The 206,636-nt window shown below is 45.0% G+C and overlaps 1 protein-coding gene across 7 annotated transcripts; it reads right to left on the bottom strand.

The window, feature by feature from the left end:
• Positions 1-31,534: 31,534 nt before the first annotated feature.
• On the bottom strand, positions 31,535-187,423 carry LOC125969619 (zinc finger protein 638). 7 transcript variants are annotated; one of them, XM_049721886.2, is made up of 23 exons: positions 187,180-187,347; positions 156,856-158,477; positions 133,168-133,229; positions 133,045-133,074; positions 132,302-132,375; positions 120,668-120,864; positions 118,403-118,612; positions 113,889-113,926; positions 113,745-113,791; positions 106,166-106,212; positions 105,657-105,773; positions 98,456-98,587; positions 97,954-97,995; positions 95,570-95,707; positions 74,801-74,965; positions 74,340-74,705; positions 73,809-74,264; positions 73,550-73,726; positions 73,204-73,474; positions 72,859-73,125; positions 38,125-38,244; positions 37,134-37,255; positions 31,535-32,224 (listed from the first exon to the last, which is right to left on the bottom strand). In XM_049721886.2, the coding sequence occupies exons 2-23, from the start codon at positions 158,152-158,154 to the stop codon at positions 32,183-32,185; spliced, it is 4,419 nt and encodes a 1,472-aa protein (XP_049577843.1). In that variant the 5' UTR covers positions 158,155-158,477; positions 187,180-187,347; the 3' UTR covers positions 31,535-32,182. The 7 variants fall into 7 exon arrangements, with proteins under 7 accessions (XP_049577843.1, XP_049577844.1, XP_049577847.1 ...); XM_049721887.2 differs by having other exon boundaries at positions 72,859-73,101; XM_049721890.2 differs by lacking the exon at positions 156,856-158,477 and having other exon boundaries at positions 120,668-120,772; positions 187,180-187,326.
• Positions 187,424-206,636: the final 19,213 nt, after the last annotated feature.

Raw genomic sequence — 206,636 nt, 5'->3', positions numbered from 1 at the left:
CACCTCTCACTGTTCTTTCAAAAAGGAGTCTCAGTCTATGGGTAAATCTCTGAGAATAGAATTGCAAAGCTCATGTATTTGTCCACCGGTGGGTGTCAACATGTTTGGTTTGGTCATTTCCTCCAGCCTCGGCCCTATTTTGTCATGTGACCACACAATCAGCATCAACGATCAGCACCATGGTTTGCGCCATTCTTCCATGCACTCGTCTCACTGTGATTTCTTCCCCCTGCAAATAATAGGCACTCATTATTCATCACCACACCGGCTTACCATGCACGCCCTCCTGTCTGGTTCGTCTGCTTTGACACACGTATAAAGTTAAAGTCCCAATGATCGTCACACACACATCTGGGTGTGGTGAAATTTGTCCTCTGCATTTAACCCATCCCCATGTGATTTTGATCTATCCCCTGGGGAGAGGGGAGCAGTGAGCAGCAGCAGTGCTGCGCTCGGGAATCATTTGGTGATCTAACCCCCCAATTCCAACCCTTAATGCTGAGTGCCAAGCAGGGAGGCAATGGGTCCCATTTTTATAGTCTTTGGTATGACCCGGCCGGGGTTTGAACCCACAACCTTCCAGTCACAGGGCGGACACTCTGCCACTAGCCCACTGAGCTGTTCTATTCCCTGATTGCCTGATCCACTGCTTGCTTCCTGCCTTTTTTTGCTTTCTCTGTTAGATCTGACCCCTTGTCTGTCCCCTTGCCTTGCTCTTGTCTGCCTTGACGGCACACGCTCCCCAACTGGCTCGCCAGCCCGCTTTGTGCACCTGCCCTGCTGGAATTCCAATTTCCCCTTTTTCCCTTTACCCTCAATAAGGAGTTTGTGTTGTGCTTGGTTGCCGTGCCTCGTCCATGACATTTTTGTTTCCACTGCTGACTCACATCCCACCCCCAATTGTATTGTGTATTTTCTTTAGTTTGTGTGGGGTAATGTAGGATATCTGTCAATTTGTACAATTTTATACCTTACACATTGTTCCAGCAATTCAATATAATTTCCCACTGTTCGGTTGTAAAGTTGACACCCAAATCTCTTTCCCACCGGACTTTTATGGATACAGTACAGATATACCACTCCAAATAGCCTGTAGGGTGGAGTGCAAATGATTGTTCGTCTGTGTGCCCTATAATTGGCTGGCAACCAGTTCACGGTGTCCCCCGCCTACTGCCTGAAGTCAGCTGAGATAGGCTCCAGCACGCCCGTGACCCTTGTGAGGAAAAGCAGTTCAGAAAATGGATGGATGAGACATTCACATGGGTTTAACCAAATTTGCCCCGAAAGTATGAGTAAGAATCCTGGAGATGGCCGCTGGACCTCCTTTCACAATCTCTCAGAAAAGGCTCCACACCCGTCCGTGTCTTGATCTTACTGGCATCCATTAAACAAGGGGTGTCCAAACTTTTTGCAAGGAAGGGCAGATTTGATAAAGTGAAGGGGCCCAGGGGCCAATAGTGTTTTCGGACATTTTTTAACTACAAAAATTTCAAATACACACTGTTATAATACAATTTTCATTGTCACAATTATCTTTATTTTTCAAATGACAAAATAAGCCACTCAGGCAGATGTGAACAACTCTAAAAACACAAATTCTGCCTTTCATTCATATCTGAAGAGTCAGATAACATTGAACAAACTGTATGAGATACCTTAAATTTATGTGTTTAAAATTATTTTTTGCCTCATGAACATTTTAAACAGGAGTTATAAGTAATGCAAAGTTGTCTGATATTATTAAAACTTAAAACAAGTGAATTTTGCTCTTGTCATTCACAATATCTTTCAGAAAGTAGTAGTTTGTGTCACGTCTACAGGTTTATAACATCAACAGTATTAACATGGCCACTTCGTAGCTTGCTTTAATAATACCATATTTTTCGGACTATAAATCGCGTTTTTTTTCATAGATTGGGGGGGGGGGGGGGTGACTTATACTGAGGAGCCACTTATATGTGAATTTTTCACAAATTTTCAAAATTCAAAAAAAAAAAAAAAAAGTGAAACCGCGATAAATGAACCGCGATGTAGCAAGGGACTACTGTAATTTGAACTTCAAGTGACGTCAGCGGCGCGACGGTTGTTTACATAAAGGACAAAGATTCGATCACGGGATGCCGAGAAGATGATGAAGGGCCCCACGTACTACCGGCATCATTAGCGGCTTTGTAAGTGACACGGAGGACGAAGAGTTTGAAGGATTTAATGATTTGGAGTGACACAGAAGGTTTGAAAAAAATATTATGGCTTTTACGCACGCCCGGTCCTACTCTACGGAGCTCTCTTTCACCTCCGTGGATGGAAGTTGGGGGCCGGCGCTCGGCCGGGTGGCTGACCGGGGACGATGGATAGGGCTCGGACATGGCTTTTACGCACGCCCGGTCCTACTCTACGGAGTTCTCTTTCACCTCCATGGATGGAAGTCGGGGGCCGGCGCTCGGCCGGGTGGCTATCCGGGGACGGTGGATGGGGCTCGGAAATGGCTTCTACGCACGCCCGGTCCTATTCTATGGAGCTCTCTTCCACCTCCGTGGGTGAAGTGCCACCTCCGGGGATGGAAGTCCACGCCGCCACACGCCTAGAAGTCGACGCCGGTGCTTGGGGCCGTGTGGCGGTGAACTATTTATGTTATAGTTATTTGATATATTTTATTTCGTGTAGCAACTTGTATATGTTTTTATGTTTACAGTTTAGTAGTTGTTGGCTCGTTGAACTCTTGTTTTGTTAAATAAAGAGCCGTTTACCAAACCCACGTCTTTCCTGGTACTTTGTTAACGCTACAATATAGTTATATACTAGATCTGTGGAATAACGACGAGGCTGATGCCAGCGGCACACGCGCGGCGTTGTTGACAAAGGACAAGGACTTTGATCGATGGATTTTAATGATTTGGAGTGACACAGATGCTTTGATAATATTATTGCTTATATAATAGTTATTTGATATATAATTTATATATCGTTATATGGGCCTGTAGAATATTTTGAAGTGCAAATGCCGTTAGCAGCGCGCATTGTTGACTTAAAGGACGATCGATGGATTTAATCATTTGGAGTGACACAGATGGTTTTATAAACGTGTTATATATGTAATAGTTATTTGAATAACTCTGAATGTTACGTCAGGCCCGTTCTCAGCTCTTCGTTTGTGTTTATGTTATGTTAGCATGCCTATCGTTTAGTCTGTTGTTGCTCGTTCATGTCTGTTCTTGGTGTTGGATTTTGTCAAATACATTTTCCCCAAAATGCGACTTATACTTCGGAGCGACTTATACATGTTTTTTTTTTTCCCCTTTATTGTGCATTTTATGGCTGATGCGACTTGTACTCCAGAGCGACTTTTAGTCCAAAAAATACGGTACATTCGCCTGGGTAGATGATTTTTTAAATTTAGTTTAACAATGCAATGCCATAAATAATACATTATAAGACCGAAGCTGCGGGCCGTATGAAATCTGACCGGGGGCCAGATTTGAACCGCGGGCCGGACTATGGACATGCTGCATTAAACAGTTCAACTGAGAATATGCTCTTCTGGTAGTTACTATTGACGTAACAAGCGTTAAAGATAAAAGAACCGGATGAAAGATTTGCCCAGAAATTAACAATTGGTGCTGTGACCTTTGTGGTCTTATGCTCATTGCTCTTTTCTTTCTTTTTTTGGACACCATCCCTGCAGAAAATTCAACAATTTGACTGGGCCCAAAAATAAGGTGTGCAGCATGCCTTCTTTGTTGCGATGTTTCAGGAGGGATCGCACTTCACTGTTCATCCAGGCTTTTTGGTTTGACTGTGACGTCAACAAAGCTCCTGATGTAGGAGAGTACGGTGTCCGTGTACTCCTGGACGTTGTGGCTATAGAATAAATCCCATATTGTAGTGGCAAAACAGTCCTGTAGCAGAGATAGGGCTCCTTCAGGCCAGGTCTTAATTGTCTTTCTCTCAGGTTTTGAATTCCTCAGCAGAGGGGTGTAGTTGGGGGTGAGCGACAAGCAGAGGTGGTCAGATCCAGCCAGGTGGGGGAGGGGGGGAGCTTTGTATGCATACTTAATATTGGAATAAACATGATCCAAAGTGTTATTCCCTCTGGTGGCGAAATCCACAAGCTGGGCGAGTTTGGGGAGCACAGACTTCAGGCACGCCTGGTTGAAATCACCGGCAACAATAAGGACTGTGTTGGGATGGGTGAACAGCTGTTTGTTTATGGTGTAAAACAACAGGCTGAGCCGTGCTAACGTTAGCATCGGGTGGGATGTAAACAGCTATCACATATACTGAGAACTCCATGAGATAAAAAGGTCTGCACAAACTGCCAGAAGCTCTAAATCAGGAGAACAGTGTTTGTCAAAGATCCTGCTGTCACAACCCCACTGGTTGTGAACATAAACACAGAGAGCTGTTAGGGATGACAAATTATTTTGATCATATGATTATGTTGGGGTGTAGACAAGAATCATTAACTTTGTTAAAATCTTTCACCTTTCCTTGACTCGGGAAAGTTTCCACATTCAGTTGTTGAAACTTTCCAAGTGATGTGGAAACATTCTTGCTTAGTTATCTAAATTGCTCCACTAGTATCTGTTTCCACATCCTTGTAAAACAAAGCGCTAAGACACTCTGCACTGATTAACCAGTTGCAGAGGAGACCACCGACACCTGTTCACTCTCACCCCCACCCTGTTTTCTCTCAATAAATATTCCCTTGCAAGAGACGAAAGGCAGACTGCTTTCAAGCACCTTTGTATCCTACAAGGTGATGAAAGCTTTCTCTACTTGCAAGTGCTAAAGGGCAAACTGTGTGGTTCTTGCAAATAAGTTAGAGTGAGGAACACGGCTATACACCGAGTCTCTCCCAGATGACCGAGCTTCTCACCTTATCTCTAAGGGAGAGCCCAGACACCCTGCGGAGGAAACTCATTTCGGCCGCTTGTATCCTGGATCTTGTTCTTTCAGTCACGACCCATAGCTCGTGACCATAGGTGAGGGTAGGAGCATAGATCAACCAGTAAATCTTTGCCTTTGGGCTCAGCTCTCTCTGCGAAATTCTGTTCATAATTTTTACAGACAGAATTTCTAGGCGTGGCCAAGACGTTGAGGGTGTCCGGTTTGGGGAGCATCGCGTCTCTGCTTTTTGCAGACGACGTCGTGCTGTTGGCTTCTTCAAGCCATGATCTCCAGCTTTCACTGGAGCGGTTCGCAGCCGAGTGTGAAGCGGTCGGGATGAGGGTCAGCACCTCCAAATCCAAGTCCATGGTCCTCGGTCGGAAAAGGGTGGAATGCCCTCTCCGGATCGGGGATGAGATCCTGCCCCAAGTGGAGGAGTTCAAGTATCTTGGGGTCTTGTTCACGAGTGAGGGCAGATTGGAGCGCGAGATCGACAGGCGAATTGGTGCAGCGTCGGCAGTAATGCGGACTCTGTATCGGTCTGTCATGGTGAAGAGAGAGCTGAGCCAAAAGGGAAAGCTCTCAATTTATCGGTCGATCTATGCTCCTACCCTCCGCAGGTTGTCCGGACTCTCCCTTAGAGAAAAGGTGAGAAGCTCGGTCATCCGGGAGAGAGCTAGATGAGGTGGCTTGGGCATCTCATCAGGATGCCTCCTGGACGCCTCTCTGGGGAGGTGTTCTGGGCATGTCCCGCCGGTAGGAGACCGGCCCAGAGGCGCTGGAGAGACTATGTCTCTCAGCTGGCCTGGGAATGCCTTGGGATCCCCCGAGATGAGCTGGATGAAGTGGCTGGGGAGAGGGAAGTCTGGGAGTCCCTCTTAAAGCTGCTGCCCCCGCGACCCGACCCCAGATAAGCGGAAGAAGATGGATGGAAGGATGGATGGGTTGAAAGGAAAATAAAAAACGTTATGCCGAAATGTGTTATTTTGGGGGACACCAAGAGTCAGCAATCTAATGTGAAATTGCAGTAGATATATTGGACAATATTTAGGCATATATATGCATACACGTCATTTAAAAACTAAAAAAGAACGAATCACCTTAGGAAGTGATTCGTTCACTCTCGTTCACTGAAAGGATTCGTTCTTTTGAACGAATCGTTCACTCACAAACCAATACTACTGTAGCGCAGAAACTCGAATTGCGCGGGCAAGACAGGGGACGCATTGGCGATTTTATGTCAGCCAGTCGCGGCATCCATCAAGCAGACGAAGCCTCGTCTGTGTGTCAGCCAATCACGGCACCTGTCGAGCTGACTAAGCCTCGTTTGTCATCCATGACGTCACCGCTCCATAATGATACATGCCTCGATACGCGCTCCACTAAACACTTCCTGGATTACTTGATACACGCTCCGAAGCATCGGCACCGCACGACCCAACACGAGTGTTAATCCTTCTGAAGCTCATATAGAGTTTTACTAAGTCTAGGCACTCTGGCCAGTTTCTGCCTGTTGTTTCCGTGCATTTTTTTCCAACCTGCTTTTGATGGTTCTTTCCACTGAGGGTGATAAGCACAGTCGTTTTTTAACGTTATTCTAAGGTGTACAGCCATGTTCTGTACTACTTGGTTCACAAAGTGTGGACCATTGTCACTGTAAATGTTTTGGGGGATGCCATGAGATGGATTTGCAAATGGCTTTGGCTACTGTTAGGGCATCTGCCTGTTTGGATTGGACTATTTCTACCTATTTGGGAAATGCATCAATCATCACTAGGCAGCATTTGCGAGGTCCACTTTGTGTGACTTCGATAAAATCCATGTGCATGGTTTGAAAGAGGTAACAAGGTTTTGGTAATGAGCCTCTTTTAGGTCTCATGTTTCCGTGTGAATTATGCGTCACACAAACAGGACATGCTTTACAAAAAAAAAATAATAATAATAAGTGAGAAACCAAACCAAAAGTAGTGAATTATTGATATATGATGGAACTCATCCCTCCTGTTAACACATGACATGTCACAATTGCTGTTGACATAAAAAGTTATTTTGGTAAAACAAGTTTGTTATTAATGTGGTAGTTATTATCTTTATCCATTATTGTACTTTTTGTCGTCCACATTTGTTTTTCCATTAATGGAGCATTGTTCTGCATGTCTGTCAGTAGTTTTGTCTATGAGTTGTGTGTCCTTTGAATCTATTAGATAATTTTCATGGCCATGTTTCCCTGCTGCTGCTTCTTTTGCAATTTTGTCTGATAATCTGTTTCCGTTTGAGATTTCGTCTGTGCGGCACATTTACACACAGGTAGTTTAGGAGGTAAATGGATGGCCTTCCTGGTGGGGGGAGAGACTCATTTGTTAATGATTAGACATTTTTACTTCTTTACTTTAGTCACTATTCCATCATTTTTCGATTGTTTACAGCAAAAGTTTGAAAAATTTGAGAACATTTTTAACTTAATGGTATGACTCAAATTGTATTACATAATCCATATGTCGTAAAGTGTTGTATTATTTCTATCTTCCACTATCTGTACTACACCCTCCCTCGTGTTGAGGCTTGGCAAGGACAATGCCTCACAATCCTTGTCCAGTATCACTATAACAAACTTTTTGGAAGGATGTGTCCTTTACTACATTTGATTCTTTCATCATTTAATTTGACTTTCTTTCCAAAACACTTCTCTGTTTTCCCAGTTCACACATCTGCATGTGTCACTGGTTCTCCAGTTTTTTTTTCCATTTTCTTCCTCTAGTTCAGGGGTCCCCAACCGTCAGTCCGCGGACCGGTACCGGTCCGTGGGTCACTTGGTACCGGGCCGCCAAGCCGCACAGGAAAAAAACAAACATATTTTTTTTATCGACGATCAATTCATTCTGGTCAAGACGCTCGTTACGGTCACGTGACATGTTACCCAAGTCGGGCCCGCAAAGCTAGCAAAAATGAGTAAGAATTAATTTTGAAAAATGTAAAAAAATTGGCAATTCTCTCCCAATTACAATCCTCGCTGTGTCTCTTGACACAAGACGCTTGTCTCGGTCACGTGACATGTCACCTCAGTCAAGCCCGCGACGCAAGCAAATATGAGCAAGAAACAGAGATGTTTGGAAAGCTTCTTCGGAAAGGGGAAAAAAGCCCAATGAGGAGACTAAAGAAGAAGAGTCTACCACTTCTAAGAAAAGGAAAGCTGCATTTAAAAGAACATTTCTGGAGTCCTACTTAAAATATGGATTTATTGCCACAGGTGACTAACGCGCCAAGCGCACTCTGCATAATATGTGGCGACAGGCTAGCTAATGAGGCAATGAAGCCTTCAAACCTGCTTCAGGACATGGAGACCAAGCATCCTGCATTAAAAGACAAACCTTAACCACTTCGGGTGTCATTGTCTTCGATTACACCTAGATGGGACCGGCTCGTTTCTGAGAAACAAGCTCGGTGATCCCAATAATTCAACGTCATGGTGAGTTTTATTTTTATGTGGTTTATATTTGTTTTTATGCCAGTCGTATCATTTTATTTCATCTTATTTATATATTTATTATAAATGTATTATTTATTTATATAAAGGCCGGTCCGCAAAAATATTTCTGACGCGTAGTGGTGAAAAAAGGTTGGGGACCACTGCTCTAGTTAATTATCAATCCAAAAGCAACCCTTTTTCTCCCTTAGCATTGTCAATTAACATGGTGGATGGGGAATACAGATGGTGCAAAATGTGAGTATTGGATTGTTCCCAGGAATAAATTGGCATAGCTGAAATTCCAAATTTTAGCAGCAGGTGGTGCAAAATGTGAGTAGAGAATTATTGGGTAAATTGGCATTGCTGAAATTCCAAATTTTTCCAAGAGATGGTGCCAAACCTTTACATGAGACCAGAAGGGGCAGTCGAGCAAAACAAGCTGAACTAGCAAGAATATGGATAAATAGAATAGCACGGGGTCGGTTCTGAGTCACACATGGAAGCACAAATGTTTGGATTTTTTATTTTATTTCTTTGCTTGGCTACATATATTCAGTAATAGGTTAAAGCAATATTATCACATAATTGTACCAAGGTGCCCACTACCATTAGATTATGGTGGTGTGTTAAGAAATATTCAAAAAGGTTGATTCAAATGTTTTGAGATGTTTTAATCAGTAAGAAATATTCAAAAAGTTGATTCAAATGTTTTGAGATGTTTTAATCAGTATAGTCAAGGATTCATGATTTTATATTTTATTGACATGTAACATTGAAGTTTTATTTTTATGAAAAGTGTTTTGAATGATTTTAAAGGAAGGGTGGGGGGGCTCACTGGGGTGTTGGCTGTATTTTTGGTGGAAAATAGTTCATGGGAAAAATGAAAGAGCGGAAACAGCTGCCAGGGGGCAGCAGGCTTGCGTAATTTGGGGAAAACCTGGTGTCGAGTTACATGGTGGATAAGATGGTAAAAGGTGATGCGTGAGCGTGTATTGGATTTGGCCCAGACGAATTGGCTAAGATGAAATTCCAAATTTCAAAGCTTGACATGGAAGACCTGAAGAAGGGGGCCTGAGTAGGGGTTACTTAAAAGTTACTTCTTCAAAATAAACTATTGTTAATTGGTAAAGGGGAATTTGTTGGTTGAACCAGTAAACCTCCATTCCCGTTCCAAATTTCACCAGAAGATGGTGCCAAAGTCAGATTGACCTAACATAGTAAATTAATAGTTTAAAAAGTCATTGATTAGATGACGACTTGTTCTGAGGCACAGCAACGCACAATTTTGGATTATGTTATATTATTTTGTTTTGCTATAATATACTTTGAAACTGCTTGAATATTTTAATTTGCTAACTAGGGGAGCCCATGCTCATTGTTAGGTAATGAGAATGAGACATGTTAATCACAGTTAGAGTAAGCTGCAATATATTTTATTTTATTCTGCTTTGCAATATTGTATAGTTAGTAGCAACTTGAGGAGCATCGTAGCACTGATGTTTCATTTACACATGAATGTATTAAGAGTTGAGCAAGGACAAGGGGCTGACAGTGGTACCGTGGGTGGAAGACTGCAATCCCACGCTTGAGCTTGACCTAGAGGTCACCAGCTTGTCAAAATACGTTTTGAAGATGCTTGAGTGTTTTAATTTGCTAACTAAGAGAATGCACGATCATAGTTATGATTATGTGTTAAATTGACTATTGTGAAAGTATGTGTTATTATTGTCACAATGTTTGATCAGTATCAAACATGTATGTAATATTGATGTTCCATTTACACATGAATGTATGAATGTGAGCGAAGACAAGGAGGCGGAAAGGGTTAATGGTGATTGTCAGGGTTTTCCAGATTATCTTTATCGTATGATTATGTTGGAATGCAACCCGTAAGAAATATTCTATCTTGTCCCATCCTACACAACGTCGTAAAACACCCCTTGCTATGTTTTGATCAGAGGTCAAGGGCTTTCTCTATCCAGTCCACTCTTACCCCCACCCTGTTTCTCTTAATAAAAATGCTCTTGCAGGAGGCGAGAGTCAGATTTCATTCGATCATCGCTGTATGCACAGCGACGAATGGACTCTCCACCTGCAGGTGTCTAAAAGAACTTACTTGTCTCCCGTGTGGTTCTTGCAAAATAAGTTAGAGTGAGCACAACTCTAACATTTTGGTGCCGAAACCCGGGATCCCTCATACCCGCTATCTGGCTGACGGAGGAGGATGTGCTGCATTGTCGACAGGCCAGCGTCCATTAGGTGGACCTGGTAAAGAAAGACCTGTGAAGGAAATTATTCGCTGGGCCAGCATCTTAGGTCTGCCTTCGTCTGACAGAAGTGGATTGACGGGATTCGGCAGTGCAACAAACCAGGGGACAAGTAAGTTACAGCCCTAAAGTTGTGTTGTTGTGAAACGCGTAAAAAGTTAAAGGTGCACGAGAGATAGGGCTTTGGTTTGTCCGGGCTATGAGATACGGCTTTGGTTTTTCCAAGCCATGAAACAGCTTGGGTTCAAGTTCCAGTGGAAGGAACAGGCTAAGAAAAGCAGAGCTTCTTTTTTGTTCATCGAAGAACTGCATGGATTCTTCTTAGTCTGTTTTTCCAAGCTGAGGGATCTAGCTTGGGTTTGAGTCCCAGTGGAAGGAACGTGCTAAGAAACACGGACCTTCTTTTTTGTTAATCAAAGAAGAGCGTAGATTTTTCTTTGTACGTTTTTCTGGCCAAAGAACAGCTTGGGTTCAAGTCCCAGTGGAAGGAACGGGCTAAGAAAAAACTGTTTCTTTTTCCTAATTGAAGGAGGGCGTAGATTCTTTTTTTGGTCGGTTTTTCCAAGCTGTTTGGGAGGGTTTTACACCCATCCTGGATAGGCCTAAAAATAAAAAGCGCTGGAGTTTGTGTGGTTGAGAGTGTGACTGGTAGGATAAATTGACTACAAAGAGAACTTGTTGTAAGGTCAAATTAAATCTGCATTGAGGATCCTCAAAGAAAGAAAAAACAAATTTGAAAAAAAATTGTAAAACCTAAAACTACTAAAATTAAGATGGGAAATAAGATAAAGGCAGAAGTTCTGATGTATTTTATCTAGATGATGATGGTAATGATCTAGATTTAGATACGACAGTCTTCTTCCAAAATTCCCAAAGGAACAGAGGAAGAGTTAGAGACCAACAAGGCCGAAGGCCACCATACAATTCAAAACCCCCATCAGATTCTGACAACTGTTGGAACTGTGGGAAATGTGGACACTGGTAAAAAGAGTGTTTTGGAAAAAAAAAAAAAACAATCAAAGGGCGGAGGAAGAGGCAGAGGAAAAGTCACATTTTCAGCATGACAAGCTTCCTCCCCTTTGACCACTTATGCTCATACAGAGAAAGAAAGAATAGATGCCCATATGACAGCAAAACATGTCATTGTCAGATTATTAGAATTAGATTCACCAAGATGGCGGCGCGTGCACACGCAGCGGCCACTCTCTGTCCCGTCAGTACGGTGATTTGTTCGTCTAATGAGTGTTCGTCCGACAGTCTTGTGTGTTCGTCTCGTCCGTGCTACAAGTACAGCAGGCAGGTTCTGCTTGACATCGGCAGAAGTGGGTTTTGCGGCGTTCTGGACTTTGAAGCGTCGACATTAAAGGCGCTCGGACTGCTACGTCCTGAAACGTCGCCGACCTCACCCGCTATTCCTCCCCCGGTTGGGAGCCGTCGGAAACGGTGTGCGAGGAGGCAGAAGAGGGGCAAGCGCGGAGGCGTCCGGGCCAGGCTGGCGGCCAACACAGCGCGACCGGCGGTGCCCTCCATTCTTCTGGCGAATGTTCGATCGCTGGACAACAAAATGGATTACGTTCGCCTGCTGAGGTCTACGAACCGGACGGTGCGGAACTGCTGTGTCCTCGTGTTCACCGAGACCTGGTTGAGTGACAACATTCCGGACTCTGCAGTGCATCTGGAGCGGCTAGCGTGCTATCGGGCGGACCGTGCCATTGTACGAGGGGGAAAGTCGCGTGGAGGTGGAATATGCGTCTACATCCGAGAAGAATGGTGCCGGGACTCTGTGGTGGTATGTAAGCACTGCTCGCCGCTTGTGGAGTTTGTGATCATTAAGTGCCGTCCTTTTTATCTGCCGAGGGAATTTACCGCGATTCTGCTAGTCGCGGTATACATCCCGCCTTCCAACATCGAAGGAGACAGGATCGCGGCGCTTGGTGAACTGTACCAGGCTGTCAGTGAACAGCAAACAGCGCACCCTGACGGTTTCACCATCTTCGCTGGAGACTTCAATCATGCCAACCTGAAGTCTGTTTTCCCGAGGCTTCACCAGCATGTTCCCTTTCCGACACGTGGAGACAGCTTCCTGGACCTAGTCTACTCGGCGCAAAAGGGAGCTTTCAAAGCCACCCCCCTCCCCCATCTGGGGCTTTCTGACCATCTCACCGTTTTGCTTTTGCCCGCATACAGACAATTGGTAAAGGCATCCAGGCCGGTTCGGAGGCAGGTTCGAGTGTGGCCTGAGGGTGCCTCCGATGCACTTCGTGACTGCTTCGACACCACTGACTGGGACTTGTTTAAGCAGGCAGCCACCTACAACGATTGGACGGACATAGAGGAGTATACTGACTCTGTTACCTCTTACATCACAAAGTGCATCGATGATGTGACTTGCTCGAAATCCGTCGTCACTCGCGCGAACTGGTAGCCGTGGCTGACGGGGGCTGTCCTCAGACTGTTGAGGGCCAGGGACAAGGCTTTCAGAGCGGGGGATGAGGCTGGCTTGAGGACAGCGAGGGCCGACCTGTCCCGAGGCATCAAAGAAGCGAAGAAGGCGTTCTCGTGCAAGGTCTCCACCCACTTCAAGGACAGCAAGGACGCACGTAGCCTTTGGCGGGGCATTCAGACCATCACGGACTACAAGCCCGCGCCGAGGAGCTGTGAGGGCGACGTCCGTCTGCTGAACGATCTGAACCGCTTCTTTGCTCGCTTCGACGCCCAGAACAGCACTTGCCCACTGAAGTCCACTCCCCCCCCACACGAGCAGCCCCTGCGCCTCTCTGCCGACGGTGTGAGGAGGGCGCTTGCCGCTATTGACACCCGTAAGGCGGCGGGCCCTGACAACATCCCGGGTCGAGCGCTGAAGGACTGTGCTGGGGAGCTGTCGGGTGTCTTCACGGACATCTTTAACGTTTCCCTGCAGCAGGCCATCGTCCCCTCGTGTTTCAAGGCTGCCACCATCGTTCCTGTGCCAAAGAAACCTGCACCGTCCTGCTTCAATGACTACCGCCCTGTGGCACTGACGCCCATCATCATGAAGTGCTTTGAGCGGCTGGTCATGGAGCACATCAAGTCCGTTCTCCCCCCCACCATTGACCCTTTCCAGTTTGCGTACCGTGCCAAGCGGTCCTCTGAGGATGCCATCTGCTCTGCCCTCCACTCGGCCCTCACCCACCTGGAGAGAAAGGACTCATATGTGAGGTTGCTGTTTGTGGACTTCAGCTCTGCCTTCAACACCATTGTGCCGCAGCGACTCATCTGCAAACTCGACGAGCTGGGCCTCAGTACCTCCCTCTGCAACTGGATACTGGACTTCCTCTGTCAGAGGCCTCAGGTGGTGCGTGTTGGCGACAAAATCTCCGCCAGCATCACGCTGAGCACGGGAGCCCCCCAGGGCTGCGTGCTCAGTCCATTGCTCTTCACCCTGCTGACGCATGACTGCACTGCGACCTACAGCGACAACCGCATAGTGAAGTTTGCTGACGACACGACTCTGGTGGGTCTCATCACGAAGGGCGACGAGACTCGGTACAGGTCGGAAGTTGACCTTCTGACCACGTGGTGCAGGGACAACAACCTCCTGCTGAACGTCAATAAGACCAAGGAAATGATTGTTGACTTCCGGAAGGGTCACACAACACACCTGCCGCTGATCATCGACGGTGCTGTGGTGGAGAGGGTGAGCTGCACCAAGTTCCTGGGGGTGCACATCAGTGAGGACCTCTCCTGGTCCGAAAACACCTCGTCACTGGCAAAGAAAGCTCAGCGCCGCTTGTACTTCCTGCGGAAGCTCAGGCGTGCATGTGCTCCTCAGGCAGTCCTGTCTACATTTTACCGGGGCACCATTGAGAGCGTCCTCACCAGTTGCATCGCTGTCTGGGGTGGTAACTGCACTGAACAGAACTTGAAGGCCCTGCAGCGCATAGTGAATACGGCTGGTAAGGTTATTGGTGCTTCGCTACCCTCCCTAAAGGACATTTACACCTCCCATCTCGCCCGCAAGGCAACCTCGATTGCCAGAGATGTGAGTCACCCGGCTCACTCTTTGTTTGACCTTCTGCCCTCTGGGAAGAGGTACAGGAGCCTGCGCTCCCGCACCACCAGACTCGCCAACAGCTTCTTTCTCCAGGCTGTTAGGGCCCTGAACTCGCTACCCCCTTCTGCGTAGCGTGCGGCACTGTTGCGCTATTTTCGGGAATGTCTGCTGTACGCGCACTTGCTCCTTTTTTTTTCTGCTCCTCCTATTTATTTATCTATTCATTATTTATTCAGCACGCTTTTGTTATACTTGTTTACTTGTTTGTCTGTTGTGAGCCATGTCTTGTCACCGTGGGATAGGGGGGAACGAAATTTCGGTTTCTTTGTGTGTCTTTGGCATGTGGAGAAATTGACAATAAAGCTGACTTTAACTTTGACTTTTTTTTCTTTAGATTATTAGAGCTCCTGTCCATACAAGTATGACAATGCTGTTTGTATGCCCACTGACAAATGACCAGCGATCAAATTGTGTGCACACTAAAGTTAAAAATTGCAAATTAAGTGGTAAAGAAATACAACTTGCTTCTAGAAGATGAATAAAAAAAATGAATGCGCTGTCCTCGTGTGCGTGAGATGGACCAGCTCATGATCGACCGCAGGAAATGGCCAGCCTGTGACGAATCATTGGTGCTGGGAACTACCTTTCGCGCGCAAGAGCTGTGCATGTGTGTGTATGTGTTAAAATGATTAATATTGGCTAAACTTTTAGTGTAAAGAAATTTGCTAGACTGTGGTCTATCCAATTTGCACCGCAGAACAGAAATGATTTGGAAAGATAAAAATGAGAGGAAAAGAGACAAATGTGTTTGCGAGCAGAAACTGATCCACACTAGTGCATGTTAGTGTCGAGCCCTCATGAGAAATTCGAAGAAAAAAAAAATCCGACAGAACATGCTTTCAGGAATTGGAAGAAGCAAAATTGTGAATTTAAGATATTGCAATGCTACATTCAATAGGAATAATTGATTGGTTGTGTTATAAGATTATACAAAATTCTATATGCGAGCTAAATCTGAGAAACTGAGTTCTTCAAATTTAAAAACAAAGAAAAAATTCAGATTAATTTGCCAGTCGTTTTTTTTAGTTGAGTTTTTTTTGGATTGGTGGATTGTTCTATCAAGATTCAAGATTCAAGATTTGAGTGTGCCAAACAAGGAATTTGACTTCGGTAAATCACAGCCTCTGTTCAACATTTAGGTGACTAACAACAACACTCAGGACATGTGAAAAATGGAAGACATTCTCAAACATCCCCTGATCTTAAACTCCCAAGAGGGCAAGGAAAAACTCAAAACTCCAGCTAGGGGAAATGAGAAACCTTGAGAAGAGACCACAGATGGGAGGGTCCCTCTTCTAGGATGACTCAGGAACCTTGAGTTGAAAATGGTATATGAATGTTGTGTGGTGAGCTTGGATGAATTGGGACCAATAGGAAGACTCCTTCTTGGAGACTGTGTGAGATTCATATGAGCATTGATGAATGATTGCCTGAATAAAAGGAAAATACAGGTTGAATGGTTGAAGTCGTTGGCGACTACTATGGAAAATTAGTAGAGCGACTGATGGAAGAGTGATTTTGAGTAAGTTAAATGCTAAAAAGAAAAACGTAGCTTTTGGATTGATAATTAACTAGAGAAAAAAACTGGAGAACCAGTAACACATGCAGAAGATGTGTGAACTGGGAAATTGAGAAGCGTTTTGGAAAGAAAGTCAAATTAAATTATGATAGAATCATATGTAGTAAAGAACACGTTCTCCCAAAAAGTTTCTCAAGGTGTGAGGCATAGGTGTTGCCAAGCCTCAGAAGGAGGGAGTGAGTAGGACAGATAGTGGAAGATAGTAATAATACAACACTTTATGACATGGATTTTCTAATACATTTGGGGTTATACTGTGGTAAATTTTTATTCTGGCATCATGCAATGTATATCTCACTAGTAAGCCTAAGTGTGACCGGGTCATGTTTCGGGTCAGGTTCGTGCGAGATTGTTTGGACCTTTGTCCATGAATGTAGACTCATTGGCAAAAGACACATCTGGTTTCCATTAACAACTGACATGATATGCACCGTGTACAGTTGGGCAGGCTGACTGTGGGGTCATGGATCATCCAGCAGCCCCGTGTGCGTGCACCCGAGTGAGGAAAGCGGGGCTAACTCATAAATAATGAGGAGATATTGGGAGTAATCTGTTGGTCGTTTCTTTAAGACCCTTTAAATGGCTTCCTGGTGTAGATAGGTTAGCAACACGAGAGATTTAGAGGTTTAAAAGAAAGACAGTTAAAAGAAAACAACATTTTTGATTTGATTTTTGAATTGCAGGCTAACAGGAGCATGAGAAAGATAAGAGCTAAGAAGCGGGATCCAATTTGATTGGGGAGATTGAAAATTCACATCACCATATTCTAAGACATTTCTGAGCAAGCAGGACACAGGCATTTGAGAGGTCAAGACATAGATCAGGGCTAGATGTGGAACGCAGACCTCGATGAGTTAATTTTCAATAATGATACTGAAGACAACGTGCTGTTCCATTAAATTGGAACTATAGATGAAACATAGCTCGAAAATAGGATGCGTTGCAGGACTTACAATATAGAAACAAGATCGCTGTTATTAGGAGAATTTGAAGTTTAGTAAACAAACGTTACTAGTGAATTGATGGCAGCAGCTACATTTGGAGATAGTCTTACAAGTTTGATGTCCCAGTCTGTCACTTTCAGTCTCAGGATCCCTGAAACTCGATTCCGAGACTCCGCCTGCAGCCGTGAACAACTACAAAATGGTGCCTGGCTCCGAAGCACCTTTGACCTTTGGCGAAGGACAAGGAAAGACTGCTGTTGTGCTTGGAGGGGGGCAAGTACACTCTGGAGGAAAGACGACATCCTCGGGGACGAGAAAAGACAGTGAGAAGCAGAGGAACTCACAATGATGAAAATGGACTCATTTGAACAATGGACTCATTCAAGAGTGATGGATGGGTTGGCTCTGAAGCAACAACAAAAGAACACAAACTTGAGAGGGTGAAGTGCGTCAAAAGATATGGACTTGAAATGTCAGACGACTAAATCGCACTCCTTGCTGTGGCGTTACCAAACTTGGTGGTGCTTGGTTCAAAGTGGAAGGGAGCTTCATTGTGCACTGAGTTTGACAGAACTGAGGAGATTTGATAAAAAATTGAATAATGCGTAGAGCTACAGAGAAAAGATTCAAGATTCAAGAGATTCAAGAGTTTTTTATTCGCCATGTTTGAGCGTGCCAAACAAGGAATTTGACTTCGGTAAATCACAGCCTCTGTTCAACATTTAGGTGACTAACAACAACACTCAGGACATGTGAAGAACGAAAGATATTCTCAAACACCCCCTGATCTTAAACTCCCAAGAGGGCAAGGAAAAACTCAAAACTCCAGCTAGGGGAAATGAGAAACCTTGAGAAGAGACCACAGATGGGAGGGTCCCTCTTCTAGGATGACCAGGCTGCAATGGATGCAGAGAGGACACATAGTACAAACAGTGTAGACAAAAAAGGTGTGGGGAAGAAGGGTCTGTTGAGATGTTACTTGCACGTTTCCTGGTCCTGGACAGGTACAAGTCTTGGATAGATGGGAGGTTGATTCCAATTATCTTTTCTGCAGTCCTTATTGTCCGTTGCAGTCTGTGCTTGTCTTGTTTGGAGGCCGATCCAAACCAGACAGTGATGGAGGTGCAGAGGACAGACTGGATGATGGCAGTGTAGAAGGTCTTCAGCAGCTCCCGTGGCAGGTTGAACTTCTTGAGCTGTCTCAGGAAGTACAGCCTCTGCTGGGCCTTCTTCCGGACAGAGTCTATGTGGCCGGTCCATTTCAGGTCCCGAGAGATTGTGGTTCCCAGGAACTTGAAGGTGTCTGATGAGAGAATAGTATTACTGCGGATAGTGAGGGGTGAAAGTGGTGAAGGGCCTCGCCTGAAGTCCATTGTCATCTCCACGGTCTTGAGCGGGTTCAGGTCCAGGTGGTTTTGGCTGCACCAGTGGACCAGCCGCTCCACCTCCTGTCTGTACGCAGTCTCATCACCGTTCTGGATCAGTCCGATGAGAGTGGTGTCGTCTGCATACTTCAGGAGCTTCACGGAAGAGTCACTTGCGGAGAAATCGGTGTAGAGGGAGAAGAGCAGTGGGGAGAGGACGCATCCCTGAGGGGCTCCAGTGTTGGTGGTCAGGGTGTCAGATGTGATGCTCCCCAGCCTCACACGCTGTCTCCTGTTGGTCAGGAAGCTGGTGATCCACTGACAGGTGGAGGCAGGCACCGCAAGCTGGATGAGCTTCTGTTGGAGGATGTCAGGAGCGATGGTGTTGAACGTCGAGCTGAAGTCCACAAACAGGATCCTGGCGTACTTTCCTGGGGTGTCCAGGTGTTGCAGGATGTAGTGCAGTCCCATGTTGACCGCATCATCCACCGACCTGTTTGCCCGGTAGGCAAACTGGAGGGGGTCCAGCAGGGGGCCCGTGACATCCTTCAAGTGGTTCAGTACAAACCTCTCGAAAGATTTCATGATCACAGATGTCAGCGCAACAGGTCTATAGTCATTCATACCTGTGATGGCGGGCTTCTTGGCCACTGGAACGATGGTGGAGCTCTTGAAGCACGAGGGCACCTCACACAGCTCCAGGGAACGGTTGAAGATCCGTGCAAAGGTGGGCGCCAGCTGCTCAGCGCAGACTTTCAAGCAGGAAGGTGACACGCCGTCTGGGCCCGGTGCCTTCCTGATCTTTTGTCTCCGGAACATCTGGCGCACTTCCTCCTCGCGAATCTGGAGTGCGGGCGCGGCCTCTGCAAGAGAGAGAGTCGGTGACCACGGTGATGGAGGTGTGGACAGAGCAGTTGTGGGGGGAGGTGAGTATGTGGATTGTGTGGATTGTGCTGCAGGAGGTTCCGTTGTGTGGGAGGACCGATCAAACCTGCAGTAGAAACTGTTTAGCTGGTCAGCGAGCCTTAGGCTCTCCACAGGACGGGGGGTTCGTTTCTTGAAGCCCGTGATGCTCTGCAGGCCTTTCCACACTGTTGAGGGATCAGGATTGGCAGAGAGGTGTCTCTCCAGGCTCTCCCCGTAACACCTCCTGGCTTTCCTGACCTCTCGGTTCAGTGTGTTTCTGGTCTGCTTGAACAGGTCCCGGTCGCCGCTCCTGTAGGCCTCCTCCTTGACTTTGCGCAGCCTCCTAAGGTTCGGTGTAAACCAAGGTTTGTCGTTGTTGTACGTGCAGAAGGTCTTAGTCTGCACACACAGATCCTCACAAAAACTGATGTATGATGTGAGTTCATGCAAGTCTGAATTTGCAGGTTCAAAAACACTCCAATCGGTGCAGTCAAAGCAGGCTTGGAGGTCCTGCCTTGACTCCACTGTCCACTTCCTGACAGTCCTCACCACAGGCTTAGAAGTTTTTAGTTTCTGTCTGTAGGCAGGGATCAGATGAACTAGACAGTGGTCCGAGAGTCCGAAAGCTGCACGAGCCACAGAGTGGTATGCATCCTTAATTACGGTGTAGCAGTGGTCCAGTGTCTGTGCCCCTCTGGTGGGACACATTATGTGCTGTCTGTATCTGGGGAGTTCGTGTGCGAGGTTCGCCCTGTTAAGATCGCCCAGAACAATGATTTGTGAATTTGGTAGAAGTTTCTCCATGTCTGTCACCTGGTCAGCCAGCATCTGCGTGGCTTCACTCGCACGTGCGTGTGGTGGGATGTAAACAGCCGCCATGACGATCGAGGAGAACTCCCGTGGTGAATAGAACGGCCGGCAGTTTATGAAAAGTGTTTCTAGGAGAGGGCTGCAAAACTCTTTCAACACCATGACATCGGTACACCAACGTTCATTAATGTAGAAACAGAGACCACCTCCCTTTGATTTTCCGGAGAGCTCCGCGCTGCGATCTGCACGCGTTAGCCGAAACCCAGCTAACTCCATGGCGTGGTGGGGGGTTCGTTCGCTAAGCCACGTCTCAACAAAACACAGCGCGGCGGATCTGCTGAAGTCCGTGTTCCTTGAAGTGAGGAGCAGCAGTTCGTCCATCTTGTTCGCCAGGGAGCGGACATTCGCCAGATGAATTGACGGTAGGGCAGAACGGAACGCTCTCTGCCTCAGCTTTACGAGGGCTCCCGCTCGTTTTCCGCGTCGCCGCCGTCGCGCTAGCTTGTATAGCACCGCCGCTCCGGCTAAAATCTCCGACAAACAGTCTGAATCAGAGAGAACAGGAGAGAAAATACCAGAAGAAGACTGACCGATGTTTAACAGTGCTTCTCTAGTAAAAGTGATCCGGGATGGACAGCAGAAGACACAGAAAACACACAAAATAAGACAAAGAAACAGAGAGCGACTCACCGTGGCAGCCATCCGCGGCGCCATCAGATGACGCGTCATAATCGGAGAATGAACAGATTTGAATAGAACAAATAGGCTAAAATGGTAGGAAACAAGAGCAAGATCTGATATTTTGGCTCGTCAGGCTTAAGAAGTAGAGGTTGAGTTATAGAAAATTTTAGAACAGGACATTTGGACTAAAGTGAATTTAGTCAAGAGGAAGCTAGGTTGCTCAATGTACCTACTCAATACAATACTAAGTTTTTTTGTACCACAGTGGAGGTTGGATGGTCAGAAAGTTAGATACGTTCAATTTTCGACTTTCACACAATCATGCATAGAAGTCGCACAAGGCGACAGTCAACAAGACAATGAACGGGTCACTTACGACTGCACCGACATGGAAAAGTAGAAGCAAGAGAGCTGAGTAAGGGATTATATGTTAAAAAGTCCGCTATACAGTTACCAATAGGAGATTCTACCAAAAGAAGCTACATGAGAGATGGATTAGAATCCCTTTGTCTGTGTGTTCTGTGTTCGTGCGTAATCTCTGTAAAGTTGTGACAGTCTGTTGTCGTTCGTCTGAACTTTGTGTGCGCGTTTTGTGCATGCATGCATGCAGATGTGTGTGTGTGTGTGTGTGTATGTGCACACCCTGTGTGGGTGCGGGCATGTGAGGAGGAAGAAGGCATGGATAAGATAATCTCCTTTAAAACAGGAGGCAATCAATGGGAAAGCCCCTGTCATAAGTAGTCTTTGGTTAGAAGGAATCATTAGGAAGTGCTCAAACTCTTCCCGCACACTCCTATCTGCCCAGTTAAAAGGGGATTACAATTGACTACAAGAGTTGCAAAGAACAGATGAAGAACAGTCCTTGGCAGATTATATGATCAGGATGCTCAAACTGAAAGATGTGTCAAATGCAAATTTACTGCCGCCTGATCTTGCCTCCTCACAGGTCGACAACCCCATCAATCCAGGAGACTGGGTCTACATCAAGGTCATCAAAAGAAAGACCTGGGCCAGCCACGGTGGAAGGGACCATTCCAAGTCTTGCTGACTACCCCCACCGCAGTGAAGATCGCTGAACGGCCCAGCTGGATTCACCTCAGCCACTGCAAGTTGCAGAGAGTGCTGGACCTCTAATTCGGAGTGGTGGGGCGTCTCAATGTTGGTGAAGCGAACAACGATCCCCACTCCGCTAGGCGAGGGGATGTCCCGGTGTCTTTGCCATCCTAGTAGCAACGGGGCTCCATATGCCAGATGGATCCTCTGCTGCATTGTGGTTGGAGTGTGCTATGGTCTATGGACTCATCTAAACAGACCAAGTGACAATGTTGACCGTGGAAAACGATGGTCACATGATGAGAACTTTGAAGACTGGTCATGGGACCCCAGAAACCCACATGAAACCAACACTTGGTACCGGTATGTAAAGGTCACTGTGAGAGCTCACACACAGGAGGGATGTTATGTGTGTTCGAAACTCCCCCCTTCCTCCACGCAAGTTCACTTGGAGGCCAAAGCAATGAATGTCACTGAAGCGAAATGTATGGCATCCATGGGAGGAGTTGGATATCAACACCGAGCTGTCACAGTCAGTGAGGCTGACCCTTCCCGCCCAGGACTTGCAGAGGGTGCCTATGATCAGCTTTTCTGGGCAAATCTCAATGTGACTGTCAAAGGATGAACAATACCGCAAGTGGCCTACACAGAGAGACCAGCTGGAGTGAATTACACGTTACATCCAAGGTAACGGGACCCACAAATGCATTAACGACGACTGCTCTCCAGGAGGAAACTGGATGGGAGCTGTGGACATCACTGCTCAGTGTCAGGATAAGAGAGACATTTCAGGTGGTGAGGGCTCTACGACTAACATGGCTGCACCATAGAACGGAACATACTTCATACAGAATGGCTGGTGGCTTTGTGGTCACAAGGTTTATCCGATGCTGCCCGCCAACTGGACAGGAGTGTGTGCACCAGTGTGGGTGACAGACCACACCTACAGAATACAACATCATCAGCTGACGAAAGCACACAATTCTTCTGGACGTCGGCGCAGGGCGGTTGCAACCTTTGACCCTCATGACCCAGTCTGGGGTGCGAACGTTCCAGACGAACATAAAGTATGGTCCGTTGAAGACAAAGTTGTTTATGCGCTTCTTCCTTGGATCGGAGTTGGAAAACAATCACTCTTCATCGAGACACTGAACTATCGTTTTCAATCCTTTGTGAATCTCTCACTGCAAGTCAACGATGGACAAAATAGAGAGATTCAGGCTATTAGGCTGATGGTCTTGCAAAACAGGATGGTTCTGGACTTGTTGACGGCAGCACAAGGTGGTGTGTGCCACATCATTGGGACTTCCTGTTGCACATATACATACCGGGAGAAAATGACACGCACATCAACGACGCCATGAATTTACTGAAGAACTTACAGCAGGCCATGTCAAATGACAAAGTCCCACATGAATGGGATTTCTTTTCATGGCTATTCTCTGGCAACTGGTGGCAACTGCTGTTGAAATTTGTGTCTTCTGTGCTTGTTGTGCTGGTGTTGTGCTTGTTTACGACCTCTGTTATCCCATGTTTGAAGTCTGCTGTGACGAGGGTTGTGTCTTCTACCGTGGCACAAGTACATATACAACTTCTTAGACGTGACGGATGTGATAACGATAATGAAACGTGGATTGCGTAGATGCTGTTCTGCTGAGCATGTTTTACAGAAACTTGATGATTTGACCATCGAAAATGGTTCTCAAGTGATGTATTCAATGATGTACTGTTTCTGTGTTTTTATTTTTTATTGATAGCATTCTGGTTGCCTAAGGCACAGCGACCGTGTGAGACTTTTCCAGCACTAAATTGTGCCGCAGGTTTTTAAATCACACACTAAGTTTGAACTGGAGTATTGAGGAAAAACCTCAGCTTCACTGGAAATTATTGCTATCATTGTTCGTTGTTTTTATCATGTATCACCCTTCACGATACCCAACCCGTCCCATTACTTGTTTTTTATTGGGTGTTTTTTAATTATTATTTTTGCTATTCTTCTTTCTTCGTTATATTTTCTTGCTTGTCTTTGTTGATTGTGGTGGCATAATCATATGATAAAACAGGAGGGAGATGTCAGGGTTTTCCAGATTATCTTTATTGTATGATTATGTTGGAATGCAACCTGTAATAAATATCCTAGCTTGTCCCATCCTACACAACGTCGTAAATCACCCCTTGCTATGTTTTGATTAGAGGTCAAGGGCTTTCTCTATCCAGTCCACTCTTACCCCCACCCTGTTTCTCTTAATAAAAATGCTCTTGCAGGAGACGAGAGTCAGATTTCATACGATCGTCACTGTATGCACAGCGACGAATGGACTCTCCACCTGCAGGTGTCTAAAAGAACTTACTTGTCTCCCGTGTGGTTCTTGCAAAATAAGTTAGAGTGAGCACAACACTAACAGTGATACTAAGTGGTGGAACACTGAGGTCCCACATATGAGCGTGACCTCGGTCTCGGCATCCAGTTGAAGCCTAAACAAAGTGCTGTTTGACGGAACACAAGTCAGAGAAAAAACATTTGCAAATGTCACGTTGATGGAGAGTTGACAAGATTTGGGAGTGGGAAACAGGATGAAGCATTCCTGAGAAAATTGTTACTTCCGTGAGAACATAGTCACCTCATCTGGTTGAATCCTGTTGAGACCGGTTGAGATGCAGGTGCAGTCTATTCTGGAAGCATTTGAGTCATCTGAGGCCAACGTATGACGTCATGGAAAAAAACTGGTACGTGACCAAGCAGGCATAGTACCCACGGACTGGACTGGTATAAAAGGTTTGTTCGGACAAAGAGCATCGTTCTCTCTCGCCCGGTGGGCTCTCCCCAAGAACGCCGATTAGACAAACATAGATTTCATTCTTTATGAGATTAACCCAAGGTCCGTTAAAATGAATTTATGCTATCTTCAAATTGGACTTAGTCAAATTTTAAGCTCAAAGACAGGCTAGGAGATGCAGACCTTGGTGCAGGAGAGAGGAGTCATTTTTAGGGCATCATCATCTCCATTCTTTAGGCCATCCTGTTCTTTTAAAAAGAATTCGGATTTTGGAACAAGGAGAACTGATCACTCGACTTTTCCACCAAACAGCATTTTAGACCTCTAGCCTCTTACCATTTTTGACTATATTTTTGAGTTTTCAATCGAGAGAACTTCGAGACTGAATAATTTTTGCTCTATTGAGAATGGTGAGTGGAAATGATTGTTAGTTGTTCGAACAATTGAAACTTGTAATTCTCTTTCTTGCTTATTCATTAAATTTCTACTTTCTAATCATTTAATTTCGATTAATGATTATTTTGATCTTTTATGCTTTAAATCTCTTTAGTTTCTCTATCATAGTCATACTTTAAACTGTTCAGTTCTTTTTCTTTCACGAAGACAGCTTTAATCCTTGACATCAGAGTGTGTCAGAATCTGGTTCGAAACCGTTAAAAAAGTCAAAGTCAAAGTCTCCTTTATTGTCAATAGCTCCGCATGTCAAGACACACAAAGCGATCGAAATTACGTTTCTCACTATCCCAGGGTAACAAGACAGAGTTCACAACGCACATACAAGTAAACAACACAGGAAAAATAAAACAAGAAGATGAACAATAAGAGTGATAGCACGCTAGCCGCTCCCGATCCACAGCAGAGTCCGGAAAGATGACAGTCAACCAGGCCACTGTGAACACGAGCACACAGCAGGCACGCACTGTCCGGTTCGTGGATCTTATCAGGCGAACGCAACCCATCTTGTCGTCCCGCGAACGAACGTACGCCAGTAGAATGGAAGGCACGGCTGGGCGAGGTGGGGTGGCCGCAAGCCTGGCCCGATGTCTCCACTCTGGCCCCTCTCCCGCTGCCTCGCAGACCCGCTGCCGACGCATCCCAACAATGCTCCAGGACGGAGCAGTCCGAGCTCACGACGCAGTCCAACCGGGGGAGGAAGAGCAGGCCAGTCCGGCGTCGCTCCATGACGAAGCAGTCCGAGCGCCCTTAATCTCTCCGCACCAAAGTCCAGAACGCCATAAAACCCACTTCCGCCGATGTTGAGCAGAACATGCCCGCCGCACTAGTAGCACGACGTATCACACGAGACGAACATACACAAAACTGCCGGACAAACACTCAGTAAACACTCACAAAACACCGAACGGGACAGAGAGTGGCCGCTGCGTGTGCACGCGCCGCCATCTAACTTAAGCTCACCTAGTGTGAGTGTACGCTAGTGAAAATAAACGAGTTCCCGCGGTCTTAACGAAGACAGCTAAACTATTCTGAGCGGATAACAAAAGCAACAATCTTATTAGGAAAGGAGAACCGCTGAAATGGCCGCGATCGAGGAGATCCTGGGTCTCGACAAAGTAGTTACTCAACCCTCGGGTTTCTTTGATTTCAGCGGGACTGGCGTCCGGAAATGACGGAATTAATCTAACAATAGATTAGTTACCTGAACAGCGGTTAGACTCGGAACGAATCTTCTTTCCGTACCGGCTTAAATAAATTCTCGTCTCCTCTACAGACTGCGTTACTGCAGAGGGGCTAAAGTACAGAATTTTACCCTTTAAACGGAAAGCCGGTCACTTACATCAGATAAGTGCACGATTGACATTGAGCAATCCAAAGCAAGGACGCTGAACCAGCAGTGGTTCTCAGCTGAGAGGTAAAAGGGGATTGCACAACCCTCACAGATCAGCCGAGATTGTGCAATTCTATGCTATGCAAAGTATAGATGCCAGTAAGAGCGGTTGCAGAGAGGCCTATAAAAAAGCCACCGCAGACAACCACGGGGCTTCTCTCTCCCAAAGAATATTAATACGTAAAGAAGCCCGCAAGAGTTCCAAGACTCTTTCCAGCCTCAGAAATCTTAGTGTAAGACGCAAGATCGCTTGCTTGGATTAACTTGGATTTACTTGGACTTGACCACATTTCACAAGGAACTAGGTGAGGGGAACGGAGTTTTCCGTGTTTAAGCCAGGGGGAGGATAGCCGTGGGGGCGAATGCCGGTCCTCTCGAGGCCAACCTATTTCCCAAATTTGAATTCTAGAAATAAAAGCGAACTGATCACTCGACTTTATTTTCACCAAAAATTGCATACAACTTGTAGCCACCTTTTCCTACTTTACTGATTTATGTTTTATAATCACAAGGACTCCGTGACTGAATGATTTTATTTGTACGGGTATCAGTGAGTGAAATTGTTCCAGTTGTTGGAGGAATTAAGATTTGTAATTCTATTTCATACTTTTTCAATAAAGGTGGTTTGTATAATCATTTAATTCGTTGCGCGGTAATTTGTATGGCATATGCTATCGACTGTTTTTGATTTGACAATTCGATGCGGTCACAGGTAATTATTATGGTATAAAATTGGACCGTGATAAATAAGATTAATGAAGGCGTTTAAATTAGACTAGTTGGATTATTGTTGGATTCAAATCCATTCAATTGTTTGTTGGTTGCTGGCCCGTCCTGTACTTGACGGGTCGCGTTTAAATCTAACTTGGACAATTGACGCATTAAATTGCCTTCAAAATTATTTGAAGGATAATTTTATCCTGTTTAAATATTTAATTCGTTTAAATATTTACTTCAATCAAGTAATTCAATGAATGTGTTTAAATTAGATTAGTTGGATTATTGTTGGATTGAAATCCATTCAATTGTTCGTTGGTTGCGTTTAAATCTAACTCAGACAATTGACGAATTAAATTGCCTTCAAAACTACTTGAAGGGTAATTTTATTTCGCTTAAATATTTGATTCATTTTAAAATATCATTTGTTTAAATAATTGAGTTGTTTGAACCATTTCGAAAGTTAGGAGTTTATATATAGTTTTAGAACTAATGATTAATGTATCAAATTACTTCTCAAATACTATTATTGTCATACTTCCATTAATTCGACCCTTCATCGAATAAAGTGTCGGCTCGCTACTTCGGCAACAAAGTAGAGCTGACCCATATAAATAGTTACTTCGGCACAAATAGGGCAAGTGTGCGCTAGATCAACGAATCCCTGAGGTCTTAACAAAGACATCTAAAAATATTCTAAATATAAAAGCCTCAAATCACCGAAGGGAGCCATCAATATGGCGCGGTTATTCTGACGACGTGTCTCAAATTTAAGTTACTCAGCACGAGCGTCGTTTGACTTCAGAGGGATTGGCGTCATAAAGAGATTACATTGATTCTTTTAGAATTAATTTAACACAGGTGGTCAGAGACGGGAGTCCCTTCACCCTGGCTTATCTAACCCTTTAATGGGAAGCTGGTCACTTTAAAAAAAAAGTGCAGGTTTGACAGCATTTACCTTGCTCAAAATCACTTTTTCTTCAAAGTTGTTCTACTAATATTCCCAAGGTAATCTCCAACAACTTCAACCATTCAACCTGTATTTTCCTTTCATCCAGACAATCATTCATCCTTGCTCATTTGCATCTCACACAGCCTCCATAGAGGAGCTTTTCTGATCCACCAAACAGTTTTTGTCCGTCCTCCGTCCGTCAGCAGTCGGGTATGTTGGAATCTGGGTCACTGCACCAAAATGTTAGTGTTCCTCACTCTAACTTCTTTGCAAGAACCACACGTGAGACAATTTGGCCATTTCACGCTTGCAAGCGGAGCAAGCCATCAGCACCGTGTGGTACAGAGATACTTGAAAGCAGTCTGATTTAGGCCTCTTGCAAGGGAATATTTATGGAAAGACGGGTGAGAGTGAACAGGTTTCAGGGGTCACCTCTGCAACCTGGTTAATCAGTGCAGAGGGTCTTAGCTCTTTTTTTTACAAGGTTGTGGAAACAGAAATTAGTGGAGAATTTTAGATAACTAAGCAAGAATGTTTCCACATCATTTGGAAAGTTTCAACAACTGAATGTGGAAACTTTCCAGAGTCAAGGGAAGGTGAAAGGTTTTAACAAATTTGATGATTCTAGTCTACATTCCAACATATTCATATGATCACAATAATTTGTCAACCCTAACACTTTTGTTGAAGTGTTCAAAGTGTTCATAGTTGTTGAAATACATAGTCAGAATTCTACATTCATACATTCATTAAAATTTGAAGTAATAATTTTAGAAAGAGTGGAGCGGTGTGTAAGGAAGATGATATAATAGGGCAGTGGCCCCCAACATCTTTTCCACCATGGACCGGGTCGTAGTCAAACTGATATTTCGATGTCCAGCAACCCCCTGCAGTGGTGATAATTTCAATCTGGCTTTATATGGTGTGTTTTTTTATTTAAGATTTTCTTCACGGCCTGTTACAGAGAAGTCTGCAGGCTGGCACTGGGCCTTGGACCGGTGGTTGCAGACCACTGCCGAAACGCCAATGGGAAAAAAAATCTCGCCATTTTTCAGAACCCAAAGTATGCATCGGCGGCAAGAGATTGGTTGACAATAAACACCTCCCCCTCGGTGTGCGTCAGCTACTGGAGAGCGCAGAGAGCCGACCGAGGCAGTGGTGCAGCTTCTGCAAAAGCGCCACGCTCAAAGACGCGCACTGTCAGCGCAGGAAGCAGGACAAGGTGAAGCAAGCGGTGGATGAGGAGGACCATACGTTTGCATTCAAGGTCCAACTGGAGGACGCCCCGGTCGGAATCAAGGCGAAGGGTCTTCTGGTCGACTCAGGAGCGACAAAACACATCATCACTGACATCGGGAGATTTGTGCAGTTTGACCCAACTTTCAAGGCTCAGGGCCATATCCTCGAGTTGGCTGATGGAGACCGTGCCACCGGGATTGCTCAGAGGAAAGGCACTGCCAAGTTGCGCTTGAGAGACGGTAAAGGCCGCGTTGTGGATATGTTCCTGATGGAGGCGCTCTATGTGGCATCATTTTCCCAGGACATCTTTTCTGTTAAAGCGGCTACAGCACAAGGAGCGACAGTCATCTTCAAGGAGGGACAGAATCGTCTCATCCATAAAAATTGTACGAGTTTTGATATTCATATGAATGAGACACTGTTTTATTCGAGTACTGTTGAAAATGAGACTGATAAATGTAATGTGTGTTATGACATTCAAACATGGCATGACATTTTGGGACACTGTAATTATGATGACGTGTTAAAGCTGGTAAACGTGACAGAAGGAATGAAAATTAAAACTAAAAAGCCCAATATGACATTTGAAGTGTGTATTAAAGGTAAATTTGCTCAGAGCAGAAACAGAGATGCAGATGAAAAAGCTAAGAACTCCTCAATTCTCGGATTCAGGAGGAGTAGTGTGGTTTTCATTCTGACTGTAGAACAGTGGACCAGCTCTACACCCTCGGCAGGATCTTCAAGGGTGCATGGGAGTTTGCTCAATCAGTCAACATGTTTTGTGGACTTGGAGAAGGCTTTCGACCGTGTCCCTCAGGAAGTTCTGTGGAGGGTGCTTTGGGAGTACGGGGTGTTAAACCAACTAATAAGGGCGGTTCGGTCCCTGTATCATCGATGCCAGAGTTTGGTCCAGATTTCCGGCAGTAAGTCGGATTCGTTCCCAGTGAGGGTTGCGGAGTCCAACTGCTATTTGTCACCCATTCTGTTCATAACTTTTATGGACAGAATTTCTAGGCGCAGCCGAGGCATTGAGGGTGTCTGGTTTGGGGACCTCAGCATTGCATCTCTGATTTTTGAAGATGGGTTGGCTTCTTCAAGCCGTGATCTCCAGCTCTCACTGGAGCAGTTTGCAGCCGAGTGTGAAGCTGAGACCACGGTCCTTAGTCGGAAAAGGGTGGAATGCCCTCTCCAGATCAGGGATGAGATCCTGCCCCAAGTGAAGGAGTTCAAGTATCTTGGGGTCATATTCACGAGCGAGGGCAGGATGGAGCGTGAGATCGACAGGCAGATCGGTGCAGTGTCGGCCGTGAAGCGGACTCTGTACTGGTCCATCATGGTGAAGAGAGAGCTGAGCCAAAAGGCAAAGCTCTCAATTAACCGGTCGATTTATGCTCCTATCCTCACCTATGGTCACGAGCTATGGGTCGTGACCTAAAGAACAAGATCCCGGATACAAGCGGCCGAAATGAGTTTCCTCCGCAGGATGTCCAGACTCTCCCTTAGAGATAGGGTGAGAAGCTCAGTCATCTGGGAGGGACCCGGAGTAGAGCTGCTGCTCCTTCATGTTGAGAGTAGCCAGATGATGTGGCTCGGGCATCTCATCAGGATGCCTCCTGGACGCCTCCCTGGGAAGGTGTGCCAGGTATATGTCCCACTGGCAAGAGACCCTATGATAAGCCCAGGACGCTCTGGAGAGACTATGTCTCTCAGCTGGCCTGGGAACGTCTTGGGATCCCCCGGAATGAGCTGGACGAAGTGGCTGGGGAGAGGGAAATCTGGGCGTCCCTTCTAAAGCTGCTGCCCCCGCGTCCCGATCCTGGATAAGCGGAAGAGGATGGATGGATGGTTGGAAATCTTGAAAAAATAAGTGAGAATGATAATAGCAAAAAATACAACTGTTCAAAAAAATTAAACAAATGAACCGGAACTAGTGCAATAAACCCAAGACCAACAAACTGTTCACTAAAGTTTCTTTAATGCACAGTACAATTGGTTGCAAGGTACATTAGTACAATATATTGAAAAAGCTGAAAAAATTATGCATGTGTTATTTCTTGCCTCTTAATGTTACAGTTTCACCATGTTCCTTGATCAGGAATCAGTGTGCATTTCAGTCAAACCAAGACAGTACAAAGAAACAATAAATTGAACCAGTGTAGTTATATCTACTTCAAATTACAATCAACTAGACTTAACTCAACTTCACAGAAACATAAGTGAACACAAATCATGCAGGTATAGAGTTTGGAATTCCGTTAAGGCAATCATTTTACTTCATACCCAGACCATATGTTCTGCAAAGGAGTAAAATCCGAGCACACCATTACCAAAGCAACTGCTGGCAACAATATTTTCCTGAAAGCATTTATCTTAATTTCCCTCAGCCAATTTGTTTTGTAATAATACATTTTAATTCATTTGTCCATTCAAAATGGGTTAATCTTCTGAAAGTCACATGATGCGTTGACAACTGTGATCTGTTGAGTGAAACATTTACAGAAGCTGTGGACTGGGGGTTAAGTATTTTGCAGTGCCTGTTCTCCAAGACAACAAAGCAAAATGAACTCAAATTAAAAGCATGACAAGTCATTCAAGCAGCTCTCAATGCAATTGACCTTTTGTTCTTTTTGTCGCCAAGTATTTCTGCAAAAGAATGAACAAAACAATTGAATTAGATAGTCATCATGGCTTTATGTACACAGTGCTCATCATGAATACTGCTGCAGCCCCTGATTTTTTTTATCCAAATCAACTAGTCAGTGAACATGAGAACCCTTATCATTTTGATGCGGTTGACTTACCTGTGGTTTAATTCTTGAGACTTACAATGTTCCATGCAGTATAAAATAATGTAATATACGTATTTGCTAAACTTTCATGTGCACATAGACATTTTTGGCAACATAATCAAGCAACATTACCAAAAAATAATTTTCCTTTACTCTACACCGTGTGCACAATTATTAGGAAGTTGTATTTTTGAGGGTTAATTTTATGTTTGAACAACTACAGTGACCACAGTCAATCCAAAATGTTAATAAACTTCAATTTGATTAATTCATAAAGTAAAACTGAGGTTTGGGCTTTTTAAGAAGAAAATTTGTGCACAATTATTGGGACACTATTAGTGTACAGAAGTATTATGCGACTAAAAGAAAAACGACCATGTTCCCACATCACTTGTTTATTTTCATCTGTTTAAGTGAGAATAATAATCAAACAGCTCAAAATTTACGAACTGACATTTAAAAAAAAAAAGGAAAAAAATAAAATCAGTGACCAATATAACCAGCCTTCTTTTCAAAAACAGCCACAAGCCTTCCATTCATGGATTCTGTTAGTTTCTTGATCTGCTGACAATCAACTTTCCGTGCTGCAGCAACCACAGCCTCCCAGACACGGTTCAGAGAGGTGTACTGTCTTCCTCCACTGTAAATCTTCCATTTGAGAAGGGCCCGCAAGTTCTCATTAGGGTTTCGGTCAGGTGAGGAAGGGGGCCATGTCATCATTCTTTATTGGCCAGCCATGCAATGTAGTATTTCGATGCATGCGCTGGAGCATTGTCCTGCATGAAAATCATTATCTTCTTGAAAGATGCCGAATTTTTCCTGTACCACTGCTTGGAGAAATTGTCTTCTAAAAACTGGCAGTAAGTTTGGGAGTTGAGTTGGAGTCCATCTTCAACCCGATAAGGTCCAACTAGCTCATCCTTAATAATACCAGCCCATACCAGTACTCCACCTCCACCTTGCTGGCGTCTGAGTCGAAATGGAGTTCTGTGCCCGACACTGATCTAGCAACGGGCCCATCTATCTGGTCTGTCAAGAGTCACTCTCTTCTCATCCATCCATAAAACCTTTGGATATTTCATGGCCTAGTCTTGGCGTTTCAACTTGTGTCTCTTGTTTAGTGGTGGTCGAGTTTCAGCTTTTCTTACCTTGTCCATGTCAGTGAAGTACTTTGATGCATGCAATTGAGTATTGTCCTACAGGCTACAGGGAGTAGAGATACAGAAGTACTTAAGAGTCAACAGTCCAGAGCAACGGTGAGTGTGGAAAAGAGGTGAAGAAGCGCATCAAAGCAGGGTGGAACGTGTGAAGAAAAGTGTCAGGGGTGATGTGTGATAAAAGAGTATCAGCAAAAATGATGGGAAAGTTGTACAATGTGAGACCAGCTATGTGGAATGGTTTAGAGACAGTGGCACTGGGGGAAAAGACAGGAGGCAGAGCTGGAGGTGGCAGAGATGAAGATGCTGAGGTTCTCTTTGGAAGTGACGCGGTTGGATAGGATCAGGAGCAAGTGCATCAGACGGACAAGCGCATGTTAGGTGTTTTGGAGATAAAGCCAGAGAGGCCAGACTGAGATGGTTTGGACATGTACAGAGGAGGGATAGTGAATATATTGGTAGAAGGCTGCTGAGGATGGAACCACCAGGCAGGTCAAGAGGAAGACCAAAGAGGAGAAATATGGATGGAGTGAAAGAGGACATGAAGTTAGTTGGGGTGAGAGAAGAAGATTCACAGGATAGGGTGAGATGAAAACAGATGGTTCGCTGTGGCGCCCCTGAGGGGAAAAGCCGAAAGGAAAAGAAGTTGAGTATTCTATGCAGGCATAAAACCATGGTCTACTTGAAACGTTTTATTGTACCACTGCTTGAAGAAAGTGTCTTTTAAAAACTGACAGTATGTTAATTTTGATTCATCCATTTTCTGTACCCCTTTGTCCCCACGGGGGTCGCGGGCGTAATGGAGCCTATCCCAGCTGTCATCGGGCAGTAGGCGGGGGACACCCTGAACCGGTTGCCAGCCAATCGCAGGGCACACAGAGACGAACAACCATCCGCTCACGCACTCTCACCTAGGGGCAATTTAGAGTGCTCAATCGGCCTGTCAAGCATTTTTGGGAATGTGGGAGGAAACCGGAGTGCCCAGAGGAAACCCACGAGGGCTTGCGGAGAACATGCAAACTCCACACAGGGAGGGTCGGAGGTGGAATCGAACCGGCACCCTCCTAACTGTGAGGCGGACGTGCTAACCAGTGCTCCACCGAGCCGCCAATTTTGATTCATTTTTGTTTTAATTTTAGAGTTAATTTTAAGTCCATCTTTAACTCAAAAAAGTCCGAGCATCTCATTTTTAATAATACCAGCCCATACCAGTACTCTGCCTCCACATTGCTGGTGTCCTATTACTGATATAGCCATGGTCTAATCTGGTCCATCAAGTGTCTTTCTCATCTCATCAGTCCAAAAGATCTTTGTCAAATCTGTCTAATGATATTCCCTGACCTATTCTTGAGGTTTCAATGTGTACGCCCTGTTCAGTGGTGGTCAGGTATCAGCTTTCCATACCTTGGCAATGTCTCTGAGCACTAAACACCTGGTATTTCTGGGCACGCCAGGTAGATTGAAGTTCCAGAATATGGTAGTACTGAAGGATAATGGGTTCCTGGTCTTAATGTTTCAGTTTTCTCAAATCTTTGGCAGTTAATTTGCATGTTTTTCCTTAATACAAACTGGGTTGTGAAATTGTGCAAAATGTAAATAAAACCAAAATACAATGATTTGAAAATCCTTTTCAACCTATATTCAATTGAATACACTACAAAGACAACATATTTAATGCTCAAACACATAAACTTTATTTTGTTTTTCAAATAATAATTAACTTAGAATTTCATGGTTGCAACACGTGCAGTAGAAGTTGGGAAAGGGCATGTCTAAGTCTAAGTCTAAGTTTACCACTTCGTTACATCACCTTTCCTTTTAATAACACTCAATAAACGTTTTGGAAGAGAGGAGACTAATTCTCTTAGCTTCTCATGTGGAATTCTTTCCCATTTTTGCTTGATGAACCGCTTCAGTTGTTCAACAGTTCGGGGTCTTCCCTGTCGTATTTTACGCTTCATAATGCGCCACACATTTTCAATGGGAGACAGGTCTGGACTGCAAGCGGGCCAGGGGAGAACCTGGACTCTTTTACTTCGAAGCCACGCTGTTGTAACACGTGCAGAATGTGGCTTGGCATTATCTTGCTGACATAAGCAGCGGCATCCATGAAAAAGACGTCGCTTGGATGGCAGCATATGTTGCTCCAAAATCTGTATGTACTTTTCAGCATTTATGTTGCCTTCACAGAAATGTAAGTAACCCATGCCATGGGATCTAATGCACCCCCATACCATCACAGATGCTGGCTTTTGAACTTTGCGCTGATAACAGTCCGGATGGTCCGCTTCCTCTTTGGTCCGGAGGACACGACGTCCAGTATTTCCAAAAACAATTTGAAAAGTGGACTCATCAGACCACAAAACACTTTTCCATTGTGCATCAGTCCATTTTACATGAGCTAGGGCCCAAACAACCCGGCGGCGTTTCTGGATGTTGTTCATAAACGGCTTTTGCTTTGCATGGTAGAGTTTTAACCCACACTTACTAATGTAGTGGCGAACTGTATTTACTGACAGTGGTTTTCTGAAGTTTTCCTGAGCCGATTTGGTGATATCCTTTACACACTCATGTCGGTTTTTAAAACAGGGCCGTCTGAGTGATCGAAGGTCTCGGTCATTCAGTCTTGGTTTCTGGCTGTGGCGCTTACGTGCAGTGATTTCACCAGATTCTCTGAACCTTTTGACATTATGGACCGTAGATGTTGAAATCCCTAAATTCCGTTCAATTTTGCTTTGAGAAATGGTGTTCTTAAACTGTTCAACTATTTTCTCACGCAGTTGTGGACAAAGTGGTGAACCTCGCCCCATCCTTGCTTGTGAATGACTGAGCATATTTGGGGAGGCTCCTTTTATACCCAATCATGGTACCCACCTCTTCCCAATTAGCCTGATCACATGTATGATGTTCCAAATAGGTGTTTGATGAACTTTTCTCAGCTTTCTCAGCATTTTTGCCACCTCTCCCAACTTCTACTAGACGTGTTGCAGCCATGAAATTCTAAGTTAATTATTATTTGGCAAAAAACAATCAAGTTTATCAGTTTGAACATTAAATATGTTGTCTTTGTAGTGTATTCAATTGAATATGGGTTGAGAAGGATTTTCAAATCGTTGCATTTTGTTTTTATTTACATTTTACACAATTTCCCAACTTCAACCGAATCCGGTTCCTGCCACCCTGTTGACTATTTGCAATGAAATGTTTGATGGTTCTGTGATCATGCCCTAGCAATTTCAAGACTGTTGCAAACCCCTTAAAGACCTTTTAGAATTTTTGACTTTTTAGTCTTTTTTTTGGCCTCATTTCGCCTTAGGAAAACAAGCTGCCTATTAATGATGCACACTGTGATATAGGGTGTTGATATCCTGAGGCCCTACCACCCCCTCACTATTTGAATACACATCACTTCATATACTTGTATCGAGTAAGCTTTCAAGCTTATACGTACAGCATGGAGTTGGAAAATATGAGTAAAAATAATCATATGGTCAAAATACACACTTGCCTAATAATTGTGCATAGTGTATTGTACACACATATAGAGTACATACAGATACATAGATACATACATACATTTAGAAAGTAATAAATGTTCTTTCATACTTGCACGTTTTCAAAGTGCTTGAAGCTTTTGCAATGGGTGATCTGTGTGTCTTTACTTCCACTGAAAAAACGGTTACACGCTTTGCAGAAGAAGCCTGTTTTAGGAACCAAGAATTCCATACCTGAGAGACGGAGAGAAAGGGGGAGGAGAGAGAGAGAGAGAGAGAAAGAGAGAGAGAGAAAGAGAGAGAGAGAGAGAGAGAGAGAGAGAGAGAGAGAGAGAGAGAGAGAGAGAGAGAGAGAGAGAGAGAGGGGGGGGGTCAAATGGGCGCTGTTAAAATCTTGAACCCCGCATGCAATTCAACATCCTGCGGGGGCTCTCCTGGAAGGGGCGAGGTTCTTCTAATATTAAAAAAAAAAAACAAAAAAAAAAAACAAAAAACACAACAACAGGTGATAGATGAACTTCCTGACTCTGCAGCACAACAACAGGTGATAGATGAACTTCCTGACTCTGCACACCAAAGGGTAGTCAACAAAACCTGTTGCATGCTAAATCAAAAACCTGCTACTTGTCAGACCGGGAAAACTTTTTTCTTTTGGATTTATGAACCTCTCCACAACATAACAGGTGCAGATATCCCTAACTCCATAAAAATAAAATTCCTTTTCAGTCAACACCTGACACCAATGTCAGTTTATGTAAATGAAACAAATTCATGCAAATTTGAAGTGCATACTCTCACTGACAGAATATTGTATTCCTAAATCTTTAAATTACAATATAATTGGGGAGTGGAATTGAATCAATTATGTTTTCAAATATTAACCACTTAAAAAGACTGCGCAACAAAAAAAAACATTTCAGTATAAACAAATCAGTTAAAAGCACCTTTTTGACACAACACACGTAACAAATTACACAATACAATTTCCTCATGATGTGTATACTGTGTATCATCCAAAGTTTGTAAAAATACAAAAAACGTAGTTACAGTACAACTTTTTGATTCAGTCATTCAATGTTCATACATTTCAAAAGACGTCTTACCAACTGGTATGCTCGGATCAAAATGGACAGTTTTGTCTGTGGCCATGGGAGTTTCTGTTCTTGGCTTATCCTCACTCTTCTTTTCATTGACTTTTGGGATGTCAGACATCATGTGTCTCCCTATGTGAACATAAGATAATACAGAACAAGAACAGAACAAACAGTCTTAGGTTTTCATGAAAAATCAATGACTTCATCTAAACCCCATATGGCAAAATGTTGGTTTGTTCATTCTTACGCACTAAACAACAATATTACCAAAATCCAAATGAGATGCTGTAACAGTGCTATCAAATAACATGAATTTGTATACAGTGATCCCTCGCCACTTCATGCTTCACCTTTCATGAATGCGCTACTTCGTGGGTTTATAAGTGACGTGAGAATGGTGTTTAAATACACACTGATAGCACAGGCCTCTGAGAGTCTGCCTCTGGCAATGTGAGTCATTGCGGACAAGAGTGGGAAGCACGGCAGCCAGCCTGTCACGAACGAGGCAGGACAATCATGTGCAACACGGACTGTTTATTTAGGGAATGCAAGAAGAGGAAAAGGGAGGCTAGAACGCCAACAGAACAGGTGGATGAGGAAACTAACGAGCCGGTTAGCGAGCTAATTTGATTGACTGATATCTTTATCCATCCATCCATCCATCCATCCATCCATCCATCCATCCATCCATTTTCTGAACCGCTTAGTCCCCACGGGGGTCGCGGGCGTGCTGGAGCCTATCCCAGCCGTCATCGGGCAGTAGGCGGGGGACACCCTGGACTGGTTGCCAGCCAATCGCAGGGCACACAGAGACAGACAACCAATCTCACTCACACTCACACCTAGGGACAATTTGGAGTCTTCAATCGGCCTACCAAGCATGTTTTTGGAATGTGGGAGGAAACCGGAGTGCCCGGAGAAAACCCACGCGGGCCCGGGGAGAACATGCAAACTCCACACAGGGAGGGCCGGAGGTGGAATCGAACCCGCACCCTCCTAACTGTGAGGCGGACGTGCTACCCAGTGCGCCACCGAGCCGCCTGATATCTTTATTTCAAACATATTTAAAACATCCATCCATCCATTTTCTGAACCGCTTAGTCCCCACGGGGGTTGCGGGCGTGCTGGAGCCTATACCAGCCGTCATCGGGCAGTAGGCGGGGGACACCCTGAACCGGTTGCCAGCCAATCGCAGGGCACACAGAGACAAACAACCATTCGCACTCGCACTCACACCTAGGGACAATTTGGAGTGATCAATCGGCCTACCAAGCATGTTTTTGGGATGTGGGAGGAAACCGGAGTGCCCGTAGGAAACCCACGCGGGCTCGGGGAGAACATGCAAACTCCGCACAGGGAGGGCCGGAGGTGGAATCGAACCCGCACCCTCCTAACTGTGAGGCGGACGTGCTACCCAGTGCCCCACCGAGCCGCCTATTTAAAACATAAAAAGAGAAAAAAATAAAAAATAATAAAAACCCCAAAACCCTTATGACGAATAAAATATATGGACTTGGTTTTCCCTTGCCCGGACGCGAGTCACCGGGGCCCCCCTCTGCAGCCAGGCCTGGAGGTGGGGCTCAAAGGCGAGCATCTGGTGGCTGGGCCTTCGCCCACGGGGGTCCCCCTTCCCATGGGCTCAACCCCTGTGGGAGGGGCCAAAGACGTCAAGTGCATAGTGAGCTGGGCGTCGGCCAAGGGCGGGGAACTTGGCGGTCCGATCCCCGGCTGCAGAAGCTGGCTCTTGGGACATGGAATGTCACCTATCTGGCTGGAAAGGAGCCGAGCTGGTGTGTGAGGCAGAAAAGTTCCGACTAGATATAGTCAGACTTGCCTCCACACACAGTTTGGGTTCTGGTACAAGTCCTCTCGAGAGGGGCTGGACTCTCTTCCACTCTGGAGTTGCCCATGGTGAGAGGCGTCGAGCAGGTGTGGGTATACTCATTGCCCCCTGGGTGGGCGCCTGCAGATTGGGGTTCACCGCGGTGAACGAGAGGGTAGCCTCCCTCCACCTTCGGGTGAGGGGACGGGCCCTTTTTGGAGTCCTTAGAAGAATTGCTGGAGAGCGCTCCTTTTGGGGACTCTATTGTTCTACTGGGTGACTTCAATGCTCACGTGACCTGGAAGGGCGTGTTTGGAAGGAACGCCCCCCCAATCTGAACCCGAGCGGTGTTCTATTGTTGGACTTCGTTGCTCGACACGGATTGTCAATAATGATGCGAGTCACCCCGCTCACTCTTTGTTTGATCTTCTGCCCTCTGGGAAGAGGTACAGGAGCCTGCGCTCCCACACCGCCAGACTCACCAACAGCTTCATTCTCCAGGCTGTTAGGATCCTGAACTCTCTTCCCCCTTCTGCGTAGCGTCCTGTACTTATTTATTGTGTTATGTGTTTGTTTATTATTTATTCATCACTCTTATTTATTCATTGATTGTGCCTTCTTGTTTTATTTTTCTTGTGTTGTTTACTTGTATGTACATTGTGAACTGTCTTGTCACCGTGGGATAGTGGGAACGTAATTTCGATCTCTGTGTGTCTTGGCATGTGAAGAAATTGACAATAAAGCAGATTTTGACTTTGACTTTGAACACCATGTTCAAACATAAGGGTGTCCATGTGTGCACTTGGCACCAGGACACCCTAGGCCGCAGTTTGATGATCGACTTTGTAGTCGTGTCATCGGATTTGCGGCCGCATGTTTTGGACACTCGGGTGAAGAGAGGGGCGGAGCTGTTAACTGATCACCACCTGGTGGCTCCGATGGTGGGGGAAGATGCCGGTTCGACCTGGCAGACCCAAATGTACTGTGAGGAACGTCTGGCAGAATCCCCTGTCAGGAAGAGCTTCAACTCCCACCTCCGGCAGAGCTTTTCCCACGTCCCGGAGGAGGCAGGGGACATTGAGTCTGAGTGGACCGTGTTGAGGCAGCCGACCGGAGCTGTGGCCGTAAGGTGGTTGATGCCTGTTGTGGCGGATATCCCCAAACCTGCTGGTAGACACCGGTGGTAAGGGATGCCGTCAAGCTGAAGAAGGGGTCATAATGGGCCATTTTGGCCCGTGAGACTCCGGAGGTAGCCGACAGGTACCGGAGGGCCAAGCTGAACGCGGCTTTGGCGGTTGCTGAGGCAAAAATCCAGACGTGGGAGGAGTTTCGGACGGCTTCGAGGAAATTCTGGTCCACCATCCGGCGTCTCAGGAGGGGTAAGCAGTGCACCGTCAATACTGTTTACAGTGGAGATGGCGTGCTGTTGACCTCGACTAAGGACATTGTGAGTCGCTGGGGAGAATACTTCGAAGACCTCCCCAATTCCACCGACACGCCTTCCATTGTGGAAGCAGGGCCTGGAGACTCTGAGGTGGACTCTCCAATCTCTGGGGTCGAAGTCACTGAGGCAGTTAAAAAAACTCCTCGGGGGCAAGGCTTCGGGGGTGGGTGAGATCCGCCCGGAGTTCTTAAAAGCTCTGGATATTGTGGGGCTGTCCTGGCTTACACACCTCTGCAACATTGCATCGACATCAGGGACAGTGCCTCTGGATTGGCAGACTGGGGTGGTGGTTCCCCTCTTTAAGAAGTGGTACCCGGAGGGTGTGTTCCAACTACAGTGGAATCACACTCCTCAGCCTCCCTGGTGAGGTCTATTCAGGGGTGCTGGAGTCTGTCGTGAGGTCTAACCTTGGATTCAGGAGGAGCAGTGTGGATTTTGTCCAGGCTGTGGAACAGTGGGCCAGCTCTACACCCTTGGCAGGATCCTCGAGGGGGCATGGGAGTTCGCTTAACCAGTCCACAGCGTTCGACCGTGTTCCCCGGGAAGGTGTGCGGAGGGTGCTTCGGGAGTACGGGGTGCCGAGCCAACTGATAAGGGTGGTTCGGTCCCTATATCATCGATGCCAGAGTTTGGTCCGCATTTCCGGCAGTAAGTCGGATTCGTTCCCAGTGAGGGTTGGACTTCATCAAGGCTGCCCTTTGTCAGAGATTTTGTTTATAACTTTTATGGACAAAAATTCTAGGCGCAGCCGAGGCGTTGAGGGTGTCCGGTTTGGGGACGGTCGGGATGAGGTTCAGCACCTCCAAATCTGAGTCCATGGTCCTCGGTCGGAAAAGGGTGGAATGCCCTCTCCGGATCGGGGGTGACATCCTGCCCCAAGTGGAGGAGTTCAAGTATCTTGGGGTCTTGTTCACGAGTGAGTGCAGATTGGAGCGCAAGATCGACAGGCGGATTGGTGCAACGTCGGCAGTAATGCGGACTCTGTACCAGTCCGTCGTGGTGAAGAGAGAGCTGAGCCAAAAGGCAAAGCTCTCAGTTTACCAGTCGATCTACGCTCCTACCCTCACCTATGGTCACGAGCTATGGGTCGTGACCGAAAGAACAAGATCCTGGACACAAGCGGCCGAGACGAGTTTCCTCCGCAGGGTGTCTGGGCTCTACCTTAGAGATAGGGTGAGAAACTCGGTCATCCGGGAGAGACTTGGGGTGGAGCCGCTGCTCCTCCACGTTGAGAGGAGCCAGAAGAGGTGGCTCGGGCATCTCATCAGGATGCCTCCTGGATGCTTCTCTGGGGAGGTGTTCTGGGCGTCGGAACACGGGAGACCCTGTGAACAACCCAGGACGCGCTAGAGAGACTATGGCTCTCAGCTGGCCTGGGAACGCCTTGGGATCCCCCGGGATGAGCTGAATGAAGTGGCTGGGGAGAGGGAAGTCTGGGAGTCCCTCCTAAAGCTGCTGCCCCCGCGACCCGACCCCGGATAAGCGGTAGAACATCCATCTTCTTCTTGGGAAATGGAAAACAAATAACACTTAAATGTGCCATATCAAAGTCCATGCAATAAAGAAACAAACAAACAATAAACCAACAAACTGAAAATAAACAACAACAAAGAATGCTCGAAAAGGAGTAGGAGGAAGCATTGCTTTTTAGATTCCTACCCCTTTCTCACTTTATCCATTAAACTAATGATTCAATGTATAAATCTACAAAAGAACACAAGTAGACAGACTTATTTTCAATTTTGCTTGTGTGTAGCCATTTGGCATTTTTTAGTCCTTGTACCTGCTAAACAACATAGTTTTGTAATTTTTTTTTAATCTGGTGGATATTTGGACTTTGCTTGAGTTCCTCACTTAGGCTGTTCCATAGTTTGACCCCGGTTATAGTTATACAGAAACTTTTTAAGGTTCTTCTTATGTTTAAGATTTTGAAGTTGTGATTCCCCTTAACCTCTCTCCCGATTCCTAAATAAGTTTTGGATATTTTCTGGTAGTTGTTTTGCTTTTGCCATATATATGATGATTGCTGTTTGATAAGATACTATGTTAGTGAATTTCAATAGTTTGGATTGTATGAAAAGTGGATTTGTGTGTTCCAAGTAGTTGACTTTATAAATAGTCCTTATTGCTCTTTTCTGCAGGATAAGTGCATGTAGTGAAGTTTTCTAAGTATTTCCCCAAACCTCAGCACAGATTCCACTTGTTGGATGTTATTACCTGAACAAAAAATACTGGTGTCATCTGCAAAATTGATGAGTTTTAGTTCTCTAGATACTTTGCACATATCATTTATATACAAAATAAACACTTTAGGGCCTAATACTGACCCTTGTGGGACACCACAAGCTATGTCCAAATATCCAGAGCAGTGATTACCCAACTATACAAACTGTTACCGTTCTCTTAGATAATCCTTTATCCAGTCTAATACTAATCCCCTTATCCCATATTTTTCTAGTTTATTGAATAGTATGTTATGATTGATTGTGTCAAAAGGTTTTTTGAGGTTGATGAATACTATTGCATGTCTTTTGTTGTCTGTGATTTCCACGATTGATTCCTTTAATGCCTGTGCTGTTGATCTGTTAACCCTAAAGCCATATTGGTTCTCTGCAAATAATTTGTTTTTCCAAAAATCCATCCACTCTACTGTTAAAAAGCTTTTCCAATGTTTTTGACAGTTTTGTCAATACAGTATTCCCTCGCTACATCACTGTTTGTTTATAGCGGTTTCACTACAATCCAGATTTTTTTTCCTAATTAAAAAAAAATTCAAATTTAAAATAAAACTTCTAAAATGAGGAATTATGGCATGGAGGTTGCCAACACGCCAGCAGAAGGCAGGGAGTGCCCACACAATTGCAGTGCGTACACTTTTACCATCCATCCATCCATTTTCTGTACCGCTTTATCCCCACGGGGGTCGCGGGCGTGCCGGAGCCTATCCCAGCTGTCATCGGGCAGTAGGCGGGGGACACCCTGAACCGGTTGCCAGCCAATTGCAGGGCACACAGAGACGAACAACCATCCGCTCACGCACTCTCACCTAGGGGCAATTTAGAGTGCTCAATCGGCCTGTCAAGCATTTTTGGGAATGTGGGAGGAAACCGGAGTGCCCAGAGGAAACCCACGAGGGCTTGCGGAGAACATGCAAACTCCACACAGGGAGGGTCGGAGGTGGAATCGAACCGGCACCCTCCTAACTGTGAGGCGGACGTGCTAACCAGTGCCCCACCGAGCCGCCAATTTTGATTCATTTTTGTTTTAATTTTAGAGTTAATTCTAAGTCCATCTTTAACTCAAAAAAGTCAGAGCATCTCATTTTTAATAATACCAGCCCATACCAGTACTCTGCCTCCACATTGCTGGTGTCCTATTTGAAGCGGAGCCATTACTGATATAGCCATGGTCTAATCTGGTCCATCAAGTGTCATTCTCATCTCATCAGTCCAAAAGATCTTTGTCAAATCTGTCTAATGATATTCCCTGACCTATTCTTGAGGTTTCAATGTGTACGCCCTGTTCAGTGGTGGTCAGGTGTCAGCTTTCCATACCTTGGCAATGTCTCTGAGCACTAAACACCTGGTATTTCTAGGCACGCCAGGTAGATTGAAGTTCCAGAATATGATAGTACTGAAGGATAATGGGTTCCTGGTCTTAATGTTTCAGTTTTCTCAAATCTTTGGCAGTTAATTTGCATGTTTTTCCTTAATACAAACTGGGTTGGGAAATTGTGCAAAATGTAAATAAAAACAAAATACAATGATTTGAAAATCCTTTTCAACCTATATTCAATTGGATACACTACAAAGACAACATATTTAATGCTCAAACGCATAAACTATTTTATTTTTCAAATAATAATTAACTTAGAATTTCATGGTTGCAACACGTGCAGTAGAAGTTGGGAAAGGGCATGTTTACCACTTCGTTACATCACCTTTCCTTTTAATAACACTCAATAAACGTTTTGGAAGAGAGGAGACTAATTCTCTTAGCTTCTCATGTGGAATTCTTTCCCATTTTTGCTTGATGAACCGCTTCAGTGGTTCAACAGTCCGGGGTCTTCCCTGTCGTATTTTACGCTTCATAATGCGCCACACATCATAATGCATCACAGATGCTGGCTTTTGAACTTTGCGTTGATAACAGTCCGGACGGTCCGCTTCCTCTTTGGTCCGGAGGACACGACGTCCAGTATTTCCAAAAACAATTTGAAAAGTGGACTCATCAGACCACAAAACACTTTTCCATTGTGCATCAGTCCATTTTACATGAGCTAAGGCCCAAACAACCCGGCGGCGTTTCTGGATGTTGTTCATAAACGGCTTTTGCTTTGCATGGTAGAGTTTTAACCCACACTTACTAATGTAGTGGCGAACTGTATTTACTGACAGTGGTTTTCTGAAGTTTTCCTGAGCCCATTTGGTGATATCCTTTACACACTCATGTCGGTTTTTAAAACAGGGCCGTCTGAGTGATCGAAGATCTCGGTCATTCAGTCTTGGTTTCTGGCTGTGGCGCTTACGTGCAGTGATTTCACCAGATTCTCTGAACCTTTTGACATTATGGACCGTAGATGTTGAAATCCCTAAATTCCGTTCAATTTTGCTTTGAGAAATGGTGTTCTTAAACTGTTCAACTATTTTCTCACGCAGTTGTGGACAAAGTGGTGAACCTCGCCCCATCCTTGCTTGTGAATGACTGAGCATATTTGGGGAGGCTCCTTTTATACCCAATCATGGTACCCACCTCTTCCCAATTAGCCTGATCACATGTAGGATGTTCCAAATAGGTGTTTGATGAACTTTTCTCAGCTTTCTCAGCATATTTTGCAACCTTTCCCAACTTCTACTAGACGTGTTGCAGCCATGAAATTCTAAGTTAATTATTATTTGGCAAAAAACAATCAAGTTTATCAGTTTGATCATTAAATATATTGTCTTTGTAGTGTATTCAATTGAATATGGGTTGGGACGGATTTTCAAATCGTTGTATTTTGTTTTTTTCATTTACAAGACAAACAAGAGCAATAAAACTACAAGCAGAACAAGAACACTACAAGTCAGCCATAACCGATCACTGTAAAAGAGAAAACCACATCATGGACTGGGAAAAGGCCAGAGTCATCCGCACTGAAGAAAATAAACATCAGCGTTGGATCTGGGAGGCCATTGAGATCCGCAAGCGGGGCCCGAGGACCATCAACAGGGATGAGGGAGCCTATATGCTCTCTACAACCTGGAACAGCATTCTGGAGAGGTCGAATGGACAGCAGAGGGCGTGACTCACCTGTCAAATCTGAGAGGTGAGCCACGCCTTCATCCATTAGCTGATAAAGACGCGTCACTATCACATCTGTGACACTCTGATGAAGGCGGAAGAAACCGCCGAAACATGTCAGGTAATGAACCTAAAACAATTTGTTTGATATAAAAGAAACCAGTGAAGTACTTGTTAAACTTGTTAGCGATTTCATTCATGTTGTCAAGTGTTTCTTTATTCTCAGTAAAGTAAGAGGGGTACGTTTTTTGTGAAGTATTTTGGTTTTTAATTAGAGTTGAGGATGTTCCACATGCCTTGTACGTTGTTCCTGTTATCTTCTAGTAATCTATGGTAATAATCTTTCTTAGCAGACCGTATGATAGATGATTTTGTATATCTTGTATTTGCTTGCAGCTTCAGCTGTTCTTGTTTTAATGACGTTTCTATAAAGTGTTTTTTTGTTTTTTTACATGCATTTCTAATTCCTCCAGTGACCCACGAGTAGTTTTTATGCTTACAATTTATTTTCAGTTGTTTTAATAGACAATGTTTGTTAAGTAGCAATTTGAATGAGTTAAGGAATATACTGTAAGCTTTATCGACATCATTACTGCAATAAAGCTCATTCCAATTCTGCTCAATTAAGTCATTTTTTAGTGCATTAAGAGTCTCTGGTGACTTGACTCTTTTCCAAATTGTATTCTTGCTTATCTCCTGCAGATTAGATTCAGCATTGAAAGAGGTAAATATTGGCAAGTGATCACTGATATCGGTGACTAGTCCACTAACAGAATCATTGGCTACATAATTTGTAAATATATTATCAATCAATGTAGCACTTCCAGATGTTATTCTGGTAGGTCTTGTAATTTTAGGGTGCAAGTGTAAACAATACATGGTCTTTAAAAAATCATAGGTTGGGTTTATGTTCATTTGCTTTTAACAAAAATCCCCACAAATATACAGTATATATATATATATATATATACACTGCTCAAAAAAAATGAAAGGAACCCTTTGAAAACGCATCAGATTTCAATGGTGAAATTTCTTGGGGGGGATATCTATACTGAAATGGACAGTTTAATGTCTCAGGAACAAAAGGCAGAGGGCTCAGTATATAGACACCCCAAAAATCAAAGTGAAAAAATTATGTGGCATGCTCGTCCATTTTGCCTAAATTCAATTTCTGCAACTCAAAATTCTTTTCAATATCTTGTGTGGCCCCCACGTGCTTGTATGCATGCTTGACAACGTCGCGGCATGCTTCTAATGAGATGGCGGATGGTGTCTTGTGGGATGTCCTCCCAGATCTGTCTAAGGGCATCAGTGAGCTCCTGTAAAGACTGAGGAGCAGCGTCTGATGGACCGAAACATTATGTCACGGAGGTGTTCTATCGGGTTTAGGTCAGGTGATCGTGAGCGCCATTCAATTGTGTCAATTCCTTCACCTCCAGATACTGTCTGTATACTCTTGCCACATGAGGCCGGGCATTGTTGTGGATCAGGAGGAACCCAGGACCTACTGCACCAGCGTATGCTCCCAGTCTGACCATGGGTGCAAGGATTTCATCCTGATACCTAATCCCAGTCAGACTGCCGTTCTCTAGCCTGTAGAGGTCTGTTCGTCCCTCCATGTAAATGCCTCCCCAGACCATCACTGACCTACCACCGAACCGGTCATGCTGAATGATGTTGCAGGTAGCATAGCGCTCATCTTGGCTTCTCCAGAAACTTTCACGTCTATCACAGGTGCTCAGGGTAAACCTGCTCTCATCTGTGAAAAGCACAGGGCGCCAGTGGCAGACTTGCCAATTCTGGTGTTCTATGGCAAATGCCAATCGAGCTCCACGGTGCTGAGCAGTGAGCACAGAGCACACTACAGGACGTCGTGCCCTATGGCCACCCTCGTGAAGTCTGTTTCTGACTGTTTGGGCAGAGACATTCACACCAGTAGCCTGCTGGAGCTCATTCTGTAGGGCTCGGGCAGTGCTCAACCTGTTCCTCCTTGCACAAAGCAGCAGATGTCGGTCCTGTTGATGGAATGAGGACTGTCTACAGCCCTGTCCAGCTCTCCTAGAGTAACTGCCTGTCTCCTGGAATCTCCTCCATGCTCTGGAGATTGTACTGGGAGACACAACAAATCTTCTTGCAACAGCACGCATGGATGTGCCATCCTGGAGGAATTGGACAATCTACGCAACTTCAGGGGGGTTAAGAAATCGTCTCATGCTCCCAGTCATGATAATGATTCTAGCAATAGCCAACACTTGTGGAAAAACAGTTAAATAAGATCAAGAGGGAGGAACTTGAAATGGCGTCCACCTGCAAAACCAGTCCTGTTTTGGGGACCATCTCGTTTTTGCCCCTCTAGTGCACCTGTTGTTAATTCCATCAACACCAATGCAGCTGAAACTGATTAACAACCCCCTCTGCCATGTACCTGACCAAAACCTTATCAGAAAAGTGTAATTGAATTCATGCCATACCCTGATAAAAAAACTGTACTTTAATCTTTCTGAGCAGTGTACATTGTTTTATCTGAGGTGAGTCTATCCAGTTGGTAAAGGTCTTGAGCCAAGAGCCTGGAGCGTGATTGACACAACTAATAATAACATTTTTCTTTTTTTTATAGCAGATTTTAATTGAAATACACTCCAAAACATTTGATAGCAGTTGACATTTTCTTAATGATTTTATATTTATGAGAGCTCTTAATAAATAGAGCAACACCTCCTCCCCTTTTATTTGGTCTATTGATATATTGCAATTCATAAACCTTCCAAAACAAAATCAGCCCCTCTATCCACATCCATCCATGTTTCTGTCACCGCTATTATGTTGAAAGGATTATCAAACTGGTGAAGATATTCTTTGATATGGGTAAAATTCGCATGCATGCTTCTGCTGTTGAAATGTATTAAGGACGTTTTCCATTCTATGTTTTTGCATCCAGGCCGGTTCGGAGGCAGGTTCGAGTGTGGCCTGAGGGTGCCTTCGATGCACTTCGTGACTGATTCGACACCACTGACTGGGACTTGTTTAAGCAGGCAGCCACCTACAACGATTGGACATAGAGGAGTATACTGACTCTGTTACCTCTTACATCACGAAGTGCATCGATGATGTGACTTGCTCGAAATCCGTCGTCACTCGCGCGAACTGGAAGCCGTGGCTGACGGGGGCTGTCCTCAGACTGTTGAGGGCCAAGGACAAGGCTTTCAGAGCGGGGGATGAGGCTGGCTTGAGGACAGCGAGGGCCGACCTGTCCCGAGGCATCAAAGAAGCGAAGAAGGCGTTCTCGTGCAAGGTCTCCACCCACTTCAAGGACAGCAAGGACGCACGTAGCCTTTGGCGGGGCATTCAGACCATCACGGACTACAAGCCCGCGCCGAGGAGCTGTGAGGGCGACGTCCGTCTGCTGAACGATCTGAACCGCTTCTTTGCTCGCTTCGACGCCCAGAACAGCACGTGCCCGCTGAAGTCCACTCCCCCCCCCACACGAGCAGCCCCTGCGCCTCTCTGCCGACGGTGTGAGGAGGGCGCTTGCCGCTATTGACACCCGTAAGGCGGCGGGCCCTGACAACATCCCGGGTCGAGCGCTGAAGGACTGCGGGAGCTGTCGGGTGTCTTCACGGACATCTTTAACGTTTCCCTGCAGCAGGCCATCGTCCCCTCGTGTTTCAAGGCTGCCACCATCGTTCCTGTGCCGAAGAAACCTGCACCGTCCTGCTTCAATGACTACCGCCCTGTGGCACTGACGCCCATCATCATGAAGTGCTTTGAGCGGCTGGTCATGGAGCACATCAAGTCCGTTCTCCCCCCCACCATTGACCCTTTCCAGTTTGCGTACCGTGCCAAGCGGTCCTCTGAGGATGCCATCTGCTCTGCCCTCCACTTGGCCCTCACCCACCTGGAGAGAAAGGACTCATATGTGAGGTTGCTGTTTGTGGACTTCAGCTCTGCCTTCAACACCATTGTGCCGCAGCGACTCATCCGCAAACTCGATGAGCTGGGCCTCAGTACCTCCCTCTGCAACTGGATACTGGACTTCCTCTGTCAAAGGCCTCAGGTGGTGCGTGTTGGCGACAAAATCTCCGCCAGCATCACGCTGAGCACGGGGGCCCCCCAGGGCTGCGTGCTCAGTCCATTGCTCTTCACCCTGCTGACGCATGATTGCACTGCGACCTACAGCGACAACCGCATAGTGAAGTTTGCTGACGACACGACTCTGGTGGGTCTCATCACGAATGGCGACGAGACTCGGTACAGGTCGGAAGTTGACCTTCTGACCACGTGGTGCAGGGACAACAACCTCCTGCTGAACGTCAATAAGACCAAGGAAATCATTGTTGACTTCCGGAAGGGTCACACAACACACCTGCCGCTGATCATTGACGGTGCTGTGGTGGAGAGGGTGAGCTGCACCAAGTTCCTGGGGGTGCACATCAGTGAGGACCTCTCCTGGTCCGCAAACACCTCGTCACTGGCAAAGAAAGCTCAGCGCCGCCTGTACTTCCTGCGGAAGCTCAGGCGTGCATGTGCTCCTCAGGCAGTCCTGTCTACATTCTACCGTGGCACCATTGAGAGCGTCCTCACCAGTTGCATCGCTGTCTGGGGTGGTAACTGCACTGAACAGAACTTGAAGGCCCTGCAGCGCATAGTGAATACGGCTGGTAAGATTATTGGTGCTTCGCTCCCCTCCCTGAAAGACATTTACACCTCCCATCTCGCCCGCAAGGCAACCTCGATTGCCAGAGATGTGAGTCACCCGGCTCACTCTTTGTTTGACCTTCTGCCCTCTGGGAAGAGGTACAGGAGCCTGCGCTCCCGCACCACCAGACTCGCCAACAGCTTCTTTCTCCAGGCTGTTAGGGCCCTGAACTCGCTACCCCCTTCTGCGTAGCGTGCGGCACTGTTGCGCTATTTTCGGGAATGTCTGCTGTACGCGCACTTGCTCCTTTTTTTCTGCTCCTCTATTTATTTATTGTTGTGTTATTTATTCATTATTTATTCAGCACACTTTTGTTATACTTGTTTACTTGTTTGTCTGTTGTGAGCCATGTCTTGTCACCGTGGGATAGGGGGGAACGAAATTTCGGTTTCTTTGTGTGTCTTTGGCATGTGGAGAAATTGACAATAAAGCTGACTTTGACTTTGACTAAATAAAGTAATAAAGAAATCAATAGTATTGTTGGTCTCCCTTTTTTTGCTTGTGCATCATGGTCTGGAGTAAAATTTGTTGTGGTAATTCTTAGGATAGAACCGAGGTGTCGGTCCGTTAACCTCGAGCTGTGACGGGCTTTGTTGACGTTCATGTGGCGGAACGTCTGCTCACACACGTAGGTCGAGCCAAATTGTCTTCTCTCTTTTTTTAAACACTCGGCACTCAGTGTCCACCTTTCTTTTCCTCAGGCCACTCATTTTAGTGGAAGGATTCTAGGGGAAGGTTTGTGGGTGGCATTAACGGAAAATTGTATCTGAAAGCTCAGCGCGCAAATTACGAGATTGCTGACGTCACAGTCCACACTCCAAATTCGGCACTGATGGAAATAGAGCGCGGAGTGCGCCGGGTCCATACTACTTAGTACGTACACGCACTTGTGAGTGTGCACCGAGCTTTCTGACACGGCTTCCGGTAGTAGATGCGCGGGCGGGCGCTTCCCCATCTATTGGGGAAAACACTAATTGCAGGGAAAATGACCCTAAAAAAAGTTCAATAATACAATTTATTCAAGTATGGCGGCCCGGATTAAACGGCCCATGTCTGGTCTATGTTGTGGTCAACGTCATTAGGGTTCCTAGATGCAGCAATCTTCAGATCCAGTTTATGTTCTACCTGTTGGATGTTTGTTGAGGAGCAGTTGTCCCTTTCAGAGAAATGTTCCATATTAGATAGTTACCTTAGTGAACTGTTCGTGTGAATTGATCCAGATCTTCCAGCTTTTTAATAATCAGAACCTTTGCCTCCTTTGGTGTTCCCTTTAGTTTGATGAAGACTTTGCAGTTTGTTGTCTATGTGCTTTGATTTTCTCCTTGTTGTATCAAAGTTCGTGCTTTCCAGGGAATTTCAGCATTGATTTTTGTCAGGTGTTCATTCATATACACGTTAGTTCCCTTTAACATTCTACCCTGTTTTAACAAGGCGATCTTGTGTTTTCTGTTGGCAAACCTCATAATTACTGTTTGTTTGCTATTTGTGTTCCTTTTGGGTAGCAAGTAACAGGCCTCGATGCTGTCATAATCCACAGAAATGCCTTTGGAGTTGAGGAAGGTGACTAGATGCTCGGTAGCATTAGCTTCCTGTTTGGTGATCTCACGTCCATTCTCATCGGGCGTCACAGCACGGGAATAGGACCGGGGTTTGATGTGAATTCCCGTAACTATCACGTCGTTCATCCTCGTGTACTGTTCGAGGTCCGCCACCCTGCTCTCCAGGTGAGAAATGCGCTTATTACGGTTCAAGATGGCGGCGCGTGCACACGCAGCGGCCACTCTCTGTCCCGTTCGGTGTTTTGTGAGTGTTTACGGAGTGTTTGTCCGGCAGTTTTGTGTATGTTCGTCTCGTGTTATACGTCGTGCTACTAGTGCGGCGGGCATGTTCTGCTCAACATCGGCGGAAGTGGGTTTTATGGCGTTCTGGACTTTGGTGCGGAGAGATTAAGGGCGCTCGGACTGCTTCGTCATGGAGCGGCGCCGGACTGGCCTGCTCTTCCTCCTCCGGTTGGACTGCGTCGTGAGCTCGGACTGCTCCGTCCTGGAGCATTGTTGGGATGCGTCGGCAGCGGGTCTGCGAGGCAGCGGAAGAGGGGCCAGCGCGGAGACGTCGGGCCAGGCTTGCGGCCAACCCACCTCGCCCAGCCGTGCCTTCCATTCTCCTGGCGTACGTTCGTTCGCGGGACGACAAGATGGGTTGCGTTCGCCTGATAGGATCCACGAACCGGACAGTGGGTGCCTGCTGTGTGCTCGTGTTCACAGTGGCCTGGTTGACTGTCATCTTTCCGGACTCTGCTGTGCATCGGGAGCTGCTAGCGTGCTATCACTCTTATTGTTCATCTTCTTGTTTTATTTTTCCTGTGTTGTTTACTTGTATGTGCGTTGTGAACTCTGTCTTGTCACCCTGGGATAGTGAGAAACGTAATTTCGATCTCTTTGTGTGTCTTGACATGCGGAGGAATTGACAATAAAGGAGACTTTGATTTTGACTTTGATTTGATTTTGACTTATCCTTCTCGCACATTAATCGCAGCGCTTTCACCTCCCCAACCAACTTTAGAATATCCTGTTGGTTCTTTTTTACCTCAAAAACATCCGAAATAAGGGACTCAAGAGATTGTTTAAGATTGCTGATTTCCTCCAGGAATGGATTTGGCTTTGGTCCCATTGCTCAAACTTCGGCGTCAGCATCTTCCGGATTTTTAGCATCTTCCGGATTTTCAGCGACTCTTCCGGGTCTCCAACCATGGACTGTTCTTATTTTTATTTTTTTAATTATATTTCTTGATCGGACAATGCTTATTATATAATGAAGTGAATATAGTCATTAATTTAATGTATGCATTGTTTACATCTTTTTCGTTATATATTGTATCCCAGTTCAGCTCCATTAATTCATGTTTTAGAGTACCGTAATTCCGCAACTATAGGGCGTACATAAACGCTTTTAATTTTCTCAAAAAAACGAAGGTGGCCATGCGAAGCGATCTGCGCACGCCGAGGTGCAGTAGAAGGCACCAGCATTGCCAAATGGACAAATAGAAAGAAAGAAAAAGGAGAAAAGAAGGAAATAAAGTGGAAAAGAGAGAACTGCTGGGAGGCTGCCAGTGTGGCTTCCGTAATATACAGGTGTAGACGTAGATTGGGACAAAAAAAGAGGACTAGACGTAACACGGTTTATGTACCTTTGCCGCCAGTGTTTTGTGTGGCTTCCGCCACGTAGATCGGGATAAAAAAAAACAATCACAGGACTTGACGTGTAACGTAAAGGAGTACGTACCTTCGCCGCCGTTGTTTTGTGTGGCTTCCGCCAGACAGAGACGTAATATACAGGCACCAGATGAACCAATCAGAGGACATTACGTTTTATGGCGATCGGGACGGTAAACCAATCAGACGACTGGATGTAACACATAGAGGAGTACGTACCTCCGCCGCCATTGATGAATAAATACTATTGTTTGAGCAAAGTACGTACCTCCACCGCCATTGAAAAATAAATACTACCATTTGTGCAAATCTGTAAAGTTGTTTTGTGTGGCTTCCGCCACACAGAGACATAATAAACAGGCGTAATATGTAGACCCGATGAACCAATCAGAGGACATTACGTTTTACGTAGATCGGGCGGTAAACCAATCACAGGACTTCACGTAAGACGTAGAGTACATACCTCCGCCGCCATTGATAAATAAATACAATCGTTTGTTCAAAGAAAAACGCATTAGGACCCTCTAATATGGCATAGACAAAGAGACATGCTTATGAGGCACAATTCAAGCTTCCTGGAAAAGTCCCAATGATCATCGTCCCAATGATCGTCACACACACATCTGGGTGTGGTGAAATTTGTCCTCTGCATTTAACCCATCCCCATGTGATTTTGATCCATCCCCTGGGGGAGAGGGGAGCAGTGAGCAGCAGTGGTGCCGCGCTCGGGAATCATTTGGTGATCTAACCCCCCAATTCCAACCCTTAATGCTGAGTGCCAAGCAGGGAGGCAATGGGTCCCATTTTTATAGTCTTTGGTATGACCCGGCCGGGGTTTGAACCCACAACCTTCCAGTCTCAGGGCGGACACTCTACTACTAGGCCACTGAGCTGGAAAGCCGGATCATTGCCGAAGAACAATGTGACAACGACACAATGACGAGGGAAATTGGCATGTCAGATGACGAACTTGCCCAACTGTTTAATTTATAGAAGATGAGGACTTGGACGGATTTGCGTATGAATATGGACCAAAATTAATGTGAGTACAGTAGAGTACATGGTTAAACAGTAGAATAAAGTACAACCGAACTCACTTTCTTGCTCACATGAGGTTTTCTTTTTTGTTTGCCGTAAATCATGGCATTCATGCGCCCTACGATGCAGTGCTATGATGCGTGTGTTAAATACAGAAAAGGCACACATAACTGAGAATGCGCCTATTAGTACGGTGCGCCCTTTGGTCGTGAAAACACGGTAGCAATTGTCTCGTCTGTCCTAGTTCTTCTTTGTTGTTTATACTCCCCTATTTCAATTTTGAAATTATTGTCATATCAAAAGTCAAAAAAGTCAAAAGTCTGCTTCATTGTCAATTTCTTCACACGCCAAGACATACAAAGAGATCGAAATTACATTTACCACTATCCTACGGTGACAAGACATAGTACACAATATACATACAAGTAAACAACACAAAAAGTAAAAACAAGAAGGCACAAACAATGAATAAATAAGAGCGATGAATAAAAAATAAACAAATAACATAATAAATAAGGGGAGCAAAAATGGAGCAAGTGTGCATACAGCAGACAGTCAGAATATAGCGCAAAAGTACAGGACGTTACACAGGAGGGGGGGTAGAGTTCAGGATCCTAACAGCCTGGAGTATGAAGCTGTTGGTGAGTCTGGTGGTGGGGGAGCGCAGGCTATTGTACCTCTTCCCAGAGGGCAGAAGATCAAACAAAGAGTGAGCGGAGTGACTCACATCACACACAATCGTGGTCGCCTTGCGGGTGAGATGTGAGGTGTAAATGTCCTTCAGGGAGGGGAATGAAGCACCAATAATCTTACCAGCTGTGGTCACTATGCGCTGCAGGGCTTTCATGTTGTATTCAGTGCAGCGACCACCCCATACGGCGATACAACTGTAGAGGACGCTCTCAATGGTGCCATGGTAGAATGAGGTCATGTTGACCGGAGGAGCACTTGCTCGCCTGAGTTTCCGCAGGAAGTACAGGCGGCGCTGAGCTTTCTTCGCCAGTGATGCAGTGTTGGTGGTCCAGGAGAGGTCCTCACTGATGTGCACCCCCAGGAATCTGGTGCTGCTCACTCTCTCCACCACAGCACCGGCGATGGTCAGTGGCAGGTGTTGGGTGCGACCCTTCCGGAAGTCAACAACAATCTCCTTGGTCTTGTTGACGTTCAGCAGGAGGTTGTTGTCCCTGCACCACGTGGCCAGAAGGTCGACCTCCGACCTGTATTGAGTCTCGTTACCCTCGGTGATGAGACCCACCAGAGTCGTGTCGTCGGCATATTTCAGCACGCGGTTGCTGCTGTACGTGGCAGTGCAGTCGTGTCAGCAGGGTGAAGAGCAGCGGACTGAGCACGCAGCCTTGGGGGGCCCCCGTGCTCAGTGTGATGCTGGCGGACATATTGTCGCCAAACTGAGGCCTCTGACAGAGGAAGTCTAGTAGCCAGTTGCAGAGGTAGGTACTGAGGCCCAGCTTGTCGAGTTTGCAGATGAGTCGCTGTGGTACAATGGTGTTGAATGCAGAACTGAAGTCCACAAACCGCAATCTCACATACGAGTCCCTTCTCTCCAGGTGGGTGAGGGTTGAGTCGAGGGCAGAGCAGATGGCATCCTCAGAGGACCGTTTGGCTCGGTACGCAAACTGGAAGGGGTCTATGGTGGGGGGTGGGGGGGGGTGGGGGGGGAGAGAATGGATCTGATGTGCTCCATGACAAGCCGCTCAAAGCACTTCATGATGATGGGTGTCAGTGTAGTAGTCATTGAAGCTGGATGGAGCAGGTTTCTTCGGCACAGGTACGATGGTCGCAGCCTTGAAACATGACGGGACGATGGCCTGCTGCAGGGAAATGTTAAAGATGTCCGTGAAGACACCCATCAGCTCCCCAGCGCAGTCCTTCAGCGCTCGACCAGGGATGCTGTCTGGGCCCGCCGCCTTACGGGTGTTGATAGCGGCAAGCGTCCTCCTCACGCTATCGGCAGAGAGGCACAGGGGCTGCTCGTGTGCAGGGGGAGGGGTCTTCAGCGGGCAAGTGCTGTTCTGAGTGTCGAAGCGAGCAAAGAAGCAGTTCAGATCGTATACTGTGAATACTGGAAGGTGGTCAGTAATATCAGTAATTAGTAATCTGCTTGTTGTCCTGTTTTCTATCACATTAATATATCAATGTTATAATCCCAGCAAATAAAGATATATTTTACACTTGTACGCTCACTTGCTCATTTTTGCTCCTCTTATTTATTTATTGTTGTGTTATTTATTCATTATTTATTCAGCACGTTGTTGTTTACTTGTTTACTTGATTGTCAATTGTGGGCCATGTCTTGTCACCGTGGGATAGGGGGGAACGTAATTTTGGTTTCTTTGTATGTCTTTGGCATGTGGAGAAATTGACAATAAAGCTGACTTTGACTTTGACTTCTATCCATTCTGTTAACATGACAATGCTAGAACCAGGAGCTCTATAGACAGTTTATAATATCGTTTTTCTTTTCAAGACAAATCTGTATTGTGAGACATTCAAGAAAGTTGTCCACTACCTGTGTCATAGCCTCTACAATATTGAAATTTATATTCAAATCAACATAGATTGCAACACCACCCCCACCTTTACTCCGTCTGTTGTTATGTATGAATTAATAGCCTTCAATCTCAAAAAGCATTCCCTTCTCAGTCGTAATCCAGGTCCAGGCACAGTAATTATAATAAATGGTTATTTTAATGTGTTTAAATAATCGCTAATGCTACTAAAATTTGTATATAGACTTCGGCTATTGAAATGGATAATAGATTGTGTTAGGGTTTTTCAGATTATCCTTATCGTATGATTATGTTGGAATGCAACCGGTAATAAATAACCTACCTTGTCCCATCCTCCACAAGGTCGTAAAACATCCCCTGATATGTTTTGACTAGAGCACAAGGGCTTCCTATTCAACCTACTCTTACCCCCACTCTGTTTCTCTTAATAAATATGCCCTTGCAGGAGGGAGAGTTTTTAGACTTCATTCCTTCAACGAGTGAACTCTCCACCTGCAGATGTCTAAAAGAACTTGCTTGTCTACCGTGTGGTTCTTGCAAAATAAGTTGGAGTGAGCAAATCTCTAACACCCCTCATACCCGCTATCTGTCTGACGAAGAATGACGTGCTGCATTGTCGACAAGCCAGCGTCCATTTGGAGGACCTGGAAAAGAAAGTCCTGGGAAGAGAATTCTTCGCTGGGCCAGCATCTTAGGTCTGACTTCGTCTGACAGAGGTGGATTGACGGGACCCGGCAGTGCAACGAACCAGGGGACAAGTAAGTTAAAGGCCTAAAGTTGTGTGATTGTGTTGTTGTTCGTGAAACGCGTAAAAAAAAACACAGGTGCACGAGAGATACGGCTTTGGTTTGTCCGAGCTATGAGATACGGCTTTGGTTTGTCCGAGCTATGACATACGGCTTTGGTTTGTCCGAGCTATGACATACGGCTTTGGTTTGTCCGAGCTATGAGATACGGCTTTGGTTTGTCCGAGCTATGAGATACGGCTTTGGTTTGTCCGAGCTATGAGGCCTTAAAAAAAAAAAAAAAAAAGTGCTGGAGTGTGTGTGATTGAGTGTGTGACTGGTAGGATAAAGTGACTAAAAAGCAGTTCTAGCGTTGATCCACGGCAATAAAACAGGCTAGTAATCTGTTGAAAGGTCAATTTAAACTTGCATTGAGGATCCTCAAAGAAAAAAAAATTGTAAAACCTTAAACTACTAAAATTAAGATGGGAAATAAGAACGGTAAATCTCTTGCTCTGCTCTTCTTTGAAATGAGAAGTTCATGGCAAGTAGATTTCTTAATTGTATGCAATACATGCTGAAGTGGAAGAAAATGTATGGAGTACAAGGAAATTTGAAATGTGGAAGAAGTGGTAGAAGTGCTAGAGTTTGGTTGAAATCTTCACAAAGAGATGAGAACGAATTCAAGAGACAAAAGCTAGAAAGATGAAAACTGATGAGGTCATAAGTGTTTGTCAGACCAGGACACAATAAGGCCCCTGTGAGCAGGTGCAAGGCCGCAGCTCAAGCCGCGGCTCAAGCGAGGGGCGAGAGGAGTTTAATAATAGTAATAATAATAATAATAATAATAATAATAATTTTGAGGTGGCAAATTACAAATGACTAGAGATCTAATTGTGTTACACTAAAGTTAAAATATGCAAATCAAGTGGTAAAGAAATGCAGCTTGCTTCTAGAAGATAGATAAATAAAATTAGAATGTGCTGTCCTCGTGTGCATGGGAGGGACCAGCTCATGATCGACCACAGGAAATGGCCAGCCTGTGACGAATCATTGTTGCTGAGACCTACCTTCCGCACGCGAGAGCTGTGCATGTGTGTGCTTATGTGTTAAGTTGATGAAGATTGGCTAAACTTTTAGTATAAAGAAATTTGCTAGACTGTTGTCTATTCAATTTACACCGCAGAACAGAAACAATTTTGACAGATAAAAATGAAAGAAAAAAGAGAGAAATCTGTTTGCGAGCAGAAACTAATCCACACTAGTGCATGTTAGTGTCAAGCCCTCATGAGAAATTCGGAGTAAACAAAACAACAGAACATGCTTTCAGGAATTGGGAGAAGCTAAATTGTGAATTTAAGATTTTGCAATGCTACATTTAATAGGAATAATTGATTGGTTGTGTTATAAGATTATGCAAAATTCTAAATGCAAGCTAAATCTGAGAGTTTGAGTTCTTCAAATTTAAAAACAAAGAAAAAAAATCAGATTAATTTGCCAGTTGTTTGTTTTAGTTAAGTTTTTTGATTGGTGGATTGTTCTACCAGGAAACTTGAGTTGAAAATGATATATGAATGGTATGTGGTGAGCTTGGATGAAATGGGACCAATGTGATAAGAAGACTCCTTTTTGGAGACTGTGTGAGATGCATATGATAAGCATTGATGAATGATTGCCCGAATGAAAGGTTGAATGGTTGAAGTCGTTGGCGACTACTATAGAAAATTAGTAGAGCGACTTTGATGAAAGAGTGATTTTGAGCAGGTTGAATGCTAAAAAGAAAAACGTAGCTTTTGGATTGATAGTTAACTAGAGACTGGAGAACCAGTAACACATGTAGAAGATGTGTGAACTGAGAAATTAAGAAGCGTTTTGGAAAGAAAGTCAAATTAAAAGATGATGAAATCATATGTAGTAATACAAGACTTTACTACATATGGATTCTCTAAATCATACAATTGAGTAAAATAAAACATACGTTTTGATTCGTATTCAAATTTCTAAGATTCTTGTGATAAACAATGAGAAAACGATTGAAAAGTAACTAAAGAAACTACAAGAAAGTGAAAATGTCTAATCATTTGCTAGCTGAGTCACTCCCCAGTCGGGGAGGGCATCCATTTACTTGCTAAGCTAGTTGTCAAAACAGTCCAATTGCCACGAAAAGTAGCTATGTGCACGTGTGCAGTACACACACACACACGAGACTGATAAGGTGTCAAGAGGTAACAAGCTTGCAGACAGAACCACAAAGCTGCAGCGCAAAAGACACTTCAAATTTTATACACACAAGAAGCAGATTAGATCACTGAAACATTTTTAAGATGTGCAGCGACAAAGTCCATAGAGTGAATTTCAATTATGGACGAAAAGAGGGGCAAGATTAGAGAATGGCATCTATAAATGACCTACCCCACCAAAGAACCTATGCTAATGGTGAGCAATATTGAGCCATGGTGCGTGTCACATGGCTCAAGAGGAGGGATAGTGGGGCAGGTCAGTCAGCTTTATACAACATATGGATTTGATTCATATTCAAAACATTTTCAAAACAAAACATTTTTTTTTGTAGAGCTTGTTTCAACAAAAACAAAAACACTGAATGCCTCCAATTTAAAAGATCAATTTGACCTTTGCAGGATGATCTGCTGTGTCGGATCTGGACTGCCACGAAAGTATGATGTTTATATGTGTACTTTGTCAACAACCTCTGTAGATGTTAAAGAATGGGATGCATATCTAGAATGAATGTGGATAATTAGTTTTAGGTAACTAACTATAAGAGTAACTGAAAAAAAGAAACAATTGATTGCTTATGGCAAAACAAGCTGCAAAGACAGAAAGAAATTGAATGTCATCTGTATGGATTTGCGACCGATTATTTATGTTGTACCGTTGCCATTGACCAAAGATTGTGTGAAATCTGTCACGTCTACTGGATTGTGAAGTGTGTGACAGAGCAGTCTATATAATATCCATTGAGAGAAAAAAGAAAAAAAAAAGAAGCCATTGCTTTCAGAGAATGTAGTCAAGCGAAATTGTATATACATCAACATGCCAAGATCTGGGGAAAAAGCTGGCAAAAACCAAAATATCTTTAAATTTGAGAGGCGACGATGATCTGACTGAAATTGATGCAATTGGAGTCCCTAGAGGAGTTCCTGATTAATAAGAAGTAAATGACCAAATTGCAGCGGGATGGGAGTCCTCCACTTGCTGCTGGTGAGCGATGAACAAGAGCGTAGACAAGATAAATTACATCCATTACAACATGCAGAAATTGGGCAAACGGACACAAGCGGGGCTCGAGGCAGTGCATGAACAGCTAGCCACGCCTTCCCTAATGTCGATCCAGAACCACAATGCTCATGATATGTTGTGGTCTGAGAAAGTAGGCGTCTGCGCAATGTTTGGAGAACAATGCTGCACCTTCATCCCCAACAACACCGCCCCTGATGGGAGCCTGACGGATTGCAGGCCTGCGATCCCTCAAAACGAGGATGAAAGAGCACTACAAGTGGATGAATGCTTTTGGGAAGTATAATGCCATTGTGTCCTCAATTTTACCATCAGTTGCAGTGTTGCTGCTATGCTCACCTTGTATGGATGTTGCATACCGTGTCTTCGTGCTCTGTTTAATTGTCTCGCCACTACAGTAATATCGCCCATGGAGGACGAGATTGCTCAGATATACCTAATGTCTGAGCGGCAACATGATAATGTTGATGGCAAAATTCCTGCATCTGTGTTACCAGACTTTTCCCAGATCCATGGGATTCTGAATGATGACATCACAACATTTATCCTTTGGTGTAAACATATTTGTCCTCATGAATGTGATCCGACGACTGAGAGTCGAGAAAAGGGGTTGTTTACGGTGATGTTTGAATTTGAGCAAATGTGTGATAAACAGTGGGGAAATGTCAGGATAATTAGTTTTGTAGAAGCGCTGGCCGGCCTGAACCGGAGGTCTCACAACTTCGCTCAAGGCCAACACATCTGCCAGGTTTTAGGGAGTTCTTATACTCCCTTCCTTGTCTTATCTGTGAGAGGCCCTCACTATTTATGAACAGAACACTTGTGTTCTTTGTCTAGCTAAAGAGAAGTTCTTTATCTATTATACCTTGTAGTTTCGATTTATGAATTGTTGTTGACCGGGACAGTTTTTAAGTTATCCCATATTTACTCAATGTTTAGTTAAGTAGACTTCATGCAAGTTATCTCACATCTACTTAACGTTTGTTGGGGTGTATGCACGAGAGGTATCTGATGATTTACTCATCATTATTATTGTGTGAAACGTAGCAAGAAAGTCTAGAGCATTGTTTAACAGGGACACGGCATCCAGGAGTTGGATATCAACACCGTGCTGTCACAGTCAAAGATGCCGACCCTTACCGCCCTGGACTTGCAGACAGTGCCTGTGATCAGCTATTCTGGGAAAATCTCAATGTTACTGTGATGAACAATAGGATGAACAATACCACAAGTGGCCTACACAGAGAGGCCAGCTAGAGAGGAGACTGGATGAGAGCTTTGGACATCGCCGCTGTGTGCCAGGATGAGAGAGCCGTTTTCAAGGTGTAAGGGCTCTACTACCAACATGGCTGCACCATCGGACGGGACCTACTTCGTCCAGAAGTTCGAAAGCACTGCCTCACCTGCATCCTATGAGTGCACGTGCCTGTTCAGAACGGATCATGGTTTTATGGTCACAAGAGTTGTCCGATGGTGCCTGCCAACTGGACACGAGTGTGTGCGCCAGTGTGTGTGACAGACCACACCTACAGACTAGAACATCATCAGCTGACGAAAACACGAGCACATATACAACTTCTTAGAGATGACGGATGTGATGATGATAATGAAACATGGATTGCGTAGATGCTGTTCTGTTGAGCATGTTTTACAGAAACTTGATGATTTGACCATCGAAAATGCTTCGCAAGTGATGGATACAATGATGTACTGTTTCTGTGTTTTTGTTTTTTATTGATAGCATTCTGGTCGTCTTAGGCAAAGGGACCGTGTAAGAATTTTCCTGCTAATAACATCTGGCCGGCAGGTTTTTCGCTTACACAATAAGTTTGATCTGGGGGTATTAAGGTAATGCCTCATCTTCACTGGAAAGTGTTGCTATCATTGTTTTTTTTTTTTTTTTTACTATTCTTCTTTTTTCATTATACTTGTACACATTTTTTTTTTCTTTTACTTGTCTTTGTTGTTTGGGGTGGCATAATCATATGATAAAACAGGAGGGAGATGTTAGGGTTTTTCAGATTATCCTTATCGTATGATTATGTTGGAATGCAACCGGTAATAAATAACCTACCTTGTCCCATCCTCCACAAGGTCGTAAAACATCCCCTGATATGTTTTGACTAGAGCACAAGGGCTTCCTATTCAACCTACTCGTACCCCCACTCTGTTTCTCTTAATAAAGTAACAAGTGCAAGTAAGAGCTCTGTACACTAAAACCAGCAGACACAGAGACAGCTTCTTCCCCCAGGCTGTCGCTCTGATGAACTCACACCACTCTTAGAGTCTCAGAGTCATTACTGTGCAATAACATCCCGCTTGCCACACCTTTTTTGTCTACACTGTTTGGACTATGTGTCCTCTCTGCATCCATTGCAGCCTGGTCATCCTAGAAGAGGGACCCTCCCATCTGTGGTCTCTTCTCAAGGTTTCTCATTTTCCCTAGCTGGAGTTTTGAGTTTTTCCTTGCCCTCTTGGGAGTTTAAGATCAGGGGGTGTTTGAGAATATCTTTCGTTCTTCACATGTCCTGAGTGTTGTTGTTAGTCACCTAAATGTTGAACAGAGGCTGTGATTTACCGAAGTCAAATTCCTTGTTTGTCACGCTCAAACATGGCGAATAAAAAACTCTTGAATCTTGAATCTTGAATCTTGAAATATGCCCTTGCAGGAGGGAGAGTTTTTAGACTTCATTCCTTCAACGAGTGAACTCTCCACCTGCAGGTGTCTAAAAGAACTTGCTTGTCTACCGTGTGGTTCTTGCAAAATAAGTTGGAGTGAGAAAATCTCTAACAGATTGCTTATTCCTTGTTAAGATGTCCCTATTATACTTATAATTGCTGTAGTAATAGCATGTGTTGTTTATGATGGAGAAGAAGTTATTGTCTGGGTCGATGTCCTGATCTATGTCCAGAGTGCTGCTTTCACTGTAATCAAACGTTAGTTGGAGTTGTTCATGTTCCTGTAACCACTGTATTATGTGTCCATTGTTGTTTGATGTAAGTTGAGTACTGTCCCTGAGCATTATGTTTGCGTTTTGTGTTGTTAACTCTATTCAGTTTCAAGTCCAATCCAGTTGATTTTCTATTGAGGATACTTATTCAAACTTTTCCAGTTCCTCAATACTCCTCACCATCAGTATCTTGGCCTCTTCTGGTGATCCATTAAGTTTGATGTATATCTTGCAATTTCTAGTCCATGTACTCTATATTCTTTTTCATTCTTCTCAGGTGATGTGCTTTCTTTGCAATGTCCGCATTGTTTTTTGTCAGATGTTCATTTATGTAGATGTCTGTGCCTTTGAGCAACTTAACCTGTTTTAGAAGTGCAATTTTGCGCTTGTTGTAAACAAATTTCAGAATGACTGCTGGCTTGTCATTACTGTTTCGTCTGGGCAGTGGATGACAGGCTTCAACCTGGTTGGAGTCCATAGTTATTCCTTTTGTTTGCAGAAATGCAGCTACCTGTTGCTCGGCTGAGCTTGCATCTTGCTCACAGCCATCGCTGCCTGCCGTCACTGCCCTTGTAAAAGATATACTAGGTTTAATTGCTATTCCAGTGATGACAATGTCATTTATTCTTGTGTATTGCTCAAGGTCTGCGACCCCACTTTCAAGGTAGGCAAGCCTCCTGTCCTTCTCAGCATTGAGCATACCTATCTTTGCCTCTTCCACCAGTGCCAAGTTGTTTTTCTGCTGCATCCTCACAGCAGAAACTTCTTCCAAAAGGAAGTCAAGTGACTTTTTTATGTCCTCGACCTCCTCCGTGGACATGGTCAGGTTTTTTTTCGGCCCCATATTGCTTACGTTGGTCCTAGCGATCTCTGACAGCTCAATCCGGTGTTCTCCAGTAAATCAGCTGTTAGCCTTCTGCTAACAAACTCGCCAGTTCACGATCTGCTTAGATTGGTTATGTTTTCTTGTATTTCCTTCCACTCTTGAAGTCCTTGGTTTTGTTAATTCCTCTCCACGATTGTTTCTTTCACTCTTGAAAGCCTTGGTGGAGTTGGAAAAGTTGGAACCAAGGTTTGATAATCACTGGCAGAAATACCACAACACAAATCCTCGCTGCAACGCAGCAGAACAAAGTAGTGAAACAAACAGCACAGGAATGGCTCGTCTATGGCGACAAAGTAACAACATAAACAGCAAAGGAATGGATTGTCTGTGGCTACAGCGTAACAACAAAAACTGCACAGGAATGGACCATCTGTGGCAACAAAGTAACAGCAAAAACTGGAAAAAGGATCATGACTTGCTGCTGTTTGGAGGCGTTAGCTGCGTGGCAAGCTTCTTCCTGTTTGCTGTCGCTGATTGAACTCATATCAGCAAGAGGTCTCCACTGAACGGAACATCACCACTGTAGCACTTCTTTCCGCACCATTACTGTACGCTACCTCTCTTTAAATCTCCCTCCTGAGCAGCCAATATGTGCAACACAAGCAGGCTAATTTTCTTCATTAGAGCCCAGCTACAAAGACCAGACTGACAAGACCAGAGTGTCTGTTCTTAGAGGGTTTATAAGTGACGGGAGAACGGTGTTTAAATACACACTGATAGTGTGAGGCGTGCTTCTGAGCATTGTGAGTCATTGCGGGAAGCACGGCAGCCAGCCTGTCACGAACAAGGCAGGACAACCATGTGCAACACGGACTGTTTATTTAGGGAATGCAGGAAGAGGAAAAGGGAGGCTAGAACGCCAACAGAACAAGTGGATGAGGAAACTGATGAGCCGGTTAGCGAGCTTGTGTCTCGTTACACAGCGGATCAGGCAAATGGGAATCAGGTGGTACGCGTGTGTGTCAAGGCAGACAACCATTCAGGAGTACCGATACACAGCGGTTCAGGCAAACGTAAATCAGTTGGCAGGTGTGCGTGTGTCAAAGCAAGGTGAGACGGCGAGGACTGACAGAGATCGGCGTCAATATGCCTAATTAGCAGTTAACATTGAACAGGTGGTGGCAATCAGTGCCCATTAGCACATGCAGTTCCGTATTGGCCATAAGAGGTCCAACTCTGTCAGATTGGTGAGAATTAATTGATGAGACTCAATCTGGCTTTGTTGTGGCAAGACAATATCAGGAGAACCTACATGTTCTTCACGATACAGACAAATGTCATTGGCCTTGATGCAAAAAGGGCGTTTGATCAGGTTAGGTGGGACTTTCTTCATCCAAACCCAGAGAGATTCAGATTTAATGATTTAATAATGTATCAAATACTTATTTCATGCAATAAAATGGAAATTATTTAAAAATCATACAATGTGATTTTCTGGATTTTTGTTTTGGATTCCATCACTCGCAGTTGAAGAGTACCTATGATAGAAATTACAGACTTCTACATGCTTTGTAAGTGGGAAAACCTGAAAAATCAGCAGTGTATCAAATACTTGTTTTCCCCACTGTATACTGTATTAATAATCGGATTATTATTTTCTCACTTATAACTATCCTCACATTCAAAGGCACATGGATATTTAACATATATCGATGGACTTTATTACATTACTATTAATTAGGTACATTAGTTAATATTTGTTTAATTTCTCTCCACTGTAGAAAAATTAATACACAATTTTGTACTTACTGTAGGCTGCTGCTGTACTCCAAAAACTAACTTACTTTTAGTGATTATGTTGAGGAGCTACAGTATCAAGAGATCCTCGCTCAGATATGATTACTATACGTTTATATTTTTCAATTACAATCAGTTTCTCAATCATGGACTGGCTGATTCCAAAGTAAAATGCATTACAGTAATTCATCCAAGATGTGACAAAGGGCACAAATTACCGTATTGGCCCGAAGACGACCCCGATTATAAGACTCTTTTTTAAGACTCAAGTTTAAAAAAAAAAACCTTTTCCATCCATCCATCCATCTTCTTCCGCTTATCCGGGGTCGGGTCGCGGGGGCAGCAGCTTTAGGAGGGACTCCCAGACTTCCCTCTCCCCAGCCACTTCATCCAGCTCATCCCGGGGGATCCCAAGGCGTTCCCAGGCCAGCTGAGAGAAATAGTCTCTCCAGCGCATCCTGGGTCGTCCCCGGGGTCTCCTACCGGTGGGACATGCCCGGAACACCTCCCCAGGGAGGCGTCCAGAAGGCATCCTGATAAGATGCCCGAGCCACCTCATCTGGCTCCTCTCAACGTGGAGGAGTAGCGACTGTACTCCAAGTCTCTCCCGGATGACCGAGCTTCTCACCCTATCTCTAAGGGAGAGCCCGGACATCCTGCGGAGAAAACTCATTTCGGCTGCTTGTATCCGGGATCTCGTTCTTTCGGTCACGACCCATAGCTCGTGACCATAGGTGAGGGTTGGAGCGTAAATCGACCGGTAAATTGAGAGCTTTGCCTTTTGGCTCAGCTCTCTCTTCACCACAACGGACCGGTACAGGGTCCGCATTACTGCCGACGCTACACCGATCCGCCTGTCGATCTCGTGCTCCATCCTCCCCTCACTCGTGAACAAGACTCCAAGATACTTGAACTCCTCCACTTGGGGCAGGATCTCATCCCCGATCCGGAGAGGGCATTCCACCCTTTTCCGATCGAGGACCATGGACTCGGATTTGGAGGTGCTGACCCTCATCCCGACCGCTTCACACTCGGCTGCGAACCGTTCCAGAGAGAGCTGGAGATCACGGCCTGAAGAAGCCAACAGCACCACGTCATCTGAAAAAAACAGGGACGCGATGCTGAGGTCCCCAAACCGGACACCCTCAACGCCTTGGCTGCGCCTAGAAATTCTGTCCATAAAAATTATGAACAGAATCGGTGACAAAGGGCAGCCTTGGCGGAGTCCAACCCTCACTTGGAACGAATCCGACTTACTGCCGGAAATGCGGACAAGATTCTGGCATCGGTGATACAGGGACCGAACCGCCCTTATCAGTTGGCTCGGCACCCCGTACTCCCGAAGCACCCTCCACAGAATCTCCCGAGGGACACGGTCGAACGCCTTCTCCAAGTCCACAAAACACATGTGGACTGGTTGGGCGAACTCCCATGCACCCTCGAGGATCCTGCCGAGGGTGTAGAGCTGGTCCACTGTTCCACGGCCAGGACGAAAGCCACACTGCTCCTCCTGAATCCGAGGTTCGACCTCCCGACGGACCCTCCTCTCCAGCACCCCTGAATAGACCTTACCAGGGAGGCTGAGGAGTGTGATTCCCCTGTAATTGGAACACACCCTCTGGTCCCTCTTCTTAAAGAGGGGAACCACCACTCCAGTCTGCCAATCCAGAGGCACTGTCCCCGATGTCCACGCAATGTTGTAGAGGCGTGTTAGCCATGACAGCCCCACAGCATCCAGAGCCTTTAAGAACTCCGGGCGGATCTCATCCACCCCCGGGGCCTTGCCACCGAGGAGTTTTTTAACTACCTCAGTGACTTCGACCCCAGAGATTGGAGAATCCGCCTCAGAGTCTCCAGGCCCTGCTTCCTCAATGGAAGGCGTGGAGGTGGAATTGAGGAGGTCTTCGAAGTATTCTCCCCACCGACTCACGACGTCCCGAGTCGAGGTCAGCAGCACGCCATCCCCACTGTAAACAGTGTTGACGTTGCACTGCTTCCCCCTCCTGAGACGCCGGATGGTGGACCAGAATTTCCTCGAAGCCTTCCGAAAGTCATTCTCCATGGCCTCACCAAACTCCTCCCACGCCCGGGTTTTTGCCTCAGCAACCGCCGAAGCCGCGTTCTGGTTGGCCATCCGGTACCTGTCAGCTGCCTCCAGAGTCCCGCAGGCCAAAACGGCCCGATAGAACTCGTTCTTCAGCTTGACGGCATCCCTTACCGCCGGTGTCCACCAGCGGGTTCGGGGATTGCCGCCACGACAGGCACCAACGACCTTACGGCAGCAGCTCCGGTCGGCCGCCTCAACAATGGAGGCGCGGAACATGGTCCACTCAGACTCAATGTCCCCCGCCTCCCCCGGGACTTTGGAAAAGCTCTGCCGGAGGTGGGAGTAGAAGCTCTTCCTGACAAGAGATTCTGCCAGACGTTCCCAGCAGACCCTCACAGAGCCTTTGGGTCTGCCAGGTCGGACCGGCATCTTCCCCCACCATCGGAGCCAACCCACCACCAGGTGGTGATCAGTTGACAGCTCTGCCCCTCTCTTCACCCGAGTGTCCAAAACATGCGGCCGCAAATCCAATGACACGACTACAAAGTCGATCATCGAACTGCGGCCTAGGGTGTCCTGGTGCCGAGTGCACACATGGACACCCTTATGCTTGAACATGGTGTTCATTATTGAAAATCCGTGTTGAGCACAGAAGTCCAACAATAGAACACCGCTCGGGTTCAGATCGGGGGGGCCGTTCCTCCCAATCACGCCCTTCCAGGTCTCACTGTCATTGCCCACGTGAGCATTGAAGTCACCCAGTAGAACGATGGAGTCCCCAGAAGGAGCGCTCTCCAGCACTTCCTCCAGGGACCCCAAGAAGGGTGGGTACTTTGAGCTGCCGTTTGGTGCATAGACACAAACAACAGTCAGGACCCGTCCCCCCACCCGAAGGCGGAGGGAGGCTACCCTCTCGTTCACCGGGGTGAACCCCAATGTGCAGGCGCCCAGCCGGGGGGCAATAAGTATACCCACACCTGCTCGACGCCTCTCACCGTGGGCAACTCCAGAGTGGAAGAGAGTCCAGCCCCTCTCGAGAGGGCTTGTACCGGAACCCAAACTGTGCGTGGAGGCTAGTCCGACTATATCTAGTCTGAATTTTTCTGCCTCGCACACCAGCTCGGGCTCCTTTCTAGCCAGAGAGGTGACATTCCATGTCCCAAGAGCCAGCTTCTGCAGCCGGGGATCAGACCGGCAAGGTCCCTGCCTTTGGCTGCCGCCCAGCTCACATTGCACCCGACCCCTTCGGCCCCTCCCACAGGTGGTGAGCCCATGGGAAGGGGGACCCACGTTTCCTTTTCGGGCTATGCCCGGCCGGGCCCCATGGGCGAAGGCCCGGCCACCAGACGCTCGCCTTCGAGCCCCGCCTCCAGGCCTGGCTCCAGAGGGAGGCCCCGATGACCCGCGTCCGGGCGAGGGAAAACTAAGTCCATTTATATCACTCATCATAAGGGGCTTCTGTGAGCCGGGCTTTGTCTGGCCCCTCACCTAGGACCCGTTTGCCATGGGTGACCCTACCAGGGGCATGAAGCCCCCGACAACATGGCTCCTAGGATCATAGGGACACACAAACCCCTTCACCACGATAAGGTGACGACTCACTGAGGGGTAAAACTTTTTGAACACCAAATTTTATTTTTATACAGAAAATAATTACATCTGAAACGAATGATTATACAATATATTCGAGAGAAAAATCATATTATTTTGCCTCATTCAAATCATGCAAAAACTGTCTATCGCATCTTAATATCTGAACATTTAAATATATAAACTAAAGTGCAATCACATTTGTAAATGAATGGCTTCTGGTTTTTGAAATGTAAATAAACCAATCTACCATGATAAAACAACCAAATTGCAATAACTGCATTAATCATCAAAGTGAAGTCTGAACTGTAGTCTTGAAACAAATCTGAATAAGGAAAAACATTGCAATAAAATAATGCAAACTGCTACTCCTATTGTTGGGGAGCCTGAGGACTGTACAGGGTTGGCTCAGATGGTTATGCTCTTTTCACCCCTGGGTGACGGTCAGAACACAGGAGGGAAGACGTGGTTCAGTTTTGATTGCTTTACTGAATTATTGGCAAAAAAATAATAATAAATAACCATAAATGAAATACTCTCTGCAACACACCAAACATAAGTCATCAATCAAGACAACAAAATACATTTGGTGGCGACCGTTAGTCGCCATATTGCTGCGTAACGGTTACTCGTACGATGCAAGGCAAACTTAAAGGAGCGCACCGGAGCTGTCAAACGGCGCGCACACAAAGCAAACCAGACAAACGGCACAACAGTGGGCAGTAGTAACAATGGAATGTATATACTCACTTTGTGTCGAAGACGCACACAATCACAGCAACATACTCAGTCTATTATGAGCGCGCCGAAGCTGTCAATCAAACGGCGCGCACACGAAGCAAACCGCGATCAGACAAACGGCACAACAGTGGACAGTAGTAACAATGAAATGTATACACTCACTTTGTGTCAAAGACGCACACGATCACAGCAACATACTCAGTCGCTACCAGCAACCTTTAACTTACCGCTGCGCACAAGTGAAAATGGGTCTAATGTCTAGAACCCAAAATATAAGACGACCCCCACTTTTTCAGTCTTATTTCAATGCAAAAAAACATGGTCTTATACTCGGGCCAAAACAGTAGTACTCTTTCAAAGTGCTGTCAAGAAAGAAGAGGCTTGCCCTAGCCAACTGTCTAAGATGGAAAAAGCTGGATTTCACAGCTGGTCGAATTCAAAGACCAAAGTTTGTGACTGTCGGCTTTAGATAAGGCGCCAAGGGGTCCAAGTCAACAGGATGGCATGTACAACGGCCACTGGGAATACACATCAAAACTGCTATTTTAGTGTAATTGAAATTCAAGAAATTCAGTCCCAACCAGGCCTTCATTTCCTCCAAACAGAACCAAAGTAGCCTCAATTAGAAAGTGTCTTTTTTGCTCAGCAGGACATAGATCTGACAGTCATTCGCATAGCAGTGGAAGGAAATACCGCGTTTTCTTAGAATTTCTCATCAGATTTGCGTTCATCTCTACAATCAGAAATCTGTCAAACAATCTCATCCCTGATAAAAGGAACTTTACCTGGCTCAGCAGAAGAAAAGCTCATCCATGTGCCCTCTCTCATTTGCACATTTTCCATTACGGTCTGCGCTTCATTTAAAGGGCTCTTAACCACAGCTGTTGCTTTGTCTTTCTTTTCTTCTGAAGTAATATTTCCTGAAGTTATTTTCACCTTCATAGTGTGTTGATCTGATGGTGAGTCATCAATGACTGTTTTACTTGAAATAGGTGGTGTTGGAAGAGTCTCAATCATGATTATACATTCTGTGGGAGCGGAGAGTATATTTTCTATGAAGAGACAAAAATCAACAACACTTACATGACAGTAAGTATAATTCTTAGGAGTACATCTTTAAAATATTCTACCTGTCTCATTTATTTCTGGTTGACAAGTTGGCACTATTTTTTGGATGGCAGGAGAAAATTCTTGCCGAGTTTTTGTGGATGGGTTTGCAATTTTGCAACTCAGCATGCCAATCACATCTGATGTTGCACTGTCAGAGGTCCCAGGTGAAATTGTACGCTGATGTCCAAAATCTGTAATGAAATCTTCAATGATCATGGGCTGATGCTGACAATCTGTTATAGGATAATCAGACTTCTCTTTAGGCTGCGCGATCACATCCAAAGGTCTGACCTTGAAAAAGTAAAAGAAAAAAATTAAATTCGAAAATACCTCCTGTAGCTTGTGGAACACATATGAATGCTTTACCTCATGAGTGTCCTGTGGGACTTTTGTTTGTGACTTCTCTTGCTCTGTGGTTTTCTCTGAAGCAGCAGGAGAAGGCGGAAGAGGGAAGTCATTCAAATCAGTCACATCCCCAACTTCATCCACAGTCACAAACTCACTCATGTTCAATGGGAATGAATCAAAATCTTCAACCCCATCCTAATTGTACAAAAGGATACATTCAATAACAATAGTAGCGATAACTATTGGATTAACATGCTTTTTGACGAATGCAGCTCACCATCTTGGGCAATTCAGCATCTGATTTGTTAGAAATTCTTTGTTCACCCAGATTTGAGTTGCTTTTATATGTCTCAAACCTGCATGACTCATATAGTCCTGAGGACGGAACTCCATGTTCGTTATTCCTCTCCATTTCCCTCCTCTCTTTTATGGTTCTTTCCTCTTGCTCCCGATCCCACTTGGTTCTTTGTGAGTCCTTCTGGACCCACTGCTCCCCAATTTTTCGCCCTCTCCCCCTAAATTCCTTCTCCTTTTTTGCCTCTTTGTCAACTTTCTCACTCTCTCGAGTGTTTAAACCAACCTCTGCATCAACTAATTTGTGTCCACCTGTCTCTTTTATTTGGTAACCTGACTTTCCCACTTCTGTCTTCAGATGAATTTCTTCATTTGCAGAGCCTGCCATTTTATTTCGGGGGTGATTTGTTTCTGCTCCACTGTCCACCTCTACAGTATCCTTGAGATAAAGGAAAAGTCAGGAAAATTAATAAAAGCAACTGTTAATGACAAATTTCTAAATCATGCTTTTTACCTTAGAAAACTCTGAAAATGCAATATCTGTAGAATCACATTGACCAACATGAATCTTTTTTAACTCGGTTGCATTTACAGTTGTCTGCAAAATAGTCTCATTTGCTGATTCATCTTTCTTGATAGACTTCAAGACTGCTACATTCTCTTTGTCAGTCTTTTTGTCTGGTTCAAGTGCAGATTCAGACAGCACATTCCAATGGTCCTGAGTGACAAGGCTTCCATTTTCTCCAGCCACTTCATCTTCAATAGGCACTGTTTGAGGGCCCATTAATATATTGTGCTCTTTTCTCAACTCCACAGAATGTGCTATCTTATCTTGGTCAGCTGCATCTGTATTGTGGTCTTCATCATTTTCAAAAAGATCCTACAATATTAAAGAAAATACAGGTATGTAAAAAAAAAATGTTTTCGACAAAATTTGAAGGCTAAATGTATGTGTCAACTAATAACCAAGCATACCTTACGCAAATGTAGGTTCGGAGAAAATACTTGAGTCTGTGTGTTAGTTTTGGGGTCAGGCTTGCGTGAAAAGAACAAAGGGTTGTTTTGTACAATGCATGGAAACCTCTGGAAGCGTTTGTAGACAGACAGGGCCATGGCTCCAGTTTCCATTTCACAAATTACCTAAACCAGAAGAAAATAAACAAGCGTTATGGCAGGGGTCATACCAAGCCTTTTTTCTCGGGCAGGCTTAGGAAGGAATGTAGTAGAAGTAATGTTCCAACGTTACGTACTGAGGATATTAAAAACTAGTAAAACTGAACAAAACCATGTAAACAGATTATAGCTTTATAGCAGGGGTGTCCAAACGTTTTGCAAGGAGGGCCAGATTTGATAAAGTGAAGGGGCTCGGGGGCCAATAGTATTTTCGGACATTTTTTAACTACAAAAATTTCATGCAAATACACACTGTTATAAAACAATTTTTATTGTCACAATGTCTTTATTTTTCAAATGACAAAATAACCAAATATAAGCCACTCAGGCAGATGTGAACAACTCTAAAAACACAAATTCTACCTTTCATTCATATCTGAAGAGTCAGATAACATTGAACAAACTGTATGAAATACCTTAAATTTACATGAGTTTAAAATTATTTTTGCCTCATGAACATTTTAAACGGGAATTATAAGTAATGCAAAGTTGTCTGTTATTAAAACTTAAAACAAGCAAATTTTACTCTAGTCATTTACAATATCTCTCAGAAAGTAATAGTTTGTGTCACGTCTACAGGTTCATAGTGTGTGTGTGTTTATGACACAGGGCGAGTGATGCGTCAGTGCAGTAGTGTTGGAGTAGTTGGCCTGTAGTTTGTGCATGCTGCATGCTGCCTCTGCTTGCCACTTTTCTGCTTTCAGCTACCGCCACCGGCTAGCCCTCTGTTTCCGGGGGTGAAAAGAGGAGCTGAGTGCATAAGCCTCCTCAGCCGGTACACAGCCTCTCCATTGCCAAGACTTACACACACCTCGTGGCCACACACGGTAACTGGCACCTTGCAGTACCAGGCTAAGTTGTGCAGGATCTCGGAGCAGCAGTGGGACCCAGAGATGTGGCATGTAGGCCCACCAGTGCGTGGACATGCCCTACTGCCCATCAACCACTGTCCCGGCTGTGGGTAAACAGCTCCAGCTATGGGTAAATAGTGAAGACCTCAACAGTGGACCAGGCGGAGGATGATGGCTGACCTAAGGGGTGGCATCACAACAGCTGGAAAGGCGGATGAAGGCTGCAGCAAAAAAGGGTCACCAGTTGTCTTGGTCTCCTTGCCACTGGACTCTGACCCTGATCTGTCAAGAACAGTGTGGTGACTGTCTGTGCACCAGTCTCCCCACTCTAAACAAAGTCGCAGCCCTTTTTAGGATCCACTCTGCTCACCCCTGTGGGGGAAGGGGCTAGAAAAGGTGCCCTAAACATAGCCTGCCTCAAACCTCCCGACTGGATTACCGCGTTCAGAGGGATCACCAATATACGGTCGAAAACACAGAAACATGAATTTTGGAGCATGGAATGTGCGCACACTAATAGACAGTGTAACCAGTGATAGGCCGGAGAGGAGAACCGCCATCATTGCCAGGGAACTGAGAAGATGCCGGATTGACATAGCTGCTCTTTCAGAAACCCGACGGGCAGAGGAAGGTCATCTGAAGGAGGAAAAGGGTGGATACACTTTCTTCTGGAAAGGAAAGGCCACAGATGAGCCTAGGATCCATGGGGTTGGTTTTGCCATCAAGAACCAACTGATCAGTCAGCTCTCTGAACTCCCTGTGGGAATCAGTGAGCGCCTGATGACACTCCGTCTGGTGCTGGCCAACAACCAGACGGCAACAGTTCTTAGTGCTTATGCACCTACCCTCATTTCCGATGAGGACAAAAAAGAGGCCTTCTATGCCTGTCTGGATGAGGTATTGTCGAAAATCCCCAAGGAGGACAAGATTATTATATTGGGAGATTTCAATGCCAGAGTGGGCCGTGACCACCACCTCTGGAAGGGCACCATTGGAAAGGAAGGCATTGGAAACATCAACTCCAACGGGGTTTTGCTTCTTAGCAAATGTGCTCAATACGACCTTATCATCACCAATACCATCTTTCGCCAGAAGAACAAACTCAAGGGCTCATGGAGACACCCTCGCTCTAAACAATGGCATCTTATTGATTATGTCATAGCCAGGGATCAGCGCGACGTGAGCATCACAAAAGCCATGATGGATTCAGAGGCCTGCTGGACAGATCACCGCCTGATATGATCCATGATGTCCATCAGACTCAAGAGGAAGAGGAGACTGCAAAAGAAGCTGAGCCGGCAAAGACTAAACCTTGAGACCCTGAATAAAACTGCCTCCCTGCAGCTGTTTCAGGCCTCTCTTGGAGAAAGCCTCAATTAGGAATACCCTGAGGACATTGAAGAACACTGGAGCCTGCTCAAGTCTTCCATCCTCAACACCTGCAGTGCCACTCTCGGGTACAAGGCCAGAAAGCATCAGGACTGGTTTGATGAGAACGACACAGAGATAGAACAGCTCATCTCCAAGAAAAGGGAAACCTTTTGTGTCTGGCAAAATGACATCACCTGCACAGCAAAGAGACAAGCTCACTCCAGAGCCAAGGCTGACGTCCAGGGCCGGGTGAGACAGATTAAAAACTCCTGGTGGACAGAAAGGGCACTGGAAATCCAGAGTTTGGCAGACTCTGGTGACACCAGAGGCTTTTTCTGTGCTACCAAGGCTGTCTACGGCCCAAGCCATCGCGGCCAAAACCCCCTGCGCTCTAAAGACGGGCAGGAGCTGTTGAAGGACAATGAGTCCATAAACAAACTCCTCAACCGTGACAGCACAACTCAGTCAGATTTCCTCAGTCACATCCCTCAGAGTCCCATCAGGGAAGACATGGGTGAACCTCCCACTTTAGCAGAGGTCCAAGATGCCATCAGGAGCCTGAAGAACAACAAGGCCTCTGGGCCAGATGGGATCCCAGCTGAGGTCCTAAAGGAAGGTGGACTAGAGCTCCAGCACCACCTCCATTCCCTCTTTCTGAAGGTCTGGGAAAAAGAAGTACTCCCCTCGGAGCACAGGGATGCTCTGATAGTGACCATTTTCAAGAAAGGGGACAACGCGGAATGTGGAAACTATAGGGGTATCTCGCTCCTTTCAACAGTTGGCAAAGTACTTGCTCGTGTTCTTGCCAACCGCCTACTGCCACTGTCTGAGGAAGTTCTCCCAGAATCGCAGTGCGGTTTTCGCCCAGCTAGAGGCACTGCAGACATGATTTTTACAGCACGCCAACTCCAGGAGAAATGCCGTGAGCATAAACAGCCTTTGTTCATGGCTTTCATAGACCTGACAAAGGCCTTTGTCGGTGGATCGCCAGGCCCTATGGAGCATCCTTCTGAGGTATGGTTGCCCCGATAAATACGTCAGAATACTGCATTTATTACATGACGGAATGACAGCCACAGTGCTCAACAACAGCTCCTTGACTGAGCCTTTCACTGTAGAGACAGGGGTCAAACAGGGATGCATCATTGCACCCACCCTGTTCTCTGTCTTCATTGCCGCCATACTCCACCTCATCAACGAAGAACTACCACACGGAATCCCAATTTGGTACAGAACTGATGGCAGGCTTTTCAAAATTAACAGGTTCAAAGCCAAAACCAAGATCAAAACCACCACAGTTGTGGAGCTCCAGTATGCAGACGATAATGCCATTGCAGCAAACTCTGCAGAAGACCTCCAGGGCATCCTGAACTCCTTCGCTAAGGCATACAGAGCCATGGGTCTGACCGTGAACATCAAGAAGACCCAGGTGCTACATCAACCCCCACCCAACCAGCCATCTACTCCACCCATCATAAATGTGGACAACACTGCACTTGAATATGTTCACCACTTCCCCTACCTCGGCTGCCTTCTCTCCTCCAAAGCGGACATTGACTCTGAGGTCAACCATCGCCTGAGCTGTGCCAGTCGAGTGTATGCCAGACTCCGGAAAAGAGTCTTTGAAGACAGAGACCTCCGGGCTGACACCAAGCTCCTGGTTTACAAAGCTGTGGTTCTCCCCACCTTACTTTATGGGGCAGAAACATGGACAACCTACAGCAGGCACCTAAGAGCTCTTGAACAACACCACCAGAGAACCTTGAGGAAAATACTCGGGATCAAATGGGAGTACAGACGCACAAACATCAGCGTTCTGGAGGAAGCCAGGATACTGAGCATCACCACTTTAATAATGCAGCACCAACTCCGATGGACAGGACATCTCATCCGCATGGCTGACACCCGCCTCCCCAAACGGATGTTATACTCCCAGCTGGAGAGAGGTCCGCGAGCCCCGGGCAGGCAAAAGAAACGTTTTAAGGACAACCTCAAGACCAATCTCAAGAAATTCCAAATAACATCTCAGGACTGGGAGCGCATCGCCTTGAACAGGAACTGCTGGAGGGCAGCGGTGCAAGCAGGTGCAGCACATCACGAAAAGGAACTCCGCCGTGTCGCAGAAACCAAACGACAACTCCGTAAGGAAAGACAAAAACAGGCTCCAGCACGACCACAACCCACCACCACTTTCCCCTGCCCACACTGCACAGAAATATGTGGATCCCGTATCGGCCTCTACGCCCACCTGCGGACCCACAAGTAGACGACCCTGAGAAAAAGACAGTCATACTCGTCCCGAGTGACCGCCGGTGATGACAGGTTCATGACATCAACAGTATTAAAATGGCTACTTCGTAGCTTGCTTTAGTAATATTTACTTTTGACTGACAGCCCCGCGTGAAGAATCGCTGTTGTGATGCCAGTTCAACTTGGAGCTGCTTCACTTTATCAGCACGGTCACTCCCTGTTAGCTTGTTGTATGTGTTAGCATGTTTAGTCTGGTAATGTCTCTTTAGGTTTAAATCCTTAAACAAGGCAACCGTCTCTTTACAAATTAGACAAACACAACTGCCTTGATTTTCAGTGAAGAAGTATTGTAATTCCCATGTCTCTTGAAAGCGACGGCCCTCAATGTCAACTTTCCTCATTTTCTTTGCAGTCGGCATGGCAGAAATGAGCGGAGAGGGGTGCGCGGCACGGATGCAGACTGATATTATTAACGGTGCTGCCACCTTTTGGTAAAAGGATGTATATAGATTATAGTTTCAAGTTTCATGATTTTTGTATTCAGTTTGTGCAGGCGGGCCATAAATAATACATTATAAGACCAAACCTGCGAGCCGTATGAAATCTGATCGGGTCCCAGATTTGGCCCGCGGGCTGGACTTTGGACATGTCTGCTTTATAGGGATGCTCCGGTCGATCGGCCACCAATGGCGATGAAAAATTGGAATGCTTGATCAAAGCCTTTTACTGCAGATCAAAAAATCTAGTCACCCGTAGATCATGCGTTGCAGTCTGCCATGAAAGACCAGCCTCCCTCCCCCCTCCATTCACGCTGCTCAGTGGGCACGAGTGGCACCAACAAACATATCTGCTGTATGGAGATTCTTTGCAATTGTTGAGAGCTTTGTGACGTTGACATCTCGTAAAGTGTCATGAAAAGGTACCTCGCAGTTTCAACACGGCCGAGTTAATCGCAGTTTGGAGAAAGCACCCTTCAAATCTTAGGGACCTGAAGCAGTTTGCCAAAGAAGAACGGTCTAAAATTCCAGCAGAGAATTGTAAGAAACTCAGTGATGGTGACTGGAAGCAGTCCTTCGCAATAATTTAGTCTAAAGTTTGTGCTAAAAATATTAGGCTGAGGGTGTCAATACCCTTATGTGTGTGTGTGTGTGTGCGTGCGTGCATGATGGGGGTAATGTTCATGGTTTCGGGAGTGACTTTGGCAGGCTGATGACCTGTGGCAAGAAGCTGTTGCTGAGTCTGGTGGTCCTGTAGCGCAGTGGTCCCCAACCGTTTTTGCGCCACGGACCGGTTACGTGTCAGAAATATTTTCACGGACCGGCCTTTATATAACAAAATAATATATTTATATAAATAAATGATACATTTATAATAAATATATAAATACGCTGAAATAAAATGATACGACTGGCATAAAAACAAGTATAAAGGACACAATTTATTTATTTATTATTAATTATTTATTAAATTGTATTAATAAAACTCACCATTACATTGAATTAGTGGGAGCACTGAGATTGTTTCTCAGAAATGAGCCGGTGTCATCTAGGCGTAATTGGAGACAATGACACCCGAAGTGGTTAAGGTTTGTCTTTAAATGCAGGATGCTTGGTCTCCATGTGCTGAAGCAGTTTTGAAGGCTTCATTGCTTTGTTAGCTAGCCTGTCGCCACATATTATGCAGAGTGGGCTTAGCGCGTCAAAGTCACCTGTGGCGATAAATCCACATTTTAAGTAGGACTCCAGAAATTTTCTTTTAAATGCAGCTTTCCTTTTCTTAGAAGTCGTAGCCTCTTCTTCCGTCTCCTTAGTGGGCTTTTTTCCCTTTCCGGAGAAGCTTTCCAAACATCTCTGTTTCTTGCTCATTTTTGTCTATGTGAAGCCCTTTGAGACTGTTTGTGATTTAGGGCTATACAAATAAACTTGACTTGACTTTTGCTTGCTTCACGGGCTCGACTGAGGTGACATGTCACGTGACCGAGACGAGTGTTTTGACCGGAACCGACGGATGTAATTGGGAGAGAATCGCCATTTTTTAAAATATTTTTCAAAATAAATTCTTACTCATATTTGCTAGATTTGCGGGCTCGACTGGGGAAACATGTCACGTGACCGGGACGAGCGTCTTGACCTGAATTAATTGATTGTCGATAAAAAAATAAATAAAATAATTGTTTTCCTGTGCGGCTTGGCGGCCCTGTACCAAGTGACCCACGTACCGGTACCGGTCCGCGGCCCGGTGGTTGGGGACCTCTGCTGTAGCGCATACTTCTGTTACGTTTACCAGATGGTAGGAAATGAAATGAAACAAAATAAAATGGCATTATATGAACCGTATTGGCCCGAATATAAGACGGTGTTTTTTGCATTGAAATAAGACTGAAAAAGTGGGGGTCGTCTTACATTCGGGGTCGAGACATTATACCCATTCACAACGCTAGATGGCGCCATATATCTTTAAAGCAAATGCTGAACTTAACTCCCCAGGCCAAAGCGAACCCCTGTCACAACGAAGAAAAATAAAAATAGCTGTTAGAAAGGTTCTTATGTTGATGTTAAAGTGTTGGAAAAATATGTCACCGCGCCTTAAGTCTCGCGTGAGTTACCTCAGCTTATCGCGATTGTTGGAGCTTGTGCACAGCGGTAAGTTAAAGGTTGCTGGTATCGACTGAGTATGTTGCTGTGATCGTGTGCGTCTTTGACACAAAGAGAGTATATACATTTCATTGTTACTACTATCTACTGTTGTTCCGTTTGTTTGATCGCGGTTTGTTTCGTGTGTGCGCCGATTGATTGATTACTTCGGCACGCTCCTTTAAGTTTGCTTCGCATCGTACAAGTAGCCATTACGTAGCGGCACGATCGCCAGCAAATGTATTTTGTGGTCTCGATGACTTATGTTTGGTGTGTTGCCTAGAGTATTTAATCCATGGTTATTTAGTATAGTGGAACCGTTACGCGCAGTTAGTTATGTAATGTGTGCCGTCTACTAGTGTTGTGTGACGTCAGAAGTTGAGCGTTGACTTACGTGCTGTATTTCTGTCTGTTGCAGAACCACACACCCGCCCGCACACACCCGCCCGCACACGCCCGCGCGCGCCCGCCCGCCCGCCCGCCCGCCCGCCCGCCCGCCCGCCCGCACGCACGCACGCACGCACGCACGCACACACGCACACACACACACACACACACACACACACACTCTTCACCCACACTCTTCACACGCTCATACAATAATCAGACACACAAGAATCACATTCACACACCCAAAGACTCACCCATGTACACTACACATATCTGCTCTCACATCCTTACGACCAAACATGTGCCTTTACCCTTTTGCCAGTTTGCCTGTATGCCCCTATAAGCCACAGTGCCTTTTACATTTTTGCAAATAATTCAGTAAAGCAATCAAAACCGAACCAAGTCTTCCCTTCTGTGTTCTGACCGACACCTTGGGGCGAAAAGAGCATAACCATCCGAGCCAGCCCCCTATAGAATCCTCAGGCTCCTCAACAATAGCGGTAGGAGTTTGCATTATTTTATTGCAATGTTTTTCCTTATTCAGATTTCTTTCAAGACTACAGTTACAGTTACACTTCAATTTGATGGTTAATGCAGTTATTGCAATTTGGTTGTTTTATCACAGTAGATTGGTTTATTTACATTTCAAAAAACAGAAGCCATTCAATTACAAATGTGATTGCGCTTTAGTTTACATATTTACATGTTCAGATATTAAGATGTGAGAGACAGTTTTTGAATGATTTGAATGAAACAAAACATGCTTTTTCTCTCGAATATATTGTTATAATCATTTGTTTCAGATGTACTGTAATTATTTTATGTATAACAATTAAATTTGGTGTTCAAAAAGTCTTTCTTCAAACTTGAGTCTTGAAAAAGAGGGGGTCGTCTTATAATCAGGGTCGTCTTATATTCGGGCCAATACGGTACTTTTCGAAAATTAAAAATAAAACTTTTGTTTCTGTAATCTATCTGCATTTTATTAAACCTACAAATGTGTCAGATTGTGTCAGATTTTGTGTCAGAAATGTGTCGGTTTGACCAGCTCCGTGGACGAGTGGTATAGAATGTCCGCCCTGAGACTGGAAGGTTGTGGGTTCAAACCTCGGTCGGGTCATACCAAAGACTATAATAATGGGACTCATTGCCTCCCTGCTTCGCACTCCGCATTTAGGGTTGAAATTGGGGGGTTAGATCACCAAATGATTCCCAAGCGCGGCACCGCTGCTGCTCACTGCTCCCCTCTCCCCCAGGGGATGGATTAAAGGCCTAGAGACATCCCTTTTTTTTTTTTTTCCAATTAGAACGGAATTTGATAGAATGTATAAAGTGAACACATTTGCCGCATTGGAAATTAAAAATGGACACCGATTAGTAAGAATAAAGCTAAAATGAAATGCCAGTTTATCGATCGGGTCCCGCACAAAGCCAAACTGGCGGCGCCATTACTGTGACGTCACAAGTTGTACATCTGGATGTCAACAAACCCAAACAACATGGCAGATGATAGCGACAGCTCCGTTTCTAGCGGCAATATTAGCATCATTTTATCCGATTCAGAAACCTCTTTTGACGCAGAATATGATGAATCTATCAGTTCACTTGGGCTGAGCTGAGCACGTTTTCTGAATTGTGCCCCTCCCGTCACTCTGGTTAGGTTGGCATAGTAAAAAGTGCTCTTGGGGGCTTTAGAGTTGATCTCGGCACATTAAGACATGACCACCTGCAACGTTTGGTTTAGGTTTTATAAGCATTTTTAATTTTATTGCTTAAATTAAATTAAATTTAATTTGTGAAATTAAATTCACAGCGACAACCGCATAGTGAAGTTTGCTGACGACACGACTCTGGTGGGTCCCATCACGAAGGGTGACGAGACTCGGTACAGGTCGGAAGTTGACCTTCTGACCACGTGGTGCAGGGACAACAACCTCCTGCTGAACGTCAATAAGACCAAGGAAATCATTGTTGACTTCCGGAAGGGTCACACAACACACCTGCCGCTGATCATCGACGGTGCTGTGGTGGAGAGGGTGAGCTGCACCAAGTTCCTGGGGGTTCACATCAGTGAGGACCTCTCCTGGTCCGCAAACACCTCGTCACTGGCAAAGAAAGCTCAGCGCCGCCTGTACTACCTGCGGAAGCTCAGGCGTGCATGTGCTCCTCAGGCAGTCCTGTCTACATTCTACCGTGGCACCATTGAGAGCGTCCTCACCAGTTGCATCGCTGTCTGGGGTGGTAACTGCACTGAACAGAACTTAAAGGCCCTGCAGCGCATAGTGAATACGGCTAGTAAGATTATTGGTGCTTCGCTCCCCTCCCTAAAGGACATTTACACCTCCCATCTCGCCCGCAAGGCAACCTCGATTGCCAGAGATGTGAGTCACCCGGCTCACTCTTTGTTTGACCTTCTGCCCTCTGGGAAGAGGTACAGGAGCCTGCGCTCCCGCACCACCAGACTCGCCAACAGCTTCTTTCTCCAGGCTGTTAGGGCCCTGAACTCGCTACCCCCTTCTGCGTAGCGTGCGGCACTGTTGCGCTATTTTCGGGAATGTCTGCTGTACGCGCACTTGCTCCTTTTTTTTCTGCTCCTCTTATTTATTGTTGTGTTATTTATTCATTATTTATTCAGCACGCTTTTGTTGTACTTGTTTACTTGTTTGTCTGTTGTGAGCCATGTCTTGTCACCGTGGGATAGGGGGGAACGAAATTTCGGTTTCTTTGTGTGTCTTTGGCATGTGGAGAAATTGACAATAAAGCTGACTTTGACTTTGACTTGACTTTGACTTAAATCGCATTTTCCCGACGAGCTGAGCACGTTTTCTGAATTGTGCCTCTCCCGTCACTGTGGTTAGGTTGGCATAGTAAAAAGAGTAGAGTGCCGAGTTGACCACTGCGCATGGAGAAATGAACATCTGCAGCGTTTGGTTTAGGTTTTAGGCGCATTTTTAATTTTATTGCTTAAATCGCATTTTTTCGACGAGCTGAGCACGTTTTCTGAATTGTGCCCCTCCCGTCACGCTTCGACATACTTTTCAAAGTCAAAGTCTCAAAGTCTCCTTTATTGTCAATTCCTCCGCATGTCAAGACACACAAAGAGATCGAAATTACGTTTCTCACTATCCCAGGGTGACAAGACAGAGTTCACAACGCACATACAAGTAAACAACACAGGAAAATTAAAACAAGAAGATGAACAATAAGAGTGATAGCACGCTAGCCGCTCCCGATGCACAGCAGAGTCCGGAAAGGTGACAGTCAACCAGGCCACTGTGAACACGAGCACACAGCAGGCACGCACTGTCCGGTTCGTGGATCCTATCAGGCGAACGCAACCCATTTTGTCGTCCCGCGAACGAACGTACGCCAGGATAATGGAAGGCACGGCTAGGCGAGCTGGGTTGGCCGCAAACCTGGCCCGACGTCTCCACGCTGGCCCCTCTTCTCTTTTTGTTTACATTCACTGAAGCTAAACGCGTACAACTTGAGACGTCATGAGACGTCACTTCCGGCTGGCGGCTCGGTGCAGTCAAACTTAAATTTAAATTATATTTTTCAGAGCAACAGCTTCCTTTTCGTTGTTTCGAGCGTCAATTTATATTTATAAGCCCATTAGCTAACTAAAACCGATTTATACATATACCGGTGTCTCTGGGCCTTTAAATGCAGAGGACAAATTTCACCACACCCAGATGTGTGTGTGACGATCATTGGGACTTTAAATTAAAGACTCCTTGACCAACAGGTCCCAGACTGTGAGACTTGGCCCCCACCTTTCCTCTACACGCACACTGAGCACTGGTTCACCACAGGGCTGCGTACTGAGCCCCCTCCTCTACTGTCTCTATACCCATGACTGCAGTCCGGCCCATGGAAACAACACGATTGTCAAATTTGCTGATGACACCACAGTGGTCGGGCTGATTTCGAATGGTGACGAGACAGCCTATAGCAGGGGTTTCAAACTCCAGTCCTCGGGGGCCGCATTCCTACATGTGTTCCAAGTTTCCCTCGTTAAACACACCTGATTCAAATTATCAGTTCATCCTCACGTTCTGCAGGAGCCTGATAATTGAATCAGGTGTGTTTAACGAGGCAAACTTGGAAAACATGTAGGAATGTGGCCCTCAAGGACTGGAGTTTGAGACCCCTGGCCTATAGGGAGGTCCAGAAGCTCACGAACTGGTGCTCCACAAATAACCTGGCTCTGAACACCAAGAAAACAAAGGAGATCATCGTGGACTTCAGAAGAAAAAAAAGAAATCACCCTCCCCTCTACATCAACAGCGAGAGTGTGGAAAGGGTCCACGACATCAGATTCCTGGGAATCCAGATCTCTGATGACCTCTCCTGGACACGCAACACCTCAGCTGTCATCAAGAAGGCTCAGCAGCGTCTAAACTTCCTAAGAGTCCTCAGGAAGAACTGCATGGATCGGAAGCTCCTGCTGGCCTTCTACTGCTCCTCCATTGAGAGCCTGCTGACGTACAGCCTGACCACCTGGTACAGGAGCTGCACTGCTGCAGACAGAGGGAGGCTACAGAGGACAGTCAAAGCAGCGCAGAGGATCGTCGGCTGCCCTCTCCCCTCCCTGACGGACATATACAACACTCAGTGCGTCAGCAGAGCTCACAACATCATCAAAGACAACACACATCCCGCCTCCCAACTGTTTGAGCTGCTTCCTTCTGGGAGGCGCTACAGATGCATTCGTACAAGGACTACCAGACTACTTTTTTTTCTTGTATTTCTTTTAATGTTAGAAATAAACAAACAAACAAATGCGAAAACAAACAAACAAATTCTTAGACTTCCTTAATACTTTTTAAAATGTTTGTAATGTTTTGCACTAGAAAGAGAGTAGCTATCCAGTTTCGTTTACAACTATGTTGTAAAATGACAATAAAGGGTACTCTATCTGTATATACACAGTTTACAACTATGTTGTAAAATGACAATAAAGGGTACACAGATATATACATATATAAATACATAGACCGTATTTTCCAGACTATAAGTCGCAGTTTTTTTTTTTTTTTTTATAATTTGGCATAGTTTGGAGCAACTTGTGTGAAATTATTGACACATTATATCACGTCATGTTATTTTTACACTACACCACAAGAGGGAGCTCTAGGCCTGTGTGAATAATTTCAACACTTCAGTCTGACGTAAGCGACGTAAAAGAGGAAGCACCGTATCTTCTACCTCTGGAGTTAGCGGAGTTGTTTAACGTGACACAAAGGATGACGATTTCAATTATTCAGCCTATTGTTGCCTATTCAATTTTTATTTTAAATTGCCTTTCAAGATGACATGTCTGGTCTTGATGATGGATTTTATTAAATTTCCCCCAAAAATGCAACAAGTGTGACTTATATATTTTCCTTCTTTACAATTAGGCGAGCTCGGCAGCCGCCGCAGGGGGCGGCAAAATCATCTGTTGAAAAATTCCGCCCCTGCATTTTTTGCCGCCCACTCCAGTGCTCTCACTCCCACACGGTCAACTATGACCCAAGAGCGCTTAGTTGCTTTGGGAACAATATCTATTAAGAATGAATTTGCTGCGTCGCTTGATTGCAGGTAACTGGTAAAAGAATTTTCTAAACAAAAAGCTCGTAATGTGATTAAGAGAAGCTCACTGATCATGCACATTTTTTTGGTATGGAACATACACACAACATATTTGTGTATGCAATTGTATGTCAAAAATAGCCTCAATAGAAATAGAAACAATATATATTTTGGTTGTGGTAGTAGTTCAAAAATAACTTTGAAATTGGTGGTGGTGGGGGCACCATTTTTGGAAGTTGCAGAGGGCGACAAATACCCAAGGCACACAGAGATGAACAACTATCCGCACTTGCACTCGTAGTTATAAGCAATTTGGAATGCTCAATCAGCCTACCATGCATGTTTTTTGGATATGGAGGAAACCGGAGTGCCGGAGAAAACCCACATATGGGGAGAACATGCAAACTCCACACAGGTCGTCATTGTAAATGAGAAAATGTTCTCAATTGACTTACCTGGTAAAACATTGAATTTGAGAAAAAAAAAAAAAAAAAAAGGGAGGGCCGGAAGTGGAATCTAACCCGCACCCTCTGAACTGTGAGGCGGACGTGCTAACCAGTGCACCATCAGGCACTGAGGCAGAACAATTTTTTTTTATTGTTCCTCTGAAAAATAAGGACTAGATACCAGTCATTTATTCATAGTTAAAAGTCTAATTCTCAATCAGCATGCAACAGTGAGTTTCATGTGAAATTATATAATTTGTCCATTCAAGGCACAAAGACTGATTAAAATGTACAAACTATTTGATGACAAAAGCCACTCAAAAGTATGAAGAACCTGAAGCGGAGAACTAGCATAGTTGTCTTCAATTTTTGGTGACAATCTAGTTTAAACCCGGGCAAAATACGGCCCGCGGGCCATATAAGGCCCTTTGTGCGTCTCTGTCCGGCCCGCAATCATAAATTACATTTGATTACAACTTAATAAATTTAAAAAATCTGTGTCGTACATGCAATACAACTGTGCTGCTTTTATTTTGAAAGGCGTCGCACTTCCGTGTAGCGTGCGTGCATGTGAGCTGTGCGTGTAGGTGAACAGCGCGAAGTAATGCTGCCCTCAAAATGTGTGCTGACGTGACGAAAAGTTGACGAGTGCCGTGTTTTCAACAAGACATGGACTGCCAAGTATTTCTTTACAGAACTGAAAGGTAAAGCCGTGTGCCTGGTTTGTGGCACACAGGTCGCTGTGTTTAAAGAATATAATTTGAGTCGCCACTACACGACCAAACATGAGGAAAAATACAGAAATATGTCTAATTAAGAGCGCGCAACAGAGGCTGATGCATTGCTAGCAAAACTGCAAGCCCAACAAGGACTTTTTATCAAACTTCACACCTACAGAGATGCAGCGGTCAGGACAAGTTTTGTCATTTCCCGCAAAATTGCCAGAAAAAGTAAGCCGTTTACTGACGGAGAGTTTATTAAGGAGTGCTTATTGGACTCTGTTGCACTGATATGCCCGGAGAAAAAGAGCGCAGTTGAGAATGTATCACTCTCCCGACGTACCGTAACACGGCGGGTTGAGGACAGTTAAAGAAAGTTAAAGAAGTTACGAATAAATTGTACTGATTAATGATTTTTTTATTTGACCTATACACCACAATTTCACATAGCCTAATATAAATATAAACTGAATAATTGTAGTCTTCTAATTACCGGTACCAGCTATTTAAAATAAATAATTTTGTGCATATTACAATGGAATAAAGTTGAGCAGGTTTACATTATCGTTGGTGTGGCCCTCTGACATAACTCAAGTTTTTCATGTGGCCCCTTGTAAAAATTAATTGCCCACCCCTGATCTAGTTGAAGAACTCCAGCAGCAAGCTCATGCAGGCAGTGGAACCTTATCGGAAATAATCACCTACCTCACAGAACCACCAATCTCACAGCATGCATCATTACTGGAGTATTGGAAAAGAAATAAAGAACCCTTTCCAGACTTTGCTCGATTAGCAAGAGCGTAACTACCTGCATCTTGCACAAACATGGTGAGTGAGTGCCTTTTAAGCTCTGCATCCAACATTTTGGATGGACTGAGGAATAGACTCTTTCCTGCTACAAAGTGGCAAAGTGTTCTGTGGAGCGATGAATCCAAATTTCAAATTGTTTTGGGAAATTGTGGACGCCGTGTCCTCCGGACCAGAGAGAAAACGAACCATCCGGCATATGGTCGCAAAGTTAAAAGCCAGCATCTGGGATGGTGAAGGGCTGTCAGTGCCAATGGCATGGGTGACTTTCATGTTTTTGAAGGCACCATTAACGCTAAATGGTATATAAAGGTTTTGGAGAGACCTACGCTGCCATTCAAGCAACGTTTTTTTTCATGGACACCACTGCAAGAAATTCAGACCATGCTAAACCCCACCGCACGTGTAACAACAGCTTGGCTTAGTAGTAAAGGAGTGAGGGTACTACACTGGTCCCCAGTGAGTGGCACACTACGAAGCGTAAAATACGACAACGGATACCCCTGACTATTGATCAGCAAGAATGGGAAAGAACCACACCTCGAGAGCTTAAACAATTAGCATCCTCATTTCCCAAACATTTATTGAATGTTAAAAGAAAAGGTGATGTAACACAATGATAAACATGACCCTGTCCCAGCTTTTTCAAAATGGTGTTGCAGCCATAAAATTCCAAGTTAATTATTATTTGCTAAAACAATCAAGTTATTCAGTTGGAACGTGAAATATCTAGTCTTTGTAGTGTATTAAATTAAGTGCGGGTTGAACATGATTTGAAAATCATTGTATGTATTTTGTTCAACACAACATCCCAACTTCATTGAAATTGGGTTTACGTTAGAAGTTTTTTCAATAAATATACAACATCAATGTAAAATTTAAAAAAAAATCACTATCAATATGAGACTGTTAAACATGAAATAAACAATTATTTGTTGTTAAAGTTAAATAAAATTTTAAATTGTTTAAAATTAGAATTTTTTTTTAGATTATTAGAAGTCCTGTCCATCCAAGAAGTATGACAATGCTGTTTGTATGCCCAAATTACAAATGACTAGAGCTCAAATTGTGTTACACTAAAGTTAAAATATGCAAATCAAGTGGTAAAGAAATGCAACTTGCTTCTAGAAGATAAATAAATAAAATTAGAATGTGCTGTCCTCGTGTGCATGGGAGGGACCAGCTCATGATCGACCACAGGAAATGGCCAGCCTGTGACGAATCATTGGTGCTGGGACCTACCTTCCGCACGCGAGAGCTGTGCATGTGTGTGCGTATGTGTTAAAGTTAAAGTTAAAGTTCCAAATTGATGAAGATTGGCTAAACTTTTAGTATAAAGAAATTTTCTAGACTGTTGTCTATTCAATTTACACCGCAGAACCGAAACATTTTGACAGAAAAAAATGAGAGGAGACACTAATCCACACTAGTGCATGTTAAGTGTCGAGCCCACATGAGAAATTCGAAGAAAAAAATACCCACAGAACATGCTTTCAGGAATTGGAAGAAGCTAAATTGTGAATTTAAGATTTTGCAATGCTACATTTAATAGGAATAATTGATTGGTTGTGTTATAAGATTATACAAAATTCTAAATGCAAGCTAAATCAGAGATTGAGTTCTTCAAATTTAAAAACAAAGAAAAAATTCAGATTAATATGCCAATTGTTTGTTTTAGTTAAGTTTTTTTTTTTTTTGAATTGGTGGATTGTTCTACCAGGAAACCTGAGTTGAAAATGATATATGAATGTTGTGTGGTGAGCTGGGACGAATTGGGACCAATGTGATAGGAAGACTCCTTTTTGGAGACTGTGTGAGATACATATGATGAGCATTGATGAATGATTGCCCGAATGAAAGGTTGAATGGTTGAAGTCGTTGGCGACTACTATGGAAAGTTAGTAGATCGACTTTGATGAAAGAGTGATTTTGAGCAGGTTGAATGTTAGAAAGAAACACGTAGCTTTTGGATTGATAACTAGAAAAAAAACTGGAGAACCAGTAACACATGTAGAAGATGTGTGAACTGAGAAATTAAGAAGCGTTTTGGAAAGAAAGTCAAATTAAATGATGATGGAATTGTACGTAGTAAAGAACGCATTCTCCCAAAAAGTTTGTCAAGGTGTGAGGCATGGGCGTTGCCAAGCCTCAAAAGGAGTGAGTGAGTAGGACAGATAGTGGAAGATAGTAATAATACAACACTTTATGACAATGAATTTTCGAATACATTTGGTGTTATACTGTGGTAAATTTTTTGCTCTGGTGTAGATAGGTTAGCAACACGAGAGATTTAGAGGTTCAAAAGAAAGACAGTTAAAAGAAAACATTTTTGATTTGGACTATTGCAGGCTAACAGGAACATGAGAACGATAAGAACTACGAGGTGGGATCCAATTTCATTGGGGAGATTGAGAATTCACAGCACCATACTCTAAGTCACATTTTTGAGCAAGCATGACAATAACATGTGAGAGGTCAAGACATACAGATCAGGGCTTGATGTGGAACGCAGACCTCAATGAGTTGATTTTCAATAATGATACTGAAGACAACATACTGTCCGATTAAATTGGAACTATAGATAAAATGTAGCTCAAAAATAGGATGAGTTGAAGGATTTACGATATAAAAACGAGACCGCTGTTATTAGAAGAATTTGAAGTTTGGTAAACAAACGTTACCAGCAAATTGATGGATGCAGCTACATTTGGAGATAGTCTTACAAGTTTGATGTCCCAGCCTGTCATTCTCAGTGTCAGGGTCCCTGAAACCCAATCCGAGACTTCGCCTGCAGCCATGAACAACTACAAAATGGTGCCTGGCTCTGAAGCACCTTTGACCTTCGGCGAAGGACAAGAAAAGACTGCTGTTGTACACTCCGGAGGAAATACAACATCCTCGGGGACGGAAAAGACAGTGAAAAGCGGAGGAACTCACAATGATGAAAATTGACTCATTTGAACAATGGACTCATTCAAGAGTGATGGATGGGGTCGCTCTGAAGCAACAACAAAAGAACACCAACTTGAGAGGGTGAAGTGCGGCAAAAAGGTGTGGACTTGGAGTGTCTGACGACCAAATCGCACTCAAATCGCACTCCTTGCTACGGCGTTACCAAATTTGGCGGAGCTTGGTTCAAAGTGTAAGGGAGGTTCATTGTGCACCGAGTTTGACAGAACTGAGGAGGTTTGATAAATAAAAAAAAATAAAAAAAAATTGAAAAATACGTAGGGCTACAGAGAAAAGCATTATAATCAGAGATTGAACGTATTTGGATAAAACAAATAGGCTAAAACGGTAGGAAACAAGAGCAAGATCTGATATTTTGGCTGATCAAGCTTAAGACATAGAGGTCGAGTTATATAAATTTTAGAACAGGACATTTGGCAGTCAGGAGGAAGCTAGGTTGCTCAATGTACCTACTCAATACAATAGCAAGGTTTTTTGTACCACAGTGGAGGTTGGATGGTCAGAAAGTTAGGTACGTTCAATTTTTGACATTCACACAATCATGCATAGGAGTCACAAGGCGACAGTTAACAAGACAATGACTGCAATAGGGGCCACCTACGACTGCACCGACATGAAAAAGTAGAAGTGAGAGAGCAGAGTATGGGATTATATGCTAAAACGTCTGCTATACAGTTACCAATAGGAGATTCTACCAAAAGAAGCTACATGAGAGATGGATTAGAATCCCTTTGTCTGTGTGTTCTGTGGTTGTGCGTAATCTCTGTAAAATTGTGACAGTCTGTTGTCGTTCGTCTGAACTTTGTATGCCGTTTTGTGTATGTGTGCGTGCAGGTGTGTGTGTGTGTGTGTGTGTGTGCGCACACCCTGTGTGGGTGCGAGCGTGTGAGGAGAAAGAAGGCATGGGTAAGACAATCTCTTTTAAACCAGGAGGCAATAAATGGGAACGCCCCTGTCATAAATAGTCTTTGGTTAAATGGAATCATTAGGAATTGTTCAAACTCTTCCCGCAAACACTCCTATTTGCCAGTTAAACGGGCACTACAATTGACTACGAGAGTTGCAAGCAACAAATTTACTGCCGCCTGATTTTTCCTCACAGGTCGACAACCGCATCAATCCAGGAGACTGGGTCTACATCAAGGTCATCTAAAGAAAGAACTGGGCCAGCCACGACGGGAGGGACCATTCCAAGTCTTGCTGACTACACATGTTGCATCCAAGGTTGCAGGACCCACAAATGCATCAACGACGACTGCTCTCCAGGAGGAAACTGGATGGGAGCTTTGGACATCACCGCTGTGTGCCAGGATGAGAGAGACGTTTTCAAGGTGTAAGGGCTCTACTACCGACATGGCTGCACCATCGGACGGGACCTACTTCATCCAGAAGTTCAGAAGCACTGCCTCACCTGCATCCTATGAGTGCACGTGCCTGTTCAGTACGGATCATGGTTTTGTGGTCACGAGTGTGTGCGCCAGTGTGAGTGACAGACCACACCTACAGACTAGAACATCATCAGCTGACGAAAACACGAGCACATATACAACTTCTTAGGCGTGACAGATGTGATAATGATAATGAGACGTGGATTGCGTAGATGCTGTTCTGTTGAGCATGTATTACGGAAACTTGTTCATTTGACCATCAAATATGCTTCGCAAGTACTGGATACACTGATGTACTGTTTCTGTGTTTTTCTTTTTATTTTTTATTGATAGCATTCTGGTCGCCTAAGGCAGAGGGACCGTGTAAGAATTTTCCTGCTAATAACATCTGGCCAGCAGGTTTTTTGCTTACACAATGAGTTTGATCTGGGGTATTAAGGTAGTACCTCATCTTCACTGGAAAGTGTTGCTATCATTGTTTTTTTTTTTTTTTTTTACTATTCTTCTTTCTTCATTATACATGTATATATATTTGTTTTACTTGTCTTTGTTGTTTGGGGTGACATAATCATATGATAAAACAGGAGGGAGATGTTAGGGTTTTCCAGGTTATCTTTATCATAGGATTATGTTGGAATGTAGACTATAATGATTAACCAATCTTGTCTTGCTCTCACAACGCAGTAAAATAAAGTGGTTGCATTCTCTGCTTGATTGACCAGCTGCAGAGGAAGCAATCAAAGTTGTTCTGTTTCCCACAACATTGTAAAACACCCCCTGCTCTGATCTTACCAGAGGCCGGGGTTCACCAAACCTGTCAACTCTCAACCCCCACTCTGTTTCTCTTAATAAATATGCCCTTGCAGGGTGGAGAGTTCAGACCTCCATTCAAACATCGCTGCACGCACAGCGACGAATGGACTCTCCACCTGCAGGTGTCTAAAAGGACTTACTTGTCTCCCGTGTGGTTCTTGCAAAATAAGTTGGAGTGAGCGAATCTCTAACAAATGTTGTGTCGCGAATGCACTTTAAAAACTGTAGTATTTACATTTACAAGATGCCAGTCACATATCATGCTATAGCAGTGATCAAATTTGACAATACAATTAATGCTGTTACAATATTGAATCATGTTTTTTTATTTTATTTAGTTTTTTAAAATTCCTTACCACATTGTTAAGTTCCAGAGTTTTGACCACAGTCCCAAAACGCTGAACTAGTTTCTTAACTTCAGAGGGGCCAGTGGGGGTGTCAGGAACATTATTGATCACCAAAAGGCTACTCCAACTAACTGGAGATGAATTCTCCTGAATGAAGCAGAACAAAGTTTGCTAAATCAATTATCATGCAGTTTTACAGTAAAACTGACCTAAATTCCTGCAACGTTAGAGCCAAAGTTAAATACTGCTATCAGTATTACAGTATAATATTCCATTAAAAGCAGTATGTATTGAAAACTACGTCTGTAGAATATAGCACCAATGTAAAGGGCATGATGTTAGAAAATAAAAAAATTCCTCCACCAACACATCCAATGAAAATGTCCCCTTCAATGAAAACGAAACAAATGACAAAATCATTCAAAACATGGAAAACTGGCCCTTTGAACACTTCATTGTGCTAAAACATTTTGTACATCTAACATCATTGAATTAACAGGAGTATTCCTTCATTGTGTAAAAACAATTACCAATGTGTTCGGCCATCCGCTGACGGCGGGGGGCGTGGGGTGCTACCGGTGTGTTGGTCCATCCGCGGACGGGGGGGGGTGGGGGGTGGGGGGGTGGGGGGTTTGGGGGTGCTACCGGTGTGTTCGGCCATCCACGGACAAAGGGCGGGGGGCGGGGCAATGACATACCAGCTCTGCCAAACCCCTGAAGCCGACTCACCGAACCCAGATTAAGAACCACTGCTGTAGAGTTTGGATAGCAAAGTAAAGGTATTGTTACTTCAAAGTAATTCAAAATACAACAATGTATTTTGAATACAACAAAAAATGCTGGCAACAAAAGTGAGTATACCCCAAATGAAATTGTCAAAATTGGACCCAAATGTCAATATTTTGTGTGGCCACCATTATTTTCCAGCACCGCCGTAAGCCTTTTAGGCATGGAGTTCACTAGAGCTTCACAGGTCGCCGCTGAAATCCTCTTCCACTCTTCCATGATGACATCACGGAGCTGGTGGATGTTGGAGACCTTGCGCTCCTCCACCTCCCATTTGAGGATGCCCCACTGATGTTCAAGAGGGTTTAGGTGTGGGGATATGTTTGGCCAGTCCCTCAACTTCACCCTCAGCTTCTTTAGGAAGGCTGTGGTCGTCTTGGAGGTGTCCAGCGTGTGTGGCGGCAACCAGGTGAAGAGTACAAAGACTAGTGTGTCTTGCATACAGTCAAGCATGGTGGTGGGAGCGTCATGGTCTGGGGCTGTATGAGTGCTGCTGGCACTGGGAAGCTACAGTTCATTGAGGGAACAATGAATGCCATCATGTACTGTGGAATACTGAAGCAGAGCATGAGCCCCTCCCTCCGTAAACTGAGCGGCGGAGCAGTATTCCAACACGATAACAAGACCTAACACACCTCCAAGATGACCACTGCCTTCCTAAGGAAGCTGAGGGTGAAGGTGATGGACTGGTCAAGCATGTCCCCAGACCTAAACCCTATTGAACATCTGTGGGGCATCCTCAAACGGAAGGTGGAGGAGCGCAAAGTCTCCAACATTCACCAGCTCCGTGATGTCATCATGGAAGAGTGGAAGAGGATTCCAGCGGCGAACTGTGAAGCTCTGGTGAACTCCATGCCTAAAAGGGTTACGGCGGTGCTGGAAAACAATTATGGCCACACAAAATATTGACATTTGGGTCCAATTTTGACAATTTCATTTGGGGTGTACTTACTTTTGTTGCCAGCATTTTACACATTCATTGTTGTATTTTGAGTTACTTTGAAGTAACAATACATTTACTTTGCTATCCAAGCTCTACAGTGACTACTTAACATTGTCTCAAAGTGTCATTTCTTCAGTGTTGTCCCATGACAAGATAAAATTAAAACCTTACAGAAATGGGAATGGTGTACTCACTTTTGTCAGATACTGTGTGTTTCTACCCTCACCTATGGTGACGAGCTGTGGGTCGTGACCAAAAGAACAAGATCCTGGATACGGGCTGCCAAATAAGTTATTGCATAGTGTCTGGGCTTCCCCTTAGGGATAGAGTGAGAAGCTCATTCATCCGAGAGGGACTGCTCATCAGCGTTGAGAAGAGCCTGAGGTAGTGGCTCGGGTATTTGATTAAGATGCCTTCTGGACGACTTCCTGGTGAGGTGTTCTGGGCATGTACAGGGTTATACAAACTACTGTGCCACCGCCTAGCTGTGCAACGTGGCATTATACCCCCCAAAAAATAATAAAATTGGAATAGAATATTACCAAAAAAAATCCATTAAACGGGTTCCAGGATGGAAGGGCATTTACTGTACTAGGGCCAATTAATAATGGTATTTTCCTGTTGGATAAAACAGTTAATCCTGTGAGTGAGAATAATAACTTACCAATGGATGAAATGATTGCATCAGTAGATTGTAGAGAGCCACCTATGCAAAAATATCAGGTTAATCCGTCATTGTATGAACAGGACGTATATTACATAGGGCTCATCACACTTTTCTCATAGCCAAGTCAAGTTTAAACGTGTAATGTAACTATAACTTAACTTATTTCAAAAATTGTGAAATAAGATTGTTAAAGTTGAAGAAGTTGAAGAAAAATAATACATTGCATGTCAAATCTGAAAGAAAGAAAGAAAGAAAGAAAGAAAGAAAGAAAGAAAGAAAGAAAGAAAGAAAGAAAGAGAAAATACAGAAAGACAAATACTAAATAAATATGAAATCAGAATAGTGCACTGCTTTATTCAAGATATGCTCAGGATTTTGACTATCAAAGAACCATCTGGGGAATCTAAGGTAATATTTGCGCTAATATAGGTCATCATGCAACTGTAGAAAACAAGAGATCTGTTTAACAACAAAACTGGAAAAATGATAAAAGCCTTACTGGGGTATCAATGGAAACAAGCTCTTCGATATTGAACATCTTCACTTCACAGTCTTTAATCTTTGCAGGAATGGAGGTGTGAACTTTAACAACCTCTTGTGCAGTCTTCAAGTCTGGCAGAGACACAAGAGCCTGACATAAAAGGACATGCAATTAATGTTTCATATGACATTAACAGAGAGTCTTTCTACACATTCAAAATCCCATTCTTTTTCCAAATCCTAATTTCCAGACTTCTTGGCCAAATCTAACATACCACTGCTCAATCAAGTGTACAGTTATTACGGATAATTGATGTGGAAGGATGAACTGATGTGCAGAGGTGGATGGTTGCCTTTACAAAATCCATTCTGATAATTGTACACCTCAAAGGGCATTAAGATTGCTTACTTGTTGCGATTCTCTTTGGGAGTGATGAGGACGAACAGGATTAGGAATTAATATATCAGAGGAACAGCTCAGGTGGGACGGTTTGGTGATAAAGTCAGAGAGGTGAGATTGAGATGGTTTGGACATGTGCTGAGGAGGTATATTGAGAGAAGGATGCTGAGGATGGAGCCACCAGGCTGGAGGAGGGAGGCAAAAGAGGAAGTTTATGAATGTGGTGCGGGAGGACATGTAGGTGGTTGGTGTGACAGCCGAAGATACTGTCATGTAACATGGGGGTAGAGATGGTGCAAATGGCAGAATATGGATTGTTCACAGGAATAAATTGGCAGAGCTGAAATTCCAAATTTGTCCAAAAGATGGCGCCAGACCAAAACGGGGGACCAAAAGAGGGGCCAGAATAAGCTAAACCGGTTAAAATGGATATAAAAAAGGAACACGGTGTCAGAGTGTGAGTCACGCATGGAAGCACAAATGTGATTTTTATTTTTATTTCTTTGCTTGGCTAAAAATGTATTCTGTAACCGCTTTAAGCAATATTATTTGTCAATTCGATCAAGGGACCCGTCACTGAGAATAGTGGCGTGACATAAATTGTTTGGAGAAGCACAAATGTGATTTTTATTTTTATTTCTTTGCTTGGCTAAAAATGTATTCTGTAACCGCTTTAAGCAATATTATTTGTCAATTCGATCAAGGGACCCGTCACTGAGAATAGTGGCGTGACATAAATTGTTTAGAAAAGTAGGTCAAGGGTGAAAAGGGGAAGTGAAAGGTTTTACCACTAGCTGTGCATTTGGTGGAAAGTACTGCGTGGTCAGGGCGGAAACAGCTGCTGAAGGCCACAGATAACCAAGCGTGGGGAAACTGGCCAGTTCCCTCTATGGGCGTGGGAAAACTGGTCAGTTCCCTCTATAGGCGTGAGAAAGCTGGCCAGTCCCTTCTATAGGCGTGGGAAAACTGGGCAGTCTTACCCTATAGGGAAAGTACAGGAGAAAAGAAAGGGGAGGGGGGGGACGGAGAGGTCTATAAAAGGTCCTGCAGGAGCAGCTTCAGGGCTTTTTCCCCCAAAAGAGCTCTCATACGTGAAGAGGCCCGGAGGAGTTTCAAGATTTTTTTCCAAAGTCCCAAAGATCTTTGTGTGAGACGCAGGATCACTGGACTGAAATTAACTTGGATTTACTCCTAAAAATTGGACTGGACAACTTTAAACGAGAAATTGGTGAGGATGACCGTTTTTATGTATTTTAGCGAGAGGGGGGAATAGTCATCGGGCCGCCGGCTTCCTCGTGGCCAGCCTGTTTCTCTAATTTGGATTTTAGAAGCAAGATCGAACTGATCACTCGACTTTGCTTCCACCAAAAATAGCACGCAGCTGGTATTTACCTCTTCCCTTTTTTATGAACTGTGTTTTGCAATCGAATTGTTCTGGGATTGAATGATTTTATTAACACGGGTATCAGTGAGTGAAATTGTTCAGTTTCGGGAGTAATTGAGATTTGTAATTCTATTCCATGTTTCTACAATAAATGTGTTTTGTATATTACTTACTTCGTTGTGCGCGGATTTGTACTGAATATGCAACCGAAGGCTCAGGCCCGCTTCCCCTTTTAGACGGGCCGCGTAAAAAGGAACTCCGAACAAGTTAGAGACTTAAATAACTTCCGTAGTTATCTGAGCCACGAGTGAATTTCGATCCGTTCGAAAGTTGTTTCGTCTGAATAAATTAAAGGAAGTGTTTAAATCAGATTATTGGTTTTGTGTAGAACGGAAAGTTATTCAACTATTTGAAAGACTCAGGCCCGCTTCCCCTTTTTGACGGGTCGCGTAAAAAGGAACTCCGAACAAGTTAGAGACTTAAATAACTTCCGTAGTTATCTGAGCCACGAGTGAATTTCGATCCGTTCGAAAGTTGTTTTGTCTGAATAAATTAAAGGAAGTGTTTAAATCAGATTATTGGTTTTGTGTAGAACGGAAAGTTATTTAACTATTTGAAAGGCTCAGGCCCGCTTCCCCTTTTTGACGGGTCGCGGAAAAAGTAACTCCGAGGAAGTTGGAGAATTAAATAACTTTCGTAAATATTTAAGGGAGGAGTGGATTTCGTTAAAAGTGAATTGTTGGAAATTTACTTCTTCTAAATAAAATAACGACGACGGTTAAAATAAATCATTGGAGTTGGAGGAGAATAAAAGTATTTCGATTGTCCGTCGGGCGCGGCCCAGTTCCTAAAATTGTCGGGCCGCGTCAAAAGTTAAACGGGACACGATCAAAAAATAGACTTGCCTTCCAAATTAATTATTGGGCAAATCTAAACAGAGCACGACATTTTTATCCGGTTTAGAATAAGTTATTCTTTTTAAAGCAATTAAGAGGGGTGAAGAACTCCGACGGTTAAGAGCTAGATCTGCGTATACGAAGTTAGAATTAATCATATAAAGTGCATTAATTTTCTTCTTAAATGCTATTATTGTCACACTTTTATTAATTCGATTCTCTTTCGAATAAAAAAGTTGGTCGGCTCGCTGCATGAGCGACCAAGTGGAACGGACCCATATCAACATTTACTTCGGCAAAACTAGTGCTTGGGTGCGCTATACAAACGAATCCCTGAGGTCTTAACAAAGACATCTAAAAAATATCCGTAACGAATAAGAACTTCAAACATTAGCGGGGAGCCATCAATACGATGCGGTCACTTCGAAGTCCTGCCTCGAATTGAGTTACTCGGCACGAGCTTCGGGTGACTTGAGAGGGATTGGCGTCGTACAGAAATTAGATTGATTCCGGTGGAGTTAATTTAACTCGGGTGGTTAGATTACGGACGAATCTCCGAACCCGGTTAAAACAAACCCGTTACCGGGAAGCCGGGGGCACCTTAATCCGAGAGGTGCGTTTGACAATACACAGAACAGAGTGAATAGGAAATGATTGATCTGCTACAGAGACCCCTAATGGAACCAGCCAGAAGAAGAAAAAAAACACACAGTAACTTGCCAATGAGATTAATTGACAATGTCATACAATTTGTGAACCCACTGTCACATGTGATGCAGGATTTGAGACTAGAAGCAGATAGGAGATGAGACTGGGACAATAAATTCTGTAATAGGACTACGTTGTACAATCCCAAAACATGGTAACTTGCCAGTGAGATTAATTGACAATGTCATACAATTTGTGAACCCATTCTCACATGTGATGCAGGATTTGAGACTAGAAGCAGATAGGAGACGAGACTGGCAAAGTAAGTTCTATAATAGGACTAGGTTGTACAATCCCCTGTTATTAATGCACTCATGAGGTGTGCCATGGTACAGACATTGATGGGTTGTCGATGAAACAGAGTGGTTTCAAGCTTCATCTGAGTCATCAGGTGGGGACCCTTCTTCTTCAGTGTTTCGATGACAGGCCCACAACCCCTCCAGAGGGCTCATCAACAACAGCTGGCATCCCAGGTGTGCCCCTTTCTGCTCTTAACCTTTCCATCCCACAGGTGCCGTTTTTGGGACCCAGGTGGCATTCTTTCTTTTAATCCAGAGTCAGCAGCTTGCTTATTCCGCTGTGGTTAAGAGGGCTTTGATGGTTTGGCATTGGGTTGGCCTCGGATTCCCAGGTCTTTAAGCAGCTGGACAGTTGTTTTGCCCATGACCAACCTCCCATCTATCCAAGACTTGTACCTGTCCAGGACCAGGAAACGTGCAAGTAACATCTTCGCAGACCCTTCTCACCCAGGACACAGTCTGTTCAAACTCCTTCCCTCCGGACGGCGTTACAGAGAGCTGTACGCCAAAACCAGCAGACAAAGACACAGCTTCTTCCCTGTCTGTCGCTCTGATGAACTCTCACCACTCATAGAGACTCAGAGTCTTCACTGTGCAATAACATCCTGTTCTCACTTAAATATTGTTAGTGACCTGAATGTTGTCAGTCACTTAAATGTTGTACAGAGGCTGTGATCAACCGTAGTCAAATTCCCTGTTTGGCATGCACAAACTTGGTCAATAAAACTGATTCTAATTCTGATTCTGAATCCTCTGCAGCCAACAACTGGGCAAACCTTTCCACCCATGCTGCTCAGCGTCAGGTGCCAGCTCAGCCTACTTGAGGCTCTTGCATTCGTGGGCTTCCTCAACAGCATCCTCTCAGGGTACAGTCAGCTCTATTATGTGAACCTTGTGCACTGAAGAGGACAAAAGCACAAGATTTGATCTGAGGATTGTTGTAACGATCTCTGATGGTAAGCAGAGCCTTTGATTCAGGTCCGCCACTAACCTCAAGTCTTGTGCTCCTCCCGCTGGCCTAGGTCAGGTTTTGTACTGGCTGTGGTCTTTGTTAGCTTCACAACTTCTATTCTCCAACACAGCTGCAAGACATTTAAGCACCAAGTTGTGCCGCCAGGTGTCAGGCTTGTGTCAGGCTGGTCTTGCAGCCCACCAAGAAGTGCTTCAGTTTTGCTAAAGAAGGGCAGAGTGAGCATGTTGGGTCTTCTTCATATCATTGGTTGAGGTAACTGGGTGAAGGCAGGACATCATAAGTTGCTCTCAGGATGAAGCTGGTGTGAAATGCTTCAGAGCTCGTTCCAAGAGAACCTCCTTCTCTCTACCCCTTCCCATCTCATCCACTGCCCCTTCTTTGCCTGGGAGACAGTCATTGGACACCGGGCTGCCTGCTCCTGTCAGCACAGCTCTTCAACGACGCGACCTCTGCGTTAAATAGGAGCTGCCTGGTTTGTCTGCTCTCTCCAAGGCCAAGCCCTCCTCTCCATTGCTGCATGAGGCCCACAATGTTACGGTGCCTCAGGTCTGCCTTTGCCTATTGTGTAACTATGCTTGCAGGTCACATGTCTGCCTTTGCCTGTTGTGTAACCATGCTTGCAGACCACTTCCTTCCGGTTATCAGAGTAGGGACCGTTTGGGGTCCACATGAGTCCCAGGATTCAGTTAGTGTCATCTCCGCGGATGTTACCTTGGACCAGCCGCAGCTGCAACTCTTGACCTTGATTCCTGGAGTAGATGTTGCAGTCTCAGGTATTGTGCCGCCGATCATCTTTCTCTTCAATTTCATTCCTGGGTCAATTACCGAGTTGTCTGCTGGTGAGTCAACTTCCGCCCCTTGCAGATTCCCCCTACCATAGGTAGCTAGCCTATAGCAGGCCTGGTGGGGACTTTCCCACCTGCTAGCTGTCTTTTCAGGCTCTTGCTCGGTAAGAGCCTTTATGTAACAAAAGAGCTAGGCTGGACGCAGAAGACATGGAAGGCAAAATGTTCTGACAATGTGTAATTTAGCAACTCAAGCTTACATAGAGAAAAAGGCTGCACCTAACACTGTCTGATTTGAAAGACTAATGATTTATAAAGAAAAACGTTTTCATATAATTGACAAATATATTGGAATCCAAGAACAACATTTTCACAACCTATAGGTACATGTAAAAGTCTATAAAATGAGATTTTTTTTGTGGCGCCATCATTCCAGTAAGAATAGTAAACTGCTATGCCAACAACAAGGCTTGGATTATAAGTGGGATGAAGGGCCTCCTGAATCGCAAGAAGCCGGCCTTCAAGGACGGTGATAAGCAGGAGCTAAAGCAAGTGCAGAGGGAGCTCAGGGACAAGCTCAAGATGGCGAGATTACTTTATAGGAAGATGTTGGAGCAGAAGCTGCAGAGGAACAACATGAAGGAGGTGTGAGACGGGATGAGGCTGCGGCCCAAAGCAGGGTGGGTAGGTGATGGGCAGACCTCACTATGTGTGCATGGGAGGCACGGTGAGGAGCAGAGTGAGAGGACCGCAGGGAACGGTGTTTTGCCATGTGCAAAAGTTTAGGGACGACACCGCAATTGTTGGCTGTATTAGACATGAACGGGGGGAGTACAGGAGCCGGCGCTTCACAAGTAGGTCTGACTCCAACCACCTGCACCTGAACACTGCTCAGTCCAGGGAATTGGTGGTTGACGTCAGGAGGCTTAGGCCTACTCCTGAGCCAGTGACCATCAATGGAGACTGTGTGGAGAGCAGACCTGTAAATATCTTGGCGTGCTGCAAACTCGATTGGTCTGCTCACGTGGATGCTTTGCGTAAAAAAGGACAATGTACTGTACTTCCTCAGGCGGCTCGCATCCTTCGATGTCTGCAATGTGATGCTGCGGATCTTTTATCATTCTGTTGTGGCGAGTGCCCTCTTTTTTGCGGTGGCGAGCTGGGGGGAGGGCAACATCAAGAAGGGGGATGCCTCCTGCCTGGAAAAACTGGTGAGGATGGCGGGTTATGTTGTGGGAACAGAGCTGCTTGGTCTGAAGTCTGTGGCAGAACACCGGGTGTTGGCCAGGCTGCTGTCCAAGGACAACCCCGTCCACCCACTGGTCACTGTCACCAAGCGGAGTAGTAGTGGAAGATTTATTCTCCTTTTTTTTATTTTGTTTATCATTTTTGTCATGTCTGATGTCTATTGTCTATTTGTTTATGTATTTATTGATTGATTCATAATATTTTGCATGTTTTTACATGTTATGTAACCACTGCATATCTGTTCTTTAACCTCCCGTGTGCCCACTCTTGGGTGTGTATGCTGCACTGGCAACTGAATTTCCTCCCGGAGCTCAATAAAGAGTGTGGGTGCATGTGTGCGGTGCCGTCCATCCACCCATCCTGTACCCATGTATAATACCCTGCCCACAACATTTATTAAGGCAAAAATGTGAAATATTCTCAAGAAATTAAGTAAATCCTGACTAAACATCTTGTATATGATGCACAGGAGAAAAATCTACCATTCAACAAGGCCAAAGTGTCAGTGCTAAGTCGGTAACTGATACCTTTCCAACTGATGGAGCAGAGATAATGTCAATAAGATTTCCAAAAGGCTGGATGAGTTTAAGGACATCACTCGCTGACCAGTCACCACCAGGAATTTCTGTGATCAACACCAAGCCCTTATATGGATTACAAAAATAAAATTAGTAAGCAATCAAATAGTTTTACTCAAGATAATCTAACAGACATGAGCAATGAGGAAAAAGGCGATGGACAACATTCCACTAATTTCATCATGAGAAGATACCCAAACCAAGTTGAATGATCAGGTAATATTGATATTCATTCATTCACATTTCAAAAATGTTCATAGCTATTGATTTTTTTCTCGTTACACAACAGAATTAATCCTATAATGGATCCTCACTCCTTCAAAATTCTACAAACGACACGCAACCAAGATATCCCAGCTAAGAGACTGTTGCACACGTTTAAAATACATTAAATGTATAAACATTAAAATGATTAGAGAACACTCAACACTCAATCACAATTTTATGTATGCATTTACCTTAGCAGAAGTGTTCATGTCAGCCTCACTCACTTCGGTAGAGAGGTCTAAAACAAACAAGGGCAAAATGAGGGCATATAAACAATACTGTTAAAATTTCTGGAATCAAATCTGTTCATGCAAGTTTATGTGCCAAAAACACATTTTACTTTACAAGGCTTTTCCAATTAAAATGCAATCAAGTGTTACAAACGGGCATGGTCAGAAGCATAACAAGGCAGTGGTTAGCACGATGTGGTTGCAACAACTCTGGCCATTCCGTATCAACTTTGCATGTTATCCTTGTGGTAACAAGGCTTCTCTCAGATTGTGTCTGATCAAGTTCCTGCAATAGTCCAAACATTTGAGGATAATTGACAACCTCGCTTGTATAAATGATTCATTCTAAGCCAGGGATGTCAAACTTCCTCCTCAAGGGCCATTATCCTGCATGTTTTACACTAGATTAACTCCTTTACAAATCACAAACTTGACCCCTTTACCGTTTGTCAACCATGTGTTGACTTTTCCTCCGTTTCACCCTGGTCTGTGTCCTTTAAACCCCAAATATCACGGTGATAAATTCTACTGGTTTACGTTTTAGTTGTGGTCTATATAAAGGGGAACAATGATGCTTTTGTCTGAATTCCTTGTTTTGATGCCATCACAGGTCCCTCTTTCCTATTTGTTCTTAAGTGCGGGTCAGAGCAAGCCATTTTGGTGTGGTCTCTTTAAATGCAAATTAGATACTTCACACCTCTCAGACCGCAAGATGTGCACCTCCCTTTCTTTAGCCGAGGTAGTGTTTACTTTTTCCCCCTTTATTTAAACGAGGTAGCGTTTACTTGCGCCGCAAACTTTTTGATTGATTAAAAGATATCAACGACAGAAGACTTGTCCGTACAACCATACATGACACGTAATAAAATGAATCCCCTCACAATATTTATGAACGTCTTGTAAACAAGCACTGTCAAGCTACGACGTAAACTGATTTTAAAAGCAAATAAATTCGATTTTCCATGAAACGTGTCCTTTAAATCTATTTTTATCTTGTACACAAACAGTTGCAGAGAGCAGCTTACTGGTCAAATGTTCTGATGACACATCACCATTACCACTTCCTAATGTCTCTGAGTCTAACCATGGTGGTGCCCTCACTGACTTTTTTTAACTGGTGCGCTGATAACCTTCTTGACTTAAATGTTGCCAAAACTACAGAAATTGGCATTGAGTTCAGGAAAATAAAGTCAGAACCCAAAGCCAGCATTATACACAACCAAGATGTTGAGTTGTGGATCAATATAAATGCCTGGGAACTAGGTATGGGAATCTTCACCATCAAAGCGATACGATACACATCTCGATACACTGCCAACGATTCGATGCAATCACGATTCATGGAATTGCCAATGATAAGATGCGATACGATTCTCCCATCTCCTGCGATACGGTGCGATACAGTACGATTTAATTTTAAAACAATGCGATCCAGTGCGATACGATACGATGCAATGCAGAAGAAAAATACACCATGGAATACATAGTTCAAGTTTTGGCACTTGAAGCATTAAAGCTGGCTGTGCTTTTTTATTTTGAAACACAGGAAATGCAACATAGAGAATGATTAATTGCAGGTCTCTCTGGAACTTTAGGGTATAACCTTCAACAAAAATTAAGGAAGAAAGATAGGGCGTCCGTGATGGATTTCGCCCGGGCAGAACTGTTGGCAAGTGGCGAATGAAATAACTGGGGTATTCGTGGCTCACTTGAAGGTGTTGCAGGAACACTGCTAGCTGACGTCGCCGCTTCAGATGTGTAGACAAATTCATTGTGCTGCCTGTGTATCTTATAGCTGCACGACAGAGTTTACATATGGCCGTTATCTTATCCCGCTCTCCATCTTGTTTGTAGAACCCGAAATTTGGCTGACTTGCCGCCTCTGTACAATTCGAAGAAGGTCAGTTTGGACCCGCCTATTCGCGCGAGACCTGAGCCAAGACTTGAGCACAGACTTGAGTAGTAGGAGTGACTGAAACCCAAAGACCCATTTCTAAAAAGTTATAATTATAGATATTAATCGATTTTTATCGATGCAAATACCGTATTGGCCCGAGTATAAGATGAGGTTTGTTGCATTGAAATAAGACTGAAAAAGTGGGGGTCGTCATATATTTGGGGTCTAGACATTAGACCCATTTTCACTTGTGCGCAGCGGTAAGTTAAAGGTTGCTGGTAGCGACTGAGTATGTTGCTGTGATCGTGTGCGTCTTTGACACAAAGTGAGTGTATACATTTCATTGTTACTACTGTCCACTGTTGTGCCGTTTGTCCGATCGCGGTTTGCTTCATGCGCGCGCCGTTTGATTGACAGCTCAGCCGCGCTCCTTTGAGTTTGCCTCGCATCGTACGAGTGGCCATTACGCAGCGGCACGGCGACTAACGGTCGCCAGCAAATGTATTTTGTTGTCTCGATCGATGACTTATGTTTGGTGTGTTGCCGAGAGTATTTCATTTATGGTTATTATTATTTTTTGCCAATAATCTAGTAAAGCAATCAAAACTGAACCACGTCTTCCCTCCTGTGTTCTGACCGAAACCCAGGGGCGAAAAGAGCATAACCACCCGAGCCAACCCGCTATACAGTCCTCAGGCTCACAAACAATAGCGGTGGCAGTTTGCATTAATTTATTGCAATGTTTTACCTTATTCAGATTTTTTTCAAGACTACAGTTAGTTAGACTTCACTTTAATGGTTAATGCAGTTATTGAAATGTTGTTGTTTTATCACAGTAGATTGGTTTATTTACATTTCAAAAACCAGAAGCCATTCATTTACAAATGTGATTGCACGTTAGTTTACATACAGTAACCTTGCGAAAGTATTCGGTCCCCTTGAACCTTTCAACATTTCGCCACATTTCAGGCTTCAAACAAAGATGTAAAATTTTAATTTTTTGACAAGAATCAACAAGTGGGACACAATCGTGAAGTGGAACGAAATTTATTGGATAATTTAAACTTTTTTAACAAATAAAAAACTGAAAAGTGGGGCGTGCAATACTATTCGGCCCCTTTACTTTCAGTGCAGCAGACTCACTCTAGAAGTTCAGTGAGGATCTTTGAATGATCCAATGTTGTCCTAAATGACTGATAATGATAAATAAAATGCTCCTGTGTGTAATCAAGTCTCCGTATAAATGCACCTGCTATTTGATAGTCTCAGGGTTCTGTTTAAAGCGCAGAGAGAACCATGAAGACAAAGGAATACACCAGGCAAGTCCGAGATACTGTTGTGGAGAAGTTTAAAGCCGGATTTGGATACAAAAACATGTCCCAAGCTTTAAACATCTCTGTGCAAGCAATTATATTGAAATGGAAGGAGTATCAGACCACTGCAAATCTACCAAGACCCGGCCGTCCCTCCAAACTTTCATCTCAAACAAGGAGAAGACTGATCAGAGATGCAGCCAAGAGGCCCATGATCACTCTGGATGAACTGCAGATAACTACAGCTGAAGTGGGAGAGTCTGTCCATAGGACAACAATCAGTCGTGCACTGTACAAATCTGGCCTTTATGGAAGAGTGGCAAGAAGAAAGCCATTTCTCAAAGATATCCATAAAAAGTCGTTTAAGGTTTGCCACAAGCCACCTGGGAGACACACCACACATGTGGAAGAAGGTGCTCTGGTCAGATGAATCCAAAATCGAACTTTTTGGCCACAATGCAAAACGATATGTTTGGCGTAAAAGCAACACAGCTCATCACCCTGGACACACCATCCCCACTGTCAAACATGGTGGTGGCAGCATCATGGTTTGGGCCTGCTTTTCTTCAGCAGGGACAGGGAAGATGGCTAAAATTGATAGGAAAATGGATGGAGCAAAATACAGGACCATTCTGGAAGAAAACCTGTTGGAGTCTGCAAAAGACCTGAGACTGGGACGGAGATTTATCTTCCAACAGGACAATGATCCAAAACATAAAGCCAAATCTACAATGGAATGGTTCACAAATAGACGTATCCAGGTGTTAGAATGGCCAAGTCAAAGTCCAGACCTGAATCCAATCGAGAATCTGTGGAAAGAGCTGAAGACTGCTGTTCACAAACGCTCTCCATCCAACCTCACTGAGCTTGAGCTGTTTTGCAAGGAAGAATGGGCAAGAATTCCAGTCTCTCGATGTGCAAAACTGATAGAGACATACCCCAAGCGACTTGCAGCTGTAATTGCAGCAAAAGGTGGCGCTACAAAGTATTAGCGCAAGGGGGCCGAATAATATAGCACGCCTTGCTTTTCAGTTTTTTATTTGTTAAAAAAGTTTAAATTATCCAATAAATTTCGTTCCGCTTCACGATTGTGTCCCACTTGTTGATTCTTGACAAAAAATTAAAATTTTATATCTTTATGTTTGAAGCCTGAAATGTGGCGAAATCTTGAAAGGTTCACGGGGGCCGAATACTTTCGCAAGGCACTGTATATAAATGTTCAGATATTAAGATGTGATACAGTTTTAGCATGATTTGAAAGAGGCAAAATAACATTTTTTTATTTCAAATATATTGTTATGATCATTTGTTTCAGATGTAATTATTTTCTGTATTAAAATTTAATTTGGTGTTCAAAAAGTCTTTTTTCAAACTTGAGTCTTGAAAAAGAGGGGGTAGTCTTATAATCAGGGCCGTCTTATATTCGGGCCAATATGGTAATTTAGATACGATGCATCTCGAGTTCTTGTGCGTTTTTATCGATGCAGACGTTTGCAAATCGATGCAACTGCATCTTACAGGTCGTATCGATTTTCTGATGCATATCGGTGAATCTTCCCAACCCTACTGGGAACTGTATTTGATTCACGACTCAAACTTGAAGCAAATTGTCAAGAGACAAACCAAAGAATTAATCTTCTGTGTAAACTAAACCCCCAACATTTGCAAGTTAGTGTTCTGTGTCTTTTACCATTGATCATTTATCTGCTGGTTTAATGGCCTATCAGTGAAACATAGGAACATATGTAATGTTGTAAATGTATGTTGGAGTCAGTGACATGCGGTGAGGTTCATGACTGGGAAGGCACCGACGTCACCCCCAAGTAAAATTTGTCCAGCACCTAACCGTGTCACAAAAAAGCTTGGGGAACTCTGCTCTAGTGTGGCTTATTCATTATTTAATTTGAACTATTTTAATTAAAATCTCATATCAGCAGTCTTCACACATTAAAAACATTCAATATAGCACATGAAATCAAAAACTTGTTTTCGATCGTGCGTACCACTCCGTTCCGAAGTCCCATTGTCCGAATCAAGCCTTTTAACTCCGGAGTTGGTCTTCCTTTACTGATGACCTCCTGCTTCGACCGAAAATCCACAGTTGAAAATCGTTTGGATATGTAATCCTCCATTGTAAAACGAAATGTAAAAACGGGGGAAAAAAAAAGTAAAACGAAACAAATGGACGACTGCTCCTCAGTTGTTCACTGTAAATTTGAACTGGAGATCTCTTCTACAGGTAGGCGCATGAAGCATCCCGGGATCACTAGCACACCCTGCCATAAGGCTGGAGAACCTTTTTTCGTAGCCTCCGTAAGATCTCTTTTTAAAGCCGTTTTGTTCATCTAAAGCAGGGGTGCCCAATACGTCGATCGCGATCGACCGGTCGATCGCCTGGCCACCACTGGTCGATCGCGTGACATTAAAATGTTTTTGGGGTTTTTTCGCACTTGACGCGTGCGCAAAAAAACGGCGCTAACAACACAACACTAACACGCGAGCTCGCGAGTTCCCTCCAATTGTCAGAACCCAATTTTTTCTCTTAAACTTAAGAAAGGGTATAAAAATGAGTGGGGCAGCTGGACATAGTTAAAAGATAAAAATAAGTATATAAGTACGTATATACAAGTATAAAGTATGAAGTATAAAAAAGTATATAATTTTTTTTTAGTGGGTAGATCTTTGTGACTTGGTCATTTCAAATGTAGCTCGCGAGCTGAAAATGTTTGGGCACCCCTGATCTAAAGAAACACGACGTTACAGATGACAAAAAACACAAGACATTAGATACACACCAGCTTAACTACGGAAATTAATTAATATAGCCACAGTGTTTGAACACTTAAACAGCGACATAAAAACAGAGAGCAGTTCAGTCTAACTGCATAGCCTGTCAACATAGGCAGCCGCTCCTCCGAGCGAATCGTCTTCGGTTTTAAAATAACTATAAAAATTCAGCAATTTTGGTTTAAAATGATACAAAATAATTGAGATTAAAAGGAAAATGACTTTATAATAAAAACGATTGAATTTGTTTTTCCCCTTTTCATGATGGCAGGGGAGGCGTAGGGGTTGCCTCCTCTGACCGTACGTCCCTGGTTGGAGTATGTTGGAGTCCAGCAGAATGACTTGCATTCTCTCTGGAAGAAACGTGGCCCAGAAGGGAAAAGGAATAGTGAGGCAACAGTGAGTTGATAATGACCTCAAGTCGACGCTTCAAAGTGTCCCCAAGGAAAACCAATAGGTAGTCCAAGTCATTTATCTCGTTTACTATCAGGGTGCTGAATACTGACAGAAGTTTGGTTTAAATTACTATGTGCGTGGAGTTTATAACTAACCTATTTAGGCTATCCCTCTCTTGTGACAAGGATTCTGTGAGAGCTGCTGTCTGACTCTCTTATGAGCTTGAGAATTTTTGGAAATTCTTATTTATGTCTTCATGCACGGGATTAATTCATGAACCTGTTCTGAACTTGAATTGCCCTGAGCCCTTGTGTGCACCTCTTGTCCATATGCTGTCTGTGTATCTCAAACACTATGGTTTATTGGTTTTGTAAGATGGGTTGCGTTTGTGTGCAGTACACTGAAAATATTTAATTTCCTATTTTTAGGACAAAAAAGGTCATTTGAATCAGAAACTAAACCTGATTGAAATGATCAGTTCATCAGCAAGTACTTCAGAAGACTGATAATGACCGTGATGATTTGAATTTGGTGTGTTAAGAGATGGAAAGCATCTAAAACATGCAGGACAGTGGCCTTCGAAAACTGGGTCTCAACGCCCCTGCTCTAAGCCATTTGGAACTCATTCTTTCTCCATGACCTCACTGAACTCCTCCACCGTCTATCTTTTTTTTTTGCCTAAAAGATAACCCAAGCGGCACTTCCATTTGCCTGTCAACACCAATCAGGTACTTCCAAAGTTCCAGAGGCCAACAAGGCCAATTGAGACTATCCCTACATTTTGATAGTTGGTGTCAATCAATCAGTTCTAGGATTACTGCTGCACAGACGTATTTTCACTCAGAGCTGTGGTCAGCCGCACGCACGCACGCACGCACGCACGCACTCACGCACTATTTTTAAATAGATTTGCGGCAGAATATTTTATTGTTAAAGTTTAGCTGCAGCAAAACATCTGGTTTCTAGTATTTTATTCAATAGTTACTTCATATGTTTTATTTAAGTTTTCATTGAACCCATACTCTTATTATATCAAGATATCTGCCGTGATTATAGTGCTTTGAAACCTTGTTCAAATCATTCAGCCCTAGACGCAACCTGAACTGTGTTATACAACAGTAAAAAAACAAAAAATCTGATTTCTCACCAGAGTCTTTCTTTTGAGAGTTCTTGTCTGAGTCTATAGTAGGTCTACTGTAAACAAAACAAAAAAAACACAAATTCAGAGAAGCCAGAGTGAGTTTAACAATGGTAACAGGTGGAAGAGAAGGTGGCCTTTAAAAACACAAACCTGTTACTGCAGACAGAATCAATTGCTGGCTCTGGTATCTAAAATGGGGAATTATAACAATTTTGAGTGCAATGTACATTTCACAGACATTAAATATATTACATTAAGAAAGTTTCTGGAAATCAGTTCCCAACATTTAAGTAATAAAAAGGAGATTCAGTAATTTTTTAATCACATACTTCGGTGAAATATAATAGTCCTGGTTTTGCATCAATGACCATATTTCATGCTCTAAAGCAGTGGTTCTTGACCTGGGTTCGGTGAGTCGGACTCAGGGGTTCGGAGAGACCGGCAGAGCCTCCACTGCGGTGGTGCGAACACACCTGATCTGTCGTGTAAATTTGTGATGACTCATATCTGAAATGGTCTCGCAACGTCAACAGCAGATGTCACACTGATTTGCAGGTATGTCATTTGTTGTGAGTCCACTCATTGTGTTGGTTCAGTTCTTTTAACAAGGTGATATTCATACACGGCTCATTTTGTGCACCAGTAAAAAACATCTATGTCTTCAATTTGAGAAAAAAAGATTTTATTTTTTACGATAAAGGGGTTCGGTGAATGCGCATATGAAGCTGGTGGGGTTCGGTACCTCCAATAAGGTTAATAACCACTGCCTCATCTGTAATGATTCAATGCAAGGCTGTGATATTAATTAAAACGCACTGTCAGATAGCTTATAATTTAAGTTATTCAGTAGATAGAACACAAATTAGTGATTAGTCTGTAATATGAAAATCCTAAAAACGAGTACTGTATTTTCACAACCATAAAGTGCATCGAAAAGTCTAAATTTTTTCCCAAAGGAGATGTAGGGCGCCTTACAATGCGTGTGCCTTATGTGTGCACTGAGTTCCAAAGTCTGTCACTTTCACCATCCCGGTGAACTATTGTCGAGAAGAAGGGGACCAACATGGTAGCTATACGCACAATGGGGCACAAGAAGACAGCTGTTACTGTGGTACAAGCTTCCCAAGCTAATATACAGATACTGCCACCTATGGTGCTTTTCAAGAGGAAGATGCTGCCTAAAGAAATGTCTCCATGTGGACTCGGGAAATCAAAAGGGCTGAATGGACGAGGAGAAAATGAGAGTCACTGAGTGAGGTCTACATAGAGACTTGATGTTTTTTCCACACGTCACCGTCCTTGTTGAGCTGTGACTCCATGCACGCCCATCCTACAACCGCTGTGAAAAACCTCGTGCGGCAAACAAACTCTGAGTTTGCCATCATTCCATGAGGCTTAACAAGCACTCGTATGCGCTAAATTTCCCCGCTGTGGGATGAATAAAGTTCTATCATCATAATCATCATCATCAACTCCAACCGCTGGACATTGGTGTAAACGGCATTCAAAGTGAAGTTGCAAGCGTCATGGGAGTGATGGATAACAGATCGCGAACACGGTTTTACAAAAACTGGGGGTCAGCGTCGAGCAAGTTCATCCATCCATCTATCTTTCTTCCACTTATCCGGGGTCAGGTCGCAGGGGCAGCAGCTTTAGGAGGGATTCCCAGACTTCCCTCTCGCCAGCCACTTCATCCAGCTCATCCCAGGAGTGGGAGTGCGCTGGAGAGACATAGTGCGCTGGAGAGAGCGCGTCCTGGGTCGTCCAAGGGGTCTCCTGCCGGTGGGACATGGCCAGAACACCGCCCCAGGGAGGCGTCCAGGAGGCATCCTGATGAGATGCCCGAGCCACCTCATCTGGCTCCTCTCAACGTGGAGGGGCAGCGGCTATACTGCGAGTTTCTCCCGGATGACCGAGCTTCTCACCTTATCTCTGAGGGAGACCGGACACCCTGCGGAGGAAACTAATTTCAGCCGCTTGTATCCTGGGTCTTGTTCTTTCGGTCACGACCCATAGCTTGTGACCATAGGTGAGGGTTGGAGCATAGATCGACCGATAAATCGAGAGCTTTGACTTTTTGTTCAGCTCTCTCTTCACCACGACAGACTAGTACAGAGTCCGCATTACTGCCGACTGTGCACCAATCCGCCTGTCGATCTCGCGCTCCAACCTGCCAGCACTCGTGAACAATACCTGAAGATACTTGAACTCCTCCACTTGAGGCAGGATCTCATCCCCAATCTGGAGAGGGCAGTCCACCCTTTTCTGACCGAGGACCATGGACTCGGATTTGGAGGTGCTGACCCTCATCCCGACCGCGCCCCACTCGGCTGCAAACCGCTTCAGTGAAAGCTGGAGATAACCGCTTGAAGAAGACAACAGCACCACGTCGTCTGCAAAAAGCAGAAACATGATGCTGAGGTCCCCAAACCAGACACCCTCAAAGCCTTGGCTGCGCCTAGAAATTCTGTCCATAAAAATTATGAACAGAATCGGTGACAAAGGGCAGCTTTGGCGGAGTCCAACCCTTACTGGGAAGGAATCCGACTTACTGCCGGAAATGCGGACCAAACTCTGGCATCGGTTATACAGGGACCGAACCGCCCTTATCAGTTGGCTCGGCACCCTGTACTCCCGAAGCACCCTCCACAGAACCTCCCAAGGGACACGGTTAAACGCCTTCTCCAAGGCCACAAAACACATGTGGACTGGTTGGGCGAACTCCCATAATTCCAATAATAGAACACCACTCGGGTTCAGCTAGGGGGGGGCGTTCCTCCCAGGTCTCACTGTCATTGCCCACGTGAGCATTGAAGTCACCCAGTAGAACGATGGAGTCCCCAGAAGGAGCGCTCTCCAGCACTCTCCAGGTACTCTGAGCTGCCGTTTGGTGCATAGACACAAACAACAGTCAGGATCCGTCCCCCCACCCGAAGGCGGAGGGAGGCTACCCTCTCGTTCACCGGGGTGAACCCCAATGTGCAGGCGCCCAGCCGGGGGGCAATAAGTATATCCACACCTGCTCGACGCCTCTCACCGTGGGCAACTCCAGAGTGCACACGCAGCGGCCACTCTCTGTCCCGTTCGGTGTTGTGTGAGTGTTTACTGAGTGTTTGTCCGGCAGTTTTGTGTGTTCGTCTCGTGTGATACGTCGTGCTACTAGTGCGGCAGGCATGTTCTGCTCAACATCGGCGGAAGTGGATTTTATGGCGTTCTGGACTTTGGTGCGGAGAGATTAAGGGCGCTCGGACTGCTTCGTCATGGAGCGACGCCGGACTGGCCTGCTCTTCCTCCCCCGGTTGGACTGTGTCGTGAGCTCGGACTGCTCTGTCCTGGAGCATTGTTGGGATGCGTCGGCAGTGGGTCTGCGAAGCAGCAGAAGAGGGGCCAGCACGGAGACGTCGGGCCAGGCTTGCGGCCAACCCAGCTCGCCCAGCGTTCCATTCTCCTGGCGTACGTTCGTTCGCGACAAGATGGGTTGCGTTCGTCTGATAGGATCCACGAACCGGACAGTGCGTGCCTGCTGTGTGCTCGTGTTCACAGTGGCCTGGTTGACTGTCATCTTACCGGACTCTGCTGTGCATCGGGAGCGGCTAGCGTGCTATCACGCTTATTGTTCATTGATGTTGACTTCTTGTGTTATTTTTCCTGTGTTGTTTACTTGTATGTGCGTTGTGAACTCTGTCTTGTCACCCTGGGATAGTGAGAAACGTAATTTCGATCTCTTTGTGTGTCTTGACATGCGGAGGAATTGACAATAAAGGAGACTTTGACTTTGACTTTGAAAGAGAGTCCAGCCCCTCTCGAGAGGGCTTGTACCGGAACCCAAACTGTGCGTGGAGGCTAGTCCTACTATATCTAGTCGGAATTTTTCTGCCTCGCACACCAGCTCGGGCTCCTTTCCAGTCAGAGAGGTGACATTCCATGTCCCAAGAACCAGCTTCTGCAGCCGGGGATCAGACCGCCAAGGTCCCTGCCTTTGGTAGCCGCCCAGCTCACACTGCACCCGACCCCTTTGGCCCCTCCCACAGGTGGTGAGCCCATGGGAAGGGGGACCCACGTTTCCTTTTCGGGCGAAGGCCCGGCCACCGGACGCTCGTCTTCGAGCCCCGCCTCCAGGCCTGGCTCCAGAGGGGGGGCCCGGTGACCCACGTCCGGGCGAGGGAAAACGAAGTCCATTTATTTTACTCATCATAAGGGGCTTCTGTGAGCCGTGCTTTGTCTGGCCCCTCACCTAGGACCCATGGGTGACCCTACCAGGGGCATGAAGCCCCCGACAACATGGCTCCTAGGATCATAGGGGCACGCAAACCCTTCCACCACAATAAGGTGACGACTCACGGAGGGGTGTGTGGAATGTAAAAAAAAAAAAATTGGGGGAGTAAATGGGTTTTAAAAAAAACACTCTTAAGAGGATGTATTTTCATTTTTGACTCTGAACCATTGGATTCATAAATCAAAAACCTAAGTGTAATTGGCAGACAAAGTGGTGCTATTAGCTCCTCACGCTTCACTGCAATGTCTTCAATGTATAAACTGTCTAAAAAATTTCCCCATCAGAAAAGGACAAAAATGATTGATTATAAAAAAAATCAAAATAAATCTATCCTCAAAACTTGCATATTACAGCAGTTGTTTGAGTAAAAAATTAAATCCACAAGTACCTTTTGCCCATCACCCATTTCAATATCTTCCTCAGAGCTTGGCATCAAGACCACATTGTTGATCTTGCCAAAAGACGTGACAAATTTAGTAACTTCTTGCTCTGATGCTTCCTGTGGAATCCCAGTCAAATACACTTGAGGGCCTGCTATGTTGTCCTGGGATGCTGCAGCCACAGTCTTTTTCTTCTTGGCAGGTGGTGGAATGGACAGCTAGGAAAAGTAACAAATGATTGAGGTTAGTTTATGTGACACATGGGGATGGATGCAGTCTTGCACCAAGTACTGATACCAGTATAATACCGTCAATTTTAGATTGGAAAAATGACACAATCATGCCCAAATACAAGTACCCACGGCAAAAAATAAAAATGCTGCAATTCAGTGACAGGGCAGTCTATTGCCGCTGTCGCACAGAATGCAGAAACCCGTCTCGGACGCGTGTCAGCCGCTTACATCTGTATATTTGAGTTGTCATAAAACCAAAAAGTATTGGTGTCAATGTTAGTGTTACTTTTTTTCTCGGAAGTAGGATTTTCAGTTAACCTTGCCGATGTTCTGTAGCAGATTCCTAAGTAATGACAAATGGGAGAAATGTACTTTTTTTCTGATTAAATAATAAAGTCTATCTTTTCATGGGTTCCATGTTTATATAGCTATAGAACACAATATTCTGTGGGCCTTCAAAGATCGGTCAAAATCTGTAGAAATGGATGGTACTGAGTGGCTTGGCTGTGCTCCAAATGGCTGGCATTTATTGAATTAAAGGCTTTGATCAAGACCTTTAAAGGCTTTAATTGAGTTCACAGACTATGCACTTACTCACAAATTGTCTGATAATGATTGGCCACCGATCGATTGGAGCATCCCTAACATATACGTACACAATTAGTCTTTATCTTTGTTATACAAAGGTAAAAATACAGTGGAACCTTGATTTAACAAACAGAAATGGTGAAGGGCCGATTGATGCATCTTTTTTTCTGAGGTCTAAACACACCCAGTACAATACTAAATTATTTGGTACTTATTGCAGACTAAAGATGCCGGCTACAGTACTACATACAATAAAAAAGTGAAACTGTTGAAAGCTTTCAATTTTATCCAAATTTACCTTGATGGTGCTTGGGGTAGGATCAGTCGCATCCTATCGCAAGCACGATTAAGTCGTGTTCATGTCACATTTACATGTCATTGATAAGGGCTTTACAAAACAATGAATATATAAATAAAAATAACTGTACTTTATCAAAAAAGGATGCATGAAGGAGAGACGTGTACACGGCTCACTCAAACAGGAACAACAGAAACAGATATGAATAGATCAATACAAACCTTTCTTTGTGATGAGAAATTTGCCTCCGCCAAAATGGCTTTGACGTCATTATCAGCCTACTCTAATCTACAGTAATGTTTTTCTGTGATGAGAGAGCAATAGAAATTGTAAAGTGGTGGCTGCGGAGAATTGCGGCCAATTTCTAGAACTAATAAAGGGAAAATTTACTGTACAGTGAGGCATTTTGAAATGACTAGACAATTCTGTCCGATGAATCCGGGATCCGTTGGCTCGAGGTTTGTTCAAGGTTCCATTGTATTTTTATTTTTTAAATTTCTGTACAGTGGAGCCTCAGTTTTCGAATGTCCCGGTTCTCGAACAAGGACAAAATTCGGTTGTCGAACATCGCGAGATGAGCCGAGAGGACCCGCATGCCAACTGACTCCGTTTGTTATTACATTCTCGTTACTCTGAGGATTGCATCAACTCTAATCATGCCTCCAAAGAAAACAAGTGGGAGCAGTAAAGCCATCCTAAAAACAAAGACGCTCCTAAAGCAATGCGACAGTGAGGGCCCGGCGCGCTGCGGTTGCGCGATCGGACCAAATTAAGCTCCCTGCGCACTGAGGTCCACTTAAATTTTGGAAAGTACATCAGGACTTTAAAAATATTTTCTGGATTTTAGCGACCGCTCTGTCACAATAATGCGGCCAGCGCGGTGCAGTTGCGTGGTCGACGGCGCGCTACGGTTGCGCGTTCGGCGGTGCGCTGCAGTTGTGCGATCGGACAAAAATGCGCAAATGAAAAAATGCTTAAAACAGGCGTTTTTTTTTGTTGTTGCTCAGAACGGATTACATTTTTTTTCCATTATTTGTAATGGGAAAACATGATTCGGAATTCGAACGACTCACTTCTCGAACAGCCTTCTGGAACGGATTGTGGTCGAAAACCGAGGCTCCACTGTATTATGTAAAAAGGAAAATCACACCCACTGGTTTGACAGCTTTGGCACTCGTATTGATTCTGGTCCCAGGCTTCGTTGACTTTTTTACAGTTGTAGTGGAAGAATGAAGTCCATATTTCGAGCTTTGCTCAGCCTTGGAGAAGGATGCATTGGAGCTGGTGTCAGCAGAGTGCTTATCCAGCTCATCACAAGCGTGTTTTACACCACTTTGATGTGATGAATCGCCTAAAAGTGTGTGTATGTGCGTGTGTGCATGCGTGTGTGTGTGTATGGTGTATCGGGTGGGGGTAGGGGGGAGGGGAGAAAGGTTTCAGTTACTTATTCATTTCAATATAGACAATTAAAACTCACAAAAGAAAGTATGTGACCAGTCTGCCACACATGGGACATCTTGTGATTGGACTGTTTGGTTAAAGGTAATTTTATAGGTAATGTATTATATACCACTACAATAAAAAAAAAAAAAAAAATCAGGCCTGGGCTTTCCTTAAATTTGTGAAATTTTACCAAGGTAAGATCACGTGGATGAATTTAAAGTCAGCCTTGCCTTGACTGCTAAAGCTGCTTTAAGTGAATTCAAAACAGCAGACTTTCGGTTATGTTAAACACCAAGAAACTTTTTTGTAGGTCTTTGGCTGTTACGCATGCCAACACATTTTCATACCTCCTGGTGAAAATGTGAGTCTGCAAAGATTTATGCATTCAGATATAGAAGCCATTACATTTCCATCCATCCATCCATCCATCCATCCATTTTCTTCCACTTAGCCAGGGTCGGGCCGCGGGGGCAGCAGCTTTAGGAGGGATGCCCAGACTTCCCTTTCCCCGGCCACTTCATCCGGCTCCCAAGGCGTACCCAGGCCAGCCGAGAGACATAGTCTCTCTAGTGCATCCTGGGTCGTCCACGGGGTTTCCCACTGGTGGGACATGCCCGGAACACCTCCCCAGGGAGGCGTCCAGGAGGCATCCTGATGAGATGCCCGAGCCACCTCATCTGGCTCCTCTCAACGAGGAGTTGCACCGGCTCTACTCTGAGTCTTTCCCAGATGACCGAGCTTTTCACCTTATCTCTAAGGGCGAGCCCGGACATCCTGCGGAGGAAACTCATTTCGGCCGCTTGTATCCGGGATCTCGTTCTTTCGGTCACGACCCATACATTACATTTCCTTCAATTTAAATGGTAAATGGTGTGCACGGCACTTTTTTCTACACCGCATGGTGCCAAAAGCGCTTTAAAATGCCTCAAATTCACCCATTCACACACCAATTCAGACACCAATGGGAGGCTGCTGCCATGCAAGGGGTTTCCAGGTCCACAATGCGAGGTTCAGTGTCTTGTTCAATGACACTTTGACATGGTCACTGGGGTTAAGGATTGATTCCACAACCTTAGAGTTGAGAGGCAAACACTCTAATACTGAGTCCCCACATTGTTTATTCAAATGTTTGGAGCTCATTGTCTTTGTAATGTTAGCCATACATATGCCTCTTTCTGCGCTTTGTCGTACAGTGAAACCTCCACACACGAATTAAATGAATTACGGTGTATTCTCATGGAAATATTTGAGCCAACATACAACCATTTCAACATGCGAAGTGCAGTCACTATAAGTCGCTCCGTGTCTTGGCTGACATGCCTCTACAACTTTGCGTTGACATCGGGGACAGTGCCTCTGGATTGGCAGACTGCAGTGGTGGTCCCCCTTTTTAAGAAAGGCCACCGGAGGGTGTTCCAACTTCAGAGGAATCACAGTCCTCAGCCTCCCTGATAAGGTCTATTCAGGGCTGCTTGATTGGAGGCTCTATCAGGAGGTCGAATCTCGGATTCAGGAGGAGCAGTGTGTTTTTCGTCCTGGCCGTGGAACAGTGGACCAGCTCTATACCCTCTGCAGGATTATCAAGGGTGCATGGGAGTTCGCTCAACCAGTCCACGTGTTTTGTGGACTTGGAGAAAGCGTTCGGCCGTGTCCCTTGGGGAGTTCTGTGGGGGGTGCTTCGGGAGTACGGTGTGCCAAACCGACTGATAAGTTTGGTTCCTGCATCATCGATGCCAGAGTTTGGCCCGCATTTCCGGCAGTAAGTCTGACTCACTCCCAGTGTGGCTTGGACTCCGCCAAGGCTGCCCTTTGTCACCGATTTTGTTCATAACTTTTATGGACAGTATTTCTATGCGCAGCCGGGGCGTTGAGGGTGTTCGGTTTGGTGACCTCAGGATTGCATCTCTGCTTTTTGCAGACAATGTGGTGCTGTTGGCGTTTAGCAAATGGCTGAGAGACAAGGGGGTCGTGGTGTGACAGCCAAATGATACTGCTATTGCTGTGCATGGATGAGAGGCGAACATAGCAAGATAACAGCAAAGCAGGTGGCAGTACATGTTGAGGGTAACTACACTCAAATGTTAGCCATTGTATTCCTTCCTTTTTTCAGACAAATTGAGCAGGTCTTACCTTAAACTTTTCTGACAGTTTCGGCAGCAACTTCCACCTTCTTCAGAGAGTGTCACACGATGGTGTGTGTGACACATCTTTTTCAGCTGTTGTTACTACGAGGGCACAACCCTCCTGTCAGATTTGACAGGTGGGTCACGCCCCCTGCTTTCCTCTCGCCGCTCAAAAACGCTGGTCCAGGTGTGTGAGAGCATGTATGCTCCCTCATCTCGGTTCATGGTGTGTTGTCAATTTTTTCTTATTTCTATTGCCTCCATAATCCAGTGGTGGTGTCGGTTTTCTTCGGTGCGGATGACTCGGGCTTTGTTCCAATTCATGATATGGTTCTCCCTTTTGCAGTGATCTGTTATAGCTGATTTGTGGGTCTCTTGCAGTGCTTTTTTTTTGTCGCTCTTGTGTGTATTTTGTCCGTCTCCTCGCATTCCTTTTGGTGTTCTTTCTTCCTTGTGCTGAAGCTCCTTCCCGTTTCACCGATGTATATTTTATTGCATATTTGACAGGGTATTTCGTATATTGCGTTGCACTTGTCTTGTTTTATTTTGTTCCTTGGGGTGTACGAACAACTGTCTCAGTTTTCTGTGTGGTTTGACCGATGTGCTGATGTGATATTTTCGCATTGCTCTCTGTATTTTTTCTGTAACTCCTCTGATGTACAGTAGTGTTACCATTCCTCTGTTTTCTGTCTTACTGGTGGTTTTCTTTTTTTTTGTTTGGTTCCATTTCTTTTTTCTTTACTTGTGCTGCTCCTTTGTTTATTGCCCATTGTGGACATTGACATGTTTTTAGTGCTTGTTGAATGTGCTTCTCTTCTGTTGTTCTGTCTTCTTGGTCTGTGATTATTGTTGCGCATTCGTGTAGTGTTCTGATGACTGACATTTTGTGTGCTGTGATGTGTTCTGATGTGCTTACTTACTTGGGCCTTTACATTCCTTTCGGAACATAGGCCATTGATGAAGAGTTTCCACCCTCGTCTGTCTTGTGCCATTTTCTCCAGCTGTTTCCACGACAGTCCCCTCTTCTTGACATCCAGCTCTGTGCTCCTTCTTCAGTTGTTTTGGGGTCTCCCTCTTCTTTTTTTGCCTTGTGGGTTCCATGTTAACGCCTGTTTAGTTATAGCCATGTTTTTTCTCAGGGTATGTCCAATCCAGCTCCACTTCCTCCTCATAAGCTGTATCTCTGCCTCTCAAAATCCAACCCTAACGTGCCCGTCGTGAGGTCGTAACAGGTCAAGCTGGCAAATAGGGCAATGGTAAAGCTCATGGGCCAATCACCCATGTAGTGGATTTAACAACGATTACAGAAACATTGGTGAAGAAAAAGAAACCCCACAACCTAGGAGATGTAGACTCCTCAAGCATACAAGCTGAAGAGGAAATTAAGCCGCATGCTGAAAACTATCTGGAGAGGGTGCGGTGGAATTTGCTATCCCCTAGGAAACCGACCAACATCGCAACCTGGGACATCAGGACTATGTTCGCAGCAGGGAAAACAACAGCCATTGCTGAAGAGATGAGAAGATACAAGCTTTTTATTCTTGGCCTGTGCAAAACCAGATGGACCCAGACAGGTGAAGTCAAACTAGCCAGTGGCGAGTACATTCTTTACTCTGGACATGCAGAGGAAGCAGCACCACACACAGGAGTGGCATTCATGCTCTCCAAAGAAGCACAACGGCCCCTCATCAGTTGGGAGCCCATCAGCTCAAGAATTATCACTGCAAGATTCCAAACCACCCATAAAAGAATCCACCTTAAAATCATACAGTGCTACGCACCTACCAACAATACCAAGGAGGAAATTAAGGATCATTTCTATAACCAACTACAACATCTACTTCAGTCCAGGAAGGAAAAAGACCTAACCTTACTCATGGGTGACATGAATGCCAAGGTGGGAAACAACAACAATGGATACGAGCCATGGGAAGACATGGACTTGGCACCATGAACGAAAATGGGGAAAGATTTGCAGACATATGTGCTGACACCAACCTGGTCATAGGAGGCACCATATTCCCCCATGAACCCATTCATAAAGCCACCTGGATATCTCCCGACCACATTATCGAAAACCAGATTGACCACATATCAACCGGAGGTTCAGACGGTCTCTCCTGGATGTGAGAGTAAAGAGGGGGGCAGACGCTGGATCAGACCACCACCTACTGGCTGCAAAACTCCAACTCAAGCTAAAGCACTGCAATACCCCTTCTGGGAACAGAACAAAGTACAACATCCAGCTCTTCCAGCATATTGGAACAACTGAGCTGTATAAAACCACCCTTCAGAACAGGTTTCAAGCCCTGCAAGAACAACCAGTGAATGAGTACTGGAACAGCCTGAAAAGTGTATGGAGGGCGACATGTCTGGAAGTTGTAGGGAAAAGGACAACAAACCACAAACCTTGGCTGTCAACAGAAACCTTGAAAAAAGTAGAAGAAAGGAGGGCCAAAAAGGACACACTCAACAAATGCAAGACACGAGCGAGAAGGGCCGCAGCCCAAAAGGACTATGAGGAAACAAACAAGGAAGTAAGGAAAAGCGCTAAACGGGACAAGAAAAACTACACTGAGGCACTGGCTAAAGAAGCACAGGAAGCAGCAGCACAAAACAATCTCAAGGAACTCCACATGACCACCAGGAAACTAGCTAGGAAGTTCAGACAGAACAACACACAAATTCCGGATAAAGAGGGACGACTCCTCACCACCAAGGAGGAACAACATCAAAGGTGGACAGAGCATTTCAGCGAGCTGTTGAATAAACCACCGCCCGACCAAGCAATAGAGATCCCACCAGCAGCACACAAACTCAAAATCAATTGCGCCCCCCCAACAAGATCTGAGGTAAAGAGGGCTATCAAGATGCTACGACGTGGCAAAGCCGCAGGGCCAGATGAAATCCCAGCAGAGGCCCTACAGGCTGATGTTGAAACTGCAACCACCATGCTCCACACACGCAACAGGAAAATATGGGAGGAGGAAGAAAATATACCAGCAGACTGGAAAGATGGGCTTATTGCTGTCATCCCCATAAAAGGAGACCTTAGAGACTGAAACCACTACAGAGGCACCATGATGCTATCAACACCGAGCAAAGTGCTAAACCGCATCATCTTAGAAAGACTATGGAAAGGGGTTGACGAGGAGCTGAGAGAAAACCAAGCTGGTTTCAGAAGTGGAAGATCATGCAGTGACCAAATTGCTACCCTCAGGATCATTATAGAACAATCGATAGAATGGAACACGCCTGCGTACGTGAATTTCATAGACTTTGAAAAGGCGTTTGACAGCGTAGACCGGAAGCTATTATGGAGCTTAATGGCACATTACGGAATACCCACTAAATACATCAACATCGTCAAAAGCTCATATCAGGACATGCAGGGCCAAGTGCTGCACCACGTACCAACACAGAAAAGATTCACCGTGCTCACTGGAGTGAAACAGGGATGCCTACTTTCCCCTTACCTATTCCTCCTATGCATTGACTGGATCATGAAACAAACTACCCACAATAAAAAGACAGGCATCCAATGGATTTTGACAGAACAACTAGAAGACCTGGACTTTGCCGATGACATTGCTTTACTCTCACACAGCCACCAACAGATACAGGAGAAAACTCAACTACTCGAAAAAAACAGCAGCAGGACTGGGACTAAAAATAAACAGAGCAAAAACCAAAATAATGCGAGTAAACAACAAAAACACAAATCCCATTAACCTCAGGGGCTGCCCACTGGAAGAGGTAGACAAATTCACATACCTAGGCAGTGTAATTGCAGTGGATGGCGGAACAGAGGAAGATGTGAAATCAAGAATAGGGAAAGCAAGAACAGCATTCAACATTTTAAATAAGATCTGGAAAACCAAATACATCTCACCCAATACTAAACTCAAAATCTTCAACTCCAACATCAAAACAGTGCTGCTATATGGATCAGAAACAAGGAGGACCACCAAACACATCACCGCTAAACTTCAAACCTTCACAAATCACTGCCTAAGACGCATCCTCAGGATCTTCTTGCCCAACCGCATCAGCAACACCAGCCTGTGGGACCGCACCAAACAAGAAACAAAAACAATAGAGGTGTTCTGATGTCCATAATAAATATTGATAGGTGTGGCTGGCTTTTCTGTGAATTTTTATTTTTATGTCTGCGCTGTCTGTGTGCTGTATTTTGATATCTAAAAATGCGATTGTATTATCTATTTCTTCTTTGTGGGCGAATTGTATACACCAGTGGTGTCTATTGTGTTAAGGTGATCTGTGAGCTGCTGCGTATGGCCAGTTTTTATTTTTTCTATGATGTCGTCTACGTACCTTTTCCACATTGTGGGTCTGAGTGCTTCGGGTGCTGTTGTAATAGCTTTTTCCTCTACGTCCTCCATAAAATAGCTGCACACGATGGCCGACAGGGGGTCCCCCATCGCGAAGCCTTCTTTTTGCCTGTATTTTTGGTTCCTGAACGTGAAGTATGTGGATGTGGCTATAAACTGTAGTAACTGTATTATGTCCTGAGTGGTGAGATTGGTGCGTTTTTTGAGTCCTGTCTGTCTGCAGTCGGTCTTGTACGATTTTTAATGTTGCTTGTACTGATGTTTTGGTGAAAAGTGATGACGTCATGTGACGTTGCCTACCTTAATGTCTGAGTTATTTTCCTATTTCTTTTGAGTTCTTGCAATGTTGTTCCGTTAGTTCGAGTATGGGTTTTATTATTTCATTTATGGTCTTTGACAAATTGTATGTGACTGAACCAATACTGCCAACTATTGGGCGTAGTGGTGTTCCTGGTTTGTGGATTTTTGGCGTGCCGTATATGCGTGGTGTTATGTTTGCTGTGGGTACAAGATGGTTGTACCGTATTTTTCGGACTAAAAGTTGCTCCAGAATATAGGTCGCATTAGCCATAAAATTCACAATAACATGAAAAAAAACATATAAGTCGCTCTGGAGTATAAGTCGTATTTTGGGTGAAATTTATTCGACAAAATCCAACACCAAGAACAGACATGAACGAGCAACAACATGCTAAACGATAGGTATGCTAACTTGACAAACACAAACAAAGAGCTGAGAACGGGCCTGACGTAACATTCAGAGTTATTCAAATAAGTATTACATAAATAACACGTTTCTAAAACCATCTGTGTCACTCCAATTCATTAAATCCATCGATCGTCCTTTATGTAAACAATGCTGGCTGGGTGCGCGTCGCTGACGGCCGTTGCACTTCAAAATATTCCACAGGCCCATATAACGATATGTAAATTATGTATCAAATAACTATTAAATAAGCAATACTATTATCAAACCATCTGTCTCACTCCAAATCATTAAATCCATCGGTCGTCCTTTATGTCAACAATGCCGGCCGGGTGCACGCCGCCGACGGCGCTTGCACTTCAAAATATTCCACAGGCCCACATAACGATATGTAAATTATATATCAAATAACTATTATATAAGCAATAATATTATCAAACCATCTGTCACTCCAAATCATTAAATCCATCGATCAAATTCCTCATCCTTTTTTCAACAACGCCGCGCGTCGTTATTCCATAGATCTAGTATATAACTATATTGTAGCGTTAACAAAGCACAAGGAAAGACGTGGGTTTGGTAAACTGCTCTTTATTTAACAAAACAAGAGTTCAACGAGCCAAAAACTACTGACCTGTAACGATAAAAACATATAGAACTTGCTACACAAAATAAAATATATCAAATAACTATAACAGTGATTCTTAACCTTTTTGGAGGTACCGAACCCCATCAGTTTCATATGCGCATTCACCGAACGCCTATTTGGGGGGGAGGGGGGGTGTGACTGGCGGTCGCATCAGTTTCATATGCGCATTCACCGGGGGGGGTAATAGCATACCAGCTCTGCCGAACCCCTGAAGCCGACTCACCGAACCCACTGAACTATTTCCAGGCGTGTGGCGGCATGGACTTCCATCCACGGAGGTGGCACTTCCAGCCACGGAGGTGGAAGAGAGCTTCATAGAGTAGGACTGGGCGTGCGAAAAAGCCATGTCCGAGTCCCATCCACCGTACCCGGACAGCCACCCGGCCGAGCGCCGGCCCCCGACTTCCATCCACGGAGGTGAAAGAGAGCTGCGTAGAATAGGACCGGGCGTGCGTAAAACCCATTTCCGAGCCCCATCCACCGTCCCCGAACAGCCACCCGGCCGAGCGCCGGCCCCCGACTTCCATCTGCGGAGGTGAAAGAGAGCTCCGTAGAGTAGCCATAATAGTTTTTTCAAACTTTCTGTGTCACTCTAAATCATTAAATCCTTCAAACACTTCGTCCTCCGTGTCACTTACAAACAAAGCCCCAAATGATGCCAGTAGCCCTTCGTCATCTTTGTCATCCCGTGATCGAATCTTTGTCTTTTAGGTAAACAACCACCGCGCCGCGCCGCCACTTGAAATTCAAATTACAGTAATCCCTTGCTGCATCGCGGTTCATTTATCGCGGTTTCACTTTTTTTTGGGCGGGGAATTTTGAAAATTTGTGACAAAATTCACATACAAGTCGCTCCTCAGTATAAGTCGCCCCCTCACCCAAACTATGAAAAAAAATGCGACTTATAGTCCGAAAAATACGATGTTTGTTTATTTTGTTGCTAATTAGTAGTGGTTTTAATAGTGGCTTAAGTTTATTTTTCTTTTCTTCTGTTGGGTCTTTGTTGAGGATTTCGTAAGTGTTGGTGTTGTTCAACATGTCCTGCATTTGTTTTTCATATTTTTCTGTGTCCATGATGACTGTGGTTCTACCTTTGTCTGCTGGTAAAATAGTGATTTTCTCATTTTTTTGTTAATGAGTTTATGGCTCTTGCTTCCTATCAGGTGATGTTGCCGGGTGGTGGTCGCGCTGTTTTCGAAATACCCGCCACCTCGTTGCGTAGGGCGGCTTTTTTTCCGAAGTCCGGTATTTTTTCGCAAGCAAGTTTAGTTGCTACAATGAAATCTTCATATGGGATGTTTTTGGGTGTGTCTTTTCGATTGTACTTTTCTTTCGGCTTCTGTCAGGGTGTGCTTTGATGTGTATCCAATTGTCGTTGACGGGTGTTTTTTGTTGTGCTTGTTTCCATGCCTTTTCCATCAGTTTCTTTATCTTCTTTATGCGTCGTGTTTTCGTGGCTATGAATTCATCTTCTTGCATTTTGTTGAAGTGCTCTTCTGTCCATTCTTCCGTCTCGTTATTTTTGGGGTACCGGTGTTTGAAATTCTCCAGCCGTTGCCGCAGATCCGTGCTGATGTTGTGTAGTTTGTTCGTTGTGCACCTAATTCTTTCCTTTACCAGAGTCATCCGCACTTTACTTATTGATTTTTCTGCGTTCTTCGTTGGGAAGGGTTTTTTTATGTTCAGGCTGTTTGGGATGATGCCTTCATCTCAACAACGGAGGTTAAATCTGAGGTGGTTTCTATAGCGTTCTTGTTTTTTAAGGGTGGTTTCAATGAACCATGAACCGAGATGAGGAGCACCAAAAGGAATGCGAGAAGGAGACGGAAAAAATACACACAAGAGCGACAAAGGAAAAGGCACTGCAAGAGACCCACAAATCAACCATAACAGATCACTGCAAAAGGGAGAACCATATCATGAATTGGAACAAAGCCCGAGTCATCCGCACCGAAGAAAACCGACACCACCGCCGGATTATGGAGGCAATAAAAATAAGAAAAAATCAACAACACACCATGAACCGAGATGAGGGAGCATACATGCTCTCACACACTTGGACCAGCATTTTGGAGCGGCGAGACGACAGCAGGGGGCTTGACCCACCTGTCAAATCTGACAGGAGGGTCACGCCCTTGTAGTAACAACAGCTGAAAAAGACGCGTCACACACACCATCGTGTGACACACTCTGAGGAAGGTGGAAGTTGCTGCCGAAACTGTCAGAAATGTTTGTAAAGGTAAGACGTTCATTCATTCATCATTAATGGAGACATAATGAACACAATTCAACTACACTCAAATGTTTTGGCAAGATTTTTATACTGTTTAGCCATAATTACTTAAATTTGGGGATTTTACGGCCCGATGCCAACCCTGAATTGGCAATACAATACAGACCAAACTCAACCCTGTGGTGTCCTAGCCCAGGGGTCCCTAACCACCAGTCCGTGCGTCACTTGGTACCGGGCCGCCAAGCCACACAGAAAAAAAAAAAAAAAAAAAAACTTTTTTTTTTTTTTTTTTATCGACGATCAATTACTTCAGGTCAAGACGCTCGTCCCGGCCACATTTTCCCAGTCGAGCCCGCACAGCTAGCAAAAATGAGTAAGGATATATTTTGAAAAATATTTTAAAAATTGCTGATTCTCTCCCAATTACATCCGTCGGTTCAGGTCAAGACGCTCGTCTCGGTCACGTGACATGTCACCTCAGTCGAGCCCGCGAAGCAAGCAAATATGAGCAAGAAACAGAGATGTTTGGATAGCTTCTTCGGAAAGAGAAAAAAAAAACAATGAGGAGACGGAAGAAGAGGCTACGACTTCTAAGAAAAGGAAAGCTGCATTTAAAAGAAAATTTCTGGACTCCTGCTTAAAATATGGATTTATCGCCACAGGTGACTGACGCGCCAAGCCCACCCTGCATAATATGTGGCGACAGGCTAGCTAACGAGGCAGTGAAGCCTTCAAAACTGCTTCGGCACATAGAGACCAAGCATCCTGCATTAAAAGACAAACCTTAACCACTTCGGGTGTCATTGTCTCCGATTACGCCTAGATGGGATAGTCTCGTTTCTGAGAAACAAGCTCAGTGCTCCCACTAATTCAATGTAATGGTGAGTTTCATTTTTATGTCGTTTATACTTGTTTTTATGCCAGTCATTTTATTTCATGGTATTTATATATTTATTGTAAATGCATTATTTATTTATATAAATGTATTATTTATTTATATAAAGGCCGGTCTGCGAAAATATTTCTGACACGTAACTGGTCCGTGGCGCAAAAAAGGTTGGGGACCACTGTCCTAGCCAATACCAGAAACATTCTCCGACTTGGAGTGAAACTGCAAGACATTTTCAAAATGACGCATGCGCGTTGCATTATCTCAGTAACGTACGTGTGGCCACTGTATAATCCTTCATATTCACAAGACTTCTTCACCATGTAAACAAATACCAGAAAGTGATAGAATAAAGGGGAAAAAAAAAGGGCAAATACTGTCTGAGTGGTCAACCTGTGCAGTGAAGTTGGCGATCATCCTGAGGAGAATGTCTTGCATGCAGCCTGTGAGATTTCACTCTGCATTTGCTGTGGAGTGGGTGTTGGAAACAAGAATGCAAAGGTAAATTAAGTATAAACAGAGTTGAGTGAGCACTAAATTTGGAATTTGTTTGACAGTTGTAAACCAGTTGCAATGTAAAGGACAACTACGTAAGACACTCAATGGAACTGTATTGAATTTATAGCACAATGATACAAAAAATACAATGAGAAATCAAGCACCATTATCAATACATATTGATGATGATGATGATGATGATAGAATTTTATTCATCCCACAGTGGGGAAATTTACTTGTCACAGCAGCGTACAAGAGTGCAAGAATTTAAAGTGCCAAATTTAAAAAAGGATAAATAACAGACAAGGACAAAGACAAGTGCCACTAGTAGCGGTAGAGACGAAACACAATTTTATCAGTGTTGTAGAGTCTGACACCAGTGGGAATGAAGGACCTGCGGAATATTTCCTTCATACACCGTGGGTATAATAGTTTGCTGCTAAAGAATCTGCTCAGGGACCGCACAATGTCATGGAGGGGGTGAGAGGTGTTGTCCATGATGGATTTCAGCTTAATTAACATCCTCCTCTCACCCACAACCTCTATGGAGTCCAGGGGACAGCCCAGAACAGAGCTCATTCTCCTGACCATCTTAACTAAGACCGATACAATTGTGGTTAGAGCAAATATAAACTAACCTTTTCAGATATGGATTCCATTTAGGATACCTTTAAGAAAACAGACAACATATGTTCAATTACATTCATGAAGTTCTGAGCAAAGGGTGTAAAAAGGTTTTGGCAAAGCAATAATATTCTCACTTGTTGCGCAGGTCCCTGCAGGCGGCTGTGTGGTTAACAGTATTTATATGGTCAATCCAGTCCTACAGAAAACCACAAAAGTCACAATCACACTCATGGGCTCCATCCAAAGACAGATTCCCATTCACAAACAAAACATAAAACTGCAACATTTTTTTAAGCTGTACAACACGGCCATCTTGCAAAACATGTGGATTGGAGTGGTGTGAAACAATCCTGCTGTTGTTCCTACAGAAACTAACGTACTAAAACATAGCATTGATTAAATGGCAAAAGGTACAAATACACTTCTCTCCTCTTTGATCAATCCTTTTGAAACAATGGCCACATTTAAAGTACTGTATTTTCTGCACCAGAAGGCACACTTAAAAGCCTTTTGTTTTCTCAAAAACCTAAGGTGCACCTTTTAAAAATGTGCGCCTTTTGAGTAAACCGAATTCCAAAATCTGTAAATGACGTGTGGCTGCCTCCCACCACAGGGACGTAATAAGCAGAATATGTAATATGTAACTGATCAAAGAACTGCACGCAATACATTGAGTACGGAGGTACATACAGTTCTCTGATTAGTTTACCCCCACAGCCCCCAACCCTGGTCTACGTATTTTACATACGTCATGTCTTCTGATTGGTTTCTTGGGTCTAAATATTACGTCTCTGCAGCGGCAGCCACGCAACACTTACAGATTGTGGAATTCGGTCCTCACAAAAGATGCACCTTATTAAAAGGCGCACCTTCAGTTTTTGAGAAAATGAAAGGCTTTTAATTGTGCCGTATGATGCAGAAAATATTGTAATATTGTCACGTACCGCCTGCTCCTACACCCCAGTGCTTTTCTCTCACGTGCTGCCAGCTGCTACGTCTCCCGCACTTGTCCTTAGTCACATCCGCAGTGACGCACGTTGCTCACAGGCGCTAATTGCCGCCACCTGTCCCTTGCTACCTGCTCATCAAAGCATATACAATAATCCCTTCACGGTTCACCTATCGCAGCCTTGGTGCATCGCGGGTTTTTATGAAAACCAATATTGCGAATATATTCGGTACATCGCGGCTTTTTGCAGCTGCACTTGGAGCACGGGAGTTTGCCTGCCCATATGACTTTACAGCACACTATTGGCCGGTAGGACACCATTGGGAAAATTTTGATGTGTATTCTTGCCGATGATTAGCTTAGAGCTGTAAGAGCAGCTCTAACCAGGCTTTATCTCAATCTCCTGCTACGTATCCACTCCTCCACCTCGTTTGTGTCAGCTGAATGAGCAGCATCTCTGATTTGCGCTTCGTTTTTTTGTCACAAACGAGGCATGACAACCAAATGCAACACTAAATCTTTATTTGGGCAAAGTTTAAAGGAAACAAGTAGGGCTCGAATGCCGGCAGAGCACAACGATGAGGCAAGCTGACGATTCGGTCAGCGAGCTCGCGTTGTGCGGGCATCTCATAAGACCGCGGGTCAGGCAAACGAGAATCAGGTGGCAGGCGTGTGTGTCAAAGCAGACAAAACTGTGAGGACTGATGGTTAGCAGTTCCGTATTGGCGATGCGTGGAGTGCCCGTGAGCCGGCCAGCAGGGCGAGTGTTAGGGTTTTCCAGGTTATCTTTATCGTAGGATTATGTTGGAATGTAACCTGTAATAATTAAACTCGCCTGTCCTGTCTTAACAAAAGTAGTAGAACAAAGTGCTAAGATCTTTTGAACTGATTGACCAGCTGCAGAGGAAGCAATCAAAGTTGTTCTGTTTCCCACAACATCGTAAAACACCCCCTGCTCTGATCTTACCAGAGGCCGGGGGTTCACCAAACCTGTCCACTCTCACCCCCACTCTGTTCCTCCTAATAAATATGCCCTTGCAGGGAGGAGACTTTTCAGACTTCATTCGATAATCGCTGTTCAGACAGCGACGAATGGACTCTCCACCTGCAGGTGTCTAAAAGAACTTGCTTGTCTCCTGTTTGGTTCTTGCAAAATAAGTTGGAGTGAGCAAATCTCTAACAGCGAGAGTGGAGACGTGACACAGCCGCGTACTACGGAAATATGCATCGCCGTGCAGAAACAGTCGAGACAACGGCAATGAGTGCTGATAGCACGGGGCGGGCACTGAGGACAAGCGCCGGGTGCTGAGCTAGCTGCCGCGCACGTGGGAAACAACCACTGCCGTCCAGGATTTGAGACAGCGGCCGGCAATGAGCACTAAGAGCAAGGGGCGTGCCTCTGAACAATGTGTGGATGCGCGCGTCAACCAGTCAGCAAGGCAAGAGCAGAGCGGAGCCGTGACACGTTTACACTTTAAACTGTTTAAAAATACAATAAAGTGTTTAAAAATAAGACGGTGCAGATGCCCTCGCGCTGTGCTGCAGTGGTGCATCAGCAGGTCAGCTCGGCAAGAGCAGAGCGGAGCCGTGACACCTTTACACTTTAAAATGTTTAAAAAAGTGTTTAAAATATAGTAATATTTAAAAGTAAAATAGAGTGTATACAAATGACATTTTAAAAGTTTTATGCGGATGCCCTTGCACTGGGCCGCGGGGGTGCATAAGCCGGCCAGCATGCAGGAGCAGAGAGGAGCCAGACACGTTTACACTTAAAAAAAAAAGGTTCATTAAAGTCTTGTGTGGATATTGTACCAATATATATTTACTCTTATTTATATTCTTATTTATTTAAATAAATAAGAATGTTTCTGAAAGTCAGTTTGACTTTAACATTTTTACAAAAGTGTTTAAAAATACAAAAAAGTGTTTAAAAAAATAATGAAGTGTATAAAACTACAATAATGGTTCATAATAGTCTTGTGTGGATATTGTAACAATACATGTACTCTTATTTAAAGTCAGTTCGACTAACATTTTTACAAAAGTATTTAAAAATACAAAAAAGTGTTTAAAAAAATAATGCAGTGTATAAAACTACAATAATGGTTCATAATAGTCTTGTGTGGATATTGTAACAATATATGTACTCTTATTTATTTTCTTTATCTTCTTTATCTTCTTATTTATTTAAATAAAGAAGAATATTTATGAAAATCAGTTGGACTTTATAATGTTTACAAAAGTGTTTAAAAATACAAAAAACACTTAAAAGAAAATTACAGTGTTTAAAAACACAATAAAGGTCTATAAAAGTCTTTTATGGAATAATTTAACCGCGATAAACAATGGATTATTGTATTTAAACATCGTTCTCCCGTTACTCCTGGTTGACAAGTCTAGTCCTTCTTTTTTTCATTAAATTATATTCCTTTTTGTGCACAATAAAAAAAATGGATAAAAAATGCTGTAACAATTCATCAGTTAAACCATGTTCATCGGTTTAAATAATTAAAGGCATATGAACAACATTTGAATGTCCAACAACGCTTCACAGTGCTCTCAGAAAGGAGAAAGAAACGCTGTGAATGAACCCCAGAACAAAAAGCTAAAGACTTTGTGAAGATGCTGGCTGAAGTGAAACAAGTCCTGCACCGACATTGGCGTAAAGGCTATTCAGCAGGAATGAAGCCATTAATTCTGAGGAAAAGTAAAAAGCCAGATTTCCAAACTGTGGTTTGACAAAAGACACCAAGAAGAAATTCTCAACTTCTGGAAACAACTTCTATGGTATGATGAAGTGGGGCTGTTTGGCCATAGACCACCATAACATTTGAAAAAAAGAGGGGAAAACTTGAGATCATACCAGCTGTGAAGCACAGAGGAGTGGTAGTATCGTGTGGGGTTATTTTACTGCACCAGCAATTGGAGCTCTACATAAAGTAAATGAGAAAAGTATCTAAAACACACTCTCATTAGTGTGTCATTTTGCAAAGTGAAGTAATTGTGGTTATTCTAACTGACCTGAAACAGGAGAGGTTTAGTCTGGTTTAACTTGAGACACGAGGAGAAAAGGTGTTGCTGTTGAAATACAAAAAGTCCTGCCTAGCTACAAAAACAGATATGCTAAAACCTCATTGAATAAAGTACATAAGCAGACAAGTTTGTTTGCATTTTAAATCAATAAAAAAAACATTTTAAGCATATAATTATACCTGCACACCAAACCAATAAAGGAGACATAACTAGACATTTTTATATATGGTAATACATAGGTTTTTATGACTTCATGATCTGATATGTATTTCTGTGCACTTTGAAATAACAAATGTTTGTTGATATATTGCCTGAATAGCATAACGACCCTTAAGGAACTATTTAATGCATACTTGATGTTATTCTAAATCACAGACACTGCTCAAGGTGTCTAAGAATGTTCTGTACTTGATTATATCTTATGTTTTGATTAATGTTTGATGTAACGTCGTATTTTGCCTAATGCTCGACGCCAGCCTTGGATTACTATTGAATGTTCTGGACAGAAGGAAAATATTTTGACTTAATGAAAATATATGGTTAGAAGCATGGTTAAAATAAGAAAGTGACAAAGTAAGCAAATACATGGAGTGTCAAAAGAACAAACAAACAAATGCATGGTAAGTGGTGAGTAAGAACTTTGCATAGTCAGGGAACATTAACGAACTGATGATGTCACACCCAAAACTTCACAAGTCCAGACAAAATGACAAAAGTGGAAGGATGATGAATGGACGAGGTGTGACAGTGTATGTGCAATAATAGAGGAAAATGTTTACAGGAAGGTTACTTGGAGATAAAACCAGCAGAGGTGCCAGAGGGAGAACGCCAGGAGGAAGACAGCCAAGAACCCGGCCAAAGGTGATCGCCAAGGCCGAAAGACAGGAAGGAAAACAACAGTCCCCACCAAGTCAAACACACCGAATCGTCCATAATCAGCACCAAACCCCACGGAACCAGCTCTCACCGAACCAGCACCCACTCCCATGGAATCAAAATCTCCTGCGAACTTGCCACACCCCCTGACTCATCACCCATCAAACTCGGCCCACACTGGCATGTGCAACTGAATATAAGCTGACCAAAGAACCTTGAACGTTGCCTTTTCTGGATGGAGACTTTCTGCTCGAGCATGGTCGCACAAAAGTATTGTACTTTCTTGAAAACAGAGCTTTCCTAAGAATTGAACTAAACCAACCTGTGTAAGTCTAAATTTTGTTTCAGTGTCTTAGCCTTTTCCTAAAACTGAAGAAATAAAACAAGCACGCAATGATTAAATTGGATAACAGGTGATTGGCTAAGGCCTTTGCCGTGAGGCGCGGATAACGCACTTCTCAAATTGTGGGCCAAATCCAACACTATCATTCAATGTCTAGGTTCACCCAGACAATTTTGTGTTTTTCATGAAAACTCACACTTATTTATCAAGTGGGTTTCAACATGAATAGAAAAGATATTTAGGACACTGACAAGGTTAAAAATAACTAGAAAATGCAACTTCTGAAGAAACTGCATGTGAAGGCGAAGACTTTCAATAACGTCTTGGGGAATGCTGCCGAATGATGTTGAAACGAGTTGAGTTGAAATTTTGGAGAATTTTTGGTGAATTTTAAAAATTGAAAATTTGTAATTTTTGGTAAGTGGGAAGTTGTTGAAAAGGTAGGGAAAAGATGAACAGTTGAAAGTTAGAATGGGTTGAATCAGTTGAAAAATGTAGAAGTTGGAGCAAATGTTGAATGACTTCAACCTCACAAATAGAGGATGAATGGGAATTTAATTTGAAGGGGGTGAATATGGTAAGCATAAGGTGAACAAAGTGAATAAAGTTGGAATGGGTTGAATTGGTTGAAAAATGTAGAAATTAGAAGGGAAAAACAAAATTATAATCGTTAATATTTGGAATGAGTTAAAAGTGGAACGGAGTGAATCGGTTGAAGTGTGTGGAACTAGTTAAGCGTCAAAAAAGTGGTCGGAATTTGTAGAATAACAATTTGCAATTTCTGAAAAAATTGCGTGTGAAGGCGAAGAAGTTGAATAAATACTTAGGGAATGCTGCAGAATGATGTTTAAAGTAGAATGGGTTGAATTGGTTGAAAAATGTAGAAATTAGAAGGGAAAACAAAATTTGGGAAAATTTGGTGTGAATTTCAAAATTGAAAATGTGGAATTTTTGGTAAGTGTGAATTTGCTGAATAGGTAGGCAAAAGACTAACTGTTGAAAGTTGGAACGGGTTGAATCAGTTAAAAAGTGTAGACATTATGAGTGAAAAACGAAATTTTGGAGAATTTGGCGTAAATTTCAAAATTGAAAATTTTTGGTAAATTGAAAGTTGTGGAAGGCATAGGCAAAAGATGAACAGTTGAAAGTTGGAACGGGTTGAATCGGTTGAAAAATGTAGAAGTTAGAGCAAATGTTCAATCCCCATAGAGAATGGGAATTTTAAAAAAGAATTGCACCAATTGTTTTTAAATTTGGAGCTTAACGAAAACTATGGGTTCAAGAGGTTCATTTGGAGTTAAAAAGTTGAAACGGGTTGAATCGGACAAGAATCGTAGAAGTTAGAGCAAATGATGAATCCCCGTAGAGAATGAATGGGAATTTAAAAACAAAAATTGTGCCAGAAATTTTTGAAATTTGGAACGAAATGAAATATACGGGCCTGGACGCCTCCCTGGGGAGGTGTCCCGGGCATGTCCCACCGGTAGGAGACCCCGGGGACTTGTTGAGGCGGCCGACCGGAGCTGTGGCCGTAAGGTCGTTGGTGCCTGTCGTGGCGGCAATCCCCGAACCCGCTGGTGGACACCGGCGGTAAGGGATGCCGTCAAGCTGAAGAAGGAGTCCTATCGGGCCGTTTTGGCCTGCGGGACTCCGGAGGCAGCTGACAGGTACCGGATGGCCAAGCGGAACGCGGCTTCGGCGGTTGCTGAGGCAAAAACCTGGGCGTGGGAGGAGTTTGGTGAGGCCATGGAGAATGACTTTCGGACGGCTTCGAGGAAATTCTGGCCCACCATCCGGCGTTTCAGGAGGGGGAAGCAGTGCAACGTCAACACTGTTTACAGTGGGGATGGCGTGCTGCTGACCTCGACTCGGGACGTCGTGAGTCAGTGGGGAGAATACTTCGAAGACCTCCTCAATTCCACCCACACACCTTCCATTGAGGAAGCAGGGCCTGGAGACTCTGAGGCGGATTCTCCAATCTCTGGGGTCGAAGTCACTGAGGTAGTTAAAAAACTCCTCGGTGGCAAGGCCCCGCGGGTGGATGAGATCCGCCCGGAGTTCTTAAAGGCTCTGTATGTTGTGGGGCTGTCATGGCTGACACGCCTCTACAACGTTGCGTGGACATCGGGGACAGTGCCTCTGGATTGGCAGACTGGGGTGGTGGTTCCCCTCTTTAAGAAGGGGGACCGGAGGGTGTGTTCCAATTACAGGGGAATCACACTCCTCAGCCTCCCTGGTAAGGTCTATTCAGGGGTGCTGGAGAGGAGGGTCTGTCGGGAGGTCGAACCTCGGATTCAGGAGGAGCAGTGTGGCTTTCGTCCTGGCCGTGGAACAGTGGACCAGCTCTACACCCTCGGCAGGATCCTCGAGGGTGCATGGGAGTTCGCCCAACCACTCCACATGTGTTTTGTGGACTTGGAGAAGGCGTTCGACCGTGTCCCTCGGGAGGTTCTGTGGAGGGTGCTTCGAGAGTACGGGGTGCCGAGCCAACTGATAAGGGCGGTTCGGTCCCTGTATCACTGATGCCAGAGTCTGGTCCGCATTTCCGGCAGTAAGTCGGATTCGTTCCCAGTGAGGGTTGGACTCTGCCAAGGCTGCCCTTTGTCACCGATTCTGTTTATAATTTTTACGGACAGAATTTGTAGGCGCAGCCGAGGCGTTGAGGGGGTCCGGTTTGGGGACCTCAGCATCGCATCTCTGCTTTTTGCAGATGACGTGGTGCTGTTGGCTTCTTCAGGCCGTGATCTCCAGCTCTCGCTGGAACGGTTCGCAGCCGAGTGTGAAGCGGTCGGGATGAGGGTCAGCACCTCCAAATCCGAGTCCATGGTCCTCGATCGGAAAAGGGTGGAATGCCCTCTCCGGATCGGGGATGAGATCCTGCCCCAAGTGGAGGAGTTCAAGTATCTTGGAGTCTTGTTCACGAGTGAGGGGAGGATGGAGCGTGAGATCGACAGGCGGATCGGTGCAGCGTCGGCAGTAATGCGGACCCTGTACCGGTCCGTTGTGGTGAAGAGAGAGCTGAGCCAAAAGGCAAAGCTCTCAATTTACCGGTCGATTTACGCTCCTACCCTCACCTATGGTCACGAGCTATGGGTCGTGACCGAAAGAACGAGATCTCGGATACAAGCGGCCGAAATGAGTTTTCTCCGCAGGATGTCCGGGCTCTCCCTTAGAGATAGGGTGAGAAGCTCGGTCATCCGGGAGAGACTCGGAGTAGAGTCGCTACTCCTCCACGTTGAGAGGAGCCAGATGAGGTGGCTCGGGCATCTTATCAGGATGCCTCCTGGACGCCTCCCTGGGGAGATGTTCCGGGCATGTCCCACCGGTAGGAGACCCCGGGGACGACCCAGGACGTGCTGGAGAGACTTTGTCTCTCAGCTGGCCTGGGAACGCCTTGGGATTTCCCGGGATGAGCTGGATGAAGTGGCTGGGGAGAGGGAAGTCTGGGAGTCCCTCCTAAAGCTGCTGCCCCCGCGACCCGACCCCGGATAAGCGGAAGAAGATGGATGGATGGATGGATGGATGGATGGATGGATGGATGGATGGATGGATGGATGGATGGATGGATGGATGGATGGATGGATGGATGGATGGATGGATGGATGGATGGATGGATTAAGCGCTGCCCGTATGACATTGGGGTATTTAAATCATCAGTTTTGAGCACAGCAAGAATTTAAGCTGGCCCCATTGAAATAATCAAATTAGAGACAAAACACCTGACCATTGTCTCGGTTTATAAACCCCCAAATGAATCATTTGAGTGGCCTCCCACCTTAGACTTCCAAGGGAAAATGCAGCTTATCATTGGAGACTTTAACAGCCACGGCCCAAACTGGGGCTATGAAGATGAAGATGGAAATGGGGAGAAAATAATTCCATGGGCTCCTAACAATAACCTTGAGCTATTATATGACCCAAAAGACCCTCCCACCTTCAACAGTGCAAGATGTAGAAAGGGGTACAACCCAGACCTAGCTTTTGTTACCTCAACAAATCCCAATATCCTTACAAGATCATTCTTACAACCTATACCAAGGTCCCAACACCGACCTGTACAAATCATATTCCACCCAGCTGTAATACATACACAATCAAAATATCTCCCCAGGTTCAATTTAAAAAAAGCAAAATGGACAGGTTATAAGGAATTTATTGAACAGCATATTGATGCCATACTACTTGAGCCTGGTCATTGATAAATTTGTCCAATTAGTATGGAGGTCATCTCAACAAAACATGCCTAGAAACTTCAGAAAGGAGTACATTCCGGGAATGACTGACCAAATTAAAGAACTATACAAGAATTATAACTCCCTATACAATGAAGACCTGTTTAGCAAAGACACCACTGAAATGGGAGACAGTTCTATCTCAACTGAGCCAGGAGAGTCAACAACAATGGCTTGACCTCGTAGAAAATCTAGACATGACTCAAAACAGCAAAAGAGCATGGTCAACCATTCGTAGACTAAACTATGAGAATAAACCACCTCAAAGTATAGCAGCAGTAAATCCAAATCAAATTGCTCACCAATTGATTGTAAATGGCTGTCCAAATAATAAAGAACAACATCAAAGGAAAAGGCAACAGGAGGAGATGAAGGCAACCCTCTTAGATGGTAATGGTTACTTCCCACCTTTTTCTCTAGAAGAACTGGAGAAAGAAATCAACCAGTTAAAACCAAACAAGGCTGCAGGAATAGATTGGATCCCAAATGAGTTCCTCAAACACCTTGGACCCAGGGCAAGACAATGACTACTGTCCCTTTTTAACTCATGTCTAAGAACAAAGAATGTCCCAAAAAAGTGGAGAAAAGCCAAGATAGCTGCTCTTCTAAAGCCTAATAAAGGTCCAAACAACCCAGCAGCAGCGTATGATACCGTCAATCAGAGGTCTACTTCTGAAAGTGTCCAAAATGCTGAAAAATAGGACTATACTAGAAGTAATTAGAAGTCTCATAGAAAACCGCAAATTCTATGTAGAGATGAATGGCGTCAAAAGCAGATGGCGGATGCAGAAGAATGGTCTACCACAGGTTTCAGTCTTGGCACCCTTGTCATTCAATATACATATACACCAATAACCAACCTTCTCCAGCAAATGTGCGCAGATTCATCTATGCCAGGCATGTCCAAAGTCCAGCCTGATGTGTATTATTCCACTTTAGGGCTGTTTTCATCCCAAGCTAACTTTTTCAATACATCATACAACATCTAAATCCAATCATCCATCTTCTACTGCAGGCATGTCCAAAGTCTGGCCCGGTCTAAATTTAAACTGGCCCGAAGCAGTGTGTCATAAAAATCAATAATAAGTGGTACGCTGGCACAGTCAAGGGGACCTGCGCGCCCCGAAGTGAGCCACAGAAATGAAACTCATCCTAACGGGAACGCACACATGAGCCGGCGTTCATGATCGGTTGCGTGCATGTCTCCTCCGTCCCTTCCCAGTTCACGCGCACACAAGTGTCCGTTTGCAAGACAAGTGACAGACAATTCCTCATTCAAATGTCCACACACCAAGGACTAAGGCGACGCTAAAATCAGAGACACTGCAAGTGATGCTGCACAGGTAAAGGCAAAAAAAAACCCTAAAAACAACTGATGAGAGCTGTCTACTTCGTACTAACTCTACACCAGTGTTTCCCAACCTTTTTTCATATACGGCACATCTTCCATTCATCCATCCATCTTCTTCCGCTTATCCGGGGTCGGGTCGCGGGGGCAGCAGCTTTAGGAGGGACTCCCAGACTTCCCTCTCCCCAGCCACTTCATCCAGCTCATCCCGGGAAATCCCAAGGCGTTCCCAGGCCAGCTGAGAGACATAGTCTCTCCAGCACGTCCTGGGTCGTCCCCGGGGTCTCCTACCGGTGGGACATGCCCGGAACACCTCCCCAGGGAGGCGTCCAGGAGGCATCCTGATAAGATGCCCGAGCCACCTCATCTGGCTCCTCTCAACGTGGAGGAGTAGCGACTCTACTCCGAGTCTCTCCCGGATGACCGAGCTTCTCACCCTATCTCTAAGGGAGAGCCCGGACATCCTGCGGAGAAAACTCATTTCGGCCGCTTGTATCCGAGATCTCGTTTTTTCGGTCACGACCCATAGCTCGTGACCATAGGTGAGGGTAGGAGCGTAAATCGACCGGTAAATAGAGAGGTTTGCCTTTTGGCTCAGCTCTCTCTTCACCACAGGGTCCGCATTACTGCCGACGCTGCACCGATCCGCCTGTCGATCTCACGCTCCATCCTCCCCTCACTCGTGAACAAGACTCCAAGATACTTGAACTCCTCCACTTGGGGCAGGATCTCATCCCCGATCCGGAGAGCGCATTCCACCCTTTTCCGATCGAGGACCATGGACTCGGATTTGGAGGTGCTGACCCTCATCCCGACCGCTTCACACTCGGCTGCGAACCGTTCCAGCGAGAGCTGGAGATCATGGCCTGAAGAAGCCAACAGCACCACGTCATCTGCAAAAAGCAGAGACGCGATGCTGAGGTCCCCAAACCGGACCCCCTCAACGCCTCGGCTGCGCCTAGAAATTCTGTCCATAAAAATTATGAACAGAATCGGTGACAAAGGGCAGCCTTGGCGGAGTCCAACCCTCACTGGGAACGAATCCGACTTACTGCCGGAAATGCGGACCAGACTCTGGCATCGGTGATACAGGGACCGAACCGCCCTTATCAGTTGGCTCGGCACCCCGTACTCCCGAAGCACCCTCCACAGAACCTCCCGAGGGACACGGTCGAACGCCTTCTCCAAGTCCACAAAACACATGTGGACTGGTTGGGCGAACTCCCATGCACCCTCGAGGATCCTGCCGAGGGTGTAGAGCTGGTCCACTGTTCCACGGCCAGGACGAAAGCCACAGTGCTCCTCCTGAATCCGAGGTTCGACCTCCCGACGGACCCTCCTCTACAGCACCCCTGAATAGACCTTACCAGGGAGGCTGAGGAGTGTGATTCCCCTGTAATTGGAACACACCCTCCGGTCCCCCTTCTTAAAGAGGGGAACCACCACCCCAGTCTGCCAATCCAGAGGCACTGTCCCCGATGTCCACGCAACGTTGTAGAGGCGTGTCAGCCATGGCAGGCCCACAACATCCAGAGCTTTTAAGAACTCCGGGCGGATCTCATCCACCCGCGGGGCCTTGCCACCGCGGGTGGATGAGTTTTTTAACTACCTCAGTGACTTCGACCCCAGAGATTTGAGAATCCGCCTCAGAGTCTCCAGGCCCTGCTTCGTCAATGGAAGGTGTGAAGGTGGAATTGAGGAGGTATTCGAAGTATTCTCCCCACCGACTCACGACGTCCCGAGTCGAGGTCAGCAGCACGCCATCCCCACTGTAAACAGTGTTGACGTTGCACTGCTTCCCCCTCCTGAGACGCCGGATGGTGGACCAGAATTTCCTCGAAGCCGTCCGGAAGTCATTCTCCATGGCCTCACCAAACTCCTCCCACGCCCGGGTTTTTGCCTCAGCAACCGCCGAAGCCCTGCCTCCGGTGTCCCGCAGGCCAAAACGGCCCGATAGGACTCCTTCTTAAGCTTGACGACATCCCTTACCGCCGGTGTCCACCAGTGGGTTCAGGGATTGCCGCCACGACAGGCACCAACGACCTTACGGCCACAGCTCCGGTCGGCCGCCTCAACAATGGAGGCGCGGAACATGGTCCACTCGGACTCAATGTCCCCCGCCTCCCCCGGGACGTGGGAAAAGCTCTGCTGGAGGTGGGAGTTGAAGCTCTTCCTGACAGGAGATTCTGCCAGACGTTCCCAGCAGACCCTCACAGAGCGTTTGGGTCTGCCAGGTCAGACCGGCATCTTCCCCCACCATCGGAGCCAACCCACCACCAGGTGGTGATCAGTTGACAGCTCTGCCCCTCTCTTCACCCGAGTGTCCAAAACATGCGGCCGCAAATCCGATGACACGACTACAAAGTCGATCATCGAACTGCGGCCTAGGGTGTCCTGGTGCCAAGTGCACACATGGACACCCTTATGCTTGATCAAGTATAAGGGCTGCGCTTAAGATACTGTCAATGTCTGGGTCAACATTTGTCTGCAAGTCTGTATTTACTATCCTGAAGCACCTGTGATCAAAGCATCGATCTGTTTTGACTGACACCCATGTGAAAGAATTGCTTCGAGTGGCAACAACGGAATACAAGGCAAGGAATGCCAGAAGTCGCACTACGCAACATGAATAGTAAGTGAACAACGCTACTGTAAATTATTATGTTTTCAATTGAGGACAGCGTTTGTGTGTGTGTGAAACAGTGCACACAATGTTCATTGTTGAAAATGACTGGCCTGCGGTCTTAGTACTGTAGGAGTCCATTTCTGTCATTATCATGTTGGTGTGTGACATGATAATCTCACACAATAAATTTGGCTGAGCAGAGGTGTGTGTGTGCGTGTGTGCGTGTGTGCGTGTGTGTGTGTGTGTGTGTGTGTGTGTGTGTGTGTGTGTGTGTGTGTGTGTGTGTGTGTGTGCGCCTCGACGGGATCACCACCTTATCGTGGTGAGGCACTTTGCGCGTCTCCATGACCCCTAGAGCAATGTCGGCTGGAGTCTCGCACTCCTGGCAGGGTCACCAAAGCCGAACAGGTCGAAGGGTAGAGACCAGACTAAGACTGATCCCAAACCTGCACCTGGTGACAGGCATAGGCAGAGTCCAATAGACCGGACCACCGGCAGCCCCCTGCAACTCCTGCCAGACAAAGGTCGTCATGGGTTCTCTCATACCACTGGAGATTTCACCTGGTAGGAGTGAAGACGGTGGGAATGTGGACTGCGCATCCACATCCTCACCTAAATCCCCACTCTTGCGCAAGCAGGAAGCGGGTGATTGCTCCAGTTCGGTCAGCTGACGGCTCCTCACTCCTTAAGGACCGCCATGATATCCTCGTTGGGCAAACCATTTTGAGAGTCTTCTCAATCACACCACCCGTCGACCCACACAATATGGATAATATCCCGGACCTGCCACCAATCATGGACCTCGACACCCCACCGTCTTATTCTGAAACCCGGGGAGCCATTGCAGGCTTAAAGAACAACAAAAGCACTGGACCTGGTGGCATCCCTGCAAAGGTTCTCAAACACGGAGGGTATCTTCTCACACGCCGCCTGCACCTCCTGATCCAAAACATCTGGGAACATGGGACCCTCCCACAGGATTTGAAGGATGCCAATACTGTCGTCATCTACAAAAAGAAATGGGACAGAGCAGCATGTGGTAACAGCCGAGGAATCTCTCTCTCCGTCGTAGGAAAGGTTCTGGCGAAGATCATGCTCTCGTATTTAAGTACTGTCTGAGTGTCACTACCCTGTCGGATCTTTGTTGTCTTGTTGCTGTCATTGTCAATGTCACTCTGTCTTCTTGTTTCACATCTCTGTTCAGTTTCTGTTGTTGGTTTTGTTAGTTACGTCAGCCTGCCGAATCTGTTAGTTTCTGTTCGTCAATAAACCCTGGTCCAAGCTGCACTTGGTTGCCCTGCTCCATTTCCACTCCAATTCGTGACAGAATGATCCGACATCACAGCGACCAGCGCTTGTACCTTCCACCATCAGCTCCCGTCCGCGACGCCCGATCGACGTCCATCGTCCGAGCAGGTTCCAGCGCCATGGGCTCCGCGGCCACCATCGGACTTTGCTCCACCGACACTAGACACGCGGCCGCCATCGGAGTTCCCCCCGGCGCCATAGGCTCCGCGACCGTCATTGGACTTCGCTGCTGCGACGCCGGATCCTCGGCCGCCATCGGAGTGCTTCTGGCGCCACCAGCTTCGCGGCCGCGATCGGACTTCACTGCCACGACGCCGGACCTACGGCCGCCATCGGAGTGCCTCCCGGCGCCATCAGACTCGCGGCCGCCAACGGGCTCCACCCCGGCGTCACCGGAGCCGCAGCATTGCCGGGCCTCGTGCCAACAATGCCGGACCCACGATCATCACAGACCCTGCTCCCACTGCTGAAACACGCGTCTGACTCCTGCTGCTGCATGCAGCTCTGGCTTCCTGTATGCCGCCGTGTGTGTGACTGACTGTTGCCGCTGCACAAGGTTCTGACTCTACGTTTGCCACAGAGTGCGGTTCTGTTTCCCCGAGTTTCCGCCGTGTGCGGTTCTGTCCCCGAAGAGCCGCTGATTGCGGTTCTGTTTCCCCGGGTTGCCGCCAATTGCGGTTCTGTTTCCCCGGGTTGCCGCCGATTGCAGTTCTGTCCCCGAGTTGCCAACGATTGCGGTTCTGTCCCCGAGTTTCCGCCGATTGCGGTTCTGTCCCCGAATAGCCGCCGATTGCGGTTATGTCCCCGATTCTGTCCCCGAATAGCCGCCGATTGCGGTTCTGTCCCCGAATAGCCGCCGACCGCGGTTCTGTCCCCGAATAGCCGCCGATGGCGGTTCTGTTTCCCCGAGTTACCACCGATGGCGGTTCTGATTCCCCAAGTTGCCGCCAAGAGCGGTTGTTTCCCCAGTCGCCGCCGAGCACGGTTCAAACTTTGTAACAGACAAGTGGGGGTCATCTGGACTGGTACGCTTCCTCCCCGCCCCCCACGCGCTCCGTGGGGTTTGGTTTTTGGGACGTCGGGAGCCGTCCTTTGTGGGGGGGTTCTGTCACGACTCGTCCCCGATCATGTCCATATTGCCATCATTTTGTCTGCGTGCTCGCCCCTCCCCTCCTGTGTGCCCATGATCAGTGTGATCATTCTCACCTGCCTCTCATTACCTGTCTCGTATTTAAGTCCTGTCTGCGTGTCACTCCCCTGTCGGATCATTGCTGTCATTGTCAATGTCACTCTGTCTTTTTGTTTCACGTCTCTGTTCAGTTTCTGTTGTTCATTTTGTTAGTCAGTTACGTCAGTCTGCCGAATCTGTTAGTTTCTGTTCGTCAATAAACCCTGGTCCAAGCTGCACTTGGTCGCCCTGCTCCATTTCCACTCCGATTCGTGACAGAGGCTGGTCGAGCACATCTCGGAAGCTGTGCTCCCGGAAACTCAGTGTGGCTTCCGGAAAACTAGATCCACCACAGACATGATATTTGTTTAAGACAAATATCATGTCTGTGGTGGACAGTTAATGGAGAAGAGCATATAACATCACAAGGACCTCTACATAGCCTTCATTGACCTCAGCAAAGCATTTGACACCATCAACCGTGAGTTGCTCTGGAAACACCTCTCCAAACTAGGCGTACCACCCAAGTTTCTAAGTATCCTCCAGCAGCTTCATGTTGGGATGGAAGCCAAAGTGCTCATAGGTGGGCTGCAGTCAGAGCCCTTCAAGGTGAATGTTGGGGTGAAGCAGGGTTGTGTTTTGGCTCGAGTGCTTAAAACTGAAGTCATGTCCCAACTCCCTACCGCTACCTCCTCACCCCCCACTCAACACAGTGGATCGCTTCACTTACCCTGGCTCCACTTTGTCCTCATGCTGCTCCCTTGATACTGAACTGCACACTCGCATCAATAAAGCCTCATCATCCTTTGGTCGCCTACGCCGCAGAGTTTTTGAAAACCGTAACCTGAAGGGCAGCACTAAGATCGCCGTGTACAACGCAGTATGTCTCTCCACTCTCCTCTATGGAGCGGAGACATGGACCCCATACCGTCAACACATCAACAAGCTTCTACATACGCTGCCTGCGGAGGATCCTTGGCCTGTCCTGGGAGGATCTAGTCCCCTATACAGACATCCTCAAAAACACCAACTCCATCTGCATGGAAGCGGCCGTGGCTAAGAAGCATCTTCGGTGGATTGGACACACCATCCTACGGCCAACTGAGAGGTGCAAAGCGCTCTGTTGAGGGGCAAAAGCAGTGCTTTAAGGACTACACCAGAAGCTCTTACAGCAATCCAACATCAACACTACGCAGCTTGAAACTCTGGCACTCGACAGATCAACCTGGCACTTGATTGATTGATTGATTGATTGATTGATTGATTGATTGATTGATTGATTGATTGATCTTTATTCATCCCACAGCGGGGAAATTCACTTGTCACAGCAGCGCATGAGTGCAAGAATAATGCGAGTGCAAGAATAATACAAGTGCCAAAATTTCAAAAAAGGGTAAATAACAGACAAGGACAAACACAAGTGCCGCTAGTAGAGACGAAACACATAAATGTTATCAGGTGCCACGCATGTTGTAAAGTCTGACAGCAGAGGGAATGAAGGACCTGCGGAACCGTTCCTTCCTACACTGAGGGTGCAAAAGTCTGCTGCTAAAGGAGCTGCTCAGGGACCGCACAATCTCTTGGAGGGGGTGAGAGCTGTTGTCCATGATGGATTTAAGATTAATCAACGTCCTCCTCTCACCCACAACGTCAATGGAGTCCAGAGGACAGCCCAGGCCAGAGCTCGCTCTTCTGACCATCTTATTCAGTCTCCCCCTGTCCCGGTCAGTACTGCCCCCACCCCAGCAGACCACAGCGTAGAGGATGGCTGAGACCACCACGGAGTCACAGAAGGTCCGGAGGAGAGCCCTGCACACATTGAAGGACCTCAGTCTCCTCAGCAGGTGGAGCCGACTCTGGCCCTTATTATACAGGGCGTGGGTGTGATCAGTCCAGTCCAGTTTGTTGTTAAGGGGAACACCCAGGAATTTGTAGTTCTCCACTACCTCAATGTCCGATCCCTGGATGTTCACCGGAGTAAAGATGGGTGCTGTCCTCCCGACGCTCACAATCAACTCCGTCATCCTGCTGGTGTTCAGCTGAAGCTGGTTGAGCTCACACCAGCTGACAAAGTACTTGATGACCGTCCTATATTCCAGATCGTTCCCCTCCGAGACATATCCAACAATGGCCGTGTCGTCTGAGAACTTCTGGATGTGGCAGTGAGCGGTGTCGTGGGTAAAGTATGAAGTGAACAGGGTGAAAAGGAAAGGAGAGAGCACCGTACCCTGGGGGACACCTGTGCTGCAGCGCACCACGTTGGACTCACAGCTATGTAACCTCACATACTGCGGACGGTTTGTGAGGAAGTCCGTTGTCCATGCAGCCAGGCGCTGGTCCACACCCGCCTTCTCCATCTTCACCCTAAGCAGTGACAGCTGGATGGTGTTAAAAGCGCTGGAGAAATCGAAGAACATGATCGTCCCAGTGCTCCTGTTGTCCTCCAGGTGAAGCAGTGTTCTGTGCAGTAAATACATCACTGCATCGTCCACCCCAAAACCAGGCCGGTAACCAAACTGCAGGGGGTCCAGCTGCGCTCCCATTAGTGAACGCAGGTGACCCAGGATGATCCTTTCTATAGTCTTCATCAGGTGGGAAGTCAAGGCAATAGGCCTGAAGTGGTTAGGCTCCTTGGGGCCACTCGTGCCACTGCAATTTCAAAAATACACCAAACCAATCAAGACAAACGATCCAAGAGGCACATTCAACGACACCAGCAGGCAGCTGGTAACCCCCTGGTATCCGGGTTCCCCTGCTCCATCTGTGAGCGGCTATGCGGATCAAGGATCGGACTCTACGCCCACAAAAAGTGGCACCAGCGACATAGTTGCTGACCCCCCGTCCCCCGCCCCCCGGCCACAGGCCCCCTCTCCCCCTTGGAGCAACCGTCATCATCGAAAGCAATGGAGTGTGTGTGTGTGTGTGTGTGTGTGTGTGTGTGTGTGTGTGTGTGTGTGTGTGTGTGTGTGTGTGTGTGTATGTGTGTCTGTGTAAGAGGAAGGGATGGGGTGATGTTCATGTGTGCCCATGTGTATGATGTGGCTCTTTACGGTAACGCAGTAAAAAATTTAGCTCTTAGTCTCTGACTGGTTGGCCACCCCTGGTCTACACTGACAGACAGATGCCAACATTTATCTTCATACGGTCTTTATTGTGTTTAATTAACCCTAAGCCTTTCTCTGCTTACTGCCGGTGGGTTTGTTCCAATGTGCTAATGTACAACTCTGTTATTGCTTTTGGCCCTTCAAGCAGTATTTCCCAACCCTTTTTAATCCACGGCACACCTTTTTATTGGAAAAACATTGAGGCACACCACCACTAAAATAAAATTACTGTAATTCAAATTTAGAACACTGCAGCTTATAGTCCGGTGCGGCTTATCTATGGATTTTTTCCGTGATTTTTGTGATGACTTGATCACTTTTATACACTCGTAAAAAGGCTGTGGACCACTGTTGTGCGGCACCGCTTTGCTGGGCCGAGGGATACGTGACATGGTCACTGGGAAGAAAAGGAGTGTAGTGAGCTCATGTCCATCTGCCAGGCAAATAGTGTCGTATAATTCACACAAAGAAGAGACAGAACGGGATCAAGACGGACATTACTGAAGAATGGAAGCTTTTATACACAAACCGTCATTACGGGGGACAAAAGAAATGCATATGATGCTGCTTTTAAGTTAAAGGCAGTCGATTTGGGCCATTGTTGATGACATCGTGTCGCATCACCCTTTTCTTTATTTATTGTGTTATGTGTTACGTGTTACTTCCGTGTTGCTGCGGTATTACTGCCGCGTCACAGGCAGTGTTTGGAAAGAAATGTTAAGGTATGTTATTAAAACTTTAAAAAGGCTTTCTGTATACCGTCTTTCTTTGTAAATAACTCGCGTGAACACTTCCGTGCTGCTGCGGCATTACTGCCGCATCACAGGCAGCGTTTAGAAAGACATGTTAAAGTATGTTATTAAGACTTTAAAAAGGCTTTTGGTGTACCGTCTTTCTTTGTAAATAACTCACGTGCACATGCTGCTTATAGAACGGTGCGGCTTATTAATGGAAAAAAAACAAAATGTTCCGCAATTTTTTGCTGGTGCAGCTTATAATCAGGTGCGGCTAATAGTCCGGAAATTACGGTAGCTATTTTAGAAGAAAAGACGTTGTGAAAGTGCGACATAAATAAAGTCCTATTCCTATATATACAGAGCAGTGCGAAACTTTGGGCAGTCTTGTTAATTTTCATTATTTTTCTTTATAAATCATTGATTGCTTGGATGAAAAAGAAGTTAAATATATCATAAAGGGGACAAACACTGATATTTGAGAATTGAAATGAAGTTTAAGAGCGAGAGAGCGAGCAAGAGAGTGAGAGAGCGAGAGACAGAGATACTGTATTTTCCGGACTATAAGGAGCACCGGACTATAAGGCGTACCTTCAATAAATGGCCCATTTTAAAACGTTGTCCACATATAAGGCGCACTGGACTATAAGGCGCACCATTAATGCATTAATTTTCTGAGACAGTCCTGTATAGGGGCCGACCATTCGCACCGACATTCCACGAACCATTACCATTGTGAATGAACTTGTAAATATGTAACTACCGTATTTTCAGGACTATAAGTCGCGCCAGAGTATAAGTCGCACCAGCCATAAAATGCCCCAAAAAGTGAAAAAAACATATATAAGTCGCTCCGGAGTATAAGTCGCATTTTGGGGGGCAATTTATTCGACAAAATCCCACACCAAAAACAGTCATGAACGAGCAACAACAGGCTAAACGATAGGCATGCTAACGTGACAAACACAAACAAAGAGCTGAGAACGGGCCTGACGTAACATATAGAGTGATTAAGGACAACTATTACATGAATAACATGTTTATAAAACCATCGGTGTCACTCCAATTCATTAAATAGCAACAACAGGCTAAACGATAGGTATGCTAACGTGACAAACACAAACAAAGAGCTGAGAACGGGCCTAACGTAACATATAGAGTGATTAAGGACAACTATTACATGAATAACATGTTTATAAAACCTTCGGTGTCACTACAATTTATTAAATAGCAACAACAGGCTAAACGATAGGTATGCTAACGTGACAAACACAAACAAAGAGCTGAGAACGGGCCTGACGTAACATATAGAGTTATTAAAGAAAACTATTATATGAATAACACGTTTATAAAATCATCTGTGTCACTCCAATTCATTAAATAGCAACAACAGGCTAAACGATAGGTATGCTAACGTGACAAACACAAACAAAGAGCTGAGAACGGGCCTGACGTAACATATAGAGTTATTAAAGAAAACTATTATATGAATAACACGTTTATAAAATCATGTGTCACTCCAATTCATTAAATCCATCAATCGTGTGGCTGAGGGCGCTTGCACTTCAAAATATTCCACAGGCTCATATTACGAAAGATAAACTATATTTCAAATAACTATAATACAAGCAATAATATCAAACCATCCGTGCACTTTAAATCCATTAAATCCATCGATCAAATTCCTCGACCTTTGTCAACATCGCCGCGCGTGCGCCCTGACGTCAGCCTCGTCTTTATTCCACAGATTTAGTATATAACTATATTGTAGCGTTAACAAAGTACAAGGATAGACGTGGGTTTGGTAAACGGCTCTTTATTAAACAAAACAAACTTCCAAGCGTGTGGCGGCGTGGACTTCCAGACACGAGAGCTCCATGGCATAGGACCGGGCGTGCGTAATGGCCATGTCCGAGCCCCATGCACCGTTCGCGGACAGCCACTCGGCCGAGCGCCGGCCCCCGACTCAGTAGAGTAGGACCGGGCGTGCGTAAAAGCCATAATAGTTTTTCAAACCTTCTATGTCACTCCAAATCCATAATTCCTTCAAACTTTGTCCTCCGTGTCACTTAGAAATGATCACCGCTAATGATGCCGGTAGTCCTTACGTGGGTACGTTTGTCCTTTATGTAAACAACCGTCGCGCCGTGCCACTGACGTCACTTGAAATAGTAATCCATCACGGTTCTCCAAACTTTCTTTCTGCTGCTCGATTACTGTTTTCAGCTGCATATTTTACAACTTGAAGTTTGTAACCTGCAAAATATGAGTTTCTTTTTGGTGCCATTTTTCTTAAGCCCACCCAGTTGATGAGTCACGGCCAACAGTGAAATTTAGAGCGCCCTCATACAGTTTCGTCTGAAAATATAATTTTTTTCAGATGTAGTTTTTTTGTTTTGTTTATTTGGTTGTTTTATTAAAGTCAAAGTCTGCTTTATTGTCATTTTTTTTTCATATACCAAGACACACAAAGAGATTGAAATCACGTTCCCACTATCCCTCGGTGAGATAGTACACATATGCATACAAGCAACACAAAAAACCCCAAGAAGGCACAAACAATGAATAAATAATAGTGTTGAATAAATGATAAATAAACAAATAATAATAAATAATAATAATAAATATAAGAGAAGCAAAAATGGAGCAAGTGTACATACAGCAGACAGTGGACTTGGATATGGTGCTTTAAAGTGTTAATTGCTTTATTTGATGTTTTCTCTATTTTTTATGTTTTGAATATGTTCAAGATAAAGATAAAAGCATGTGAAGTGATCAACTATACTAAAAATAACATGGGAGTGGTCAACTATACTTGTAAGTAAGTGATGTCTTAATGATCAAGTAAAAATTTGTGAAAAAAAACATATAAGTCGCTGAGTATAAGTCTATGAAAAAAAACGCGACTTACAGTCCGGAAATTACGGTATATCCTTTACAATTGCACTACCAGAAAAGTTAAAGATTAAAATAACAAACTAACAATTTTATGAAAGTTGAATGAATTTTTTGTTAGATGTATTAAGTTTGTTTTATTGTTGTTATTGTTGTATGAATAAGAAGGGTGATATTGGTGTTTGTGACTGCAGTAAACAGGCCAAGGTTGCATCATGTCAGATTTTTAATCCAAATCACATCATTCTCCATTTTATCTTTTTTATTTCAACTTCAGACGCAACAAATTACTTTGTAATCACAAAATAATGATCCGTAGTCTTTTTGATTCATGGTTCATAGTCTTCAGCGGGCCACTTATAATTGATTTTATGACACAATGCTTCAGGCCAGTTTAAATTTGGACGCGGGCCGCATTTGGCCTGCGGGCCGGAATTTGGTCCATATATAAGGTGCAACTGACTATAAGGCGCACTGTCGGCTTTTGAGAAAATTTGAAGTTTTTAGGTGCGCCTTATAGTCCGGAAAATACGGTACTTTATTGATCCCCGAGGCCTAAATGTAAATGATGCAAACGTCGTAAATCTGTCATTTGATCCTTGGCTTCCTCATGCACATTAAAACATTTGTTTTATCTGAGGTGTCTAAACTTTCAAACTCGTGTATTGTGATTTATGGCTTTTTGTGATCATATTTATGATTTTAATGGAAAAAATAGTGGTGCTTGTAAAAATATTCTCACAATCCACACCTTACCGTTCCATTCAGGTGAATAGGACCGAGTCTCGCTCACTCAAGTCCTATTTCTGCAGCAATGCACATCTTCCTTGACGACCATTATCTTTATTGTGGACCCTCACACGTAATCACAAACAATTCTGTTGTAGCATGAAATTATTTGTAATGATAGCACAGTTGCACTTCATTAACACATTCCTTTAATACAGTGGTTCTTAACCTGGCTACGATCGAACCCCAGGGGTTCGGTGAGTCGGCTTCAGGGGTTCGGCAGAGCTGGTATGTCATTGCCCCACCCCCGCCCCGCCGTGCACGGATGGCCGAACACATCTGTAACACCCCCCCACCCCACCCCCACACGAGTGGTTCGGTGAATGCACATATGAACCTGAAGGGGTTCGGTACCTCCAAAAAGGTTAAGAACCACTGCTTTAATATAACCTTTAATAAGAGAATGGTTACACTCACCTTGTTATGATCACACTGAATGTGACACAGGCAGCAGGTATGAGGAAACACTTTTGGGCTTGTGCCAGAGAAATCACGTATAAAGATGGAGTCAGGGATCGTCTTATGGATGCTGTGCCCACTCGTGTCAGGAGAAGATGAACGAGATCGCCTTGAGTACAACTCTCTCCTCAATTCAAATGACAGCCTTTGCTTGGATATGTTGCGCCTGTAGTCTTTGTCAATGATACGAGATTTAGATAGTGGACTTTCACTACGAGGTGAAAGACTGCTCTTGTGATGGCCACCGCTTGTCCTACGATAGTCCCGGTCTCCATGCTTGCCTGATTCCATGTGTACCAAACGTATTTGCCGTTTTTCTGCTTTTTCTACTTTTGATGAAGATGCAGATGATAACATCTGGACCACTCCTTCACTTGAAAGTTTCTCTCTTTTGAACATCTGCTTGTTTGTATTGTCCTTAACCCGACTGGCATGGCGGTAGTCAATGACTTTTCCTGCTGTTTTTGTCACTGTCAAAAGACTCGGCACGTCAGACGAAACGGAATCTATCTGTTGGGCAGTGTTTGACGGAGAAAGGATCTTGCCTTGCGTGTTGCGTGACACTGTTTTTTGGTTGTCCGACTTGTTGATTTGTATATCACGAAGTATAAAAGGTAAAGTATCAGGGGTCAGCTGATCATCTGGGTAGTGACTCAGCACTTCAAGGTCATCATTTGACAGTCCAAAGCTTGCCAAGATGCTTCCTGCACTTTCAGGTGTATACAAACCCTGACCATCTCCAGCACCACTATTGGGTGGTTTGCCTTGGGATGAAGATGAGCCACTTGAAACCCAGCTTGCAACAGCTGGTCCAGTTCGGCTGCTCTGAGCCTGCTGGTGAGGCCCTTTGAGTTTCTGAGAGTTATAAGTGTCATCAGATGCAGAGTTGACAAACAATTTAGATGGCGGTTGGAAGTTTGACCAGTCTGGCCTACGACGACTACTAGTTTGATTATCAGAAGTCAGCGTTGAACAGTAGCCACCGTGTTGACTGGTTACAGACACTGAACCTTGGTTCTGACGTTGATTTGGCCGACTTGTGTGAACAGTGATGCGACGGTCCGTGTCCCTGGCACCACGAATAGCCAGCGCTGATTCCAGCTCATCAGGAAGTTGAGTGGGGCGAGAAAATGGGAAGTCAGACAGCATGTTGGAGGCAGGGGAATTATGTTGATTTGGATGTTGCTGATGATGATCGGGCCTTGGCATGTTGAAGAAAGACTGTGGGCCTTGTGACTGGGTCTTGTGATGATACATTCCAGCAGGCAAATTTTGCAGTTGAAGTGAGTTTTGTTTTTTTAGAAATACAGTGTACTGAGAAAATTGAGGTGGATGAGACAAGGGGATAACTCAGCAGTCAGCCTGTTGTGGCTGCAACAGCTATAGTCCAACCATTATCATCACAAGGAAGAAGAGCTAACCAATGAACGTCAGTCTGATCCAAGTATTATCATTGGAGTGGCATCCGCAGCAGGTCCAATGTGAAAAGGGTCCCTCTGGTAACTTTGGTGCCGGAGAAGGTTGGAATGGACTCCAAATGAAGGGTGCAAGATGCAAATTATTCTGTATGCACAGGGTGACTGTGAGGTGAAAAGCAGAAAAACTGTTTTACCACTTCAAATTTCATCCACAATGTTCCTTTGAAATGAACTGTATGGTAGAGAGCTGTGTTGTCACAATCTTTTGACTGCACTGATACTACACATTATTACTGTGGGCGCTCATGGAGAAGTTATTATGCATGTTACGTCCTGTAAGACAATGCGATATTACATATATTAGGACTGGGCGCTCGTGGAGAAATTATTATGCATGTTACTTCCTGTAAAACAAGGCAGTAAGTAGATTTTTGGAATTTGAATTCATCTCATGAAAAATCGACTTTTTTTGCATTTAAAATCATTTGAGTCTCCAGGAGTGTAGACAAATGTAATGTATCCCTCCAGGTGCTGCAGAGATACTTTTATGCTTGTTTGGGGGGCTTTTAGTTACTCTGTCCGGATTTCCCCATTTTCTATTTCGTATTTTTATCTATTACATCACATTCGTTGGAGCGGAACAAACCAAACAAGGTAATGGGTGTTGCCAAACGGAAATCCGAGTAATGAACAAGGCGAATTATTACGAATCAGCCATGTGTATTACTCAGAGAGACTTTTGTACTCCAAACAACTCAATGATGTCAAAGTGGAGAGATCAAAATGTTCCATTGTTGGATGCATTAATCCACATAAATCATTGCACCATCCTCAGTAATGCTATTCCCACCACAGACACCTTCAAGTTCCTGGGATCCCCAATCTCCCGGAACCTGAAATGGACCAGCTACATAGACTCTGTCTAGAAGAAGCCCCGGCAGAGGCTGTACTTTCTGAGACAGGTCAGGAAGTTCAACCTGCCACAGGAGCTGCTGAAAACCTTCTACACCAGGGGTGTCAAACTTATTTTTGTCGCGGGCCGCATCATAGTCATAGTTTCCTTCGGATGGCCATTGAAATTGCCAACCCAAATAAATCTGCGAATGATTATATATAGTGTAGGCTACACAACAAACTAGTGAATGACTAGATGAATAACTAGTTTTCAAAACAGAGACTAAGAAAAACTGTTAACATGTTTTAAAAATATGAATGTAATAAAAATTGCTAGCAATATAATTATTTTTTGAAAGTGAAAACAATTAATAATTTTAATATTGACATGAATTTGATGCATAATTCGTCTTCGCAGGCCACATAAAATGATGTGGCGGGTCGTATCTGGCCCCCGGGCCTTGAGTTTGACACATGTTCTACACACATCCAGTCCATCCTCTGCACCTCCATTATTGTCTGGTTTGGATCGGCCACCAAACAAGACAAGCAGAGACTGCAACGGACAATTAGGTCTGCGGAAAAGATAAATCGGGACCAACCTCTCATCTAGCCAAGACTTGTACCTGTCCAGGACCAGGAAATGTGCAAGTGACATCGCCGCAGACCCTTCTCACCCAGGACACATTCTGTTCAAACTCCTACCCTCCGGACGGCGTTACAGGGCACTATACACTAAAACCAGCAGACACAGCTTCTTCCCCCAGGCTGTCGCTCTGATGAACTCACACCACTCATAGAGATTCAAGACATCACTGTGCAATAACATCCTGCTCTCGCCACTTAAATGTTGTTATATACCTGAATGTTGTCAATCACTTAATCGTGGTACAGATCAACCGGAGTCAAATTCCTTGGCTGGCATGCGCAAACGTGGTCAATAAAGCTGATTCTGATTCTGATCCCCCAACATCAGAACCTCAAAGAAGTGACTGGTCAAATTTCATTTTTCAAGCAGCGTTCTCACGTCTGTGGCCAAAGTCCACCGCTTGTTCAAGGACTGTTTCGGAAATCTTTTGTCAGTTAAATAGAGGATTAGCCGAAATACTTTGTTTTGTTGATGGTTCAGTTCCTTCAATCTATGGAAACGACAGACACAGTAAAGCCTTAAGCTTGAGATGACACAAATTATAAACTGTATATCACTTTGTCTATGCACTCGTTTTCGTAGCATTAGTGTCAGTCTTTCTGCTGATTTTGGAGCTGTGCGTGCTATATTTTCACTTCTTGTAGGTACGTATATTTTGAGTAGTTGTATCATTTACGTCATAAGATGACGCCGCGGATGGCCGCCTCTGTGACTCGCTCTCTGATTCTGATTCTGAGATGAATTGCATCAAAGGTGCTGTTTTATTCAATTATTTTTCACAATAATGTGTTAAATGCCTTCGTTCGCTTCTTGCTAACGCTAATATTAGCTTACATTGTAGCTTGACTGCAGTGCTTATTTACAAGAAGTCCATAGCATTAGTGTCAGTCTTTCTGCTGATTTTTGAGCTGTGCACTCTATGTTTTCACTTCTTGTGGGAGTATTTTGAGTAGTTGCATCAGATAAATTGCATCAAAGGTGCTGTATTAGTCTTGGGGAACACAATAATGTGTTAAATGCATTGGTTAGCTTCTCAATAGCGCTAGCATTAGCTTACTTCGTAGCCTGACAGCAGTGCTCATTTACAAGACGTTCATAAATATTGTGAGGGAATTTATTTTATTACGTGTTATTTATGTTTGTATGGACAAGTCTTTTGCCATTGATGTCTTTTAATCAATCAAAAATTAGTGGTGCAAGTAAAGGCTACCTCGGGTAAAAAAAATTGAAATACGTCAACCGGAAAGGGAGGCGCACATCTTGCAGCCTGGGGGATGTGGGGTGTGAAGTATCTCATTTGCATTTGAAGAGACCGCACTAAAACGGTTTGCTCTGAGTCGCTCCTAGTCGCACCGAATAAGTAGAAAAGAGAGACCTGTGAATTCAATGAGGAATTCAGACAAAAGCATCGCTGTTCCACCTTATATAGACCACAACTCAATGAGTAAAACGTAAAACAGTAGAATTTATTACCATGATACTTGGGCTTTAAGAGTCTCCTTTGAAAAGACCACCTCACTGTTGTGCCTGTGCCGCTTTGACATTTTGTGGACAAAGACCCAAGCACACACTCATTGAACTTCAGCCATCACGCAAGAGCAGAGAGTGTACACTTCAGGAAAGCTTCATAAAAGTCTCACGTGGATATTGTAACAATATAACTCTTATTTATTTTCTTATTTGTCTAAACCAGGGGTGTCAAACTCATTTTTGTCGAGGGCCGCATCATAATCATAGTTTCCTTCGGAGGGCCACAACAAACTGATGAATAACAACAGTTTTGAAATCAGAGACGAGTAAAAGCAGATATTTGAAAAGATGCATGATAATAAAACTTGATCAATATCTTTATTTTTTTAAAAGTGAAGACAATTTGCAATTTTAGTATTGACACAAGTTGATGCACAATTTGTCTTTGCGGGCCACATAAAATGATTTGGCGGGCCGTATCTGGCCCCCGGGCCTTGAGTTTGACACCTATGGTCTAAACAAATAAGAGTTTCTGAAAGTCAGTTTGACTTTAACATTTTTACAAAAGTGTTTAAAAATACAAAAAAAGTGTTCAAAAACAAGTGTATAAAACTACAATAAAGGTACATAAAAGTCTTGTGCAGATATTGTAACAATATATTTAATCTTATTTATTTTCTTATTTATTTAAATAAAGAAGAATGTTTATGAGAATCAGTTTGACTTTAAAATGTTTACATAAATGTTTAAACATACAAGAAGCATTTAAAAGTACAGTGTTTAAAAAGACAAAGGTTCATTTGTAACGATATATTTTCTCTACATCACGGATTTACACCTATCGCGGGTGGTCTTAGAACCAATTATCCGCGATAAACGAGGGATTATTGTATAGTCAAACCTCGGTTTTCGAACAACCCGGTTCTCGAACAAATCAGAATTCGAACAAAAAATTAGAGATTTTTTAGCTTCGGTTGTCGAACAAAATTCGGAGGTCAAACCTCGCGAGATGAGCCGAAAGGACCCGAGAAAACCCGACCGCGCGGCCCGGATGCCGACTGACTCCGTTAGTTATTGTATTTTCGTTACTTTGAGGACTGTATTAACCCCTCATCATGCCTCCAAAGAAAGCAAGTGGGAGCAGTAAAGCCATCCTAAAACACAAAGACGCTCTTAAAGCAATGCGACAGTGAGCTCCCGGCGCGCTGCGGTTGCGCGATCAGACCAAATTAAGCTCCCTGCGCACTGAGGTCCACTTAAATTTTGGAAAGTACATTAGGACTTTAAAAATATTTTCTAAATTTCAGCGACGGCTCTGTCACAATAATGCGACCAGCGCGGTGCAGTTGCGCGTTCGGCGCCGCGCTACGGTTGCGCGTTCGACGGTGTGCTGCAGTTGCGCGATCGGACAAAAATGCGCAAATGAAAAAAATGCTTAAAAAAGGCGTTTTTTTTTTTTTGGTCTTGAAACGGATTAACATTTTTTCCATTATTAGTAATGGGAAAAATAGATTTGGAGTTTGACCGATTCACTTCTTGAATCGCCTTCTGGAACGGATTGTTGTCGAAAACCGAGGTTTGACTGTATTTTGTGTTCGGATGGGGGAAACATGTTGGCTGCAGCTTTGTCTCGTGACCGCAAAGGTACGTTGCTTTCGGTTGAGACAGTAATATCAATCACTACTTTTATGCTACAAAACTCAAAGCCTGTGAAGCTAGTGATTAGCTTGCCACTTCTGGATCTGGGAGAGGTACTCTTTGATGCCAGGTGTTTTAAGTATAGTAGATGACAAAGAAGCAAGGTCCTGGTCTCTCCTGGGTTTGGGAGGAGGAAAAAGTCCAAAGTAGTGTCTATACTTTTGGAACAAGCAGGTGAAAACCTACACTTTTGGAACAATCAAGTGAAAACCTTAATCTATGACCGCCAACAGGTGAGTTTTCTTAAAAAAAAAAAAAAGAAGCCCAAACAGCTGACACGCAGACCTGGCAACCATGGCTGCACAGGACAATCACAATAGCCCAAGAATGTGACCACAACAGCAATTGGACATGCACTTGTGGAGTGCTTGAACTACAGCTCAGAGATGCACATATATATAAACGGTGGCCTGTAAATGCATCCGTGTAAATTGAACCACCCTAATGGAGAGACTTTGTTTTTTCACAAGACAGATGACAAACGAAAACAAGATAAAGAATATGCAATCTGCACAATTTTTTTTCCAAAGTCAAAATGTAGCAGCAGTACAAATCTACAACGCCACCTTGTTCACTATCACAGTGAACACGAAGGGTAACCAAAAAAGCCGACAATACTGCAGAGGTCTTTCCCTTTGGGTTCGCCGAGGGCAATGCGTAACACCTAGTCCAGGGGTCACCAACCTTTCTCAAACCGAGAGCTACTTCCTGGGTACTGATTAAGGCAAAGGGCTACCAGTTTGACACACACTTCTGAAATAGCCAATTTGCTCAATTTGGCTTTAACTATGTGTTATTATTGTCATTTCCAGTTCACATGTAAGTGTGATTTTAACAAGAATAGCAAAACTACAGTCAAACCTTGGTTTTTGACCACAATCTGTTCCAGAAGGCGGTTCGAGAAGCGAATCGGTCGAATTCCATTCTATTTTTCCCATTACAAATAATGGAAAATCTTTTAATCCGTTTCAAGACACACACAAAAAAAATAAAAACGCCTTTTTTAAGCATTTTTTCATTTGTGCATATTTGTCCGATCAAGCAACTGCAGCGCACCACCGAACGCGCAACTGCACCGCACTGGTCGCATTATTGTGACAGAACCGTCGCTGAAATTTAGAAAACATTTCTAAAGTTCTGATGTACTTTCCAAAATTTAAGTGGACCTCAGTGCGCAGGAAGCTTAATTTGGTCCGATTGCGCAACTGCAGCGCGCCGGGCGCTCACTGTCGCATTGCTTTAAGAGCATCTTTGTGTTTTAGGATGGCTTTACATCCTTTACTGCTCCCACTTGCTTTCTTTGGAGGCATGATTAGGGGTTAATACACTCCTCAAATTAACGAAAATACAATAACAACGGAGTCAGTCGGCATCCGGGCCGCGCCGTCGGGTTTTCTCGGGTCCTCCCGGCTCATCTCGCGAGGTTCGACCTCCGAATTTTGTTCGACAACCGAAGCAAAAAAATCTTGAATTTTTTTGTTCAAATTCCGATTTGTTCGAGAACCAGGGCGTTCGAAAACCGAGGTTTGACTGTAAAATAAATCGATGCAGCTCACTGACAAGTGCCGCTATTTGAGCTAATTTTAGAACAGTCCTGCGGGCGACTCATGCGGTCCTCACGGGCGACCTGGTGCCCGCGGGCACCGTGTTGGTGACCCCTGACCTAGTCCAATGCCGAATTTACAAGTTGCTCGTGACTTCAATATCAGAATGTAGTGCACTGTCCTGTTGTACATAAAGCGTGCTGTATTTTAAAAGCACTTAAAAGCCTTCAATTTTCTCAAAAAAAACGAAGGTGCACCTTTTAAATAATTTTTGAGAATAATTGTCAATTTTGGCTATGTGAAGCCCTTTGAGACTGTCGGTGATTTAGGGCTATACAAATAAACTTGACTTGACTTGACTTAAAAAAAAAAAAATTTGTGTGGACCAAATTCCAAAATCTGTAAAGTTGTTTTGTGTGGCTTCCGTATTATACAGGCTTAATATGAGGACCTGATGAACCAATCAGAGGACATTAACTTTTACGTAGATCGGGGCAAAAAAACAATCAGAGGACTGTACGTAACACGTACGAGAATACGTACCTCCACCGCCATTGATAAATAAATACTATCATTTGTGCAAATCTGTAAAGTTGTTTAGTGTGGCTTCCGCCATACAGAGACGTAACATACTGGCCCAAGGACCCCCATTGGGGGGGCCTGTGTCCCCCCACCCCACTTGCCGCAGGGGGCTAGGGGCCACAGGCCCCCATTGGGGGCCACGGGGGCCGCAGGGGGCCCGGGGCAACGCCTCGGAGGGGGCTCGGGGGGGAAAAGCTCCCTGGAAACACATGGATTTTGGCAGTATAGCAACCCCAAAACCATTCATTTCATCACTCAATTTCAACAGTTTTGTTAAAAAAATATTCCTGCTTGGTGGGCTACCAAGATGAATATAATACAGTCAAGCCTCGGTTTTCGACCACAATTATTGATTGGTTATGACATAAGACTATACAAGGTGGTTATATGTAAAGAAAGACAAGTCAAAGATTTGAATCACTTAGAGTTAAAAAACAACAAATAAAAATGACATTGCAAGGGGGCACTTTTAATTAAAAGAACACTAACTAAAGTATTAAGTAGTGGGCATTCGTGATTGGGATTAAATTAAGGATAAAATTAGGTCAATGATTAGAAATCAATGGTGCTCTATACAAAAAGGCTAACATTTTAATGAGGAAATATTTGGAGTACTGTGTTGGTCCACATATGCCATGGTCCTAGTTTATTTGGTTTTGATTGTGGGTTGGGTTTATTTTGTTTATTGTTAGGTTTTCCTTGTGTTCTTGGGTTAGTGAGGGTTCAGGTGTTTCTTGTTACTCTCTTATCCCCTGAATTGTAAATGTCTTTTTTATGCAGACAGGTTAACAGGATAGGAATTTAGTGAGGAGATCATTGATCAATTGATGAGGGTTAATAATTGTCCAAATTCTAGTCACATGTTTTGAGGGACAACGACAACATTATGATTAATTTGCAGGCCATTATTTAGTATGTGATGTGGTGTCTAGATAAGTAGACTATTTTATAACAATTGTGAGAGTGAAGGAGGAGGTGTGATTTGTAATCTGGCATTTGGGTGCCACTTTTAAGAGTCAACATGCAAGGTCTGTGCAGGAACATAGATTGTTTTTGTTTGTTTTAAAGATATATGTAACAGTTTATCTCGGTGCAGTAAGGATATAGCTATTTTGAAAGACTTAAAATTAAAAGCAAAATTACATTCTAATTCTGACATATGCCAGCTAACATGAGGATGGAAAATAAATACCGTATTTATTCTAATTATCGCCCATATTCTAATAATCGCCCAATGTGTGTTAGTGATGACATAAATAAAAAACATTGATACCTCTAATTATCGCCCATGCTGCTAAAAATTCCCCCCAAAACTTACGTTTTCCTCCGCGACCGCATGCCGATGTCATTGCGCAAGTTTAAATATGACTGATTTGACAGTACGTCGAATGTCCCTTTTAAATTGTTTTTCTCCATAAACTATGATACAATTACACTCGTCACTTCGCTACAATATCCTCACACAATTAAATTATCGGGGCGTGCGCTCGAACAAGACGATCGCGATAACATGACATATACAAAAAATATTTACTAGAAAATATACACATTAGCGCCCATTTCAGTGCCCCTTGGCGATTGGACAAAAAGTCCCCCTGTTGGACATAAACCTTGCGATAATTAGAATAAATACGGTACATAAATAAATACGGGCTCAAATGTGGCATGTGTTGTAAATTGGGCAATGAGACATTCACTTTCAAGCACGATCCTTTAGCGCTGCTGACAACAATAACTTATGAGATGGTAAATCAAGGAGGAGTGTCATATTTGGAACACGGGCGCTGTATGACCTGTAGATTGAACAATAACATTTGCCGCATATACAACCATGTTCGTAGAATGTTGAATTACATTACAGTTTATTACAAAGGATTTTTTAACTTAATTTGATGATAAACACTGGAAGTAAAGAAAAAAAAAAAACAGCAATGTAGAAGAGGGTGTGAGTGACGTGTGAAGTGAGAGATGGGAAGAGGAAAATACATTATTTACGTGAGACCAGTTTATAATCAAAGGAAAAAGGAATCAAAGATTGGAATCAGGATGAAGGAAAAATGCGGGTTGAATATTTGAATTTGAATGTTGGAAACTACCGTAATTTCCTGACTATAAATCTTGGCTTCTTTCATAGTTTTGGGGCGACTTATACTCAGGAGCGACTTATATATGTTTTTTTTTCACTAATTTTTACTTGATCATTAAGACATCACTTACTTACAAGTATAGTTGACCACTTCCCATGTTATTTTTAGTATAGTTGATCACTTCACATGCTTTTATATCTTTATCTTGAACATATTCAAAACATAAAAAATAGAGAAAACATCAAATAAAGCAATTAACACTTTAAAGCACCATATCCAAGTCCACTGTCTGCTGTATGTACACTTGCTCCATTTTTGCTCCTCTTATATTTATTATTATTATTTATTATTATTTGTTTATTTATCATTTATTCAACACTCTTATTTATTCATTGTTTGTGCCTTCTTGGTTTTTTTTGTGTTGCTTGTATGCATATGTGTACTATCTCGCCGAGGGATAGTGGGAACGTAATTTCAATCTCTTTGTGTGTCTTGGTGTATGAAAAAAAATGACAATAAAGCAGACTTTGACTTTGATAAAACAACCAAATAAACAAAACAAAAAAAATACATCTGAAAAAAATTATATTTTCAGACGAAACTGTATGAGGGCGCTCTAAATTTCACTGTTGGCCGTGACTCATCAACTGGGTGGGCTTAAGAAAAATGGCACCAAAAAGAAACTCACATTTTGCAGGTTACAAACTTCAAGTTGTAAAATATGCAGCTGAAAACAGTAATCGAGCAGCAGAAAGAAAGTTTGGAGAACCGTGATGTACCAATGGATTACTATTTCAAGTGACGTCAGTGGCACGGCGCGACGGTTGTTTACATAAAGGACAGACGTACCCACGTAAGGACTACCGGCATCATTAGCGGTGATCATTTCTAAGTGACACGGAGGACAAAAAGTTTGAAGGAATTAAGGATTTGGAGTGACATAGAAGGTTTGAAAAACTATTATGGCTTTTACGCACGCCCGATCCTACTCTACTGAGTCGGGGGCCGGCGCTCGGCCGAGTGGCTGTCCGCGAACGGTGCATAGGGCTCGGACATGGCCATTACGCACGCCCGGTCCTATGCCATGGAGCTCTCGTGTCTGGAAGTCCACGCCGCCACACGCTTGGAAGTTTGTTTTGTTTAATAAAGAGCCGTTTACCAAACCCACGTCTATCCTTGTACTTTGTTAACGCTACAATATAGTTATATACTAAATCTGTGGAATAAAGACGAGGCTGACGTCAGGGCGCACGCGCGGCGATGTTGACAAAGGACGAGGAATTTGATCGATGGATTTAATGGATTTAAAGTGCACGGATGGTTTGATAATATTATTGCTTGTATTATAGTTATTTGAAATATAGTTTATCTATCGTAATATGAGCCTGTGGAATATTTTGAAGTGCAAGCGCCCTCAGCCACACGATTGATGGATTTAATGAATTGGAGTGACACAGATGATTTTATAAACGTGTTATTCATGTAATAGTTTTCTTTAATAACTCTATATGTTACGTCAGGCCCGTTCTCAGCTCTTTGTTTGTTTGTCACGTTAGCATACCTATCGTTTAGCCTGTTGTTGCTATCGTTTAGCCTGTTGTTGCGCGTTCATGACTGTTTTTGGTGTGGGATTTTGTCGAATAAATTGCCCCCCAAAATGCGACTTATACTCCGGAGCGACTTGTGCTTTTTTTCACTTTTTGGGGCATTTTATGGCTGGTGCGACTAATACTCCGGAGCGACTTATAGTCCGGAAAATACGGTATTATTAAAAAGTTGTGTAACAACTTTGAAGAAAGAGGATTTTAGCCACGTTAATGGGTAGGGTGGATGGATAACTCAAAAAAAAAGCATTTGATAAGGGCGGCTTGATAGTAAGATGATGAGTGTGCACAACTGATAGGCTACAAAATGTTAATAGGAGGTGTTGGGGTGTAATGAACAAATGCTACACCGGAAGACTGATAACACGAAGACAGTTTTATAAAATTTGTGTCCCATGTGTTCTGCCCTAGCGCGTGGCACGATTCCTGAACTGAGTCTTCTTACTCCACTGGCTGTCTCAAAATCAACAGAGGACTGTCCCTGATCATGAGGTACCTTTGACCTTTGGGAGAACAACAGGAACTATTATAACGCTTGAAGGGGACAAGCACAGCTCTTCACAGGACAAGAGCCATACAGTTGGTGGAATACACAGTTGCAAGTCCTTAAATAAATAAATAAATAAATAAATAAATAAATAAATAAATAAATAAATAAATAATTGGACTGAAAAAACAAAGACAAGATGGACGCATTTGAGAGTGGTGGACGGTCCAGCCCTGAATCATCATCATGAGACTCTTGAGAGGAGAGGCTGCAAAACACTCGCACGAGTCACATGAAGTCAAACTGGACACCTTGCTATAGGCTGCTCAAGCATTACAAAGTTGCTGGAGTTTGAGACAAAAGGGATGGAAGCGTGTTTGGGTGCATGGGGCCGACATAACGAACATTTGGATTCGGGCAACAGGAATTGCTAAACTTAATTGACCTTTATCAAAACGACAGAATTTAATTACACATCAATTGCGACTGACTTATAGGATACATATTTGAGCTTGAAGGGGTGAGGGGCCATAAGAAATTTGGAATTCTGGATTGTCAGCAAAATAGTAATACAGGGCACTACTTAATTAAAAAAGAATACAGTGGGGCTTTAAATAATAAATACATTGACATTACCCTTGCGACAATTGATTTAAATGGCAATTTATGATAGACACTTGGGGTTAGGATTAACAATCCATCCATTATTGATGCGGTTTGTCTTTACGAGGGTCACGGAGGATTAACAAGGATAACTAGAATTTGTAATTCCTGTAGAAATTGCGTGTGAAGGCAAAGAGGCTGAATAAAAACTTGGAGCATGCTACAAAATTATGTTTAAATTTGGAACGTGGTGAATTGGTCAAAAAATGTATGAAAATATAGAAAGAATTTTGTAAAATTGGGCGTGAATTGAAAGTAGAACATTTTAAAATTTTGGTAAGTGGGAAGTTTTGGAATAGGTAGGCATAAGATGAACAATTGAAAGTTAAAATGGGTTGAGTCAGTGAAAAAAGAAACAAGAAATTAGAAGGGGAAAATGAAATTTTGCAAAATTGTACCGCAATGTTAAAAGTGAAAATGTGAAATTTAAATCTAGGAAGTGAAAGGATGTGAATTGGAGGAATTATGTAGAAGAAAATGAGAAATATTGAATGTGCCATGAAGGATGAATGGTGAAATTTTGGCTTAAAATTTGTGAATTTCTCAAAAACCGTAAATATTTGGAATATGTGGCATGACTATTTGGAATGTGTTAAAAGTGGAATGAAGTGAATCAGGTAAATTATGTGGAAGTAGTTAAGATTAAAAAAAAAGAGGCAGAAGAATGCAGAAGAAGTTGAATAATAATAAAGTCAAGGCAAGTCAAGATTATTCATATAGCCCTAAATCACAAGCAAGTCTCAAAGGGCTTCACATGTACAAAAATTGACAATTTAAAGTACAGGAATTACATGTGTGAAGGCCACAATGAAGATCATGACAGCAAAAATATTTCTAATTGGTTTTGATAGATACAAAGGAGGAACGTGGAAGAAGGTTTTCAAAATTTGTGATATAGCATGACTCCATTATCAAGCGTAAGCATTTCTTTCTAAGAGTAATTGGCATCAACAAAAATGAGAACGGTAATCTTCAAGGTGATAGTGTAAGTGGCAGGAGGAAGTTGTGTATATTGTTTTTTAAACATTATTTTTAGTATCATTATTTTTTTAAGTGGAGATGCTTGTGAGGAGATGAATGAAGGAACGAGGTAAAAGTAAAGGGGAGTGTTCTATAAATTTTTGGTTCTTTGCCAGAGGTTATTTGGAGGGATGAATTTAAACTAAACATGTGTAAATCAATGTGAAACTGAAAGCAAAATGGAACTGTTTTAGTGGAAGAAATATGGGAAGGTGGAAATATTGAAGTTACAGCTCAAAACAAAGTGTCAAATAATCAAAAAGTGTGAGATGTTAGCAAACTAAATGGGGAGTTAAATTATGTTCCAGCATTATGCATATTGGCAGGTGATGAGGACAGTAGACCAGACAATTAGATATTAATTTTGGATTTAAAATTAAAAAAGGGAAATTCTAATTGAAGAGAACATTTTGAGTAGGAAAGGTTCCTTTAATAATTTAATATTTTATGTTTTTTGTGTGTTGTGGGATGATAGCTCATCTGTAATGGTGTATGAATGTCAAGTCTGTGCTTGTGGTGTGGTGTTTGTGTAATGTGAATGGTTAAAATGATTCAAAGTTGGGGTGATGTGATCACAGCAGAGGATAAAATTCCTCTCACCTGAAAAATACTAAAGATTTGAAAATGCAAGAATCATCAGGGTTTAGGATTGCTCTGGGGCACCATTGACAACAAAAGAGTTCAATGGAGAAGGCCCATTTCAAGATTGTGACCAGCCGTGACTATACCAGCATTGACCATCAAGACTCTGAGCCAAGACAGTGTATGACAACAACTTGACTTAACTGACTGTGACGAAATGCATGTGACGGAATTTGTGACGACTTGCTTTGTTTTGATGTTTTACCCGATTGTATTCCAGCCTGTAACCGCAACTTAGGGAGCAGATTGTGCTTTATTTGTGGAACTCGTATTTACTTTGCAGGTTGTCAACTGCAGTCTTGGAGAATTTTGTGTTATGTCTGTGAAAATACATTAACAACTAACCCCTTACTTTTCATAATGAGTTTGTAAATGTGATCATTTTCAGGACAGGCTGGCAGGCTCCAGTTTTCAATTTGATACGTTTGACAAGTGTCCGTGTGTGGATTATCTTTTGTGTATAATTGTGAATTTTACTTTTACTTTTTGGTATTATGGATGTTTATTGTGAGCAGAGCTGCATGCACAGCTACAGGAGGGTGACGGCTTTTGTTCATACAGCCATGTGAGAGGCTGCCAGTCGAGTTTCAGGGACTGAGAATTGGTGATTCCAGGCCAGGATGGCATCTGGAGGTACACCGAAGTCCTGCTGGCGATGGGTATGTTACCATGGACATTATTTTTTACTTTTTATCCATAGTGACACATTTTTTAGAATGTGTCAAAAGGGGGAGGGGAAAAAAAAAACAAAGGGGGGAATTGTGAGATTTTAAGTGTTTTCAGATTTGATGTTTTTTAAGTCTTCAACATGCTAGACGGAGAAGAAGAAGCAGCTCGGCAGAAATGAAGTGAATGGGAGACAACATCGTGAAATGGAGATAAAGCGTGGTAACAAGTGGGGAGAGTTTTAAAATACCTTATAATAAATTATAGACCTTCACAAGATAAGATCAAATGGGTGGGAGAGTATTAAATGTAAAAAATTGGAGCAATAACATACAGACTAGAAACTAATTGGGAACCGGTGGATAACTTAAAGTGGCATTTGAAGGTTAAAGTTTGAATAACACATTCACGTGATTCATTTGCAGGATGAACGATGGAAGAGATTAATAAATTGAACAAATTTAAGACGATGATCCTAGGAGCCATGTTGTCGGGGGCTTCATGCCCCTGGTAGGGTCACCCATGGCAAACGGGTCCTAGGTGAGGGGCCAGACAAAGCACGGCTCACAGAAGCAAGCCCCTTATGATGATTGAAATAAATGGACTTCGTTTTCCCTCGCCTGGACGCGGGTCACCAGGGCCTCCCTCTGGAGCCAGGCCTGGAGGCGGGGCTCGAAGGCGAGCGTCTGGTGGCCGGGCCTTCGCCCATGGGGCCTGGCCGGGCATAGCCCGAAAAGGAAACGTTCCTCCCTACCTGTGGGAGGGGCCGAAGGGGTCGGGTGCAAAGTGAGCTGGGCGGCAGCCAAAGGCAGGGACCTTGGCGGTCTGATCCCCGGCTGCAGAAGCTGGCTCTTGGGACATGGAATGTCACCTCTCTGGCTGGAAAGGAGCCCGAGCTGGTGTGCGAGGCAGAAAAATTCCGACTAGATATAGTCGGACTAGCCTCCACGCACAGTTTGGGTTCCAGTACAAGCCCTCTCGAGAGGGGCTGGACTATCTTCCACTCTGGAGTTGCCCATGGTGAGAGGCGTCGAGCAGGTGTGGGTATACTTATTGCCCCCCGGCTGGGCGCCTGCAAATTGGGGTTCACCCCGGTGAACGAGAGGGTAGCCTCCCTCCGCCTTCGGGTGGGGGGACGGATCCTGACTGTTGTTTGTGTCTATGCACCAAACGGCAGCTCAGAGTACCCACCCTTCTTGGGGTCCCTGGAAGAAGTGCTGGAGAGCGCTCCTTCTGGGGACTCCATCGTTCTACTGGGTGACTTCAATGCTCACGTGGGCAATGACAGTGAGACCTGGAAGGGCGTGATTGGGAGGAACGGCCCCCCCAATCTGAACCCGAGCGGTGTTCTATTATTGGACTCCTGTGCTCGACACGGATTTTTAATAATGAACACCATGTTGAAGCATAAGGGTGTACATGTGTGCACTTGGCACCAGGACACCCTAGGCCGCAGTTCGATGATCGACTTTGTAGTCGTGTCATCGGATTTGCGGCCGCATGTTTTGGACACTCGGGTGAAGAGAGGGGCGGAGCTGTCAACTGATCACCACCTGGTGGTGGGTTGGCTCCGATGGTGGGGGAAGATGCCGGTCCGACCTGGCAGACCCAAACGCTCTGTGAGGGTCTGCTGGGAACGTCTGGCAGAATCTCCTGTCAGGAAGAGCTTCAACTCCCACCTCCAGCAGAGCTTTTCCCACGTCCCGGGGGAGGCGGGGGACATTGAGTCCGAGTGGACCATGTTCCGCGCCTCCATTGTTGAGGCGGCCGACCGGAGCTGTGGCCGTAAGGTTGTTGGTGCCTGTCGTGGCGGCAATCCCCGAACGCACTGGTGGACACCGGCGGTAAGGGATGTCGTCAAGCTTAAGAAGGAGTCCTATCGGGCCGTTTTGGCGTGCGAGACTCCGGAGGCAGCTGACAGGTACCTGATGGCCAAGCGGAACGCGGCTACGGCGGTTGCTGAGGCAAAAACCCGGGTGTGGGAGGAGTTTGGTGAGGCCATGGAGAATGACTTCCGGATGGCTTCGAGGAAATTCTGGTCCACCATCCGGCGTCTCAGGAGGGGGAAGCAGTGCAACGTCAACACTGTTTACAGTGGGGATGGCGTGCTGCTGACCTCGACTCGGGACGTCGTGAGTCGGTGGGCAGAATACTTCGAAGACCTCCTCAATTCCACCTACACACCTTCCATTAGGGAAGCAGGGCCTGGAGACTCTGAGGCGGATTCTCGAATCTCTGGGGTCGAAGTCACTGAGGTAGTTAAAAAACTCCTCGGTGGCAAGGCCCCGGGGGTGGATGAGATCCGCCCGGAGTTCTTAAAGGCTCTGGATGTTGTGGGGCTGTCATGGCTGACACGCCTCTACAACGTTGCGTGGACATCGGGGACAGTGCCTCTGGATTGGCAGACTGGGGTGGTGGTTCCCCTCTTTAAGAAGGGGGACCGGAGGGTGTGTTCCAATTACAGGGGAATCACACTCCTCAGCCTCCCTGGTAAGGTCTATTCAGGGGTGCTGGAGAGGAGGGTCCGTCGGGAGGTCGAACCTCGGATTCAGGAGGAGCAGTGTGGCTTTCGTCCTGGCCGTGGAGCAGTGGACCAGCTCTACACCCTTGGCAGGATCCTCGAGGGTGCATGGGAGTTCGCCCAACCAGTCCACATGTGTTTTGTGGACTTGGAGAAGGCGTTCGACCGTGCCCCTCGGGAGGTTCTGTGGAGGGTGCTTCGGGAGTACGGGGTGCCGAGCCAACTGATAAGGGCGGTTCGGTCCCTGTATCACCGATGCCAGAGTCTGGTCCGCATTTCCTGCAGTAAGTCGGATTTGTTCCCAGTGAGGTTTGGACTCCGCCAAGGCTGCCCTTTGTCACCGATTCTGTTAATAATTTTTATGGACAGAATTTCTAGGCGCAGCCGAGGCGTTGAGGGGGTCCAGTTTGGGGACCTCAGCATCGCGTCTCTGCTTTTTGCAGATGACGTGGTGCTGTTGGCTTCTTCAGGCCGTGATCGCCAGCTCTCGCTGGAACGGTTCGCAGCCGAGTGTGAAGCGGTCGGGATGAGGGTCAGCACCTCCAAATCCAAGTCCATGGTCCTCGATCGGAAAAGGGTGGAATGCCCTCTCCGGATCGGGGATGAGATCCTGCCCCAAGTGGAGGAGTTCAAGTATCTTGGAGTCTTGTTCACGAGTGAGGGCAGGTTGGAGCGCGAGATCGACAGGCGAATTGGTGCAGCGTCGGCAGTAATGCGGACCCTGTACCGGTCCGTTGTGGTGAAGAGAGAGCTGAGCCAAAAGGCAAAGCTCTCAATTTACCGGTCGATTTACGCTTCTACCCTCACCTATGGTCACGAGCTATGGGTCGTGACCGAAAGAAAGAGATCCCGGATACAAGCGGCCGAAATGAGTTTTCTCCGCAGGTTGTCCGGGCTCTCCCTTAGAGATAGGGTGAGAAGCTCGGTCATCCGGGAGAGACTCGGAGTAGAGTCACTACTCCTCCACGTTGAGAGGAGCCAGATGAGGTGGCTCGGGCATCTTATCAGGATGCCTCCTGGACGCCTCCCGGGGGAGGTGTTCCGGGCATGTCCCACCGGTGGGAGACCCCGGGGACGACCCAGGACGCGCTGGAGAGACTATGTCTCTCAGCTGGCCTGGGAACGCCTTGGGAATCCCCCGGGATGAGCTGGATGAAGTGGCTGGGGAGAGGGAAGTCTGGGAGTCCCTCCTAAAGCTGCTGACCCCGCGACCCGACCCCGGATAAGCGGAAGAAGATGGATGGATGGATGAATTTAAGACTGCAGGAGTATTATGTTGAAAATAATTGATCATTTAAACAGTGGCGTGATTGGGACATAAGACAAAGAGAAAAGAATGAACATATAAACAAATAAATTCAACATTTTTTTCCCTATAAGATGGTGGAGTTTGGGTTTGAGTACATAGTCGCTTCGGAGGGGGAAAACCATGATTTAAGATACGTGATTGATCAATCATTAAATGTTAGTAAAACAACGGATTGAAGAAATTACAATGACTATGCTTTGAGAAGGCTATCCCTTATACAAAGGTAAAGTATGATTAGAATTTGATTAAACTGATATGGACATTCATTAGAGTTTAAACTGCTTGCAATACTATCACAAATTGGTTAACACGTATTTCGTTATTTGTTTACGTATTTTTCTCTCGCATTTTTTTCTTCCGCTTCTTTTGGTTGCTCCTGTTAGAGGCCGCAACAGCAGAGCAATCGTTTCCAAATCTTTCTGTCCTGTCACACAAACCGTCTGCATGTCCTCCCGCACCACTTTTATAAAATTAAAATGCAACATCTTCCTCTCTGCCACACTCTCCATTATTTTGTCCAGTTGAGATTTCCAAGCCTCACTTCTATTATTCTCTCCCATAACTTCATGCTGTGCCTGATCAACATAACACCTCTGTAGCTACTGCAGTTCTGCGCATCGCCGTGATCTGAAATAAAAAATAGGAACCAGCACTTTTCCTCAGGAATCTTCTCGCTTTTTAAGGAATCTCCCCTGCCATCTCTCCTTGATAGTTCCATGCTGCCACTGGAATGTCATCTGGGCCAATTGCCTTTCCACTCTCCATCTTGACAAATGTCTGGGTATGAATTTTATCTATGCTTATTTTTCTCACTCATTGGCGGCCCCACAAAGGGACTTGAAGCGGCGCCACAGAGGTACGTGGTGTGCCAACAGAGGGACCCTGGTGGTATCAATGGTTTTGGTGACCTCAGTTAAACTGAGGTCAACAGAGGGAGTGAAGGAATGGGGTCGAAATACAAAAAGTCCTGCCTAGCTACAAAAACAGATATGCTCAAACCTCATTGAATAAAGTACATAAGCAGACAAGTTTGTTTGCATTCTAAATCACAGACACTGCTCAAGGTGTCTAAGAATGTTCTGTACTTGATTATATCTTATGTTTTGATTAATGTTTGATGTGACGTCGTATTTTGCCTAATGCTCGACGCCAGCCTTGGATTACTATTGAATGTTCTGGACAGAAGGAAAATATTTTGACTTAATGAAAATATATGGTTAGAAGCATGGTTAAAATAAGAAAGTGACAAAGTAAGCAAATACATGGAGTGTCAAAAGAACAAACAAACAAATGCATGGTAAGTGGTGAGTAAGAACTTTGCATAGTCAGGGAACATTAACGAACTGATGATGTCACACCCAAAACTTCACAAGTCCGTACAAAATGACAAAAGTGGAAGGATGATGAATGGACGAGGTGCAACAGTGTATGTGCAATAATAGAGGAAAATATTTACAGGAAGGTTACTTGGAGATAAAACCAGCAGAGGTGCCAGAGGGAGAACGCCAGGAGGAAGACAGCCAAGAACCCGGTCAAAGGTGATCGCCAAGGCCGAAAGACAGGAAGGAAAACAACAGTCCCCACCAAGTCAAACACACCGAATCGCCCATAATCAGCACCAAACCCCACGGAACCAGCTCTCACCAAACCAGCACCCACTCCCATGGAATCATACTCTCCTGCGAACTTGCCCCACCCCCATAGACTCATCACCCATCAAACTCGGCCCACACTGGCATGTGTAACTGAATATAAGCTGACCAAAGAACCTTGAACGTTGCCTTTTTTGAATGGAGACTTTTTGCTCTTGAGCATTGTCACACTAAGGGCCCAGTGCTGTATTGTATTTTTCCTGAAAAGAGTTTTCTTAACAATAATTGTGATTGAACTCAACCAACCTGTGTAAGTCTAATTTTGTTTTGGTGTGTCTTAGTCTTTTCCTAAAACTGAAAAAGAAAACTAACACGCAGATGGATAACAGATGATTGGCTCTGTCTTTTGCCGTGAGGCGCGGATAGCGCCCTTCCAGACTTGTGGACCAAATCCAACAGTATTCTTCTTTCTTACATATTATTTGTTTACACCAACGGTAATTAATAATGCCTATCGACTATTCATCTCTTTTCGCCGCTTAAAGCCTCTCGAAAAACCTGTCGCGCAACAGTCTCTTGGAACAATATCTTGAATACACTTGAACTTAACCTGAGCTAACTGTCCAGCTCAAAGCTAGCTATTTGATTTCAGTTCATTTTACTCTTGATCTTTACTTAACTCCTGGACCTTATTTAACAAGTTGAATCTTGAATTTTACTATTTGAATGTAGAGTCGTAAAACTCCAATGTTTGTTATTTTTGAGGTGTGTTAATTAAAGATGAATGTAAATTGTTTATTTTTCTACTTTGGATAAATTTCATTTCAAAAGATTAATTGAATGATTAGGTTTCTTTAATTTATGGAATGAATTGTTCTATAAATTGTAGCATTTATCCATCCATCCATCTTCTTCCGCTTATCCGGGGTCGGGTCGCGGGGGCAGCAGCTTCAGGAGGGACTCCCAGACTTCCCTTTCCCCAGCCACTTCATCCAGCTCATCCCGGGGGACCCCAAGGCGTTCCCAGGCCAGCTGAGAGACATAGTCTCTCCAACGCATCCTGGGTCGTCCCCGGGGTCTCCTACCGGTGGGACATGCCCGGAACACCTTCCCAGGGAGGCGTCCAGGAGGCATCCGGATGAGATGCCCGAGCCACCTCATCTGGCTCCTCTCAACGTGGAGGAGTAGCGACTCTACTCCGAGTCTCTCCCGGATGACCGAGCTTCGCACCCTATCTCTAAGGGAGAGCCCGGACATCCTGCGGAGAAAACTCATTTCGGCCGCTTGTATCTGTAGCATTTAATGCAGATAATTGTTTTTATAACACTCAATTTTAGGAATTTTGGCTAATTGCATGTTTTTTAACTCTTTGTATTAACATTAATAACGCAGGATCATGTCGGCGAGTGTTCTCATCAACTTATTTTTATTTTATGAATGGGTAGATAAGACATCCGGACCTCTAAAATCAAGTCTATACAGCATTGTAGTGGTCAACAGAATGTAGTTGTAGAGTTATAGAGTGAGAGAAAATGGTGAAACGGAAGCGATCGGCTTTCATGTAGCTTAAAACTGAGCAAACTATTGCTTTTCGTGATAGCGGTAGAGCAAAACTGTTAGAAAAATGTATATATATGTTATCATGCATTCTCTAATCAATGCTTTACTGCAATATTACTGCAATATATGCTTGCTGTTTGGCTTTGCTGTTTTTTATGTTGTGCTACAGAAAAGAAAGGTTACAGCTGGATCATGAGAGAGGTGACGGCTGGGTCAGGCAGGACACAGCTGACAACTCAGCAAAAAGAGAACATCTACCGAGACACTGCCCAGAAACAACACGTCTAACCACTGTCTCACACTCTCGATGGAACGGCAAGGGAACATCATGTTTCCTGTTTTGATCACAGAGACAAAGAGAGAAGCTGATTGCTTAAATTGTTTTGCCGATATTGCCATATTTGTTTTGCCGATATTGCCATATAAGTATGTAACACCTTGTGCCTTGTTTTTGCTTACGAGACAAAGCCCACATGCTTCCCCCCTCCCTTAGGGGCTTGTGTCTCACATTGTGTGTAGGAAAAATCCAAATAAAAAGAGCAGGAGTGCATACAGATATTTAGTGTAGTGAGATTGTTGTAAGCTATCTGTACTGCACTCCGCGCGAACATTTGAATTAATATTCTTGTCTCATTGTGATTTCTGTTTGCTGAGTCTTTTCTCTTCACTTTATAGTACACATGTCAGTAAAATAAACCTGACAAAAACGATGGGGCGAATTTAGAGGAAATGGCTAGGAGTACACGACAGACACGGACGTCCGCATCACAAGTGTGTGCTTTGTGCCACAGGTTGAATGAATCACCGTCATCTGACGAGTATTCTGATGCGGGATACAATGACGCACAAATATATCCCTTCTAAACAGCAAAACACGCACACTAATTTTAAGCACCACGCAAACATTTCTGTGAATAGCCAAAAATGTGTAAATAGCTTGTCAAATGTGAAAGTGTTGCTGTTTGCACACGTATAAACAAATAAATAAATAAATAAATAAATAAATAAATAAATAAATAAACAAATAGTATGTAAATCAATGTTTTTGCCATCAAAAACATTTTCATTATTGTTCATGTATTATAGAAGGGAAGAAGAGGGTCCAATCTTTCATTCGGTACCACACGTGTATTTATAGCCATAGCACACAATATTCTGTAGGTTTTACAAAATGAGTAAAATGGCTCAAAATCGGCTGGAATTTTAGAGGTTATTTTTTCAGCGAAAGCTTGGCATTCAAAGAGTTAATTGCCCCTGTTTTAGGTCTTTTTTTTGTCTGCAACAGTTTGATGGCGAGCTACCCACCCACTGCTGCAAAGTGGTATTGGTGAACTGAGACACAACAAAGAACACCCTAAGAGAATATACTGATTTTGTCTTCACATTTTGGGATAATTTGTTTTTTTAATCATATCTGATTAGCATGGGCAATTCCCATACTATAAATTTAAAACATACATATAGATCTATCATTAGCTAGACCTTGTAAATGTTACGATTTGGAAATGATTTCAATATATAATTTTTTGCAACTTCTCTCTGGTGTTCTGAACAGTTATTCACACTTCGTGGCTCCATCGCCAAACCTACTCTGTTTGCCACCATTGTTAAAGTAAACGTCAACATTTGGCAGTGGTCAGTCCTATTAGCCCTAGCCTGCTAGCCTCGGTCACACCGGGTGCAGAATGGCTGCGGCGCGGTAGTGCGCCGCACTTCACTAGGAATAGAAAGCATTGGAAAGCATGATCAACTTTATAGACACATAAGGAATGGGTCCAAGCACTAAAGCAACACTGTCACCAATGTTATATTGATCGGATTTGCGTATTGATAAGAGTGTGGAGAAAACAGAATTTCACGAATGGTTGTCTGTCATGCGCCGCGTCAGGTCTTACCCAATCGACTAACTTCCAAATCTCCCGCCCCACACACTAAATATATTTAACAAATCGCGCGTGTATTCAAATGCCTCTAAGGACTTTTAAAAGTCAACATTGTGCAAAGCGTGCTCTGATGTCAAACCTAACAGAACAACAAACCATCTTTGGGGGGTGGGGGGGCTGTGCAAGTAAACCACCTTTTCATCGGTGAACATTTGTATATCTCACCGCTCACCCTTCGTGCGTCGCATGCGACCATTCGTAAAATTATGTTCTCTCCACACTGTTATTAATTCCCAAAGCCGATCAATATAACATTGGTGACACCGTTGCTTTAGTGATTGGACCCATTTCTTATGTGTCTAGAACGTTGATCATGTCATAATTGCCTAATGCCCTACTGCGAGGTTGGCAAGAAGCCTGGGAACGAGACCATGTCAAGTTGGTTCCGAAGAGCCAGTTAACATGGGCGGGTATACACTAGGCATCAGATCAACTCGTACCCTCGCCGGGTAATTTGGTTTTGGGTATATTTAAAATTATTTGCCGGAGGCAGCGTGAGTGTGCGACAGCATGGTGGCTAAGGTGACAGTCAGTGGGCTGTTCTTTATTACTTTGCGTCACGGGTTCAAATCCCGCGTATAACTCTTGTATTATTTTTTTTGTTTGTTTAGTGTTTGCCATTTCTTGCAGTCAGTCGGAAATGTAAACGAGACGTTTCGTTCAACGTTCTTATTGAAAATTTGAACAGTTTTGCAATCAGGCAAGTTCCATGTCGCTTGTGACGAATCTGCAGTCGCGAAAGACATAGGGATGAGAGTCCTCCGCGGATCTGCGGATTTCCGTGTTTTTTTTCCGTCGGGAGTATCATTTTCGTGAATCGTGTAGATCCATTGAGAAAATTGTTTTTATATTGGGGGGGGGGGGGGGGGCTGTGGGCCCTGTGGCCCCCAATAGGGGCCTGTGGCCCCTGGCCTACTGCGGCCCCCCCAGTGGGGCATGCGGCCCCCAGACCCAGGCTACTTTTCAGAGTTTTATTTAATTCGCCGTTCTCATCCCTGAAGATAAGACTGCGCAACTCGCTTTACCCTAACAAGCGTAACTCGAGACGGGGAGCAAGATAACATGGGAGCAAGTTGACATGGAACACAGGCGTGAGCAAGGCGTTACACCTGCTTCACGCTACTCTACACCCGAAAACAGTGCGTCTCCACAGCCATTGCACAGGAGCCCCTCCTCACCTTGCTAGAAATGTCATGTTACAGCAACTGTCGCTAGCACGCACTGTACGCACACACTAACAAAAACAATGGAGAGTGTGATTGATTGTTGTACCTGGTGCTTGGTTTGTGGCTGTTGTAGCCCGATTCTAAATGGTGACGTAAATATTTTGTGTAAAGAATGGAGCTTCGAGCCATATTTAACAGGCAGTGTTCAATGAACGAAAATTCAGAACTCATATTCTGATATGATATCTGATATATTAATATGTAAATATTTTGGATGAACGTGAACTCAATGTAGCGCAGTTTTGCTCCATTAACGTTTTTGTGAAGGGCATTTTACTTTCGTTCAAGGATGCCACGTTTTCTCTTCTTTAACTTCAAAACAAACCCCGCTAAACACACTGTAAACAAAGCAGGGGGGAAAGGATTTGGCAACCCCGGCGACAGTCACACGGCACGTGTTATCAAAATTAAACGAAAGCAGGATGATAGACGCTCCATTCGATGTAAACGTGATGTGACGAGCATCCCCACTCGCCCTTTCTTGTAAAGTGGCAACAATGAGGTATCATCCATGCATACATATACTGTCTCAGAAAATTAGAATATTGTGATAAAATTCTTTATTTTCTGTAATGCAATTAAAAAAACAAAAATGTCATACATTCTGGATTCATTACAAATCAACTGAAATATTACAAGCCTTTTGTTATTTTAATATTGCTGATTATGGCTTACAGCTTAAGAAAACTCAAATATGCTATCTCAAAATATTAGAATATTTCCTCAGACCAAGTAAAAAAAAAAAAAAAAAATTATAACAGCAAAACAAAATCAAACATTTGAAAATGTCCATTGATGCACTCAGTACTTGGTTGGGAATCTTTTTGCACGGATTACTGCACCAATGCGGCGTAGCATGGGCGCAATCAGCCTGTGGCATTGCTGAGTTGTTATGGATGCCCAGGATGCTTCAATAGCGGCCTTTAGCTCATTTGCATTGTTGGGTCTGGTGTCTTTCAGCTTCTTCTTCACAATACCCCACAAATTCTCTATGGGGTTCAGGTCAGGGGAATTGGCTGGCCAATCGAGGACAGTAATGCCATGGTCATCAGTACACCATTTACTGGTGGTTTTGGCACTGTGGGTAGGTGCCAGATCATGCTGGAAAATGAAATCATCTCCATAGAGCTTTTCAGCTATTTAGTGAGCATGTAGTGCTCTAAAATCTGCATGTACTCTGGACTTGATGAAACTCAGTGGACCGACACCAGCAGCTGACATGGCTCCCCAAACCATCGCTTACTGTGGGCACTTCATAATGGATTTCAAGCAACTTGGATTTTGCTTCTCTCCAGACTCTGGCACCTTGACTTTTAAATGAAATACAACACTTGCTTTTGTCTGAAAAGAGGACTTTGGACCACTCTGGAACTGTCCAGTGCTTCTTTTCCATAGCCCAAGTCAAACGCTTCTTCTGTTGTCTTGACTTCAGAAGTGGCTTGACCATGGGAATAAGGCTATTGTAGCCCATTTCCCGGACACATCCGTGAACAGTGGCTTTTGATACCTAGACTCCAGCTTCAGTCCACTGTCTTTGAAGCTCCCCCAAATGCACACGCAGCGGCCACTCTCTGTCCCGTTCGGTGTTTTGTGAGTGTTTACTGAGTGTTTGTCCGGCAGTTTTGTGTATGTTCGTCTCGTGTGATACGTCGTGCTACTAGTGCGGCGGGCATGTTCTGCTCAACATCGGCGGAAGTGGGTTCTGGACTTTGGTGCGGAGAGATTAAGGGCGCTCGGACTGCTTCGTCATGGTGCGACGCCGGACTGGAGCATTGTTGGGATGCGTCGGCAGCGGGTCTGCGAGGCAGCGGGAGAGGGGCCAGCGCGGAGACATCGGGCCAGGCTTGCGGCCACCCCACCTCGCCCAGCCGTGCCTTCCATTCTACTGGCGTACGTTCGTTCGCGGGACGACACGATGGGTTGCGTTCGCCTGATAAGTTCCACGAACCGGACAGTGCGTGCCTGCTGTGTGCTCGTGTTCACAGTGGCCTGGTTGACTGTCATCTTTCCGGACTCTGCTGTGGATCGGGAGCGGCTAGCGTGCTATCACTCTTATTGTTCATCTTCTTGTTTTATTTTTCCTGTGTTGTTTACTTGTATGTGCGTTGTGAACTCTGTCTTGTTACCCTGGGATAGTGAGAAACGTAATTTCGATCGCTTTGTGTGTCTTGACATGCGGAGCTATTGACAATAAAGGAGACTTTGACTTTGACTTTGACTTTTCTTCACAAGGCTGTTAAGGCTGCGGTCATCTCTCTTGGTTGTGCAGCGTTTCCTGCCACATTTCCCCCTTCCAACGGACTTTTTGTGGATGTGCTTTAAAACTGCACTCTGTGAACAGCTTGGTCTTTGAGAAATTTCTTTTTGTGTCTTATCCTCCTGATAGAGGGTGTCAATGATGGTCCTCTGGACAGCAGTCAGATCAGCAGTCTTCCCCATACTTGTGATTTAGTTTAGTGAACCAAGCTGAGTGTTTTCCAAGGCTAAGGAAGCCCTTGCAGGTGTTTCGAGTTAATTAGACGATTCAAGTGATTAGTTGAATACCCTACTAGTATACTTATTCATGATATTCTAATATTTTGAGATAGGATATTTGAGTTTTCTTAAGCTGTATGCCATAATCAGCAATATTAAAAATAATAAAAGGCTTGCAATATTTCATTTTGTTTTTTTACTTGCATTACAGAAAATAAAGAACTTTATCACAATATTCTAATTTTTTGAGACAGTCCTGTATAAAGTGATTGCTACATCGCAGTTCGATTATCGTGCCTTCAGTACATCGCGTACGTTCACAAATTTAAAATATACCTTCTAAATTGGGGAATTATGGCACAAAAGATGCCCACACACCAGCAGAAGGCAGGGAGTGTCCACACAATTGCAGTACGTACACTTGTACCTTTTAATAAAAAAGTTGTTATAATAATAGAGTTCTAAAAACATATCTACAGTAGCTATGTATACTTTAGCTACATGTACATATGTCACACACACACACACACACACACACACACACACACACACACACACGTATCATTTATATTTATATTATTTACACATTATTTTCTGTATGTCATTTATATTGTATTTACATGTTTAAAACTATTACAGTATTTTTCGGACTAAAACTCGCTCCGGAATATAGGTAGCATTAGCCATAAAATGCACAATAACGTGAAAAAAAACATATATAAGTCGCTCCGGAGTACAAGTCGCATTTTGGGGGAAATTTGTTTGACAAAATCCAACACCAAGAACAGACATGAATGAGCAACAACAGGCTAAACGATAGGTATGCTAACATGACATAAACACAAACGAAGAGCTGAGAATGGGCCTGATGTAACATTCAGAGTTATTCAAATAACTATTACATAAATAACACGTTTATAAAACCATCTGTGTCACTCCAATTCATCAAATCCATCGATCGTCCTTTAAGTCAACAATGCTCCGGGTGCTCGCCGCTGACAGCGGTTGCACTTCAAAATATTCCACAGGCCCATATAACGATATATAAATTACAGTGGAGCCTCGGTTTTCGAACGTCCCGGTTCTCGAACAAATCGGTATTCGAACAAAAAATTCAAGATTTTTTTGCTTCGGATGTCGGACGAAATTCAGTTGTCGAACCTCGCGAGATGAGCCGAGAGGACCCGCATGCCAACTGACTCCGTTCGTTACTACGTTCTCGTTACTCTGAGGATTGCATCAACTCTAATCATGCCTCCAAAGGAAGCAAGTGGGAGCAGTAAAGCCATCCTAAAACACAAAGACGCTCCTAAAGCAATGTGACACTGAGCTGTGGTTGCGCGATCGGACCAAATTAAGCTCCCTGCGCACTGAGGTCCACTTCAATTTTGGAAAGTACATTAGGACTTTAAAAATATTTTCTAAATTTTAGCGACCGCTCTGTCACAATAATGCGACCAACGCGGTGCAGTAGCGCGGTCGACGGCGCACAACCGCTGCGCATTCGGCGGTGCGCGTTTGGCGGTGCGCTGCAGTTGCGCGATCGGACAAATTTAAGCTCCCTGCGCACTGATGTCCACTTAAATATGGGAAAGTACATCAGGACTTTAAAAATAAAGGGGGGGGGGTGGCTTGGAACAGATAATTTTTTTTTCCATTATTTGTAATGGGAAAATATGATTCGGAATTCGAACGATTAACTTCTCGAACATATATATATATATATTTTTTTTTTTTAACTGGGCCCCTAGTGTGCGTGTGTGCGTGTGCGCGTATGTGTGCTGGACTCTACACCAGAGTGCCCGAGCCTAAAGAATCCTCACTGCTTGGCGGATATTAGTGACATGCAAATTAATAACAAAAGTAAGTCGCAACAGCCATCTTATTTTTTTTTATGGTTGTCTTTGCGCAGCGTCGTGAATTATTTCAAACTGATCGGTAAATTCAGGAGCATGTTGTATGCCCAAAACAACGCTTTGTTATTTAGCCCATTAACGTCCTCTGAGATACCGTACATTACGTTAATTTACGGACGGACTGCATCCGTCAAAAACTATTAAAAAGGAGTAGGGAATGTTCGGGGGCAGTTAAAACGTAAAATGACTAGCAAGACTGCACAACAAAGCGTCCATTAACTACGAACTCGGTGGGCATAGGTTTTAGACATTGATTCAGTGGAATTTTACACACACTTGAGACAATTCAGTGTCCACAAATATAGCGTTAAAATACCTTTTTGTATTGAAGGATGCCATAGATGGTTGACGACTTGACGTTACCAATTGGGAAATAGCCGTGTTTAAAAACGTAACACCATCCTCTTACTCGTCTTGTGGTCCGTCTTCTTTTTTTGTTTCGTTAAATGGCGGTTGGGAACCAGCTTTTACGGAGCATTACTGCCACTATCTGGACTGGAGTGTGAACCAAGTGTCTCAACCAACCTTTGTAAGTCTAATTTTGTTTCGGTGTCTCAGTCTTTTCCTTACACTGAAAAAGAAAACGAACACGCAGAGAGTAAATTGGATAACAGGTGATTGGCTCTGGCTTTTGCCGTGAGGCGCGGATAGTGCCCTCCCCAAATTGTGGACCAAATCCAACACTAGCCATATTGTTAGTGCTGAAGTTTATGTGTAGTTTATTGTACATTTCCTTTATTACATTTTGTGAATGTTATCTTGTAAATATGTGTTTTATACTGAAGGAATAGGGTCAAAAAACAAAAAAACACCTGCCTAGCTACGATAACAGATACGCTCACACCTCTTTGGATAAAGTATATAAGCAGACAAGTATATTCACATATTCAATCAATAAGAAAGACATAACGAGACATTTTTTGATATAAGGTAATAACAGAGGTTGCTGCAACTTCATGATTCAATATGTATTTCTGTGCACTGCGAAATAACAAATGTCTTTTGATATATTGCTTAAATAGCTTAATAACCCTTAAGGAACTGTGTAATGCATGCCTGATGTTTTTTCTAAATCATGGACACGGCCAGAGTCGTCTAGCATGTTCAGTACTTAATTATCTTATGTTTTGATTAAACGTCATATGTTGCCTAATGCTAGACGCCAGCTTTTCGATTACTACTGAACGTTCTGCACAGAGGGAAATATTTTGCTTCACAAAGAAAATATATGGTTGGAAGCATGATTAAACTAAGAATATAATGACGTAAGCAAAGTCATGGAGTATCAAAAGAACAAACAAACAAAAACATGGTAAGTGGTGAGAACAAACTTTGCATTGTCAGGGAACATTAATAAATTGATGATGCCACAGCCAAAAGCTCACATAATTCCGTACAAAATGACAAAATTGAAAGAATGCATGAGGTGCGACAGTGTATGTACAAGAATGGAGGAGAATGTTTACAGGAAGGTCACTTGGAGATAAAACTAGCAGGTGCCAGAGGGAGACAGTCAAGAAACCGGCCAAAGATGATCGTCAAGGCTGAAAGACGGAAAGGAGAACAACAGCCCCTACACACATCGAATCGCCCATAATCAGCACCCAACCCCACGGAACCAGCTCTCACCGAACCAGCACCCACTCCCATGGAATCAAAATCTCCTGCGAACTTGCCACACCCCCTGACTCATCACCCATCAAACTCGGCCCACACTGGCATGTGCAACTGAATATAAGATGACCAAAGAACCTTGAACGTTGCCTTTTCTCGGAACGGAGACTTTCTGCTCTTAAGCATTGTCGCCAAAAATGTCCAGCGCTGTACTGTACTTTCCTGAAAACAGAGCTTTCTGAACAAGAATTATGATTGAACTCAACCAACCTGTGTAAGTCTAATTTCTGCTTCAGTGTCTTAGCATTTTCCTAAATCTGAAGAAATCAAACGAGCACGCAGTGAGTAAATTGGATAACAGGTGATTGGCAATGGCTTTTGCCGTGAGGCGCAGATAGCGCGCTGCCTAAATTATGGACGAAATCCAACAATACGATTCTATGTCTGTTTATAATTTGACGGAGACGAATGAATAATAAACGTCTGCTGTAACATGAACATAGAGTCTATCTGGAGGGAGTGATAGATACAATCGCCCTTTAAAACCCATGCCAAGCAGCGACGGTACTTGATGGCTATTGTAAAAGTTTCCTTTCACAATTGACGAGGAAAAATAATGATAAAAAAGCTTTCAGCACCTGGTATTCCCTGACAGTCTCCCATCCATGTAACAACCAGGTCCGAAATGTAGTAGTGGTTGGGACTACTATTCCCATAACATTACCCCTGCGAGCATTTTGACGTCTAAACGTCTATATGCTACCCAGACGTCTCGGCTAAAACAAGTCTAAAAAGGTCTAAAAGAGACGTCTATAGCATAGACGTCTAATAGACATATATTAGACGTCTATACTGTAGATGTCTACGGGATAGACATCTATTAGACGTCTATACGGGATAGACGTCTATTAGACGTCTATTAAACGTCTATATGTGAAGGTTTTTTAGACGCATATGGGATAGACGTCACCAGCTCAGTGGCCTAGTAGTAGAGTGTCCGCCCTGAGACTGGAAGGTTGTGGGTTCAAACCCCGGCCAGGTCATACCAAAGACTATAAAAATGGGACCCATTGCCTCCCTGCTTGGCTCTCAGCATTAAGGGTTGGACTTTTTTAAAGTCCCAATGATCATCATCACACACACATCTGGGTGTGGTGAAATTTGTCCTCTGCAAACTGGCATTTCATTTTAGCTTTATTCTTAGTAATCGGTGTCCATTTTTAATTTCCAATGCGGCAAATGTGTTCACTTTATACATTCTATCAAATTCCGTTCTAATTGAAAAAAAAAAAAAAGGATGTCTCTAGGCCTTTAATCCATCCCCATGTGATTTTGATCCATCCCCTGAGGGAGAGGGGAGCAGTGAGCAGCAATTCCAATTCGAACCCTTAATGCTGAGTGCCAAGCAGGGAGGCAATGGGTCCCACTTTGATAGTCTTTGGTATGACCCGGCCGGGGTTTGAACCCACAACCTTCCAGTCTCAGGGCGGACAATCTACTACTAGGCCACTGAGCTGGTTAGATGTCTATTAGACGTCTATATCCATCCATCCATCCATTTTCTGAACCGCTTAGTCCCCACGGGGGTCGCGGGCGTGCTGGAGCCTATCCCAGCCGTCATCGGGCAGTAGGCGGGGGACACCCTGAATTGGTTGCCAGCCAATCGCAGGGCACACAGAGACAAACAACCAATCGCACTCACACTCACACCTAGGGACAATTTGGAGTCTCCAATCGGCCTACCAAGCATGTTTTTGGAATGTGGGAGGAAACCGGAGTGCCCGGAGAAAACCCACGCGGGCCCGGGGAGAACATGCAAACTCCACACAGGGAGGGCCGGAGGTGGAATCGAACCCGCACCCTCCTAACTGTGAGGCGGACGTGCTACCCAGTGCACCACCGAGCCGCCACTAGACGTCTATATGTGAAAGTTTTTTTAGACGTTTATTGAGTAGACGTTCGAATGATGGCTAATAGCTATTAGCGCAATAAGCGCTAATCGTGCTAATAGCTAGTGATCATTTGAACATCTATACGTCTATTCAACATTGAGGTTCTCTTCAATACATTTAACCTGTGATCCTTACCTTTGTGTAGTTCCAGGATGTTGTGAAAATGCATTTGATTAGTGATGGTCCAGGGTGTGAAAATTTATATTTTTTAATATAAAAATAGGTTTCAGTAACAGTCATACTTATGTTAGCTGCAGATATAAATACACCTTTTGATGTTAAAATTAACCAAAACGATAATTGAACCTAAATAAAAACATAAATTCAAACATTATCCAACCATCACAAATGTGTGTGCAAAGTGTGTGTTAGGTTACGGATTCTAGTTATTGATCTGACTCCAAATTGCGATCAACACTTAACACATAAATTGCTATGTCCTAATCCACACACTGGCGCACCTAACAATTTTGCGAGTTCATTCTGTCAAAGAGAAGACCAGTAGATCAATCAGACCAAATTTACCAATTGTTTATTCCTGACAAAGCGCACTAATACAGGCCTGGGTCCCGGGTCCCTCACACTAAAACTCGTGCGTTTTTGTGACCGCCAAAAGACGACACATTCTTCCGGGTTGCCCAGTTTTAAAGAAACACAATATGAATATTAAAGCATGCAAAATATTGTGAGATGATTGGTCGATGGCCATCTCCTCCCCGTGTCGGTGTTATCGCTGAGGTCAGGTGATTGGATTTCCCCGCGAAGCCGGGCCACATAGACGTGCTGTTGTTCTCGTTCCTCAACGACCTTGAGATGTTCTCGTCCGGTACTCCCTGTCTGGGCCTATACACAACACTTCAACGAAAACAAGTTAATGCAGTTTGCCTGCACATTCTTCGCCCCACAGCAATCCACACGAGCACTCCAATACTAGATATTAATATGATTATAAGTTTAACACAACCTTAAAAAATATGTTTGCAAACTCCCGAAAGCACATTTCCCTTTATTCCCTCTCATGACCTCATTTATGAGGTCATCACCCGTTACTTTAGCAAACAGCTACCAGCGCGCTGTCGGTCCTTCCTTCCCCCCGCTGCTCATGTTGAGTCACCAGGGCATATTGGCCCATCGGTGGCAACGGGCCAACGGTTTTCTCGATCGACCGGACAGTGAGTGACCTAATACATGGAATACAACAACAATCGCATAAAATCATAATTGTAGTAAAAATAGCTACAGCAACAAGCACAGACATGACGAGGCCTTTCTAGCTTCCAAACGTTTTCATCCAATCAGACCAATTATCGGTGTGTACGCCTGAATGATCTTTCATCTTTTTGTTCAGTGTCCTTAGTCCTTCCAACGCCCTGGTCAGTCGGCCTCCTGGTGCCGTGTTGTTTGGGATGAAAGTACAACATGCATCACCAAACATTCCACACACACTATGTTCCTTAGCCAATAGCATGTCCAACGCAATTCTATTTTGGAGCGCCATTAACGACGTTGCAGCCAATTGTTCATGAACTGCGGCAAATGATTCAGCTGTATAATTACCCAGTCGTTGGACATTGTAATGAACGTAATTAATACGGTCTACATTTTTATTGGGGGTGATCCATAGGAAGATACTTTCGAATCCCGAGGACACTTGATTAACGAGTTTATACTTATCTGGCACACCCCGAGGCACGCCTATAGTGTCAATATATGTTGGATCGTCGTCGCTCCACCACGGGGCAAAACGTCTCTTTTTGCTTGCTTCAGGAGCCCCGCCAGTGGGGACTCCAGGTTCCAATTGAGATTCTGTATTTCAATGGGGACAACCACCACAGGCATTATCAACGACACGAGGGCACAGATACCTGATGCATTCTTCGGCAAGCGATCCTATAATTTGTCATCTCCACACCACAACCAGATGTCACTGGTCTTCCTCTGCTCCTTCCATCACTGCTGGGTGAATTCTGGCATGTCCTGTTAAAGCTTGAAAGCAAGTGAATTTGGAAAAAAACTTTGTATATCACAATTACAAATTGAAACCTACTCACCCATTTCTATTTTACCACTCTCCCCCTTTGACACATTCACCCAATGTGTCATTACGTATCAAAAGGAACCTGCAAAGCGTCCCCTCTCATCACCACACTCATTGTAGCCAGGCCCGCGGAACCTCTAGTTACCATCTGGGCCCCGGGACCATCACCCCAAGTCCTTGAAACTTGACTGTCCACCACACACACTCAGCAACACAAACAAAAATCATCACACTCCTGTCAGTGAGCTTATAGCCCGGCTGACAGCGGACATTTGTACACACAAAAACAGACATCAAGTATCAAAATTAAAACAGTCATAAAATGAATCCTGGCGCCCGCGGATCATGTCCTGAAAACCACGTCATCAACAAGTTCATCATAAAAACCAAAAGGGCAAGGGTTAACATATTCTTGTAAATCCAACACAAACTTTCCACGAATGCAATCGACAACCTGCAAGAATGAAAACAAGTTACGCAAGCAACGCGCAATCCGCTCCTTGGCTGGTGGCTGATGCTGCAAAAAAAAAAAAATCAAGTCACACAGAAAAACAAAGCAGAGCGTGCTATTGTCGCAAACACGTTCAAGCGTCAAACAATTGGTCACTGTCCACCTAGTCCGTCACCCCGTCGGGTGAGCTCAAAGTCGTCACACTCAAATCGTCCCAAGTCTTGCTCTTCGATACTAGTTCTGTCTTGTCTGACCATATCACTGAAATGGGCCTTCTCCATCACACCGTTTTGTTGTCGATGGTGCCCCTGATTGATCATTGAGCCATGGTTCCGGTCAGAACTCATCACTTACCAGTTCCAGACCCTCCAGTCTGTACCACCCCTTCAGGTGAGAGGAATTTTATCCTCAATTGCAAACACATCACCCCAACTTCAGACCTCTCTGGTCAATCATACTGCGCACACACAGTCATAGATGATCACATGCGCACGCACCCATCCACACACTCGCAGACACACACATCCATCTCTATCACTCAGCTCTCCTCCCACACTAAGCAAAGTTAGTATGTTAGTGTGCAGGCAAACATTGACTCCTAATAGTAACTCTTCACATTTGGACATACTTGTCAACATGACCTATTGTAAAATCTCCAATTCAATTTTCCGTAAACTCGCCCATCAGATTCATCGCAAATTGTCCTATATGTCTATTTGGGGGGGGACGACTGTGGGACCCGCGTGTCAGGGGAGCCTCCATAACCTCAGATTGCTCCTACAAACTCGATCTCTATTAATTATCCTAATTAAATTCAATAAAAATGGGTCCGACTATTCCCTCTGGATTTTTACATCATCATTTGGCTCTCCCCCTTTTTCCTGTTGTCTAGCTCAAATATGTTTCTCAGTCTGCTTCTCTTTATTGCCCGTCTTGGCGAGTCTCACTCCCCCCTTTTTTCTCTTCCTAAAAATCCTGCCTGTCACACCATCCAGCACCTCTCCCTGCTTCCTTAAATCGTCACCTATTTCCACTCCTTTCATCCACTCCCTAGCGCAGTCTGCCCCCCTCTGCAAACCTGCAGCTCCACACAGGGAGCGCCAAGCCCTCTCCCTAGAATGGGCAGTTTTTAATGTAATTTACGTCATTGCTGTCCAGATCTTCTATCCTCAATCTCCCTTGCTGTCAATCCCTGTTAAAATGCCAAAATGCCCCTGTTCCTCTTGACCGAATCCACTTTAGTCCAAATGTCCTATTCTAAAATGTATCTAACTCGACTTCTACTTCTTAAGCCTGACGAGCCAAAATATCAGATCTCGCTCTTGTTTCTTACCGTTTTAGCCTATTTGTTTTATCCAAATCTGTTCAATCTCTGACTATGATGCTTTTCTCTGTAGCTCTACGCATTATTCAATTTTTTATCAAATCTCCTCAGTTCTGTCAAACTCAGTGCACAATGAAGCTCCTGTCCACCTTGACCCAAGCTCCACTCAGTTTGGTAACGCCACAGCAAGGAGTGCGATTTGGCCGTCGGACACTTCCAACACCCCTGCGTCCCAGAGGCCACACAGAGTGTCTTCCATGCCTTGGTCCGCCTCTTTCGGCCAACGATATTGATAGGCTGCGTCTCATCCATTTGGAGATCAATAGGGGCCACCGAATGACAAAACCCGACATCAAATGGACCCTGGGACCACAGTGTGTCGGGCAAGGCCGCCAGCATTACTTCAGCGTCCTCATGATCAGTTAACTCCCTACCGTGTGTGCGGGACACCAACATCATCTCCAGCAATCCTGTGTCTGCCATGGGTTGTTTAATTTGGTATGCATTCTGAGACTCAGACCAGTACAAATTAGGAATGTGAGTTTTCCGCCAATCGGTCTGTTGCAACAACTGCTTGACCATTGAGCCCAATTGTCTGGCCTCGTGTCCTGGGGCAAGAGCCAGCGAAATGTGTGGCACCCCTTTTTCTGTCATTTTGAACCACTGCATTTGTTCATATGTCAATTCAGTCGCCGCTGCAACTCCCTCTTTACCAATCAAAATGCATGATGAAGTTAAATCCCACATGTGACCTTCAGTTTCTTCAAACAAATCCCGATATACATCATCACTTTTTCGGTCATAATATAGAGTGCAATGCAAAGGATCAACAGGTGGGTGGTATGGCGCCAGATCCAGGGCTTCCACAGAAGGTAGGTCGAGAACACACCGCCACCAGCAGGGGTCTCTGGCTCCAGCCTGACCCAGTAGATGGTTGCAGTTTCTGCTTCTGCCGGTAGGGGCGCCATCAGCCACTGACCATGTTGTTGTAGCTGCTGTGAGCACTGGATGCTGACGCCATCTGGAAATTGAATAATCACTCCCTCTGGCCCACACAGAATTCTGGCTTGAACGGCTGACAGCAAGTCCCTTCCCATCAAATTGATCGGAGTGTCTGTGGAATGGATGTATTTGTACCACAGTCTACACCCTGTCCGGGTGATCACAGTTTCAAGTGGTTTGGTAAAAGGCAGAGTACGTGGTTGTCCCGAGAAGCCGACTAAAGTTGTTGTTTTCTTTGACAGTGAGGATACAGGAAGGGCAGTGTTTATTGATGAATAAGTTGCTCCTGTGTCCACCAGCATCTTCACAGGTTTTCCTTCCACTGTCACATGAAACATTGGCTCCGCCAGGCCACTGCTTTCCTGGCTCCCCGGGCAGCCCTATTCAAATTGTCCACACCAGAGATCATCATGTTGGTAGTACTGACCTCCGTGCTTTTGTGGGCGGGTGGCTCCGCGCGGTCGATACTGTGGGCATTCTTTTGCCCAGTGGTCGGTTTCGCCGCAGATGAAACATGCGTTGGGCGAATGGGGTTTGTATGCTGCCCTCCCCGGGTAAGCAGGTGCACTCCCTCCCCAGCCTCTGTATCCGCCCCGGAACTGGCCCCTTCCGCGCCCCACCACCTGAAGAGCCTGTGACATTTGCATTTCCTTTTTCTGTGATTTAGACTGTTGAGCTTCACCATGCATTTTTGCCAACTGTAATTTCAACAACTGTTTAGATAATGCGTCTGTCTCGTTTTCAACTTTAGCTTGTGACTCAGTGAACATTCTGCAGTGATGCAAAAGATGACGTTTAAATCTTTCTTCGGCACAAACCAGAATGTCAGGATCTGACATTAGCTGCTTCTTCACATCTGGCGGAAGTCCATCCAGCAGCGCCGTTCGGAAGAGCACCTCTGCCTCGTGCGTGAGAGCCGGATGGCGACCTGTGGTTTCAATCCAACTCTCCACACATGTTACATAATGTTGTGCAGGTGACATTTTCACATCATAAGGAAACATAGTGGGGGCCAGATCGGTGGGTTGTGGGAAAGTCAATTTAATGTTTTCAAACAGGGGCGCTGCTACTTGTGGCAAGGGCACCTCCCTCCCCAGTCTCGCTGTGCCTGCTGCTTCCTCAATTGCCTGCAATTGCACTAGGGAGCATGCTCCTGCCAACATCTGGCCCATGTCACCGAGTGTACAGCTCTGCCCACTCATCAGAGCCAAAAATTTGTTCAGCCACACCTTGCCTCCTCTGTGAAGTGGGGGGCATCTTTTCCATCATCGCGGTCACATCACGGAGCACCATGGGCTCGTAGTGCTGACCGCCCGATGTGGTCACCAGCGGACACATCAATTCATTTTTCTGCACCTCGGCCTGTGTCATCTGTCCCTGACCACTCCGCAAATTATATTTTCTCTGCGTCTCTCTCTCTCTCCCTGTCTGCACTTCTTTCTACTGTCCTGATTCGCGCACTCCAACATTTTTCTCTGTTGCATCACAACATCATCTTCTTCCTCACCCTCGCTGCTTTCCCACTGTGGACGCTCTTGCTGTCTTCGCGCACTCTTCGCGTCTTCTCGTCACCCTCTCTCCGTTGCTCATTTTAACATCTGCGCTTCCTGTCTACGCTGCTCATCGGCTTGATCAATTTTCTTTTTTAGCGCCTCATTCTCGGCAGTAAGTCTATGCCAGCTTTCTCCTTTCGTCACATTGGACTGTTGAGGGCTCGGACCGGGGGTGGAGGTGTCCACGCGGGATGTGTCCCCCTCCCGGGCACGTCGCCTCTCTCTATTTACTGCTTGTTCAATCAACTGTACAATACTCTGATCCGCCCTTTCGCCTTCGCCCTCGACATCCACTACCATCCTGCCACCCAGCGTCACCACCGGAGCCATTACTCCGGGGTCGCCGTACGGCGGCGGTCCAACATAGCTCACTCCGAGTTTCGGGGCACTCGGGTGTGTCACATCATGCAAAGATGGATAAATGCCCTTGTATTCATTTCTTTCCTTGTCTATTTTCACCGCTTTCTCTACCCTTCTTTCTCATGCTCTTGTTAGCCTGCAAATGTCCAAATCAAAAATGTTATTTTCTTTTAACTGTCTTTCTTTTGAACCTCTAAATCGCTCGTGCTGCTAACCTAACCTAACCTTAAAGAAAGGACAAACAGATTACTCCCAATAGCTCCTCATTATTTACGAGTTAGCCCCCCTTTCTTGAACATTCTCTGATCCATGCCGTCTTCCTCCTCACACGCCTGCACCCACACAGGGTGTGCACATAAACGCACACACCCAGCGCGCACACAACCGCTCAATCTCACCGCTTCAAACATTCACTGAGAAACTCACACTGTCTCTGCCCCGCCCGGGCTATAGCACCACCCCGTGCGAGGGGGGGTCGCGGCATCAATGTTGACTGGTTACAGGCTGGCCATTTCCTGCAACAATCATGATGCCGGCCCACCGCCCGCACGAGCATAGCACAGGCCCACGCGCACAGCCCAGACCCGCGACTACGCGCGGGTGCAGGCACGCTCATCAATCTCAACCTCTCAAAGGGCAGGCCAACTTTGCTGTTGCGCCCTTCATCATGTTCACATTCGACATCTTTCAATGTCTTCTACACAACATTTGTTGTCTCTTATTCTCATCCTATCAAGCCACCGTTCTAGTAACTTTCTGTCACACGCCTTATTTTCTCTACTGCCACACCTTGCTCATCTTAGTTTCTCTAACCAACTTAAACACAACATTGTCCACTTCTCAATTTCCCTATTATCGCTCAAAAGCCTCCTAAACATTCTCCATTACTGATTTCTTCCATAGAACACACATCTCACTCACACACACTCATATACACACCCACTCATGAGGATCCTCTGCGCGCACACACACTCTCCCCCCAATTTGGTTCATTTTGGATATTTTAGCGGTCTGATCTCTCACAGGAGGAACTGTTACCACCGGATATTTTTTGAGGAGGCCTCACTTCCCCTCGAGGATCTCTGAAAAACCCCAGCTATTTGAATACGATCGTCACCGCACCCTTGTCCGCCACGACGAAGCACTAGGTCCCTGACCTATCCTTAGTACGCGTAAGTCCCTGACTTTACCGTACACGTTACACACGTAAGTTCCAAACTTATTCACCGTATGTATCTTAACTTCATGCACACCTTATTTGATCTGAACGACAGTCTCCTCTTAAATTTCCTTTTTCAATTTGCAGCATTTCGACTTATAGTAACAGGTATTCTGCTTACCTTATCGGTGATGAGCTCAGGGTTGAGGAGACGTCGTACCAGCTCAACGTTGTGCGCTTATTCCAAACGGTTCGCTGACCGGGAGACAGTGTCCCTGACACTGTCCGGTGTCTTGGCTAAAGACCACGAGTTGTCAATTACCCTTCTCTTGACATCACGTCGGGGTCACCAAGAAATTGTTAGGTTACGGATTGTAGTTATTGATCTGACTCCAAATTGCGATCAACACTTAACACATAAATTGCTATGTCCTAATCCACACACTGGCGCACCTAACAATTTTGCGAGTTCGTTCTGTCAAAGAGAAGACCAGTAGATCAATCAGACCAAATTTACCAATTGTTTATTCCTGACAAAGCGCACTAATACAGGCCTGGGTCCCGGGTCCCTCACACTAAAACTTGTGCGTTTTTGTGACCACCAAAAGACGACACATTCTTCCGGGTTGCCCAGTGTTAAAGAAACACAATATGAATATTAAAGCATGCAAAATATTGTGAGATGATTGGTCGATGGCCATCTCCTCCCCGTGTCGGTGTTATCGCTGAGGTCAGGTGATTGGATTTCCCCGCGAAGCCGGGCCACATAGACGTGCTGTTGTTCTCGTTCCTCAACGACCTTGAGATGTTCTCGTCCGGTACTCCCTGTCTGGGCCTATACACAACACTTCAACGAAAACAAGTTCATGCAGTTTGCCTGCACATTCTTCGCCCCCCATCAATCCACACGAGCACTCCAATACTAGATATTAATATGATTATAAGTTTAACACAACCTTAAAAAATATGTTTGCAAACTCCCGAAAGCACACTTCCCTTTATGTGCAATGTTTTTAAATTATATGTTCATTCTGTCATTCAGTCTTGCATCTTGTCAAAGGTCTCCAGATCAGTCATGGGCACCGTCCACTCTCCGCGTCACATTCTGAACGAGAGTTGAGGCTCCTCAGCGCAGGGATTGCCAGAAGGGGCTCCACGTTGACCTTCAGAAACTCTGAGAATAAAGAGAAATAGAAATAATATACTCACTTAAATTACTGCAGCTATGACCTCTTTTTAAATGACTAATGCCTGTCATGGGCGTTTCACACTCACTTCCTAGCTGTTGAAGAATGACGCAAATGTTAGCTGCAAAATTCAAATGAACCATTCTCCAATGATAAACTTTGCCCTGTTTGAAAATAAAAATGATGGCATTCTGTCTGTGCCTTTGAATGTGCTGCAATTTAATTTGGCTGTTGTACATATCCAATCACGTTATTTTAAAATAGTACTGATAAAATTGCTTGTTCTACAAGCCGGAAGGGTCACACAACACACCTGCCGCTGATCATCGACGGTGCTGTGGTGGAGAGGGTGAGCTGCACCAAGTTCCTGGGGGTGCACATCAGTGAGGACCTCTCCTGGTCCGCAAACACCTCGTCACTGGCAAAGAAAGCTCAGCGCCGCCTGTACTTCCTGCGGAAGCTCAGGCGTGCATGTGCTCCTCAGGCAGTCCTGTCTACATTCTACCGTGGCACCATTGAGAGCGTCCTCACCAGTTGCATCGCTGTCTGGGGTGGTAACTGCACTGAACAGAACTTGAAGGCTCTGCAGCGCATAGTGAATACGGCTGGTAAGATTATTGGTGCTTCGCTCCCCTCCCTGAAGGACATTTACACCTCCCATCTCTATTTATTGTTATTTATTCATTATTTATTCAGCACGCTTTTGTTATACTTGTTTACTTGTTTGTCTGTTGTGAGCCATGTCTTGTCACCGTGGGATAGGGGGCAACGAAATTTCGGTTTCTTTGTGTGTCTTTGGCATGTGGAGAAATTGACAATAAAGCTGACTTTGACTTGACTTTGACTTTGACTTTGTTATCCAAATGATGAAAAGGTACAGGGTAAACCTGGGTTTTATTTTGCACTTTGACATCCGCCCCGGTTTCCGGAGTGTGAAAGGCAAGGCAATGACATGTCATAAAATGCAAGTTCCATACTGAAGATTGCAATTACGACATACGCTTTTTGCATATGCTCGACAGTAGCTAAGCATACGTAAGTATATTCAAACCACGAATAACAGATCAATTTCCAAAGACAACGCAAGGCAGTTGTGATTACTTCTACAATCAAGAATAAATCAAAAATCAATCAGTACTGTTGGATTTTGTCCACAATTTAGGGAGCGCGCTATCTGCGCCTCACGGCAAAGGCCATTGCCCATCACCTCTTATCCAATTTACTCACTGCGTGCTCGTTTGATTTCTTCAGAAAGCTCTGTCTTCAGGAAAGTACAATACAGCGCTGGGCCTTTCAAGAGCGGAAAGTCTCCAGTTTTTGTTCGACTGTCAGTGGAGACAATAAAAGCCTTTTTGGACATTGAACTCTCTGCATTCAAGTCCTCTCCCTGCTCTGCGCCTGACATTACGCACTGGCCAGACATGGACTCGGCAGAGACAGCGCAGCTGGTCGCCCAAGTACGCTCCCAGACTTCGCAACTGGGCCAACAGCAGAAGCAGGTAGACGCTCTGAGTGTTGGCGTTCAGGAACTGGTAAAGAACCAGGAAGACTTCAGAGAGGCGGTGGCCGCCCAGGTGAATTCGCTGAGTCGTCAGATGCAAGACGTCCTCGCTCTGCTGACCACGGGGCGAGCTGCGACGCCCTGTTCCACAGCGGCGCCCCCTGTGGACCACCCGGCGCCCGCGCCTCTGGCGAGGGGGACCAGACTGGCTTCCCCGGAACGATATGCAGGTGAACCCGGGCTGAGTCGAGCCTTTATAACGAATTGCGAGATGCAGTTCGAGCGAGCTCCCGGCGACTTCCCAACGGAACACTCCCGGGTGGCATACACGATCTCCTATTTGACGGGAAGAGCCCGGACGTGGGCGACCGCAGAATGGGCCAGGAATTCCGCTACCTGTCACTCGTTTTCCGGATTCATCGAGGCCCTGCGCATGGTGTCCCATATCACCCAGGGTCGAGAGACAGTCAGCGACTACGCGATCCGCTTCCGCACTCTGGCCGCGGAAAGCGGATGGAACTCGATGGCTCTGTACGATGCTTTTCTCCGGGGTCTTCCCCTTGATCTTCCTGTGGAGCTCGACACTCTCATCGCGTTGGCCGTCCGAACTGACAACCGACTACAGGAGTGGAGGAAGCAGCGCGCAAGCCGGGGTGCGATCGTTACTCCTTCCGCATCATTGGGCGGGCGGTCATCCCACGAGACGCACCACCAAAGATCAATCCCGGCCGAGCCACTCGAGGGCACGGAACCCATGCAGCTCGGCCGGGCCAAATTGAGCGAAGAGGAAAGACAGCGTCGACGCCAGGAGGGCAGATGCTACTACTGCGGGGCGCTTGGTCATCTCCTCCTCTCCTGCCCGGAGCGGAGTGCGCTGAGGGTAAGCACCTTCTCCGTGGTCCGGCAGACAAAAAAGGTGTGGCAAGCGGGATGTTATTGCACAGTAATGACTCTGAGACTCTAAGAGTGGTGTGAGTTCATCAGAGCGACAGCCTGGGGGAAGAAGCTGTCTCTGTGTCTGCTGGTTTTAGTGTACAGAGCTCTATAACGGCGTCCGGAGGGGAGTAGTTCAAACAGGCTGCAACCTGGGTGCGAAGGGTCTGTTGAGATGTTACTTGCACGTTTCCTGGTCCTGGACAGGTACAAGTCTTGGATAGATGGGAGGTTGATTCCAATTATCTTTTCTGCAGTCCTTATTGTCCGTTGCAGTCTGTGCTTGTCTTGTTTGGAGGCCGATCCAAACCAGACAGTGATGGAGGTGCAGAGGACAGACTGGATGATGGCAGTGTAGAAGGTCTTCAGCAGCTCCCGTGGCAGGTTGAACTTCTTGAGCTGTCTCAGGAAGTACAGCCTCTGCTGGGCCTTCTTCCGGACAGAGTCTATGTGGCCGGTCCATTTCAGGTCCCGAGAGATTGTGGTTCCCAGGAACTTGAAGGTGTCTGATGAGAGAATAGTATTACTGCGGATAGTGAGGGGTGAAAGTGGTGAAGGGCCTCGCCTGAAGTCCACTGTCATCTCCACGGTCTTGAGCGGGTTCAGGTCCAGGTGGTTTTGGCTGCACCAGTGGACCAGCCGCTCCACCTCCTGTCTGTACGCAGTCTCATCACCGTTCTGGATCAGTCCGATGAGAGTGGTGTCGTCTGCATACTTCAGGAGCTTCACGGAAGAGTCACTTGCGGAGAAATCGTTGGTGTAGAGGGAGAAGAGCAGTGGGGAGAGGACGCATCCCTGAGGGGCTCCAGTGTTGGTGGTCAGGGTGTCAGATGTGATGCTCCCCAGCCTCACACGCTGTCTCCTGTTGGTCAGGAAGCTGGTGATCCACTGACAGGTGGAGGCAGGCACCGCAAGCTGGATGAGCTTCTGTTGGAGGATGTCAGGAGCGATGGTGTTGAACGCCGAGCTGAAGTCCACAAACAGGATCCTGGCGTACTTTCCTGGGGTGTCCAGGTGTTGCAGGATGTAGTGCAGTCCCATGTTGACCGCATCATCCACCGACCTGTTTGCCCGGTAGGCAAACTGGAGGGGGTCCAGCAGGGGGCCCGTGACATCCTTCAGGTGGTTCAGTACTAACCTCTCGAAAGATTTCATGACCACAGATGTTAGTGCAACAGGTCTATAGTCATTCATACCTGTGAGGGCGGGCTTCTTGGCCACTGGAACGATGGTGGAGCTCTTGAAGCACGAGGGCACCTCACACAGCTCCAGGGAATGGTTGAAGATCCGTGCAAAGGTGGGCGCCAGCTGCTCAGCGCAGACTTTCAAGCAGGAAGGTGACACGCCGTCTGGGCCCGGTGCCTTCCTGATCTTTTGTCTCCGGAACATCTGGCGCACTTCCTCCTCGCGAATCTGGAGTGCGGGCGCGGCCTCTGCAAGAGAGAGAGTCGGTGACCACGGTGATGGAGGTGTGGACAGAGCAGTTGTGGGGGGAGGTGAGTATGTGGATTGTGTGGATTGTGCTGCAGGAGGTCCCGTTGTGTGGGAGGACCGATCAAACCTGCAGTAGAACCTGTTTAGCTGGTCAGCGAGCCTTGGGCTCTCCACAGGACGGGGGGTCCGTTTCTTGAAGCCCGTGATGCTCTGCAGGCCTTTCCACACTGTTGAGGGATCAGGATTGGCAGAGAGGTGTCTCTCCAGGCTCTCCCCGTAACACCTCCTGGCTTTCCTGACCTCTCGGTTCAGTGTGTTTCTGGTCTGCTTGAACAGGTCCCGGTCGCCGCTCCTGTAGGCCTCCCCTTGACTTTGCGCAGCCTCCTAAGGTTCGGTGTAAACCAAGGTTTGTCGTTGTTGTACGTGCAGAAGGTCTTAGTCTGCACACACAGATCCTCACAAAAACTGATGTATGATGTGACAGTGTCAGTGAGTTCATGCAAGTCTGAATTTGCAGCTTCAAAAACACTCCAATCGGTGCAGTCAAAGCAGGCTTGGAGGTCCTGCCTTGACTCCACTGTCCACTTCCTGACAGTCCTCACCACAGGCTTAGAAGTTTTTAGTTTCTGTCTGTAGGCAGGGATCAGATGAACTAGACAGTGGTCCGAGAATCCTAAAGCTGCACGAGCCACAGAGTGGTATGCATCCTTAATTACGGTGTAGCAGTGGTCCAGTGTCTGTGCCCTTCTGGTGGGACACGTTATGTGCTGTCTGTATCTGGGGAGTTCGTGTGCGAGGTTCGCCCTGTTAAGATCACCCAGAACAATGATTAGTGAATTTGGTAGAAGTTTCTCCATGTCTGTCACCTGGTCAGCCAGCATCTGCGTGGCTTCACTCGCACGTGCGTGTGGTGGGATGTAAACAGCCGCCATGACGATCGAGGAGAACTCCCGTGGTGAATAGAACGGCCGGCAGTTCATGAAAAGTGTTTCTAGGAGAGGGCTGCAAAACTCTTTCAACACCATGACATCGGTACACCAACGTTCATTAATGTAGAAACTGAGACCACCTCCCTTTGATTTTCCGGAGAGTTCCGCGCTGCGATCTGCACGCGTTAGCCGAAACCCAGCTAACTCCATGGCGTGGTGGGGGGTTCGTTCGCTAAGCCACGTCTCAACAAAACACAGCGCGGCGGATCTGCTGAAGTCCGTGTTCCTTGAAGTGAGGAGCAGCAGTTCGTCCATCTTGTTCACCAGGGAGCGGACATTCACCAAATGAATTGACGGTAGGGCAGAACGGAACCCTCTCTGCCTCAGATTTACGAGGGCTCCCGCTCGTTTTCCGCGTCGCCACCGTCGCGCTAGCTTGTATAGCACCGCCGCTCCGGCTAAAATCTCCGACAAACAGTCTGAGTCAGAGAGAACAGGAGAGAAAATACCAGAAGAAGACTGACCGATGTTTAACAGTGCTTCTCTAGTAAAAGTGATCCGGGATGGACAGCAGAAGACACAGAAAACACACAAAATAAGACAAAGAAACAGAGAGCGACTCACCGTGGCAGCCATCCGCGGCGCCATCAGATGACGTTGGACCCAGCCAAAGTAAGCGCGGTGACCCAATGGCCGGTACCGGATAGCCGCAAAAGAGTGCAGCAATTTCTGGGATTTGCTAACTTTTATAAACGATTCATACGAGGCTTCAGCGCCACCGCGGCTCCCCTGCACGCTCTCACCTCCCCGACAGTTCCGTTTCGCTGGACGGCGGAGGCTGAAGCCGCCTTCCAGGAGCTGAAGAGGCGGTTCACCACCGCTCCAATCCTTACCTTGCCTGACCCATCTCGTCAGTTCATGGTGGAGGTTGATGCCTCCAGCCAGGGAATCGGCGCCGTCCTGTCTCAGAGATCCCAGGTCGACAACAAGCTCCATCCCTGCGCCTTTTTGTCCCGACGGCTGACCCCCGCGGAGCAGAACTATGACGTCGGAGATCGGGAATTGTTAGCGGTCAAAAAGGCTCTTGAAGAATGGAGACACTGGCTGGAGGGAGCCCAACACCCCTTTCTGGTTTGGACCGATCACAAGAACCTGCAATATATCAAGGAGGCCAAGCGATTGAACTCCCGCCAGGCTCGTTGGTCCCTCTTCTTTAACCGTTTTCATTTCACGTTGTCTTACAGACCGGGGGCCAAGAACACCAAACCTGATGCGCTGTCACGCATCTACAGCCCATACCCGGTGTCCACAGAGCCAGAGCGCATTCTCCCCCCTCATTGCGTGGTGGGAGCCGTAACCTGGCCCATAGAGGGCTTGGTGAAGCGGGCAAACCACGATGATCCACCCCCTAGGGGAAGTCCCGAGAATAGACTGTTTGTTCCGCCCCAACTACGATCCCAAGTGATCCACTGGGCGCACACCTCCCGGCTCACGTGTCACCCGGGCGTGCGAAGAACCCTGCACGTCATCCAACAAAGATTCTGGTGGCCCTCCATGGGGGCAGACGTCCGGGAGTATGTTGCAGCCTGTTCCATCTGTGCGCGAAGTAAGAACACTCCGGGCCGCCGTGTGGGGTTGCTGCAGCCTCTCTCCATTCCCTCTCCACCATGGGCCGACATCTCTGTGGATTTTGTCACGGGACTGCCGGTGTCTAGCGGTAAGACGACGATACTCACTGTCGTGGATAGGTTCTCCAAGATGGCCCACTTCATTGCCCTGCCCAAATTACCTTCGGCCAAACGTACAGCAGTAGTTCTCATGGACCACGTCTTCAGGATTCATGGATTTCCTCGGGACGTCGTGTCAGATAGGGGCCCCCAGTTCGTGTCCCGCTTTTGGAGGGCCTTCTGCAAGCTTATAGGGGCCACCGTGAGCCTCACTTCGGGCTACCACCCGGAAGCGAACGGCCAAGCAGAACGCATTAACCAACAGCTGGAAACGGGCCTCCGCTGTTTGGTAACCCAGAACCCCTCGTCGTGGAGTCAAAACTTGACCTGGGTAGAGTACGCCCATAACTCCCTTCCCACCACGGTGACCGGGATGTCCCCCTTCATGTGCGTCTTTGGATACCAGCCCCCGCTCTTCCCCGCCAGCGAGCCGGAGGTGTCAGTTACCTCGGCGCGCGCCGTGGTGAGACGCTGTCGGCGCATCTGGGCGGCGGCAAGGGCCATACTGGTCCGCCAGGGCGACAGGGTGAAGAGGAGGGCTGACCGGAGACGTCGTCCGGCGCCTGTCTACCGGCCCGGCCAGCGGGTCTGGCTGTCCGCCCGGGACCT

This window comes from Syngnathus scovelli, chromosome 5 (assembly GCF_024217435.2).
Source record: "Syngnathus scovelli strain Florida chromosome 5, RoL_Ssco_1.2, whole genome shotgun sequence".
In the NCBI taxonomy this organism is placed as follows: Eukaryota; Metazoa; Chordata; class Actinopteri; order Syngnathiformes; family Syngnathidae; genus Syngnathus; species Syngnathus scovelli.
The sequence above is the reverse complement of the archived record's forward strand: the minus strand, read 5'-3'. Positions and strand labels throughout refer to the sequence as shown.

Excerpts from the sequence above, each read along its gene's own strand:
- LOC125969619 (XM_049721886.2), bottom strand. The coding sequence starts at position 158,154 with ATGTATCATCACAAGACCCAGTCACAAGGCCCACAGTCTTTCTTCAAC. Across the intron at positions 118,613-120,667 it reads GTGCCAAAGCTGTCAAACCA|CTGTCCATTCCACCACCTGC; the intron begins GTGGGTGTGATT and ends TACTTTTCCTAG. Across the intron at positions 74,706-74,800 it reads CGAACCTACATTTGCGTAAG|GATCTTTTTGAAAATGATGA; the intron begins GTATGCTTGGTT and ends TTAATATTGTAG.